The 209,681-nt window shown below is 48.3% G+C and overlaps 2 protein-coding genes and 1 non-coding gene across 17 annotated transcripts; 2 read left to right on the top strand and 1 right to left on the bottom strand.

Moving 5' to 3' along the window:
* Nucleotides 1-71,579: 71,579 nt before the first annotated feature.
* On the bottom strand, nucleotides 71,580-87,139 carry TMEM130 (transmembrane protein 130). 3 transcript variants are annotated; one of them, XM_060078746.1, is made up of 8 exons: nucleotides 87,055-87,139; nucleotides 80,935-81,240; nucleotides 79,461-79,620; nucleotides 76,507-76,673; nucleotides 75,681-75,765; nucleotides 74,291-74,493; nucleotides 72,207-72,319; nucleotides 71,580-71,732 (listed from the first exon to the last, which is right to left on the bottom strand). In XM_060078746.1, the coding sequence occupies exons 1-8, from the start codon at nucleotides 87,137-87,139 to the stop codon at nucleotides 71,580-71,582; spliced, it is 1,272 nt and encodes a 423-aa protein (XP_059934729.1). The 3 variants fall into 3 exon arrangements, with proteins under 3 accessions (XP_059934729.1, XP_059934728.1, XP_059934730.1); XM_060078745.1 differs by having other exon boundaries at nucleotides 71,580-71,768; XM_060078747.1 differs by lacking the exon at nucleotides 80,935-81,240.
* Nucleotides 87,140-92,225: 5,086 nt separating this feature from the next.
* TRRAP (transformation/transcription domain associated protein) lies at nucleotides 92,226-204,321 on the top strand. Of its 13 annotated transcripts, none has more exons than XM_060079278.1 (73): nucleotides 92,226-92,334; nucleotides 93,696-93,754; nucleotides 94,480-94,640; nucleotides 95,049-95,098; nucleotides 99,227-99,337; nucleotides 100,382-100,486; nucleotides 101,460-101,543; nucleotides 103,107-103,163; nucleotides 104,507-104,632; nucleotides 105,901-105,978; nucleotides 106,178-106,266; nucleotides 107,095-107,191; nucleotides 109,382-109,520; nucleotides 111,708-111,786; nucleotides 113,317-113,551; nucleotides 114,182-114,542; nucleotides 114,633-114,730; nucleotides 115,231-115,425; nucleotides 116,239-116,430; nucleotides 118,930-119,095; nucleotides 120,702-120,958; nucleotides 122,986-123,186; nucleotides 125,784-125,935; nucleotides 129,507-129,706; nucleotides 131,022-131,239; nucleotides 131,357-131,554; nucleotides 132,125-132,385; nucleotides 132,928-133,089; nucleotides 135,252-135,348; nucleotides 136,962-137,083; nucleotides 137,408-137,578; nucleotides 141,104-141,172; nucleotides 143,583-143,636; nucleotides 145,443-145,562; nucleotides 145,802-145,921; nucleotides 146,308-146,472; nucleotides 146,569-146,750; nucleotides 146,962-147,160; nucleotides 147,593-147,721; nucleotides 149,466-149,732; nucleotides 151,124-151,330; nucleotides 152,368-152,526; nucleotides 152,622-152,756; nucleotides 153,112-153,222; nucleotides 154,104-154,250; nucleotides 155,686-155,899; nucleotides 156,469-156,594; nucleotides 157,028-157,174; nucleotides 157,881-158,080; nucleotides 158,637-158,758; nucleotides 159,074-159,287; nucleotides 161,215-161,394; nucleotides 163,892-164,038; nucleotides 165,239-165,358; nucleotides 165,552-165,839; nucleotides 166,006-166,143; nucleotides 166,834-166,946; nucleotides 167,378-167,513; nucleotides 170,527-170,718; nucleotides 175,922-176,150; nucleotides 176,748-177,013; nucleotides 178,054-178,154; nucleotides 179,378-179,579; nucleotides 180,813-180,977; nucleotides 182,363-182,453; nucleotides 184,111-184,310; nucleotides 185,113-185,374; nucleotides 188,162-188,387; nucleotides 189,233-189,450; nucleotides 190,718-190,902; nucleotides 201,053-201,256; nucleotides 201,345-201,539; nucleotides 203,304-204,321. In XM_060079278.1, exons 3-73 carry the CDS (start codon nucleotides 94,541-94,543, stop codon nucleotides 203,586-203,588), a joined length of 11,631 nt encoding a protein of 3,876 aa, XP_059935261.1. In that variant the 5' UTR covers nucleotides 92,226-92,334; nucleotides 93,696-93,754; nucleotides 94,480-94,540; the 3' UTR covers nucleotides 203,589-204,321. The 13 variants fall into 13 exon arrangements, with proteins under 13 accessions (XP_059935261.1, XP_059935271.1, XP_059935270.1 ...); XM_060079288.1 differs by having other exon boundaries at nucleotides 184,165-184,310; XM_060079287.1 differs by having other exon boundaries at nucleotides 175,922-176,117.
* On the top strand, nucleotides 94,766-94,965 carry LOC132477191 (small nucleolar RNA ZL1). The gene has a single exon (XR_009530213.1). It is a non-coding gene; the product is annotated as a small nucleolar RNA ZL1 (small nucleolar RNA).
* Nucleotides 204,322-209,681: the final 5,360 nt, after the last annotated feature.

The raw sequence follows: 209,681 nt of genomic DNA on the forward strand, positions 1-209,681 counted from the left end.
CAGGAAGCTGAAGCCAAACTTCTCTTGGAAATCCAGCCTCAACAATTCAAATTCTCCTCAGGCTGTATGAATGCTCCCAGCTTCCAGAAAGGAAAAGCACAAAGGTGAAGGTTTCAAAACATCATCTCACATCTTGCTGGTTCCCCATCACTCCCTTCTCTGGGAATGGAAACATCAGCTGTCCTCTGGCATTTCTGTTTAGAACCTTCTCCCTCCTCTTGCCCTGCTCTTCCCTTCTCGTCCCACCTCTGCTGCTCGCACGTGTGCCCTCAAATACCGGGAGGGTATAGGGAAGAAGGGGGCCTGGAAGGCGCAGCCGGACCCCAGGGTAGAAGCTGCAGAATGCAGGTTTCACCTCCAAGATGGAGAACACGTATGAGACAGGACCCTCGGGAGGTGGCAAGCCCTTCACTGGCCGTGTCCGAGCAGAGGCCAAAAAGGCCAGCCTGAGGGATACCACACGACACAAGCTCTCAAACGTTCATCTGCACCAGAATCCACAGAAAATGTGTTCAAAAGGCAGATTCCCAGGCCTCGCCCCCAGAGGTTCTGACTCGGCAGGGCTGGGTGTGCCCCACAGTCCGCATTTTTTTTTTTTTACATCTTTATTGGAGTATAATTGCTTAACAATGGTGTGTTAGTTTCTGCTTTATAACAAAGTGAATCAGTTATACATATACATATGTTCCCATATCCCCTCCCTCTTGTGTCTCCCTCCCACCCTCCCTATCCCACCCCTCTAGGTGGTCACAATGCACCGAGCTGATCTCCCTGTGCTATGTGGCTGCTTCCCGCTAGCTATCTACCTTACGTTTGGTAGTGTATATACGTCCATGCCACTCTCTCGCTTTGTCACAGCTTACCCTTCCCCCTCCCCATATCCTCAAGTCCATTCTCTAGTAGGTCACAGTCTGAATTTTTAACAGGAGATTTTAAGGCCACATTTTGAGGGGCTTGGGGGATGGATGGAGCAGGAGGTCGGGGTGAGCAGATGTAAGCTTTTATTTATAGAATGGATAAACGACAAGGTCCTACCGTATGGCACAGAGAATTATATCCAATACCCTATGATAAACCGTAATGGATAAGAATATTTTTAAAAATGTATATATATGTATAGCCGAATCACTTTGCTGTACAGCAGTCATTAACACGACATTGTAAATCAACTAAAATTTAAAAAATCTGCCAATTGTTTAAATTCCTCATTTCCCTTTCATGTGCATACACAACGTGCAGATGTACCATACAGACTATTCTGGATCATCCACGGGAATTCCCTGGTGGTCAGTGGTTAGGACTCAGTGCTTTCACTGTGGGGGTCAGGGTTCAATCCCTGGTCGGGGAACTAAGATCCTGCAAGCCACCCAGTGCGGCCAAAAAAAAAAAGATGGATTATCCAGGGACCTAAATAAAATAATGTGACCTAAAAATGAAAAGAAAAAAAAAAAAAAGGTCACACTTTGAAAAAAAAGGGACCCCTCTGCTGGCCAGAGTCAACTCTAGAAGGCTATAGCACTAGGTGCTAAGTTAGTGATTGCTGAGTGAAGAAATGAAGAAATGAATGAATGAATTTGAAGACATATTAACACTGCTCCAGCCCCCTGTCCTGAGTGAGGAAGACAGCAGTTCTCAGCAAGGAGCCTTTTCTCAGCAAAAATCCTTAGGGGTCCCCAAGGGCCTGGAAAACTTACTTTAAAAGTCCTTGCTAACGCTAACCTCGGGAGAGAATTCTGTCCTGATCATCCTCGGCATCCTCTCATAAGCATGGGGTCTGAGTTACTGCGTTAATCCTTAAGAACAAACAGGCTGCTTTAAATATCTCCATTGGTCATTGGCGTTTCACTCAGCTCCAGCTGTCATAACAGAACACCACGTGGCTTAAACAACAGAATTTGATTTTCTCCCAGTTCTGGAGGCTGGAAGTCTGAGATCAAGGTGTCTGCAGGGTTGGTTCCATCTGAGGCCTCTCTCCTTGGCTTGTCGATGGCCATCTTCTCCCTGTGTCTTCATGTCATTGTCCCTCTGTGTGTGTCTGTGTCCTAATCTTCTCTTCTTATAAGGACCCCAGTCCTATTGGATCAGGGCCCACCCTAATGACCTCATTCTAACTTAATTACCTCTTTAAAGGACCTATTTCCAAATACAGTCATATTCTGAGGTCCTAAGGGCTAGAACTTCAACATATGAATTGGAGAGAGGGACAGTTCAGTCCATAACAATGTGCAACCAGAAATTTCTTATTTCCAAAGAGTTGTGGGTCCCCATTCGTTGAAATTGAGCCTATAGCCTGAATGCTACAGCATTTGGGGCTCCTGTGGACTCCTGGAACCCACAAGAAAGTGCAACAAAGTCATTTCCACATGCTCTGCAAATAGTGTGGTCATGACAGTGTATCGCTTCTGTGGTCTAAGGAGGCGCCACGTGGTTCCCTGAGTCACGGGGAGGGCCCCGTGCGCCCCACTGAGACCCTCCCGGACAGGAGCCCCTCTCCGGGCATCTGCCTCCCCATCCCTGATTTTTCTTCTCACTCTTTTCTTACCTTCCGGCTGGGGGAGGTTGAGTCACACTGAAGGAGCCTGACAAGACGGCTCATCGACGTGTTTTATTTTAACAATCGTTGCCACCAGACGCTTCCCCAGTGAGACTCTTCACTTGAGTTGTGATCCACACGGCCACTGGAAAGTCACTTTATTAAACCATAAATGTTCACCACCAATCACAAGTACATTAGCCCTCGGCGGAAGCTGTGTAGAACCAACACCACCCCCCACCCCCGCTACTTTAACTCGGCGATGAAGCAAAAGGTAACGACACACTTTGAACACTGTCTCATCAGGCTTTAAGAATCCTGGAGGCCGTCTGTTCTACCAGTTTGGTGTAATTGACATACGTGCACGTGTGCACACGCATGCACAGAGGACGTTGAGAGTGGAGGCGGGAAAGGAGAGGCGCCTTTGCTCCCGGCCTGAGAGGCGCCAGTCCTCGTGACAGCCCCCCTGTCCTCAGGTCCCACTGCTGCAGACGAGAGTCAGCCAGTCACAGGACTGACCACACCCGGATGCCCAAATCTCCTCCGCACCTCAGGAACACCTGCATCTGAGCAACGACCATCTGGAGACCCAACGCGGCAAACCAAGGCGGTAGCCCCCTACCCAGGGTGTTCTTGAGAATCCCTTTCTCGCTCTTGGACTCAGTTTATTCAGCTGTAAAATGGGGGAAGTGGGGAAAATCAGTGGTTTTCAAACTGTGCCCCATGGAACTCTAGCAGAGGCACCTCAGAGGCCCCCGTGGTGATCCAGGGGGCTCCAAACTGCCCACCTTCACTTCCACCCAAACAATCCCACTTTTACCTGTTTTGTATGTTGTGGTCATGGGCCTCAGTGGGGGAGGGAGGGAGGGAGAGAAAAAGGGAATCTAAACCAAAAGCTGTTTGAAATACACTTGACTTTATGGCTTCTGAGGACGTTTCTGGTTCTATACTCCATGAGATTGTGAATCTGGGACCTTCAGGGGCCAGAATATCAGGGGAGGGTCACCTCCACACCTGTGTGGTGGAAAGGTCTTGTGACTCTGTCTTGCATCGTGATCAACCCAGTGCTTGTGGCTTGTTACCATGTCTGACTGCTCCTGTGTTCCCTGCAGAGTCTGGCCTTGGTAAGTCAGAGTAATGAAGGCACCTCTGTGTTACCAGTCCCCAGTCCTGTGCCCGAGGCAGACATCACCAATCAATTGCCATGCTCTGCTGTTGAGCCCAGATTGGGGCTCAGTGTTCTTCTCGTCCCATTGCTCCAGACAGCCACTGCCAATGGACATGCAAAAGCAGGCAAGATACAGCCTATTTGCCCGTGCCTTTCTCCTTTCCTTCTTGGTAAAAACAAACAAACAAACAAACAAAAAAACTCCCTGAAAGTTTAGGAACTGGCCTTTCTGTGGCTTGACATGATGCTCTCCAAAGCATTTCCTTTCTTGTTCAGAGGTAGCTTGGGGAAGATGTGTCTGTGGTGGCCAGTGTCCAAGATGGCCCTAACAGTCCTCACCTCCTGTATTCACATCCTGGTGTGGTCCCCTCAAATACTGAATAGAGCTGAACTGTGCAGCCAATAGGACATTGTGGAAATGACACAGTGACTTCAGACACTAGATCATAAAAGGTGTCATGGCTTCCACCGTGTTCTCTCTTAAATCACTCACTCTGGGGGAAACCAGCCACCATGTTGTGAGGACACTCAAGCTGCCCTGTGGGGAAGTCCACATGGTGAGGAACTGAAGCCTCCACCCACAGCCAACACTTCATTTACCCGCCACATGAGTGATTCCCCTGGAGAGCAGATTCTCCAGCTCCAGTCAAGCCTTCAGACTTGAAGACATCTTACCTGAACCTCACAAGAGACCCCAGAACCAGACTCACCCGGCTAAGCTGAGCTCCAATTCCTGACCCACAGAAATTGTGTGAGATGATAAATATTTCTTTTTTCAGCTGCTAAATGTGGAGATAATTTGTTATGCAGCCATGGGTAATTAATACATTACCTGAATCCATACCTGCTCAGGAGACCCCAGCACAAAGAGAGTCACCAGGGTGACACCCTGCCTAATCATAGACTATCAGAGGATAATTTGCCCCAAAACAAGGTGGGATGTTAGTAAGGAAACAGAAGGAGTCTTTCGACACAAGTCCAACTCACCCAGTGATTCCTCACTATGGCGTTTCTTTTCCTTGTACCTCTGACTGTATTTATTAATCAAAACCAGAAGTCCTCAGAGCTCTCCCACCCCAAGAACTAATCATCTAAAATCACAATGATGAGCCCTCCCCCCTCCAAAAAAGAGAAGAGACTGAATAAAAGGAAGAAAAACAAGCATTTTGGTTTCTCATTACCCTTTCCCTTTTTATTAAAATACTTGTCCATCACGATTGTGAATCTTGAACTCTAATGAGCTGCTGGTATTACCATTGTTTATTACTTTGATGGGAGATCCTTTTTATAATTTGTTTGGGCTGCAGCCCAGTCATAGATTTACTGCTTTCCTCATGACCGGTCTTAAAATATTTGATTTCAGCTGTCAGAATGCAAATAACTCCAGATATCCTTGTAAATGGAGACACCAAGGAGGGTTTTATTGTTGAGAGGAAAATGGTGAATAAGAAATAAAGCTGATAACATTAAAATGGTCTCAGTACTGAAAAAAGAAGAAGAAAGAGGCTGAAAAAGGAGGAGAAGGGGGGGAGGAGGAAGTGGTCATAGCTAAAAGCCAGATCCATTTAATTTTAAAATCTAGAGAACCCCCTCCGCTCAGCCCCTTTTTAAGTTGTCCATGAGGTTTAATTCCCACCTTTCTGGTCTGTTTTTGGAATGTCTTCCCTAACTGACCCAAGATCATTTTACTTGGAGAGGGAGGACCCTGTGACCTCAGTGTGTCCAATCAATGGACTGATTCTCTGACAATTGCTGGTGATTCTCAACACCCAGCAGCCAGCTCCCTGCCTGGTCCCCAGTAGTTGCTATGCAAATGTTTGCCAAGTGAACAGGAAAGTGACAGATGTGTTCTATGCAGTTTATCAGCATGTCACCAGCACAACCACATTGAAGTCCTGCCTGAGCCTGGCAAGGGAGATCTTACGCCCATTTTACAGATGAGGTTATTGAGGTTCCTTACATTTCCCAGGATCACAGGGCTGGTCGTTAAGGATCAAAAGCCAGGTGTTCTTACTCCAAGCCCAGACCCGTTCCTCTACGTCACAGCGAGGCCGGAAGAGGGAGGATGGAGTTGAGAATGCGGCGGGGTTGACATTCAGGAAGTCACGACAAGGAAGAGAAGCAGGCTCAGTCAACCTGCGACTGGCTGATACACCCTGGGATCAACAGGCATCCCACAGAGATGCCTCCTCAGCAGCACAGTGCATCTTCTGACACCTGCTGTCACGTCGGGGTGCACTGTTGGCTTCCTCTGACAGCAGCATCATTGATGGCGGATGCTGGGGAGGCAGGGAGAAGGCAGCAGGACCCTCTTCCAAAGGGTCAGCCCAGCCTCCCTCTGCTTCCTGCCTGGAAGTCTTCCCCCCAGCATCCCTAGCAGAGTTGCTCCCCACCTGGCTGCATGCTGCACTTACCTGAGAGCTTTAAAATAATACTGATGCCCAGGCCCTGCCCAAGAGAGTCTAGGATTCAAATGCACAGCAGGATGGAGAACAGCTCCCCCAGGGAGAGATGGTCACCTCTGGGAAGAACGTTCCAGCTTCGTGACCCCTGGGAATTCCCCACCGTCTTGGTGGTGGAGGTGGTGGAGATGGAAGGAGGGAAGATGGCAGAGGGTGCACCTGCTTGGTCTCCAGTTCTGGAATCTGGGCCTCCCCTCAGCCCCTGGGGAACCATTTGAATGACAGGCGTCATCTCCAGGTTCTGATCCAGGAGCCTGGGTGGGCCTGTTTAGACAAACAGGGCTGTGGGGATCCAGAACCCGGCTGAGTTCAGATAGAAAGAAGTGGCCTTTCGACTCTTCCCTCAGCTGTGTCCTCTTTAACCACTAAGGACCATGAGTGCTAACGGCTGGTTTTTAGTATTAAATGGCACCTAATCGGCTGTAGGGGCCATTGCGCTCTGTTAATGGGGGAAAGGCCTCCAGGGGGCTGCCGGACCTGTGATTAGGGACGTACAGGGGCTGTCATCGCCAAGGTTGTGGCTGCCCCATGGGGAGCTGACTGCCATCCCAGTTCTGCCAGGATTTCCTGCCTCCCATAGGTGGGTTTGGATATAACCGAACAGGCATTGAACCCCACTGTGTGCCACGCTGGGCCAGAGAGACAAGGATGAGGGACCCTGGTCCCGTGGGGTGACAGACCAGGAGTAAATCATGATGATGATGCTTGAAGGACAGACGGACATCGAGCGGGTAGGACCAGGCACCTATGTGGTCGGGAAGAGAGAATGGGGGTCAGGCAGTAGAGGCTCAGGGGCTTCACAGAAGATGCAGCCTTGGAGTTGGATCCAGACGGGGGGAAGACTCCTCAGGTGGACACAAGTGTCACACAGATGGGACAGAGGGATGGAGGGGATGGCAGAAGCAGGGGACCCTGCAGCCAGGCAATGGTGAAGGTCACTATCCTAAGAGCAGCAGAGAGACTTTGAAGGGCTTCAGCGGAGGAGCGAAAAGAACAGAGAGCATTTCAGGAGAGGGGCTGGTGGGAGGGACCTGGACCAGCTCAAGTCCCAGCTGTCACTTTCTGGGGTGGCACCTTCTTTCGCCTTTAGGCTCCAGTTCCTTCTGTTGTAAAATGGGGGTGAGGCTGGAACCTGCCACGTGCCGTGGGGTGAGAATTAAAGCTCACAACGCATGTGAAACATTTGGCACATTATTCACCCCACGGCGAGCTCTCAATAACTGTGAACTCTTGTTCTTACCATCATTATTATTATTCCCACTTCGGCTCCTGGCACAGTCCCTAACACGTCCTGCGGTTCAGAATATAGGAATGGATGAATGAGTGAATGAATGAATGAATGTATGAATGAAATTTAGGCTCATTTTACAAACACAGGACGTAAGAAGTTCAGGTCAAAACTACAGCCCAGGGCAGCACAGGTGTCAAGGGACAGATTTGAGACACAGATGTGTACATTAACCATGAAGGGTCAAAATAATAACCCCAAGCCCCCCAAGAGACTGCAGTGCCTTCCTTAAAACTCTCTCAGCAGAGACACACCGCACTGATGGTCCAAATCCGTGTCCTGAGTTTTACCATATTTCCATTACTTTAAAATTCTTGCATTTGTCAGGATAGGAAAGGCTTTGCGCATTAACAAAATAACCTGAACATCTCCGTGACTCCGTGCAGATTTCCTACCTGCTCACGGTGTAGGTCCAGGTAGGCAGGGCCAGGGGAGGGGCTGGCCTCCACACAGTCACTCAGGGATCCAGGCTGATGGAGGCTTGTCAGTCACTGAGACAGGAAAGAACACAGACTGGCCATCTTCTCAGTGCCTCAACTTGGAAGGGATACACACCACTTCCTTTATATCACTGGCCAGATCTGATCACACAGCTAGCCTAGGTTCAGCCTCTGAAGGAGAGGAGAGCAGGAGATTGGTGAACTCTCACGCTGTCCACCCCACTTCTTCATCCCCTTTTCCATTCTAGCTAGAATACTGAACCAACTGGGGCACCTCACTCAAAGTATCTGCTGCAGCCAGGTGGGTCCGATTGGCAGAGATCCAATTTGAACCTTTCTGTTCCTCCTCTTTTCTTCCAGGGGGACTGATTTTTGCCTGAATGAACTCTCTATTCCTATAGCTTATAGCATTGCTGGCTGCAAGCATTACAGATCTTCTGTGAATTTTGCTATACTCTTTATGCTTTGATTTTATGTCCACACTCATGTTCATTATAAGGTTGTTATTTCTTTATTTAACCAATTTTACGGCTACGCCTACAAGTTTGAATGGGGATGGGGGGGTAAGTTAACCTGATGACAGTCAGTATCTTTGCTTGATATGACACTGTTGCTTATACCATCAGTTGAGCTGATTTAACAAAATTTATAATGTATTCAGCAGTTGATGGCTTGAGCTTAATTGAACATAAATTTACAATGCCATCCAGTGTTGTAATTAAAACGTGGTAAAATTAGCTCATCACATATATACACTACCAAATGTAAAACAGATAGCTGGTGGGAAGCAGCCGCATAGCACAGGGAGATCAGCTCGGGGCTTTGTGACCACCTAGAGGGGTGGGATAGGGAGGGTGGGAGGGAGACACAAGAGGGAGGGTGGAAGGGAGACACAAGAGGGAGGAGATATGGGGATATATGTATATGTATAGCTGATTCACTTTGTTATAAAGCACAAATTAATACACCATTGTAAAGCAATTATACTCCAATAAAGATGTTAAAAAAACTATTAAAAAAATTAGCTCATCAGATATTGTGTATACACACTCTCCCACGAGGCCGTCAGCAGCCTTTGTTTTGTGTATGGTCAATTACATTTTCAAAGTGGAATTCTCAGAAGAATCCATTAGATGAATGGACATGAAAGGAAACCAACCAAGGACTTGAGCTGGCTCTAAATTGACCAGGAAACACTCAGAAAAAATTTTCAAACAATGAGAGAAATTAATTTTCCAAGGTGGAGATTTTGGGGTGTGATTAGTGTTCTATGCTATTTGAATGACCACAGAATTATGACCACAGGAGCTGAAGGGGGCTTGGATGCATTAAAAAGGAATTGTCCATGTTTCTCTGTCTGGAGTCCAGGCCAGGCAGGAAAGAGAAAAGGGGACATTCCCCACTCCCTGCCCACCGCCAAAGAAAACCAATTCCTTAACGATGACCTGCAGGCATAGATCATCATTCATTCCAACTGGTCTTTGCTATGTGGTGACTTAATCTATCATTAGGGCATCTTCAGGGTTAAAATTACATTTTGAGCCTAGAAACAACTCCTTCCATAAATATTGTTAAAGAATAATTAAAGAGGTACAGGGAGGGACTTCCCTGGTGGCACAGTGGTTAAGAATCCACCTGTTGATGCAGGGGACATGGGTTCGAGCCCTGGTCCGGGAAGATTCCACATGCCGCGGAGCAACTAAGCCCGTTCGCCACAACTACTGAGTCTGCACTCTAGAGCCCGCGAGCCACAACTACTGAGCCCTAGTGCCACAACTACTGAAGCCCGTGTGCCTAGAGCCTGTGCTCTGCAGCAAGTGAAGCCACTGCAATGAGAAGCCCGTGCACCGCAACGAAGAGTAGCCTCCGTGCGCTGCAACTAGAGAAAGCCCGCATGCAGCAACGAAGACCCAACACAGCCAAAAATAAATAAATTAATTTAAAAAAAAAAAGAGGTACAGGGAACGGTGCTGGTGATGGGGAAAACATTCTCACCATGGGGCTCTTGTTTGTCTTCTGCTGTGGTAGAATAGAGCTTTCTTCAACTGGATAAACTAGTCATGAGATTTGTCGGGTGCTCCCTTTATTTGGGGCGTGAACACTGATCTGTTGTGGAAGGGGGCTCTTCCGCCCCAGCCTGCCCACCCCCGCCTCTCCCCACTGCCCCCTGGTGGTGTTGGGCTGTAGCTGGAGTTAGCCGAACTCAAGGGTGAGATCCCCAACTTCAAGTTCAGAGGATTCCCCCAATCTCTCTCAGGATCAATAATTCACTAGAACACCTCTCAGGACTCAGGAAAGCACTGTGCTTGCAATTACAGTTTTATTAGAGCAGAAGGGTACACATCAGAACCAGCCAAAGGAAGGCTTTGGCTTTTGCCAAGTCTGGGAGGTGTCCAGATGTGACGCTTCCGCCATCCTCTCCCCAAGGAGTCCTGACGCCGTGAACCCTCCCAGCCGTGATGTGTGACAATACCCCGAGTATATTGCCATACCATAGACTGGGGGCTTAAACAACAGAAATTTATTGTCTCACAGTCCTGGAGGCCAAAAGTCCAAATTCAAGGTGTCGGCAAGGTTGGTTTCTTAGGGCTGTGAGGGAAGGATCTGTTCCAGGCGTTTCTCTTAGCTTCTGGAAGTTCCGGCTTATGGTGACTAACTCTAATTTTCACATGCTATTCTCTCTGTGTGTGTGTGTGTGTATCCATATTTTCCCCTTTTTATGGGGACACCAATCATATTGGATTAGAGCCTACCTTACTTTAACTCTGTAAAGACCCTATCTCTAAGTAAGGTCACATTCCGAGGTAGGGGGCTTTAGGACTTCAACATATGAATGGGGGAGGGGGAGACACAATTGAACCCATAACACAGTAGCACCCAACCTGCATCACAGCTTCCCCTGGTGGTGGCCAGAGCCCTTGTACCGCAGAATTGCCACTCCTACAAGGCTCCTATGCGCCTTTAAACAGTTCCAACCTGCCCCCTGGAGAGGCAGGCTAGCATCAGACGACGCCAGGACCAGGGCTTTTATCCAGGCCGTTGTTACAGATGGTGCCTCTGAAAGCTGAAGTTTTAATACCTTCTCAGCAGTGTCCCCCCTGCGCTCCCCACCTCTCTCCGGCCAGAAGCCTCATGTGATCAGGGGTCCCACCAGCTGCTGGCTAGGAGGGAAGGTGGGTGTCTGCAGTCATCTGCTGGGGATTGGGGGGGCATTTATTTGGGGGGCTCCCTGACAGAGCAGGGGGGAGGCACCAGGTGGCCAGCCTGTGTCTAGCCTCAGACAATGCCTGCAGACACAGCAGCAAGGAGTCATGATTTAACCAGAAATCAGGTCCTTGCTCTTGGCAATAGGGTTATTCTCTTTCCTGGCCTTTTCCCCAAGCCATTTAAAAGGTTCCCGTGGGTGTATCTCATGGGCACATCCCATGGGTGTGTCCCACCCTTATTCCTTCTCAATATGCAAAACACACCTGCAGCTGACCCTCACTTCTGCGGATGACAGCTTGGAACAGCCAGGAATTGCACATCTGTTCCCAGTACCGACCTGAAGAGCATTTAACTGTGTTCCTTTGATGCCCCGTGTTTATTTCTCTCTTGACAGATTGTGGGCTCATAGCTCAATTAAGTGAAGGTAAACTAGATGACTTATATTTCCCAGCAAAGGCAAATGCAAGCACCTTGTGCCTTTGAGTCAGGCTTCTAGGTGCCTCTGAAGGGCCCTGAAGGCCATGGGCCCTGAGGACTTGCTGGGACATGGGAGCAAGTCAGATAGCATGTCCCCACATCTGGCTGGGATGAAGCTCCCCCAAGGTATGAGGATCAAGCTGAAAAACAGTCTGTCAGTCAGAGAAAACAATACTGGCTACTGCTGGTGCTGGGTCAAGGGCAGCTTTGGGCCCGAGGCACCCCAGCCCAGGAACTGTCCTGCATTTGGGTTGGGGTGGGTGGAGGACAGACAATGCAAGTACAATGGCATGTGGGGACCCTTCAGTGACTGTAATAATCATCACAGCTGTCCCTTAATGAGGGTTTACACCAGCCTGAGCCCTCCATGTCCACCATCTCTTTCACTTTGTACAAAATCCCTATAAGGTCTGTATTATTACTACCACCTTATAGATGAGGAAACTGGCTGGGACAAGTTAAGTAACTTGCCTAAGGTCAAGGTCAATGCTGCAATTCACACTCAGTCCTGCCCGACTCCCAGTCTGTGCTCCATCCACCATTGTGCTCATGGCCTCCCACCTGGAGTCCAGGAAGAGCTGAGCCTGGGGCCCTGAACTAGGCTCAGCAGGGAGACCCTTTGATTTCTCCACCTCCTTCCTCCTCCAGGACCCTTGACTCCCATGGGGAGACTCAAAGTCTCATAATGCTGAGCAGGATCCACACCGCTGACCCTGGTTATTGGAATGTTTTTTGTGAGGGCAGAGCATGGTATTTGAATTAGATGGACCTGGGATCTGATCCCAGCTCTGCCATCACTCACTGTGCATCTGTGGGTGAGTTACCTCTCCTCTCTGACCTCAGTCTCCTCATCTGTGAAATTGTTACTGAACCTGATTTGGGTCTGCTCGCCTGACATGCAACAAGGTCCATCTACTGACACTGGGTGATGGTAAAGGAAAGTACAGCGTTTATTGCAGGTGCCAAGCAAGGAGAACGGGCAGCTCAGGCTCAAAAGACCTGAACTCCCCAAAGCCTTTCAGAGAAGGGGTTTTAAAGGCAGTATGACAGAGGGAGCTGCAGGGTATGTGATCAGCTTGTGCTAAATTCTCAGATTGGCTAGATCCAGGTGAAGTTTCAAGCATCACCAATCTTCTGGTTTCAACCCATTTGGGGTCTACATGCTTGCAGTCAGTAGTTTTCATCCAGTGCAGGATCTGCTTCCTATAAAAACAACTTAGGAATGTGTGTCAGACCTTTACCTATATCTTTCAGGGAACTGGGAGTTCTGTGACTCTGCTATGTGGCTGATTTATAGTCTAAATTGTTACCAGTTTCCCAGCCCAACAGCTACTATATTCTTTGTTTCTACATCTTTTACTTCAAAGGACAGGGACACAGGGGCTTGTATATGGTTTCAATCCCCCCTTTTCTTTGATACTCCTCAATCTTGAGGGCAAGAATTTTGGGACAAGAAAGGTAATAAAGTGTTGATAGAGAGTGTAATCATAAACTCAGTAGAAGAACTCGGTTTTAAAGGAACTCGCTTTCAAAGGGATCATCATTTATCCATTCAACTACTTTAGAGGACAAGACAGACAGCAGATAACAACAAACAAGTGTTGGCAAGGACATGGAGCATTTGGAATCCTCATACACTGCTGGTGGGAATATACAGTGGTGTGGCCACTTTGGAAAAGTGACAGTTCCTCAGAACGTTAAATATAGAGTTACATGTGACGCATCAATTCCACTCCAAAACAAATGAAAACATATGTCCACATAAAAACCTGTACACAGGGCCTCCCTGGTGGCGCAGTGGTTGAGAGTCCGCCTGCCGATGCAGGGGATACGGGTTCGTGGCCCGGTCTGGGAGGATCCCATATGCCGCGGAGCGGCTGGGCCCGTGAGCCATGGCCGCTGGGCCTGCGTGTCCGGAGCCTGTGCTCCGCAACGGGAGGGGCCGCAGCAGTGAGAGGCCCGCATACCGCAAAAAAAAAAAAAAAAACCTGTACACAAATGTTTACAGCAGCACTATTCATAATAGCCAAAAAATAAAAACAAGTTTTGTGTCTTTCAGTGGATGAACAGATAAACAAATTGTGGTCCATCCATACAATGGAATAGTATTTGATAATAAAAAGGAACAGACTACTGGCACATGCCACGATGTGGATGAACTCAAAAAAACACTGCACCAAGTGAAAGAAGCCAGACATAAATAGGTCCCATGTTGTATGATTTCTTTTACATGAAATGTCCAGAATAGGCAAATGCACAGAGACATAAAGTAGATGAGTGGTTTCGGGGCTGGGGAGAGGGGAGAATGGGGAGGGACAGCTAATGGGGATGGGTTTCTTTTTGGGGTGATGAAAATGTTCTAGACTTAGATAGTTGTGATGGTTGCACGAGCTTGTGAATATACTTAAAAAACTCTGAATTTTACACTTTAAAATAGTACATTTTTTGGTGTGTAAAATATGTTCTCAATTATTTTTTTCAAAAGTAGAGGGATTAAGACTGCTCAGAAAACTATAAAATATTATTGAGAAATGGCAGATCAAATAAGTGGAGAGATACATTATGTTCAGATGGGAAGAATCAATATTGTAAAGATGTCAATTGCTTCCAAGTTGATCCACAGATTCGGTGCATCCCCAATCAAAATCTGGCCCCCTTACCTTCCCAGTCTTAGCCCAGAGTCCCACACTGTGTAGGAGCCCCCAACTTAAGTGAACATTCACCTGCTTTCTGATGGAGGGAGAATGAGATGTTGTACATGGAATTTCTCTGAGGCCTCCCTTTTCACAGCTCCAGATGGTACAGCCCAGGGATCCAGGCTCCGAAGACCTCCCAGTCCCCTCCAGAATGGACTCAAAGCATGGCTGCATCATCTACCAGCAGCAAATGTCTTGCCTCAGTGCAGCAGGCTCCAGCTACACCCTTCCTTTCAGAGTAAGTGATTCTGGGCTTCCCCCCAGCTCTCACTATGTAACTCCATGTCCTAACAACTCTTCTCATCTCCTCCTCCTCCAATGCCCTGCTTTGCCCAGCTGATAACGATGCTGTTGCAGCATCCAGGACCACAGGGATGGAGGCTTCCCAGGAGCACGGACTGTCTTTCTCTTTGCCATCTGCAGCCGCCACATACACAGTAGGCACTCAGTGTTTGCTGAATAACTGTTAGTGCCTTGAGGCAGGCAGGCAGAAGAGACAGCCCCACAGTATACAGCACCAAGGGAGGGGCAGCAGGAGGTGACGTCGACAGAGTAAGGCAGTGGTCAGGGCTTCTGCAGAGGGGTAAGGAGTGGGACAGAGCAGAGAGAGCCCTGTCCCAAGGGACGAGTGGGGACAAAGGCCCCAAGTCTTGGGGGCTGGCTCTGCCTTACACAGACAATGGGACCAGACCCTTCTGGTCCAGGGAGGGGCACCAGCAAGCTTGGGAGCCTTTTCCCCCTCATGCCTGTAGTTCAGGAGGAACAGGGGCTGCCGCCACGATTCTGGGAACAGCACGTAATGGGGTGGATGAGAAATGCCTGGGGGGGTGGGCACTGCCAGCTCTTTCCCCTCCATTACCAAAGCCACATGGGGGGAGGGCATCAGAGGGAGATGGAGCTCCCCAGACCCCGCCAGCACCCAGCGCCCCAGACCTTCTCCCAGGCCAGCAGCACGCCTAGGCCAGCAGCACGCCCAGGCCTCTGCTTCAAAGGGCCGCGCTTCCGAAACCCGCTTCCTAATTAGTTTTCTCCCGCCACACCCTGATGTGCTGTAACAACAGTGCACGAGACCCTATCTGCGGTGGATGTCACTCAGCTCCCTAGAGCATCCCAGGTAGGGATGCATGCCTTCATTAAGCAAGTTAATTACTTGCCAACTTGAGAGCCTGGTCAGGCCTTCTGCAGGGAATGCCTCCGGGTCTGCTCTCATCCCTATATTCCCAGGGCGTCCCTGACTGAGACGTGGGACCTAGCTTGGGGCTTTCTGAGCATCCCAGAATCCCACATTCATCATCCGGCTGAGAAATCTGGCCACAGGCTGGTGGGCAGAAGGAGCCTTAGTCTGGGCAGGGATGTTCATAGCAGGAGAAATGGCTTGAGCAAAGAGAGGAGAAGTCAGAGGTGGGTTCCTGCTGGTACCCAAAGCTCCTGTAAGGACTTTGCTCTGTGACATGAGCCTTCAAAGGGTTTTGAACAGAAAAGCAGGAAGGAGGGACACGACCTACCTCATGCTTTCCTTCCAGCTGCCCCGCTGAGATTCAATGGTGGGGACAGCAGTGGACACAGGAAATATGAATGCAGAGGTCTACGGTACAGAGGACGGCAGCTTGGGCGGGGGTGGGAGCGGGGGAGGTGGGATTCCGGATGCGCTCTGCAGGTGGCGCCCGTGAGACTTGCGGATGGGTTCCATAGGGCGTGTGAAGGGGGGAGGGAAATCAAGACAGCTGCCACGGATATGGGAGAGCAACTGGACACCGGAGTTACTATGAACTAGATGGAGGGTCCTTGCGGAAGGCTTAGGGTGGGGGAGGGGGTATTGGGAATTCAGTTTGCGGGCTGATGTCTAAGGAGGCATCCAAGGGAAGGAGTCCAAAAGGCAATTGTACCAGTGAGCCTGCAGTTTCAGGGGAGGTCTGGTCCAGAGGAATACGCTGAGTGGTCACTGATGAACTGATGGCTTTGAGGCTCACTGAGTGGGGGGAGTGTAGTCGGACGAAGAGGCCCGAGGTCCGAGCCCTGGGACCCAGTTAGGGGGTGGGGGGAGGGGGAGGGGCAGCGTGGGGGGCGGGGGCTGGGGCTGAACTGTCGGATTTAGCAGCGGGGAGGTCGTGGGGCTTCAGGAGCTGCTCCGGAGGATCTGTGGGCAAAACCTACCTGGAAAGGCGTTTAAGAGATGAGGGGTGGGGCGGGGAGAGCGTTGGAGCCTGGGGGAGTCTTGTTGCGAAGCAGAGCAGGAAGTAGGGTCGGGAGGGAGGGTTTCCACGTGGCAGGAGTACCCCGTCCCCCGCCTCCCCTTGGAAGCCACACTGTGGAGTGCAAAGTCGTGATTTTACCAAATTCAGAAGGAATCCAGGCGGCCCACAAGCTCCACCAACGGCCACCCCCAGACAGATGTCGCCACTTTCCCACCCGCCCGTGACTCCTTGGCGCTGATGCAGGAGTGGCAACCCGTGCCTGCCTCCTCCTCCGCCCCCCAGCTGAATAATTTAGGCGCTATTCTAAGTTAAAACCAAATAAAGCCATTGAGAGTGACTAATTCCTCGTGAAATTTATGTCCCCCCAGACGTCTTGCTGGTAACAATGCTGGGAGCCATTTATCCCCCTTAATTTCAGCTGTGCTGCTACTGGAAGGAGCTGTCCAGCTGAGGTAGCCTTGTCTCATGCAGCCCAGGGGCAGGTTGGCCACACAACTGCTAGAGGGCCGTCCAGACCTGCAACGTACACGGGTGGGTTCTCAAGAGATGGCAACACGCACATAGCCATTCACAAGGCCATCACAGGACTTCACAGTTGGAAAGGATGGAGGGAGGGTGCTGAGCTGAGCTGGACCAGAGACAGTGTGATAGGAACAGGTCCCCGAGGACCAGGGGCTTCAGAAAGGTAGCAAGAAGCTGCAGGGGCCTACGGTGAGCAAACATGTGGAGGTCTGGAAGAACATGAGTGGGGCAGGGAGAGGAGGTGGAAGGAGAGAGAAGGGAAGGACTCTCCTCCCCCAGGCCCCATCTCTGCCCCCTCAAATCTGCCCCCGCTCCTCAGGCAGAGCCCTCAGACCCCTGGGGTCCCAGCCCCTCACTCTTCCCTGACCTCAGCCCTGTCCCGACTGGGCTGGGAGCATCTGTGTCCAGCTTGGCCTTCCTCTAGACTGGACACTCCTTGCCAAGTGGGAGTCTGGGAGAAGAGGCATCCAGCAGAGGGAACAGCCAGTGCAAAGGCCCTGAGCTCCCACATTCTTCCATGTGTTCAAACAGCAAGGTGACCAGCAGGAGTGGCAGGACCTGGGTCTGATCCATGTCGTGTTCAGCACATGCCTGGCATGTAGTAGGAGCCTTAAGGATGGCAGGTGAATGAATCGGGAAGGGGTAGATAGATATATATGTGTGGGGTAGACGGCCCCTGTCCAGGCATCACTGTGGTTGTATTATGCTCTGGACCTGAAACGTGTCTGCTTCAGTGCTGTGAGCATGGGGTGGCCATGGAGTCCTGCCTTTGTCTTCCTGAGTCCCCTCCAGGGCTGTTGGGAGCTGGGTGTCAGGACCCTGGTGATGAACCGAGGCTGTTTGTACCTTCCTGCCTGCCTGACACACAGGCACCCCTCCCACCCAGCACGGGGCCTCGGTGTCCTCCTCTGTAAGATGGGGAGTCTGGGGGGGGGATGTCCAAAGTGGAGACTGCGGTGGGGGCGAAGGTCTCGGAGAACCTGGCTCTTGTAATCAGCCCTGTGGGCTGGAGCATGTTTCCTTCCAGAAAAGACTGGGGGTGGCAGGAACCTCCCTGGAGGCCCCAGGACATCCTGGGGTCACCCTAGGGAAGGCACTAGAGGCAGAGACAGGAGACTGAGAGCCCCACAATCCCCAGCAGCAGGCTCTGAGTTCAGACATGGAGCAGAACGCAGACCCTCCTCCATCCTGTGGGAGGAGCAAGGGCTGCAGGGATGGACCCTGAGACTTCCACCCAACTGATATACGGGGCTGCTTCATTCCCTCCAGGGAACAGGGCCCCAGGGGCCAATCAGGGAGGGAGGCCTTGATTCCTGAGTAAAGGAACATGTAATGAGCACCTATTGTGTGCTGGCACACCTCCACAGGCCTCTTCATTAATTCTCACAAGCTTGAGGTAAGCAGTCTATCTCCATCTTAAAAGTGGGAAACAAGCTCAGGGAGGTAGTGTGACTACCCAAAGGTCACACAGTATGTGAGTGACTGAGTTGGGGCTCAAACACAGATTTCTCTGGTCCCTTGTGGATTCTACCAACCCACTGTTGGCTATATGCTCCTGAATCCTGATTTCAAGAAATAGAAATTTTGAGGTCAGAGAAAACATTTGATTTTTATCTTGAAGGGATGATTCTCCCGTCCCTGGAGTTCAAAGGGGCTTCAGGTACTCTTCCTACGTAATACATCCCAGGATGAGTCAAAGGCACTAAATTTACTGTGTTTAAAGCGACTTCTTGAGCATCCCAGTAAAGGCTCTGATTTATATCCAAGGCGTTGTTTTAAACATGTAACAAATGATAAAAATCAGTCCTGCCAATGCACCTCAAGAGAAGTCATATTAAGGGAGGAAAAGAAACGGTGAGATTAGATGTTGCATTAAAAGATAGACTGATGGATTAAGGCCCAGAGTGTGAATTTAGTGTGACTCGCTGAAAGAAAAAGTTGGGGGGCAGTAAATCCAAAGTGACAATCTGTGTACAGTGGACCAATATTTGTCACTTTTATTATACTTTGTTCAGAACTGGTGATGGGTCGTTATTTAAACACACACACACACACACACACACACACCCCAACAATGCTCAATAAAGCTTTTAAGTGAAAGCTTCTTGTGCTAAGGATACAGGCTAAAACCTCGACTCCAACCCACTGTGTCAAGTCAGAAAACATTGCATAATGGAAGTTTCTTCCTGTCGTATCTAGAAAACATTCCAAAGGCAGAAAATGTGGGAAAGGTTCTCAGAAGATCCCCAACCACTCCCAGGAAGATAGGGAAAAGTAGCACCCACATCTTCCGCGTGGCAGAGCCCCACGCCCACCCATGCCAGCATGCACATCAATAACAATAGCAGAGCCAGCAATCGATCAGAGGGTCTGACATTTCTCCTGGTCACTCATTCAAAGGGCTCTGAGAGCAAAGGTGGCTGGAAGCCAGGGCATGCTGGCTCCTCTTCGCATTGGGAGGTCACAGGTCCCGGTCTCCACCAGAGATGTTGGGGTGGATTGGATTCTTGTTCCCAGTTCTTTCCTCCCTGTAACTGGACATGGACAACACATCCATGCCCTCTGCTCTGTGACTTGCAGCTTTCTCACTGTGGGTGGGGTACATGTCCCTGCCTGAAAAAGACAACCCCCTTAGTCCCAGCCTCAGCCATATACATGCCATGTAGGTAGCACCCCACTCTGCCTTCTATTTTAAGGTAACTCCAATCACCTCCAAATCCACCCCCTAGGCCTTGTCCTCCCAAGAGACTCATGGGAAACCTGCTTCCCCTAAGGATGTAACTTTGAGTATATTTCTGTTCCCTCAAATTCGAGCTTCTGTCAGTTTTGTCAAAGGAGTCTCTTTGTCATAGTATTTTTAAAGAACTCTAGAATTTCTCTACCAAGGTTTCCTCATGGAGCCCAGACCCAGGCCTACTTATGAAATGTTATTAGGACCCACAGAGGCCTGTGGAGGTGGGGCAGGGGGAGAGGAGACAGAATTGGAGGTCTAGCCAAAAAGCCATTCCTTATCTCTCTTCCCCTCTGCTCTAGATTGGCATGTGGCCAATGAGAGGACTGTTTCATGGGGGCTCCCAGTGGCCCACGCCCCCAGCATTCACACTTTTGTGTGGTCACCTCCCATACACTCTGGGCTTGGCCATGTGACCTGCTTTGGTCAAATGGGATGTTAGCAAGCTTGACACAAGCAGAGTCTTGAAAAGGACCATGCAGATTAGGGATTGTGCTCTTGGAAGATTCCCTTTTGGAGCCCTAATCCACCCTGCTGGGGAGAGAGATCTGCCTGGCCAACCCCCAGCTATTCCAGCCATCCCAGCTGAAGTGCCAGGCATGTGAGTGAAGCCATCTGGAAATTTTCAACCCCAGTCAAGCCTCCAGGTGACTGCAGCTGCATGAGGAATCCCAGATGAGACCAGCAGAAGAACCATGCTGCTGAGCCCTGTCCAGATAACAGAATAAATAAATGGTGGTTGTTTTAAGCCACCAGGTTGTGGGGTGGTGTGTCACACAATGTGGTGGATTGAAATATGTCTGTAAATTTTTTGACACTCCCCTCCAAAGAAAACAAAGCCTAATTCTTCTCCACTTGTATGTGGGCTAGACTTAGTGACTCACTTCTAATGAATAGCACAAGGTAGAAGTAATTGTGTAAGACTTCTGAGACCAGGTCATAAAAGGCATTGCAGCTTCCTTGTCTCTGTCTCTCATAGCTCACTTTGGGGAAAGTTAGCTGCCACGTTATGAGGACACTCAAGCAGCTCTATGGAGCGGTCCACACGTGAGGAACTGAGGCCTCCCACCAACAGCTGTGAGAGTGAGCCATCTTGGAAGCCAATCCTCCAGTCCTGTCAAGCCTTCAGAAGATGAAAGACCCCACCAACATCTTGACTGCAACCTCTCAAGAGACACTGAGCCCAAACGACCCAGCTAAGCCCCTCCTAGATTCCTGACTCTAAGAAACTGTGTGAGATAATAAATGTTTATTATTTGGAGCTGGTAAGTTCTGGGGCAATTTGTTATGCAGCAATAGATAACTGATACACGCAGCAAGAGATGACTAAAGTAGCCAGTGTGCTCTGGTACCACTTCACAAGTTGTCTACACACTGGAATATGACATGGTAAATGGCCTCTGCTCCAAGCTCTCTGAGGGCCACCCAGCTGTCCTGGCCATCCCAGAAACACCCCTGGAAATCCCAAACCTTCTCTTGATCCTTCAGTTATAAGGGGGTCCTCCTTGGCCTGGCAGAGGTCCTGCAGAACCCTGGACCCTGCAGTGGCATGTGGCACAACTATTTTGACATCCCCCTGCCCCACTCATCCTGTTGATGGAGGGATGCCCATCAGGGCATCACAGAAAGAGGCTCTGTGTTGACCTGCCACCCCATCCCCCCAAATCAGCCACTTTCATACACTGCTGACAGGAGTACATAGTGGTACAACCCTCCCACGGAAGGAATTTTGATCACAGCTAACAGAACTTCGGGCATTTTCCCCAAACCCAGCCATCCCACTTCCAGGAATCAACCCTGAAGATACACATCCAACAATACTACACAGAAATTCTGGGAAGTGATTGTAGCATGATCTGTAGAAACACTCATACCACAGAGAGCTGTCAAGAAACCTACGGTCTGTTCACATAATGGATGCTATGCAGTTGTTTAAAAAAAAAATGAAGATCTCTATGTCCTGATGTGGAGGAATTTCCAGAATGTATTGTGAAGTAAAAAAAAAGCAAGGTAAGACAGAGTATTTACTGTGGATTTATTTTTTGTGTAAGTAAGAAAGAAAGGAAAAGAAACACATATACACATGTATCTGCTAGTTTTTACAAACAGAAACACTGGAGGATAATCTCAAAATTAATGAAATTGGTTACGCACAGGGCTGGGGCTGGTTGGGGAACCTCTTTGACTGCACCTTTTTTTTTTTTTTTTTTTGCTGTACGCGGGCCTCTCACTGTTGTGACCTCTCCCGTTGTGGAGCACAGGCTCCGAATGCGCAGGCTCAGCGGCCATGGCTCACAGGCCCAGCCACTCCGCAGCATGTGGGATCTTCCCTGACCGGGGCACGAACCCGTGTCCCCTGCAGGCGGACTCTCAACCACTGTGCCACCAGGGAAGCCCCTTGACTGCATCTTTTAAATACAGTTTTCACTTTTGTATCAAAAATTAACAAGGTTGGGGGAAATGCCTAAAAATAATTAGGAACATAAATAAATGAACCACACTGTATATCAAACTGAAAACATAACCATACAGAAGAGATTTTTTTAAAAAATAGTTAATAGTTACTCCAAGTTTAAAAAAATTCCCCTCCAGTTTCTTTAATGGACTAGGCAAGCCTAGTCCATAACAGGCATCCAATAAATGCTTTTGGGAGTAAATGAATGAATGAATGAATGAATGACTCAAGGACAAAGGCAGGAAGCTGAGAGTCCTGCTTTCCCCTCCCAGGGGTCTCTGCTTGGATCACAATTTATATAATGTAAGGTCTGTTAAGATCAGTTTCATATCACAAAAATGAGCCACAGGTGGTGTCTGTGGCCCACACTCCTATGCCCCCTGAACAAGATTTTAAAATCTCACCCTTGCTGCCTTCTTCCCCTTCCCTGTCCTGCTTCCCCCACCACCTTACCAGCCTCCCATGGGAGACTTCCCTTAATAAAACACTTGCTGTTTTATTTGTTTGCTGTTTTTATTTGTTTGTTTGCTGTCATCACAAAGTACCACAGACTGGGCAGCTTAAGCAACAGAAATGTATTGTCTCCTGTTTCTGGAGGCTGGAAGTCTGAGGTCAAGGTGTTGGCAGGGTCGGTTCCTTCTGCAGCCTCTCTCCTTGGTTTGTCAACAGCTGTCTTCTCCCTGGATCCTCACGTGGTCTTTCCTCTGTGCGTGTCCCTGTGTCCAAATGTCACCTTTTTAGAAGGACACCAGTCATACTGGATGAGGGCCCATGCTAATGACCTCATCTTAACTGAATCATCTGCAAAAGCCCTCTTTCCAAATTCACATTCACAGGGATTGGGGTTAGGACCTCAGCATCTTCTGAGGACACAGTTCAACCCCTAACACTTGCATATGATCCTGCCTTAGACAAGGGCATTGGCTGGTTGCTAGCAGGACTGTTGTGAGGATTAATTATCAATACACATCAAGCATTAACAACAGTGTTGGGGGAAAAGCAAGTACGTGGTTGTTATATTTATTATTATGTATCGAGGCATGGTCTCTACTCTCAGAATACCCTAGTGCTGGCCACTGCGCTGGTGCCGTCCCAGTGGGACACCTACCAGTCATTTTTCATCCCGTCCTCAATCTCGGCTGCTTGCCAGGCTCACCAGTTCCACGACCCAAAGTGAAGGTCTAGTTCTGTGTCTTTGAGCTTGGAAGAGGCAAAAACCACCTAGGAACAATCGAAGGACAAAGGTAGTCTCCTTTCAGAATGCCAGCAGCCACCACTTTGTGCTGTAGACGTGATCATAAAAGTTACAATGCTCCACCGCCCCCTGGTAACCTTTACAACCGTATATGGGATTTAACATCGAGAAACGCCCAAGGAGGAGGCGCCCTTGCTGAGTCGGCAGATATCAGGGTCTTAAGGGATTGGGGCAGGAGGCTGGCACTATCCATGCTGCTCTGAAGTCCGTGGGGGCAGCTTAGGAGGAGGGCTGGGGGAAGGGAGCGGTCCCCTCTTCGCGCAAGCAACACACAGACTCGTGGCCACTTTTGCAGGGTCCCCGGGCGGGTATCCATCCAGGTCCACCCAGCAGGTACGTGTCCTGACCCCATGATTCAGTCGGGCTTTGAGAACCTTGCCCCCCCACCACTTCCCCCTCATCAAATATTATTTCAAAGTGGTTGGGCGAGGCAGGAGGCAGCCCTGAGTGCGTGGTAGGCTGGGCCGCAGCTCTCGGCTCAGTTCAAGGTCCAGAGGTTCCCTGCGCCGCCGCCAAATGAAATAACGCATTTGTGCATGAAAAGAGAAGCCTCAGAACAAAAGACAGAGAACGGTGCGTGTCCCACTCTCGGCCTTGGTGATGCTTGACATTTCTGGGAAATGAATTTAGTGCAAAAACCAACAATTCAAAACCTTGTGCCAAACAACCGCTGCGAATAGAACCGGTGGGAGCAGAAATAACGTGAAGAGGCAGCGCGTCCAAAAATAGTCCCCGATGGCTGCTGCGTGCGTGCACGGAGCGGAGGGAGGCAAGTCGTCAAGGGAGCTTCATTAAAGCGGAGACCCAGGCTGGAGCTAGGGCGGGCTATTGAGAGACGCGAGTGCGTGCGTGGGCGGCGGCGGAGAAGAGGAGTTGTTCCGATGAATTCAGTCACCATCTGCGAACGCCCAGCAAACTGTCCACATCAAACTTCCGGTCCCCCCAAGGCCTGGCCGCTGGCCAAGCCGTGGCCACCGTGTCCCACGGCCCAACCCACAGGTCCCACCCACTCAAGCTGCCCAGAATGGACTTCTTCTCTCCCTGCCCCCGCAGCATACCCAAAAGTGACTCCTCCCACCATGCCCCATCTTCCCCTCTCCACACCCCCATCCAACCTGCCATCTCCTTACCTGTCATGTAGAGGCAGCCTTGGGCCACTAGGATGGGTACAGGCTTGGAAGACACGCTGCCAGGGGTCTGGGTTCAAATCCTGACTCTGCCACTTAATAGTCATGTGTCCTTGAGCAAGTTCATTTCTCTGAGCCTCAGTGTCCCCTTCTGTAAAATGGGAGTAACAGCAGCACCTGCTTCCTGTGACTTAAAATTTGTCACAGCATAGAGCTGTGCCTGGTCCAGGTGAACTACTCAAAAACAGTTGACTATCATTATTGTTGTTAGTATTAGTATCTCATCGATCTCAGTATGCCCTGTTTCTCTGTCCCCACTGTCCCTTCCTGCAGAACTGCTCAGACCACCTCCAGTCATTCATTCATCCTTCCCTTCCCCTCCTGGAAGCCAGGGAAGGAGCCGGCAGGTGGGGTCCACTCCTGGCCAGGGCCATACCTACTCCCCATCTCAGAGGTCTGAGGAACAGCCCCTGCTCTCCCCTTAAGACCCTTCCAGCCCTTCCTGCCCCCCACATACTCTCACCTTGGAGGATGTAGTTTATTGAATAAGTGTCACCCCAAAATTCATGTTCACCCCAAACCTCAGACTGTGACCTTACCTGGAAATAGGGTTTTTCCAGATGTCATCAAGTTAAATTCAGCTCACACTAGATTAGGGTGGGCCCTAAATCCAAGGACAGGTATCCTTATACTAAGATGAGGAGACAACACAAAAAGAGACACTCAGAGAAGGTGGCCATGCACGGACACAGACAAAGATTGGAGTGATGTGGACACTAGAAGCCAGAAGAGGCAAGGAAGTCTCCTCCCCTAGAGCCTTTGGAGGGAGCGTGGCCCTGCCCACACCTTGGCTTTGGACTCCTGGCCTCCAGACTGTACGAGAATGAATGTCTGTTATTTGAAGCCACCGGTTTGTGGTCATTTCTAACAGCAGCCCCAGGAAACTAAGACAAGGCCATTCCACCTTGTGAGCAACTTTGTCCCTCATTAAATACCATTAACAACCAACAACATAGGAGTCAAACCACGTCCCGGCCGACTAGCAGCCTTATGTGACATTTTGTAGATGTTTCATTAAACTTCTATTGATTATGATTTTGCAATTTCTTTTCCATATTTCGTAGCCAATGATTGCTTTCCCCCGGTTTCAAATGTTTCTTCGGCCTTTGAAAATCCTACAGCCCAAGGGCCCCATACCTATGAGGCCTGGTAGATGGAACATCCACCCACCTGACCACCTCCGCTACTGCAGGTGCCCTGAGGACAACAGTCAGGTGACCCGGCCCTGGCCAACAGAGCCCTGCAGAGCCCCGTAGAAGTCCGGCCGAGGGGCATGGGCTGCAGGTCAGCAAAGACCCTTTCTAGCACCATCGGCCTCTTCCAAGGCTCTGGAGTATGGTAGGGATGGAGACATTGGGAGAACAAAGGTCAATGCCTGACCTTGGGGGCAGGCCCCCAGCCTGCCCTGCCTTCCCTTTGTTGATTCCCCTCCCCAACCCTTTGCTTCAGCAGCCCCCTCTTTGCAGCTCTCCTGTGCCCCTGAGCTTCTGCCTGTCCACCACCTGGAGGGCCCCTCCTGCCTTTCACTCCACTCAACACTGACTATGTTCACGAGATCCTCCTGGAACCTCCAGCCATGTCCCTCCGGAGCAGGCTCAAGTGATGCTGCGTTTTCTTACGGCAGCAGAGGAGAGGAGAGTGGGAGTGCACTCTCCAGCCCCTTGAGGTTCATCCGCCCACAGGCCCGGATCCCACTCCACAAGGATGCGGCAGTGGGAGGGCCCCAACCCTTCCCCTGGGGGGTGAGAACTACAGAAAGCTGGGAGGGCACCTGGGGGCCGTGGACACACCTGCCCAAGCAGAACAAAGGTGCACACCTTGGGTCTGAATCAGGGAAAGCTACGGCCGCGCAAGGTGATGAGCCCGGCGCGGGCTGCGAGGGCTCCCTGTCTCTTAATAAAGAAGTGTTCCGGCCGGTGCTGGGTCTCAGGTGGCTGAGCAGGGATCAAATAGCACCCGGAGTGACCATTATTTGTCTCCCATGCTTTCTCGCCGCCTCCTGTGGCCATAACTCTCCTAACCATTATCTCACAGGCTGTGTATCCTGGGCATGCTCGCGCACCCAGGCAGTAAAGCGGAAGCTGCGGGTTGAGGGCGGGCCAGCTGGGTCTGCCTGGCCAGTTCCACCTGCTCTTCTCGTCCTTGCGTCCTGCTCAGCTTTCACATCCCTTCATCCTCCATCCTTCCTTGGGCATCACATCTGCCTCCTCTGTGGACCCTGGAAACTTCCCAGCCACCCCCAACCCATCTGCTAAGAGTCACCTGTCTGCCTGCCACCGAGCAAGTGCCTGGCATGTGGCAGGACTGGGCCAGTGCTCATGATACCCTCAGAGGGAATGAATGAGGTGGATTCCCCCGAGCCAGGAGGAGGCCCAAGCTACACCCACCAAGGGGGCCAGTTTGCTCTCTTCATTGCTGACTTGGAGCCATTGCTGGTAACGTGTGACCTCTCCCGGGGGGAAACAGAACCCCAGCTCCCACCCATCTTGGGACACTTAACCTTCCAGTCTTTCAGGGTATCCACCTGTAATAGGGGTCCTCACATCACCATCTCAGCCCTGCACCGTGGCTGTGGGATGGGAGTTACCCCTCACACGTGGGTTGGCCCCCACAAAGCTTGCACCATTTTATTGGATTCCACTTGTAAACATGAAGATAAACGGCAGCTAGGTGCCCAATCTCTACGGCTCTTCCCGTCAAAAAGCTCCGAGATCTCAATGTCTACGCCAAGTCACTTTTAATTTCTTTTTAACTAAGAATTAGCTCGGAGGTAATTGCTTTCATCACGTTGATGGAAATCAAGATGAAGTAAATAAAATGAAAAGCGAAATTGAACCTGAACGTCTTCCTCGTTGCCTTTGAATAATACGATGACAAAAAAACTATGTGATCTCCCAGGCTTGGAGTTTTTGTTGCTGGACATCTAGAAAGGAGATGTAATTATAGGGCCCATTTATCAAAAAGATTAAGGAAATCAGGGAATGGGAATTGGTTTGCAACAGTTCTGGAAATTATATCAACGTGACCCTTTGGGTCTGCATTTTTCACCCTGTGTCCAGCAAGTTTCTCGAATTCTGCAGTTTTCCTCCCTCCCTCCCAGCTCCCCAGATCAATCCTCATGAATAAGGTTGATCCTGAGGACGGGAGGACGGAAGCCCCGTCAACTCAATGCAAGGCTGGCTGGCGGGAGAAAGACTTGTTTTCCTTAAACTGTGTTACCAAGGATACAGCATCCAGTCCTTGGGATCTGAATGAAAGAGCCTGGTTTCTGGGGGTTTTTGTGCTTTTCATAATTTAGAATACGTTTGGTTTTCATTTGCAACTGGCCTGCCAGCCATCCTCCCCAAAGCTCTGTGAACTCGTCCGTAACGTGAATAAATCAAACTTTCTCAGCTCCAGCTGCCTCACAGGGAGGAATTTGGGGTGTTAGGAGGATCAGAGGATTCTCCTGGTTTGGGGGTTCTCAAGACTTACCCTGGGAGTGTTTCCCAAAGGACTTTTACAAAATGCACACTCCTGGTTCCCACTCCCCGGGTGAGGTCCAGGCAGGTTTTGTGGAAGTTCCCCGGATGGTTCTGGGGCACATCTTGCTTAAGAAACAAGTCCAGCACCCCTACTTCAAGTGAGGCAATGGAGGCCCTGTGGGGCTGGGGAGGGGTGGGGGAAGTGGCCAGGAGCAGATGGTCATTAGCAGCAGCCCCTGGCCTAACAACCCTGACAGTGCAGGGGAAATGGGAGAGAGGTGTCGTCCCTGGCTCTGCCTCTTGCCAGCTGTGTGACCTTGGGCAAGTTACTCGATGTCTCTGTGGTCAACTTCCCTAGCTGAAATATGGGGACAGTACAGCCCGTCCTTTTGCTGGGCTGGGGTGAGGCTTACAGGAGATTACACCAGTGTGTAGTGGGACCCCCCCCACCAACGTCCAGCATAATTATGTCCAGCACGTGTCTTTGTTGGTCCTGCACCATAATGAAGTGGGGCTTTGGAGGTGCTGCTCCCGCAGTCCCCAGGGCTTCTGACTTAGCTGGCCACTCTAGACGTTTCCAGGGATGGCTATTTCCTGACACCATCCTGGCCCTGTCTGCCCTCCAGGGAACAATGAGCCAGGCGGGATGCCCAGAGGGCCCTGGCTGCCAGGCCACCCTGCTTGATAGTTTCTGGGCCTGGAGATAGGCACGAGGTTTCCCCTCATTGGCTGCTTGGGGTGTCATCTTTGCACACACAACCCCTCTGTCAAAGGCTCTGAAAACCCCATGAGTGCTTTTCTGGAAAAGAGTTCCCCATCCTGAAGGCTGTGTTTCCTAGGCCACCATGACAAATGGCCACAAACTGGGTGGCTTAAGACAAATTCATCTTCTCACAGTTCTGGAGGCCAGAAGTCCAAAGACAAGGTGTCAGCAGGGTTGGTTCTTTCTGGAGGCTCTGAGGGAGAATCCATTCCATGCCTCCCTTCTCTTCCGGTGGCTGCCGGCAATGCTTGGCATTCCCTGTCTTGCAGAAGCATCACCCCAATCTCTGCCTCTGTCATCACATGGCCTTCTTCCCCCATGAGTCTGTGTCTTCTCTTTTGTCTCTTATACGGACACTTGCCACTGGATTTAGGGCCCACTCAATGAACCCGGGATGATCTCATCTTGAGATCATTTAATTACATCTGCAGGGATTCCCTGGTGGCGCAGTGGTTGAGAGTCCGCCTGCCGATGCAGGGGATGCGGGTTCATGCCCTGGTCCAGGAAGATCCCACATGCCGCATAGCAGCTGGGCCCGTGAGCCATGGCCGTTGAGCCTGCGCGTCCAGAGCCTGTGCTCCGCAACGGGAGAGGCCACAACAGTGATAGGCCCGCGTACCGCCAAAAAAAAAAAAAAAAAAAAAAAAAAAATTACATCTGCAAAGACCCATTTTCCAAACAAGGTCACATTCACAAGTACTGGAGGTTAGGACTGAATATATCTTTGGGGGCCACAATTCAACCCACTGCAGAGGGGTTTCAATTCCTGTATTTCCTTGATTCTAAGATTCTCTTTCCTCCCACATTTTAATGTTTAACTCCACATGTATCTTAAAACCAGTGATCAACTCCAGGGCAGTCCTTCTGCCTCCCCACAAGCTATTATGAAATCCATGGTAGTTGTGTTTCTCATCTATTGTGAATTGACATAGTTCCAGGCTCCGGTCAAAGGAAGGTCTCAGGGCCTCTGGGTTGGGGCCTCTTCTTGCTGGAGGCTGGAGATGGGAAGGCCCGAGGCCAGCCCAGTCTCTCTTCCTCTGCCTCAGCAAGGCCACTTGCCAGCCAAGGTGGGGCACCTCAGATTGAGCCTCCAAGGGCTCTGGACCAGATCTCCTCTCCAGCGGGGGCCAGCTTTGCTTTCTCACTACTCCTGATGGCTGTTGGTTCTGCTGCCAGCACCCCACACCCTACGGCTCTCCAGGCCCAGGGAGGTGGGGGGAAGGCCCTGCAGCAAACCCCGCAGCAAGTACTTTCCATTAATTCTCTCATTTGTTCGCATCAACCTTCCCACCCCACCTCACTGCTGATCCTTTGAACCCCAGCAGTTATCAATGTCACATCCTCAGAGAGGCCCACACTGTTCCAAGCGGTGTCCCTCTCCTCTCGTCCCACCCCACACACACACAGCGAAAGCCTCCACATATGACAGCTGAAACCATTTTGTTAAATATTTTGCTTTATTCTTGTCTTTCTTCCCCATCAGGTTCTAGCTCCACAATGGCAGTGCCCCCAACCCGCTCATTCACCCCAGTTTCTGGCACAAGCCTTGGCTCTAGAAAGCACCCAGAAAATGAGTGAATGAATGAACAACTGAATGAAGAGTGAGCAAATGAATGAGTGAGTGACTTCAATCCACAAAACACCCCCAGGAGAGATTTTACAGCCAAGGACACGGAGCTCAGGAAGTCATATCAGATGCGGAGATCATGCAGGTTGTAAGTGGGACTCCAAAGTCCTTTTGTAGCAACAAGCAAACACGCGTCATTAGACACAGTTTGCCATGTTGTCAGAGGGTCCCCATCAGGAGCAGCGCAGGCTCAGTGCGGTGACACTCAGCCCCGCTCCTCAGGGTCCAGCCTGGGGATCCTGGGCAGGAGGGGTGAGACCCCAATATGAGAGTCTCCTTGCAGACCCCACACGAAGCAGGACTGACCCAGCATCCCCACACCGTGCTCTGGTAGCCCCCGCTCCCAGCTGGTGACTGAGGGTGGCAGGGTGGGAGATGGGGGCTCCAGGCCTTCCCAACAACTTTGCGAGCCTCCCTTAAACCGCACGCCGTCTAGGATGCTCCGGCCAACCTCCTCTCCCGCCCTCTCACCTTCCCTCGGCAGCCACCTTGCACTGTGGGCTTACTGCCCCCCAGTCTTTCCTGACGCCCTCCTCATTTTTCCCCACGGGCTTTTATCCAATAAATTCTAACACAGTGTTAGCATCCACTTCTCAAGGGGCGCAGGGGGTTCCTATCTGCTTCTGAGGCGACCTGTAGGGATGAGGCCCCAACTGTCATTCTCTGGAGGAGTCAGGGCTGGAGACAGAGGTACTGGCTGGAGCCCAGCGAAGCTGGCAATGTGCTGGAAACTGGGCCTCCTGGGTTGGGGGTGCTGAGAAGGGAGAAGCTTGCGGAATTAGAGGATTTTCAATTGCAACTGCCAGCATTCCAACTCAAACGGGCCGAAGTAAAAAACGAAAGGCTCATGTAGGAACTGGAAACTCCAGTGAGGTCTCACACCCGGCGCAGGTGTGTCCAAGCTTGAGCCTGCACAGGGACTTGGCGCCCCTCCAGCAGCAAGATTGCGTCTGCTGGCTCAGCCACTCCATGGGAAAGCCCGCGTGGGGCTGCTATGTTTCTGATTGGCCTGGCTTGGCGCACATGCCCATCCCTGACCAATCACTGAGGCAGGGGAAATGATGTGTTCTGATTGGCCAGGCCTGGATCACGTGTCCATCCTTGGGCTCATGGGGTGGGGTTTATCCACACAGTCCACGTGGACCAAGAGAGGAGGGCGGTTCCACAAGGGTAAGTCTGGGTGCTGGTGCTGCACAAGGGAACCTGAAGGGTGGCAGCTCTGTCAGCCCTGCTGGGGGAGCCCCACTCTCTGGAAGCCGAGCAGGGGGTAACTCAACGCCCACTGGCATCCATTACACAGAGTCAGGGCTCAGAGACAAGGACCTGAGACCTCCCCGTACGTTCTAGAACTTTCCAGAGCCTCATGCACCTTCCAAGTGATTGGAAAACTGTGACTGTGAAGAGCGTCCAGGTGGGGGAGACTGTGGCAGAGACGGTCTTGGTCTTGAGGAAACAGGACAGGTGTGCAGGGTCAGCATTAAGAAGAAAGAGAAAGAGGCTGAGTCCTGGGGCCTGGGAGAGAAAGGGGTGGGATGGGCCCTGGCCAGGATCTTGTGCCAAGAAGCCCCGGAGTGGATAGTGTATACATAAATGTTAAGACTCTGTGAAGCAAATAAGTAAGTAAGAAACCCAAGTCTAGCCAGCCAGCTTAATCTTAATAACTGGGTCTACACCTGAGGCCCCTCATCCTCTCAGAATTCACAGCCACCTGATATTAATGTCCCTTTGATGCCTTTCACAGCTGGACCCTGATACTTCCTGGTTTGGGACAACAGGGCATTTGGATTTTTTTCAATGGCAGCCTCTAGAAGCTAATTAGGCCATTACTCTTCAAAGATTTAATTTGCTTTGATGGGCCAATCTATAATTATATTTCCAAACAGCTTCTATTTAATTACTGCACAAAATGAATGAGGTCCTTGAGCAATTTGAGTCTGATAAACTCACTTCCTGTTTTAGTTCCCGAGACAAAGAAAGACACAAGGGGAGGGGGAAGGCAGATGGATGGGGTTAGGGATGGGGACTGACTGACACCTAGGGAGGTGGCTGTCCCCACCAGAAGAAGTGTTTGAGGGATCATGTGGCTGCAACCACAGCAGGAAGGACCACGGTGGGAAAGATGAGGTGGGAATCAACAGATGTTTGGGGAGGGGGCATTGTCACTAGAAGGGAAGCCCCAGGAGGGCAGGGATTTTTATCTCTTTACTGCTGTAGTCCATGTGCATTGAGCAGAACTCGGCCGCCAGTATGTGCTCAACGAACACCTGTTTAGCAGGTGCATTGGGTAGACTTGATGGGAATCTGGGTTCTTACAGCCTGAGCGAGGGTGTTGCTGGGAGAAAGCAAGCTGGCCCTCGGACAGCTGATCCCTAGTGAGTCTTTTACACCAGGGCAACTGTGGTCGAACAGCCCAGCATCCATTCCCCCCTTTTCTAGGGATGGCACCCTTGTTCTGTGTTGAGGGGCCACCTTGCCCCCTGAACTCTGTCCCAGTGGATGTCATGAGTTGAATCGTGTCTCCCCTTCCCACAGTCATGTGTTGAAGTTCTGACCCCCTACTTCTTCAGTGTGTGACCTTACTGGGAAATAGGGTCATGGCAGATATCATTAGTTAAGATGAGGTCATATTGGAGGAGGGTGGGCCCCAATCCAATATGACTGGTGTCCCTATAAAAAGGGGAAATTTGGACACAGACACACATACACAGAGAGGATGCCATGCGAAGATTGGAATGATGCTGCCAGAAGCCAAGAAACTATCAGAAGCTCGGCGAGAAGCCTGGAACGGGTCCTTCCCTAGGGAGGGAGAACAGCCCTGCCGACACCTTGCTCTTGGACGTCTGACCTCCAGAGCTGAGAGACAGTACATTTTTGGTGTTTAAGCCTCTCCGTTTGCAGTATTTTTTTTTTTTTTTTTTTTTGTGGTACACGGGCCTCTCACTGTTGTGGTCTCTCCCGTTGCGGAGCACAGGCTCCGGACGCGCAGGCTCAGTGGCCATGGTTCATGGGCCCAGCCGCTCTGCGGCATGTGGGATCTTCCCGGACCGGGGCACGAACCCGTGTCCCCTGCATCGGCAGGCGGACTCTCAACCACTGCGCCACCAGGGAAGCCCCGTTTGCAGTATTTTTAATGGCAGTCCTAGCAAACTCCTACAGTGAGAGTGTCAATCCCGACGCCCTCACCTGCTCCCGCCAGGATGCTGCTCAGGTACCCCCTCCCTGAAACGTGACTCCCATGGCCGTCAGTGAGCCCTGCCCTTTTCCACCGACTGGGTAATTCTCCTGTGGGCAGCTTCTCTCCTGCCTCCCCCTTCAACTCTCTGATCTACCCCCAGAACCTCCTGAGAACTTCTGGGGGCTTACTGAATTCAGAAGGGTTTTTTTTGTCTCGTTGTCAGTCAAATGTTCCTGATGGACACCAGAGCCAAGAGCTGCCCCTTGTGAGGCAGGTCTCCAGGCAGGGAGGGGGCGAAAGCTCAGCATGGAATCATCTGCTCCCTCCTGCCCCGACCACACACGTTATTCAGCTCATCTAGATCATGTGTTTGGTGCAGGGGATGCTGCAGTGAATAAGGCAGCGGGAAGGGAGATGATCAAGTAAGCAATTTCAGTACAGTGGGGTGGGCATTGTGACAGGTAGGAGGGGGCCCTGTGGGAGCTCAGATGAGGGGCACCTAACTCCTTGTGGGTGGGGTGGGTGGTCAGAAACGAGGACAGAGCAGGGCTGCCAAAGGCAGGAGAGGATGGAGCTAGGGTGACCAGCTGTCCCGTTTGCCTGGGACTGTCCTGATTGTAGCATTAAAAGCCCCGGGTGCTGGGAAGGCTCATCGTGCCAGGCAACCTGGAGGGTCGGTCCCCCAGGACAGGGCACGCAGGGGATTGTTTGTGGCTGGAGTGGAGAGTAGGGCAAAGGGGGTAGAGAAGTTGAGAAGGGGCAGCATCGCCAGGGGCCTTGCAGCCCACGGAACAAGGTGCAGATCTTAGAGCTAAGAGACAGGAAAAGCTTTGGAGAGTCTCCTGCAGGAGCGTGATGTGACAGGAGCTGTAACTTTTCCGAGGACGCCTCTGCCTGCTGGGGAGGGTGGAGCGCACAGGGCAGGAGGGGCGGGGAGACGCCTCCACATGGGGACGAAGCTGGGGAGGCTCTGACAGGTTAGGCTTCGAGCGGCCAGGGACCTTGATTCAAGCAGTGATTCTGAGCCTTTCTTGGAGGAGGGGGTGGCGACAGACGTGCTCGGAGACGCTGATGAGCGCCATGGACACCCTCCTCCAACAGATGCACACGGCTGCCCGCACGCATCGCTTTTCTCAGGCACACAGACGCTGTTGCAGGCAGTTTCAGGGCTTTTGCAGACCCCTGAGATCCAGCCATTCCTCACCTCCTGCCCATCTCCAGCCCGGCCCCTCTGGTCATCCGTGTCTCCAGTAACCCTCTCTGTGCTCAGGTCAGCTTTGTTCAAGTCAGTTTATACCTACAGCAAGTCGGTAGTGACCCAGGGTTCAAACATGGGTAGATTTGATGCCCAACACATTGCATTTTCTCCTGTCTCGATGCCTGCGGGGTGTGTGTGTGTGCGTGTGTGTGTGAGAGAGAATGAGAGAGAGAGAGAGAGATGTTTGACACTCCCCTTTGTATCTGAAGATAATATTACAGATGAAGGAGCAGCCTGCACTTGACTGAAATACAAACGTGTAAGCAATTTTGTTCCATTCCAGAAGCTCCACCGAGGAAATAGTCCCTGATGTGATGTGCTATGATGGATTCTCGGGGCAGCTGGACAGATGTGCTTTCCCTTCTCTAAGGGGAGGTCACCAGTCTCTGACTTTACCACCAGCATCCACAGCCCAGGAAAGAAATCGCATATTGAAAGTGTCCATCATGACACTGTCCCCAGAAAGCAGACAGGGAACAACTAGGAAAACACACGGTAGGGCCTCCCTGGTGGCGCAGTGGTTGAGAGTCCGCCTGCCGATGCAGGGGATACGGGTTCGTGCCCCGGTCTGGGAGGATCCCATATGCCGCGGAGCGGCTGGGCCCGTGAGCCATGGCCGCTGGGCCTGCGCATCCGGAGCCTGTGCTCCGCAACGGGAGAGGCCACAACAGTGAGAGGCCCACATAACGCAAAAAGGAAAAAAAAAAAAAAAAAAAAAAGAAAACACACGGTAAATAACATGACCCAGGAAGGGAGGGGACTTCCCTGCTTTCCCGTCAGTGTGTGGGGTGTTGATTATTGGGAGGGTTTTAAGGTCTCTGGAAAGGAGACACAAATGTTTGGGACTCCTGGGGAGGTGGATGTCACAGAGATGCTGATGCAGCCTGGAGATGCTGGACGCTGGTCAGGGGTGATTTCTGGGGGTCCTAAGACTGATGCGGACTGTAACTTACACGAACAGAAAACTCCTAAGCTAGGGCTTTAAAAGCACCCCGTGTTTTTACAGCCAGCAGCCAGAGGTCTGGCATTCATCAGCAGGGGCTTGGCCTGGACAGCAGAGGGGCCCTCTCTGTGCCAAAATAGTGTCACTGCCCGCGATGCAAACCCACACGCTGGGATGAAACATAACAGGTCTGGCGCTGGCCCCTAGCCCTCGAGCCAAGCCACTGGCTGCCATCCTGTGTCCTGGACTCTTCAGGGACCCTCTGGCTGGTGCTTCCCTGCCCTGAGCAGTGCTGTTGCCTCGGACACTGGCCCAGCTGCCCGGCCGTCATTCTCACTGCCTGCAATGGATGAACTGGGAGGCAGAGACATTGATCCAGCCCAAATGGTAACCGAGGACACAGGCAGTGCTTTCGGGCATAGCTGGAGGAGAAATCGAACTTCAGCCACAGGTCAACGCGGAGGGAGACCCCAGCTGACCCAGCTGCAGCCTTGCCAGCCTGGAATAATCCCAAGAAAGGAACTCACCCTGCTGGAGGCTACAGGGAGAAGGCAGCAGCCACTGGCTCCCGCTGGCGCTGCCAGGCCATCTCGGGCAAGGGTCTGAGCTCACCAAGGCTCGTCCTCCCCATTCTCCACGTCACCCACCTCCCTGGGCTGTTAGGGGACTAAATGATGGATTCTTTTGCCAGGGCTGCCATAACACACTAACTCAGACTGAGTGGCTTACACAACAGAAATTTATTTTCACACAGGCTGGAAGTCTGAGATCAAGGTGTCAGCAAGGTTGGTCTCCCCTGAGGCCTCTCTCCTTGGCTTGTAGATGGCCATCTTCTCCCTGTGTCCTCACATGTCCCTCCCTCTGTGTGTCTGTGTCCTAGTCTCCTCTTCTCATAAGGACACCAGTCGTACTGGATCAGAGCCCACCCCAGGGACCTCCTTTTAACTTAATCTCCCCCCATCTCCAAATACAGTCACGTTCTGAGGTACTGGGGCTTAGGACTTGGATGTGCAAATTTTAAGAGGGCATAATTCAGCCCATAACAAATCAGGTGCTGCACAGAGACACCAGACACGGTGAAGGTGGTTAATAAACAGAGGCGAGTGTGATTCAGGGGGCCTGAGAAGACAAGCAGAGACAGAGTGTTGAAAACTCTGCCGAGTTCCGGCATCTTAGCCTTTCTCTCCACCGGGAAGCCACCCTGGGCTTCCGCTGTTGATCCTTCCAGGGAGGAAGGAATTCACTTCACAGCCTTGTGCGACCCTACATTTCTGGCGTGGCTCAGCTGAGCTAGCTTACGGTCCCTTGAGAGCTTCCAACGGTGGGCTCACCATGCCTTGAGACAGGAATCCCAGGCCCACTCCCCCCCTCCCCCCCTCCAGCCAACAGCTGGTGCCAGTCAAGCAGTGTCAGTGGGCCCTGTAGCCCATGTCAGGGGTCCCGGTGTCACTGCCTTCCTTCTGGGCTGCCCCCCGCTGACATCATCAAACGGGGAGGGATGATGCTGAGCAGGAGATGCATTACACCTCCTTCCCATGTTTGATTCCATTGGGTCATGAGACAGGGATTTCTGCCCCTCTGACTTTTTTCTTTTTTCTGACCTGAAGCTATTGGGAGATTTTTCTCCGATCTGGACACCGCACAGGCACTCAGGACCGTCTGCTCAGGAAGGGGCACCTTCCCAAAGGCCAGAAGTAGGCTCTCTGGATGCCATTCAGACCCAGGAAAGGGGCTCCCCGCAGCCCAAGAGGGATCAGAAGAGAGAAGGGCTGGCTTTCTGGTGAACTGGTTTCATTGAAAGGCAAGAAGCGGCTTAAAAGCACCTCCTTGACTGTTTTTCTGGTCATGTCCTATTCTCCCCACAGGGTTTAAAAATCTGCCTGAACCCAAGACAGGCCTTTGATGATGGTTGTGCCAAAGGCGGGGGCTTCCTGGCATCTGCTGGCCCCTCTTCCCACCACATACTTCTGCCCTTGTCTTCCCTAGAACTTTGACATGTTGTACCAAGCGGAAGATTTTCTCCAAAACCATCCGCAAGTTGGTGATAATTTTCTGCAGCAAAAACACCACCAAGGCTTTTCTGGTAACATTTCAAAGTTGGACTGCAGTAGACACGGCCCCCCGGAGTCTGGGTGAATGAGAGCAGGCGTTTTGAGTCGAGACAGTTTGATGCATTTTACCGGCTGCTGCCCATGTGTCCTGACGTAGTGGTGTCATCACCCGCGTTTGTTCACTGTGCACAGACGGGGCTCTTGCCCCGACTAAGCCATACTGTTGAATAACGGAATTATTCTTTTCCCGTCCTGCCTGCTGGATCTCAGTAGCTGCAGGACCCGCACTGGGGGGGAAGTTTCAGGACCTGAACTGTGCAGAATGGAGCAGGAGCTCCCCCTCCAACTCTCTCCCTCTCCAGTCATGAGATTTCTCCAGAGGAGCCTCGGTGTCATGTTGCTACCCATTAACGCTCCTTTCTTCTTTCCCTTGGAAATCAGAGTGTCAGCTTTTGCCAGCAACGCCTGAAGAAAGTGAGAAGGTGGAAAGGCCCAACCCCCCTCCACGCCCCCGTGTGGGAGGAAACGCTGGACCTTTCCTGCTTGGTACCCGCTTCCCTGCAGGTTCGTAAGTGGCAGTGCAGGTAAGAGGTGGATGAGTGCCTCAAAAGTGAAAAATAGAATTCCTCTTCTGGATCATACCCCGAATAATCGAAAGTAGAATCGAAAGTAGAGGCTTGAACAGTTATTTGTACACACACGTTCATAGCAGCATTAGTCACAGCAGCCAAAAGATGGAAGCAGCTCACATGTCCATCAGCAGATGGATAAAGTGTGGTCTGTCCACACAAGCGAGTATTATTCGCTGTTAAAAAGGAAGGAAGTCGCATATCACATGCCACAGTATGGACGAACCTTGAGGACATGATGCTGAGTGAAATAAGCCAGGCACAGAAAGGCAGATACTGTAGGATTCCACTTCTACGAGGTCTCTGGAGGAGCCAGATTCATAGAGACAGGAAGTAGAAGGGTGGGTGCCAGGGACTGGGCTAGGGGGAGTTGGGGGGTTAGCGTGTAATGGGGACAGAGTGTCAGTTTACAAGATGAGAAAGTTCTGGAGATGGATGGGGTAGGTGGCTGCACAGCAATGTCAGCGTTCTAAATGCCTTAAACTGAACTGTTTACCTAAGAATGGTTAAAACAGTGCATTTTATGTTATGTGTATTTTACTAACAGTAAAAATGCAGCAGCTCAGAATTGGTTAAGGGGTTTTGCTCTCCCTGGGATGGGCAGGATGGCCCGGTGGGCACCCTCTCTGTGCCTGGGCAAACCCGGAGTGGGCTGGCCCAGGAGTCCTGGTGCTGTGGCCACCTACCCGGGGTCTGGAAGAAGCCCCACTCTGTCTCAATAAACCCCCAGGCAGAGAGAGCTCTGGGTCCCTGTCATGTGAGATTAAATTCAGAGATCAAGGCCCCAGGGAGGCATCGAGACCGATGTCACACAAGGAGGCCCAGTTGCTGTGTCCGTTCTTTGTGTCCAGCTGTGACAGAAGCCAGGGGAGGGTGTGAGTGGTACAGGCCAGTCACTGCATGTGGGGACAGAGGTGGGCAGGGCGGGGACACTGGGTCTGGGCGGAGGGCTCTGAGGACCAGATGTGGCCGTGAGGAGGGCTACAGAGCAGCTCTGCGTCCATGGGGCCTTTTTAAGGCCATGGGCTGTGGCTCAGCGTGACCTCAGGCCTGTCCCTCCCAGTCCCCGGGTGTCAGTTTCCTCCTCTGTCACATGAGGGTGGATGGTCGCTAAGGGCTCTCCCAGGACAGCGGACGTTTATGGTTCTGTGTGAAAAATGAGCATGTCCTGAGGTGTGGAACGTCAGAGCTCTAGGAATGTGGGAGACACCTGGGTGGTCACATGGCTAGCGCTAGAGCTTGGCGCATGGGAAGTGCCCGCTGCCGCCCTCCCACGCACCACCAAGTCGGCTCTAGGGGCTTTGTGCGGGGGTCCTGCTCCTGGCTTTGCTCAAAGGCCCTTTGGCAGTTGGGACACCTACCTCCCGGTGCTGCTGTGCCCGGGGTCGCCACCTCCACTCACTTCCCAGACGAGGCCCAGGAAGGATAAGCTGGGCGCCAGGAGAGGTTTTCTGAAAATGAATAATCTGGGGGAGGCAGGTCCTGTTCCTTTCATTTCTTGAGAATCCAACTGGGCAGGGCCAGGCGGGAGGTGGGGGAGGGGAGCACAGCAGGGACCCGGTCTGGGAGCCATCGCTGTCCTCTGTAGCATCTTCTTTGCCACGACAGCACTAACCACCAGCTCTGGAGGTGTTCCAGGCACCAATGCTTTACATGTGATTTCTAATCCCTTAAGACAGCCTTTCAAGATACTTGCTACTGTCCCCACTTTATGGATGAGAACATCGAGGCTCAGAGCAGCTGAGAGACTGGCTCAGGGTTACACAGCAGGGAGGAGGCGGGGCCAGGATCTGAGCCTGTGTTAACCTCCCACATCACGCAGCCCCGAGGTCCGGAACTGAAGTGGCGCCCTGAGCATGGCGGACGGATGACAGGAGCCGGGGAGCCCCCGATCATGGCGGCAGGGTCCCCGTGGGCAGCTTCTCAGCCACCAGGCTCAGCAAACGCTGCTGGTTGGAAAGCCCAGGAGCTGCCCCTGCCCCAGAAGCAGGGAACACACAGTGGAACACACCCACCAGCATTTGGATCCAGATCTGCGCCGTCCAGCCAACCGGCCAGCAGGCCAGCAGCCAGCAAGGGCGCCAGCTCTCCCAGGCTGGGCACATCCTTTCACGGTGAGCTGCGGGGAGCGAAACCCAGGGCCTGCGCAGTGTGTGCCTCCCCTCAGCGGCCCCGTCCATCCCCTCTCCCTGTTTCCCTAGGCTGGGGTCCGTCCTCCCCGGAGCTGCTCGGTTCTGCCCACAGGTCTTGGCCCAGTTTCCCGACATCTCAGGGAGGCTCAGAAGGCTCTCAGCGGGCCCAGGCTCGGTCTGAATTAGGTTGCTGTTGATCGTATTGTTTTGGGGAGAAATGTTCATTTCCAGCCCCTACACTGTGCGCACAGACTGGGGCTCCTGTCCTGAGCCAGATGCCAACTGATTCCAAGGGGAGGGGGGCGGGAATTTGATTTGATTCCTGTGCGAGGGCAGAGGGGTCATGCTCCGGCCTGGCTGGGGGACTCTGGGGGCTCTGGCATGTAGGGTGGGCTGCTGGGAGTGTGTCGGGGGGCTCAGAGGGGAGCAGACAGGCGAGCTTGCCCAGGGCCAAGATTTGGAAACTACAGCAGGGAGTCTGGGGGCCATGGCTCAGTTTTGCCTCCCCCCAGCCCCAGGTCCAGTGTCGGAGTCCCAGCCCCTGAACAGACGATGGGCATGGAAAGTCGACTTGCCCCAAGCACGAGGCCCAGGCTATGGGGCCAACGACCCAGGGTGAGAAAGCAGGCAAGGTCTTCATGCTGCTCCTTCAGGGATGGCTTCTCCCCTCCAGCCCTCCCTGGGGCCCTTCCCCCAGCTCTCCCCTCCAGGTCTGTCCAGGTCTGTGCTCTGGATGCAGGAATCCCCACACATCAGCGGTGCCTGGAGTAGACACTGCCTAGTGTATGCCGCCTGGACACACAGCTAGATGGCGCTTCCCAGCCCCCCTTGCAGACAGGTTCATGGTGGGGAAGTGAAGTACGTACCCCTCGCAGGCCTGGCCCATCACACCCTCCTTCCTTGGATTCCAGGGCTCTAGGGGAAAACAGGTCATCTGATGGAAGGAGCCTGGGTCCCTGCATACCCACGTGGAGGAGAGCATCCACAAAGCCCACTTCCAGCTGAGACATGAGTGAGAAGTAGCCTTTCTTGTGGGGAGGCCGTGAGCTGCAGACTGGTTTGTTAGCTTCATGGTACCTCTTGGGGGGCCTGGAGAAGGCAGCTGAACTGAGGGCTTCCCATGGCTCCATAAGCAGCATGGCTCCAGCCAAAGGAGAGGCAGGAAAAGGCAGGTGCTTCCTTGTGGGGGCACCTGAGGACCCCAGACCTGCTGGAGGCCTTAGCAGTGGTGGGGTCCCACAGGACAAGTGAGGCAGGGGCCTGCACAGAGGAGGCCACTGCTGAGAGAGAGGTGGGACTGGGACACTTCAGCGTCCAGCAGAGCAGTTCAGGAGGTGGCGTCTTGTGGAAACAAGACTAGCAGGGACCCATGGCAGCACCCCTGTGACCTGCAAAGGATTGTGGGTCCAGAGCCTTCCCTACATGTGGCAAGCAGGCTGGAACACCCGCCCTCGGTCCCCACTGCTCCAAACAGGTAAGCAGGTGGGCCGAGGGCAGAGGAGGGGTCCTGCCAGCTAGAGGCAGGAGGACCAAACTACAGCTGGTTCAGAAACGCTCTTGTCTTCAAGAGCACGTGTGGGCCAGCACCCCCGGTCTCCATCTTCACCCTCAGTGTCGCTGACCCACCTTGGGTCGGAAGGGAGGGTCTTCCGACACTGCCAGGGAACCGAGCTTCTTACCTCCTCCATGCCCAGAGCCCCTCCCTCACCCAGCATCGGCCTTGATTGCTATGCTCAGCCCTGACCGAGCCTGGAGAAAGGGGGTGCGTTGGGGGGTGGGGTGCAGAGTGGGGGATCGTGCCCAGGTTGGAGGAACAGAGAACCCTCCCAGATAAACTGGGTGCCACAAAATAACGTGTGTTCCTGGGAGAGCCATGGATACACCAAGACAGCACATCATGGAAAGAGATGTTTAAAGTTTAAAAGGCCTAGATCTGTAACCCTAGATCTTGCCTAGATCTGTAAGCCAAACATCTGTCCCTGCTCTGGGCAACTCAGCCCCTGATACTGCTTACACACCCCTAGTGATGGGGAACTCACTACCTCAAAAGGAAGACATTTTAGTTGTCAAAGAGCCAAGACCAAGTGTTTATCCTTTCTGAAGACAAATGCTTCTTGCCAGGCAGAGCAGGGGGAGTCTCTCCTGGTTTTGGTGAAGGACAAGGGCTCTGGACTCAGACTGGGCAAGTCCCAGCTCCACTTCTCACTGGCTGTGTGTTACTGGACAAGCACTCAATGTCTCTGGGCCTGTTTTGTCATCATCATTTTTTAAACGGGTGTAATAATTGTACCTTCCTCACGAGGCTATTGTGAGGATAAAATGAAATAACCCATCTAAGTTATGTGGCACAGTTTCTGCCATGTGACACGTGCTTGATAAATGTTAGGGATTATTACCCAACTCTATGAAATATAAATTCTTTAAGCCTGAAAGTAGGGCTCTGAATCAAATTAGAGCTTGGCCTGTGGATTCTACAAACATGAGTTCCCTGGGAAGGTGAGGGGAAAAGCTTTTCATGTCTCTATTTTGAGTAACAACAGCGACTATTACTAAGCGTCCATCTCCTGCAGGCCCCGTGCTCAGCACATGTGTTCACGATCATATTCCATCCTCCACGGACTCTGTGAGGCTGGGCTCATTAACACCTGCAGTGGGTTGAATAGTGTCTCCCCCGCCAAATTCATGTCCACCCAGGACCTCAGAACGTGACCTTATTTGACAATAGGGTTGTTGCACATGTAATTAGTTAAGATGAGGCCTTACTGGAGTAAGGAGGCTCCTAAGTCCATTGACTGGTGTCTTTATAAGAAGAGTAGGGGCTTCCCTGGTGGTGCAGTGCTTAAGAATCCGCCTGCCAATGCAGGGGACATGGGTTCGAGCCCTGGTCCGGGAGGATCCCACGTGCCGTGGAGCAACTAAGCCCGTGCACTACAACTACTGAGCCTTCGAGCCACAGCTACTGAAGCCTGCATGCCTAGAGCCCCTGCTGTGCAACAAGAGAAGCCACAACAATAAGAAGCCACGACAATGAGAAGGCCATGCACCGCAACGAAGAGTAGCCCCCACTCGCCACAACTTGAGAGAAAGCCTGTGCGCAGCAACAAAGACCCAACGTAGTCATAAATAAATAAATACATACATACATAAATTTATTTTTAAAAAAGAGGGAGGATACACTCACACGTGCACACACACACACACACACACACGTGAAGACAGAGGCAGACATTGGAGTGATGCAGCTCCAAGCCAAGGAACAGCACGTCACCGGGAGCCACCAGAAGGCAGAAGAGGGGGAGAAGGATGCCCCCCCAGAGCCTCGAGAGTGAGTATGGCTCTGCCGACACCTTGATTTCGGACTTCTGGCCTCCAGAACTGTGAGAGGATCCATTTCTATTGTTTAAGCCCTCAATGTTGTGGCAATTTGTTACAGCAGCCCCAGCAAATGAATACGTACATCCCCATTTTACAGATGAGGAAACTGAAGCTCAGAGACGTGGTCCGGGTCCCATGTCACTAAACGAAGAGTCAGGATTTGATGGCTCTTCAACGTCGAAGCTTGGGCGGTTCTCTGCAATCACGCCTCAGGAGAAATATCCATTCTCTCTGGGACACGGAGGATGGTGTAAGCAGTGCACCGGGGCTGTCCTAGCCCAGGTTTTCTAGAAAATAGAACCTGAGGCAAGACTTGAGTGCTAAGGGGTTACTGGAAGGTGCAGTCCCAGGGCGGTGAGAGTGAGACAACAGAGGATAGTGGAGACATAAAATGATACGCTCCTAGGCCAGCCGCTGCTTCACCCGCTGCAAAGGGTGCCCCAGGGATGTTTCCCGCCAGGCTTGCAGAAAGACAGCCAAGCCTCAGAACGACATTTCCAAAGGAGGAAAAGAGAAGAATTTATCTGCCAGCTTCATCCCATCTCCCATCTCCTTTAGCCAAAGTTGGCCGCATGGGACTTAACCGCCCCAGCTGCCATGTGTATCACCTGCTACCTTTAGGTGACCGTTGGGGGGAGCCCAAGCCATGCATTCACCCACGGCGGGGGGCGGTCAGGACAGCCCGCGGTACTGATGGAAGAGGTTACAAGGGCAGCAGCGGCAGCAGCCTGGGCTCTCTGTAAGCAAACAGCGCAGTCCCAGGAGACCAGGAAGCAGCAGGGACCCAAGGCAGCACCTCCAGTGTCCTTCCCAGTCCCTTTTCCTCTGTCACCCCCAACTTTGCCCTTTCTTTCTTCAAAATGCTGCAGAGAACAGCTGCCACAGGGTCCCCTGAAATTCTCCATGAAGACGCGGCAGAGCCTTGGGTTGGGAGCCTGAGCAATCTGGATAGGAATCCACACTCCACAAACAACTCACTTTGGACACCTAACCTTTGACTTCTGCCTTCACATGGCTTTACTGTGTGTGTGTGTGTGTGTCTGCGTGCGCGTCTGTGCGCATGTGCGCAAACGCATGCACACCCACGTGCATCTGGGTCTCTTCCCCTCCCACAGGGACACCAGTCACTGAGTCAGGAGTGAAATCACGTAACCCATCTATACCCAGTTCTCTCACCCATGGGCTGGGGAGGTGGACGGTCTCCTAAGGTGGCCTGGGTGAGCCATGGCCTCCTACTGTTCACCCCCTCGTGCGGGTCCTTCCCACGCTACACCAGCAGAAGTATGCCAATTCCAGGTCTGGCCTGCCAGCTTCAGCTTCCTCCCTCTTGGGTCCTGCACTTTGGGGTGCTCAGGACCACCACCTAAAAGTCCAGGCCCCCTCCAGGAAGACAGCATGGAGAGGCAAGGCTCTTGTACTACATGGAGCAGAGAGAAGCCCAGCCGTGCCCGGGCCCAGTCGAGCCTACAGATGACACCAGCCCAGCCACTGTCTGACAACAACACGAGAGGCTTGAAGTGGGATCAGAGGAAGAACTGCCATGCTGAGCCCGGCCAGCCCACGGCACCATGAGAGATAAAAGGACGGCGGCTTGGGGGGGTCCATTATGTGGCCACAGTTAAGTGAAACAGCAGTGATTTATGCTCTCCCTCCCACAGGGCTGAATTCTGCCAAAACACCTGTGAAGTGTCAATGGGAGATGAGTTCAAGAAGCATGTGAGGGGCTTCCCTCGAGGCGCAGTGGTTGAGAGTCCGCCTGCCGATGCAGGGGACACGCGTTCGTGCCCCAGTCCGGGAAGATCCCACATGCCGCGGAGCGGCTGGGCCCGTGAGCCATGGCCGCTGAGCCTGCGCGTCTGGAGCCTGTGCTCTGGAACGGGAGAGGCCACAACAGTGAGAGGCCCGCATACAGCAAAAAAAAAAAAAAAAAAAAAAAAAAGCAGCATGTGAGGGTCCGGAGCAAGGCACGGGTGCAGGAGACTCCCATTCCCAACCACTTTCGCTCTGCTCTCCCTTCTCATATTCGAAACTAAGAACTGTGGACTTGTCGTCAGCAGCAGGACCCAAAGAGATTGCAAGCCTGGGGGCTCTGGCGTGACCTCATAGGTGGCCCTTCTGATGAGGGTCTGCAGGGACACTGGGCTGTGTCAGAAGAATCAAGAGGTGTAGCTCCCCCACTGGAGCCAGCAGTGTCACAGAGAGGCCCCTCAGCCCAATGACCCGGGTCCAGGCCCTCCCGGGGCCACAGGGAGGGGCCACAGCCCACAGCCAGCCTGGAGCCGGGTGGAGGAGAAAGGGCTGCAGGCAGGGACAGTGCTCACATCTGCACTGAGGGGAGGTGGTCCCTCCCAGGAGCCTGAGGGTGGCCCAGCCCAGCTTTGTAGCATAAGTGGGGCCCAGAGAGGACACCGTCCTGCCCAAGCTTGCACAGTAAGGCAGCGGCACGGACTGGCCCGCTCCTAGGCCCTGGTCCCCATCCAGGGCTCCTCTTGCACCCTCACTTCCCTGCTGAGGTTGTCCAGGCAAGAGGAGTGGCCGCCTGGGGCACGGTCCTCCAGGCAGGACCCTAGCTGGGCAGAGACGGGGGCAGGAGAGCCGCCCCCGGTCGGCATCCTGTCCCCTCTGGCTGTGAGCGCAGCTGGACGAGGTCTGACTTGCTGTGATGGTTGTCATCTGCCACGGCAACAAGCCAACGCTGTTCTGTGAGTGCCATTGCCATAGAAACCATGAGTCAAGGCCGCACTTTAGCAGAGCCGAACACACGGGGCGGGGGGAGGAGGGGGGGTGTTGGCTCTCAGGGCCTCTCTCTGCCAGTGGGAAAGGCGAGCCCTGGCATCTCCTTAGACTCTCGTTAACAGGGTGGAGTGGGGGTTATGGGGAGGGAGCAGGGGTGGGGAGGAAAGGAGAGGAGGAGAGAGGAGGAAGTTAGAGGGACAGCGCAGCCCTGGGACCGGCTCGGGGGCTTCCAAACCCAGACCACAGGGTGGAAGGGTCTCTCCTGCCAAGCAACCAAATCTGCCACTTACTGAACCCAGGAGGCCAAACTTCCAGAGCCCAGGGCTGCACCCATAGATGCAGCCTTTTAGCAGTGATGGGGAACTGGGGGGCCTCTGGATCGTGGGGTTCCACCTGAGAGGGCACTCAGTACAACAGCTCATTCCCCAGGGGAGCAGGGAAGTTTGGGTCCCAGGGTCATGCGGTGGGTCCACGTGGCGCCAGGAAGGCAAGAGGAAGAGGGCCCTTCTCACCCACCGAAGCCTCTTCCAGCTCACCACTGTCCAGTGGGCAGGCCTGCCGGCCTCAGAGGAGGCCAGATCCACACTGGGGCCCCCCCTCGGCCTGGGCCCAGCAGAGAAAAAACCCCTCCCCCAGATCTGCCTGGGGCACACACACTGCGTTGGTAAGTCAGCTGGCAGCATCATGGCACATGGACAGCCAGGGTCCCAGTTTAGCCCACGTAAACCTCACTACCACGCCCTGTGGTATTCCCTCCTGCCCCCTGGTCCAGAGCCTCACACTTCCTGAAAAGAGGGCAGACCCCACCCTAGGGAGGGAGACTACCGGTGAACTGCAGGTGAGGACAGTGGGTCTCTGCTCACCCTGGGCAGCCATTCGCTCACGTCTTTACTGATAACGGCCAATGAGGCCATTTGCCAAAGGCCACAGAGCTTGCCAAAGGGAGAACCGCGCTTTGAACCGAGGGCTTGGTGATGACGGAGTTACACAGTGGTTAGCGCCGTGCCACTGAGCACAGGCCCGGCGGCTGAGCCACCCATGGGAAGCATGACGTCAGCTCAGCCCTCTCACGTCTGATGTTGGGAGGCTTCTGGCTACTGTCCGGCTGCCACTGTGAGCACTTCTGGGGCAGGCTCCGGGCAGGAGGCCGTGGGACCTGGCATTGGAAGGGGAGAGGTGAGTTGTCCTGGCCGGCATGCTGGGCCAGTTTCCCAGCAGAGGACAGTGGTGTGGTGACCAAGCCACAGACAGGGCAGGACAGAGCTAGACATGTGCCCCCAGCTCGTGTCTCTCTGCAGTCCCAGCTTTGTGGCTGCACACTTGTACCTTCTGCTGTCGGGCGAGGTTCCATGGCAGATGCTGCCAGCACCACACCTGTATCCCCTCACGTCTTACCACTGCGATGCAGGCCAGCAGGCTTCCAACTGCCAGCCTCCGCGTCTTGTGGCCAGAGGGCTTTCTCTTGGACACCCAAGTGGCCAGAAGTCCCCAGGGGCAGTTGTCCACCATTGAGCCCTGAGAGTGTTGGTGCATCAATACCCCAGCTCTCCTGCCCTGCAGTGGGGGGGAACGTGCATGCTCCATGCTATCTGCCACGACTTCCCAGCAGCTTTGAGCTTCAGATGGCCGCAGTGGTCATTTACTGGGTACTTCACCTTTTATTGAAGCCTTCCAAACCCTGCCTCACAAACACCTCTCCTGGCGTTTCTTGGGACACCTCCCAAGTAAACCATTTGCATTCGACTCCTTGTCTCAAGGTCTGCTTCTAGGGGGACTCAAACTCAGGCTCCCATCCTGCCTCATTCTGAGACTCAGTTGATCTCAGTGGTTACCTGTTGCTCTGTGGATCACACTCTGAGAGCCAGGGTTGATTTTTGGCCACTATCTGCAGACAGGCAACAGGGAATGGAGTTAGGGGAGGCTTAGCAGAGGACCACTTGAGCAAGGTCTTGAAGGATAAATTGTCTGTGGAGAGAGAAGCCCAGCAACAGCACCACCTCCCCCCATCTTAGCCCTGAACTATTTGCAGAATGTACCTGGGCACCAGCACCCGTCACTCAGCTGTGGGATTCTGAAATGTGAACCTGTACAGCTCTGACTGGTCACTCCTTAGCTCTGCAACCTGCAGCATCTCCCCATTGCCTGCACCAGGTCCAAGCTCTTTGGCTTATGGAGAGAGGCTCTTTGTAAACTGGCTCCACCCCACTTCTATGCTGTTACTTATGTCATTGCAGCTGTCTTACTGACCTCCCCAGTGAACCCAAGCTGGTAAAATTCTGTCTGTCCTATTCTGTGCCATCAAAACACCCCCTCCTCCAGGAAGCCTTCAGTGATGGCCTCAAAATCACAGCTCTCATCTTTGTGCCACTAGAGCACCATTGCCAGACTCTAGGGCACCGCCCAGCTCCAAACTGGGGTGAGTCACCAATCTGGATCAGACCAGAAGCTCCTTGAGGTCAAGACCCATTACCTGGGCTCTTCATATCCCCCCATCACAGCAGTAACAATGTAACAGCCCTTCTGGAACATTACAAAGCTCCCATACATCTCCCCTTTGACCTTGCATGGAGAACACATCTCCACCAACACAGGCTGGTTTGGATGGGCATGAACGGGGCTCCCAGGCAGCCCCAGGGCTGGATTTATGATTTGATTTATGCTTTACAAAGGAGGGAACAGAGCTCATCAGGAAGGCCGCAGTCATCCCGACTGCTTTTTAATTAAGCGAAAGATAAGGGTCCAACTCCCTCAAAGAGGAGCCCCTCCTTCCCTCTTCCCCAAAACGTCGCATCATCAGAGGCACGGATGGCAAGGAGTGGGGGGCACATCGAGAGCGAGCAGGACCTCTGCAATCGCAGCAGCTGGGGATAGAGGTGATGCCCCCGCCAATGAGCTTAAAGCCCAAATCAGCAGTTTTAACATATTCCTTAATTAGAACCCTACTTTGTTCTCAGCTGGCCATCCGTGCGGGCCCCAGCAAGACCAGGCAGCACTGTTGTCTGTATGCACCTGAGGCAGATCTGCTGGAAGAGCGCATCCCAAATGAGATTACATCTTTTACATGTTTAATGTACTCTTCTCGCCATTTAAAATGTGGGCTTATTAAAATAGCAGGGAGGGAAAATTGACTCTCAGAGCTGGGTATGGAGAGAATAGATCACTAGTGAAATGAATAATATATTAACAGAATAATGATGTTGCTTCTCATATTAATCGTATAAATCACAGGATTCTCGGGCTGTCAACAGAAGTTTAAAAAGAAAAATCCGACTTCTAGTTTTCCAAAAGACTGAGGCCCGTGGGGCATGGGTGCTGGTTGCCTGGTGGCCACAAGGGTCATGAAGCTGAGGTTTTCTGGGCACTCTGACGAGGCTGCCGAGGGCCTGGGACTTCCCCTGGAGGTGGCGGCAATGTTGTGGGAAGATTGTAACTCAGTTCCAGCCTGCATCCCTTACCCATGCCAAGGATACAAGAACTGTGAATGAGATGTGGTCGCCTGCCCACTGGCCAGAGGGACGGGAACATATGCCAAGGGCCCAGAGCAGGCACAACCCAGCCACCACTGACCCACACAGCCATTCTAACAATTGCCAGGACCATGTCTCACCTGGGGAATCACTGGCGGGGCATTGCTACTAGGTCATTGAATATGCTCGGGGCAGTGTCCCCCAGGTGTCCATAGCAGAGACTGGCCAGGGTCTGTGGCTGCAGCCTTGTCCTCTGATGGCACCCACCTCCCAGGATGGTAGGGGGAGCACGCTGGGTAGTTCACAGAGAGCCAGGCCTGGGCTAAGCACTCAGCCCATCTGAGTTACCGTGACTGTTGCCGTTGGTGCAAAGCTGGACTCCCTACTGTCCTATGTTTCTCTCTGTGTCCCTGGCAGGGACCACATCTGAGTGTGGAATTCTGCCCAGCAGGGCCAGCCGTGTCCTGGGAAGATGCAAGGGGCAGAACTCAGGAATCAGCTGGCTGAGCGGTAAAACGTCTCCGTGGCAACCAAACCCACCCCTTCAGAGGGGGTCACTGGCTTTGGTTTTCCAGGCCCTGGGAGGGCAGCTGGAACCCATAAGCTGGAGAAACTAGGGTGCAGACCAAAGGCTCACTGCACTGGATCCCAAGCTCCCTCGGCCCCAGGGCAGCCGTGGAAAGTAGGCCAAAGCACATCTCCCCCTTCCTCAGGCACTGGGAAGGCTCTTAGAGCCCAGAGCCCTGAGGAGGTCTCAGGCCCTGTGTCCAGACAGCTGTGAGCTATGACGTGGCAGGGATGCTAGTCTCAGGCTATGGCAGCAGGGCGCAGGCAAGGGATCCCACAGAGCTGTTGAGCGGGGAGCATCTCCAGGTGGAGGAAAGAGGAAAGAAACCCTTGCCTCCTGGCGCTTTTCACTCTGGGAGGTTTCCAATGCCCATCTCTGGTAGCCGGGGGGGACTGACCATCAGTGTCTCCAGTGATGTAGAACTGATCACAGTGTATGTCGTTCTGCCTCCATGTAGGGAAAATTAGGGAAACTGGGCCTCAGAAAGGACACCAGCTGTCCCCAGCGTCACCCAGCGAGGCAGGAGTAGAGGGGGAAGAACACAGCTGTCCTGATTTCCAGACCAGCCTTGTTCTACTTTGCCAGTGAAATCATCTAGGGAGATTTCAAAACTCCCAACACCCAGGCCCTTCCCCAGGCCAATGAAATCAGAGTCTCTTAGGGGCAGCAGCACTGGGATTTTGTCAACCATCAGGTCGTATCACTGGGCGGTCATTGTCGCCCTGCTGGCCGGCCTCCAGCCTGCTCCCCGACTGGCCTTATCCGTTGACTGCAAAGTTCTCGACGGTGCTTGAAAACACTGCCTTAGGAGAAGCAACCCGGGACTCCCCTGGCGGTCCAGATTAAGGCTCCGCGCTTCCAATTCAGGGGGCGCAGTTTCAATCCTTGGTCAGGATCTAAGATCACACGTGCCACGCTGCGCGGCCAAGACAAAAACAAGAAAAAATAAAAAGTAACTTATGAACCTTCTCCCTGCAATTTTGTCTACACCATTCGCTCTCGTGACAGACTGCCTCTTCATAGATAGTTCCAGAGTCAAATCTAAGTGATCAGAAGTTCTCAACTAGTGGAGAACATTCAACTTCCCTTTTTCTGGGCAACCTTCGCTGAGTTACCCACACATAAAAGAAGGAGCTTTGAAACCCTCTGATCCTTTGGGGAACTGAAGCCCTATGAACGTCTGTGCTCTGAAAAGTTGTGTGTAGCTACTTTTGGTCATTTTAAGAAGAGTCTCGGGCTTCCCTGGTGGCGCAGTGGTTGAGAGTCCGCCTGCCGATGCAGGGGACATGGGTTCGTGCCCAGGTACCGGAGGATCCCACATGCCGCGGAGCGGCTGGGCCCGTGAGCCATGGCCGCTGAGCCTGCGCGTCCGGAGCCTGTGCTCCGCAACGGGAGAGGCCACAGCAGTGAGAGGCCCGCGTACCGCAAAAAAAAAGTCTCCACTTTCCTTCATCCTAATTTACACAAAGTGCTTTAGCGGTGCTGTAGACTGAGTGTTTGTGTCCCCACCCCAAATTCAGATGTTGAAATCCTAACCCCCCAACGCGATGGTATTTGAAAGTGAGACCTTTGGGAGGTGATTAGGTCATACAGATGGAGCCCTCACAAGTGAATTTGCGCCCCCATAAAAGAGACCTCAGGGAGCTCCCTCACCCCCTCAGCCACGTGAGGCCACAGCGAGAAGACAGCCATCTGTGACCCAGGAAGCAGGTCCTCACCAGATGCTGAACCTGCGTGATCTTAGACTTCCCAGCCTTGGAGCTATGAGAAATAAACTTCTGCTGTTTATAAGCCACCCAGTCTCTGGTAGTTTGTTACAGCAGCCCAAGTGGGCCAAGATGATGGGTCTACAAAAGACAGCAAGCAACCACAATGCCCCCCCCAAAACCACAGGTTCTGTGTCAAGTACTCAATGGAAATATAAAATAGCAGAGGCTTCAGACGATCAAAGGAAACTCGCTGCCAGGAAGGCAACGGTGCGGTGGGGCAGGGAGAGCTGAAAGGTCGAGGTCTTGATTCTGGTTGTGCAACTTCCTGCCTCTATGGCCCTGGGCTCTGCCTCAGCAGACAGACGCCCACTGTCCTCCAGGGGCTGCCTGGGGTGCTTGGGGGGAGGGGCGCGATTGTCCCCATGTGCAGTGACTCCGCGGGCTATAGGCGGCTCTATGATGGTGCATGAGGCTCCACTGGCCAGAACGTTTGCAAACACCTGCTTTCTGCTGAAGAAGGAGAAGTGGAGAAGGAAGAGGAGGCCTCGGGGGCCTGGTTTGTATATGGAAAGCCCAGCAGGGATCCAGGTCGCACCTGAAAGTGGTTTGAAGATGGACAGCATCCTCCATATTCATGCATGGAGTAAGGGGGTGAAGGCTTCTCCTCCCACAGGGCTCCGAGCTGACTGCGTGCCTCTGAAGTCCAGCCACACCCTCACCCTCCAGCCTTCCTGTGTCCATCAGGCCCTCACATTCCTCTCTAGGACAGTTTTCTCCAGGTGCCTGCCAAGGAGCGTGTGGCCCAGCCCGGGACGTGGTGGAGACTCAGGGCGAGTTGGTCAAACAGAATCAGTTCTTGTGGATGCAGACCGGCTCCTGCTTTACACCCGGCAGCCCACACCCCTCTCCCTTCTTGCCAGGTCATCAGCAAAGGATGCTGTGAGCGCTGAGCCCGGTTGCTGTTCAAGCCGGGACGGGCAGGTCAGAGGCAGACTGGGACAAACAGCGTCCCCTCGGCCCACTGGGTCTAAAGGGAGATGGAAGCTCGGAGGATTGGGAAGGGTTAACGGAACATTCTAGGTCTGTTTGAACATTTGCAACAGGCTGGAACTGAAGAAATAAAGGAGGGGCGTTCTATCCCAGTCTCATACAAAGGCAGTGCGAACCATCCTCAGCTGCTACTGGACCCATTAAAAGCCTAATTTCCATTCACCTACAACTTTATTAGGCTACTTCGAACTATTCATCAGACTAACCTGTCTTGAAAAGGGTGTGTAGTAGCTTTTATTAAAATGTCTTCTCCATGGCTCATGCATTAGATTTTATGGCGCCGCACACAGATCCACCTTTACAATGGGCAAGAGCCCTCTCACTGTTGCTGGGACCCACAGAGATTACGGGCGAGACCCTGGGAGACCAGATGTCCAAGCCACCCATCCCCGTACATGGGCCTCAGTGCCTGGAGCAGGTCCTTGCCGTGTCTCTGGGAGTTTGGGTAAAATTTCCCATCCCAGAGCTGCCAGCTGACTCTCATACAGTGCCACACCCACCCCGCCCCCCACTCCCAGCTGCCCTGCCCTTCAGTCACACCCTGGAGCCAATGTGATTCTTGGAAACTGGTCCCTGGGTAGAGCCTGGAGAGTCTGGATAAGGCGTGGCCAGGCCACTAAAAGACTGTGACGGGCAGTCCTGGGAGCACAGGGCTTGGCAGGTTGTGAAAAATGTGGAAGGGAAGGGACTAGACGGATTGAGAGGCCACCAGACACTGGTGCGTCCAGCACCCCGCAGCAGAGAAGGGAGGGGTATCCCTGGCACACACGTGAGTTTGCAGGTCGCTGCCTCTGAAAAAAAGGCCCGTGAGGACCAATGGGAGCAGGTGGAAATCAGGGCCAGCTCTGCAGCTTTGCCACCGAGTGATGATGGAGCAAATTACTCAGCCTCTCCAAGCCTCAGTCACCTCACCTGTAAAATGGGGCTCATGCCCCCATGCTGCTGGGTCGTTGGCAGGATTAAAGCAGACAGATCTCAGAAAGCATGTAGGGACTTCCCTGGTGGCACAGTGGTTAAGAATCCGCCTGCCAATGCAGGGGACACGGGTTCGAGCCCTTGTCCGGGAAGATCCCGCATGCTGTGGGGCAACTAAGCCCGTGCGCCACAACTACCGAGCCCATGCACCACAACTACTGAAGCCCACGTGCCTAGAGCCCGTGCTCTGCAACAAGAGAAGCCACTGCAATGAGAAGCCCACGCACCACAACAAAGAGTAGCCCCCGGGCTTCCCTGGTGGCGCAGTGGTTGAGAAACTGCCTGCCAATGCAGGGGACACGGGTTCGAGCCCTGGTCTGGGAAGATCCCACATGCCGCGGAGCAACTAGGCCCGTGAGCCACAACTACTGAGCCTGTGCGTCTGGATCCTGTGCTCTGCAACAAGAGAGGCCGCGATAGTGAGAGGCCCGCGCACCGTGATGAAGAGTGGCCCCCGCTCGCCGCAACTAGAGAAAGCCTGTGCACAGCAACGAAGACCCAACACAGCCAAAAATAAATAAATAAATAAATAAAATTTATTAAAAAAAAAAATTTAGCGACGGGGCTGGCACGCAGCCAGCCCCATGCTCAACTGGGATTTGTTGACAAATGCATGTGGTGTTTGACAAAAGAGAGATTGGTCCAGGGTGACCTGAAGGTTTGGCTTGAGACACAGGAGAGATGGACTTGCCACCAACTGAGATGGGAAGGCAGGGAGGAGCGGGTCGCAGGGGACCAAAGCTGAAAGGTGGCCAGGGGTTCACCCTGATCCTGTTGAAAGCCCATTTCAGGACAGGAAGAAGGGTGGAGGGCAGGGAAGTGGGAGTTCCAAGGACCACCCCAATGCCTATTGCCCACCACCCATCTGTCTTCCAAGCACTTGTCTTCAGGAAGGACTGCCCAGCAGAGCCCCCACCAGAAGGCCAAGGCCACCCACTCCTGCAAAGGCCCATGCCTGTCAGCACATTTCTCAAGGGAGAGAGAAAAAAACACCTTCAGGGAGGCGATCGCTGTGACTCCTTCTCACTGCCAGCAGATACCACAGCCCGAACTTCTGACACAGCAAGAGTCCCCTAAAAGGAACAGTTGACACCTGGTCCTGCCTCCCGCCTTCCCCTCGATGGGGCTCCCTCTCTCCTGACTCAGCCCCTCTCAGCCCTGAGCCTGCTTGGTCATTCTGCATGAAGGTGCAGCTCTCCTGGTAGAGAATCAGCATTCCTCTCACTTCAGAAGTAAATGTATACGTCTGCCGGTGGCCTCACATCTCTCCCTCTCCTTTCTCAGCCTGAGGCTCAGGCTCTTTATAATTTATCAAAAGGGCCAAACATAATGAGCTCAGCTCTTACTCTGTAGCCAGGGCAGTCAGCTCACTTTTGAAGAATGCTGCACCCTGGCCGAGGACCCTTAGATCTCGTCATCCTGAGGCTGGGGATGAATCACCTGTGAGTCAGACATGGGACTCAGCCAGTCCGCCCTCCCCTTCTTGGGGACCAATCGGGTGCAAGGGGGTTGGGCTGGGGGCTTTCATAGATGCCATCTCTTGACAATGCTGGAAGGAAGATGCCTGCCTGCCCATTCCGCAGATGTGAAAACTGAGGTACCATGAAGTTTAGTATCTCATCCGAGGTCCTGGGCAGGTGTCTAGTAAAGAATCAACCTCATCCAAAGAGACGTCTGGCCTTTGCCCTCAGCCCCCAGATCTCTAAACCCTCAGAATGTCCTGCCCAATAAGGGTGTCTTTGTTTACCTGGGGGCCTTGGGCCATGTCAGAAAGTCTAACATGATTTAGGGTGGGGGCTTTGAGGCATGCAATATCAGCTTGATTTCCAGAAGGGCTGGCAAACAAGGTCAGCTGCATAAGAGGTCAACCACATGTGGCTATGTGATGGAGCACCAGTAAAGACTCTGGACACCAAGCTCAGGTGAGTGTCCCTGGTGGGATGTGTCCATGTGTGTGGTCACTTGTCACTGCTGGGAGATGTCACACTGTCTACGACTCTACTGGAATGGGACATCCACACATCCTCCTGGACTCAGCCCCGAACATCTCTGCCCTTGGCTATACCCTTTGCTGTAGTAAACCATAACTGTGAGCACGACAGCTCTCAGCGAGTTCTGTGAGTCCTTCTGGCAAATTATCAAACCTGAGAGTGGCCTTGGGGGTCCCCAAATCTGCAAATGTTGTCAGAAATGAGAGTGGTCTTGGAGACCCCTGGACTCTGCCATGGGGTCAGAGTTGAGGACTTGTGACCTGGTCCCTAATGTGTCTCCTGGACTGGAAGAGAATACATGTCTGTTGTTTTAAGCCAACAGAATCTCAGGGCTAGGACCCCAGCAGCTCTGCAGCTCACCAGCTGTGAGTTTGTGGTAATTTTATGGCCACCCTAGGAAACAAATACAAGCCCTCTCCCTTCTAGTGGATTCTGCTATAGCTGCTCTCCCTGCCCCCAAAGGGTTCTGTCCTTCTCAGGCCAACAGCAACTCCCCTTCACTTGATCAATGACCGTGGTGGCCATGAGAACGTGCCTGGAAGCCCCCAACAGCTGCAATGCTCTGAACCCCACAGCTGCATTTGCCCAGGCCTCCCTTCCCACAGACGGCTCCCAGCCACCACTGTCTGCAGCAGACCCATTCCTGGGGCAACCCTGAAGCCGACAGCCAACTTTGGCTCAAGGATTCCTTAAGACCCTCAATGAAACTTCCTGAGGCTGCACACCAGTTGAGCACAGTTCCCTGCAAACCTCCCTCCCTCTTCCCTTCCCTTGGGGTCAGATTGCACAGATCCCAGCCTTTCCAGCTCCGTCCCCAGTTCCTCTCATCTGAGCTGCATTAGTCTCCTGGGGCTGCCATAATGAATCATTACAAACTGTATGGCTTAAAACTACAGGATTTTTTTTTTTTTTTTTTTTTTTTTGGCTGTGCCAGGTCTTAGTTGCAGCATGCTGGATCTTTAGTTGTGGCACGCGAACTCTTAGTTGCAGCATGTGGGGTCTAGTTCCCTGACTAGATCAGTGATTGAACCCGGGACCCCCTGCTTTGGAAGCACAGAGTCTTAGCCAGTGGACCACCAGGAGAGTCCCTATAGGAACGTATTATTTCACAGACCACGAGACCAGAGTCCAAGGTCAGGGTGTCTATGGGGTTGGTTCCTTCTGGAGGCTCTGAGGGGGAAGCTATCCCATTCCTCACTCCTCACTTCTGGTGACTGCCGGCCATCCCTGGTGCTCCTTGGCTTGTAGACAGGTCACTCCAATCCCTCCTCCACTGTCACATGACCTTCTCCCCTGTGTTTCTCTGTATCACCTTTTCTTCTAAGGACACCAGCCATTGGATTTGGGATGATTTCACCTTTAGGACCTTAACTAATTATGTCTGCACAGACCCTACTTCCAAATGTCACATTCTGAGGTCTGGGTGGACATGAACTTTTTAGGGGTAGGGGACATTATTCAACCCACTACCCAGACATTTCCTAATAAAACCCGATCTTGGCATCTGGTTGCCAGTGGACCTGCACTTACACACCCTCTGTGGGCTGGACACTGTGCTAGGTGCTGGAACTACAAAGGTGGACCATGCAGATGTGGCCCCTGGCCTTACAGGACAGAAGATTTGGGAATGGGGCAGGTGGGGAGGATCAAGTTGGGAATGGAGGTGTATTGGCCACCTCCACCCTGCTTCCCTGCCTCCCAGGTAGACGCTCTGGTCCAGAGGGAGAAAGACCCAGTTCTGCAGCAGCCTTGGCTTCCACGGTGTACGTGCTTGGGAGGCTGTCGTGTGCATGAAAATACCAGGGAGGCTCTTCCTTTCTCTGACTCTCCGGCACCCAAAATAAATGAAAAAGAGACATTCCTGGCAGGGTCTGCGGAGGAACTCCACGGCAGGAATGAAAATTGGCTGCAGCATCCAAGAAATCCTCGAATGGAAAGGGATTTCTAGGACAACACACCTCTAGGAACAGAGATGTCAGTAGTAAAGCTGGTGTGGGGGGTGAGCCTGCCGCCGAGCCTGTCTGCACGTGTCTGGAGATGTGCCCGCCGTATGCACACCTGCACAGGTGTAAGCGTGTGGGTGAGTGTGGGGAGCCCAGCTGAAAGCACAGCATAGGCTTTTTCCGCTGTTTGCCCATCTGCCATCCTCTCCCATCACCCCCAAGCCCACTGACCAGCTGGGGTCACCTTGTCCTATTACATCTCCACAAAACTGGCCTTGGCCCCTGTCCAGGGTCTGGGAGAGATGCCAGCCTCCGGCCGCTCCCTGGGGATCCTCTGCAGGTTGACATGGCTCCAGTCCCACCTGGCACTGAGTTCCGGCTTCCTCTGAATCCTCCACCTGCCCTGTGCCAGCCGTCCCTTCTCCTCCAGGTGTCACATTCACACAGTTTCAGGGAGTCACTACTGTGAGGGGCTTTTTCCAGCCTCCATCTCAGCTTCCGACATCTTTAAATTGAAACAAAGCAACCCTGGCCCAAGAAGTGCCAAAAACTTAGATAACTGTGCCTTGATCTCTAACAGTCCTTGGAGCTTTCTGAAAGACTGTCTCCCGGGTTATAATCCTCCAGTTGGCTGGAATAAAAATTTCCATTTCTCTCTTGGGTTGACTATTGATTAATTTTTCGTTAACAACACAGAGTTTGAACATCGTCCTGGGTAATGGGGAGTCACAGCACGTGTTTGAGCAGAATAATGACACAATGAGACATGGTTGCCTCACAAGGATCCCTCTGACCGTCGATTTGGGGGGAATGGGGGGAGCAGGACACCCATTGGAAGCCATTGTCATCAGGCTCATCAGACATGACCGTAGCTTGGATTAGGATGGTGGCTGCAGGGATGGAGAAAAACTGCTTGTCTCCCATTTAAGGGGGTTCTGCAGACATTTCACCCCAAACTTCTGCTTTTTTTTTTTTCATGTTTCCTGAAGATATTTATTACCATCCAGACGTATTTTCAACAGGGAAAGGCATGATTCCCAATTTCTCTGGGATTCACATTTTCAAGGTCTCCCAGGGAACCCATCTTTCATGGAATCCTCTGAAGACTCGGTCTTTGCAAGGGGTAAACTCATTCAGACTCCAGTTTCCTCTGCCAATTCCCAGGCTGACCTGCAAATTCCATCTTACTATTTCCCTTTAGTCTCTGTTTCCTTTTTGCCAAAACTTCTGCTTTTATCTCATCAGTCACCCCCAGAATGTACGGGGGACTGGAAAAGTCGCTTAGTTGGGTTCAAGGCTGTTCCAAACAAACTGGGACCCTCGCCCTAAGGAAAATGGAAAGAACGGAGGCTGGATGGACAGCCGGCCACCTCCATTAGGAAAGTCAAGGGGGCTTCCCTGGTGGCGCAGTGGTTGAGAGTCCGCTTGCCGATGCAGGGGACGCGGGTTCGTACCCCAGTCCGGGAAGATCCCACATGCCGCAGAGCGGCTGGGCCTGTGAGCCATGGCCACTGAGCCTGCACGTCCAGAGCCTGTGCTCTGCAACGGGAGAGGCCACAACAGTGAGAGGCCCGCGTAAAAAAAAAAAAAAAGAAAGTCAAGGAAGGGGGGAAAGGAGGCACTGCCAACCGGGTGGGAGGGAACCAAGGAGAGCGTAGGGTCTGCAGGTTTCAGGGAGGACCGGCTGCTGCCCAGGAGAACCCAATGTTGCTGAGCGCCAGGCGGGATGAGGGGGGAAAGCTGCAGGCACAGAGCCTGACTCTCAGGGATGCTCTACAAGTGTTTGTCAAATAACATGGGTTTAGCCATGTGAACATTACTGATAACCTTGGGAAGAGCAGTTTCAGAGGGGATGGGGGAAGGAATTCTTGCCAGAAGTTTGGCTGGGGGTGGGAGGGGGCGGGGGCAGAGCCGGAGAGAGGATGGTGGATGGAAGGATCGTGTCCTCTTCGGCTCTGAATCCCAGGACTTGGCATTATTATCATCATCCCAACATACGCGTGAGAAGACTAAGCCTCCAAGAGGTGGGATGTTTGCCCCAGGTTTCCAGAGAGGACCGAGGTTTGAGCCTGAGTGGCCACAGCCCAGCCCGTCTCCCCGACCCTCGCCCTCTCCCACTCCTTCCCCCCATCCTATTTTTCTTTAATGAGCAGGCACTTTGATACTCGGGCCTTTTACGAGCTAAAGAAACCAAAGATGCAGAGCTTTGTTTTGTTTCTTAACAAAAGAACTCATTGAATAAGCAATGGGCTTTTCTGCAACTATTTTTAAAGATGGAGCTGCAGGCAAGGCTGTGAGGAAAATCACAGAGAGCAGTCTTCTGAAAGTCACCCAGTACTTAGGGGAAAAGCCGGAGCTGGTGGGGCACCTCCTGGACCCCACAGGCTGGGACCCATCAGAAGCCAGAGGACCTGGGTGCAGCTCCTAGAACACAGCTCCATCCCGCCATGGCCCTCTGTTCTCTGCAGTGTCCCCAGCCCTGTCCCTTTGGCCGAGGTACTTTGTGACCCGAGACATTGCTGACCTCGGCAGCACACCTGGCTGCGCGCTCTCCAAGAGGAGATGCTGTAACTGCCCTACACCCTCCACTGCCTCCACATATTCCTTTCTCCTCCAGGTTCCCACCTCTGGCCACACAGATGACTCTTTATCAATCCACCCTCCATCTCTGCCCCATCTGGACGTGGCTGCACATACTGGTACCTGGTCACCACACACACATCAGATGCCCTGTCCAGACCTCTGACCTGGTCCTTGCCCTCCTGGAGCTCCAAGGTGGGGTCAACGTTCCTGGGAACAAAGGGATTTCATACACATCCCTGCACCTAATTCCCAGCCACTTCCCAGGCATGATCTCCGGGAAAACTGAGGCTCAGAGATGTCAGTGGCTGCACGTGCCCTAGTGGGGGGAGAACCCAGAGCTCCTTCTGTCTCTGTGGTTCCAGCCTTCCTTACACAATGCAGGGAGTTCCCTCACCCTCCATAGATCTCTGGTTCAGGGAACTTGGAAGGTTCTGGAACTTCATGTGAGGTCGTGCCTGGGAGGTGCTGCCAATGGGATATTAAGCCATATCCAGGTGGGGAAGGTTAATTCCAGCTTTTGTGTGTCTGTAACCCTGACTCTCTGGGCCTCAGTTTCCTTGGCTGTAGAGTGGGTTGGTAACAGTAGTAGTAGTAGTAGCAGTTATTATATATATTTTTAATTTTTATTTTATATTGGAGTCTAGTTGATTTACAATGTTGTGCTGGTTTCAAGGGTACAGCAAAGTGATCCAGTTATACATATAGCAGTTACTATTTACTGGGTCCTAACCAGGGGGCACGTGGCAGAGTCCTCTAGGTGGGCACCCTTGTTTCCCCCAAAGGAGACAAGGAAATCAAGATTCAGAAGAGCAAAATGACTTGTCCAAGGTCACATACTTTCAAGGATTTGAAGCCAGGCAGCCCCACCTGGGTTATCTTGCAGGGCTGTTGGGAGGATGCGAGAATGTGGGAGAGGGGCCTTGAACCCTCCACTTCTGCTCTCCACCCAGCAGCAGGGGCCTTCCTCTCCCCCTCCTTGGAGCTCTGGTGTCCCCTGGTGGTCAGCCTCTGCAGCTCCACCTCCGTCCTGGCCACACCTGGGACAGGTGGGCCCCTCTGAAAACCTGAGGACCAGCAGCTGGGGAGCCCACCAGGGTGGGTGGAAGCCAGCAAACTAGGAAGTCAAATCCCAGCCCCGCTGCCTCAGCCAGGCTCTGCAAACTTGGGCAAACTACTTACGCAGGAGAAATCACTGAGTGATTAATTTATGTTTTCTGTTTGTTACATTTCTCTCTTCTGGGTTCCCAGAAAAGAGCAGGCGTCTGCGTTCCTCTGCCTCCAGGTCTTTGTATGAGACAATCCCTGCTTCCTGGCTTTATGGCAAATGCTGAATGGGAGGGGATTGCTCTGGGCCAGGCCACTGGGGCAGATGGGGGTGGGAGAGGGTGGATGCAGCTCAGCTGTGCTGTGTTCCCAGGAATCAAGCAATGTTGCCTGTCTGGACACAAAAACACTTCTCCCCAACAACGTAAGCTCCTGTTTTGAACCTAAGATGGGTGGGCAGGGTTCTGATATCACCTGCTCAGACCTCCTGAAACTTACATTGAGTTATCAGCAGCTGTCTCCCAAGCACGTCAAATAAAAAAAAATCCGGAGACAGGAAGAGAGATTCTATTCAAAAGGATCAGCCAGCGGAGACAAGCAATTCAGGTAATCATTATGAGGCAAAGAAAAGGGATTTTGAGCATCTGCATCTGGTCTTGTGTTGTCATAGGCAAACAGGGGGAGGGCGGAGAAGGGTGGGTCTTTGCAATAAGCCATTTTCCCCAACGCAAAGTGTGGGGCAGGGGTGGGGTCCCTTTAACCTCTGCTGTTTCCCAGGAGCTCAAGTCTCCTGTAAAATCCAACATTGTCAAGAGTGAGGTCACTACTGTCATTTGTGGGTTGAAGCTGAAGGTAGCAAGAATGTTAATTGTGTCCAAGGTGAAACAGAAGAATAAATAGATCACAGGCAATAACCTTTTTCCTAATAACTGTTAAAACCAGGCAGAAGCGTGTCAGTCATCCTGGGTAGAGCTTATGTTGATGCTTCTAATGAGGCACTGCTGGGCTATTTGCTGCTTCACCCCCTCGAGCTCAGAATCCTAGAGCATCTCCCGGGGAAGCCTCGCGATTTTCTGCCAGAGGAGCCACATGTGGTCGCCAGAACTCTCATGGTTTTGGTCTGGGCCGGAGTCAGGAAACTTGGCCTCATGCTGGGCACTGGGCAGGTTTCAGGCGTGTTCCCCAGGCAGGACATGAAGAAGAGGCGCCAGCCCCTGACAGCTGGTGGCTCTTTCTGTGGTTTATGGCCGGATGCTGGTCATCTACAGGACAGGAGGCCCCAAGAGGCCGGGTTCGCTTGGTTGGCAGCTGCATCCCATCATCGGTCACCGTGCACACGTGCCAAATGGATGCAGGTGAGCCCTGACAGCAGTGGAGGGGGGGCGGCGGGGCGTGCTTAGACCACATGCATCGTGGGGAAAGGGTGAATCCATACTATAGGGAATAAGGCTGGAGAGAGAAGTGGGAGCAGCTTGAGGGCGGAGAGTTCGGATTTGTTAAAGGTTGTAGGAAGCCCTTGAGCTTTTTGAGCTGATCCCACCTGTTTGGGGCCAGAAGGCTGCGGTTTCTGTTTGAGAGAAGACGCAGCACCTCAGCACCTGCCACACCCGGGCTAGGAGTGGCCCGGCGCCGGTCGAGACTCGTTGCGAGTCTGGGGGTGTGGTGACCAGCCAGAAACTACAGCCTGAGCTGGAGCAGCTGAGTCTAGAGGGGTGGTCAGGACGTCCATTCCCTGCTCTGCAGCTGGCTTCTAGCACCCCCTGCTGCCCGTTCCTGAAAGCACACCGGGGCTTTGGGGAAGAAAATGAAAAGAGAGCAATGGCTGCATCCCCCTGCGAGGTGCGCGGGGACCGCTTGCTGCCACGGCCCCTACAATCCTAGCTCACCGCTGACTCAGGCTTTGAAATGTGCCCAGCGTGCTGGGAAAGAAGGGCGTGTGTCCGGGGTCGGCTGGGCCCCTGTGCAGGGCTTGTCGATGCTGCCTGAACGTTCTCTCAATGATTGCCTGGAAAATGCACCCATTCGTTCTTTTTATTCTGTTGAAAAAAATATATATGTTGAAAAATAATAGATGAAATTCACATAACATTCAATTGATCATTTTAAAGTGAGCAATTCAGTAGCATCCAGTGCATTCAGAATGTTGTGCAACCACCTCTCAGTAGTTGCAAAACTTTTTTCACCCAAGAACACCCACTACCCTTTAAACAATCCCTTCCCCTTACTCCCTCCCCCACCCAACCCCCTGGCAGCCGCCGATCTGCTTTCTGTCTCTATGAATTTGCCTATTCTGGACACTTAATATAAATGGAATCATAATACGTGTGTAGCCTTTTGTGGCTGGCTTCTTTCACTGAGCATAATACTTTCGAGGTCCATCCCTGTTGTAGCAGGGTTAGTACTTCACTCCTTGTTAAGGCTGAATAATATTCCATTGTGTGTATTACCACAATTTGTTCATTCATGCTTCTGTTGATGTATATGTTGGCTCTTTCCATCTTTTGGCTCTTGTGAATAGTGCTGCTATGAACATTCGTGAACAAGTACCCGAGTATCTGTGTTCAGTTCTTTTAGGTGTATACCTAGGAGTGGAATTGCTGGGTCATATCATAATTCTGTGTTTAACTTTTTGAGGAACCACCAAATTGTCTTCCATTTTACATTCTCACCAGCAGTGTACGAGCGTTCCTATGTCTCCACATCCTTGCCAATACTTACTATTTTCTGTTTCGCTTTGATTGTGTTTTGTGTTGTCTGTTATAGCCATCCTAGTGGGTGTGAAGTGGCATCTCATAGTGGTTTTGATTTGCATTTCTCTGATGACTAATGATATTGAGCATCTTTTCATGTGTTTATTGGCCATTTGTATGTCTTCTTTGGAGAAATGTCTATTCAAGTCCTTTGCTCATTTTTCATTAGGTGTTTTTTGTTTTGGGTTGTTTTTTTTTTTTTTTTGCAGTATGCGGGCCTCTCACTGTTGTGGCCTCCCCACTTGCGGAGCACAGGCTCCGGACACGCAGGCTCAGCGGCCATGGCTCACGGGCCCAGCCGCTCTGCAGCACGTGGGATCTTCCCAGACCGGGGCATGAACCCGTGTCCCCTGAATCGGCAGGCAGACTCTCAACCACTGCGCCACAAGGGAAGCCCTCATTAGGTGGTTTGTCATATAGTTGTTGAGTTGTAAGAGTTCACTCTTTATACAAATTGTGCAACACAAAGAAACTAGAGCTTGGACAGATTAAGTCACCTTCCCAGGGTCTGGGAGCGAGGCCAGAACTCAGATCTCCACTTCTTCCACACACTCCCTACCTTGGCTGCAACTACATTATTTTTGTGGCTGGACTTATTGGCTTGTGCTGACCTGTGGACGCCTCAGAAAAGATATTAGGGAAGGAAAAGATGAGGAAGAATAAAGCGGGTCCCCTCTTCTGAAAGGACTTCCCAAGGCAAGAATCCTGGGAATGCCTTCTGTCCTGGAAGGGCCAGCATGTTCTGGAAGCTGATTCCCAGGTAGGCTCCTCCAGCTGTCAGTGTGAGCGTGCATATGCATGTGGCGTGTGCACAGGTGTGTGCGTCTGTGGGTGCCACAGCTGCCAGGACCCACGCACGCTATCCGTGTCCCCTGTATTCTTGTGGTGCCCGCAGCTTGCGCTAGAAGGAAACCGCAGAAGCATGGCTGAGCGAGGCTGCCACCTGCTGGTTGCACTGAGCACTGCGGGCCTGTGGGGACCTGGCACCTGGTCTCCTGGGTCAGATACCCAGGGAAGGATCCTTCCCCCTGGCCTGAAGAAAACAAAGTCCCCTGTCACCCCTGTGCCCCTGAGGACCTCCCCAGAGAACAGCTACAGGGACCTGATAGCCTTCTTGGTACCATGAGCCCCCCTCCAGTCAGATCAAGCCATCAGAATAATGGTTTTGAAAGCATAATATTAAATAATAGGATTTCAAAGGAAACCAGTTATCAAAATAGCAATTGTAATATATGTGCTTAGTGCAATAAGATCCAAAAGCAAGTCTAATAGCAACGGTAATTTTGAAGACATGATCAGCACAAATGACATTTTGAGAGATTCACAACTGGAGTGTGAGGTGAACATATTTTTGATTGTTACTGATGGCAAAGTCACAGGAACTGCTGACAACGCTGCCATTTGGGGCCACTATGGTGGAAGGAAATGCCTCGATTGGATTAAAGGTTTGTAACAATGGAGATGTCATTTCTCCCATCCAAGTTCATGAATTCTCTCCATGGATCCCTTGGGGGTCAGGCACCCCAGGTTAAGAGCCCCTGGCCCGGATCCTGCCTGGTGGCCCCAGTTCCTCCTCAGCCCCTTAGCCAGGTTCCAACCCAGCTTGCTCCTTCGGCCCCTGCTGTACCCTCCACAGCCTGGCTCCCCCCTACCCTCTGACACCCCCCGTCCCCAACACAGAATGAGGCATCATCCTCAGAAGACGGCCAGAGGCTTCCCACTCTGTTGATGAACAAGCACCAGAGCTGGTTTCTGAAATGCCATCACACTTTGGGGCAGCTTCAGGTCCTCCGGGCAAGAAAGGACACCCCCAGACAGTGGTCCTTCTCTCCAGGTTACAGGTGCAGAGGCCTCAGCATCCTGTCACCTGGACATCACCACACGGCCCAAACCAGGGCTTCCAGGCCATTTGTCCTTCTGGACAATCTGGGGAGACACTGAGTCCTTTCCTCAGCATTTTCTCTTTCCTCTCCCAAATCCTAGACATTGCCAGGCCATACATTTGAATGGGGAGGTGGCATTTCTCCTCCCTTCCTCCTTTCCTCGGTAATATTTAATGAGCACCTACTATGTGCCAGGCATTATGCTAGGTGCTGGAAATAGAAATGTTGGACAGAGTTGGCAAAGTCCCTTCATTCCTGGAGTTATTATTTTATGGAGGGAGGCAGAGTAAATAAATAAATTAGTAAAATTAATAGTATGTTAGCAAATGATCAGTGCTCTTGGGGGTGAGGGACGTAGGGTACGGGAGGTGGGGGGTGTCAGGGTCGGTCTCACGGAGCAGGTGACCTTGGAGCAGATGTGAAGGAGGCAAGGAGGGAGCCCCAGGCACGTGTAGGGAAAAGCTCCCGGCAGGGGGAACAGCCCTAGGGAAGCCCTGAGGAGGACAAAGCCGGAGGAGTGAGCAGCAGGGGATGAGGCAAGTGAGGTCAGAGGGCCAGGTCGTGCGGGCCTTGAAGGCCCCTGGAAGGCCCCTGAGCTGGGAGACATTGAAGGGTTTGGGTAGAGGAGGACATGGACTTCGTGTGGGTCTGAGAACACACCTGGGATGAGATGAGGGGCAGTGGAAGCCAACAGGATGGGGATGGCCCCTCCAGGGAGGGGGGCGGGGGGGCAGCAGAAGCAGGGAGAGGTGGTTGGATTCTGGATCTGTTTTGAAGGACTTCCTGTTGGATGGATGCAGAGTCTGAGAGAGCTGCCAGAATAGACATAGCAAAGTGTATTCGTTTCCTGGGGCGGCGGAAATAAATGCCACAAACTGGGTGGCTTAAAACAACAGAAATTTCTTCCCTCCCAGCTCTGGAGGCCAGAAGTCTGAAATCAAGGTGTTATGGGTTGAATTGTGTCCTTCCAGAATTCATCAGTTGAAGTCCTAACCCCCAGCACTTCGGAATGTGGCTGAATTTGGCGATAAGACCTTTTAAGAGGTAATTAAGTTAAGACGAGGTCATTAGCGTGGGCCTACTCCAATCTGACTGGTGTCCTTATAGGAAGAAGAAATTAGGACACAGACACACACAGAGGGGTGACCAGGTGAGGACACAGGGAGAAGATGGCTGTCTACACACCAAGGAGGGAGGCCTCAGAAGGAACCAAACCAACCCTGCCAACACCTTGATCTGTGACTTCCAGCCTCTGGAACTGTGAGGAAATTTATTTCTGTCGTTTAATCCACGCAGACTGTGATACTTTGTGATGGCAGCAGCATACTTATACACAGCAATCTGCTCTGAGCCTCTTCCAGCTTCTGGGGTGGCCAGCAATCCTTGGCATTCCTTAGTTTGTAGATGCATCTCTCTAACCTCTGGGTCCATCACACGGCCTATCTGTGTCTCTTCTCTGTTTATAAGGACACCAATCATCAAATTTAGGGCCCACCCTATTCCAATATGACCTCATCTTAATTTGATCACATCTGTAAAGACTCTATTTCCACATAAGTTCCCATTCACATGTTCTGGGTGGACATGAATTTAGGGGGAGTCACTATTCAACCCTGTATAGGTGAGTTCATGTACATTTCCTTGGACACCCACTTTAATCCTATCAGGCTTAAACCCTCAGAACCCTTCCAAAACACCGGAGTATGTCCAGGGTGATGGGCTTCTTAAAGGAAAACATGGCTCTGATCAGGTGCCGGCAAAAATACATTCAATTGATTCTGCTCCTGACACCCTGTGGTCATGGGAACCCACAGCCTCTCATCAGCAACATTCTGGTCCCTCCTGGAACTGTAGGCTGGTGGGAATAGCTGCCCAGCCCTCCTGCCATCTGGACCTGGGGTGTGGGTGTGGGGCAGGCTAATAGAGAATCATGACAGTGCTCATAAGAATGCTCAGGCGAGATGTAGCTGTGCTGGACAGAGCTGGACACTCACTGCTACAGGCCTGGAATGGGCCAGTGACCAGGGGCTGGTAAGGAAATACAGTGAATTCCCCACAGGTTCCTCACCTGGGCTACAGCTCTGGAAACCTCCTGCAGTCCTCCAGAGGAACGTTCCAGACAGCCTAGCAAATCAGTGAGGGCTGCCCTGGAAGGTGTCCTTGCCTGGGGTTAGGAGGGAGCCTGGAAGTGCCTGACTCTGCTGCCCGACCCAGCCGCCTGCCCAACAGCCTGTGCGCTCCCAAATTTTGCAAGTCAAATATTCTGCTGAATTGTATTGCAGCTGGTGCATCTGTGCTTGGCAAAGTGAGCTTCCCTCTCCAGCTCTCAGGTTTTTGGGGGTTTTTTTATCCTAAGGGTTCTTTCTACCCAACCTCTTAAATGTGGCTGACAAGTTGTTTACTTAAAAAAAATTTTTTTTTTTAACTTCTGTGAAACAAACACCTGATTACCCCCATTTTTGCAGAGATGTAGCTCCCTTTACAGCATGAAACACCACTTTTAAATTCTTCTGGGTGAGTTGAGATTTTTTTATCCTGGTTCTCTTGAAGGCATGCGGAGATGGGGAGCTGTGTATTCTGCCAGCAGGAAGTGGTTCTAAAACGATTTCTGTCCTTGTCTATGAAGAATACTTTAAAGTAACTCAAGGTTTCATTTGATTCTCTAACCAGTTATCCAGGGCATGAGGGTGCCCTGCTACACCCAGGTTCCTTCCCGCCCTGAACCATGACATAGCTGACCCCTGGGTGGGAGACCAGAGGAAAGGTGTGTGTGGCAGTATCCACCCCACGTGCCGGCGATGCTGAAGTCCAAGAAAGTTCCCTAAATGACTTTGCTCATTGAAAGTGGGGCCTCCAGGGTGGCACAGCAGGGGTGGGGTCAGGGTCTATTCACACCTATGTCCAGCTCCTCAGATCTTGGGGCACACCCGCTGGGTGCTGGGTGGTGGGGGCGACAGGAGAGCAGAGGCAATTAAGAAAAAATCCTGAACCTCTTATAGAAGAAAAAGAGCTCAGGAAGGGTGTAGACTCAGAGCTTTGCAACTCGAAGTGAGGTCCTGGAACCAGCAGCATCTGGAATCTTGTTAGAAATGCAGAATCCCAGGGCCCATTCCAGACACCCTGCATGAAAATATGTCATTTAACAAGACCTCCAGTGATCCTCACCACATCCAAGTTCAAGAAGCCCTGCTGGAGATGGGAGGTTCTCACACTTCAGGCACCAGGGCTGCCCCCTCCCCGGGAGCTGATTCACGTGTGGCGTGGGGCCCAGGGATCTGCATTTCCAAGTTCCCAGGTGTGCCCTACATCCCCCTCTGATCAAGAGTCCACCCCAGAGTCTCAGACTTGGCTGCGCATTGGGGTCACCTGGGGCGCCTGGACCCACTTCCGGGAGGCCCTCAGGAGCCAGATTGTCTGTGATGCAGCCTAAGCGGCAGTTTGAGACTCACTGGTCCAAACCACTGACCCAGACCTGAGGTCGTAGCCAGCGGCTCCATCCAGTGCACTTGCCAGAGGACACGACGGGGACGTCCTGCTGCATCTAAGAAATGCTCTTGCTGCTTGCAAGGCCCAAACATCCACGCACGGAAAAGAAAGAGACTCGGGCCACCTGGCATATGCTGGGCTATACTCAGAGCACACAAGCTTTATTCGGCAACAATGGCAGTATTTCATGAGTATGAGCTGCACGACAGTGGGAATGCTGTTTTCAGCACAAAGTCTGAGAGCAAACGATTACAGCCACGAAACTCTGCCCCCATGGCCCCGCCTCCCCTCCCCAGGCAGGCCCAGGCTGCTCCCTCATCCTGCACAGTTTCAATGGGGGCCTAATCGTGGTCTCCCTCTGCACCCATAACACACTCTCTGCACATCCTCTGCCTCCCCCAGGCTGCTGGGCCAACAAAGAAAGAGGAGTGGGCTGGTCCCCTACCCCGGGTTCCATCCAGTCCTGCCTTTTCCTTCTCAAAGCCACCCTGGGAGCAGCTCGGGGGGGCAAGAGCACTGTCCCCTCCCCCTCCGGTACCCAAGTCCCCGTGGCTTGACTCTTTTTGCTGCAAAGCCTTTTCCTCAATGAAAGTTTAACATGGACTCAATAAAAGAAGGTGCTATTTATAAAGCACTTTGCACTCACAAAGCATTAGCCCTGCCCCCACCCAACCCCCAGCAAGCAGGGAGGGAACAGGGTGTCCTTAGAAAGGGACCCAGTAGCCACAGGGACAGCACTCAAAGGGAGGAGCCAGGCCCAGGAGCTGTCAGGGCCATGTGGGAAAGGTCAGATTTCATTTGAGTGCTGATTCAGGGTATATCCCAGCAACCACCTAATTGATACAGAGGAAATCATCTGAAATGTCTGTGTGACGTGTGTGCACGCTTGTCTCTGTATGTATGACCTTTTGTGATGCAGCCTTAAATTATCCATTTGTGACCTTCCTTCCAGCTCTCTGACCTGGGCAGGGCTGCCTGGGGGAGGGAACTGTGAACCCAAGATAGACAGCAAATGTGCCAATAGGGGAGGAATGGACGAGGAGTAGCCAGGCACACTTAGGAGAGAACAAGGACCACGTCTGGTGTTGCAGTCCCACTTGGGGCCTCTTCAAAGCCAAGGAGTGGGACTGACTGAGAGGGGCTTACAACTGTACAGGTGGATGGATGGATGGCTAGGGGGTGTGATGGAGGGGGCTTGTGGAGGCAGCTGGACTGTAAAAATGGATGGCCGTCCAGGGTGGACAGCCCTGCACACATGAACCCCTCCTGCTGGGCAGCGTGCACCACCCTGCCCCGCCCTGCCCAAAACTCCCAGTCAGCAGTCAGTTAACGCTGAAACTGGGTCGGGGCGGGGGCGGCGCTCACACTGTGTAAGTTTTGACAGACTTGTAGAGGGGCGGCAGCAGCCCGTGGTTCTCGCGGACAACTTCCAGGTACTCGGATGGCGTCTCCAGCAAGAAGGGCCCACAGCACATCTGGCAGCAGCACCTGACCCCAGTGGGCGGCTCCGGGTTCTTGTCAGACATGGGGGAAAAGTCAAAATCAGCCACCTATGGTGAACAAAACCCCACTGGTCAATCACCCGCCCACCCACTGGGAGTCCCATTAGGTGGCCTTATGAGCTCAGCTGCCTGCTGGCAGCGTGCACAGAAACACCTTTCTGGAGCCACGCAGCGCTTCCCTGTGCCTTTGGCTTTTCTGCTCTCTGGGTCTTTCCTGCTTTCGGTTGCCCTCTCCCTTACCAGCTCATGGGCACGGCCGCCAAGCAAAGGGCGAGCATAGAAGGAGGTAAGTCACATTGGCAAGCAGCTAAATCAACAATCGGGCCCCATCTATGGATGCCTCTTGGGCACATTACCCCCAGCCTCAGGGCCTTGCTCTGACATCCAGACCACCTCCAGGCTCCTTGGTCTAGCCCCCCTGCCCTCTCCACATATCCTCTCCTGTCAGGGCCCAGGAGTCCAGCCCCCACCCCACCAAGCACCCACCTCCACCATGTCCTTCTGATGAGCGGCATTCCGCAGGGTCATGTACATGATGAAAGCCAGCATCATGGTGATAAGTGTGGCACACGGGAAAGCAAAGACAGCAGGCTGGATGCCTGGGAGTGAGACAGGGTAAAGTCACGAGCCTGGGTAGTTGGTGCTGAATACTAGCCTTCAGGAGGAGATGACACAGGGGAGAGAACAAAGCCCACCAGAGCTTTTTTCCTCCTTGTGTTCATGCATCCCAACTAGGCAACCCCAATAGGCAAATCCAGGATTTCACAAAAACCAAGCTGGGGTATGTGAGGGTTTTAAAGTTTTACTTGATAGTGACTTTCAAGGGGTGCAACTAAATTTCCCACCAGAGTGTGGGCTGGACTTATAGTGACCTGCTCCCAAGGAGCAGCATAAGACAGAGTGATGATGTACAACTTCTGAGCCTATGCCATGAAAGACCTAGCAGTTTCCTCCTTGGTCTCTCTTGGGTGATTTGCACTGGGGAAGGGAAGCCAAGTTGTGAGGACACCCAAACAGCCCTGAGACCTCTGGCAGCTCTGGGCTCACTCCCTTATCCTGTTACCAAGAAGCAGCATGGCAGAGCAGGAAGAGCCCAGGGGGTCTTGGGTTCGAATCCTGATTCTGACCAGTGACCTGATGGCAACACTGACCCACAAGGCTGCCACGGGAATGCAACCAGGTGAGGCAGGTGCAAGGCAGGCGATCAGCAAGTGTGGGTTCCTTCTCACTCCTCCCCCACCCTCCTCCTGGTAGAGCCACCACCATACGCCATGAGGACCTGTCTCCCAAGAAAAGGCGGCACTGATTACCTGTAGTGCTGCCTTTCTCTGCAGAATTCAGAGGGATCCCAGACACTCAGTGACCAGGAGATGTTGGGGGAGGTGGGGCCCAAGGCCGCCAATGATGCCAACAGGTCACAGAGTCTGCCTGGCCCACATCATCAGCCGGGGCCAGGAGCGGAGAGTGGCGTCTGCTCAGGGTCTCAGAGGGACTGGAAAGACTGGAGGGGGCAGTGACAGCATCTGGTGCTCTTACAGGGCCAAACTTGGGGATGAGTGCAGCTGGCAGCGTGTCCCCTTTTGTTCTGTATGGCATGGAACCTGGCTGGGCATCTGAAAGACCATCCCTAGGGTTCTGGGATCCTACTTTCTCCTCTACATAAGAAAGTTCTTTTCTGGGGTCACAGAAGAGGCACCCCCTGCCCCCGGAAATGAAGGGTAGGACCTGATGCTGTCATCAGCCAATCCTATGGCTGTAAGCTGGTGGCAGGACCTCATGATGTGTTTGGGAAAGGGTATTCCAGGGGCGATGGTTGGGCACGCTTATGAATGAGAGAGACTGTACTGCACACTTTCTGAGCTGCTCACCCTCCCTGGGAGACTCACAACAGCCCTGTGAGTCCAGCACAGTCACCGTCGGAGATGCTTGTTTTAGTGGCAGCAACAGCGCCGAGACAGAGGTGATGGGGTGGCGGTGATAGCAGTGAAGGAGGGAGGGTTCGTGTTGGGGACAAGTGGGGCAGTGGTTAACGTATGGAGGGACACTGACCCCTGTCAGTGGTGGTGGCAACAAGAGAGCTGAAGTTGGGATGATGCTGGGGTAGCACGGTATGGATGGTGTTGGTCCAAATGGTTGGTGCGGGGGCTGGTGGCAGGGGTGTTAACAGCAGTGCTGATGGTGGTAAGGGTGGTTGCAGTGGCAGCGCCGTCTCTGGCTATTGGAGATGCTAGAAGAACTGTCTGTAGCATGTGGTGAGGGTGGCAGTGGTGCTGGGCAAGTGAGCTGGCAGTAGCTGAGCTCTGTCGTTGCTGCTAGTGGTGCTGGTGTGGAGGGTGGTGGTGGCACTGAGGGGTTCTGGTAGTGGGGGCTAGAGCAGTTGTTTCTAGTGCTGTGGGTGGTCAGTCGGTGGTGTTGGTTGGGGACCGTAGGGTTATTGATGATGCTAGTGTTGTTGGGACTGGTTGTTGATGGCTGTCGGTGGAGCCGGCTGGTGGCAGCACACTGGCGGTGGTGGCAGGGTTGACTGGTTTTTGCTGCCTTTGTAGGAGCAGAGGCGAAGCGTCACTTACTAGATGGCCACACCTGGATCTTGTGGTACTGATGCGTCTTGCTGATAATGTTCTCGGCCTGGATGCTGAAGCAGTAGTCCCCAGGATCCCTGAAGATGTGGGTCAGGTTGTAAGCCGTGCTGCCCACTGACACAGGGTGGCATTCCCCTTCCCCCAGCGGGAGGCACTCGGGCTTAAGACGCCAGCACACATTCAGAGGAGGGCTGCAGGGAAATGGGGGCATTTTTTTAGCAATGGCTCAGCAAGGAGTGTGAGCATAGACTAAGTCCAAGAAAGCCCAGGCAGTCATGAACTTCAGTGTCCTTTCCAGGACAGAACACCCAGCTTCCCTGGCCTCCAGGGAACACAACGGTACATAAGAGATGGCTCGGGACTCTGAGGGGGTCAGTGAGGCAAACAGGGACGTGCACAGACTGCTGAAGGAGGCAGAATGAGTGCCCCAGTGACGCACTTGGCGCGCTGTGGAAGCACAGGGGACGGAGGAGCGTGTTCTTAATGAGGAAGTCAGGGAAGGCTTCCTGGAGGAGGTGGCATTTGAGTAGGCCCTACAAGGATAAGTCAGCTTTTGACAGGTTTGAAGGGGTGAGGGCATTCCAAACTATCCACCTGCCACAGCACAGGCTCAGAATCTAGAAAATGCAGGTCCATATAAAGAATTCCAAGTGAGCATTCCTATCTCACATGACCTAGACCAGAATAAACAAGCACAAGTAGTTTCCCCCTCTGCTCTCTAAGTACTGAGCTCTTATCTCCAAAACCCGCTGAAAGCTTCAGGAGCCACCTCCAGCCCCTTGGCTTGTCTTCCTCCTTCCTTGGCTAATTTGCCCCCTCCCGGTCTAGCCTTATTTCCCCCTGACGTGTCCCCTTGGGTGATTGGGTGAGGTTGGTCTTCCCCACTAGAGTCATTGGAGGGCTGGGCCCTGGCCACTATTTTTCTGCAGCCCCGTCCATCCCAGTGGCCCCAGAGAGGGGCTCCCTTGTGGGGAGAACACACCCAGCATCTCCTCATCTCATCACTTACTACAATCTCAGCCTGATGGTGTTCTTGGCAGGAGCTGAGCCAGGTCCTACCCAAGATGGCCTGCTTTCCAGGGGGCTGGAAAGCAGGCCCAAGTCACATACGGAAGTCTTTTCACAGGAGTGGTCCCTCACCTGCCTTTGCCTTGATGCCCATGTTGCAGATAGCCCCAAAAGGCCAGTGCTCCCTCCCCTGGACCCTGAGAATGGAGCCATGCCCGTGACTCTCCCATGGCACAGTCAAGGGTGGCATCATCCCTCCGTGAGCTCCTTAACTTGGGGCCCCTCGGCGATGGAGCAAGATCAGGAGCCTCTGAGGGGAAGTGCGGGCAGGACCACAGGTCATGCGCAGTGTGCTCTGGGCTTCACTCACCTCCCCAGGAAGTTCAAGGTCACTATCATCTTTTGGAAGGTCTGAATTAGGGTAGGCCCCAAGACCTGGATGCCTCGAAGGGTTTCTGAAAGGCAGAGAAGACCTCATTATATCTGGTGGCTGACGACAGCTGTATCAGGGCTCGTGGAGTCCCGAGGCTGTGTGACCACCACCCTGTCCTCCTCTTGGCCCTCCCCAAGGGCAGGTCACAGGTCACATCCAGGGCATACCCGGGTCCCGCCTCCCTGTCAGCAGCGGGTGCTGGAGCCAGCTTAGAGTGAGGGAGCCGGAGGAAGCAAGCAGGGCCCTAGTGAGCAGGACCTGGGGCTGACTTAGGGTACCACCGCCTCCCTGCATCATCTGTGCCGTGTGCGGGGTGGGGGAAGCAGCACCCCATTAGCACGACCAAGAAATCTGCTGCAGCTGCCCCAAGCACCCCCTCTTGCCAAAGCCAGCTCTGGCTGTTCCCTCCCTGGGCAGCCGACTGAGGCTGTCCCAGCCCCGACAGGACGGTCCTTGATGGGAGGCAGATGTAGCCGGGAACGAGGAGTGATGGGGATGCACCAAATCACAGCAGTGTCTGGGCTCTGCCACCTGGTGGCCACCTGGCCTCCTCCATGGCCTGCAGTGCCCTCTTGGAAGCGGGGAATGACAGACCCGCTCAGAGGGCTGCCAGGGGAACAGAAGAGAGGCTTTGCATCCAAGCTCAGCCCAGTGCCCAGTTGGGGCCACTCTGATCTGCAAGTGACCCAGCCCTGGAAGGAGTGGTACCCAGGGCTCCCTGATGGGCCAAATGCTCAACCCACACCAACCCCCAGAGACTCACCCTGCAGCTTCAGCGAGGCGGAGAAGTCGCCCGTCTTCTGCAGAACGCCCTTCCCGACGTCCGGTGTTACCTGCTCCCACTCCGCCACGACCTTGACCTTCACAGTGAAGGATCCAACGATGGAATAGTTATAATAGACCGTAGCGTCTTTGGTCACCATCTGGGTGCTATAAGGTGACAGGGAGGAGATGACAGAAGTGACTCACGTGCCCTCTTAGAGTGGTTGTACAGTGACACATTCAGACCAACACCTTGCAAGCAAAAACGTCATCCCAGCATCAGTCCCCAGAGCCAGCCAGGGCATGAGGTCAGCTGTACCTGGTAGAGTGGCTGCTGGTTGTCTTTGTATTTGTAAGTTACAGGTAGGAGAACTCCTGGCAACAGGTGCCTGTCACCTGCCAGGAAGTGCTCTGCACCCCGAGCCAGGAAACTGGGAAAGGCTGTGTGTTAGACAAGGACAATCTGGGGAGGGGAGAAGTATGAACTTTGGAGTTAAGACACACCTGGCTTTAAATATCAGCTCGAGATTTCCTATCTACGTAACTCTAAGCCTTACTTTTCTCATCTGAAAAACAGGAAGAGTCATACCTCCACCAGGTTACGTTATAACATATTAAGTGTGTAACATCATGCTTTTTCCCTACAATTACCTGAATCACTTCAAAAGGAATTCTAGTAACAATAAAATATTTTTGTTGATTTGTTGATGCTCTTTATATTTGAAGTTTATCAAACCTTTACCTATTACATATCTTCCAAATATTTTCTCCCAGTTTAACCTTTATCCTTTGGTTTGATTTACGTCTTTCATTTCAAATTTTAAATCTGATGATGCCAAATTTAGCATTTTTTCCATTCTAGTTTCTGCCTTTTATTTCCAGAAATGCCTTCCCCACTGCCCAACTATCCAATCTCAGGGGATCATCTACATTCCAATCTAGTCCTGGTTCATTATGTTTACTATTTTAAATCTATCTGGAATAGCTTTTGTTAGGGATTAGATTATTTTTCTCCCAAACAGTTAACCAGCTACCCTATATCATTTATCAAACTATCTATCCTTATGCACTGGCTGGAAATAACATTGTTATCATACACTACATGTGTATATAAACTTAGGGTTTTTTTCCTGCTTTTTTCTATTCTGTTCCATTGAGCTGCCTTTTCTTGCTGAAAATTATTTGTAGCTTTCTAAATATGTTTATGTATGTATTTCTAGCCCCTTTCCCCATCACCATTCATCATCATTCTGCTTTTCTGATCATTTCTCTTTCTTCTTACAATATTGAGAAATTCTCTCATCATGTTTCAAGTCTTTTTAAGGTTCTCAGTACAATCTGTGATTTTATTCACATAAATCCTACAATTTTAGGCTAAGTTTATTCTCTCCGTTTTTATAAATACTATGAAAGATTTTTTCGACTGCCATTATATGGAGAAGCTAAGAATCTTTGTTTTGTAACCAGCCACATTATTAAAATCTTTTTAGTTCTAAGATTTTTCAGTTGAGTCTTTTGTGTTTTTCAGGTAAACAGTACTGTCATCTGTGTACAATGACTTTTGTCTCCTCCTTTACATTTATATTTCATTTCTTTATCTTATTTTATTTCATTGCCTAGTCAAAAATATTCAATTGCAATAGAAATAGTGAATAGGGAATTCCCTGGTGGTCCAGTGGTTAGGACTCTGTGCTTTCACTGCCAAGGGCCCAGGTTCAACCCCTGATCGGGGAACTAAGATCCTGCAGGCTGCAGCACAGCCAAAGAAAGAAAAAAAGAGAAAGAAATAGTGAATATAACTTTCTTTAATGTGAAAATAAATGCCCCTAATAAATATGGAGGCTGTGCCCTGGTTTGAGACAAATATTCTTTATGTTATAAAACCACATATATACATATATATATAAACGTATATGTGTATTTGTATACGTGTATGTATATATGTATATACATTATGTGTATATGTGACGTATATGTATATATGTATGTGCACATATGTGTAAAACTGTGTATTTATACACAAAATTTAGATGAACTGTAAAATCTTTGTAATGTTCCAAAAATTATTCTTATTGGGATTTTTATTGGGTTTGTGTTAAACTTAAAGAATAACTGGGGGGAAACGGACATCTTTACGATATTAAGACTCACCATCCCGGATTTGGTGTACATACCCATTTACTCAAATCTTTTCTACTTCTGCGGGTGGGAGAGGGATGGATTGGGAGTTTGGGATGAGCAGATGGAAACTATTATATATAGAATGGATAAACAACAAGGTCCTACTATATAGCACAGGGAACTATATTCAATATCCTGTGATAAACCATAATGGAAAAGAATATGAAAAAGAATATATATATGTATATATGTACATAGCTGAATCACTTTGCTGTACAGCAGAAATTAACACAACATTGTAAATTAACTATACTTCAATGAAACAAATTTAAAAAAAAAATCTTTGCGACTTCTCAGTAGCTCTGTAGCTTTCTTCATGCAGGATCTTGCCCATTTCCAGATATGCCTGACTGGCCCCCACTTCCCGACCTGCCTCCCGCAATTGGCTTGTCTGGAGAGGAAGGTGTAAGGAGAATGAAGCTGGAACACCTGAGTTCTACCATGTGAGTATAACAGCGTATGTCATTGGCTGGCCAGGTCCCTCCAGAGTCAAACAGAGAAAAATCCTACCTACGTTGACCAGCCTTAAAGGGCTGTTTTGGGCACCAATGACCCCTCCACTAGGTTGCAGGCACCTTGAAGGCAGGTCCCATGACTGGCTCACACTGGTCCCCGTGGACCCCGAGCTGGGCACAGAGCAGGTGTACAAGGCATGTTTGGGGTGAGAGAGAGTGAGCAGGTGAAGACGGGAGAGTACAGAGCACTCCGCCTGGGACGGCAGGGCCACCAGCCATGAGCCAAGACTTTGGGGCATCAAGGGGGGTAAGGACATACCCGTCTCCGAAGTCCCAGCTGTAGAGAAACGAGGCGATCTTGAAGAAGTTGCTGGGGTCGTGGAGGAGGAAGGAAACTTTAAGGACTGTCTTGGTGAGGTAGGAGCTGGGCCAGGGCAGGGAGGTGTTCTGGGTGACAACGAGGTTCCCCACGAGGAACTCTGGGACAGAGACCACGGGAGGGTGAGTCCACTGAAGTGGAGGAGGGCAGAGCCACGTGCCAGTTGGCAGGGCAGCCTCTCCCCCACCCGACCTCCTGGCTGTCACAGCCAGGTGGTGGCAAGAGGGGACCCTGCAGGTCACCGAACACAGAGGCATATGCCCCCTCCGTGGACACCGGTGAAGACTCACTTCACGTGTTACAAGCATAGCTCTGCTCCTGCACCCCTTTCACCAGGACCCTGAACTTTCTGGCACAAAAGATGCCCAGGACCAGAAGGAAACGCACAGGCTTTGAAAGCAACTCTTGGGAAATATTTCAAAGTATTAGATGAGCCTAGAAAAAATGAGCAGTTCTACTGACCGCAGGTCCACACCCCATGTGCTGGGCTGGGTGAGGAACACCATTCCGTGCTGCCTCCTCTAAAAAAAAAAAAATTAAAAGCTGATTTTTTAAGCAGAAAGTGAGGTGTGCTCAATAAAGCTCATTTGGAATTTGCTGAAAAGTGGAATGAAAAGAAAAGAAACTGCCTATCACGCAAACACAAGCATTGTTGATGTTTTGAAGAATTGCAAAGTATACGTGTGTACATATTTAAGGTATACACATATTAAACACAGTTGATCAAATTGGTTATAGAATTTTGTTTTGATTTTTTAAATTTTACAACCATGAGTACTCCCCCAGGCTACAACAAACTCTTTGTAGAGGTCATTATTATTCATTATACAAATTATATCAGTATACTTAACCAGTCCCCTTATGGTTGCATACTTAGCTCGTTTCTATTTTCTTCTGTTATTATAAAAACTGTGATGAACATCTTCGTGCATAAACCATTACCCAAATGGAGGTTTATTTCCTGAAGATAAGTTCTTTAATAGACTGTAAACTCCAAGAAAGCAGGGATTTCTTGGAAAGAAAGAGAAGGGAGGGGAGGGAGGGAGGGAGGAAGGAAGGGAGGAGGAGGGGGAGAGAGAGAAAGAGAGAAAGAAAGAAGGAGAGAGGGAGAGAGAGGGAGAGAGAATGAGAAAGAAGAGGCCAAAGACTAAAATAATTTTTAACCATTGATACATATGTATTAGCTGCTCTCCAAAGGGTTGTATTAATTTACACCCGAGTAGCAATATGTACTTTAAGTGTCCATTTCAGCACAACCCTGCCAGCAGTGCATATTACCATTTTCTGATCCTTTGTTAACTGACAGCAGCGAAGGAACCACGGGTCTAATCTGCATTTATGTGGCTACCAGCCAGGCTGGATGTTTTCTCTGCACCAAGAGTCTGAAGACAAATCAAGTAGGAAAGGTCCTCACCTGTAATGGGGAGGACGAGGAGGCTCCTGGCCACAGGCTGGCACATTCCGCAGTCAGCGGCGGTGACCCAGACGGAGACCGGGAAGTCCCCGGGCACGTTCCCCACGATGCGGATGGTGGAGCTGAAAGCCTCATCTGTCTTCCCCGTGAGCAGCAATGGGGTGTGAATCCAGCGGAAGCGGTAAAGGCGGGTGCTGGCGGGCAGGACCAGGCTGCCATTGTCATCGGCCACCAGGCTGGCCGTGATGGTCACCTCTGCCCCCGTGGTGGCAGGGCCATCGGAGGTGAGGTGAAGTTCATACACGCCTAGGAACCCAGAAACAAAGGCCACGTTTCACGAAGGGGCGTGGCCAGGAAACCCACCGCCACCCTCTGGGCCGGCTTCTGTGAGTCTCTTTTACTGGTGGAGAAATTGGGGCCCAGGCAGGTCAAGTGACCCGCCCAAGGCTCATACGATTAGTTCATTGCCCAGCTGGGATTCAAACCCAGGCCCAACTGACTCCAAATCCCACGTCCTTTCCCGTGTCTCCAGTTTGTTTTATTTTTTCATGCCAGCCAAGCAGGGCCTTACAGAGCACGTGTATGCTGACCTGGCCCGGCTTCTTAGCTGTGAAAATGACGGCCAGTGCACGTCACAGGAGGAGCCACCGCAGCTGATGCCAAGAAATGCCCCCCATCGCCCACTCTTTTGGACTAATCTTTACATGTGAAACAAAATTCCAGCTGGAAACACAAAGCTGAGTCTAGACCCTATTAAGGCCTAATACCTTGATGGTGGTAGGCCAGCCTTGGGAGGAAGGGCCACTGTGATCCAAGCCAAGCTCCCTTCTCTTTGGTCTCAGTTTGTAAATCTGTAAAGTGAGAGCTTCTAGATCTGAGCTGTCCAATATGGTAGCCACTAGCCACGTGTGGCTCCTTAAGCGTCAATTAAAGTGAAACAAACTTAAAACCCACTTTCTTGGTTGCACTGGCGCATTTCTAGGGCCAGCCACGTGTAGCCAAGGGTCACCATAGTGGACACTGTGGATGCAGATCTTGATTATCACAGAAAGTTCCACTGGACTACACTGCTCTAGGGAACCTCCAGGATTCCTGCGGGGGCCAACGCTGGAGCTTTGTGATTCCAGCTGGGTCAACTCCTTGGGGAACCTGAACTGAAATACTGGGGATGCAGCTCTTACAGGGAACCCAGGAATTAGTTTTCTAGGTTGCAAAGCGGAGAATAGGGCCTGGAGCACATGGAATGGAGACCAAGTAAGAGGCCTTTTAAATAACACTCCCCATCTGACCAACACATTGAAGATAAGACTAATCGTAATCTGAAAATAGAGAAAGCTATAAAATTAAAAAAAATTTTTTTAATAATTAGTAACAACCACTTACTATATTGGGTCATTTCCTACTATTCTTTTAAATGATGCTTACTCTGAGATTATATATTCCATTGCTGTTGCTGTTTTTTCAATTCTGTATCATAGGCATTTTCCTAAGTCATTATTCTTCACCTGCTTTAGATAGCTGCAGATTTTATCATACTCACAAGGTAAGATTTGAAAAATCAGATTTGTTTCCATCGTAAAAGTAATACATATGCATAAAGAATATTAGAAGTGTCCTATTACCCTACCCCCCAAAGACAACAGCTGCTATCATATTGCTGTCCTCCAGCTCTTTTTCATGCACGGAAGTTTTAAATTTAGTCAGAATCAGCCTCTGCGCACAATTTTGAATTACTTTATTTCTACCTGACAACACATCAAAAGGATGTCTGCAGTGGCACTAATGTGAACTTCAGTATTTGCATGATAATCCCTCAAGCAGGTATATCTTTTTTTTTTTTTTTTTTTTTTGCGGTACTCGGGCCTCTCACTGTTGTGGCCTCTCCCGTTCCAGAGCACAGGCTCCGGACGCGCAGGCTCAGCAGCCATGGCTCACGGGCCCAGCCGCTCCGCGGCATGTGGGATCTTCCCGGACCGGGGAACGAACCCGTGTCCCCTGCATTGGCAGGCAGATTCTTTTTTTTTTTTTTTTTTTGTGGTACGTGGGCCTCTCACTGTTGTGGCCTCTCCTGTTGCAGAGCACAGGCTCCAGACGCGCAGGCTCAGTGGCCATGGCTCACGGACCCAGCCGCTCCGTGGCATGTGGGATCTTCCCAGACCGGGGCACGAACCCGTGTCCCCTGCATCGGCAGGCAGACTCTCAACCACTGCACCACCAGGGAAGCCCAAGCAGGTATATCTTAATTCCCAGAACCCTTCACTCTTGTCAATAGCACTACTGCATGTCTTAGTAACTATTTTCCTGTGATTTGTAATTTTCTTTTTCAGGTGAGACTTCTGGAGGGCCTGAGGTTAGAGAATGTCTAACAGTGCACACCTGGGCAGAAGAGGTGATGCAGAAGGAAGGGAGAAGGGCCCACAAGCCCCCCTCTGCTCATTTTACTCCCTCCCACCCCCACTTCCCGGCAACATACACCCCCTCCCTTGGCTTCCAGTACCTCCTAAATGCTGATGGAACCCAGTAACACAGACTTCATTTCTAATGAGCAATAATACAATGGCTACTAACCACATGCAATTAAATTTAAATTAATCGAAGTTAGTCATTTCAATGTATAATACTAAAATTCCAGCCCCTCCATTGCACTGAGCCACATTTCAAGTGCTATCTCCCGGATAGCTATCTCCCGGATAGCACAGATATAGATCATTTCCTTCATCATCTAAAATTCTGTTGGCCAGTGGTGCTCTAGACCCCCTGGATTTCGCCCCTCCCAAACCTACCATTCTCTTCACCTATCATTCTCTGTCGGGTCAGAGGACCAGCTGTCCCAAGAATCAATCCCCAGGCCTCTGCCACTCTAATTCTCCCTCTCCATTACTACCAGCATTGCTTAAGGTAGCATTCAGTCCCATCCGGATGGATTACCGATACATCCTGAACGTGACTCTTGGCCTCCAGTCCTGCCTTACTTTCAGCCACCCCGACAAGCAGCTTCCTGCACAGTTAGTCTGATCATGGGCCAGCCTCGGGGTGGAGGGAGACCACATTCACATCTTAGCACATCCATGCTGTAGCTTTAACCCTTTAACACCTGCAGTTCCCCCCACCCCATGCTCTGTCCTTCCTAGCCTCAGGGCCTTTGCACACACTGTCCTCACTGCTCTTCTTCACCTATCTGTCTGTGGATATAACCTCTTCCAGGAAGCCCTCCCTGACACACACACCCCACCCCGCCTCCTCGGCACTCTCCCAACAGCCTGAGCACACAGTTGTCACAACCCTGGGTTGGGATAAAGGTTTCCTCATCTCCCCCACTGCACTGCAAGCTCCTTGAGGGCAGGGCAGGGGTCATCCCCATCTCCCCCAAGCCTAGCCAGGTGCTTGGCACATAGTAGGGGTTCAACACTGTGCTGTGGAGAGGCACCTGGAGAGAAGGGTGTGGCAGAGGGACCAGGCCACATGGCACTGCCCCAGGAAACTCTTCACCCAAGTGCTATGGACTGAGTCCCAACCCACAGCTGCTGGGGGGACCCAGAAGTACAGGATGTGTTCCCTGCTCTTAGGGGGCTCATGAGAGACCTGCTGGACTCAGCAAAACTGGGAGGTGAGCGAGTGTGTCGTCAACTGTACCCCATTTGCCTTACGGCGATGTTGCCCGCCCCCACTGGGGACTCTGGCTCCAGCCTTTCCGCTCACCCACGTTACACGTTCCTTGTTCTGAAGCCCTTTCCTTGGGGCTATATTTTGGATTATAAAGTCATTTGGGCTAGCATTGCAAAAGGGACCTGCGGCACCTTAATCCCAAAGAGAGAATTCCAGACACAGAAGTTTCTCCAAGAAAACACAGTGTGTATTTTACACTGAAGGACCCAAGTCCCCAGAGGTCCCCAGGGACTAATGCTACTGCCGGGGACCACACAGCAATCTGCATTGCCCTAGGCTGAGTCCCTCTGGCTGGGAGGCAGCCTTTGGCTGGGCTGCTGCAGAAAGAGGTGCTTAGAGGAGAGGCCATCTCCTCCCTTCCCTCTCTTGCTCCTGCCCACACCCCCCAGGAGAGGAGCGTGGGCCACAGTGAGGCTGGCAGGTGGCAGGGACATTCAGCTGCATGCTAATGGCCATCCAGCGTCTGCAGCAAGACAGGCGCATGTCAGCACGACGCAGATCCGTTGCCAGGGGAACAGAATCAGGAGGGCAGCCAGCTCAGCCAGGAGGCGGGATGGGGTGGGGGTGGGGAGGGGCTGTGGCTACAGCCAACGTTGCAGCAGACACTGGCCCAGCTCCTGGGAGCGCCCCCCATTCCCGACCTGTCCACGCGCCAGAGGCTCCAAGGGCACTTTTCTCAGGCTTGTTTTTAAAAAGCAGGTATTTCACAGCCCCCGGGTGATGCTGCCCCTCGTCCTCAGGGCCTAGAAAGCGTCCAGAACATCCAGGCTGAAATGGACCGGGAAGGATTTGCCACCTGTGGCTGAAGGAACCAAGCCCAGGTTTGGTTACCTACCCATGCAAATCCACCTTTCCAAGTTTGGGAGCCCAGATGACATGGCCTTGGAGTACAGAGCAGCCCAGTCAGGGGCTTAGGGGCGTCACAGGTGCCCCAGTGACCACACAGGTGCCCCAGTGACCCAGAGCTGAAAGGGCCAAAGCAAAAAGTGAAGTGACAGCAGCCACAGAGTTTGACCCGTGGAAGAACGCCCACCAGCAGGCTCCCTGGGCTTCCACCTGGAGCATGCACATTCTCCATGACCACACAGCCTGTAGGGCCCCAGAACAGTCTAGAAAAGGGCTACATCAGCCTTTTCTCACTGCACATGTACACAGACAAAAACACTTCCCAAGGTACCTCTGAAGTCTGGACAACGCAACCTGGAATGAATGAACGGTCCAGGACACGGACTTCTGACTTCAACCCCTGGTGTAGGAAGCATGTCGTGCAGGCTGACCCAGACCCAGGAAGGGTGGAAAGGGCTTCTGAATCTTTTTCTCCTCTGAGTTTTCCCCAACCCCATTCCCAGCTATTTGGACTGTATCATGGGTGCAATAGGCCAGGCTGGGAACCACACATGACTTCCAAAGAACTAACCCTCCCCACCTTTTTTTTTTTTTTGGCAATTTAGGCCACGTTGATAATTTCTGGACACATGTAAACCTAATGGACAAGAGACCCCATTTCCAGGGGCAAGCAGGTGCTCCTGACCAAGCCAATTCCCACAAAATTCCCTTAATGCATCCTTAAGATGCAGGTTTTTTATTTTACCTTGTGGCTTTTATTTCACAAGTTTGCGTTAGATCTCTTCTTCTGTCTACCATTCTTTTAAGGTGGGGGGGGTAATGAAAATATTGGATAATATTTAACACCCACCCAATAGCTGCCCACGTCCCAACTGTCCCCTTAAAACTCTCCACCCTGGGTCCTTTTTTGTCGCCAAAATGGGGCAGAAAAGTGGGTGTTGGCCTTCGGGCGGTGAGGAGGTGGGGATGTTAGAAGCACGACCCGGGAGACACCGGGTAGGACCCAGCGGAACCAGCTCCGGGTCCATTTTGGAAATCATTCCCAGAGAGGAAATGGCAGACCGGCCTCCTGGGCGCTAAAATCGCATACTCCCCGAAGTCAACACAAGCAGGGTAGAAAGCCTCTCTGGATAAGGCCACATTTTAAGGCAAAAACGCTGCTCCGCGGGCAACCTGGCCGCGCTCCCTGGGGGCTGTAGCGAGACGACGACCCCGAGCATTCCCAGGCTCCCCTCAGCGTCCTCCCCCACCTCTGGCGGCTGCGAGGTTTCCAAACATCGGGATGGATGCGCCAGCCACCGCGCGGTCCCTAGGGCAAGGCCGATCTGGAGGTGGCAGCAGAAACGAGGGCTCGGGGAGCCCCCTCAAGTACCGGTGACTTCAGGGGAGAGGGGAGAAGGGACAGAGGAGAGGGCTGCGCGGCGCCCGGCAGGCCGTGCTCCCCTCCGCAGCTGGCGGCCTCCGGGGAGGAGGGAGGTGCGCGCAGGGCGCACGGCGCCACCTCCGCAGCCCCGGCTCCCGGCGAGGCCGCCCGCCCGGGACCGCCCCGAGGCCCCAGGCGAGCTGCGGCTCGGGGAGGGCGAGCGGCCGGCTCGCACAGCGCCTTACCTGCAGCCACCCTAGCCGGGGCCAAGGGTAGGAGGCAGGCCAGCCAGAGGATGCGGCCGAGGTGCGGCCAGAGGGCCGGGGCCATGGTGGCGCTGGGAGCGGCTGGAGCGTGGAGGGCACGCGGCTCGATTCAGCTGCGGCGGCTGCAGTTCGTAGGTCGCGCGGCACGGGCTGTGCGGGGAGGTGCGGGCGCGGCGCCGGCTCGTCCTCGCCTCGGATCGCTGTGTCTCTGCGCGCCGCCGCCGGCCACAGCCCGTCGCGCCGACCCCGACCCACGTCAGCCGCGCCGCGCCCCCTCCCCGCACCCTCCCTCACTCCGCCGCACGCCGCCTCTCCCCACGATCCTCCACTCTCCCCACGATCCTCCCCTCTCCTCCCCGGTCTCCGCTTCTCCAATCTGCTCCCCCTCCCTCCCTCCCCTCGCCGCGCCCCTCCTCTCCCCTCGACCCCTCCCTTCCCCTCCCCTCCCCGGTCCCGGTTCGTCCAGTCTGAGCCCCCTCCCCGCCCTGCGTCTGTGCCCGCGTCCGCCGGCTCTGATTCAGCGTCCCTAGAGGAGCGCGCGCCGCTGTGAAGCCCAGAGCAGGCCCCTTTGGGCTCTTTCTCCAGGTGGCTTCTCCCCTCATGACGCGCACGGCTTGGAGATGCGTCTCTTCATTCAAGAAAAGTGTAGCACCTACTGTGTGCAAGGCGCTGGGCAGTGGGCCTAGGAAAGTCTTGTGTCCCTCCAGAGAGAAGGGCTTGGGTGCAGGTGCCCAGGTGCAGGCGCTGGGACTGATGCCATTCCTCAGTTTACCCTCTCTGCACCTGCTGTAAAATGGGGCTTGTGCTCATACCTGGGCCCACACCGACAACGCTGTCACTGAGGGCCTTGGGACACTCAGACAACCAAGATAAGGAGTGACCAGGCTGCTCCTTGGACACTCCCTGGCCTAAGCAGGCACTTCCATCTGCCATAACGGAACAGAGCATGTCTTTTCTCCTAGAAGGTGGCCAGCCTGGCTGACCTTAAAGACTGGACACCGGCAGCCTGGATCCTGGTCCCAGCTCTGCCTCTACTTTATCCTTGGCAAGGGAGCCCACCCAGAGGGGGTGTTGAATGGCTCGTCTCACCTGGCCGGCACTGATGGGACCCAATTGCAGGACGGGCTGCATGGGAGTGAAGGAACTTCTGGGATAGCTGTGGGGTCCCCTGAGAACGGGCCCCACTGGCCCCATTGCCATCTCACTGTGATGGAGGGGGGAACAGATTTGAGTGAGTCCCCTTAGGAAAGTTAAAAGTGCTAGCCACTCCCTGGTGGCATCAGTCACCATTGTGGGGACAAATACCAGGCCTAGGAACCAGGAGACTTTGGATTCTGAGAGTTATGTGACCTTGAGAAAGTCACATAACTCTCCTGATGCCTCAGTTCACTTTTCTTTAAAATAATAATAATGCCCCATGAAACTGTGGTAAGGATAAAATGACTTGACACATAGAACAGTGCTTGGACATAGTAAGTACTCAATCAGTGTTGGCTGTCATCGTTAGAATTGCTTAAGGACTTGGGAGAGTTTCACTTGTCCATCAGGAATTGAGAAGAAAATTGTGCTTGAGAAGAAAATAGTATATTAAGATTATAAATTGAGTTTCAAATATTTGACTATTTCACATTATTCAAAGGTCTGGTTGTTAGTGGTTTTTGTAATGTACTAAATGCATAAATAGAATAATAACATTTATTACGTTTTTTTCATGTGTAACATTATTACATTGAATAACTATACCATAGCCATAGATGGTCACATCTATGTCACAGAAGCCACCTGCAAGGCCACCCTGAAGCTGATGTTGATGTGACCCTTCTTTGTCTAATTCCCCACAGGTATCACCTCCCCCAGAAACCTTTCTTCTTCTGGGCTCTCACAGCACCTGTCTTGATGTAAATTCTTGTCATTGAAAATCTTTCTAAAGCAGGTTAGTTGGTCTATTGGCCCTAGCAAAATGGTATAGTTGATTTCCCTTTGGTAACAGAAGGGCAGCAGCCCTAGTGTTAATATTCCTACCACAAATCCTCATTATCTTGCATTGGAAAGGTAACTGTGGGAAGTGGGAGCCACTGAGCTGATAACAATCACCCCCGATCAGCTCTGGAGAGGCTTTGGGGGTTAAATTCTATGGTAGCTTGAAGTAGGCAAAAGGGAGTTCAGGGTGATCTCTTTGTTGAATTTACCATGGCTCCAGGCCTAGATCTCAGCTTTACCAGATTTTCTGCTGGAATTTTTCGACCACAGGACACCCAGTCACCCTGTTGAAACCCACAAGAGACCTAGGGAGGATTTGTTAATTCATCACGGGGGAAAGGTTCTTCATAGGGGTGGAGCCCTTAGGGCCAGCCTCCAAGAAGCCCAACAGGTGAGGCAAAGGTAAGCAGGGACTCCAGCCCACCAGGGGACAGGGGAGGGAGGATGGCCTCTTGGTGGCTCTCAGAAGGTCAGACTGAAGCCTCGTGCCCTGAACCACTCCATGCAGAGACCACTTGTGCAGACTGCTCGTGCCCACCAGAGTGAATATTTTGAGGCTCCCTGTATTCTTTTTAGTGTTCCAGCTGTTTCTATCCTATGGGTTCATACAGTATTCTTCCAAACAGGGTACAAATTTATACATTTGTTTATGGGCCAAATTGTGCCCCTTGAGAAATCCATATGTTAAGGCATAATCCCCAAAGTGACTGTATTTGGAGACAGCACCTCTAAAGGCGTAATTAAGGCCAAATGAGGTCATAAGGGTGGGGCCCAAATCCAATAGGACTTATGTCTTTATAAGAAGAGGAACAGACACCAGAGATCTCTCTTGAGAGAGCACAGGGAGGTCATGTGAGCACATAGTGACATGATGCCACCTATAAGCCAAGAGAAGAGGCCTCAGAATGAAACCTACCTTGGTGGCACCTTGATCTTGAACTTCCCAGTCTCCAGAACTATGAGAAATAAATTTCTGCTGGGTAAGCCACCCAGGCTGTGGTACTTTATAATGGCAGCTTGAGCAGACTAAGAAAACACCCAATGGGCAAAAGGAATACATTGGTAAAGAAAGACAGAGGGACTGCCCTGGTGGTCCAGTGGTTAAGACTCTGCATTCCCAATGCAGGGGGCCCGGGTTCAATCCCTGGTCGGGGAACTAGATCCTGCATGCTGCAACTAAAGATCCCGCACGCAGCAACGAAGATACAACGTGCTGCAACTAAGACCCGGCACAGCCAAATAAATAAATATAAAAAAAAAAAGAAAAGAAAAGGAGCTTTCTGTCTAGGAGGGAAAAAGATGATGAATGGGTAAATATAATTTCAGATTCTAAGGAAAATTCCAGTATTATGAGAGCTAGTGGGGGGTTCAGCAGCAGGCAACGTTTTTCTTATATTGGGCCTTAAAAAGGCCTCTCTGAGGAGGTGACATTTGAGCTCATCAAGGATGACAAGGAGCCAGCTTTGTGCCTCTCAGGGAAGAACATTCCAGACAGGAGAATTAGCTACAAAGGTCCTAGGTGGGCAAAAGGCACAGCAAGGCCATTGTGGCTGGAACATGAAAAATGAGGTTGGGAGGTGCACAGGCCCAGGGATTGAGGATAAGCTGAAAAGTCTTTGGAGGGTTTTAAGCAGAGGAGGTGCATGATCTCATTTATCTGATAGAGATGAAGTTGACATTGTCCCCAACATCTAATTCAGGAGATAGACAAGAAAACAGGCAAAAATCATAGCAGCGTGATGGGTACTTTCGTAGAAGCTAAGGCCATGGGAAAGCATATGAATTTCACCAATGTTAACCTCCCCGCCCCGCCCCCAACTGTAGGTCTTTATCACATGCAATTAAACGGAAACTTATCAAAGGATTTGTGTACTCCTGCTTTTTTTCTCGACCCCCCCGCCCAACAATATTAAATAACCTCGGATGGCACATTGGTTCCAGCCCTTAGATTTTTCAACTTTACACAATTTTGGACTTCCTAAATTTTGGGGTTGGCGGTGGTAGGAGTGAAGAGGATTTTGCTTGCAGGTGGGCAGCTTCTTCCATGGGGGAAGGAGTGTTCTGACCCACTATATTTCTCCTGCGGCAGAAATAACTGGCACTATATATATATCCACTTACAATCTCAGCGCTTCAGCTGAGGCTTGTTCTTGAGTGGCAACATTAAACAAAAGCAAGGAGCATGTCTCTGAACGTACCTTGTAGGAATTGCAAGCTCTATTTATTACCAGGTGTGAAATATATCTGTCTGAGAAGGGAAAACAAAGATTCTGGTGAGTTAGTGATGATGGGGTGGCGTGGGGCGGTGCGGGGCGAGCAGGGGGGAAGTACTGTCAGGAAGAGGCAGGAGGTGGAGCCAGTCCTGGAGGGGCTGGAGGTAGGTCAGGTTATCACTTTCATGCTCTGTCCATTTACCATGATCACCACGTGTTTCCAGGAACAGCTCATCATTCAACCAGTCTCATAGATGGAGTCTGCAGGTGAGGCCTGACAGTACTTTTCTCTTCCAGGGCCTCCTGGTCCAGCCATCACCTCATTTGGGCATCCGGGCCCCACCTTCCCCTCCCTCTCATCATTGCTCCGACCCAAGGCATCTGCCCCGTCGCGTAGCAGCTGAAAAGCGGTCCACTGCGGTCTAGCCTCGGAGTGATGCAGCTGCAACAAATGACTGGCCGGCCTCTTCCAGGCAGAACGCCTGGGCTCTCCTTTGCTTACAGGGTCTCTGTCTGTCTGCAGCCTTCGCCTTCCCAAAGACCCTCCCTTACCTCCTCCCCCTCCCCGGGCTAAGAAGGACCCCAGGGCTCAAGCTGAGGAGAAAACCCCGCCCAGCATGCCACGTTCAGTTTAGGGGTGGCCTCTTCCCGGGCCCGTCCGCCGTCTGCTAAGGAAGCCCCGCGGGTGCCCACCGCCCCTCAGCAGCCCCCAAGCGTCCCTCCCCAGCCTCCTGGCTTCTGCGAGGATACTTAGGGCAGAAAGAGCCGAACCAAAGACGCTTGTCACTGCCTGCCCCTCCCTCCCGGCCTGCGGCCCCGCCCACGCAGACAGAGGTTTAAAGGGCCGGGCAGGCGCACCCGGGCGTGACGCCTCTCTCCGCTCCCGCCGCCCGCCCAGGCCGCACCCACTTGGAGGCGGTGCGCCGGGGCCTATTCCTCCGGCGGCGGGCGCGGCCGCTTTAAGCGGGGGCGGGACTGCGTGCTGCGGCGCGACAGCGGCGGCGGCTGAGAGGGCTTAGGTGGGGTCGCGGGCCGGGGCTGCAGGAAGCCGGCCGCCGATGTCGGTGTAAGTGTGGGCAGGCGCGGGACGGCGGCGGGACGGCGGCGGGACGGCCCCGGGAGGCGCGCGCGGCGGCCCCAACTGGTGCAGCGGGGCCCGGGCGTGGGGAGGCCTCTGCGGCGCCGCGGTCCGCGGAGCGATGGAGGGAGGCGCATAGCGATGGAGAGAGGATCCGAGCAATCCGGGGTCCCTCCGCCCCTCCATTGGGGCCCAGTCCGGGTGGCGGGGGCCGGCGGCGGCCCTCAAACCGCCGCCGATGCTGCCTGGGCTGGCCGGGGAGCTCCGGGAGGCGGAAGGCTAGTGGCTCGGGAATTGGCCCTCGGCGCCCGCCGTAGCCCGGCCCAGGAGGCGGGCGCTGGGTGTCCGGAGAGGGTGACAAAAGAAGGGAAGCCGAGGGCTGTTTGAGACCGGGGAGGTAGAGAGTGGGGTTGGGGCCCCGTCCCCGCGGAGGCTCCTCCTGTTGCCCGGGCCCCTCTCGGCCTCCACGCAGGCACCTGGCTCGCCTGGCCCGGCGCGCAGAGCGAAGGTAGCGGCGTCGACAGCGCCCCCTTTGGCCCGGCGGCGCCGCCTCAGGCCTGGCGCGGCGGCGCGGCGGGGCGGCGCGGCGGCGCCGTTTGCCGGGAGCGGGCGGGGCACCGGCTCCGGCCTCCACAACCTGGGCCGGGACGCGGGGGCGGGACCGAAGCCAGGCCCGGGCCCTTGGCCTCTGGGGTCTTGGAGCTGCTCTCCAGCTTGGAGGCGGGATGGGACGTCTTCCCTCGGGGCCCCCAGCCCCCCCGGCCCAGCGGAGAGCGGAGCCTGGCCTCTCGGGGTCTCGGAAAATGGGGGGTTGACGCCTTCGGTGAAGAAGTGGATCCAAGCCTTTAAAAAGTTTGGGCACGACCCACCCGAAGTTTCTTAAGTAGGGAGTGGCCGTGACCCTGAGTCTTGGGTCTCGGGGATGGGAGGTGAAGAGGAAGCAGAAGTCGGGTCATCCAGCGGGGCTGACAGAATCCCTTCGGTTGGTTTCGTTAGTGACTTTTCCTGCCCCCGGAGCCGGCGGGCTGCGCGGGAACAGCGGCAGGCACCCTCTCTGCTTTTGGTGTCTCGAGAGGGCGGGCGGAAGAGGATCTGTGGCGTCAGGGTGTCCCCATCGCTTGGGGCAGGAGTGTGAGCTGCAAGGGAGCGTATCTGGTAGGCAGGGCCGTTGAAAGGCCTGCAGAAGAGTTAATGGTGTGTTTGTTGAGAGAAGAAAATCAAGTCATGAAACTGCTCCTTAATGTAGAGTGAAATGTGACTTACATTCGCGGGGAGGATGGGTAAGAGCAATTTCACTAGGTTCTCTTAAGAGGGCTCTTAAAATAGAGACCAAGTCTCCTGTTTTTCAGCCTGGAGCTGCAGTTCTCGAAGTGTGATGATCATCCACACCTGTTTCCAACTCACTAAGGTGCTTTTTGAAGCATTTAGCTCTTGTATGTCAGATGCAAGCAAAATTTACAGCTTCCTGGACGCCTCCCTGAACCGAGGTCTCTGGGTGGTGCTTGGGAGTCCACCTTTGGCACCTGATGATTTTAGTGCACAGTGAAGTTTGAGAACCCATCACCTAATGCACAGGTGGTCCAACTACAGTCAGCAGACCAAATCCAGCCTGGTGGCTGTTTTTATACAGCACGAAAACTAAGAATGGTTTTTACATTTTTTTAACGGTTGGGGGAAAAAAATCAAAAGAGGAATAATGTTTCATGATACAACTCAAGTGAAATTCAAATTTCAGTGTCTGTAAATAAAGATTTATGGATTACAGCCATGGTCGTTCTCTTACAAGTTGTCTGTGGCTATTTTGTGCCTCCAGCAGAGCTCAGGAGTTGGGACAGACCACAGAGGCTGAAATATTTACTCTCTGGCTCTTTACAGAGTTTGCTGGCCCTAGCCTAGGAAAAGATGGACATACCATAGGAAAGAAAAGCATCTGTGTATAAAAATCATGTTTAGAAATTAATAGACAGTATGGACTTAAGTAACTTTTATTTTCAAAAAAGCAGAGGGAGTAGTGTTGTTTTCTGAATTAATGGAAGACTGTTTAGATTAACACAGGCATTTAGGTAAGATTTTCCTAGCGATCATGAGCCTGTGCCCTCAGTAAGTTGGCTAATCACATGCTTCTTTTTGTAGGCTGGGCAAACTCATGGTTATAATACTTTTCTCTTGAGAAACAAACTAGCCCAAAAGAAAAATGGCGTTTGTTGCAACACAAGGGGCCACGGTGGTTGACCAAACCACTCTGATGAAAAAATACCTTCAGTTTGTGGCAGCTCTCACGGATGTAAATACACGTGAGTTGATGCTTTTCGTCATTAAGAAATGTGTCGATGTGACTCCATCTCAGTTCAAATGATGTGCACACTGAGATAAGTAGTAACATTAACTTTTATCTTAATTTCCCCTTTCTCTACCTCGTGGAGAAGCAAAGTGATGAGCATTTCTGGCTGGAGCCCCAAAGAGGCACGCGTGTGGGTGCGCGTATGTGTGTATCTGTGTCCTTGTCTGTGCGTGCACATGTATGTTTGGGAGTACGAGTGAGTGTGACTGGTTGTAGGGAACTAGTTATGTGCCTGCTTTTAGACCATGACAGTCAAACTGATAAGATCTGATTGCTTCTCTTAAATTATTAAATCCAGTAATTTTAGGAACATCCTTAACATAATTTCAAGTAATCTGATGGTTTGTTTTGCCATTTACAGCTGATGAAACAAAGTTAAAAATGATGCAAGAAGTTAGTGAAAATTTTGAGGTATGAGCTTTATATTTTATATTATATTTTATAAAGCTTTAAATTTTGAGGTATGAGCTTTTCATTTTGAGATAAGTATTCACATGTGCTCTCCTACAGCGTCCCTGTCAGTCTTTTTACTAGTAACTTAAAAATTATCTTTGTTAATGTAATTTGTTGTATTTCAAAATAGAAATTTGTAGTGTTGTCCAGCTTCTTCACACTAGTGATAGTGACTCCCGAACAGTGTTGAGGAATATTGCTTTTGTTTTGGTTATTTGACCTTTTTTTCTTTTCTTTTCTTTTTAAATTAATTTATTTTAATTTATTTATTTGTGGCTGCGTTGGGTCTTCATTGCTGCATGCGGGCTTTCTCTAGTTGTGGCGAGCAGGGGCTACTGTTTATTGTGGTGTGCAGGCTTCTTGTTGCGGAGCACGGGCTCTAGGTGCACGGGCTTCAGTAGTTGTGGCTCGTGGCCTCTAGAGCGCAGGCTCAGTAGTTGTGACGCGTGGGCTTAGCTGCTCTGCAACATGTGGGATCTTCCCGGACCAGGGCTCGAACCCATGTCCCCTGCATTGGCAGGTGGATCCTTAACCACTGCGCCACCAGGGAATCCCCTTGACCTTTTTTTCATTTTCAACTATGGTAGCCCTTTTAGACATATGCTTTCAGGATACACTCAAACTTTTGTTGTGGATTTGTTATGTTAGGTAATGGATGGTATGGGAATGAGAGCTGGCTGGCAGTTTTGGCTCTCCTGGTTACAACTTCTGCAACTTTGATCAAACAGTTTCTCTCTTCTGGCTTTTACATTCTACAATTTTATATTGACCCATAAGTCCCTCAGATTCTGTTCATTTTTCTTCAGTCTTTTTTCTCTTTGTTCTCTGATCTGCCTTCAGATTCACTATTTTTCTGTCATCTCCGTCTGCTGGGATGTTATTTTTAAATTTCAGTTTATTTGTATTTTTGTTTTAAAATTCTGGTTATTGTACTTTCAGTTCTAGAATTTCCATTTGGTTCTTCTTTAGATGTAACTTCTCTGTAGAGATTCCCCATTTTCATTTATTGAGACCATGTTTTCCTTTTACTCTTTGAATGTATTTATAATAACTGCTTTGAAGTCTTTGCTAAATACAATCCTCTATAAAGGTTGATTTTTATTGACTACAGGTCATGTTATCTGGCTTGTTATCTTGCATGTCTGGTAGTTCTTGATTGTATACCAGACATTGTGTGTGAAATGTAGGGACCCTAGATTCTGTTATCTCCCTTGGAAGAGTGTTGATATTTTCACTATAGTCAGCAGTTCAGGTGCTGGCTGATCTCACTGAACTTGTGTAGGCTTGGCTTTATGCCATGGTAGAGAGGATCTCTGGGAATCCCAAGGGGTTTCCCAAGTCCCTCTGACTTTGTAGGATTCAACCTCCAAACCCCATCTTTCTGTGGGTCTCATAAGAGGTTGATTTTAGATTTTGTTGGGATGGGGCTAAACTAGGCCTTACTCGGGCATGGTCCTTCCTCAGCTGAATGTATGAGGTGTTATCAAGGTGTTAAGGTCTTTGCACTGTGTCGAGGCTGGACCCCCAACATGCTCTGACATTGCTAAACCTCTGATGTCTTTCTTCATTTCTCAGTCCTCAAGTGCCCACTCCCTGGTAAGCCTCAGGTGGTCTTACCTTCCCTTACCTATAAGTACGGCCCAGTCCTCAGTCAAGGACTCACAGGAGACCACCCACACCCCCTTCTGTAGTTCCTTTTTCTCTGGGGCTTTGCCCTGCAGATTCCGGCCACTTCAGCTGTTGCAAACTCTGGTGTTTGCGCCTCAGCTCAGCAGGACCATCATGCTTTCCTTGGGCTCCAAGCCTGCTGACCCCGGTTGGGAAACCGTACCCAGGCAGAGAGCCGAGGTGGGGCGCAGTTGGTGAGTTCCCCTTCTTCTGGAGATCGTGGTCTTGCACTGCCTCTGGTCCAGCACCTGAAACTGTTCGCTCATATTTTGTCCTACTTTATGGTTAGTCTGGTGCCAGTTAGTCGCATAGGCCAAAGAGAAACTCACTTTTCTTTTAATGTGGCTATGATAAAACCTTTCTCAGAGTTAATATGATTAAGAACAATAGATAAAATGTTTCCTAGCCTCTGTCATGGTCATTTGAATCACTAAACATTAAATAATTAAATTAAAACTCTGTTCGTGGGATCGAATTAGATACCCTACTCTCCATAGTAATGGATGGTATTTTTGTTTGCTGAGGGAATTTTTTGGTTTTTTTGTTTTGTTTTAAATAGATGTTTTCCAGGATTTGTTGCCTTGAACTGAGGTGGAAAAAAATCCTGAGATATTTAGAGATTGAGCTAAAGAGCTTTCTCTTCCACCCAAGCTGTTAGTGCAAACTGTTAAAAAAATAAATAAATAAAGCTAAAAAAAAGAGGTGGGCGGTAGAACAGGAAAGGCCTGCATTCTGCATTTTATTGGAAGAACTGCTAGGAGAGAGCCACAGCCCTTAAAGTTTATTTGAGAGGCTGAAACCGAGGAGCTGCCTGTGATCCTCGAGTGTGGGCGTGGGGCTCTTTCATTTAAGTGTCTCAACCCTTACTCTCCTGTTTAGGGTCTGGCAGTTAGCAAGTTAGTTCCTGGCTTTGGTCTCAGATGCATTGATTAAATTAACAGAATTAAAAGTTAGCAAAGTAGTACACTTGGGGCTTTTCCAAATAGTGCCTTTTGAAATCTGATAGGCATTTACCTTAAATGAAATTCAGATGACTGAGTCCTTAGAAGAATGAAATACTAGAATGACCACTGGTAGGTAATTCTAAATTACCACCACTGTTATCCCAGAACAAAATATTGAAGTGAAATTAAGAATTCCCAGTGGTTTAAGGAATCTTAGAAATTCATTTCATTAACCACTTAGGGATAAGATTCCAGGCTAAGTAAATATCACCTGGGCCATTTCCCAGGACAGAAAATAAAGAAATGTTGAAGTTAGAAATCACAGGAAGCATTCGTATGAATCAAAAAGCCAGGGGCTAAGTTGAAATACTGGCAGAATAACTGGGCAACTTGTTGAATCTTTCCTATGGGAGAAATTTGAAACTTAGATGTTTTGAAGGCTGTGGAATCTGGATGGTATGGGCTGACGTGCAGATGAGCTTGATTTCTTGATAACCTTGATAATGTTCCATCATGACTCTTACCCCTCTTTTCCTTCAATCCTTGAATGTGGGTGTTTCGTAAAAAGTCTTACACTTTGGGGTTGAGAGGTGACAAATACAGTTCTTGTCCCCAGTGGATTCACAGTCTGCTTGGGGAGGGGCTGGTGAGGTGCTGCCTGGCTCCTAGGGGTGCCTCTTCACACACAGCGTGCTGTGGGCACGGGGCCCCTGGAATTGAGCTCCAGGTTGGCTGTGGGAGACCAGTGCTCAGGTGTGCATCCCAAGAATGGCGGTTCTTTCTTTGCTCCTGTGGCAGCACACTCTTTTCTGGGTTTTGCCTGTATTTCCTTCTTTATAGACTCCTCAGGTAATAGACAACCCCGTGTCTTTATCTTCCTCCCAGATCAGTGTCTGGAGCTCCAGACACAATTAGCTGCCCAGATGCCTTGACTCACCAGCTTCTCAGACTCATGATAATAAAAGTTTAAATTCCTTCCTCTTATACTCCTATCCCTGCCATATTGAACTAAAAAAATTTCAATATGTACCTTTTACACTCAGCCTTTCTCGCCATTTTGTGCCTTTGCATGTGCTTTCCTTAGAACCTTTCCCACTTTCTCCCGTGGTTAACTCCTGCTGGCCTTTTAGGTTTTAGTATCAGCATCACTTCTTCGGGAAGGTGGTCTCTGCCGTTGGTTCCATCCAGTCAGTCATGCCCCATTGTTCGGTTCCCTTAGTTAGGTGAACATTCTCCACAGTGCAAGTATTTCTAGGTTTACCAGTAAATTTAGCGTTTAGTTCTCTCTAATTGGATATCAGAAGCAGCAATCATCTTAACTTCTTTAAAACTATGTTATCACTAAAGCATCTGAAAGTATTAAAAATTACTATCAGCTCTGCTACCATTTTTTCCTTTTGAGGTTATTATAATATGTGAATTTGAATATGTACACAAACCTTTATGGGGTTTTCTTTTATTTTTGCATAATTAGAATGTCACTTCGTCTCCTCAATATTCTACGTTCCTGGAGCACATCATCCCTCGATTTCTTACATTTCTTCAAGATGGAGAAGTTCAGTTCCTTCAGGAGAAACCAGCCCAGGTAACCTGTTCAAAAATATAATGAGAAAAAAATGTCCTGCTGTAGGAGTGCAAGCACTTAAGAATGAAAACAACTCAAAAAACTTATGGTTCCCCTTAAAAACAAAAGAAATTTTGTCATATAAGGATAACTTTGTCCAAGGCCATTGCCTCCTCAGCTAAGTATCTTGGTTTTATTTCCTCATAGCCATCTCTTTCACAATTTAAATTCTTCACATTTGCTGACCAGCGACGTGTGCATATGCTATGTATTATAGCCAAATTCATGTGTATATATAGGAGGGAGCAACAGTTTCATGACCCTTCCCATACCTGTTGCCCAGCTCTGATCTTACTATTTTCAGTTCTTGTAACTCTGGCCAATTTTGTTTTATCTATACCCCCACCCACTCTTTGCCTCCCCCCTCTTCGCCTTGATTATTTTAAAACAGTCCCGTCATAACTTTTTTTCCATAAATATTTCAGCATGTATCCCTTAAAAATAACTTTAAAAATTACCATAGTACTAGTGAAAGTTAATTGCTAAACAAAGCACTTTTATGTGGTACCAGTTCAAGATCTACCTATTTGACGTACTTTTTTAGTTGTCAGTTCTATAGACAAAATCATGAAAGCTTAGTACAGCTTATGATGTAATTAGCCCTTAGGCCCAAGGTAATTGGAGAGCACGTCAGAAGAGCTAAACAGAGCTTATGAAGGGAGACTGCAAATGAAGTTCACTTGGTGTTTTGCTCTTTTCATCTTAAATTCACCCCACGTGCACACATTAGTGTCCTCCACCTGGCAATACTGATAAGGTGTAAAAGCAAATTTTGGCTTACTTGATTTGGTACACAATTGTAGAAATACTGAAAATACTGGTTTGCAGTACATGCTTTGGATTACATTTAAATAATTTACAGAACCATTTCTAAAATGGGCTCCATCTTATTGTATGGTGGTTACCAGTGCTGAGTACAGCTGTGTGACACTTGTAGGATGCCAAAGAATTACCTTGGAACTTTTGGAAGGATTTCATATTTACATTTCTGTTTCTCTTCAACAGCAACTGCGGAAGCTCGTTCTTGAAATAATTCATAGAATACCAACCAATGAACATCTTCGTCCTCATACAAAAAATGTTTTGTCTGTTATGTTTCGCTTTCTGGAGGTAACTTTTGAGAATTTTTATTATTTAGCCACATTCAAAACTTTTAATGATTTTCTTACTGTAAAATCCTGTATTATACAACTTTTTCACTAAAGTTCTGATTCACATGAGTAGAAATTTTTTTAATGTCCATTTCCTCCTACTTTGCCAACCAGATTACTAAGAAAGATTATTAAATGAAAATCTTTTTTTTTTTTGAGTCACTGAGGGATTGACTAGACATAGTGGGAATCTGAAAGTGGGTGGTGGTCAACAGACTCCGAGTACAGGGGTCATTGGCTTTGTGCCTCTGTTTGTGTGTCAGGCACAGTAGATGCATAGTAGTCAAAGAGTTGCTCAAATTCTTGGGGTTAATCCATTTGGTACCTGTTAAGCTAACCTCTGAAATTGTTTCCTTGTTGTCCTTAGTCTTGGTGTGTTTAGAATTCTGTCATGTTTCTGGGCCCCTTGGAAAGATGAGCTCTGTAGGGGGACTGAGTTGAGTTCAGATCCTGGCTCTGCCATGTATTAGCTCTGTCATGTCAGCCCCATTCCTTCCTGCCCCGAGCCTTCGCTTCCTCCTAGTAAGATGTGGAAGGCACCCCCATGCAGACAGTGTAAAGTGTTAGCACAGGGCTCAGTGCATGGTGGCTGCTCACTCATTGCTCTTTTGGCAATATTTTCAAACAATGAAACGTGTCTGCTGGGCCGTTAAGACCTTGCTTCGTAGTGTGACTTGCCTTATTTGCCAGTTACTCATTTGTCTGAGTGTTACTCTCACAGGACCTACTGGAGGGCTGTACTTCAGACAGTCCACCAAAGACTGCGAAAGCTTCCTCTCTGGGACAGCTGTGTTCTGTGGGTTTATGAATTTTCTACAAACCAAATCTAAGTTGGTTGATGGAGGGTGTATATGCAGAAAATGCTTAGAAAATAGTCTTTAGATTAAAATGAGTTTTCAAAAGTATAATTTTTTAAATGCTTTTTTTTTAAGACGGAAAATGAAGAGAATGTTCTTATTTGTCTAAGAATAATCATTGAACTACACAAACAGTTCAGGCCACCCATCACCCAAGAAGTAAGTGTTTATCTTGATAGCATTTATAAACTGTGCTGACACATTGCTTCTGTGTGAATTTTTTACCCCCTTTTAGAGTTGGCAGAACATATGCTGCTTTCAGTCATAGAAAATATCGCCTAAGTTGGGGGAAATTCTTTGTGGTTTAAACAGTGACTTTTTCCTGAATGTGTACATGAATATTTTGCTGAATTTGTTCAGTATTTGAAATGTGTTAACCAACCAAACTGGCAGGGCTCTCTGGGTGGTTCTGGTACTTACAGGACTGAGATGCCCCAGGGCTCCAGTGACTTTTATACAAGGGTTCAGAGGTGGGTTCTGAAGTCAGAGCTGGGTTTGAATCTCAGTGTGCAGTTCAGTAGCTGTGTGACAGTGGGTAAGCTCTGAGCCTTTTGGAGCCTCTTCTGTAAAATGGGGACAATCACAGTATATCCTCAAAGATTGCTTAGAGAATTAAATATAAAAGTTAAAGTTCTTGGGCTTCCCTGGTGGCTCAGTGGTTGAGAGTCTGCCTGCCGACGCAGGGGACTCGGGTTTGTGCCCCGGTCTGGGAAGATCCCACATGCCGCGGAGCGGCTGGGCCTGTGAACCATGGCCGCTGAGCCTGCACGTCCGGAGCCTGTGCTCCGCGGTGGTAGAGGCCACAACAGTGAGAGGCCCGCGTACCGCAAAAAAAAAAAAAAAAGTTAAAGTTCTTAGCACAGTGATTGGCATCTGCAGAGTCAGCATTAAACAGTCTGTTAGCCATAATTAAGATACTGTCTTTTCTGATGATAACCTTGGTAAATGCCTGTTGTAGATTATTTGGAAATTGAAAGACAAAATAGAATTCCTTCCATCTTGAAAACAATATTTAATGTCTTGGTGATTTCTTTTCCGTTTTCCCACCTTATGTATTTGTATGTTTACGTAATCACAATACTACTGTGGATGACATTTCATATCCTGATTGTTCCCCTTCACATTATATGTAAGCGTTTTCCCAATGATAAAAAATGTTTTGTAAAGTTAATTTTTAATGGATATATAATCTTCTTTCATATTCTTGGATATTTAGGGTATTTCAAAATTTTTATTTTATGACTAAAACTGAATATCTGTTTACAATTCAAATTATTTTGTAGACTGGGTTTATAGAAGTGGAATTACCAGATCAAAGGTGTTAATGTTTTATGCTTCTGATACATATTGTTACATTGGTTTCCAGAAAGGCTTCAGCAGTTTAAGCTTCCCTTAGTAGTATAGTATAGTATGGGGCGGGGGGGTGTCTCCTTACTTGCACTCCCTCCAGCATGGTGTGCTATTACTTTTTGAAAGGCAAAAAGTGGCATTTATTGTCATTTTCATTCCGTTGCTGTTCCTGAATTAGAAAGCTTGTTTTCTGTTTATCAGTCTTTTTGTGTGTGTGTGTGTTCACATTCATTGCCTATTTGTATCTTGAGTCTGACATTTTTCTTGCCTGTTTTGTGAAATCTTACATAGGGAAACTATTGATGTTTTTCATATTTATTGTAAGCATTTTCTGTTTATAAATATCTTCCTAATACTGTCTTTTTTTTTTAGATTCATCATTTTTTGGATTTTGTGAAACAGATTTACAAGGAGCTTCCAAAAGTAGTGGTATGCTGTTTTTAATATTATTGAATTTACTGTTTATATTTATTTATTACTTCCTTATTCCAAAGGGTTGAAGGAATAATTGGAGGGATGCTAATTTTACATTGGGGAATATTTAGTGATGGTTAAAATCTAGGTTGATAAATTAGCCCTTAGAAAAAAAGAGTTCTTTTGTTTTCATTGTTTAGATTAAATACTGTATTTTTGACGTAAAAGCAATAGATTCTTATTGTAGAAATTTTGCAAAAAAGGAAAATCATAATTATTCTTTCACTTATAAGCAACCATTGACATTGATGTTTTGTTTTGAGTTTAACTTTGTGCTTTGTAGAGATGGTTGCCCTCACATTCTTGAAGCTTTTTGGGGGAGTGGTGTATACTTTCAGCATTTTTCTGTATCTTAAAAATTTTTTCCTGTATTGAAAAAAATGTTTCCAAGCAGTGCCACCTATATAAAAGTGTGTGGAGTGGAGGAGGAAAGGCTCCTCCCTACCGTGCTCTCATTTACTGGAAGGAATCACTGTTACAGAAGGGAACGTCCTTCAAGACCCTTCTGTGGCAGTCATAATTTTTAGCGACTGATAATTTTCTGTCATATGCATGTACCTTGACCATCTCCCTATTGCTGGTTTCCCCCATTTTCAATTCATTACTGTCACAGATAATGCTTTGGTAAAAGTCATTGTGCATAAATGTGTTTATGTTTCAGAGTTTCTATTTTCAAATTTTTTTAAGCTTAAATTTTTTTTTAAAATTAACACATGGTAAAATTGACTTTTTGGCTTTTTAAGGAATTTAATCTGCTAATAGTGTATAAAACTTAAGTTGCATTCTGAGTTATCAAGTTATCATTGTGTCAACTACCATTTTGATCAAAGAAGAGCTGCTTTTCATACGAAGCTGTCTCTTTTAACATGAAGCCCAAATTTCATTGAGAACTAAGGATGCCAGTGAGGTCCTGGCCTTTTAAAATGTTTTCTGTACTTTGTTTCTGTTCCATACTTGACCTCTATTTAGGAGACTATGTGGAAAGTTAATTCAGTAGGGATCAGCTCCTAGTTTCTTATCACTGGAGAGATGGGTTACATCCTCCCCACCTCACTGAGGTGGTAATATAACATGACATACATTTCATCTTTTATCCGCCAGGAAAAAATAGTACAAAATACGGCAGGCAAGTTTGTTTTCTGTTGTTGGAGGTGGCGGGTGTGTCTGTCATGTTATCTTCATAGTCCTGGAAAAAGAGAACACCAAGTACTGTGGGGTTGGTGCAGTATAAAAGGGTAGGACATTCGATTTCCTCACCACACGTCAGGTGTAAATGACTTCTGTTTTGTTTTCTGTAGAACCGCTACTTTGAGAACCCTCAGGTGATCCCCGAGAACACAGTCCCTCCCCCAGAAATGGTTGGAATGATCACAACGATTGCTGTGAAAGTCAATCCTGAGCGTGAGGACAGTGAGACGAGAACAGTAAGCGTTTCAGTTGTTTTGCTTTTTGCTTTGCTTTTATCCACGTCTCCTGCCCTTGGTAGAGGAAAAATGAGGTATTGACTTTTTAGACCACTTAAGTTTTTTGTTTTTTTCTTAAACACATGGAGGGATTTAGAATAAGCAAACAAACGTGTGTGCGCGTGCGAGAGAGTGTCGCTGATTGTGCTCTGCAGGTATGCATGTGAGCTGTTGCTCACCAAATATACAAAGATAACATCGTGGTGGAATCCAGAACCAGAAAGAGCAGCTGACCCGGCAAGGGGGCCTCCGTTCTCTCCTTAGCTTCAACATTAGTGAAGTCCCTTTAAACTACATATACATTTGTAGTTCAGTGCCTGACGATGTGGGCTCTGGGGACAGAAGTTTTGGGATGATGTTACAGCTCTACCACTTGCATTTTTTGACTGTAGGAAAGTTCATGAACCGTTTTTCTGACCTTATTTTTCCCTCTCATCTGAAAAATCAGTCTCGTGGAGTTTTGTGAAGGTAACGCTGGTACTGTCTGCAGCTAATGTGTTAGATTTGTAGTATTTGCCACGTAGGGAACATGTATTGAGCATTTACTATGACTGTATTTTTATGATTGAATCAAGACTATCATCTGTATTTGTTTTACTGAAATGGTTTTGCAGAATGTTTCACTTTGAGCTAGGATAAACAGGAAATTACATTTTGAATGAAGCTTTCATTCCTTTGTTCTTCCTGAATTAGAAACTTGTTTTCTGTTTATCAGTCTTTGGGTTTCTTTTTTTGCTTGTCTGTTCCTATCCATTTATCACCCATTTGTATTTTGAGTCTGACATTTTCCTTACCTGTTTGAGTTTTTATATATTAAGACTTTTTTCTTACATTTATTGTAAGCATTTTTCCTGTTTATAAATACCTATGAATAAAACTAGGTAAACTTGTACTTCTTGCTGTTGTTCTTGCAAGTAAGCAAGATAATAGATTAAAAATTTTTTTTAAATTTCTCCAGTGATTTGAATCTCTTAAGTTTTGACAAATTTTCCTGAGGTTTTTACTACAGGTATGACATTGTAAAATATGAAAACCTTTATATTAAATAACAGTTCTGTGTACTTTGTTTTCAAAATAGTTTGTTTATTTCACCACAGATAATTATGAAGATGTGTCAGTATTTTCCCTTCCCTTTATTTCAGTGGGGTGATGTGCAATAGTGACACACTGATTAGGGCTATTTTAAGTGCCACGGTGATAACCTCAGTCCTCCTTTTCCTCTCTTGCAGCATTCCATCATTCCAAGAGGATCTCTTTCTTTGAAAGTGTTGGCAGAATTGCCCATTATTGTTGTTTTAATGTATCAGGTATGCATATTGCTTAGTAGCTTCTTGGGTTTTGGGCTTCCTATTTTACAACAAAGTTTACACCTAATTTTCTGTGGCAAATAGATGTGTATGATACACATGTGCTAACTAATGAATCTCATCACAGTTTCTTTGGTATGCCAAATTATTTTGCTATAAGCAGAGTGTAAAAGCATGACAATCTGATGTTTGCTTTTAGCTCTACAAACTGAATATCCACAGTGTTGTTGCTGAATTTGTGCCCTTGATCATGAATACCATTGCAATTCAGGTATCTGCACAAGCCAGGTGAGATTTCTTTGGTCAGTGATGTAGCTGACTACCATAGTTCTTTAATCCAAGTAAAAATGTACTTGCTGTCGTCATTTGTAAGGCAAGAAAATTTGGAGTGATAAAATTTTGGTTAAACTTATATGTATTTTTGGCTTTCTGAAGTTGTATTTCGATGATGGGTGACATGTCTCAGTCTTTGGTGTCTTGTAAATTTAGAACTATCATTAGGCATTACTGTCCTCAATTACAGCTTTGGGATATTCCAGGCTCTCTCACCTTCCTTCAAGCCTTTGTTCTTGCTGTTCCTCTCAGCACGAGGGCTAGAAAGTTCTTTACCCTCTTCGTTCTTCCTCACCCATCACCCTTAATCACCGACTCACTCATCCTCAAAGCCTCTCAGTGAAGCTTTTTCTCCAGCCTCACAGCATTCCTCCTAAGATCTTTGTCACTTGCTCTCTTGACTTGCGGCCTATCTGGCTCTAAGTCACTTGAGAGCAAGAGCTGAGGGTGAATCAGCCCTAACAGCCTCTGTGGCCACAGCAGGGGTCTTCCACTGGTCAAATAGGTGCCCTCATGCTGTCTTCTGGGACAGCAGGTCATTCTCGCCTTGGCTGTGGGGATTCAGATTGTGGCTGCTGCCCAACGGCCTGGAGATCTGCCTGCTTTATGCCTTTAAGGCCTTTAAGTTAGTCGGAACTGCATAAAAGTGTAGGCGTGTTTACTGTTGCTGCTGTGTAGAAATCAACCTTTTGGGCTTAGTAATTACTATAGGCTTTTAATTAATAGTAACATCACCGAAAGAGTTGAGAGCTAATATTGTTAATTTTGTTCACATCTCATTAGGCAACATAAGCTTTACAACAAGGAGTTGTATGCTGATTTCATTGCTGCTCAGATCAAAACATTGTCATTTTTAGCTTATATCATCAGAATTTACCAGGTAAGTTCATTGACTTTTGTTTTAAGTCAGGTTTACTGAGATATAATTTACATGCAATAAAATTCACCTTTTGTAGGTGTACAGTTCGCTGATTGACAAATGTGTACAGTACAAATGCATACCTAACCACCAGTACGTCAAAATACAGAACATTTCCATCATCCAAAAAATTCCTTTTATACGTTTGTAGTCAATTTCCTCCTCCCACCTCCAGTCCCTGGCAAGCACTGGTTTGTTTTCTGTCTCCATAGTTTTGCCTTTTCCAGAATGGCATAGAGATTAATCACTTGGTGGACAGTATTTGTAACCTTTTGAGTCTGGCTTCTTTCACTTAGCAGTAATGCTGAGATTCATCCTTGTTATTTTATTGGTGACTTGTTACTTTTTATTTGTGGTTAGTTGTCTTAGTCTGCTCAGGCTGCCATAACAAAATACCATAGACTAGGTGTAAACAGCCAAAATTTATTTTCTCACAGTTCTGGAGCCTGGAAAATTCAAGATCAAGGTTCCAGCAGGGTTTGGTTTCTGGGGAGGCCTTTCTTCCTGGGTTGAAGGTGGCCACCTTCTTGCTGTGTCCTCCCATGGTGGTGAGGGGGACAGAGAGATCTCCTTCTCTTCTTTTATAAGGCCACAGTCCTACTGGATGAGGGCTCCACCTGTATGATCTCATTCAACCTGAATTACCTCCTAAAGACTCTTATCTCCAGATACAGTCACAGTGGGGGTTAGGGCTTCAACATATGAAATTTGGGGGGGTACACAGTTCAGGCCATAGTGGTGTATTCTGTTGTATGGGTGTAATCACGGTGTTTATCCATTCATCAGCTGATGGAACATTTGGATCATTTCCAATTTTTTTAAAGCATTTTATCAAGATATAATTCATATACCATAAAATTCACTCTTTTAAAGTGTACAGTTCGGTGGTTTTTAGTTTATTCACAGATTTGTACAACCATAATCACTATTCAATTTTAGAACAACTTTTTCACCCGAAAAAGAAAACCGTACCAATGAGCAGTGACTTCCATTCTTCTCTGACCCACCAGCCCCTGGCAACCACTAAAGTATTTCCTGTCTTTATAGACTTGCCTGTTTCATTTTTGGCTTAATAAAGCCATATAAATATTTGCACACAGATTTTTGTGCGGATGTATGAGGTTTATTGACTTTTGCTGTTATTGGAAGTTGTGTGTTATAGCAAATTATGTGGGAGAGATTGGAACTTCAAAAAATGGCATTATCAAGTAAAACTGATACAGAGGTTTTGGAGGCTTTTTTGAGAAACCTGTAGAGTAGTTTTATTTTTGTTTTTGCCACTTGGAGCTGTGGTCTCTTCTTACTTAAATCATAAGAACTTGAAGGAAAAAATTGATACCTTATCTCTCATTAGTCTTACAGTCTTTTTGAATAAAACTCTTGTATAGAGGTGGTTATTCTAAAGCATGGAATAAATTTAGTCCTGATCTATTCTAGAGCAATGGAATTGTATTATAATTGATCATTTTTTAAAAAGATTTTATTTCAGGAAAGTAAAAATGAAAATGTGGATGTCAGATTGTTTTTATTCTAAACCACCTTTGAGAACATTTGTAGCCTTCTCGCCCCTCTCTTTTTAATGTGTTTATCTCGATAATGATAACTTACACTAAGAAAATGGAACATTTGTAAAAAAAAAAATCTGAATTAGATACCCCTTGATATTTTAGTCAGCTTGAGTTATTGTGAATAACTTCCTGAAACACCTCAAAAGGCAGTTGTGACTGGAGCTCATTCTGAGCTGATTAAAGGTGTCTTTGGTGTCATTCACAACTTACATCAAGGGGACGACTCAGTAAATAGTTTTGTTTTTTAACTTCAATATTTATTTCTTCCTCCTTCCCTCTGACAGGGAAGCAATACATATTCACTGTTGAAAGTTGGGAAAATACAGAAAATACAAGAAGGCCTCCATGATCCCATGATGTAAAAGAAACTGCTCCATGTGGCTGCCCCTCCTTCCAGGGTGGCATTGTGCACACAAACTGCTAAGACTTTTTGGATAGTACTTGTGTGTTAGGCCTGTTACTTTCTGAGGGTCCTTTGTGCCAAGCTTACTCTTACTGAATTTTTTAAAAGTTTATAAAACTTGGGTTTTTCTTAGCAACCGCCTATCAGTATAACTGTGTTGTTTTCCTTTTTCTTTTACAGGAGTTGGTGACTAAGTACTCTCAGCAAATGGTAAAAGGAATGTTACAGCTACTTTCAAATTGTCCAGCAGAAACTGCGCACCTCAGAAAGGAGCTTCTGATCGCCGCGAAGCACATCCTCACTACCGAGCTGCGAAACCGTACGTCTGTCTTGCCTCTGGCCACTCGCCTGTCTGTGAATGTGGGCCTGCTGCTGGCGGTCCATTGTGTGCTGAGCCTGCAGCTCACTCAGTATTTTTGGCTCTTTGTGTCCTTTCTTTATTGCTATTTTGGGTGTATTTTTTCTCCTTTATCTGCCTCTCTATCTCCCCCTCTCTGCCTGCCCATCCCTCCTTCCTTCTCTCCCTCCCTCCCTCTCTCTCTCTCTCTCTGTCTGCCCATCTTTTTTGCCTGCCACCAGGGTTCTCCCTTTGTCTTCTCAACAATTTCATAATTAATGTGATAATTTCCTTAGCACAGTTTACGGTCTGGGTATCTCTTAGTACTTCTCTCCCTTCTGACTGCCTGTCTTTTGACATTGCAAATAGCCATTTGCTTTCTGACTCACAGCCAGCAATCTTTAAAAGGTGAGAAGAAACAATCTTTAAAAGGTGAGAAGAAAACAGTGTTTTCTTTCTCTGTGTTGTGAAAATGATGAAAGAGTTTTAAATGGGATGTTTTAAAATCTGTTTACTGAAGTGACTGAGTTGTGTCTGGAGCACCACTGTCAGACTAACTTTCGGTATTCCTGCCACTGGAATAATAAGGACTTTGGAGGTGCATTGGGGAGCCTTGGAGCAGGAGGTTTCTCCTTGCTGCAGTGCTGACAGATTTAAAACCCTTCTCATGGTTATCAGATAACCTCTGATCCGTCACACATGACCAGGCCCTCTTTTGAGGCCATCAAGGTTGGTTTCAGTCTTGTTAACGCTACAAAGATTGACAGATATCCAAGATGCTACTCTCCAAGGTTAGATCATGTTAGGCTGGTTGAATTCAGCTTTTAAAGACTGCTGTTGCTTTTTTTTTTTTTTTTAAACAAGATACTTTATTTTGAAGCCCATAGTGGTTCCCAGACTTAAACAGGTAACATCATGACATCTCAAGAAGTTTTCATTGAAAGAAACCTATAAAGAATCATGTTAAATGTTAGCCATATTATAAATACAAAACATGTATGCATATATTTAAAATTTACACATCCACTACCAAATGTTGGTGAAAACATTCCTTTGTTGGCATCCAAAATGATATCAGACGGTCACCCATTTGTGCTAATCCTGAGGAGCAGTAGTTTGGAAAAACCTGACTGTTCAACAGATTTACCTGTTTCCCTAGAAACTTTGATTCTGGGTCTTGAAGGTGATCTGGAAGCCAGTGCCATGCAACTTAATTTCTTCTCTGCACGCATCACTCATCCCCGCAGCCGGCCCTCCGGCATGTGGGGTCTCAGCCCTCTGCATCTTTCCTCTGTGCCTCCTTCCTCCTGGCCACCTCGCCGTGGGCAGCAGGGAACGTCCCTCCTCCGACCTCAGGGACTACTTGTGGCTTCTCTCGTATTTCTTCCTGTGCTGCCTGGCTGTAGGAGGCATCTCTCCAGTGTGCATGTGTCTTTTTTATCTTTGATCCTCAGAAGCTATTTGCTGGCAAAGAATGTACTATTTGCTCTACCGTTTGCCACCCTGTGTGCGCATCCTCAGAAACGCCGGTTGTCCCTGAGTGGGGACCAGCTGTTCCACCCCGTGAGGGCCTCAGCCTGCAGAGGAGTGGGCGGAGGTTTGGTGGTGGCTCTGCCTGGGGGATTAGAGGGACAGAGTCTCTAGTCAGTCTCATCCCAAGAGTCAGGACCCCTAACTTGGGAACCATGCCTGTGAGAACACTAGGATGTCCTAGGCCTTTATAATTCCTATAGAGAAGTATCCTTATTTCTCCATAATGACTAACCTTACAGTCTCGAAGAAGGGCGACTTCAGGGCAGTGGATAAAGGGGCCTTTAGGGAATACTGTCCCCTTGGGTGGATCATGCCAGCTTTTAAGGACAATGGACAGCACCACCCGGGAAGCATTGGGAGCGAGTTCCCCTCCAAGGATACGAGGCCTACGGTTTCTTAGTTTATTCTCTGACACTGAATGTGATTCCGACCGCGTCTCTGTGACATGTGGCTGGTGTGCCCCAGTACAGCCAGCGTCTTAGACTAAAGTAGCTCATGTGCTGCCTTCCTGCTCCCCACACTGCCCGACACGTGGATTGCTCGTTGGTATAGGCTGGCTCCTGTGAAAGTACTGTTAAGTGACTTACGCACACCTGGTTTGGTTGGTGATGTATGCAATGGATGTTTGTGTTCCAGAGTTCATTCCTTGCATGGACAAGCTGTTTGATGAATCTATACTAATTGGCTCAGGATATACTGCTCGAGAGACTCTCAGGTATGATGTTGAACCCGTGATATCTGGTCTATTCAGTGCCAGGGACCGTGGATCCTGACACGTCGTTAGCATTTCAATGAGCGTGGACTGTTGGGCCTTTCCTCTCCCATTGGATTTAGAATTGCGGAAAGTTTCGGAAACACCTTAGGTTGCTTCTTGTGCCTTGGCTTAATCAGAGTAGTTGTCTTGATTTAAATTGTAGGTAGAACTATCTGACTAGTGTTAGTTGTTTTGCTTTCTAAGTAGTAAATGCACCTTTTTATTAAAAAAAGAGTATTTGATAACCTACTAAGAAGAAAGGAGAGAAAACTTTTTGGTTCTCCATAGGGAGATCAACTAACGTGGCTAATATTTTGAACTGTTTCCTCCTAGTCTTTATTTCTTATGCATTTTATAAAATAAATATAGTTGTGATCATGCTTATTATTTCTAAAGGGGAGAATTAACATTTAATCATCTTTCACAATGCAAAATGGATCAACATTAGTCATTTTTTGGTTCTAACAAGGGAGGTGTGATTGATCATATGAAAAATACGCAGAATATTCTGAATATGGTGTAGACTGTTCACTGTGTTTTCTATATAAAACACTGTTGTAAAATATCGAGTAAGACATTCTTTATAACTTGGGGTTGAACCCGCCTGAATGGATGTTAGATTGAAACCCTCCAGTGTTTTCTGTCGGTCGCCCTTAGACAAAACCCAGACTCTTGACCATGGCATGCGGCCCCCACGGGGTTTGACTCTGCTCTCTCTGCTTGACCTGCTGCAGCCACGCGGGCCTCTGCAGCCCCTCGGCTCCCCCAGGCAGCTCCCACTCAGGGCCTTGACCTGCCTGTTTCCTCCAGATGGAAGTGTCCCTGGCTGAGGTCACAGAGCCGATGTCACCTCGGAGGGGCTTTCTCTGGCCCCCACCAGTTTTTCTCCTGGTGCCTTTTCACATCTCCTGCAGCACTTAGCAACTTTCACAGTTGATTTCTTTACTCGTGTGTTCCCCTCCGCCCTGGAAATAAGCTTCCTGAGGACAGGAGCTCTATTTGCTGGGGTCACTGGCATCCCTGGTGCTGGGCCCAGTGTCTGGCACATGGCAGGTGTCCAGACGTTCAGTGAGTGAAAGTGCTGGGTGGCCTGAACACTACTGTTGCGGCTCGATAAACTATATGGTATATAAGGTGTTATTTGACAGAGGCTATTCAGCTTTGAGCAGCAGAACCCGTTCAGTGCGTGATCAAGCTGGTAGTTACTTCTGCTCAGGTTAACTAGACGTGCTGGTATAAACACGATGCGCACAAAGTTAACCTTTTTAATTTAGAAAGTAAAGATTTAAGCAAAAAGACAAGGCTTGAGCCTTCTAATCACATAGCTGGGAGGAAGTAACAAGGGGGAAACTGGGACCCTATAAAGCGTGCCCCAGACGAGCCGTCCCACTGGGGGTGTTCCTGGGGCGCAGGTAGTGGTGGAGGTGGCGGCCCACAGCCGAGGCGGGTGGGGCCGCTGAGATGCGAACTAGCGGAGGTCTCTGCCCGCAGGCCCCTCGCCTACAGCACGCTGGCCGACCTGGTGCACCACGTCCGTCAGCACCTGCCCCTCAGTGACCTGTCCCTCGCCGTCCAGCTCTTCGCCAAGAACATAGATGATGAGTCCCTGCCCAGCAGCATCCAGACCATGTCCTGCAAGCTGCTGCTCAACCTGGTGGACTGCATCCGTGCCAAGAGCGAGCAGGAGAGCGGCAACGGGCGGGACGTGCTGATGCGGATGCTGGAGGTGCCGGCTCCCTCCGCGTCTTCACCGCGTGGCGCTCCGCTCGCACGAGCGCTTTGCTGGCAGTTCACGGGCCACCCAGTTGCCGGCTTGGTCCTGGGTGTTTAGACCACCTGGGTTCAAATCCCCACTACCCCATCAACTAGCCAAGGATCCTTGGGCGAGATGCTTGACCCTCTGCTGGTCTCCGTGTCTTCTAACCAGGGACAGTCACAGTGTCTGCTTCCTAGGGTTGTTTGACATGAGTAAGGCAGCGCGTGAGCTCTTAGCATAGTTCCTGGCGAGCAATCGGGAGAGGTGTTTTCTGGGACACCGCCTAGCCAAGTGCTACGTTATCTGTGAACTTCTCTGGAGAGATACCCAGGGTGCCTGGGTCAGGGGTAGATAGTGTGGATCCCGGAGCAGTCGCCGGTTGCATCCAGGCCCTGCTCATCAGGCCAGTCACCCAGCTCTCCTGAGCTGCTTCTCCATGGGTGAAGTGGAGATGGTGACACTTGCTGTAGTACCTGTGGGGGAAAAGCACCAACTTCAGTAGGTGGTTTCAGAGAGAGTTTTTTTCTGTCTTCTGGAAGGGTTGTTGGCCTATTGAAGAGGAATGATTTTTGTCTCCCCTCCACTTTCTCTTCCTGACAGGTTTTTGTTCTCAAATTCCACACCATTGCGAGGTACCAGCTCTCTGCCATTTTTAAGAAGTGCAAGCCTCAGTCGGAACTCGGAGCCGTGGAAGCAGCTCTGCCGGGGGTGCCCGCGGCCCCCGCAGCTCCCGGCCCTGCCCCTTCCCCAGCCCCAGTTCCCGCCCCAGCCCCACCCGCGCCCCCCACCCCTGCCACCCCTGTGACTCCAGCCCCCGTGCCTCCCTTTGAGAAGCAAGGAGAAAAGGACAAGGAAGACAAGCAGACGTTCCAAGTCACGGATTGCCGGAGTTTGGTAAAAACCTTGGTCTGTGGTGTCAAGACAATCACGTGGGGCATAACGTCATGCAAAGCGCCTGGTGGTAATTGTGCTCTTGAATCATTTTGACAAATGATGTTTTTCATAGAGTGGGTTTTATTCACATTAACTTATTGTGCTATCTCTTTTCCAGAAGCTCAGTTCATTCCCAACAAGCAGTTGCAGCCCAAAGAGACTCAGATTTACATAAAACTTGTGAAATATGCAATGCAGGCTTTAGATATTTATCAGGTAAGGCAGTGAGTGCCCTCAAACCAGGCTCCTGAGTGTGGAAAATACCTCTTAGAATTAGAGGTGCTAGTGATGGAAGGGGTCTCAGAAATATATTACTATTTGGATGGTCTAGAGTATTCATATACTGAGGTTTGCTTTTGTTCTGTAGCATAGGGTTGCATTTATGGTGAGAATTCCTGTAAGTGTCAGTGTATTTTGAGGGGCAGATGGTGTAAAGGGAATGCAATAGAAACGATATTTAATTTTACTAAATTTCTTACTGTTTTAAACACCTAACGAAGGTTTTTGTTTTTTGAGGTCTTTTTTTTTTTTTTTTTTTTTGCAAATTTAGGGTGAGAATAGAGAATTTTTAAAAGATTTGGGAGGGGGGAGGTGGCGGAGATTTGTTATCTAATTCAAATACTCTGTTTTAAGTATGCAGTTGATCTGATTGTGTATTGGAATATATTCAGAGAGATTCAGTTTTAATTCCCGTGTGTTTTTTTTTCCTGTGCTAGGTCCAGATAGCAGGAAATGGACAGACATACATTCGAGTAGCAAACTGCCAAACTGTTAGAATGAAGGAAGAGAAGGAGGTATTGGAGCACTTTGCCGGCGTCTTCACGATGATGAACCCATTAACGTTTAAAGAAATCTTTCAGACTACAGTCCCTTATATGGTGGAAAGAATCTCAAAAAATTACGCTCTTCAGGTATGACACTCTTTTCTTATGTTCTTTCAACATGTGTCAAATACTTGGTATTCCTTTTATTTTCTAAGTGATGTGCCCAAGGATAGTGCCGTAGAGCAAAATTTAGAGAACTGTTAGGCTGTAGTAAAAAAAAAATTTTCAAAAGTTTAAGATGCTTTGGACCACTTCCTTTCATAGTAGAAATTAAATACGTGTTAGATATAGGCTCTTGGTCCTAGATGGTGATGATAAAATGACGGATTAAGTACTTAAGTGAACTCCACTCAGTGCTCAAATCGGTTTTGCTTTTTTCTTTTGGTGGATAATTCATTTCTTGAAGTGTCTGATACAGATTTGATTTTGTAATTTTGGAAAGTTCATTATTTTTTCTTGAATCTGCTTTGGGGAGGTAATGATTTTTTTTTTTTTTTTAAACTGTGGAATAATGTGTGTTGTTTTAAGCCATTGCACTTTGGGGTAATTTGTTACAAAGTAATAGGTAACTGATACAATTGCCATACGGTAGTTTTCTTTTCTTTTTTTTTTCACAACTCACACACACACACTGTATTTTATTTTTACAGGGGATGAATAAACTGACACCAAGCATTGTAAATGGATGACCACAACAAAGGCAACAGTGATTGCAATTACCAAACATGAAACACACTCATACTATGTCATAATATTGACATTCAGTCCAGTAATCCTCCACTGTAACAGCTCCTTTACTTTGCAGTGAAAATTGATTTGTATATTTTTTGCCTCTGAGTCGTTGTGGGATTTTTTTTTGGAAGTAATGATTTTTGTCACATGTGTTTCTTGTTTTGACAGATTGTTGCCAATTCCTTCTTGGCAAATCCTACTACCTCTGCTCTGTTTGCTACAATTCTGGTGGAATATCTCCTGGACCGCCTGCCAGAAATGGGCTCCAATGTGGAGCTCTCCAACCTGTACCTCAAGCTGTTCAAGTTGGTCTTTGGCTCCGTCTCCCTCTTCGCAGCTGAAAATGAACAAATGCTGAAGGTAAACTCAGATCCAAGCTGTGCATTGTGTTTGGGTTTTTTTGTTCTTGCTTTTTAATTTTCTTCATTTTGAACAGAAACTGGAGTTGTTCTTTATATTTATAAATATTGTAATATTGAATTAATAAATGTTTATAACAAATCAGGGCCAAGTGTAGAAAACATTTCATGTGTTTCTAAAGCAGAGCTTAATCTATTTGTCTCCTAATCCAAAATGAACACTTCAGAGCTCTCGTGGTAGGCAGGGGTTGTCATTAGTCTTGGCACCCTGATTTTCTTTTTTAAATTCATTTCTTGTGTGGACCACACAAGTAGTGTAGGAACACACTGTGCTTTTTTTTTTTTTTTTTTAATTGAGTGACGCAAAAGAATATAGGAGGAAAAAACATCTTACCTCTCAGATCCAATGGGAAATGGTTGGCTGTGTAACAGTTCTCATCACATACCCATCTTCCACAGCACATCTCCTCTGTGTTCATATTTTCTGTGGCAGCACATAAACATCCCATTTCAGGACTATTTGTTCATTTTTCCCCTCTGAATCAAGAGCTCTAGCCAATTTGTGTCCTTTATTAAGACCATCTGGGAGGGATGTGTCTCATAACACATTTTTATAGATGACTAATCCTATACGTATAATTTTATCTCATCAATTATTTGATTCTAGCAAATGGCAGAAACCAATGCATGGTTACATCATCCACTAAAGGCAGCAGATGGAACAAAAACCTTATCAAAATTCTCTTCCACTTAATTTCTGTAGAAGGTTGAATATTATCATCAGTTCTGTCTGAAGAGAGATGTTTTCCCATAGGGGAAAAGATCCATTTTTTTCTGAAGTAAATATATAGGTGGTGATATAAAGCACCAGTAATTTGTGCTTTTATGTGACAGTTTCCTCCATTTTTTCAGTTATATAGTAATCAGCTGTCAACAACCTTGACATTACTTTTGTGTTAGTATAAAAAGAAAATATTCAAATTTTTAGAAAGATATAAAATATTTAATAGTCTTTGTCCACATAATTTGGTATCTTCAAATAATTCCATTTTTGCCGATATCTGGGACAACTATGTAGAACAACAACCAACAAAAAAGAGAATAAAACCTAATAGATTAGACAAGTCTAATGATGGGGTTTTGGAATGTTGTTCAAGAAAGATGTTCAAAGAATAATTTCATAGAACGTTTTGTCATGAGACTAATATATATGATTTATCCATAAAAGAAATATATCTTGCCATATACAGTATCACTGACTATACAGGTAGTTTATAGTTCACAGTTCACTTTAAATACACCTGCAAAAAAATTCACATCAAACTTAACCTGTCACATGTCAAAACTAGGATTTGAAGTACAAGATAAAAAACTAATCTGTCTTAAAATGTTGATTAAACTTGCTATAAGCTAATAAAATGCTCATGAACACATTTTTCAATTAAGTCTTCTAAAACGTTACCATCTCAAATGTCTTTTGAGGTTCTTCCAAACTTTGCATGTATGGTATTTGGTAGTGAAGTTTCAGTTCCTTTAGGTTGCATTTTGCATTCTGGTAGTTAAGGAACAGGCTTCTTTCATTTTGTTTGATTTTCTTAAGTTTATTTTATTTTATAAATGTATTTATTTATTTCTTTTTGGCTGCATTGGGTCTTTTTTTTTTTTTTTTTTTTCCGGTACGCGGGCCTCTCTGCTCTGGCCTCTCCCGTTGCAGAGCACAGGCTCCGGACGTGCAGGCCCAGCGGCCATGGCTCATAGGCCCAGCCGCTCCGCAGCATGTGGGATCCTCCCGGACCGGGGCACGAACCCGTGTCCCCTGCATCTGCAGGCGGACTCTCAACCACTGCACCACCAGGGAAGCCCCCTGCATTGGGTCTTCATTGCCACGTGCGGGCTTACTCTAGTTGCGGCGAGTGGGGGCTCGTCTTCGTTGTGGAGCGCGGGCTTCTCATTGTGGTGGCTTCTCTTGTTGTGGTACACGGGCTTCAGCAGTTGTGGCACACGGGCTGAGTAGTTGTGGCTCGTGGGCTCTAGAGCTCAGGCTCAGTAGTTGTGGCTCACGGGCTTAGTTGCTCTGTAACATGTGGGATCTTCCTGGACCAGGGATTGAACCCGTGTCCCCTGCATTGGTAGGCGGATTCTTAACCACTGTGCCACCAGGGAGGTCCCTCATCTTGTTTGATTATTTGGTCTCATGAAGGACTGTTCACAAGAACAGTAGAGCTCACAGGCCCTCCAGTTCCTGTTGCAAAGTGTCTGCTCAGCATCATGTACCTACACAGTAAGATAGGAACCTAGTAAATGCTCCTTTCACAGCCAAACTGGTGGAAGCGTACATATGTTTTAAGAGAAATTAATTTGAGTCAAATAAAAGTTGGAAAATTTTTGTTTTGTTTTTCCTTTTGGAATAAATTCATCAAAATTAACTTCCATTCCTATATTTTTGCAGTGAACCCTCCTCATTTAGAGCTTGTTAACCTGCCTTTTCTCCATCCTGCAGCCTCACCTGCACAAGATTGTGAACAGCTCAATGGAGCTCGCCCAGACTGCCAAAGAACCCTATAACTATTTCCTGCTGCTTAGAGCCTTGTTCCGCTCCATCGGGGGAGGTAGCCATGATCTCCTGTATCAGGAATTTTTGCCTCTCCTTCCAAACCTACTGCAAGGTCAGCGCAGTGATGTTGGTTGCCTTTTAGTCTTGTGCGCGTGCATGGGTTTGCTTCCCTTGGTTGCTGGGGTTCCTGCTCTGCACCTGGCGAAGGTCATGGTGAGGGGATGTATGTACATGTCCCCTGCAGTGTGTGTATGTGTGTGTCCATCCCTGTGCCCTGCTCTCTTTAAAGGCAGTGGATCTTTAAAGGGATGGGTTCTTCTCCCTGCTCAGAGTTGAATGGGAGTTGCAAGGTCTTAGTTACCCCGGTTAGGACTTTGTTACATTTTTGTAGCGTTTGGTAAGCAGTTCTAGAAAATGGTTTAGTAAGATCAGGGATCCCTAGATTGAAAGAGAATCAGAACAAGAAGGGAAAAAAACAAGTTACAAAGCTGATATAAGCTTTATATAAAATACGTAAAAATATGTTTATATTTTTATCTAGTTGCTAACTTGCATAGACAGAATTCTTTTATTCCAGTGTGTTAGGAATGCTTTCAAGGTATATATAACTAAAAGGGATATTGGGTCCAGTGAATGTTTACAGGTATGAACTGACTAGAAACACTATCCTAGGTTTTTTTTTTTTTTTTTTGTAAGGGTGAGCGCTTTGCAAGGGATTGAATCTTCGCAACTGGGAAATCCTTGAAAATGATGAATGTAACATGGCCCTACGTCCCCCAGGCTAGGTGCTTAAGGAGGCCCATAGTCAGGCTCTGTCGTCCGTGTTTGACCCCGTCCCCAGTCTTCCCCAGCCTGCGCCCTCGGCTCTGATCAGTCTGATTTTCTCTCCTGCGCTCTTCCCAGCCTTACTTCTCCCCACCTGGTTTTGTTCAAGTGCATCCCCTCCTTGGGAACTTAGCCGTGCCCTCTCCTCATCCACCTTCTCCTTTGGATTCTGAATCTGATGTGGCTGCTGTGTGATGCCTTGGCCTTCCCTGATAGCTCCTCTTTCTTCAGCCTCAGCTGCCTGGGACGTGCCTTGTTTGCGGCCACTGTTACTTGCTTTTCTCTTTCCACTTGTCTCAAAGGTTCTGTGGGCAGGTCCTGATCTGACATGTCTTAGGAGGGGGCTCAGTAAATACTTGGTTACCCTCGTGAAAAGTTGGGGGGTTGTGTTTATGAGCAGGAAGCTCCTCCCATTTATAAAAACCGAAAGTGGTTTTTTTTTAAATGTTTATTTTAGAGCATAGACATCACTGGTTTACTGGAAATCTGAAAAAACACGTAAGGTTATAAACATCAAGCTTGATATGGACACGTCATATTGGAGTCTGTTTCCTTAGATTGGACTTATTCATAGCATGACGTGATTTTTAAAAGTTTGATGTATAATATTTATTAGTCCTTAATATTAAATTAATTTAACAACATTAAATAATATTAATTGTAACTGAAACTATGCAGCCTGCTGTTGTCACCATGAATAAGGTAGACGGAAGAGGTCACAGGGTACAGTTACAGAATAGATTTAGTTAATACAGAAATTATAAGGCTTAAAAAGCCTTCCTATTATCAGGTTGATGTTTATGTGAAAAGGCGGGTCACTTATTCTGTACAGTTAACTTGGGCACGTGTCTGGGAAGTCACTTCCCCCTGACGGCCTCACACCCTGTATCTAGGGCTGAACATGCTGCAGAGTGGCCTGCACAAGCAGCACATGAAAGACCTCTTCGTGGAGCTGTGTCTCACGGTGCCCGTGCGGCTGAGCTCGCTCCTGCCCTATCTGCCCATGTTGATGGACCCCTTGGTGTCGGCTCTCAACGGGTCGCAGACATTGGTCAGCCAAGGCCTGAGGACTCTGGAGTTGTGTGTGGACAACCTGCAGCCCGACTTCCTCTATGACCACATCCAGCCGGTGCGCGCAGAGCTCATGCAGGTAAGTCTGCGTTTCCGTGCCGCCAGCAGAGGGCGCCAGGACTTACGTATCTAGTTCTCACTGAGGATTTTAGGCTGTCAGTTTCAGAAGTGACTGGCCACTGTTGAGCTCGCTGTGCGGAGTGGTGGGCTCCCTGCTCTCTGGTTTGCTACTGGTGTAGCCTCCAACTTGCTGTGTGAGTCTTCTGGCTTATGAAACGATGTAAAGAAATATTGAAGGTATCGAGTGAATATTTGTTTTGCAGTATTGCTCCCCTTTCAGAGGGCTTTCACAGTGTCACGTTCTCGTGAAGTTGATGACTTGGGAAGGCAGGTGTTAAATGGCTGCTGTTTCTTCCAGGGAGATCCTCTCTTTATCCAGGAGAGATGTCAAGTTACACAGTAGAGATGCAAGCTTGTAAAGGAAGTGGAGCTGTCTGGCCACCCCCAAAGGAAACAGAGCAGATAAGGAAGGAGGTGGTTTTGAAACCATTTTATGTTTTGTGGTCATTAGAGCTCAGTGTCAAATATCAGGTTATTCCTTCATGTTTTGCTGATGGTAATGATTTGTAACGTGGTTGGTAATTGTTCAAGATTCAGGCTGCCTGTTGCTCACTCACCTGTCCCTTTGCTGTAGAGTATTTGGCCCCAAGTAGGTAGTCCGAATGCCAGCTTTCTGTGACGGGCAGTAACTCAAGTACAGGAGTCTCTGGACAGTAGGTTGGAGGGTGCAACCAGGGCTCGCCAGCCAGTCCTGAAATTTACATCTCGGGCTCCATCAGGCAGGAGAGCATGGCCTAGAGGTTGGGTTGGAGCCTCCAAGTCCAAGTCCAGTCATTTGGAGGCTTGACTCTCGAGCCTGAGCGGAGAACAGGACCGTTGGTTCTGGAAGGCAGACCGTGGGCCCAACCCAAGCCTGGGTGAGCTCCCTGTGGGAAGAGGAGGCAAGGATGGGTTCGTGGGCCTCTTGCCCTTCTATGGGGCAGACAGCCCCAGGGAGAACTGGGTCAGGGCTGCTTCTTGCTTTTGGAGGCACAGTTACCCTACCTGCTGGACAACTGGCAGAGTACCGTCAACCTGCTCCGAACCTGTGTGAGTGCTGGGAGATTGGACCCTCCCGTTCCCAGTGCCGCCCGCTCCTGGTGAGGTGAGCAGAAGACCCCTCTCCTGAGGATACCTGAGCTTTGGGTGGGCCAGGTGGAGGGTAAGGAGTCTTAGACTACACCTCTCGACAGTCATGAAGGGAAGCCTCTTTGGACCTCCAGGAATGTAAGAGAAATTGGAATTTTGCTCTTAAGAAGAGTTCTAAGATTTTATGTTGACTGTCATTGGACACTAATACCTGGCATTGTTACAGAAGGTGGTCTAAGAAAATAGGTTTAAATAGTGAGCTATGGTGATTATCAGGGCTTATGATAATTTAGGTGAAAAGGTGTGGGAAAACTGAGAGTGTTGTGGAACAATTGAGTATGTCTCTGTTCCTTATACTAATTGTGAGTACAAGGTACACAGTAACTCATTTTTCCCGTAATGCAGGTCCCTTTATGATCACTGTTTTCCCTCTTCACTCTCCTTTGTAATATCAGATTTGAAATGTAAAAGGTAGTTTATGTGTCATGTTTGTAAGTTATAAAGCCTAATAATAGAAGTAAAAACCTGAGAAGGCACCATCTAACCCAAGGTCAAGAACTGTGCCAGCAAATTGTGTTTTCCTCTCTGCTCCCCCATCCCATTTTGTATATCTGCCCAAACAATGTGTGGTTCAGTTTTCTTGCCTTTGAGCTCTGTTTATGACATGCTACCATTTGTACTGCAGAAGCGTGGAAGAACATTTATATTTATATGTGCATTTTCTGTAAAGTCATACGATTTCTCTGGAAGGACACAACTGACTAACATCGTTGGTTTCCAGAAGGGAACTGTGTGTTTGGGGGATGGAGGTGGGAGGAGGAGTTTTTGCCGAAAAGTCTTTCGTAACTTTTGAGTTGGGATTGGGGGACCGTGGGACAGCATCGCCTCAGAGGGTTAATGAAAGCGCATGACTTTCAGGCTTTGTGGCGCACTTTACGCAACCCTGCAGATAGCATTTCGCACGTGGCCTATCGTGTCCTTGGTAAATTTGGTGGCAGTAACAGGAAGATGTTGAAGGAGTCCCAGAAGCTGCACTACGTCGTGACTGAAGTTCAAGGCCCCAGTATCACAGTGGAGTTTTCTGACTGTAAAGCATCTCTTCAGCTCCCGATGGAGAAGGTAAATTTTGGAGTCTCTGGGAGTTTCTTAAAGATACTGTAAGTTTCATTTTAAGACATTTAATTTCTATTTGAAAACATGGAAATAGAACATATACTTTTGGGGTGGGAATTTCTAACTCAAAGAAGATGAAGATTTACTGGGGCCCAGCTTGGTCGGTTGGAGCTTCCATCATTCCAGGAGGCCAGTGGGTGGTGTTGCCCCTGAGGACGTTGGACCCTTGGGCAGGGCCGTCCTTCCTGATGGTCCAGGAGGTGTCACCCAGCCCATCCCACCCTTGCACTTGGTCTGTTTTTATGTCCAATAGGTTTTACGTTGTGTCATTTAGAACCCAGGTTAGTCCCGTTCCTGTCTCATTCCCGTCACTCCTGAGTACCTGCTTCTCTCCCAGTCTCTATCCAGACGTGGCTCCTTAGCCCACGGCGGACAGCTCTTTGGTTTCTCTCTGTGTGCCCTTTAGAACGCCTCTGCCCTTGTATAAAAATCAGCAGACTTTCCCCAGGTGTTGTAGAGCACGCAGCTGCTTCTGCTTGATCCTTACTGAGCACCGCCCCTTCACCTTACTGACCCCTCCTGGTCCTGTGTCACACAGCTAAGGTTGTATTTATTACAATCTACGTTGTGTTGTCTCCTTTTTATTATATGACCAGCCTTCCCGCCTGCGTTACAGCTATTGTTACCATGTCTTTTCAGAACACTTATCTAGCCATTAATATAATGTGCATTTTTGGAAAGGGTTTTATAGAAGCCTTTCACGTGTATCTGAGTGACTGAGCCATTTCAGTGAGCCAGACGCTGGCTGGGATTCTTGAACTACTTGCAGGCCTTAACAGCCTGTCTTAACAGCGTCCTGTGGCCTGGAACCATTCAAAGCCCTCCTTTTGCTCAGGCTCATTCTGTTCTGTCCTGATGCATTGTATTGTAGAACTCAGCTTGTTTACCTTTCTGTATAAGGAGTTTACACACAGTAGTGATTTCTGCAATTTTTTTTTAAGCCAGACTTTACCGAACATTTGTGAGGAAGGGTACCCATCACGGGTAATGTCAGTCTGGAGTCGTTTCCTGTTGTCGTCTCTCAGTCCACCTGTCCCCCCTAAACACACACACCTTTCCCCCCAAGTTTCTCAAGCACACAAATTGTCCACCCCTCTCCCAGCCCCACCCCATAGAACGGTGTTGCCCTTTCCAGTCTTAAGCTTCTCATCAAAACCTTTATCTAAATACTTGCCATATAAACACTAGTTTCCCTGTAAGAAAATACAACTAAAATTCTGTCTTTACCTTGAAAATTACCACAGTGAACATACTGTGAATCTAGCCCATTGCCACCTTTTAGGTCATTTCCTTAAGTTAGGATTCTATTTGCTTTAGCCCCATCAGTGGCAGGGTTGGTATTAGAATGAAAACTAAGACATCTGACTTTTATTTGACCTCTGCATAGATTAAGCAGAGCAAGAAAATCCCTGTAGAAGTAGTTCTTCCCCAAAGCATCTAAAGCATGGAAGAAACCAGGTTTTGAAGACAAGCTTCCACGGTCCTCCTGGACCCTCCCAGGGACTCCGTGGTGCTCTTGGAGCCCTTCTCCCAGCAGGTAGCATCCTGAGGGCTGTGGCACACCCTGCAGGGCTGAAGGAACCAGCAGGGAAGGGGATGACCAGCAGGGCGAGTGTCAGTGTATTTACATGACAGTTCTGCTTTTGGCATACTTTACAATCCCTTTTTTGACAGGGAAGGGACAGGTAATTGGCTCGTAAGTTATGTTGATTCTTAAAAATAACACTTCCCAGACTGTCCTTGCATGATTTATTACATAACCCTGAGCAGGTCAGAGGCAGCAGGAGAAAGGGCACTTCTGTGATGCCCCAGAAGAGCTCGGACACGCAAGCTGGGGGTGATGCAGTGAGGGGCCCTTGTCACCCTCTGTGCTGTGTCGCCTGGCTGCGTCTGGAGGGTGGGGCCCCTGTCAGCTCTGGTTCCTCACACGGGGCCGGGATAAATCTTTAATCTTCAGCACAGATTAGGGCTTTGATTTCTGGGTATATAAGTAACTTTAACATTAATATCTTAGCTGTTAAAGACTCCAAGTGTTTTTTCATGTGTGATTGTTCCTTCCCTGCCTTCCTGGTTAACCTAATGAAAAGGCTAAAATGTGTATGTAGCTATGTAGGTTTTCTGAAAAAATGAAGTAAACCCTCTTTTAAAGAGAGAATTTAGTAAAAGCTTAGGAAAGTCATCTTTTAGTTTTGAACTGAGACGACTCAGATGGTAGTTTAATCCTGCAAATCTACCACAAGAGGCCTTCTGAGCTCACTTAATTTCTGGAATCTCCCATTGGCTACTTAAGCATGAAATTAGTGAACTCCACGTCCCATTTCAGTTTGAACCATGGCAGCTCTTTATGTCATAATACTTCTGTCACCTTCTCTGGAGGTTTCATTTGGAGAATACCTGCTAGCCTGTCTGCAGGCCCCCTGTGCTCTCTTCAGGAGCAAGCATGCATTCAGGTTCTTCTGGGTGGTGTACGTGCTTTCCGTGCAAGCTTTTCAGAGTCATGTCATTTCAGCACAGACTACAGTTTTTGCGTTTCTTTGCTGTAGGCCATTGAAACGGCTCTGGACTGCCTGAAGAGCGCCAACACGGAGCCCTACTACCGGAGGCAGGCGTGGGAAGTGATCAGGTGCTTCCTGGTGGCAATGATGAGTCTGGAGGACAATAAACACGCACTCTACCAGCTCCTGGCACACCCTAAGTATGCTGATGATTTAATTCTCTGTGCTGGGACATAACTTGTTTCAGAAAATTAGGGATGGTGAGGACCTCCCAGATCTCCTAGTGTTTTAAGTATGTTCCTTCAGTTCAGGAAAATGACATGTTGTTTGCTCAGCAATGCTTCTCTTGCCTTTTAGAGAAAATGGGAAGAAGCTTGGGCGCTTGCGAGTTAGAGTTTCTCTCAGTCGTAATCCTCCTTTAGTATTGCCTCCTCCACTAGGGCACAAGCTTCAGGAATCAAGGGTCAGTCCTCTCTCCCTTCGGCTCACCGTTACATTTGCAGCACCTGCACATGATAGGTGTTCAGGGGATCTTTTGCTTTTCCAATCCAGAGTGATCCTTTTGTGTGACATTTTTATTTCGCTCATATCACTTAAGGCTGTGACCTTTGTATAATGATCTTTTGTGGTAATGTATGTTTGTCATCTTTCTGTGTTATAGGTTTCAAGGAAGAGGTTTTTCCTTTTGTATTTTTACGTTTTTCACAGCGTCAAAGATAATGCCAGATATGTAGTAGGTGCTCAGTTGTTGAAAGAGCATTGGAGAGACAGCAGTGAGAAATAGCCAAGTGCACAAGGAAATAAGGCAGCATGAATAAGAGCCCACAGAATCAGCAGAAAGAGATCTGCTCAGACTGCGGATATGAGGATCTCCACAGCTAGGTTATAACTATGCTTCTGCTGTGTTTAAAATAAATGAAAGACAAACTTGAAAACATTCCAAGAAATTACAAACCTTATGAAAATTGACCAAGCAGATTAAAGAAAAAAAAGCAGAAATAGAATCTTTAGATAAGAGATAAGTCAAAAGAAATTATCCAGAATGTGTGCAGAGAGAGAGAGAAAGATGAAAAATTTAAAATTAAAAAAGAATTAAGAGACATGTAGAATAGTGTGAAGTGGCATAGTTGCTTGAAGTCCCACAGGAATGAAGAGCAAAGAAAAGGGCAACATGTGGTCAGATGTAATTGGGGTACAGCTAAGGCTATATTTTGAGGGAAACTTTTAGCCTTAAGAATCATAATAGACTGGAAACAGTCCAGATGTCTGTCATCTGTGGTGCGTGGATACAACAAAATCTCAGCAGTAACAAGGAATTAACTACTGACTCGTTCCAAGATGAACAGATCATTTCCAACACCAGGCTAAGGGAAAGAAGCCAAACCCAGGGCTGCATATTGTATGGTTCCTTTTTTTTTTACGTAATTTTGAAAATTTTTTTTTTTATTTTTTGGCTGTGTTGGGTCTTCATTGCTGCGCGCGGGCTTTTCTCTCTAGTTGCGGTGAGCTGGGGCTACTCTTCATTGCGGTGTGCGGGCTTCTCATTGAAGTGGCTTCTCTTGTTGCAGAGCATGGGCTCTAGGCGCACAGGCTTCAGTAGTTGTGGCTCATGGGCTTAGTTTCTCTGCGGCATGTGGGATATTCCCGGCCCAGGGATTGAACCTGTGTCCCCTGCATTGGCAGGTGGATTCTTAACCACTGCGCCACCAGGGAAGTCCCAGCATAATGCTTTTGAAACTCATCCATGATGCAAAATTTGTCTGTAGTTTGCTCCTTTTCATTGCCGAATCATATTCTCTTGTATGGATATAAAATGGTGATTTTCTACCTCCATGTGCTCTTTTTTTTTTTTTTTACAAAGGAAGAGCTTTTTCTGTCTCCTTTCATATTTGTTTAGAGTAGTACGGACTCATGGATTCTTAATTAATTCTTAATTTATTTAAGGGGTGGTAGTCCATTAATTTGGTGACCAGATTGTCTAGTCACTGAGAGCCCCTCCTGGCTGGCTCCTGTATTCCTGTGTCGTGTCCCCATCAGTTTCTGAGCATCCTTTTGTAGCTCAGCAGTATGTTTCTGGATCACCTCGTGCCCTCTCTCCCCCAGCCCTGGAGTCACCATTCCCTTTCAAAGGAATGAGGGCTCCTGAAGAAATGGACACAGACCAAGGTCTCTCTGCTAGGTGTGCTCATTGTTTCTAAGCCTTTCAGCTGAACTTTTTGGTAGACAGAAGTTGATGATATTACTGTGGTCAAGGTGATAAATGTTTCCTTTTGTTTTATGCTTTTTATTATATTATTTGTAAGAAATCATCTTCTGCATCCTCATCGTGAAGATACTCTTGTATTATCTTCTAAAAGCTCTGTAGTTCTGTCCTTTGCATTTTGATCTTTATCCTCTAGAATTAACTTTTGTGAATGGAGTGGAGTAGGGGTCCATGTTTATTTTTTGCCCTTTGGATATTCAGGACCCACTTATTTATAAAGACTGTTTGTTCTCCATCTCTGCATTCATAGATTGAGTACCTTCTAGAACCAGGCTCTGTTCAAGGTTTGTGTGTAAGACTGCATCCTTGCCTTCAAGGAATTTATATTCTAGTGGGGTAGACGGACAACAGCAGAAAGAAACAAATGCATAGTATTTCAGCTAGTGATAAGTGCTACTATGCATCACAAGCTAAGTAGTGCTCTGGGCCAGAGGGAGAGTGGGGTGGGATGGGGCTGAGTTAGGGCCTCAGGGGAACACCAAGAAGACTTTAGATTTTGCCCTGTGTTTCACAGGAAGTGGATGAAAGGCTGTGACTTACTCTGGTTGACCGCAGGTTTTCTTGGCTTAAGCCAGAGGAGCAAGTACTGGGGTGTCAGGAACAGTGTGGAAGAGCAGGCCGGGGGGATGGTGGGACTCAGATGTCTGTTTGGGTTAGTTGGACACAGTGGCCTTTTAAAGAGCGTGATTACAATCTGGAAAAGAGCTGAGGAGACGTTCAGGTGTGGGGTGGGGAGTGTGACCACCACTCTTCCCTCTGTTTGAAGATGCTGCACATGGAAATGAAGGGCCTGTGTATTTTATTAGTTTTGGGGGCAGAACCGGAGAGTGAGTGGGCAAATATTAGAGGCAGACTCTGGTCACAGAAAGAAATTTCTGTTATTTGGACCAGTTCGTGGTTGGAAGAAACTAAAAATTTTTAAAATATTGATGACCATTTCTTATCCTTGTGTTTGATGTGTGCTTCCCTGACTCTGCTTTCTTGGGTTTTAGTTAATCTCATATAATTGGCAGTAAATCCTTTATCCATTTAGACCCATAGCCCCATTTGATTCTGTACCTAGTGGTGTGATTTTTCAACATATAAAAGGTATATAGTTGCCTTTAAGTAATAGCTTTTTTCATCTCTATTTGATCATTGATGCTTCTTACAATTTGGCTTATTTAATTATAAAAGACTAACATCAAACATCAAATTTCTTAAAATAGAAAATAATTACAAAAATATTGAATGTGCTGTCCTTTTGTAATTTACCTCTGTATTCATTACCTGTGCTCATATTAGGTAGAACATATTTGGTGTCTCTTGAACCATTGGCTATAAACATTCATCACGAAATTCATCATGTTTGATTCCAAAATGTTGCTGAAATTAAAGCAGAGAAATTAACTCACTCAGGCCTATCTGCACAAGAGGAAAGTGGGCAGGTTGAAGATAAATAAGTTGTAGTGGAATCATTGGCTCAGGACTTGAGTGTTGTGATGATGGATTTAATTGTTTTCTTGCAGCTTTACAGAAAAGACCATACCCAATGTCATCATATCACATCGCTACAAAGCTCAAGACACTCCAGCTCGGAAGACGTTTGAGCAGGCTCTGACCGGGGCGTTCATGTCCGCTGTCATTAAAGACCTCCGGCCCAGTGCCCTGCCCTTTGTAGCCAGCTTGATTCGCCACTACACGATGGTGGCAGTTGCCCAGCAGTGCGGTGAGTGGGACAGAGAAGTGGTGGGTTGAGGCCTTCGGGGAGCTTTAAAAACTCGGTCAGACGCTGTGTTTCAGAGAAGCTGAGTTTGGCTGGTTGGTTTTTGGCTTTTGTTTCATAGTTTTCCACTCATTCTATTGACAGAGATAGTTGGTATGTCAGTGGTGGGTACTGTATTCACTTGAAATTTGTCACCAAGTTTTACCTATAAAATACACCGAGTTCAACATTTTGGCCCTTTGTTTTTCATCTTGGGGACTGAGTACTTTTGGACCCTCTGTGTGTAGAACAGGGACAGTTCGTGGCCACACCCCTTGCTGGTCCCCTCTCCTTGGCCGTGTTTCCAAGGTTCTGCCTCCGCTCTGCCGCGTCATCCGCTGGCCGCTCCTCGGCCTCCAGGCTCTGCTCCTGGGGCTTCTGGTGTCGTCCTGCCTGGGTACTCCTCACCTCTGCTCCGGGTTCTCAGGCTCTGGGTGGTGAAGGACCCATTTTGTTTGTCTCTGTGTTTCTAAGCCACTGCAGACTGGTGATTTTGGAAAAGACAGTAAAAATGTCACCACACCGCCAATTGCTAAGTTTCTGAACACTTAGTCTCACCTTAATCTCAGTGCTGGTCAGTGGGCACGCACACTTGAGTAACGCTTCGGGTCCTCGGAGCCCCTCACGCTCCATCGACAAGTAGTTTTCTCCAGACACTGCAGAGCACAGAACTTCCCCTCCTTTTTTTTTTTTTTAACTCTTCCTGCCTGGACAGTCAGTGCTGTACAGTTTAACACTTAGGTTGTTTCTCAGTGTTTCCAGCAGACCTGTACACTTCTCAGTAACTCCCATCTTGCCACATGCTGGGTGCCTGCCAGGTATAAATGAATAGTTGCTGACAGACTGTTCTCTGTGTGGGTTAGGTTTTGTAGGTGGATGTTGTTGCTTTTTACTGTTACTTGTATGTCAGGAGTGTCCAGAGCATAACCCATGGTCATTCCCATATTGTACCTCTTGGCCTCGCTAATGATTTTTTTAAAGAAGTTACCTGATTGTGGTTCTCATTTTAAACTAATACATCTTTGAATTGGGATTGAGAAAGTGTGAAAATATCAGTGTGTAATGGAAAATGTTCAGAAAAATAGCCTTAGTGCAAGTCAGATCACTTAGTTTATAAACAACTGCAGTTTACCAGCAGTTGGTCTGGAGTACCAAGGTTGGACTTTTATTAAATTCCTAACCTCAAGGAAAAACACGAGGTAGTTTTGCAATTTGAGGGACGAGAATGTTTGTGGAGCTAAACCCGACTTTCCCTCGTGCCCTCTGCCTCTCCTTTCAGGTCCCTTCTTGCTCCCCTGCTACCAGGTGGGCAGCCAGCCCAGCACCGCCATGTTTCACAGTGAAGAGAACGGGTCGAAAGGAATGGACCCCTTGGTCCTCATTGATGCGATAGCTATTTGTATGGCGTATGAAGAAAAGGAACTTTGCAAGATCGGGGAGGTGGCCCTTGCTGTGATATTTGATGTTGCGAGTATCATCCTGGGCTCAAAGGAGAGGGTAAGGAAGGACTGAGGTCTGTGTGGGTGTGTTTGTGCTTGAGGAGAGTCGTTCTAGAAATCACTCATAGTGTAAGAACTGAGTAACACCGTACGGGTTGTGTGCGTTTTTCTCCAGGCATGCCAGCTGCCCCTCTTCTCTTACATCGTGGAACGCTTGTGCGCGTGCTGCTACGAGCAGGCCTGGTATGCAAAGCTGGGGGGTGTGGTGTCCATTAAGTTCCTCATGGAGCGGCTGCCTCTCACCTGGGTTCTGCAGAACCAGCAAACCTTCCTCAAAGCTCTTCTCTTTGTCATGATGGACTTGACTGGAGAGGTAGGTGATGGGTGACCCCAGACCTAACCATCCTGGTTCAAGATGCTGCTTTGCCTGGAGCACAGTTGGTTTCCGAGAGTTCCTCAAATATGCTCTCCTAGAAGCTTAGAAAACATTACAGCATCTTCAATGGAAGGCCAGATCAGAGCCCTCAGGTTCTCTTTCTCTGAGGATCTAAATACTTGTCTGTCTTGATGAACAGCCCCTGGCCAGAGTACTTAACTGGCCAGAAGTTTCTATAGGAGTCGCGTTCTTTATGAACCTCTGTGCAGATATAACACAAACAAATAGAAGATGGTGGGCATTGCCTGCTTAAATCCATTCGGTAAACACAAGGATCAAGTCTAGATCCGCATTTTCTTTTCTGAGTGACAGACAGAAATTACCTATGAGCAGGAGAGTTAGCTACCGGAATACCTTGCAGACATTAATGAAGCAGACTGATACATTAGCTGGTGTGAGGGGCGTGCGCCCCCAGTGACAGCGTTTGTTGCGGGGAGTGTGTGCAGGAGACGTGGGTGCTGTGGGCAGCATCACCCCCTTTCGTGCTAAGGAGTCCCTGGCCTGCAGGTTTCCAATGGGGCAGTCGCCATGGCCAAGACCACCCTGGAGCAGCTTCTGATGAGGTGTGCGACGCCCCTGAAGGACGAGGAGAGGGCTGAGGAGATCATGGCGGCCCAGGAGAAGTCCTTCCACCACGTGACCCATGACCTGGTTCGGGAAGTCACGTCTCCAAACTCAACCGTGAGGAAGCAGGCTATGCACTCCCTGCAGGTGCTGGCCCAGGTCACCGGGAAAAGCGTGACCGTGATAATGGAACCCCATAAGGAGGTGAGACGTCTGTCACCAAACTAGGGTTATTGGAACCTAGTTTGAAGTTTGAAACCTGGTTTGAAACCTTTGAAGACTTTTTTTTTCCTTCAAATTTGACTTGTAGATGATATGGAATTTGTAATTTTGTGTCCAGTAAACAGAGTGCTATTACATATGCTCTTTTTGATCTCAGATATGCAGACAGCAACATGCTTATGTTAACGTCTGTATCAGTAATTGTGAGTGTCAAGGGAGTAGAGTGCTGGTTTCCTGGGCCTGTAGAGCACAGCCTGATGGTCCTATTCTTGTTTTGGTGGTGGTGGTTGTGAGAGAAGTTACTCTGGACCCGTAGGAATTAAACATATCTGACGTGCATCTTTCCATGACCCAGTGTCAGCATATGAAACAGAGCCTCCCTTTCCTAACTAAAGGACGTCTGTGATAACTTTTGATCTCATTTATGGTTTTCAGATTGCTAATTGGCTTAGAACATTGTGATGAGAGGTGTTTGCTTTCTGAGGGGCGGCTGGTCAGTGATGCTTCCTCCCTGCCTCTCCCAGGTTCTCCAGGATATGGTCCCACCTAAGAAGCATTTGCTCCGACACCAGCCTGCCAATGCGCAGATTGGCCTGATGGAGGGCAACACGTTCTGTACCACGTTGCAGCCCAGGCTCTTCACAATGGACCTTAACGTGGTGGAGCATAAGGTGTTCTACACAGAGGTAGGGGGGTGGTGGTACAGCGTGGTGTGGATGGTGATGACGTGTGTCTGGTAACCTGTCTTTGTGCACGAAGACTGGTCAGGCAGCACTCAGAAGGCACAGGCGGTGACCATAGTAACCGGCCATCGCCTGGCTCAGGCCCCGGCACAGGTATGTTACGTCCGGGATTGGCGAGGAGGTAGGCATGGTGACTGGAGATGTCCGGTAGGATGTGGGGGGTTTCTGAGTCCCTCGAGCTCTCTTAGCCCTCCACAGGGAGCCTTGCTCTTCAGGACCTTGAGCTTGTATTCTAGAGATAAGATTGTAGCATCTACCTTAATCACTCTCGTATCAGTAGGTGCCCAGTTTACCGAATTTATCCATCACTTGAATGTGCCATTTGCAGTTGAGAACTCACTTCACGTGAATGCCCTTACCTAGTTCTGGCGGCACCCCATGAAGTACGGATCCTGATGATTCTCATTTTGAAGATGCAGAATCTGAGCCTTAGGGTTTGTTAGACACCTAAAACTACAGAGCAGGTGAGCTGGGGAGCTTAGGGTGGAACCACCACAGTTGTTTTAGAGCCTGGTTTCTAATCACTCCACTGTCCTGCTGGGCTCTTGCTTATTGGACTTGACTTGCCCCTTGACCCAAGGTAACAGGCGGTGGTGGATGGCACTTTAAAAGTGTTTGTCACCGTAAATATTACAGTGTGGGATGAAATTAGACAGTGATAAATAGAAATTAAACTATAAATACAGTCAAATTATAAGCATTAATTCTTAGACTCTGTAATGGGCTGTTGATTAGTCCCAATCTGAAATTTTTATGAGACATGAATCATACTTCTGGAGGCATTATCAGAGTAAACTGAGGCAAAAGTCATAAGGAAGCAAATTCTTCCTTATCCATGCTAAGTCTGAATTTCCAATTATGAAAATTTTACCTCTTGATTCTTTAAGTCCTATGTTTTTGCTTGGACATAAGGTCATTGATCATGTGTTCTAGCTGAAATCATTTATACCTTCTTATATCCCTTGTATAACATCACTCATAAGATTTGATGGAGGGTCCAGGAGAGCCCCTGGAGAATGGGAGGGGAGCTTGCCTTTGGGGGCTTCAGAGGCAGATGTGTTGTAACCTATGTGGAAAATTCTTCATGGAGCTGGAGGCCAGAAACTGGTAGTGAGTGTTTAAATTTCAGGAATCTAAACTGGTTTTGAAAGTGTTTATCAGGATACCAGCTGCATCAAAACATGTGAGGATCTTTTGGAAAATAGAAACTCTTGAGTCCTCTTCCCGAAGATTTAGGTTCAGTAGATTTGGGGTCAGACCTGGGAATCTACTGCTAAAAACTTCCCAGGTGATTCTGGTGTGGCCACGTTTGGAAGTCTGGCTGTCTAGTTTAGTTTCTGATGCTCTCTCTCTCTAGAATACAGATAGAGGGATCTATATATGTGTGTGTATACAAATATGTTATATATGAGGAGAGTGTTACTGAAGGATCCTCTGGGGAGTGGAATAGGGTGGGTGGTTGAAATGCTTTTCTCTCTATATCCTCCTCTGCTGTTTTAAATCTTTTACTAGGTAGGAATCTTTAAGGGAAAAAACGGTACCATTTTCCAGGATGTCAATAAAAGGGGAAAGTAGTAATAGAACACCATATATAATATTTTAGATATTAGATATATAAATGTGTACTGGTCTGTTAAAGTGTCTGGAAGGCTAGCCACTGGAGTATCTGCGTTACGGTATTTCCAGTGAAATACTTCCAGCTTATGCTTCTCTGTACTTGAAAAGAAAGAAAAAAAAAAAGGATTACTGCTCAAACTCTTGAATTATAACATGTATGTTTCTTGGGCACTGGCCCAAGGCATTGGGAAGCAGCTCTGAACGAGGAGGAGTTGTACCCACCATCTTGGAATTTGCGTTTAGATAAAGTGATCCTCTGCGTAAAGAAAAAACATTATGGTATCAGAGTAGGTCAGAAAGTGGCACAGAGGTTGACCGTTTTGCTTTAGAATAAGGAAACTCAAGCACATTTCGATACTTAAATGCTTTGGGATTTGGGTTTAGTTTGTTAATCATGTTGTGTGTGGCAGATCACTGTGTTCTGTTACTTGCAAGGTTATTGTGTCTTCACAGTGAGAGCAGGCTAAATTAAGTTCTATCTTTTGCAGCTCTTGAATTTGTGCGAGGCTGAAGATTCAGCTTTAACAAAACTGCCCTGTTATAAAAGCCTTCCGTCACTCGTACCTTTACGAATTGCAGCCTTAAGTAAGTTCATGTAAATATGAGACAAGTTACAGGATACAAAAGTGAAGGGAGACAGTGGCGTTTTTTTGTTGTCTAATTTTTCTGACTTTTTGTGGTCTTTTTAAGGTGGAATAAAAAAAAAGTATGTTTATATATTTATCAAACTACATAGTGAGACGTCAATGGATTATATAGATTGCTAGGATTTAAATAATTTTCTTTACTCAAACTGGATTTTACTCTACAGTAAACTCTTTATAGCTGTCTTATGGGAACTATATATCTCTAAAGTATGTATCTCTCTAATATTCTGGTTTAAGAGCGTTGTCATACCATTCCTATCTTGCCATTTTCACCTGAATCGGAGTATTTAGACCTTTTTAAACTTTTTAATGATTCAGAAGCATCTGAGACTCCTGCTGTCTCTAGGCTTTCATTAAGAATGTGTTATCATTGTTTAGCACAGGAATTGTACATAGTTTAGGAACGTATACTAGATCAGTGAGAGTACATGAGTACTCTCATGTACTGATCTCTCAGTACCCTCATGCTTGGAAACAGTCATTTCCCCCTTTTTTGATAAATACCCAATACAAGTTGCTTAGTTGACTTTGTCTCTTGTTGACTTTTATGCACTTAATAAAATATTACCAGAATCCTCCTTGAATTAGAGGTAGAGGAGCTGAGAGGCAGACCATAATACTTGAGCTTGAGGGTGGGGCTCAAGACACAGCTAGCCAGAGTTGGGATGGGTGGGGCGTTGGGAGCTTCTCACGCTTCCTGGTGGGTGCCTCTCAGGCGTTCCTGTCAGCCGGCATAGGCATTGCTCTTGCTACAATGTTACCCCTTAACTAACCTTTAACATAGAGGCTGGAGGCATGTCGTGTTGCCTAAGGATATTTGCATTTTCAAAGCCTTTAACCCCCCAAGTTGGGAGGAGACCACCTGATTAGACTTGGATAGTGGAGAGACGCTGGGCTGTGTGTGTCTACTTCCTTCATCACCAGAGTCTGAGGCTCTACCCTCGGCTAATTCAGCATGCGTCCGCCCACAGGTCAGCCATACTCTCACCTGTGAGGATGTCTTGGGGGCATGGGTGCATTGGGGACCCCCTTCAGCCCTTGTTTTCCCATTGTTCCTCTCCTTCAGCCCTTCTTTTTTTTTTTTTTTTTTTGCGGTACGCGGGCCTCTCACTGTTGTGGCCCCTCCCGTTGCGGAGCACAGGCTCCGACGCGCAGGCTCAGCAGCCATGGCTCACGGGCCCAGCCGCTCCGCGGCATGTGGGATCTTCCCGGACCGGGGCACGAACCCGTGTCCCCTGCATCGGCAGGCGGACTCTCAACCACTGCGCCACCAGGGAAGCCCCTTCAGCCCTTCTTCATCTTATCTGGGCAGTAAGATTTATCATGGACTTTCTGGCAGGCTGTTTGCCTTCTTAGATAATAGTGTTCACTCTTAGATAATAGTGAGCCTGGGAGTAGAAGACCGTGCATTCTTTTGTCTTTCAAGGGGCCAGATACCAGGAAAGAAGTTTAGTGACTCACATATTTGTTGGTTGGTAAGAGCCTTTAGACTCGGAAATTGTACGTTTTTCAGGCTAATGATGAAAATTATATTGATTTCTCTCCCTAAAGATGCCCTTGCTGCCTGCAATTACCTCCCTCAGTCCAGAGAGAAGATCATCGCTGCCCTCTTCAAAGCCCTTAATTCAACCAACAGTGAGCTCCAGGAGGCCGGGGAAGCCTGTATGAGAAAGGTGAGCGAGGGCTGGGCAGGTGTGAGTTCTGCATTGAGTTCTTCCTGTTGACCTTGTCTGTATCCTGGGAGTCCGCCTGTGGTTAATAACATACCGGATTGTAATAGTGTCTCTCTGTTTCATTGTCATCCTGAGCCCTTTAAAAAGTAAACAGTAATGACTAGTCTTCCTCATTTCATCATAAACTTCTGGAATATATACGGTTTAATACTCCATTTTCCCAAGCAAAGCAAAAACTTGCTGCTAGAGTTGAATATGAGTTCCATTCTGTTATGAAGTATACTCTGATATCTGTTTTCCTTTGTAACCTTTTTTTTAAAATAGTTTTTAGAAGGTGCTACCATAGAAGTAGATCAAATCCATACTCACATGAGACCTTTGTTGATGATGCTGGGGGATTATCGGAGCTTGACACTGAACGTCGTGAATCGTCTGACCTCGGTGACCAGGCTCTTCCCAAACTCCTTCAATGATAAATTTTGTGATCAGATGATGGTAAGCCAAATGCATACAAATTCTATGATAAACCTGAAAAATTAAATTATTTTTTTACAATGAGTAATGCATTTACATGGTTTAAAACTCAGAAGGTGTAAAAGGGTGTCTGTGAAAAGCCTCCCTCCCACCACCATCCTTCAGCCACCCAGTTCCTCTTCCGGGGGACCACCAGTGTTAAGTTTCCTGTGTGTCCTTCTAGAGATGTTTCCCATTTGTAGTGGGGCATAGGTCTATTAGTTCCCACAAAGGGAAGTGTAATATATACATACATCTTACTTTTTCCATTTACCATCCCATCATTTCCTATCAGTACATAAAGCGTTTCTTCATTCTGTCTTCTGGCTACGTGATATTTCATGATGGGGACATGCCAGAATGTACTGAATCATTCCCCACTTGGTGAACATCTAGCTTTTTCCCAGTCTTTGGCCTTTATAGACAGTGATGCGGTGAAAAACTTGTAAAAGCATTAGAAGTCCTTTGAGTTTTTACAGTTATCAAGGAAATAATTACGCAAAGAAAAGATCTGACTGTTTAAACGTGAGGTGTAAACAGATGAAAGAGGGTTTCAAGTATTAACTTTATTTTGCATTCTGTAAATAAACATTTGTAAATAATTTATTAACTTAATTTCATGGTACGTTACTGCAAACATGCATGTGTTTTTGGTTTTTTTTTGGCCACACGTGGGCCTCTCACTGTTTTGGTCTCTCCCATTGCGGAGCACAGGCTCCGGAAGCGCAGGCTCAGTGGCCATGGCTCACGGGCCCAGCCGCTCCGCGGCATGTGGGATCTTCCCGGACCGGGGCACGAACCCATGTCCCCTGCATCGGCAGGCGGACTCTCAACCACTGCGCCACCAGGGAAGCCCCACGCATGTGTTTCTTATGCAGCTTTTTAACCTCACATGCTGGTTTCTTCGTATCTACAGGCGCCTAAGAAATGAACAATGGCCAAATACCTAAGTGGGAATTGATAGTATTATGATTGGTCCTAAAACTTTTAAGTGATGCCCTAATAGTAGAGTGTAATTTTCCAAATTGAAAGGCTCTTTTCCTTTAAGCTTCCATGTGTAATACACATACAGACCTATCAATTTACATGCATACAAACATTCATAAGCATGGTTAAAGTAAATGAAATTATATCACTTCCCAGTCAGAGCACATCAAATACACACATTATCTTACCTCATCTTATGACTTTGTTCTTTCATGTATGAGATCTGTGCATGTGTTCTAATCTCCTAGTGTTTTTATGTTTGTCTCCTTTTAAAACTAGTCTGTCTCTACCCTCTGTTGGCTATCATTTCTTGCTGCCTTTGCATGCCTGCCTGAAACAACTTTCTTTTTGTGTGTTTTTTTTTTTTTTTTCACTCCAGTCTAACCTGTTAGATCTGTGAGCTGGGAATTCATTCAGTAAACATTGTTCTCCAGATTTTTTTAGAACAGAGTAAACAGAGAATTCCCTGGTGGTCCAGTGGTTAGGACTCTGAGCTTTCACTGCCGGGGTGTGGATTCAATCCCTTGGTTGGGGAACTAAGATCCTGCAAGACGTGCAGCACGGCCCAAAAAAAAAAAGAACAGAACTGTATCACATCTGTAGTTTCTGACTAAGGCCAAGAGTCTTCTTCCTTAAAATAAAGTTCATGGGTTTTTTGTTTCTGGTTTGTTGAGGGGATTTTTTTTTTTCCTTCTCTGACATGCTAGCCACGTCTGAGTGGCTGAATGCCTCTGAAAGCAGAGAGTGCTGATGTACTTGGATACAGAATAACTGAGGCTTCTGTTTGTCCAGCCATCTCGCCCAAGTCCAGCCAGGTCCTGTGCTGTGGTGCTTCTGCGTTTGTGGTGCTGGCCTTGTGCACGGACCCTGTGGTCTGCCACGTTCGTCCTTACTGAGCCATGTTCTTCAGAACTGGGCTCAGTCATCAGCCTCTGTTTTCCCTCATTTGATACACATTTGGGGTGAACAGCCCAAGCCTTCAGCATAAGTTTAAGAGATAGGACACCTTACTGTCTAGGGTGGGCATTCGTAAAGACACCCCTGAATATTTTCCTTTCTTATAATTTCAACTGCTTGACATTTGATCTTGAAGTTTCTTATGTGGTTAGTTGTTTTGGAAATCTCCTTATTGAACTAAAAGTGAGCTTTATATACCAATCAGTGTTATTTTTTTCCTTTGGGAAATCTGAAAGCAGCTGGCCGTTTTCTGTACCTTTAATTTTGTTACTCATATCTTTGGTATAAATAGCTATTCTAGTAAGATAGAGGTTTTTTGAATATATATTCTGATGGTATCCTTCAAGGAATTTTACTGGTAAAATCTTGTGAATGTATTTAGTTTCTTTGAAGAAATGTATATTATTTTAATGTTTCTCAGTGTGTGTTTCTTGGAACACTGGCTTTAGAAGATACAGGGTTTCTGTGAAAAACAGTAAGTAACTAAGTAAGTTTGGGAAGCACCACTTACTGTGTTCCCCTCTTGAAGTTTTACAAGGTCTGTGGACATTAAAGGCTCAGAGAAAAGTGTTTGGATGTATTTGAACCATCTGTCCCCAAGCCTGTTTGTGACTGAGGAGTCCTTTTTAAAGTAGCTTGTTAACTTCCTGCAGGGCAGTGTTTTGAAGAACAGGTTTCGACAGTGTAGGATCATGAAGCTGTTGTTCGGATGCCCCTGTGTGGTTTAGCTTGGGCTCTGAGCACTTGTCGCTGGGTTTTGCTGGACCCCGTTGAGGGCAGGAGCCTGGCTGCCGCAGGCTGGGTCAGCCCGATTTGCTGTGGCCTGGGGATCGCTCTTCTGCTCCTGCAGCAGCACAGTCTTTTCACAGAACGAGCGCCCTCATTCCGCATGGAAGGGAATTGGTACCCGCATGCACTGTGGGGTCCGTGCTCATCTCACTATCCCCTCCCCCGGGCTTCCCCTTGTGCCCACTCACCCTCGGCCACAGTGGCCACCCTTTCCGTTTCTGGCCTCCTTCCTCTTCTCTGCCTGGAGTGCCCTTCCTTGTGCTTCTGGCCTGTCTGCCTCTGCAGGGCCCTCCCAGACTCCTCGGCCCTCATCTGTAGCTGGTTCCTGCTCTTCTGTTACAGCAGGCACCTGTGTTTTACCTTGTTCCCCCACTGTCACTGGAGCGCCACAGGGACAGGGATGGTGTCTGCTTGTTCACGTCTCTGCCCCAATGGCTAGCTTGGTGCTGGCTCGGGTCAGCACTCTGGGAACAGCTGCAGCACAGAGTAACAGGAATAAAAGTCCTGGTATTGGAATGGCTGGGTTGCAGGACATTTTCTGTTGTTGTATCAGGGTAAATTCAGCCTTTCTATTTATAGAACATAAACAAATGCCAGTTACTCTCATCACTAGTTCGATGGCTGCGCTATTTCAGTAATAGAATCACTGCCATTCTCACATTAAATAGCATGGAAAGTAATGATTACATATGAGTTTTCACCTAAGAGCTGCATTTTGGAGTTGAGATGCTCCTGTTGTCAAGAAAAAATGGCTAAGGATATATTTTTTCACAGCAACATCTGCGAAAGTGGATGGAAGTGGTGGTCCTCACCCACAAAGGGGGCCAGAGGAGCGACGGAAACGTGAGTGACTTGTTTGTTTCTGGGAGGGCAGCCCCACTGTGCACTGCCGTTACCAATGCTAATGTTGAAGCAGTGCTTTTAATTAAAATTCCGGTCAGAAATCTAGTTTTATGTGACTATAGTCCATGTAAATTGTTAAACATATTTTGTTAGCATTACATTTTGCTTTTATTTCTCTTAATTGTTGAACATTCCTTTTTATGTTTCTTTAAAATCTCCCTTTTGTTCACTTTAACATGATGTTTTTGTTGATGAGAATTCTGGGAAGCTTGAAATGTATTTCAGTTTTATTAGTCTTTCTTGAAAGTGAATAAAGTGTACTTTCTAGACTGTTCTGGCAGCTCTTGTTTGCACAGGCTACAGTCCTCAGCTGCTGTTTTCCATTGCTTTCCATCATCATTGCCTCATAAACCAAGTAGAGGTTTTAGGACTTCATAAAAGCATTAAGGAGGATGTAATAAAGCATCGCATAAATATTGGCATGTATGTTTTCTAGGTCCAAATCCCCCACCCCAGTTGTTTGCTGCAAGTCCAAACGGCCAGTACTTCAAAACACATTTTTTTACGGTTTTGAGGGAAAACCACTTTAGTTAAATCTTTTTAAGTATCTGATGTTGGTCACCAAAGACTTTGTCTCTTAAAAATGAATGGTTCTTGCTGTTTTTAATCTAATCTTATTTGTATATGTTAATATTCTTTTAAGATATTTTTAAACTTGATGACTGTCCTCTCAGTGGGATTGTGTTTTCCACAAGCTCCTGTTACGCCCAGTGAAATTGTACAGCAGTACCTAATGAGGGGATTCCTTGAGCTCTTCAGAGGCATAATTAATGTGGCTTTTTGTCCTCCTGTGCCTATTTGTTGGATGCTGTGTTTCATCCCATCTTGTATTTTATTTATTTATTTTGGCTTTATTATGCTTTGTTTTGACCATTCTATGTCAAGGTGTTTTGTTTATGTGAGTCTTGTTTCCTGCGGCTTCTAAACAGCCAACAAGCAAAACTAAAACAGGATCTTAAACTTTTTTTAGGAGTGTTAAACCATCCATGACCTCTTTGAAGGTTTGTTATTTTTATATATATAGGGAAAAAATCAGGAAATCTTCATGGGGGACAACCGCAGAGTATATTTTAAAAGCCTAAGCTCCTGGGAGTAGGTGCAAGTGCCTCTGTACTTTTCCTCCCCATCTCTCATCTGTTAGGTATTTTTGCTCTAAATTTATTATTTGTTTTTACAGTTAGCTGTTAATTCTCTGAAACATATAGCCAGTTCTAGAATAAACATTTAAACCCTAGTGGGTAGATGAATGACTTCCATTCGATCAAAAAGATAAACTTTTACTGCAGCTCATGTGGGATGGGGGGTCAGTTGCATAGGGGGTGGGGCTGTGGGCACTGGGAGGTCCCTGAGCCCCTTCCTGCTGAAGCCTGTCGATCAACATATGAGCGTGACCCCGAGAGCCTGGGAACGTCCCACTGCTGAGGGAGGCCGCGGCTCTCAACTCAGGGGCTATGGTGTTTGGGGTCCAAGGCAGTGGGGCCACAGCTTCATGACCTCAGCTCAGGGCCAAGCCTCCTTTCTGCCCTTGAGCTCTCATAGTTTTTACTAATGCTCCACAGATGAGGAATGGGTCTTGGAAAGTAGTTTGTTTATTTGGTCAGATCCCCACATAACTGCCCAGTTGAGAAACTATAACCGATGACATGTTAAAAGTTGAATAAAAATAAATAAAAGCTCCCCATAACGTTGGGTACCCCTGATGATCAGAGTTTTGCATTGTCATCACGTTTAGGAAGGTTTACCTATTTGGCATTGAACTTACAGGGGAAAACTCATGACCACCTGTTACACTATGTCTGCGCGCACACACACACACGCACACACACACACACACACACACACACACTTACTTCTCAGGATAGCCTAAGTATCCAGTGAGTGGCATCATGGCCTCTGGGTTCTTCTGGCCTCAAACATGCCTAACTGATGGGGATTAAACCCCTGGTCCTCTTCCAACTCCAGCTGGGAAAGAGGTTTTTTTAAATATCAGCACTTCACGTATAATCTTGAATTATTCACTCTAAACAAAACAGTTTTTTTTAATGTATTTGCATACAACAGGGTCTTACAGTTTCTCCCCCTAGACAAGAATTCCAAAACTCCTTTTTTAAAAATTTGATTTAGGGAAGAATACATTCCGTGTGACACCATCAGAAGGGCTGTTTTGACATCTGAAGGGTGGAAGGTGTATTTTTTGCTGTTGAGCAACTGTTAATTATTATGTGCTTTCTGATAATTGTGTCTTTACTGTCTTGTTTACCCCAATAATCCTTACTGTGTATTGAGTATATGGGAAGTTCTGTGTAAATAACATAAATAGAAAAAAGATGATTTTCCTCCCCATCCTCAGGAAAGCATTTCAGAGTGCGGGAGATGTTCCTTGTCTCCATTCTGTCAGTTTGAGGTGAGAACAACCTATTAAAAGTCAGTTTATGACTTGCAATGTGAAGAACAGTTTATATTTTCTTTTCTTTTCTTTTCTTTTTACCTTTCCGTTGCCTTTTTTCATGCTGTAATTTTTGTTTTGGTTCAGCCTGCCGTGGAAGGGGTAGAGGTGAGAATCTCAGTGGAAGTGCAGGAGGGGTTGTTGTTGTACTTGGTTTTGCTGTGACTTGTGGTTCTGTGGTGGACAGAGTGTGTTGTGCCTTTGAGTGCAGTGAGCCGTACTGTCTGTCTGTGGCGGAGTTGTATTAGTACCATTGCCGTGAACTGTCCGGGTGCCACGCATGTTTTCTATTAGGACGTCTTTAAGCAAGATTCTAACTTCTTTGGTTTTCTACGTGCTAGAATTGCAATATCTCAATATTTCTGATCCAGCCAGGTTTTGCTCTCATAATGTTTGTATGAACTCATGCGTCTAACAACCTCTTGAGAGGAAATGCCACAAAGAATGCATTAGACCTGCTGGAAATTGGGAGGAGTTCTGTTTCCTCTGACTGACCAGCTGCATCAAACTGAAACCTCCTTGCTCCCCCTGCACCCAGGCCCTTGTGTATGTCTCTCACGCATACCACACTGTGGTGGTCATGACACTGACTTTGAACAGCCCAGTCCTGAGCTTTCCCTCTTCTGTAAAATGGGGATGGTAATACCTGTCATTCCTGCCTTCCGGTGGTGACGCGAAGGCCAGAAGTGATTTCATGACAGTGCTTTGAAAATGAAAACCCTTAAGATGAAAGTACCATTGTTAGAAGGTTATTCTAATTTCAGGATAGAACTTAATCTGCCTGAAAACTTGGAAACACTGTAGAAGAGAACTCTAGAGGAGGCATGGGAGCAACGCTGAGCTGATTTTTCTCATTTCTTACCCGTCGCACTGTTTTGCCTTTTGGCTTAAAGAGACATTTTGAGAAGTATCTCCAGTGCTGCCGGGATGTGGTCCCTCCTGACTGGTGTTTATCATCCCCATTTTACTGGTTTAGAGTCATGGGTATCCTATTACCCGCCACCCAGGATGGGACATCAGGGAGTCTTCCCTTCCCCATGGCCTGAATGGCAGACACAAAACCGTGGGAACTGACACTGAACGGAAAGTCGGAATGACACTCAGTAATTGGCCGCTGAGCTGTTAGCACGTTAAAAAAATGCAAAATTCTTTCCATCCCACGTCTTGCATATGATTCTGTAAAGCAGTTTGTCAGCTTTATTTTCAGGCCTGGTTGATAAATTTTTAGAACAACAGTCAGTGATTTATTTACGCTGATAATTAATTTCCAGGGTAAATACTTCAAGTATTTTTTTTGAGGACTTTGTGCTAAGTTTTGAGGGTAAAATAAGTCTGTGCCCTCAGAACTTAGTGCATTGGGAAGACCCCGTGATGTCATGGCAACGTGAGGGAATCCTAATGCTCACGGCCACGGGCATGACCCCCCGCCCCTGCTGGGCTCACTTCGGCAGCCCGAAAGGTCACTTCCAACACTTGTCAGTGTGGGTGAAAGCAAAGACAGCACCATCACCGAGGTGCACAGTCAGCTTCCTCTCCCCTCCACTGACAGATGAAATCTGAAGGCCAAGGGCAGGTAGTTTCCTTAGGCCACAGCTATAATCTGAGATTGGTGAGTTGTGGCTTTCTGTTGATACACGTTAACTCTGCTTCTGTTGGCTAACCTTGCAAATGTAGCTAGAGCCTAGCAGGGTCTGTAGTGATGTTGGTATCTCTCGCTGGCAAAATTAATTGGCCTATTTTGTGATTTCTGGTCTTCTTCATTAGGAAATGAAAATTTGTTCGGCAATCATAAACCTTTTTCATCTGATCCCAGCTGCACCTCAAACTCTGGTCAAGCCTTTGTTAGAGGTCGTAATGAAAACAGAACGTGCTATGTTGATCGAGGTAATGGTCAAACACGGGCTAATTCTAATTCTTCCTCCATCTGTTGCTTGTAATGTTTTCACTGTCATATTTTAGATGGGTTAATCCAACAGTATAAAGATATTGGGTGTTAATATCTGCTTACGGTGCGTGCACTCCAGTTACAAGGGGGAGAAATGCACATTGGAACCGTGTGAGGTTGCTAGACCAGAAAAGCCTCAAACCCCCAGAAGGTCCAGTTTTCACCACATGTTTTCTAGGCCGGCAGTCCATTCAGAGAGCCTCTGATCAAGTTCCTGACCCGCCACCCTTCACAGACGGTGGAGCTGTTCATGATGGAAGCCACGCTGAACGACCCCCAGTGGAGCAGGATGTTCATGGTGGGAGCCCGGGGCTGGGGTCAGGGTCCCTGCCACCGTGCTCGACAGTCTGGAATTTATATATCACTGTTCGGTGTCCTGGCTTTATTTTTCTCTAATGTATTTGAGTATTAGAAACATTGTCGTGTATGTGAAAAGCTCAAGTCCAGGAATCCCTCTCTGTAGGATTTTGGTGGTGGTAACGAACGAATGAGCTGCTAGGATTATGAAACTCAGGGTGTGATTATTGTCTAAAAAGCACTTTTTAAAGAGGGTGCTTACAGTGATTTTTTTTTTTTTTTTGCCTGCCTTGAGAGATTTAGGAAGAACCTTAGAATTTATATCATTTCAACATTTTGTGGGTTTTGATTAGCTTAAAACAGCTGTTTATTTTGCTTTGTTTTCAGAGTTTTTTAAAGCACAAAGATGCCAGACCTCTTCGAGACGTGCTGGCGGCTAACCCCAACCGGTTCATCACGCTGCTGCTGCCCGGCGGCACCCAGACTGCTGTGCGCCCTGGCTCACCCAGTACCAGCACCCTGCGCCTGGACCTGCAGTTCCAGGCCATCAAGGTAGCATGGCTCTCTCTCAGGCCCCCGATGTCTTAAACGTTTAGTCGAGACTCAGGGAGAACCCTGTCAGCATCCTCATTGTCTCTTCTTTCATAGATCATTAGTATCATAGTTAAAAATGATGACTCCTGGCTGGCCAATCAGCACTCTCTGGTGAGCCAGCTGAGACGTGTGTGGGTCAGCGAAACCTTCCAAGAAAGACACCGGAAGGAGAACATGGCTGCCACCAACTGGAAGGAGCCCAAGCTGCTGGCCTACTGTCTGCTGAATTACTGCAAGTGGGTGCACCTGGGCGCTCTGCACCAAGTGGCCTGCTCTCCCCGATAAGCCTCTCCCTGAGCTCTGCATAGCTGGCTCACTGCATGTGTGTCATCGCATTTGTTGTAGAGGACGGGCTGCAATCTTGAGCTGCTCGAAAGCAAGTCAGACATCAAACATAGTTATGCAATTTGCCATAATTTAACCTGCCTTCTTATTTTGACCCTTCAGAAGGAATTACGGAGACATAGAATTGCTGTTCCAGCTGCTCCGGGCCTTCACTGGTCGTTTCCTCTGCAACATGACGTTCTTAAAAGAGTATACGGAGGAGGAGATTCCCAAAAATTACAGCATTGCTCAAAAACGTGCCCTGTTTTTTCGCTTTGTGGACTTCAACGACCCCAACTTCGGAGATGAACTGAAAGCCAAGGTGGGTCCCACTGTCACTGCGGGAGAAGCCATGGCATTTGAGCTCGTTTTCTAGGGAGCCAAGGGCACTACTCTTGTTCTGCTGTGCCTTTCCTCGTCTGGGCTGTTTACGAGGAAAATTTCATTGTTGGGAAACATAAGGCAGGTCCAGCCGTGAACCAGTGTTGACGAGTAGTTTGTTAGTTCCCTTGTTTTTATAAAACAACTTGTTTGAGGTGAGAAGAGTGAACCAGGCCAATGTCTCTTTTCCTCAAGTTTTTAACCTACCTTTACAGTTGCCATTGTAATAAAAGACAAGATTATTAGCTGCACCCTTGATTGAAGTCTAACTTGATGATGCAGCATAACCAAGCTGGTGGTCCTGCCACCTAGTGAAAGAGAGAGAGAGCATGGCTTTGTTTTCCTTCTCCTTCATTGTAAAATTTTTTTGTAGGTTCTGCAGCATATCTTGAATCCTGCTTTCTTATACAGCTTTGAGAAGGGGGAAGGAGAGCAGCTCTTAGGACCTCCCAATCCAGAAGGCGATAACCCGGAGAGCATCACCAGTGTGTTTATAACCAAGGTGACATCACTAACCATGCACTGGCCTGAAAAGTAACTTGGGAGATGTGACAGGTTCAAGGAAATAAGCTTTTTTCCCTAAGGCTTTTATTTTTCATGATTGCGTTAATTTATAGCAGAACATTATAATTCTTACTAGTGAATTTATTAAGGCAGCCTCCATGTGGAATGAATTATCTTTTCCACATTAATAGATTCCAATGAGAAACAATATATCTCAGTGAAAAATTCAGATGTCACAGTTGTTTTGTAGAAACCTCTGTTGCTGGTCAGTAGAGTTTTCAAGATCTGTTTACATCTTTAGCTTTGCAAAAGAATCTACTAAAAGCCAGTGAGAATATTAGACTGGATCCAGTTGCTACTGTGCCCCTTTACTGCCAAGTTCATGAACGTCGTCGTGGCACTAGGGTGTCTGAAGTCAGCTTGGGTCTCAGCACTGTTACAATAGTGTTTCCAGTTTGCACCAGTGAGGCTTTTGGAATCAAGTGTCTGCCTGAGGAATGCCTGTGCTGTGTTTCCCGTGGTGCCTCAGCTGTCCTCTGCCATCAGGCTGTTGAACTTCACTGGCAGACGCCGAGTGTGCCTTGAGGTTGTTGCACTGAGTGTCTGCACGGTGGGTGGTGGAGCGCTGTGAGCCGTGGGCATTCCCGCCTGTGGCGCGCCACCGGTGAGTCACCGCCCTCAGAGAGGACACAGTGGTTTCCTCACTGCTCCATCCTGGGGTCCAGGCAGAGGGAGTGCTGTTCACATGGACAGGTTGCTGGGCCTCCTGTAGTCTTTGTCCCTTAAGACAGACCTCTTTCCTGCAGTTTTGACCCCACGCCCACCCTGCTGTTGAAGTGAGAGCTGAGCCCAAGGAATTATCTTTGGTCCACATACTGATATTTGCCTTGTTCTGGGCAGCTGTGGGGAGATGGTGACCCGGACTCGGCCCCTCCCGTGTACTGCCTTCTCTAGGCTGTGTCCTCAGGGCCAGTTGCTGCCGACTCAGCACAAGTGAGGAGCTGGGATCTCGAGCGTCAATGGGGATAAATGGTGCGGGGCAGGCTGGCGTCCTGGGAGGGGCCGCCGTGAGGCAGCACATCCAGGGGAGAGGGGACCCTGGTGAAAACACAGTTGTCGTGGAAGACTTTAGTCTGGCTGGTGCTCTGAGAGGCAGAAGGTGGTTAGGGTACTTACTGGATGGTGCAGTCAGTATGCTTGATTCACTAGGAACGTGTAACGTGTTCCTCGGAGTGCACATTTTTTTCTTGTATTCATGAAACACATGTAAAAATCTGTCAGATACTTGATTGCATAGGAAAGCATAACAATTTTTTAAAAAACAGATTTTTTGGTAGGTAACATTTTCTGATCGTAATACTAAAAAATAAGGACAAGGTAATTAATGGTTGACTAGAAAAAAAAATCTCAATTACTTGGAAATTAAGAAACTCAATCCTGAATCACCTTGCATTGAAGAGCTAGTATTCCTTTTCTACCTCAAGCCCCTTTGCCCACTGCATTCTGACTTCTAAGCCTGCCCCTTTTTTCAGCACTAAAATAAATGTATCGAGTTTGTCATCTGTATGTAATAAAGGAAAATTGATGTGACATCATTGAGTCCATCACGGTAGAGCTTAATATGTGTGGAGAGAGAGAGAGAGTGAGAGAGTGAGTGTTTGTGTGTTTCAAGGCTTAGACTTGTCGAGTGACCCTTCAGAGGTAGCAGACCAGAAGTGCATCCTGTGCTCATGCTCTCGCAGGTCCTGGACCCGGAGAAGCAGGCGGACATGCTGGACTCGCTGCGCATCTACCTGCTGCAATTTGCCACGCTGCTGGTGGAGCACGCACCCCACCACGTCCACGACAACAACAAGAACCGCAACAGCAAGCTGCGCCGCCTCATGACCTTCGCGTGGCCCTGCCTACTCTCCAAGGCCTGCGTGGACCCCGCCTGCAAGTACAGCGGGCACTTGCTGCTGGCCCACATTATCGCCAAGTTTGCGATACACAAGAAGATAGTCCTGCAGGTACTGGGCGGGCTCCCTCCCGTCCACCCAACACCACACGCACATGCTGCTCCCGCGGACGAGCGCAAGCGCTGCCTGCTTCCCTATTTATTGTCCTTCCCAGTACATTTTAAAATGCTCCTCTCTGGGCTTCCCTGGTGGCGCAGTGGTTGAGAGTCCGCCTGCCGATACAGGGGACACGGGTTCGTGCCCCGGTCCGGGAAGATCCCACATGCCGCAGAGCGGCTAGGTCCGTGAGCCATGGCCACTCAGCCTGCGCGTCCGGAGCCTGTGCTCCGCAACGGGAGAGGCCACAACAGTGAGAGGCCCGCGTACCGAAAAAAAAAAAAAAAATGCTCCTCTCTGCCATCTTTTTGTGACTGTGAAACCTCCACGCTGATTCATTGTCACCCTTCCTCCCTGTTCCTGCTCCGCCCGCTCCTTCCTCTGCAGCCTTGCTTTTGAAATAAGACAGTGTCTACCTTGTCCGCCTCATGCTTCTCTACCCATTGTGTGAAAATGTGTTAGTCAAGGACCCCGGCCCACGCCTCAGCTAAAGACAGACAGTAGGCACTCTTGAACCCTTGTCTCCTAACCCCTCTTCGGGTTGACGACCTGAAGCACTTGTTCCTTGCATTGCTCAGTGGGTTAGGCTTTGATGTCAGGCAGGCTGAATTCGTGTTTTGTTTCTTCCACTCCTGTTCCGTGACTCTGACTGAGTTCGTCACTGGCCCTGTGTAAGAGTTAAATGTAATCATGCACTTGAGCACTCAGCCTGTCTGTCGCATTAAGCACCTGGTAAGTGCTGGCTCTTGTCCTGTCCTGTGAGTCACTCTTGATTGTTTCCTCTGACCACTCCCTCTTGGGAACTTCTCTGGACCAGAGACCCCAGGGTCATCTGTGACACCCTGTCATTCTCCCAGGCATGCAGGCTCAGCAAGTTCTGTTGTTTCCAGCCCCCATCCTGTCCCCTCCACCCACAGTGCCAGTTGGCTGGTCTGTGTTCCCACGACCTCACTTCCATCAGACCTTCACTTGAACTAATTCAGCACTGTCTCTGAGAGTGGCCCCTTTCACTCCATTTTCTACCCTGGGCTGGAGTAAAATGATCTGTATCCCTCAACTGACTTCCCACTGGTTACGCTAGAGGAGCTGGGTCCTGCTCGTCTTTGTACGCTCCACCCTAGTTCAGCACGGGCACATAGTAGGTGCTCAGAAAATATTAGAGCAAACGTATTCATTGATCAAAACTGAATGAAAGAGAACGTAACTACTGCGGTTTTTCCTAATAAGAGAGCCCTAAGGAACTTCTTTAAATTGTTTTGCAGAAATATCATGCCTTAGTTCTAAGTGATTGTTTTTATCTTGTTTTTTAAAACCTTCATTCTATCAGTATTTCTGTCCTGTCTTAGGTTTTTCACAGTCTTCTCAAGGCCCATGCAATGGAAGCCCGAGCAATTGTCAGGCAGGCGATGGCTATTTTGACTCCGGCGGTGCCTGCCCGAATGGAGGACGGGCACCAGATGCTGACCCACTGGACGAGGAAGATCATCGTGGAGGAGGGGCACACTGTCCCCCAGCTGGTTCATATTTTGCATTTGATAGTGCAGCACTTCAAGGTGTGTAGGAAGTACTGTAGATAGAGGTCGATTGCTTCAGAGCAAATACCCTGTCAGGCATTTGCTTTGAAGTTTCGCCTATCTTCGTTTTCTGCAATAATGTGGTCATGCATCTTTCAGTAAAGGTAATTCTGATCCATTGGTTAGTATGGGTATGTGTATGGCCTTATCAACATGGAAATTGCCGTAGTTTAGAGAATATATCCCTGGTATAAGCTTTTTGCTAAGATGGCATTTATCTTGTAAGTACAGTTGACCTTTGAACAACAGGATTTGAACTGTGTGGGTCTACTTGCATGCGGATATTTTTCTATAAACGTACTACGGTATTACATGCTCTGCCCTTGGTTGAATCCGTAGATGCGGGACTACGGATGGAGAGGGCAGACTGTAAAGTTTACACTTGCGTTTGTGACTCTGTCAGGGGTGGGCACCACTGACCCCTGTGTTGTTCAGGGGTCAGCTGTACTCAGTTGTCCATGAATACAGATGAGTTGTTACTCTAAGGTGGGAGGTAGTTGTCATTAACTCTAGATTTTGGTAACTTGGCTTGAAGGTGTCGCTGGCACCTCCTTCTCTATAACCAGATCACCCCCTTTGTTGGATTTATTTATATGTAGATACTTCTTGTAGATGTTTGGGTGGAGAAGAAAGGATTGAGTTAAAAGCTAATTCTTTTACAGCCAACTCTTTTAGAATTGGGAATTTGCCTCTTGGCATGGCTAATTTGTATGACATCAGGTCTGAAGTTCAACACACGTGACTAGACTTGCCTACCTAAAGATATTTCAGTGTTCAGCATTTTTTAAAGATGGTCCTAAAAGGCTGAAACACGCTCTTATGTTGGGACTCAGTAGCGGGGAGGGGGAGTGGTAAACACACATACAAAAGGTGCTGAGAATTTCTTTGCTAAAGTTACGGTTCAGAATTCTTGGGCAGGAGGTTGGACTGTGTGTGTTGGGGCCAAGGCGGGCTAAGTGGGCGTGTGTGCGGGGCGGCACGCAGTGTCCCTGGCGTGACCTGGCCCGTGCCTGCAGGTGTACTACCCGGTGCGGCACCACTTGGTGCAGCACATGGTCAGCGCCATGCAGAGGCTGGGCTTCACGCCCAGCGTCACCATCGAGCAGAGGCGGCTGGCCGTGGACCTGTCCGAAGTCGTCATCAAGTGGGAGCTGCAGAGGATCAAGGACCAGCAGGTAGGGCGTCAGCCCCTCGAGTCTTCCCTGACTGTTCTTTAGACCTCTCCCTGGAGAAGAGTCAGGAAGGTCAAGTGTGTGTGTGTTTCTTTAAGCCGGATGCAGACATGGACCCAAATACAAGTGGAGAAGGAGTCAACTCTGTCTCATCTTCCATTAAAAGAGGCCTGTCGGTGGACTCTGCGCAGGAAGTGAAGCGCTTCAGGACGGCGACAGGAGCCATCAGCGCAGTAAGAGCACGTGCACAGGCTGCGAGCGCCGCCTTTTACGGGTTCATTTATCCAACAAACTTTGAATGTGGGCCGAGTGCCCAGCACCGTGCCAGCAGGACAGCTGGGAAAGGCTGCCCTCACAGCTAGAAACCCCACGATGTCCCACATTGCTGGCTTCCTGGACCTTGGGCCCTTTCAGTCGCACGCACATGACCCCATACTTTCTCCATGGCTACTTTGCTTGTCCTTCTTCTGCGGAGACCACGCCCGCCAGGGGTGTCCCTGACGTCCAGGATGGGGTCTGCCCCGGGGAGGAGGGCCGCGTGCAGTTAGTGGGCTGCGCTGTTGAGAACTCTCTTCCCGCCGTCTCCAGGTGTTTGGGCGGAGCCAGTCTCTGCCGGGTGCGGACTCCCTCCTTGCCAAGCCCATTGACAAGCAGCACACGGACACCGTGGTGAACTTCCTCATCCGCGTGGCCTGTCAGGTGTGGTATCTGCGTGTCTCAGGTTAGGGATCCTTCCGAACAAAGGCTGCTTGATAGGCTCCAGTGACTTTGATTGTCTGTGATGGTTTAGTCAAAAAAGAAATAGACAAACCAGGGTCTGAGAGCTAGTTTTGTCCCTTTCATACCAAATTCCGTTCATTTCGTGACTTGCTAATATCTGAAGTCTGCCTGTGTTTTATAATACGATTTTAAAAAACATTTTTTTTTCAGTGGTGATGAAGTAATGGTATAGCTTATAATAGCATCTTGGTATTGGGGAAACATGGCAGTTCAGTGATCTTGGGCAAATCACTTGACTTGCGAGTTACCTGTGTCATAAAGGTGTTGGGATGACCCAACCTACATAAGTTATGGACAACATTAGTAATTCAGATGCTTTATAACTTGAATTTATCATTCAAATCAGTAATATATTTTCATGGAGTTGTTGGGAATCAATTCCTGAAACTTCATTTTTATATTTCGAAAAACCTTGTAACTGAAATTTCCCTCACAAAGTAGTTTTTATAATTATTAAAAAATAGTATACTTTGCAACACTATTGAGGATCTCCAAGTACTGAAAACAGTCTTCTAAACTCTTCAGCCGATCCTTTCCTGTGTGCTGCAGCGTGCTGGGCACGGCCTGGGAGGCCCAGCTGATGGATTAATCGCACAAATGAGTGCAAATCACCACTGACCCACTGTGAGGGAGGAGGGGGTGTCCCCAGAGGGATCAGAGACAGCTGGGTTGAGGCGGGGTTGAGTCAGACAGGAGAGGAGGTGGAGCACTGGGGTGGAAGGGCGCGGGGCAGCGGCGGGCGAGAGGCCTGTGCACACGTGTGCTGGGAAACTCGGGCTTGAACGTGCGTGAACTTGCAGGTTAACGACAACACCAACACTGCGGGGTCTCCTGGGGAGGCGCTGTCCCGCCGGTGTGTCACTCTCCTGAAGACAGCCTTGCGACCAGACATGTGGTCCAAGTCGGAGCTCAAACTCCAGTGGTTCGACAAGCTGCTAATGAGCGTGGTAGGTGCGAGGGCCCGGGCCCGGGCGGGCCACCAACTCCAATCTCCTTGCCCGCGGCTGGTCATGGCCCCTTTCACCTTCTCCTCTGGCCACTGGCTAATGAGGAGGGAGTGTCATTCGCTGAAAATGGCTCTTAGTCTTCAGCTCTCACCTCCACCCTAGGGAGAGTTGGGAGTTTTGAAAACAGAATAGTTCTCTTGCCTTTCACAGATTAATTTCTTAAACCCACCTACCCGCTGGCATGGAATAAACATTTTTAGTTGACTTATGCAACCACCTTTAAAGTAAAGTTGAATTTTTAAAATAGATTGAATGATGGACATAGCACTGTATAGTCAGGTAATTAGAGATAGCCCCAGATGCTGATTATTTGTTGGGTTTTTTGGTTGTTTTTGTTTCTGTAAAAACCACAATTCTGTAATTTTCTGGAGGTTGCAGAAGCTGTTCTCTTGCCTTATCCATTTCATTTCCAGGATACAGTTCAGTTTATCTAGTTCTGTGGTGAAATTTGAAAGCTTTTGGTCTCAGGATGATCATACCTACTGTAAGCATTTGTTATTTTGTGCTTCAAAGATGAGCAGCATCATTGCTCAAGTTTTTTGAAAGTTTACACAGGTTAACCTGTGCTATGGAAACAGAGTAATAGGCCTCCTGAGTCTGCAGCACATGCTTGCTGCTTAACTTATTTGCAGATTTCTTTCCTCTTTTTCTCTTTGAAAGGTCAAATTATTTTCCTATCAAATGTAATCACCATTGAATCAAGCTCAGCCCCTTCGCAGGCTGACGTTTTCTGAGGGCGATGGGTCTGCTCACACTGACTTCCTGCCTTTCCCCATGATCTGCCTCACAGCAGTGCACACACACGGTGCACCTGCAGGGCATGTGTGTGCGTCAGCCACAGACACATGTGTTGTGAGGCCAAACTTAAATCCTTACTGTAAAACTTGTGCTCTATTTTCTATTTTATTCTTTTGGGGTTTTTTTCTTTCTTTTTTTTTTTAATGCTGACAATCTGTTAGATTGATTTCATGATACACAGTTTCAAAGATACTTCTTTTTGGAAGGATATATGTATTTTAACTAAAAACATGAGAAAAAAGTAAAATTCATTGCAGTAGTTGCCTTTTTAAACCAGATTTTAGTGATTTTCAAAATTTTAGTACTACTTAATATTGAATATTAATATCTTTCATGAGCTTAAGGGAAGTTTGACTAAATATTTAAAGCAAATTTATTAAAAGGAAGATTATGAAATCTTACTGTGTTAATAAAATATGGTGGTCATTTATATACCTGATGTGTTTATTCTTCAGTGGTTGTTTATTTCATTTCCAAGTACTTATTGACATGTGTAGTTTTAATTTCGCTTGGTTTCTGTTTGTAATTCGCTGTACTGTTTATCTCATCTGTGTGTGGCCTGTGTTCTCCGTTCCAGGAGCAGCCCAATCAAGTGAACTATGGGAACATATGCACAGGATTGGAAGTGCTGAGCTTCTTGCTGACAGTGCTGCAGTCCCCAGCCATCCTGAGCAGCTTCAAACCCCTGCAGCGTGGAATCGCAGCCTGTATGACGTGCGGAAACACCAAAGTGTTACGAGCCGTCCACAGCCTTCTTTCACGCCTCATGAGTATTTTCCCAACGGAGCCAAGTATGTGACCTTTGCTGTTGGCGCCTTTCTTTCTTTCCGAGTGGATGGGTGGGCACAGAGCTTGTTAGCTGAGAATGCTCATCCTCCTGTTACTATAGTGAGCATTTTATTATTCTGCTTTTCTTTGTACCTTTAAACTTCCTTTAAAAGAAGTTGACATAAAAACTTCATGGTAGCAGTCTTTGCATTAGCAGTTTTTCCCAAAGCAGTTTTTTGTCTGCTTTGGAAATACAGTTTTCTTCATCAGCTAAACATACCATTTCCATATGGTATTTAAAGGAAGTTAGGTTAAAATATTTTGTCAGTTGTTGAACAGCAGACAAGATAGAATTTTGGCATCTCATATGTAAGTGTATTTAGGGTATTCGGGCGAGGCTTGGTGGCATGAAAGGTGGTTACTGAGCTCTGTAAACTGGGAACCACGCGTCCTGCGGTGAGAGGTGCCTGTGTCAGTCACCGCAGGTCCCAGACAGCCAAGCTCAATGCCAGCCTGAGGACAGTTAGCGTCCCAGAGCCTGGCCGGGCCCGCGAGCCGGACCCCAGGGCCCAGGTTCCCACTACTGTTTCAGGCACTTCGAGCGTGGCCTCCAAGTACGAGGAGCTGGAGTGCCTCTACGCGGCAGTGGGCAAAGTCATCTATGAGGGACTCACCAACTACGAGAAGGCCACCAGCGCCAACCCCTCCCAGCTCTTTGGTGAGCGTGTGTCCATCGTGGTTTCCCCAGCGTGGTCCAGCTGCGCACTGGATGAGCTTTTCCTTCTGGGGCCGAGGGGCGCTGACCCCTTGCACGCGAAAATCTTACGAGTTACAGTTGGCTCTCTGTATATTTTACATGGTTCCTTCGTGTCCGCAGCCCCTCATACACAGATTCAGCCGACCCCAGATCGTGTAGCACTGTAGTATTTACTAGTGAAAAAAAGCTATGCATAAGTGGACTCATGCAGTTCAAACCTGTGTTGTTTAAGGGTCACCTGTAATGTTGACATTTGGGATTAACCTGTACTTTTGTCAGAAATGGCACATTTTTATCTAGCACATTTTTAAATGTTTTAAGTAGTACGTTTTTGTGGATTACTCAATTTTTTAAGACCTTTCTCAAAAAACACCTGTCACCCTCTACCTTTCAGGGACCCTGATGATCCTCAAGTCTGCCTGCAGCAACAACCCGAGCTACATCGACAGGCTGATCTCGGTCTTCATGCGCTCCCTGCAGAAGATGGTCCGAGAGCATCTGAGCCCGCAGGCCGCCTCAGGCAGCACAGAAGCAACCTCAGGTGACTGGCTCGGCCCCGTGTTCCTCCCGGAGGCTTCGACACCTAAACGTGCCGGCTGTGATTAGATTCTAAAGCCAACACGAATGTCTGTTGTTTTTATGCAGTTCAGTATCATCTGCTCTTCACAAAGAGGTTCTGAGCATTTCATTTACAACCATAAAAAGACTCACTTTTTAAATGAACTTCTTTTAAAAATTGTGAATGTAAGAATGAAGAAATTTGAGCAACATTCATCACTAGATGAGAGTTATCTAACAATTTTGCTATAAAACAGAGATTGCTATTATCAGAGCTATTATTTCTGAAGAAGAATTAAGTTACCAGTTCCAGACCTGAGCTATGAGCTTCAGGAATCGGCGATATGTTGGTGTGCGGCAGGGAGCTGTGGTTGTCACTCTGCCAGTTGCCCCTCGGAGCACCAGTGCCATGCATGTGACTTCAGGGCTTGGCTGTATGCGGGGTTGCCTACAGTGGTCCCACCAGCTCCATCATCCCTTCCCCTGTGAGGAGGCTCTTATAGGGCCCCGCTGGCAAGGCCGAGTAGTCAGAAAGCCGTGAGGCACTTCAAATCCCAGAGCTCTAGTTGCAGGAGAAGATATTTTGGGGAGGAAATGGGCAGAATCCAGAGTGCCATGCAGTGCGGGCGGTTGGTTGCCTGCTCAGGCAAGTTGGTAGAGATCGTTGGGCTCTTTCTCCGCTTGAGCAGGAACCAGTGAGCTGGTGATGCTGAGTCTGGAGCTGGTGAAGACGCGCCTAGCTGTGATGAGCATGGAGATGAGGAAGAACTTCATCCAGGCCATCCTGACCTCCCTCATTGAGAAATCCCCCGATGCCAAAATGCTCCGGGCCGTGGTTAAAATTGTGGAAGAATGGGTTAAAAATAATTCCCCGATGGCAGCCAATCAGGTGAGCTGTGAAGAGGGGCTGTGCTCTGGCCAGGTGATCTTCCTGTGTGTGTAAAAGGAAATTCAGGCGTCGCATTCTAAGCTCTTCTGCAAGTTCTCAAACAAAACATTTTTTTCTCCAGTGTTTGCGTTCACCGAATCTTCCTTTATGGTGGATTTTTCTCACTGTGCTTAACAGAGTTTAAACAGAAATTTGGAATAACTGGTCACTTATCTTATAAGGTTTTACTTCTGTTAAAATGTTAAATGAACCTTACTTGTTAGTCTTCTATGGTGGTGAAGTTAAGCCAAAAATAATAATGATGGGGGATTATTATTTGATTTAGTAAGATGCTTTCAAACTTCTGATTTGTTTTTTAGTTTAGTTGCTTTTATGTTGGCACCTGTCTTGATCTTAAGCATCCGAAGAACCATTTAGAAACAACCTTGTCTTATTTTACCTGACAAGATCGTAAGAGCTTAAAAATTGGTAGAGCATATGGCTGAAATACTTGGGAGCATGTCTTTTTTCAAACAGAAATAATTGACCTTTTCCTTTAAAAAACAAATCTGTACAGACACCTACACTCCGGGAGAAGTCCATTTTGCTTGTGAAAATGATGACCTACATCGAAAAGCGTTTTCCAGAAGACCTTGAACTAAATGCACAGTTTTTAGACCTTGTTAACTATGTCTACAGGTAATCACAGCAATTAATCAAATGTTGCTCGTGTCAGTCCCTGGCGTGCTCTCTGACTAGCCAGTAATGTGACTTTTTAATCTTCTCATTATATCTAAATTTTAAGTGTTCATTTAAATCACATAATATGCTTTGGCATCATTAATGAGCCTTTTTGCTCAAATGCTGCATCAGCCCAGGACGATTTGGAACACACTCTTGGCCTTCATGGCGGCTTTTTTTGGTGTCCACTTGTTCACTGCTCGTTTGCTCACGGCCTGACGGTCCCCTGTCCTGCGTAGCTCTGCTATCTCGGTGTCGTTTCTTGGATTGCAGGGATGAGACGCTTTCTGGCAGCGAGCTGACCGCGAAACTTGAGCCTGCCTTTCTCTCTGGGCTGCGCTGCGCCCAGCCGCTCATCAGGGCCAAGTTTTTCGAGGTTTTCGACAACTCTATGAAGCGTCGCGTCTACGAGCGCCTGCTCTACGTGACCTGCTCCCAGAACTGGGAGGCCATGGGTAACCACTTCTGGATCAAGCAGTGCATTGAGGTAGGATGGACCCAGCTCATGGTCCGTGTGGGGGGCCTGGGGCCGGGTGTCCACACACGCAAAGGCAGATCAGACATCTCTACCACAAGACCGCTTTAATCTCTAGTAGGAAGGGGAAAGACTTAAAGCAGAAAGGGTAGAGCAGCCAGGCCAGACCAGCCTGACAACGCTGTGGGCTCTGACCCCTTGGTGCAAGAGGCCAGGGTGCTGGAGATGAGGCCCCACGTGAACGGTCAGGCTGTTTCAGTGGACAGCAGTTCAGATGGTCTCTGATGTTGTTCACAGGATTGTAGTCAGACTTCTGGCTTTATTCTTTGGATTAATCACCAACGTACTGCACCAGGCCACCTAGGTTTTCCAAAGCAGGTTACCGATGCTGTGCAAATAGGTTACCAGACCACTTTGTCTAATGAGACAAGGTTGTGAAATTCTCTTTGAGGGAAAAGAAGGGAATCGTGGCACCGGGTTTCAGTGAGAGCTTGTTGGCATGTTTCCGTTGGTGCTGAGTGTACGTTTTCTTAGTGCTGTAAATAGCAGTATCTGGAACTTCACTAATGGCAACACAGTGGGCAGAGTTCCCTGATTTATTCTTCATTCTTTCACGCGACTGACCGATTGCTATTAGGTGCCAAGCCCTGGGGTAGGAAGTGACAAAGACAAAAAAGACATTGGACCATGTAGAGGACATGGCAGGCTGAAGGGCACAGCTAGGAACCTGCTGTCCTGCCTCCTTCGTCCTGTGTGTCTGGTCCTTCGCCAGGTGTTACCAGTTCAAGGCCACTCGCTTTTCTCCCTCCCCTCTCCTGCCTCCCTCTCTGGCTCACGAAGATGACAGGAATGGTGTCCTTAGTGTTCACCCACCTTCCCTCCTGCCCGCCACAGATTTTACTGTTGCAAACTTGTTCTGATAGAGTAAAGCAGACTGTGTCGCTCCTTGCCTTTGTACCCAGCACAAAACTCCACCTCCAGGATACGGTCTTGCTGGCCCCTCTCCAGCCCTGTGCTGCCCCTCTGCCCCCGCTCGTTAGTCTCCAGCCTCACTGGCCTCCTGGGTTCTCACACATGCCACGTTCCTGACACCCACGCTGAACTGAAGCAGGCGCCCTTGTATCCTCTGTCGCCTGCCCGTTCCCTGGGCTGCATCATGACAATGAGCATGTGTGTGTTATGTGTTGATGTTGGTCTTGTCCTTCCCTCTGACACTCCAGCCTCACCAGGCAGGGGCACTGTCTCTGTGAAGTTGACAAACGAATCTCCAGGGCCTCACACAGTACATAGTGGGCGTCCAGTAAGAATGCAAGAGTGGCTGGGTCGGGGGCGGTGTGAGCCAGGTCGGGGCTTCGGGGAATAGTCTCGGGGGTGTTGCGTGTGCGTGGGGACTGTTACCTTATGGGCGCCCTGCTAGGGAGCTCACACCGTCCCCTGCGGACTGTGGGAAGCCCCTGGGGGTGTCGGGAGAGGGTGCCGAGGTCAGCTTGTGGAATAAGATGAGTTTGAGAAGAGTAAGTCTAGATGAGTTAGGAAGCTGTGTCTGGGCAGGAGGTGACGGCTGCCTGGCTGTTCAGGAGGTGATACCGGCAGGACCCGGTGATGTGGGTGGGAGACGAGAGAGACGGGAAAATGGGTGGATGGAGCCACAGCAGCTGCACTCCTGCCTGGGAGGTGCCTCTGAGGGGACAGGGGAGGAGTTCTGTCTGGTAGGGAGAGAGATGCCGAGTTTACGCCTAGATACGGAGTCAGGGGTACCTGAGTGGGGACGCTGGGAGAGAGGGTCAGACTCCTTTCTAAGCTGGGGGGTGTAGAGCGAGCTGGGGACTGGGGTCATCAGCATGTGCTGGTCGAGGCAACTCAGGGTTAACGGGGTCCACGCACCAGAGCACCAGACGTGCATCCCAGGTTTGTCTTCTCTCCCGCAAACCCCCTCCAGCTCCTCTTGGCCGTGTGTGAGAAGAGCACGCCCATCGGGACCAGCTGCCAGGGCGCCATGCTCCCGTCCATCACCAACGTCATCAACCTGGCCGATAGCCACGACCGCGCGGCCTTCGCCATGGTCACACACGTCAAGCAGGAGCCCCGGGAGCGAGAGAACAGCGAGTCCAAGGAGGAGGTAACGCCCGGCGCACGGTGCCCCCTTTCCACCGTGGGGCTCCCGTCCCTGTTGGAGAATTTTGTATCAGCCTTAGAATATTTTTAGGGCAAGAGCAATGTGTTAAAACCTGTCTCTGCCTGAAAGCTCTGAACGTGGTACTGTGTTCAATACTTATATTTTCCTTTTTTTAATGTTGAGGTATGATTGACATACATCCTGGTAGTCTCAGGTGTACAGTGTAATGATTTGGTATTTGTATGTACTGCGAAATGACCATCACAGTAAGTCTGGTCAACATCCATCGCCACACATAGTTACAGAAGTGTTTCCTTGTGAGGAGAACTTTTAAGACCTACTCTCTGGGCAACTTTCAAATACGCAGCACAGCATTGTTAACTGCAGTCCCCATGCTGTACGTTACATCCCCAGGACTTCTTCATCTTATAACTGCAAGTTTGTACCTTTTGACTCCTTGACCCATTCCACCTGCCTGCCACCCTCTGCCTTTGGCAACCGCCATTCTGTTCTCTGTATTTAGGAGCTTGTGTGTGTGTATTTAGATTCCACACATAAAACTGAAATCATATGATTGATTTCAGTTAGCATAATGCCCTCAAGGTCTATCCCATGTTGTCGCAAATGGCAAGGTTTCATTCATTTTTATGACTGAATAATATCCATTCATCTGTTGATGGACACTTGGTTATTTCCATTCAGTTAGATGTTTGTTTTTTTTGTTTTTTTTTTTTTTTGCGGTACGCGGGCCTCTCACTGTTGTGGCCTCTCCCGTTGCGGAGCACAGGCTCCAGACGCGCAGGCTCAGCGGCCATGGCTCACGGGCCCAGCCGCTCCGCAGCATGTGGGACCTTCCCGGACCGGGGCACGAACCCGTGTCCCCTGCATCGGCAGGCGGACTCTCAACCACTGCACCACCAGGGAAGCCCCAGTTAGATGTTTTTAAAAGCAGAATTGATAAGCACCTTGTCTCATCATTAAATTTGGAGAGAGATCACTTTATTGTGGGCTGTGCTGCTGAGCAAAGGGTATTTTACTCTTTGGTGATTGTTCTCCCCAAGTCAGGAGTAGCCCGTGTTGTATTACAAAGCACTGCTTCAGGAAGTGACGCTGTCATGAAGGAACTGCGGCTCTAGCTGGCTCCGTGGTCCACCTAGTGTGAACCTCCTGTGTCTCTACCCAGTCCTGGCGGGAGCGGCTGTGGAGCCCAGACCCGACCCGCAGGGCAGAGCCTTGGTCCCGCTGACTGTCAGTACCCTGTGTGCAGTGGCTGACACCACTCAGGGTGTTGGTCTGTAAGCTGTTTCCTTTAGAGTGTTGGCCCTTGGAAGCTCAGTCTGCCTGGAGTGTTGGATGTTAGAAGACAGCCAGTCAGTGTTGAAGGAGGAGGGTACCCTCTTTGCTTTAAAAGGGGTAGTTGGTACCCTCTTCTGTATGTGAGACATCCACTTATTTTATTTACAAATAAATAAAAATTTTCTTCACTTAGCAGTTGCTAAGCACTAGATCATTTGGTGATAGAATCTTTTTTTCTTTCTGTCATCCTCCTGTGTGAAATAAATTGCCAGCTTTGAAGTGATTCTTCTGCATTTTCAAGGGCGCACACCACATGGCCAATAACGTGACTTAGAGCCTAGTCTGATGATTGGATTTTGACTGTGACTTCCCAGAAAATTCAGAGAGAAATAAGGTTCATTCTTTTTGGGGGATGAGTTGTGTAAAACACCATGCCAGCAAGGTTCTGTGCATTGGCCTGACAGTATTATTAATCTGAATGAGCAAGACAGCCAGGCAGCTATGTTGCATTCTATTTATTTTATTTATTTATTTTTGGCTGCATTGGGTCTTCATTGCTGCGCATGGGCTTTCTCTAGTTGCAGCGAGTGGGGGCTACTCTTTGTTGCAGGGTGCAGGCTTCTCACTGCAGTGGCTTCTCTTGCTGTGGAGCACAGGCTCTAGGTGTGTGGGCTTCAGTAGTTGTGGCTCGTGGACTCTAGAGTGCAGGCTCAGTGGTTGTGGCTCATGGGCACTAGAGCACAGGCTCAGTAGTTGTGGCTCATGAGCTCTAGAGCGCAGGCTCAGTAGTTGTGGCTCACAGGCTCAGTAGTTGTGGCGCATGGGCTTAGTTGCTCCGCGGCATGTGGGATCTTCCCAGACCAGGGCTCGAACCCGTGTCCCCTGCATTGGCAGACGGATTCTTAACCACTGCGCCACCAGGGAAGTCCCTAAAGTTGTAATTTCTTTTTAACTTTGCTTTCCATAATCCAAATATGAAAGCAAAATGGTGACATTTTTATAGTGTCGTGTAAGAAAGAGAGCTAGGTCTGGTCTAGTTTAATATGCTTGTTGTTTATTTTAGAATTCAAGGTTATTTAATCATAAACTTCCAAGAAACTAAAATTTTATTTACCAAAAGTGTAACAAGAAGTTTACAAGAATTGTGATTATTGATTTTCTTCAATTGACCTTTCGGTTTTACATGTTTGTTTCTGTTTTTTAGGATGTGGAGATAGATATTGAACTAGCTCCTGGAGATCAGACCAGCACGCCCAAAACCAAAGAACTTTCGGAAAAGGACATTGGAAACCAGCTGCATATGTTAACCAACAGACACGACAAATTTCTTGATACGCTCCGGGAAGTGAAGGTCTGTGCAAATCTGGGGGGTAGTTGTGGTTCTCCCCCTGCCCCTGAACATGTTGAGCAGTCCATGAACCCATGGACTCCCCCAGTCTCTGCTTGAGGTGAGCGTTTCTATAGGCAGGTCTGTGGATACTCGTGGCCATTGAGTGCTTTGGCCTCTGCCACACTGACTTGGAGCAAGGAGGCATCTGACGCCCTGACCGGGGTGAGGGGAGCAGCCACATGAGGTCAGCCAGGCTCGCTTCATCATGGCCTTCCTCACTGGGCAGCCTGAGTAGCAAGTAGGAGTATTCTCCACTTAAATGTTTTCTTCCATTTTCCTTGGAATATTTGTATCCTTGGGTTTTGCATTTTTAATAGAGATGTGGGTATGAGAGTGAATTCCCATCTTGACCTGTTGTTGGGTAAAAAGGACAACGTGATTGTGATGTGTGTGTCTCCGTCTTGGGCGGCAGGGCCCATGGAGGGACGGCAAGTGTGTGCCTGAGCCCCTCAGCGCCGGCTTCTTGATGCCGCGTGGGGAGCTGGGCTTCAAGCAGCCAGAAACCTGGCTGTTTATAAGAAATTCATACTTCAAAAACCACGGAGCTGTGGACAAAATCAAACACATCTGGGGATTTGATATACCCTCTGGGCCCCTGGTTTCCAGCTCCGACCCCATTTGTGGGGTGTTCTGGTTCGGCCCTGTGCATTCCAGGCACCTCTCCAACTCTTGCCCGCTGTCAATTGCAGAGACTCTGAACTTTTATGGTTCTTGATTTGTTCTTCAGAATTACACCTGTTGGCAAATAGCTGAGCTAGTATGTGTATGCTTCTCCTGTTTCCTCTTCATACCTTCAGCAGCCTCTGCTTTGATGGCGCCTCTCGTTTGCACTTTCAGCATCAGCATTGTGTTCGTACTTCTCGGGCCTGGTGGAATCAGTAATAGGAAATGCCCTTGAAAGTTAAAAATGTAGGTGTGTCACTGGTGAGCCCCTTACTCAGGTCGTGGCTCAGCTGCTAAGCACACCGGGGGTCTGTGGTGCTCAGAATCTGTGTTTCACTTTGGCATGACGTTTGTTCAGGTCTTTGAAAGTTTGGAAGTGGAGGAGCGTGTGGTAAGGTGGGGCAGTAACGTTTCCTGACCAAGGACGCGTGGGGCACCCGCGTGGCAGGGGTTTCAGCACCAGCCCTTGCCCGCTACACCAGTCTTTCCTCTCTGCAGACTGGAGCCCTGCTCAGCGCTTTCGTCCAGCTGTGCCACATCTCCACCACGCTGGCCGAAAAGACGTGGGTCCAGCTTTTCCCCAGATTGTGGAAAATCCTATCTGACAGACAGCAGCATGTGAGTCTGTTTTTTAAGTCCTCTTTTGAAAAATGTAGTTTTAGCTTTTGATAAGTATTTGATTAAATTTCAAAGGCTGAGGAAACTAGTATTATCCAAGAGTGAATTATCAAAAATATCCCAGATGCTGAGAGAGAGTAAAGACGTACTGATTTTTGCACGAGACCCAGGTCAACCTGCTCTTGGGTTTCAGGCTCTGGCGGGCGAGATCAGCCCATTCCTGTGCAGCGGCAGCCACCAGGTGCAGCGGGACTGCCAGCCCAGTGCCCTCAACTGCTTTGTGGAGGCCATGTCCCAGTGTGTCCCTCCCATCCCCATCCGGCCCTGCGTGCTCAAGTACCTGGGGAAGACCCACAACCTCTGGTTCCGCTCCACCTTGATGCTCGAGCACCAGGCCTTTGAGAAAGGGCTGAGCCTACAGATTAAGCCCAAGCAAACAACAGAGTTTTATGAGCAGGAGAGCATCACTCCACCTCAGCAGGTGAGGCCCCGCCTTGTTTTGTTGATCGCGTCTTCCTTGCTGGTGACTTCGTGGTCCCAGCAAACATCTCCCCAGTGATTTTAAATTAGGTACCGTGAAGTTGCTCTGTTGGGGCCGGGGGAAAGCAGTTGTCATGAGCACTCGGAAACTGTGACCTGTGTTTCAGGAGATTCTGGATTCCCTCGCTGAACTTTACTCTCTGTTACAAGAGGAAGACATGTGGGCAGGCTTGTGGCAGAAGCGGTGCAAGTACTCGGAGACAGCGACGGCCATCGCCTACGAGCAGCACGGGTTCTTCGAGCAGGTAATGCCGTCGGGCGGGATGTCCAGGTCGCATGGGTGGTGAAAGGCGTTTATAGTGGTTCCTTATTATGTCCTCCAGTCAGTTCATGTCTAAATAAGAAATTTACTGTTTTCTTTGAAGCATTTATTTATCCACATAAAGACTCTTTGATTAAAGTCTCAATTTCAGAGAAACATACGTATGTGACGTGAACATTTTTAAAGCTCAGTCCTGAATCATTTCCTGTTAGTTGCTAATGTGGATGCTTCTTATCTACAGTCATTGATCCTGTTGGAAGTGGTAGGTAGATTGTGATCAGTGTGAGATTTAATCCTCGTGCCTGTCCTTTCACTGTAGTGTGGGTCACTGTTGCAGGTATAGTCGCAGCCACGTGTAGGACACTGAGCCACAGAAACTCCAGAGGCAGAGGCACGGGCTGTGGCCCCTGCTCTCATCTCTGACGGATGGAAGAATGCACCCGGGGTCTGGGCAGTCTCCCTCCCGCTCCTTCCGTTCTGTATGGGGAATTACGCACCTTCTCCTCCACTCTCTTCTGTTCTCTGAATGGAGAATTCTGGGTGTTGGGTGACCTTAGAGAAGAGCAACGAGACACCCCTGGGTCTGTGATGCAACTTGCCCTAAACAATTGAGCAATGGTCATGTAAAAGTTTCTAGTCAAACCGCAGTTTGAAAGCAGTTTAACTTTTTTAGGCCCAAGAATCATATGAAAAGGCAATGGATAAAGCCAAGAAGGAACATGAGAGGAGTAATGCATCTCCTGCTATTTTCCCAGAATACCAGCTCTGGGAGGACCACTGGATTCGGTAAGCTGAACAGTGACATGTTCAAGAATCAGTTAAGGAAACCAGTGAGAAGTCTCTGAAATTTTCTCATAATGAGTGTTTTTAAGAGGGAACTTTGCTGCTTTCTTTATGGCCCCGTGAAGAAAAGAACAAACAAAAACCTATAAACAGCTTTTAAAGTCTTGAGTAATTGAGAGTGTGTTGGAGAAACAGTGAATGACTCCTGCTCTCCACAGGCTCCAGAGCTCTGAGCTCTCTGCTGCAGGGGCTGCGGTTCTTGCTGCTCCGGGGGCGTGCGTAGTTTACTGCCCTGGGGCACCTCAGCATCCCACAGAAGCCTGCCTTTCTCTGTGTGGGGGAAATACTTTTTCCTTTCGGTGGAATGGCAATGACTTAAAATCCCATCTGTGGGTGTGGTCACTGAGCTTTGGCCCTGGATCCCTGGTCTCTAGGTGCTCCAAGGAGTTGAACCAGTGGGAAGCCTTGACGGAGTATGGCCAGTCCAAAGGTCACATTAACCCTTACCTGGTCCTGGAGTGTGCTTGGCGGGTGTCCAACTGGACTGCCATGAAGGAGGCGCTGGTGCAGGTGAGACCCCACCCCTCCCCGCCCAGCCCGTGACTCGTCCGTGCTCAGGTCACAGTCTCCACAGCTTAGTGGGGCCCTGTTGCCAAAGCTGTGAGTCTCTGGAGATTTCCCTTCACTCACAGCAAGCTGGGCATTTTGACAGATGAAAGAGAGCGCTTGGGAAGCAAGAGTTATCTTGGGTTATCACTAACATCTTTCCTGAGTTTGAGTTAAATTATAACTTAAGTATTAGTTCATTATTGAGTTACAGTAAAAAGTATCGGGGAGACCTTGGATTCTCTGAGAAAACAGTAATGTCTGGAGAAATTTGGAAAAACAGAGGCAATTGTACTGGTGGACTTGGTTGGCAGAAGCTCTGCAGCAGTGAGTATAGCAGAGGTGAATTGTACAAGCCCAGGGCCTGGCACAGTAGCTGCTGTCAGTAAGTTTGTTACATGAAAACAGTACCACATTCAAAGCATGTCTTGCATTATGGAAGTGGTAATTGTGCAGTGTAAGTGAACTTGAGCCATTAATGTGGTTGAGTGCTACGTTTTCAAAAATTAAACTCCATCCAGAGGAATTCGGTGCATGACGTGAGAGCAGGCACAGAGGTAGAGTTTTCTTTCCCACACTGGGAAGCCTGTGTCAGGGCATGAAAGTTACGGTGTCAGACAGCACGGCTGTGTTGTCTGAACCCCGCGTCGTCGTCGTCGTCGTCGTCATCATCATCATCATCATCATCATCATCATCACCATCACCACTGTCACCACCATCATCACCATCATCAAAGCCTTGGGTGGTCTGTGAAAGCAGCTATTCTTGTTGCTCTTTATTTTTTCCTGCATCTGTACCCTTCTGTGATTTTCTCCCTTGGCCCCTTTTCTGTGCTGCTGCTTCTCAGTTTTTGACCTTTCCTATGTGGTGTCAGTGTTATGGGGTTTAGGGGTTTACACTATTGTCCTGTTCTCACCTTCCCCCTTTACCTAGTAAGGGTTTATTTACAGTCACACCAATGATTCTCCTTCCTTAATGTGGAGACTCAAAAGATTATAGGCCACTGTGTTTGAAAGGATTAACCTAAAATTTTAACTTGTATTGTGAATACCGTGCTTATTTTGTTACTTCTGCTGCTTTTAAACAAAATGCAAAAGATCGAAGAACTGAAATAGTCACAAGCTATTAACTACAGAGTGGTTACAGAGCCCAGGGTCTGGACTTTCAGGGTGGGACCTGGGAAATGGCTCGCCTGATGCAGGGAGTTGGTGTTACTCTGAGAAATAACCAATCACTTATGTAGGTAAACAGAAATAAATATTTTGCTGACAGGTTGCATTTACAGTTGATTGTTCTTTATTCTGATAAACATTCTCCTTTATTTTATCTCAATGTAAAAATATTTATATTATAAATAAGTATTTATAGCTCACTCTAACGGTTTCTTTTTCTCCTTTCCAAGGTTTCACTTAGCAGGGTATGTGCAGTATCATACTGTCCATAGGTCTGACAAATGATCTTCTTCTTTCACAAATTCTTGATTATTTTCCCAAAATTTTAAAGCACTTACTGGTTAGAAAAAGCTCAAAGTATATTAATAAGCACTCTGGGTAATCTGCAGTAAATTAATTTCAAATGGTCTTGAGAGTACTAACTTATTTACTCATTTACCAGTATTTAAAAGAAAAAAAATCAAATTACCTTTCTTTTTCCTCCTGTGTCTTGCGATTATGGGGCTGCTTGTAGTAGTTAATTTCTTGGTTTGGTTTAATAAATGGGGTAATTTTTTTCAGTGGAGGAGAAATTAGAAGACGGGCCTTTGTTCTAATGTTACAGAGGGCAGGTGTGATTGACAAAAGCCTATCTTAAATAGTGTTTAAGTCCAGAAAATGTAAGATTTTAGGTGTAATTTTAGAGGATCATGTAGGAAGCAGATGTGTTTACAAGGTTGTCTCCCTGAATTTCTTCATCACTGTATTACTGAGAACTAAGGGGCGGTGGATGTGACTCTGCTGTGAAAAAGTCAGACGTCAGAAAACAAGGCCAGGTGTTACGTCAGCGCATTATTATTCCCATCACTGCTCTTACCTCATTTGTACAGAGAGCAGCATGGCACTAAGATGTGTGTAATTTCTATTACTTCCCAAAGGTGCTTCACAATGAATGTCTTGCTGATCTTGTTACAGCAAGTCCTATAAAATTCTTTTAAGAATATCTCTATATTCTTTCATTTTTTTATACACAAAGAGATTATTTTTGAAAAGAGTTTAATTTTTTAATTTACATTTTAAAAAATGCTCTAAGAGGCTGATAAAATGCAGTGAGTTCTAATGCCTTCTTTAGAAAGTGGTGGGCAAACACAGGGGCTTTCCCAGGCACACCTGGAGCCTCTACCTGGGCTTAGGGCCAATGGGAGGAAACGTGATGGCTCTAGGCTCTGTATACTTCATCAGAACTGATAACCAAGATATGAGAAATCTGGGGGAAACTTATAGTAGATAATAAAGTGCGGCTTTTAAATGACAGTAAAATTTATGAATGTTCACTCATATTCTTCTAAACCTGAATCGCTGCCTTCAGCTTCCTTATATAATGTGGAACAAGTTAGATTAATTTCCCAGGATAACAGTGTGAATTGGAAACAATTCAAAATTATACTGATATTTATCAGAGAGGAGATGAGCACATATTTAATCCTTTGAAAATTCACTGGCTGACTTTGTACGTTGTTCGTCTGGTCTGTCATAATGGTGTTGATCAGTTTCCCCTTTCTGGAACTACTAGTGACCTTAAAGCAAGGAGCCTGTGGCACCTCCATAGATAGAGAGATTGGCCACTCATTGGTATTCGGCAAAGGAGAGTGTCCAGAAAAAATATAAAGCATGATGACATCTCTAAAGAAAATGTCTATTTATAGCTTAATTTCTGTTTATTGCTTTGCAAACTGGCTACCAAAAAATTGACTTTACTTTTTGACTCTTTCCACTGAGAGGAAGTATACCCATTGTTTCCTATGTGATATTCTTCCATAACCAGGTAGAAGTAAGTTGTCCAAAGGAGATGGCGTGGAAGGTCAACATGTACCGTGGCTACCTGGCTATCTGCCACCCTGAGGAGCAGCAGCTCAGCTTCATCGAACGCCTCGTGGAAATGGCCAGCAGCTTGGCCATCCGCGAGTGGCGGCGGCTGCCCCATGTGGTGTCCCATGTGCACACACCTCTTCTCCAGGTGGGTCCCTCGTAGCAGAGCTCCTCCTGCCCAGGCTTAGGTCCATAAGCTGAGCTGGACGGGGGAGGAAACTCCTTCCACTTGTCGTTTCCCATTTAAATTCATCCTCGGTGAAAGGAAGGCCAGAGTCAAAACGGAGGGGACTAAAATGTTGCGTCTCATTTTTGGTGCTTCCAAGGGATTTAAGTGACAGAAGCCGACCCACAGGAGTGATCTTGATGATTTTCACTTTTGCTTTAGGAATATTCTTTCATGCCCACTGTACCACCATCAGTGTGATGCCACTGCTCAGCCTGAAAAGGTCTCTCCTCCTCTGAGACTCTTAAAACTGCAGTTAAATAGGCTGTGCCTTGGCTTCTTCCTTTGTGTATCGTCTTCACTACTTCTGACAATTTGTGCAGCCACACCAGCCACCATTCAATGGCTCAGATCTAAAGGATCTCTCCCCACAGCTCCTTGTGCACGCTGCCTCTCTCCATGGAACATGCTTCTTCCCATCCTCCCAGCCCCTATGCATGTGTGTGTGCACGCGCGTGCGTGCGCGTGCGTACACACACACAAAGGGCTGTGTCAGCTCTTGTCCTGTTTTATCTGGCACCTGTCATGGAGCAGCTCCCAGTGTTATTGAATGAGTAAAACTATAGGCAGAATGGTCATACTTTTTTCCTCTTGAAAGAGTAGTTTTGAGACTTGAACTGCTATATTGATTTTTATAGTAGTTTTTTATAGATTTTTTAAATGATATAGTTATTTATTAATATACTTAGATTATTTTGTCATTGTCATAGTGAACCAGAAGTTCATTGAAGCAATTAATTGCTTTGTTTTGATATTTTTCCTTTTTGTATCTATTATTTTTGGCTTTTTCTCAAGGTGTGCACTAAGGTAGTATTATTGTGCAGGTATATAACATCTCTAATCTAGGTTATTAAAATATTCTAAAGCCTTTTATTTAAAGTGGACTTTTTCTTCCACATCTTCTAAAAGTGCAAAGATGGGTTGCATGTCGTAGCTGTTAGGAAAAAAGTTATTGCATGAACATAGGAAAAAGTTGTCAATGCAAGAAATATTGTGAATGACTGAGTATCATTATGGATGAATGACTAAGTATTGCTATGAATAACACAGTTGTGAATAAATAGAAATTATTGTGTGGTTATATATTCAAAGTACAGAGTATAAAATGCAGTATTTCAGACAATCCTGATTCAGGAATTTTGGAAGTGAAATTAAAGGCAGTTTCTCTTCCACTGCTGTGGTCACGGTTGATACTCAGTTATTTGTTGATTAGTTTGGTTACAAAGCTGACTGCATTTAGAGAGATGACTTCCTCCCCCAAGTAGCACTATCAACCAGCATAGCTGAGAAATCTTACAGAAAACAAAGACATAAGAATGATTTTATGGAAACAATTCAACAATGTTTCAGTTTGATCATTCGGTAACTATTAATTTTAGGGTCAGAGTTTAAGGAGGTGGAAACGATGAGCTTAGAGAAGTGTTTATTTTTTAAAAATTAAATATAAGTACCTTTTTTCGAAACCTATAAATGTTAAAACAATGCCTAATTTTTTGAAATATTTATCATGTTTTAATAAGTTATAAAATAATATATTTCGAACTACAGCTTGTGTCTCTCCCCCCTCCTCCTCAACTACCACCCCTCAAAAAAATCACTGAGGGGAAAAGTTTTGGTGCTTTTGCACAGCAACATTCCCGTCTTACTGACTCTAGGACCCCAGAGTTGTGATGGGGACTCTAGATGGGGCGTCTGCCCCTTTGGCCTACTGCAAACATCAGTACTGGGCTCCTGGATCAGCCACTGGTCAGGAAGAAACACAGAGTCTGAGTGTGGTTGCGGAGGGAGTGACTTAGCTGTCACGTTGTCCAGAAGAGCAGCGTAAGGGCCTCTGAATTTTTACTTCTTCATAGCAGCAATGGGCACAATGGGGGAAATTGTTAAAACCAACCTTTCACAACTCTGAAATTTAAAGATTAGCAGTAATCCAGGGAGCATTTAAGGAAGAACAGCTGTATTTCAGTAAGAATAGCAAGGTTTGTGGCCTTTAATTGTCCTGTTCCCATTACCCCTCTCCCCAGCTCTGCCTTGAAAACCAACAGCTTCCAACCACAGTAGCTGTGAAAAACAGCCTAGCAGCCACCAGTGGAAGACAGTACAGATTTAGAGACCCCCCCAAAAAACCCAGCCCCAGAATGCTGGCAATATTTAACCAGCACTACAGCTCCTAGAAAAACCCTATTCACAGGGTTTGTCTCTATTTGACCTGACTCAGAGCTCGCTCAGTAGAGAAAGTCATATGTGAGAGCATTTGTCAAAAATAGTCACTGGCAGTTGTTTACAATCACAGCTGCCTGATGTAGCAACACCAGTCCCAGTAAAGGGAAGATTAGAGAATGAGATGTCTATATATATTGTGAACAGCTTTAACATATTCATGGGAATCTAGAAGACCACATACACATACATCCTGTGCACACATGCTCAGGAGAGACTTGAGAAGATCCTAAGCTTTCACCTCTGGCTGACCTTGGGGCTCTGTATAAGTGGGAAGTAAAGGCTGAGGCAGAATTGAAAATTGCCTGGCTGAGGGATGAGGGCATGCTGCAAAAGGCACACAGAGCCTTATCATTTCAGGTCTTTAAGGAAATCATTTGCTGACCAGTAAGCTAACTGAGCAGAGACTCTAGTGGTTACATTCTACAAAGACTACAGACTTTATAGAAGTAGTTCAGGAATTTTTTTTTTTTTTTTGCGGTACGCGGGCCTCTCACTGTTGTGGTCTCTCCCGTTGTGGAGCACAGGCTCCGGATGCTCAGGCTCAGCGGCCATGGCTCACGGGCCCAGCTGCTCCACGACATGTGGGATCTTCCCGGACCAGGGCACGAACCCGTGTCCCCTGCATCAGCAGGCAGACTCCCAACCACTGCGCCACTAGGGAAGCCCAGTTCAGGAATATTTGAAAAAGTTTTATCTAACCTATAAGCACATGGAAAAAAAATGCTCAACATCATTAGTCATTAGGGAAATGCAAAACATAACCACAGTGAGACACCACTTTATACGCATTAGCATAGCTAGAATGAAAAAGGTAATAGCAAGTATTGGTGAGGATGTGGAGAAAAATGGACTCCTCATGTATTGCTTGTAGGATTGTAAAATAGTGCTTGCTCTTTGGAAACAGTCTGACAGTTTCTCAAAATATTAAACATGGAATTACCATAGGCTCAACAATTTCACCCCTAGGTGTAAATCTAAGAGAAACTAAAACTTAGGTCCACAAAAACCCACACACAAATGTCTATAGTGTTAATAGTCCTAATAGTCAAAATGTGGAAATACTCCAAATGACCATCAGCTGATGAATGAATAAATTAAAATGGTATATTCGTGCAATGGAGTATTACTCAGCAGTAGAAAGGAATGAAGTACCAGTATGGGTTACAGCATGGGTAAACCTTGAAGGTATGCTACGTGAAGAAGCAGGACACAGAAGGCCACATGTTGTGTGATTCCATTTATATGAAATGTCTAGAATAGACAAATCCATAGCGATAAACAGTAGATTAGTGCTCGTCACCTTCTAGGGGAGGAAGAGTGGAGAGAGGCTACCTGTGGGCTTCTTTCTATAACTAGATAGTGTTGACAGTCATATAGCTCTAGGAAAAATATACATGGTCGCTGAGTTACAATTTTTTGACTTTATGATGGTGTGAAAAAATATATATACAATCTATATTCAGTAGAAACCATACTTTGAACACTGAATTTTGACCAGACCAGCGTATGTGGTATGATACTCACGTGGTGCTGGGTAGTGGTACCAAGCTTCAGCTCCTGGTCAGCCATGCAGTCACGAGGGTCAACAAGCGCATGCTTACAGCTATTCTGAACCCATACAACCATTCTGTTTTTCACTTTCAGTACAGTTGTTAGTAAATTATAAGAGAAAATCAACACTTTATTATTAAATAGGCTTTGGGTTAGATAGTGTGAATGTTTTAAAGCACATTCAGGTTGGCTGGGCTAAGCTAGGATGTCTGGTAGGTTGGGTGTGTTAAATGCATTCTCAACTTCAGGTATTTTCCACTTAGGATGAGTTTATTGCAACATAACCCCATCATAAGTTGAGGAAGATCTGTGCTAAAAACTACTGAATTGTACACTTTAAAAGGTGATTTCGATGATGTTTCAATTATACCTCAGTAAAGCTGTTATAAAACAGATATCCCATTGTTCTATTTTCAGTAAGCTTTTGGTGGGAGGAAGGATGAGATAAAGGTTTCAGAAACCGGAATGTAATGAATTAAACTTAAATGTAATGAAGTATAGATGGAAAGCATAAATTCTTAAATTTTTAAAATTAAGATGAAACAGAAGGATACTGAGTACTGAACTTGGTGCTGTATTTGGGGATTCAAACAATTTAAAACTTTCTGCCTCAAAAGAGAATTAGGCTGGAGGGAGGTGACATATCCATAAGAAGCAAAATTTTAAGAGGGAGTCTATGATTCAGTGCCATGTGGTAGAACAGAAAATAAACACAAGGATTTAGAGAAGGTAAAAATCCCTGTGGGAGAGCAGAAGGTGAAGCTTGACAGGTAGAGTTTGAATAGGCTTGGAATTATGGCCCAGGCCTCCCCGTAAGGAGAGGGCACCACAAACTTGGAGCCAACAACACTTCTGGGGTGTAAAGGGTAGTGACCTGGACAGATTTATAGGGATGTGATGAAAATGCATGTATCAGCCCAAAAAGATCATTAGAACTGTGTTCTGAGGTGCTTGACATGGCTCCGGGCTTCAAATGTTCATGGAACTAAAGCTTGAGGGCAGGGGGACCAGGTTGTTCTGGTCTTAGGCCTCAGTAGACAAAGAGCCACACTTAGCTGGTGGCAAAGGGAACAGAAAAAGGATCGTTAATGGGGGGTGGGGGGAGTCGGTGTTCTCCAGGCCCCAGTGTCACAGCAGCCGCAGAGCAGAGGTGTTAAAATGGGGGGTGGGGACAGGGGCCACGAGAGTAGCGTTTGAGGTATGGAGTAAGGTAAACGTGGCATCTGAGGCACAGTGCTTCCTTTGGTCATTGAATCGTGAGCTCTTCACATAAGGATTCCTGATTGACTCTGGTTTGTTATCCTCCTTCAATCTTAATGCTCACTGTGGAATCTCTTATGCTGGTCCCTTTTAGGCAGCCCAGCAAATTATTGAACTTCAGGAAGCTGCTCAAATTAACGCAGGCTTACAGCCCACCAACCTGGGAAGGAACAACAGCCTGCATGACATGAAGACAGTGGTGAAGACCTGGAGGAACCGGCTGCCCATCGTGTCTGACGATTTGTCCCACTGGAGCAGCGTCTTCATGTGGCGGCAGCATCATTACCAGGGTAAACCTACCTGGTCCGGCATGCATTCATCATGTAATTTTCCAGACACCCCACTGTTCTGGTTTCATGTCTTGGTTATGTTTTGTTGTTTTGTTTCTTTTTTCTTTTACCGGATTTTCTCTTTTTTGGCATGGTAGATGGTGGTTGTTATGACAGGGTAAAGATGAAGGTGGTGAAAGATGGGAAGAATTTCCCCCTACCTGTTCCCTTTTTCCAGCTAGAACAGACGTGCTGCTGGACACTGTTGCACCAGGGGCACAGGCCAGTGGGATCACAGCCCTCTTTGTTTTGAAGCCCCCTTGAGGAAGAGCTGTGCTCAGGTGGCAGCATGTAGCCTTTTTCACCTTCCCTGGTCCCCTCTGCTCTTCCCCTCAACCTGCCAGGCATCTATTTGTTCAGAGCGACCTTCATGGTTTAGTTAGCCAAGACGGTAACACCCAACTCAAGAGTTAGTGCTTCTTAGATCTTCCTTTTGATACAGAATACAAGGAAAAGTAATGAGGGTTTATCACAGAGCCTCCCATCGCATAAGCCATGTGTGTTTGTTTTTCATTTTTTATTTAAGCCTTACTGTGGAACACTTTGAAAAATGTTTGACATGGACTGAAAACTCATTTCTTTGCTCTCTAGCTATTGTAACTGCCTATGAGAATAGTTCTCAGCATGATCCAAGTTCAAACAATGCTATGCTTGGGGTTCACGCATCAGCTTCAGCAATCATCCAGTATGGAAAAATTGCCCGAAAACAGGGACTGGTCAATGTAGCTCTGGATATATTAAGTCGTATTCATACTATTCCAACTGTCCCTATCGTGGATTGCTTCCAGAAGATTCGGCAGCAAGTCAAATGCTACCTGCAACTGGCAGGCGTCATGGGGAAGAACGAGTGTATGCAGGTAGAGTGCCAGCCAGACCCCATGCCCGCCCGCCCGCGCCCAGGAGGTCTGGGGAGGAATGAAGGGTCCATGTGGAAACGCCTGGTTCAGACAACAGGGAAAGAGGCTAGAACTTTACAAACACAGCTCTGGTTTTGGGGAACAGTCCTGCCAAAATAAGAAAGGGACAGGAAGCTGCTTGAGTATTTGAATGAATTATATGTGATGGTCTCTATTCTACTTGGTTAATGTAGTTAAGGAAAGAAAATTAAAAACTGCAGAACTATGAGGGTATATGGTAGATTGGGGCTATGTTCAGAGGAATATTAATAAAAACAATGAAACTGACTAGATAGGGTAAAGCTTTGGAGAAAATACCATTAAGGTGTCTAGAACTGAATTTGCATTTAGTGATTGAGTTTAAATACTACTTGTTAGTCAACAAATATTCATGGTGGGCAAGCCTGTTGTCAGTTTAAAGTATATTTGTCTAATGAGGTGGATGGACCTAGAGTCTGTCATACAGAGTGAAGTAAGTCAGAAAGAGAAAGACAAATACTGTATGCTGACACATATATATGGAATTTAAGAAAAAAAAATGTCATGAAGAACATAGGGGTAAGACAGGAATAAAGACACAGACCTACTAGAGCATGGACTTGAGGATATGGGGAGGGGGAAGGGTAAGCTGTGACAAAGTGAAAGAGCGGCATGGACATATATACACTACCAAACGTAAGGTAGATAGCTAGTGGGAAGCAGCCGCATAGCACAGGGAGATCAGCTCGGTTCTTTGTGACCGCCTGGAGGGGTGGGATAGGGAGGGTGGGAGGGAGACGCAAAAGGGAGGGGATATGGGAACATATGTATATGTATAACTGATTAAATTTGTAAAATAAAATTTAAAAAAATCTAAAAAAATAAATAAAATAAATAAATAAATAAATAAAGTATATTTGTCAGTGACCTTTCAGACTTGCTACATAGATCAATATTTTAATGACCTTTTTATATTATTGTCTAGAAAATTCAAGAACTTTTTTTCTGTTTTTAATAAACAGGGCCTTGAAGTTATTGAATCTACAAACTTAAAATACTTCACAAAAGAGATGACAGCTGAATTTTATGCACTGAAGGGAATGTTCTTGGCTCAGATCAACAAGTATGTATGTTATATTGGTGGAGGATAAGAGAAAGACTCATCAGATTATTTAAATAGTTATTTATAACTTGAAGCCAATGTGAAGATCAAGCTAGAAATTGATATGACTTAGTGACAGTTGTCAGGGATGATATTTCAAATATTGTACCTCTAGGAAGGTAATAACTTGCAGCAAATTGACGGGCCAGCTTGAGTGTAGTACTTAAAAAACTTTTTAAACATGAATTGCTTGAACAGAGAACTGCTGATAACATGGATTCGTTGCCCCAGTTTCTCAGCATGCCATTTTGGAACAGACTTGATTCCTTTTTTTTTTTTTTTTTTTTTTAATAAATTTATTTTATTTCATTTATTTTGGTCTGCATTGGGTCTTTGTTGCTATGTGTGGGTTTTTCTGTTTGCGACAAGCAGGGGCTACTCTTCATTGTGGTGCGTGGGCTTCTCATTGTGGTGGCCTCTCTTGTTGCGCAGCACAGGCTCTAGGTGCACAGGCGTGTGGGATACTCCCAGACCAGGGCTCGAACCCGTGTCCCCTGCATGGGCAGGCGGATTCCTAACCATTGTGCCACCAGGGAAGCCCCCAGAGTTGATTGCTTTTATGGAGATGATTCTTGCTTTAGAGCAGGGGTCAGTCAACTGGAAAACAGTATGGCAGGTCCTCAAAAAACTAAACAAAAAATTATCATATGGCCCGGCAATTCCACTCCTAGGCATTTACCCAAAAGTGTTGAAAACAGGAACTCAAGCAGGTAGTTGTTCGTGAAGGTTCACAGCAGCACTGTTTACTATAGTCAGAGTATTGAAACAACTCAAGTGAATAAACAAGATGTGGTGTATACAGACATTGGGATATTACTCAGCATAAAGAGGAATGAAGTGTTAACGTGTCCTGTAGCCTCAGAAACACAGCGCTGACTGAAAGAACCCAGACCAAAAAATCACAATGTATGGTTCCATTAGTAAGAAATGTGCGGAGTAGATAAATCCATAGAGACAGAAAGCAGGTCAGTGGTCACCAGGGTTGGAGGTTGGGGGAATGGAGAGTGACTGCTTCATGGGTCGGGGTTTTCTGGGGTTATGAAAATGTTTGTGGCCTACACAGAGGTGGCAGTTGCACAACATTTTAAAGGTACCAAATGCCATGGAACTGTTCACTTTAAAATGGTTGATTTTATACTAAATGATGTTCACCTAAAATTTGTTTTGATTTTGTGTCTTCACAGGTCTGAGGAAGCAAACAAAGCCTTTTCTGCAGCTGTGCAGATGCACGATGTGCTGGTGAAAGCTTGGGCCATGTGGGGCGATTACCTGGAAAACATCTTTGTGAAGGAGCGGCAGCTGCATCTTGGAGTGTCTGCCATTACCTGTTACCTGCATGCGTGCCGGCATCAGAATGAGAGCAAATCAAGAAAATACTTAGCCAAGGTGAGACTGAAAGAATTTACCTTTGACCAAAGACCACCCGGTAGCCTTTAAGTTTAGATGAAAATTCAGCAGCTTACTGATCTGTGCTGGGCATGAGGCATTTCTTCATGCCTTACCTCTCATTTCCCTTCACCTTTTGAAGTATAGTCCACAGTTCTACTTCAAGCTGAAAAATGGAGGCCTGGACATACTTGGAGTCAAAGGACTTCTAAGCAGCAAAACTGAACCTAGAGTCTGGGTCTTAGGACTCAAGTCCAGTGTTTGCTGTGGGACCTCACACTGGACAAAGATTCCTGCAGACTGCTGAGGGGTCTGCCCAGAGAGCTTACCTGCTAGACACCTGTTAGATTCTGATCTCTCACCTGCAGGGACCATGCACACAGTCACGGAGCAGGTCAGCTCTAGTCACAGGTGACGTTGAATCCCCTGGTTTCTGCACACACTGCAGGGTGAGGTCGCAGTCACCTGCATTGTCACCCGCGGGGCCCCCAGTACAGTGCCGGGCACAAGGCCGGTATTGACCTGGGCCCAGTGGGGGGCCGCTTGAGCCCAAGTGTCCTCCCCAGTATTGAGCCTTCTCAGCCCTCCCGGGAAGCACATCAGTACAACCCAGACTCCATTCTTGCAGAAACTTAAGAATAAGTTCTGCTTTTCTGTTTTGTCCATTAAAGGTTAGGAGTTTTTAGAATTCCTTGATTTAACATCAAAATTTGGATTGAACGTCAGCACCTAGTAGTTAAAGCCGACTGTAGAAACAGACTGACTGTAGTCACACCAGGAAACCACCTCACTGTCTTGACTCCAGGTTTGCTTATTTTTAGATGTAATTGTTTCAGACGTCCCTGGACACCAGGCTGCCAACACGGGGCCTACTTTATACTAGGGTGTTGTCACCTGAGATCTTTAGCAGAAGCCCATTTTGTTCTGGGGAGATTACAAGTGTGGAGTAGCAGGCTGAAACCCCTTGGGGTCACACTGGCCACCACTAGCCAGCCGATTGGGTCAGTTACTAGTGGGCATTAAAGCTAAATCTGGATGAAAGCTATATTTAAGTTTTCAGTTTTATTTATAAGATGTATGTTTAGGTTTAGCAATATTGTTGGGCGTTTTATAGATATTTTCCCACAACGCCAGTGAAGTTACTCTATATGGTATTTTAATGTGGGGGGAAAGGTCACTTGATCAGAGCTTTAGAATTTTCATTCAACTCTAGGATTTTCCCTTCTGTCTTAGGTGCTGTGGCTCTTGAGTTTTGATGATGACAAAAATACTTTGGCAGATGCCGTCGACAAGTACTGCATCGGTGTGCCACCCATCCAGTGGCTGGCCTGGATCCCACAGCTGCTCACCTGTCTGGTTGGCTCCGAGGGAAAGCTGCTTTTGAACCTGATTAGCCAGGTGGGAATAGCAAGGCATCTTTGATCACAGAAAAATTGTCTTCATTTCACATCCTTTTTTTTTTCCAGAAAGGAAATGCGCATGCTCAAAGAGAGATGGGAAGTTGTACACAATTAGATATCACTTGATATAAAGCACAACTAAAAGTGACTGAAGAGTGTATCAGGGTTGGCGTGGAATAATCTGCTAGAGTTACAGTATTAAAATGGTCATTTCTTTCCTTGAATGTGTTGCCACATAAGATACACATAAAATAAACATTCTCTTAAAATGTAAGGTCACTAGTGAGTACTCACAGTGAGTGTGTATCTGGTTGATACTTTGTGGCTGAAATCCCATTGCGTGCTAGTTGCTCTTCAGAGCTTTCCTTCGGAAGAAAACTCAGCCCAGCTGTGGTGTTTATTGCCCTTTGTACAGTTAGTTGTTCAGCTGCAGCACTGGGTGGGCTTGGGGAGTCGGACAGACTGGGGCCCGGGGTCCTGTAGAAGGGCTTTCATTACCCTTATTTTGAGAGTGGCTCCAGATTGTCCCTCTCCTGCAAAAAGACCGAGAGGGGAAGGGCCTGAACAATAGAGATTTGGGTACAGTCGGTCTGGGATCGAGTGCCTTTGACTGTGCTGCTGCTTATAAAATTACAGTCATATATATAATTTTTCACATGTGAACAGCGTCGTAACCAAGCATTTGGGGACATGCTACTTGTTCCCCGTTCTGTCTGTTCTTCACATGTGGTGCATCATCTACACGGTACCCAGAAGTGGTTTTATTTTTCCCTTGAGAGCTTGCAGCTATGTTCCTAGGTACTGACTGGTATTTCACTTGGAGTTGATCTGTCAAGGTGTAGATTCCCTTTATTTGGTATTGTCATTCACTGAATATCTCTTAATGTACATTAGCCAGCCCCCCTGTGGCAGAGCTGGGTAATGTCTGCTCAGCCCTTTTGAAGGAGGCAATAACCCCAATTTGGTAAAACTGGCACGTCTTACCTTAAAGAGAAAAAGTTCAGTCTCCTCCTTCCTGCAGTTATGCAGAGTAAAATTACTCACTAGTGAGCCTCATTGTCAGCTAGAATCAGCTCACAGTTCCTGGTGAATAAAGACTGGTGTCATTTTGTGTTTTCCTGTCATTTGCCCGAGTGAGATCCAGGGACTTGAGTGTTTGTCATCCTCATATTAACTGAATCAAATGAAAGTGTGGTTTCCCTCTGTCATCAGTAGTTCTGGGGCAGAACTGATGAAATACACCATGTTGCTCTTTCTTGGATATTTTAAAGCTAAACTAGATGTTTGACTTGCTGTTTAATCCGGCCTCGTGTGTGTTATTAGGTCGGTGGTGTGGCCAAGTGCAGGCCAGCATCCCACTCATGATTGACTGTCTCAGAGCAGGTTGGACGAGTGTATCCCCAAGCCGTCTACTTTCCCATCCGGACCCTGTACCTGACCCTGAAGATAGAGCAGCGGGAGCGCTACAAGAGCGGTACGTCTCTGGGGGGTGCAGCGGCCAGGTCCCCACTGCCGCGGACACATGCTCGCTTGCAGCTCCTTTCCAGCATGTGGGCCGGTCTTGTGTTTAGTCCCTGAGAGGACATTGGGTCTGGAAGATAAAACCTGATCTCCCAGTGAAGTTTCTGGTTCTCCTTCGCCGCAGTGTAATAGGGTGTTCATCTACCTGAGTGATTCAATCCCTAAGTAGAAAAAAATATATGAAATTTTTAGGTATAGATAATTATAAAGTTGAACTTGCCTCATTAGTTATAAATGCATCCTGGTAAACAGTATAAACGTCAGTTACGGTGTTATAAGGAATATCTTCAGCTATCAGGGGAATCAGCATAGAAATCAATCTCACCAAATGTAAAAACATACTCAAAGTAGAGGTTTTTAATCTATATTGAATAGCTCTGGTGCGTAAAGAAATAATTTAATGGTTTCAGTTACCCACTAAGCATGGTGCTTTGTAAACACCACGTTTACTTGCTTCACCACGTTTTTAATATGTAGACATTTATGCTGCGAGACCAGAGGCTTTCTAGGAAGGTGACTCCATCCACTGGACGATGGCAGCATCTCCTGGTCCTGTGCGGGGTGGGTGAGGACTGCACAGCGTGTTAGCTCCAACCTCCTGGGTACCTGGGTAGATTCGTGTTTTGGTCATTTGAAAGTTAAGATTTTTTTTTATTCTAAGAGAGCTGAAGCTAAAAAAACGAGCAAAGGGGGTTCTACAACGTATTTCTTTTTTCTTTTTTCCTTTTTTAAAAAATATATTTATTTATTTATTTTTGGCTGCCTTGGGTCTTCATTGCTACGCGCAGGCCTTCTCTAGTTGCGGCGAGTGGGGGCTACTCTGCTTTGCAGTGTGCAGTCTTCTCATTGCGGTGCTTCTCTTGTTGCGGAGCACAGGCTCTAGGCATGCGGGCTTCAGTAGTTGTTGCACACAGGCTCAGTAGTTGTGGCTCGCGGTCTCTAGAACACAGGCTCAGTAGTTGTGGCGCACGGGCTCCGCGGCATGTGGGATCTTCCCGCGGCATGTAGGATCTTCCCGCGGCATGTGGGATCTTCCCGGACCGGGGCTCAAACGCGTGTCCTCTGCATTGGCAGGTGGATTCTTAAACACTGCGCCACCAGGGAAGTCCCTACAACATATTTCTTATATAGCGAGTGACTGTATTTTTCAAAGATGTCATTTTATACATGTGGTTTGGCTTACCTAGATGAAAACATGTAGGCTGACTTGTTAACTATTTCTAGATTCTCTGAGCTGTAATACAAGGAATGAATTTTGAAATGTTCTGCCAGACATTTAAAAAAATGTTCAAACTTCCACTGAAGTTAGAGAGTCCAGTGAAGCCTACACACCCTCACCCAGACCCACCAGTTACGTGCTGCCATACCTGCTTTCTCTCTCAACACATACGCCTTCTGGAACCACTGGAAGCCCAGTTGTAGGGGCCGCGCTCTCCGCAGTGCCCTCTCCTTAGAGCCAGGGCACCTCCCACACAGCCCCTGGGAAGCGCCCCGGGATGTGTCCCACGCCGGCAGGAACCAGTGTTCCTTTGGCCGGTGGGTCCTTAGAGCACCGACTCTCCCATCGGTCAGTTTGGCGCTGACATTGGCGTTGTGTGTGTTGCTCTCAGATTCTGGACAGCAGCAGCCAAGTTCAGTGGGTAACCAGTCCCATTCTGCATCAGATCCAGGGCCCATAAGAGCCACGGCCCCCATGTGGCGCTGCAGCCGAATCATGCACATGCAGCGGGAGCTGCACCCGACCCTGCTGTCTTCCCTGGAAGGCATCGTCGATCAGATGGTCTGGTTCCGGGAAAACTGGCACGAGGAGGTATGTGATGTGGTCTCGGGGGTGCTGGCATCCTGCGGAGGGGATGGATCATTTGGAATGCTTTCATGGCCGTGTTCTCTTGAGACTACCTGCCTGGTTGTGTGTGTGTTTGTTGTTGGACTGAACGGTGGAACAGCAAATACTTCGTGTCTGCATACTAGTGCTGCCTTAATACTGGAAGCAGAAGACTTCAAAAGAAGATGAGCCAGAGAAAGCCATCTCTGGCCTTAAAATGCTTATTTTGTTCATGTGTATGAGCTTAATCACTGAAATGCCACCACTGATGAGGAAGCAGCGGTGGTGTGGGCAGGCCTCACTCACCAGCCACTCGTCTCCAGGAGCTGGGAGCTGGTTCTCAGGCCACAACCTTAGCGGCGGTGATAGAATAATCAGCCTTTGTTGCCCAGATATTTGTCTGGTTGGCCACGAGGCCCCTCGTTAGTACTGTGTTATTTTGTGTGTGTGCAGAGTACACTGAAGTGATCTGAAAATAGGTTTTTTTCCTTGGTTGCTCAACAGAAAGGTACGTGTATGATGCAAAAAGTGGGGTCTTGGGTCTTTTTTTTTTTAATGTTCAGGACAGTTGCTTCTCATTGTTAAGAACACAGCTCATGGCATGAGTGTCCGGGCGGCCCCCTGGTTCTGCACAGTCTGGTGCTGACGCCTGCTGTGCGCCACGTGCCGAGAAGAGCTTTGTCAGTGGTGGGGCCGGGTGGGCGGGGCAGGTGCTTTTTGGTTGGTGGGTGGGTTGCTTGAATGGAGAGCTCTGTTGTGCGAGCTGCCTCGGGTCTCTTTCCCCCAGGTTCTCAGGCAGCTCCAGCAGGGCCTGGCGAAGTGCTACTCTGTCGCATTTGAGAAAAGTGGAGCAGTGTCGGATGCCAAGATTACGCCCCATACTCTCAACTTCGTCAAGAAGCTGGTGAGCACGTTCGGGGTGGGTCTGGAGAACGTGTCCAACGTCTCGACCATGTTCTCCAGCGCGGCCTCCGAGTCCCTGGCCCGGCGTGCACAGGCCACCGCGCAGGACCCTGTCTTCCAGAAGCTGAAGGGCCAGTTCACAACTGGTGAGTCCTGATCCAAGGGAGCTCCCACTCAACGTTTTTCCTCCGTCTTAGCATCTAAGTTAACCACATCCGTTCGTTTTCATGAGCACAGTACCGGGCGAGCTGGTTAGACTGTGTTTAAAACACAGACTGGATCACAAGGAAACTGACATTCCCTGCCTGGGACTGCACGTCCTTCCCTCCAGTGAAAGGTCAAGGTTTCAGGGCCAGAGCACCGGGCTCCCTGTCAGGTTAGACACGAGGTTTTAGGACAGACCTGCTTCTGCTCCCCCGTCCCTCCTTCTGCTTGGTTTTCATGGGAAAACGCAACAGGGTAAGGTGAGGCAGTAAGACCCAATGGTGCAGGGCCCGAGGTGACAGGTAAGATTCAGACCTGTAGTGGATTCTGGTGGCAAGATGATAAGGAGGTTGTGTTTCTAATCCTGTCCCCAGTTCAGGTTCACGCGTTTCCCTAGACCCACAGGAGCCCCACCTCTTTCTGTATGATCTGAGGTGAACGGTCCCGTCTCCCTCAGCCCAAATCCTCATCTGTCGTAGGGACCCTCGCCCCGCCAGTGTACACACAGGCACGGCTGCATCCCCTGGAGCTCGTGCTTGTGTGGTCTGTCATCCTCTGAAAAAGGAAGAGTCTGAGATGAAAGTTTCATGGAAGCCATCATATATTACTTAAAAGAAGTGATATTTTAGTGTATCTTTTTTTTTTTTTTTTTTTTTTTTTTTTTTGCGGTACGCGGGCCTCTCACTCTTGTGGCCTCTCCCGTTGCGGAGCACAGGCTCCGGACGCGCAGGCTCAGCGGCCATGGCTCAAGGGCCCAGCCGCTCTGCGGCATGTGGGATCTTCCCGGACCGGGGCACGAACCCGTGTCCCCTGCATCGGCAGGCGGACTCTCAACCACTGCGCCACCAGGGAAGCCCCTAGTGTATCTTTATCTTAAAATGTCCAGATCATTAAATCAAATGTGGTCTGAAATAGAGAATGAGAAGTGGAACAAGTCATCCGGCTTCTGATGTGAAAAAAATGACAAACACTGAAACTTGAAAGAAAGACAGCTATGAGGCTCTGACCAACCACAACGTGTAGCGAGTTTCAGATACTTAAATCAAGAGCTGTCCAATGCCTCTCGTCATGTGCCCCCAGGGAGGACCGTCTCTGGGTTTTAGCACTGTGTTCTGGTCTAGAGAGTGGAGGAGAGATGTCCCTCCATCTCCAGCAACATTGCATGCATTGGCTACTAGCTCCAAGTCTTTAAGGAGGTAGAAGGAAGTTCAAAACAGTACACTAAATTTATCCCAGAGACTTATTTACAAGCAAAAACTTACACCCGAGTGTTGACAGCCACTTTATTTGTAATAGCTCCAAACTGAAGTCCACCCAAATGCCCCTCTGAGGAGAATGGATACACAACGTGTGGTATTTCCATACTCATATAAAGCAAATAAAGAGGAGTTAACAGCAACTTAGAGGAACCTCAAAGAAATTACGCTGACTGCAAAAAGCCAATCTCAAAAGGATTCCTGCTGCATGCTGCTTAATTATGAAACACTTGTGAAATAACATAATAATCAAGATGGAGACCAGAGTAGCGGTAGCCAGGCGTCAGGGATGCGGGGAGGAGGTGGCTGTGGCTCTGAGAGGCATCGGGGCGTCTGTGGTGATGGACGGTGAGCAGCTTGGTCACCGTGCTGGTTTGGCGCTCCCTACGTGACATCTCACGGAGACACACGTGCACGCGTGCACACACACAGGACACGTATCTGAATCGGCCTTGGGGGTTATGCCAATGCCTTGGTTTCGGAAAGGTGTGTGTGGCCCTCCCTGTACATTTCTTTGCACTCCTGTGAATCTATATTCATTTCAAAATAAAAGTTAACAAAAAGTAACAAACAAAAATCCATTACATGAATGTCAGGCCTGGGCTTGGTAACACCTTCCTGATCCAGAGCTGAGAAGGAGCAGCCCCTGTGTGCAGCTGCCTGCGTCCTGGCTGGGTGGCCTCTGCCGTAGCTCTGCTGGGGAGCCTGGGTGGAAACCTGCCGCCTCGTGTTGGTGCATGGGGACCTCTCCAGCCACCTGCTCGTGTGAAGTCATGCTAGAGTTAAAGGGAAACCAGAGAAATGCTGTGAAAAAAAAAAACCCCACACAATAAAAGTACATGGACTTTCAGGGGCTTCCCTGGTGGCACAGTGGTTAAGAATCCGCCTGCCAGTGCAGGGGACACGGGTTCGAGCCCTGGTCCGGGAAGATCCCACATGCCGCGGAGCGACTAAGCCCGTGCGCCACAACTACTGAGCCTGTGTGCCACAACTACTGAAGCCCACGCGTCTGGAGCCCATGCTCCACAACAAGAGAAGCCACTGCAATGAGAAACCCGTGTACTGTGACAAAGAGTAGCCCCTGCTTGCCACAACTAGAGAAAGCCTGTGTGCAGCAACGAAGACCCAACACATCCAAAAATAAATAAATAATATATATTTTTTTTAAGTACATTGACTTTCATAAAACTGATGACCCTGTACACAGTTGAGGTCACGCGTGGGCGTGATGATTAGAACTGCTGGAGTAGCCACGTGCTGTGCTGAGGGCCTTAACACGTGCTACCTTGTTTAACTTAATCCTTGAGGGTCCATGCTATTTATATCCGTCCTGTGACTTACAGTGCTTTGCTGCAGACTAGATGTGAGATGTGTCTGTTTCCTACCTGGGAGGTGCTTGAGCTGTGGTTTTTGTAGTGAATTAGAAATAGCCCAAATGACTAAAAATGTTTCTAATCATATTTTATTTTGCAGATTTTGACTTCAGTGTTCCAGGTTCCATGAAGCTTCATAATCTTATTTCTAAACTGAAAAAGTGGATCAAAATTCTGGAGGCTAAAACCAAGCAACTTCCAAAATTCTTCCTCATAGAAGAAAAGTGCCGGTTTTTGAGCAATTTCTCAGCGCAGACAGCTGAGGTAGAAATTCCTGGGGAATTTCTGATGCCAAAGCCGACACATTACTACATCAAGATCGCTCGGTGAGTGAACCTGACCTGGCCTGGGATCACCAAAACCTTCCCCAGCAGACCCCCAGGCAGACCTGGCCAGCGGGTCACACTGTAATTCCCTCCCCTCTGCACTCCTTCCCCCAAAACGGGAGAGGACACAGTGTTGCTCCGGGATATGAGTACCTTTAAAGGGTCTGGTCTAACCACTGGGTTCAGTGTCTTGTTTGAGTCAAGCTTGTGTTTGCTCTCAAAAGAACCCTTTCTGAATCCCCATGGAACTTGACAAAGTATAGTTTCGCAGTCTTCTGTAAACTCTTAAAGCACAGGATTCAAAATAATCAGACAATGGTCAAATTTACCAGAGCGAAGCAAGTTGCATCTTATTTAAAATGTAAAGTGAGCTGTGAAGGGGCGACCCTTAATGGCCAGGTATTTTCTCCAAACCTGACCCGTCCTGGCCACCCCCTCCCCCTCCTGCCGTCAGCGTGCTCGGGCCCACAGCCCACGCTCGCTCCTCGGGCACCTGGTCCTCTGCCCCAGCACCAGCCAGTGGGGCCCGCGCTCTTGTGGCTGCTGGACTCCTGGGCCAGTTAGCACCCGTCTCTGGCTGCTGAGGCTGGACCCTCGGCGTGCCTGTTTGAAACTTCCAGCATCGCCTTCTCTTCCTCCTCTCGTTTTCCCTCCGATACTGTGGCACGACCTGTACCTTGTCGCAGTGAAGTGGGGTGTAAATGACAAACCACTGATGTCGTACAGTCTGTTTTCCAGGACGGTTCTGGCAGCCGCTTCTGTAGAGCTCCATTTTCTTCTCAAAGGAAAGGCTTGGAAGTTGGGGCTCAGGGCGTTGGTGTCTGATTGTCCACTCCTCCCGGCAGGTTTATGCCCCGGGTGGAGATTGTGCAGAAGCACAACACGGCAGCCAGGAGGCTGTACATCCGCGGGCACAACGGAAAGATCTACCCATACCTGGTCATGAATGACGCCTGCCTGACGGAGTCGCGGCGGGAGGAGCGCGTGCTGCAGCTGCTCCGCCTGCTCAACCCCTGCTTGGAAAAGAGGAAGGAAACCACCAAGAGGCACTTATTCTTCACAGGTACGAGCGCTGCCCAGGGGCTGCATGGCGACACCCAGCAGCCTGTGCCATCTGCGTCAGCAACTGCGAGTCTCTGAGCCCCACCAGGAGAGGGCAGGCCGTAGGCTGAGGGCTGGTGCCCGCACGGGCCCTGCTCCTGGAGGGAGGGGACACCTCCACCCCTGGGGCCTGAGGCTCCTCCCCGCAGGACGGGCACCCAACGAGGACTTGTCTGGAAAAGGATGCCCCGGGCCCGTGCACACGGCCCTCCTCACTTCCCCAGGAATCTTCCCAGGCTCTGGCGACGCCCAGCTGAGCGGAGGGCTTGTTGGGCATGTGCTCACGGCACGTGGCTCCGGGACACAGCCTGCAGTGTGTGGGCACCGCCTGAGGTGCTGCCTGGGAGTCAAGGAGCCCCGGGCAGGCCACAGAAATCTCAGGCAGGCAGCAACCAGCAACCTCGAGTGAGGTCCTCCCAGAACCAAGTTGTTGTGGGTGAATCGTGAGCCTGTAGTAAGGGGTGTAGGTGAGCTGCCTGTAATCCCACCCAGAGGAGGGAACGATTGGTACACTTCAGCATTAATCCCCAGTTCAGGAGCCCATTGCAACGCATATTATCTGGTCCTGTATGGAACTTTCTTCTGCTAACTAAGTTGTGATCCAGCCTATTCTGACCTAAAATCTCTTGCCCTTAAGTTCAACATTCCCAAAATAAGAAGTATATTAAAAAAAAAAAAAAGGTCTGTAGAAAGCTGTGTGCGTTTTCACATGTATGTAACGTGATCTACCGTGTTGGTCCCAGCTGTGCTAGTTGGTTGTTCTTTACTGCTTCCAAAGAAACAAGCTCCTGGTTAGTTCCAGGTGGTGGTCCATGTACGTCCCCTGGAGTCCTGTAGGAATTTCTTCATGGGTCGAAGCCATGGCAGCGGGCCAGTGGCCATGCTTTCTTTAACTGGTGTTAGATTGAATCAACTCTCGATTAGAAGTCAGGTGTCGTGTGCCCGCCGCCCCCCCGCAGGCCAGCAGACTCGGCTCAGAGCTGCGCCGCTTAGCTCCAGAGCACTTGGCGGCACAGCCTCCTTGTTCTTCTCGTGAGGTTGCCTAGTGAGGCCTTCCTGGTCACCTGTGCCATAAACGCAGGTCACGGGCCTGCTAGACGGAGCCTCAGGCCGTGGGCTGAGGCCACCGTGCCGTGTGACCGGGCTCTCCCAGCTTCACCCTCGCCTCTGCCCCAGCGCTGGCCTGTGGGCCCCACTCTCATCTGCCTATCTCTCCCCTCTCTCCTCAGTCCCGCGCGTGGTGGCCGTGTCCCCACAGATGCGCCTGGTGGAGGACAACCCATCCTCACTCTCCCTGGTGGAGATCTACAAGCAGCGCTGTGCCAAGAAGGGCATCGAGCACGACAACCCCATCTCCCGCTACTACGACCGCCTGGCCACCGTGCAGGCGCGCGGGACGCAGGCCAGCCACCAGGTGCGGGGGCACCGGGGCCGGGGCTGGGCAGGGGGTCCAGTTGGACTGGTGAGGTGGCCGTGGGCCTTGGTGAAGGGGCATTTGCCACAGACCATTTGTTGTAACAGGACAGAGAGGTACGTTTCAACCTTGCAGAGCCTCGTAGTCCTTTACCTGCACTTGCAGAGAGGCCCAGATATCAGAATTTTAAAAGTAACTTTATGGCAGGTTCATTTGGCCAACAAACCAGGTCTAGGTGATGGGAGGCTGTCTCCCCACATAGTGTTCACATTTGTCTGGTTTGCTGCAAGGCCTTAAGGTACCACACAGTCTTTGTACCACATGTACATTCTAAAATACAGAAAGTGGGGAACCCTGAAACGTCAGGCCGGCTGTTTTTGTCGCCTAGGGTGACAGCACAGTGCCCCCCGCCAAGTCCTGGACAGCTCTTGGCTGCACCCGTCAGGTGGACGAAGGTCCCTCTCCATCTGCAGGTTCCTGCCCTTGATGGATAGCAGGGCAGGGGTGGCCCCTGGATGAGAAGGTTTTATCCAGGATTGTCTGCGTCACCAAAATGCAGCACTTTGGGCCGTTCTCTGGATGCCTCTGGCGTCCTTCCTGTGTTTCCCGAGAGGGCCTCACGGTTTCTAGGAGAGACACCCCAGAGCTGGAAGCTGTGACTTGCCTCTGTTCTCCCGGGGACTGGTCTACATTAATCTGGGTCCCAGAGGCCTTGGTTTAGGTGGATGGAGCCCACACAGGTGCTCGTTTCACCCACCGCGGCAGTGCTCAGGGCACAGGGTCTTGTGTAAGCCTCCACCTTCTTGCCAGTTAGGCAGGTGGGATTCCTCTGTTCTGGTTGGCCTCTGTGGAGCATGGGCAGTTTTGGGATGTTTGTGGGAGATGAATGGATTGGATTCTTCAGGCTGCATGTACCTTTGACAGTGTGGAAGCCAGCACCTCCCATCTGCAAATACACAGCTACCTCAGAATGCCCTGTCGCTTTGTAAAGATGGAGCTGATGACTGGTCCAGCGTAGAAACAGTGCTAGGGTCCTGCTGGGCCAGCTGGAGATGCTGACAATACAAATAATCCCAGCTTGGTTCCCTCTTCTTAGTCTTTGTCCCCTAGTTTGTTTTGTTATTAACTCTGCTGCTTCATCCTTTGCAGTTTTTTGTAACACCTTTGGGTATTATAATTGGGATATTATTTACATGCCATAAAATTTCCCCTTTAAGATATACGATTTAATGTTTTCAGTATTCACAGAGTTAGTCATCACCACTATCTATCTTTGAAACATTTCATCACCCGAAAAAAACTTCATACCTGTTACTAGTCACTCCCTATTCTTCTCTGTCCCCACCCCTGGTGACCACAGATCTTTCGTCTCTGTGAATTTGCTTATTCTGGATGCATCATGTGATAGGAATCATACAACATGTGGTCTTCAATGTCTGGCTTCTTTCATTGAGCATGTTCTCAAGGTTATCTGTTTTGTAGCATGTGTCAGTAGTTTGTTTCTTTTTATTGCTGATTATTCCCTTGTATAAATATAACACATTTAATTTATCTGTTCATGAGTTGATAGACTTTAGCTTGTTTATACTGTTATTATTAATGCTGCTGTGAACATTTGTGTACATGTTTTTGTGTGGGCCTGTGTTTTCATTTCTCTTGGATATATACCTAGGAGTAGAATTGCTGGGTTATATGGTAGCTCTTATGTTTAACATTCTGATGAACTGCCAAACTGTTTTCCAAAGTGACCGCAATATATGAGGGTTCTAATTTCTCCACAGTCTTGCCAGTGCTTAGTATTGTCTGTCTTTTTGATTGTAGCCATCCTAGTGGGTGTGAAGTGCTAACTCATTTTGGTTGATAACCAGTGATGCTGCATATTTTTTCATTTGCTAATTGGCTGTTTGTGTATTTTCTTTGGAGAAAAGTCTGTTCGGGTCCTTTGCTTGTTTTTAAATTGGGTGATTTGTCTTTTTATTGTTGATTCTAAGAATTCTTCATATGTTCTGTGTGTAAGTGACTTGATACAGGTGACTTCACCTTCTTGGCTGTGTATCGGCCATGTTGTCCTGCTTCTTTTCATGCCTCATAATTTTCTGTTGAAAACTGGATGTTTCGGATAATATAATGTGGCAACTCTAGAAATCACATCCTTCCCCCCAAGGTTCGTTGTTGTTGCTGTTTGTTCGTTTTAGTGACTTTCCTGGGCTAATTCTCTCCAGGATGCCATTGAGGAATATCCAAAACCAAACTCATCAACTCTCCCTAGAGGACCTGACCACTCCTCACACAAGTGCAGCCACTGAGGCATCTCCTCAGTTAGCCCAGCGGCCAGCCAGTGATTTACAGAGATATTCTTTTTTTTTTTTAATTTTAAAATTTTATTTATTTTTTTATACAGCAGGTTCTTATTAGTTATCCATTTTATATATATTAGTGTATATATGTCAATCCCAATCTCCCAATTCATCACACCACCACCCCCACCCCTGCCATTTTCCACCCTTGGTGTCCATACATTTGTCCTCCACATCTGTGTCTCAATTTCTGCCCTGCATACCAGTTCATCTGTACCATTTTTCTAGGTTCCACATATATGCGTTAGTATACGATATTTGTTTTTCTCTTTCTGACTTACTTCACTCTGTATGACAGTCTCTAGATTCATCCACATCTCTACAGATGACCCAATTTCGTTCCTTTTTATGGCTGAGTAATATTCCATTGTATGTATGTACCACATCTTCTTTATCCATTCGTCTGTCGATAGGAATTTAGGTTGCTTCCATGACCTGGCTATTGTAAATAGTGCTGCAATGAGCATTGGGGTGCGTGTGTCTTTTTGAATTATGGTTTTCTCTGGGTATATGCCCAGTAGTGGGATTGCTGGGTCATATAGTAGTTCTATGTTTAGTTTTTTAAGGAACCTCCATACTGTTCTCCAGAGTGGCTGTATCAATTTACATTCAAATCAACAGTGCAAGAGGATTCCCTTTTCTCCACACCCTCTCCAGCATTTGTTTTTTGTAGATTTTCTGATGATGCCCATTCTAACTGGTGTGAGGTGATACCTCATTGTAGTTTTGATTTGCATTTCTCTAATAATTAGTGATGTTGAGCAGCTTTTCATGTGCTTCTTGGCCATCTGTATGTCTTCTTTGGAGAAATGTCTATTTAGGTCTTCTGCCCGTTTTTGGATTGGGTTGTTTGTTTTTTTTAATATTGAGCTGCATGAGCTGTTTCTATATTTTGGAGATTAATCCTTTGTCCATTGATTTGTTTGCAAATATTTTCTCCCATTCTGAGGGTTGTCTTTTCGTCTTGTTTGTGGTTTCCTTTGCTATGCAAAAGCTTTTAAGTTTCATTAGGTCCCATTTGTTTATTTTTGGTTTTATTTCCATTACTCTAGGAGGTGGATCAAAAAAGATCTTGCTGTGATTTATGTCAAAGAGTGTTCGTCCTATGTTTTCCTCTAAGAGTTTTATAGTGTCCGGTCTTACGTTTAGGTCTGTAATCCATTCTGAGTTTATTTTTGTGTATGATGTTAGGGAGTGTTCTAATTTCATTCTTTTACATGTAGCTGTCCAATTTGCCCAGCACCACTTATTGAAGAGGCTGTCTTTTCTCCATTGTATATCGTTGCCTCCTTTCTCAGATTAGTTGACCATGGGTGTGTGGGTTTATCTCTGGGCTTTCTATCTTGTTCCATTGATCTATATTTCTGTTTTTGTGCCAGTTCCATATTGTCTTGATTACTGTAGCTTTGTAGTATAGTCTGAAGTCAGGGAGTCTTGATTGCTCCAGCTCTGCTTTTTTCCCTCAAGACTGCTTTGGCTATTCAGGGTCTTTTGTGTCTCCATACAAATTTTAAGATTTTTTGTTCTAGTTCTGTAAAAAAATGCCATTGGTAATTTGATAGGGAGTGCATTGAACCTGTAGATTGCTTTGGGTAGTATAGTCATTTTCGTAATATTGATTCTTCCAATCCAGGAACATGGTATATCTCTCCATCTGTTGGTATCATCTTTAATTTCTTTCATCAGTGTCTTCTAGTTTTCTGCATACAGGTCTTTTGTCTCCCTAGGTAGGTTTATTCCTGGGTATTTTATTCTTTTTGTTGCAATGGTAAATGGGAGTGTTTCCTTAATTTCTCTTTCAGATTTTTCATCATTAGTGTATAGGAATGCAAGAGGTTTCTGTTCATTCATTTTCTATCCTGCAACTTTACCAACTTGATTGATTAGCTCTAGTAGTTTTCTGGTGGCATCTTTAGGATTCTCTATGTTATAGTATCATGTCATCTGCAAATTCTCTATGTTATAGTATCATGTCATCTGCAAATGGTGACAGTTTTACTTCTTCTTTTCCAATTTGTATTCCTTTTATTATTTTTTCTTCTCTGATTGCCATGGCTAGGACTTCCAAAACTATTTTGAATAATAGTGGTGAGAGTGGACATCTTTGTCTTATTCCTGATCTTAGAGGAAATGCTTTCAGTTTTTCACCATTGAGAATGATGTTTGCTGTGGGTTTGTCATATATGGCCTTTATTATGTTGAGGTAGGTTCCCTCTATGCCCACTTTCTAGAGAGTTTTTATCATAAATGGGTATTGAGTTTTGTCAAAAGCTTTTTCTGCATCTATTGAGATGATCATATGGTTTTTTTTTTTTTTTTTTTTGCTGTACGCGGGCCTCTCACTGTTGTGGCCTCTCCCGTTGCGGAGCACAGGCTCCGGACGCGCAGGCTCAGCGGCCATGGCTCACGGGCCCAGCCGCTCCGCGGCATATGGGATCCTCCCAGACCGGGGCACGAACCCGTATCCCCTGCATCGGCAGGCGGACTCTCAACCACTGCGCCACCAGGGAGGCCCGATCATATGGTTTTTATTCTTCAATTTGTTAATATGGTGTATCACATTGATTGATTTGCATATATTGAAGAATCCTTGCATCCCTATGATAAATCCCACTTGATCATGGTGTGTGATCCTTTTAATGTGTTGTTGGATTCTGTTTGCTAGTATTTTATAGAGGATTTTTTCATCTATATTCATCAGTGATATTGGTCTGCAGCTTTCTTTTTTTGTAGTATCTTTGTCTCATTTTGGTATCAGGGGGTTGGTGGCCTTGTAGAATGAGTTTGGGAGTGTTCCTTCCTCTGCAATTTTTTGGAAGAATTTGAGAAGAATGGGTGTTAGCTCTTCTCTAAATGTTTGATAGAATTCACTTGTGAAGTCATCTGGTCCTGGACTTTTGTTTGTTGGAAGATTTTTAATCACAGTTTCAATTTCACTACTTGTGATTGGTCTGTTCCTATTTTCTCCTTCTTCCTGGTTCAGTCTTGGAAGGTTATACCTTTCTAAGAAGTTGTCCATTTCTTCCAGGTTGTCCATTTTATCGGCATAGAGTTGCTTGTAATAGTCTCTTCGGATGCTTTGTATTTCTGTTGTGTCTGTTGTAACTTCTCCTTTTTCATTTCTAATTTTATTGATTTGAGTCCTCTCCCTCTTTTTCTTTTTCTTTTTTTTTTTTTTTTTTGGTGGTACACGGGCCTCTCACTGTTGTGGCCTCTCCCGTTGTGGAGCACAGGCTCCGGACGCACAGGCTCAGCAGCCATGGCTCACGGGCCCAACTGCTCCGTGGCATGTGGGATCTTCCCGGACCGGGACACGAACCCACGTCCCCTGCATCGGCAGGCGGACTCTCAACCACTGCGCCACCAGGGAAGCCCATCCCTCTTTTTCTTGATGAGTCTGGCTAATGGTTTATCAATTTTGTTTTATCTTCTCAAAGAACCTGCTTTTAGTTTTATTGATCTTTGCTATTGTTTTCTTTGTTTCTATTTATTTCTGCTCTGATCTTATGATTTCTTTCCTTCTGCTAACTTTGGGTTTTGTTTGTTCTTTCTCTAGTTCTTCAGGTGTAAGGTTAGATTGTTTATTTGCAGTTTTTCTTGTTTCTTGAGGTAGACTTGTATAGCTATAAACTTCCCTCTTAGAGCTGCTTTTGCTGCATCCCATAGGTTTTGGATCATCATGTTTTCATTGTCATTTGTCTGTATTTTTTGATTTCTTCAGTGATCTCTTGGTTATTTAGTAACGTATTGTTTAGCCTCCATGTGTTTGTGTTTTTTACGTCTTTTTCCTTGTAATTCATTTCTAATCTCATAGCGTTGTGGTCAGAAAAGACGCTTGATATGATTTCAGTTTTCTTAAATTTACTGAGGCTTGATTTGTGACCCAAGATGTGATCTATCCTGGAGAATGTTCCATGTGCACTTGAGAAGAAAGTGTAATCTGTTTTGGGATGGGATGTCCTATAAATATCAATTAAATCTGTCTGGTCTATTGTGTCATTTGTAGCTTGTGTTTCCTTATTAATTTTCATTTTGGATGATCTGTCCATTGGTGTAAGTGAGGTGTTAAAGTCCCCCACTATTATTGTGTTACTGTCGATTTCCTCTCTTATAGCTGTTAGCAGTTGCCTTATGTATCGAGGTGCTCCTATGTTGGGTGCATATATATTTATAATTGTTATATCTTCTTCTTGGATTGATCCCTTGATCATTATGTAGTGTCCTTTCTTGTCTCTTGTAACATTCTTTATTTTAAAGTCTATTTTATCTGATATGAGTATTGCTACTCCAGCTTTCTTTTGATTTCCATTTGCATGGAATATCTTTTTCCATCCCCTCACTTTCAGTCTGAATGTGTCCCTAGGTCTGAAGTGGGTCTCTTGTAGACAGCATATATATGGGTCTTGTTTTTGTATCCATTCAGCAAGCCTGTGTCTTTTGGTTGGAGCATTTAATCCATTCACGTTTAAGGTAGTTATCGATATGTATGTTCCTATTACCATTTTCTTAATTGTTTTGGGGTTTTTCTTTTTGTAGGTCCTTTTCTTCTCTTGTTTTTCCCACTTAGAGAAGTTCCTTTAGCATTTGTTGTAGAGCTGGTTTGGTGGTGCTGAATTCTCTTAGCTTTTGCTTGTCTGTAAAGCTTTTGATGGCTCCATCGAATCTGAATGAGATCCTTGCTGGGTAGAGTAATCTTGGTTGTAGGTTCTTCCCTTTCATCACTTTAAGTATATCATGACACTCCCTTCTGGCTTGTAGAGTTTTTGCTGAGAAATCAGATGTTAACCTTATGGGAGTTCCCTTGTATGTTATTTGTCGTTTTTCCCTTGCTGCTTTCAATAATTTTTCTTTGTCTTTAATTTTTGCCAATTTGATTACTGTGTGTCTCAGTGTGTTTCTCCTTGGGTTTATCCTGTATGGGACTCTCTGTGTTTCCTGCACTTGGGCGGCTATTTCCTTTCCCATGTTAGGGAAGTTTTCGACTATAATCTCTTCAAATATTTTCTCAGGTCCTTTCTCTCTCTCTTCTCCTTCTGGGACCCCTGTAATGCGAATATTGTTGGGTTTAATGTTGTCCCAGAGGTCTCTTAGGCTGTCTTCATTTCTTTTCATTTTTTTTTCTTTATTCTGTTCCTCAGCAGTGAATTCCACCATTCTGTCTTCCAGGTCACTTATCCGTTCTTCTGCCTCAGTTATTCTATTATTGATTCCTTCTAGTGTAGTTTTCATTTCAGTTATTGTATTGTTTATCTCTGTTTGTTTGTTCTTTAATTCTTCTAGGTCTTTGTTAAACATTTCTTGCATCTTCTCGATCTTTGCCTCCATTCTTTTTCCGAGGTCCTGGCTCATCTTCACTATCATTATTCTGAATTATTTCTCGGGAAGGTTGCCTATCTCCACTTCATTTAGTTGTTTTTCTGGCGTCTTATCTTGTTCCTTCATCTCATACATAGCCCTCTGCCTTTTCATATTGTCTATCTTTCTGTGAATGTGTTTTTTGTTCCACAGGCTGCAGGATTGTAGTTCTTCTTGCTTCTGCTGTCTGACCTCTGGTGGATGAGACTATCTAAGAGGCTTGTGCAAGTTTCCTGATGGGAGGGACTGGTGGTGGGTAGAGCTGGCTGTTGCTCTGGTGGGCTGAGCTCAATTAAACTTTAATCCCCTTGTCTGTTGATGTGTGGGGCTGTGTTCCCTCCCTGTTGTTTGTTTGGCTTGAGGCGACCCAACACTGGAGCCTACCCGAGTGGGGCTAATGGCAGACTCTGGGAGGGTTTCACGCCAAGGAGTACTTCCCAGAACTTCTGCTGCCAGTGTCCTTGTCCTCACAGTGAGACACAGTCACCCCCCACCTCTGCAGGAGACCCTCCAACACTAGCAGGTAGGTCTGGTTCAGTCTCCTATGGGGTCACTGCTCCTTCCCCTGGGTCCTGATGCACACATTGCTTTGTGTGTGCTCTCCAAGAGTGGAGTCTCTGTTTCCCCAGTCCTGTCAAAGTCCTGCAATCAAATCCTGCTAGCCTTCAAAGTCTGATTCTCTAGGAATTCCTCCTCCCGTTGCTGGACCCCAGGTTGGGAAGCCTGATGTGGGTCTCAGAACCTTCACTCCAGTGGGTGGACTTCTGTGGTATAAGTGTTCTCCAGTTTGTGGGTCACCCACCCAGCAGTTATGGGATTTGATTTTATTGTGATTGCGCCCCTGCTACCGTCTCATTGTGCCTTCTCCTTTGTCTTTGGATGTGGGTATCTTTTCTGGTGAGTTCCAGTGTCTTCCTGTCGGTGATCGTTCAGCAGTTAGTTGTGATTCTGTTGCTCTCACAAGAGGGAGTGAGAGCACGTCCTTCTACTCTGCCGTCTTGAGCCAATCACATACAGAGATTTTCTTAAATGCCTTGAATCAATAAGTTTTCAGCCTTTTCTGCAGGCCCCTGTGTGTGTGTCTGTGTGTGTGTGGGCGGGCAGGGCGGGTAGCTCACAACTCTGCCATAGCCTTCACCACCTGCTTGTGCAGAATCTCGCTGTCAACCAGAAGTGAGAGCGTGGACCTTCTGAGGTTTCTCATGAGCACGAGGCTGGCCTTCAGGGTTCCCAGGAATGTGGTGGAGCTTTTCAAAGCCCCCACATCGTCTCACTCCCCAGCTTGTCCCTGGTCTGGCCGCCCTCTTGTGTGCTCTGAGTTCAAACAGACAAGCCCAGTAAATGGGGTTTTTTTTCCAGAAGCTGCTGACAGGTCACCAGTGACCATCCTCTGGGGATCAGGCCTTTCTGGGGTCACCACACTGATTCTGCCCACTCCAGTGGCTGTTAGCCTGCTTGTTTTTACAGCTGCCGAGGATGCAAGGCTGTTCGTTTTCAGGGCCACTGTGGAGCTGGGGAGGAAGGGATGGGAATAGGACAATTAAACTGCCACAAAGCTCACTGTTCTCACTAAGATTCAGCCTTCTTTTTCTTGAATAAAAGTTGCTCAGATTGTTGCAAACCTTTAATTTCCAGAGTTCTGGAAAAGTTTGTTTTGATGGTTTTTGCCAGTGTTCTTATTGCATTTATGGAGCAGTAGATTTTGGAAGTCCTCATTCTGCTATCTCAGAAGGGCTTCTTTCCATTTTGCTGATGAAATGAACAGAAACAATGCGTGATTGGAGGTCTGCATGGTTCTTGGTTGCTCACGGCCTGCGTACTAGTGGTTATTCAGAGCACGTGGGTGTGACTTAGCCCAGAAGAGACCTGTGTACCCTTACCAGTTGGTCTAACAGGAGCCAAATTAACTCAACGAACTCTTTTTGGAGACCATCTCTAAATATGTGATGTTTGAAGCAGTGTTGTGAGTCTTCTAGTGCAGAATTCAGTTTAAAGTGTTCTGTAACATCTAATCTCATTTTAGGACTAGCTCCTTCAGTTTATAAAACTTTTGTCTTTAATATTCTTGGTTACAAAGTATCCAACTATTCTTTTGATCTTTTGTTCATCGGCCTGGTATATTCTATAGTTGGTGAGTTATAGTACTCAGCTAATTACCTAAATTCTTGGTGAAACAGATCATTACACATCATGCAGCTGAGGCTTTTATTCACAGAGCTCCATTGTTGCTTTGGGCATAAGACATGGAACCTTGGAGGGAAATTGGCCAATTTTGTGCATCCTCATGATTAGTCAAATGACACTGCATATGTATTTGTCAGCAAAGTTCACTCAAGTGGCGCTAAGCAAGAAAGAAATTACAGTATGAGAGTTTTCTTTTTGAAGGAAAAAAATAAGTGAATTAGATGGGAGAGTCATGGAGTGATGTGTCATTCCAGGTCCTTCGAGACATCCTCAAGGAAGTTCAGAGCAACATGGTGCCACGCAGCATGCTTAAGGAGTGGGCTCTGCACACCTTCCCCAACGCCACCGACTACTGGACCTTCCGCAAGATGTTCACCATCCAGCTCGCGCTCATTGGCTTTGCGGAGTTCGTCCTGCATCTCAATAGGCTCAACCCCGAGATGCTGCAGATCGCTCAGGTAACCTGATGTGAGCAGCCAGCCCTCCTGTAGCATCTGCGTCCTACTGTTTAAGTTTCTAAATAAAGCATCTCCTTCTGAACTTTAGGACACCGGCAAACTGAACGTGGCCTACTTTCGATTTGACATAAACGATGCAACCGGAGACTTAGATGCCAACCGTCCTGTCCCTTTTCGCCTCACACCCAACATTTCTGAGTTTCTGACCACCATCGGTGTCTCTGGCCCATTGACCGCATCCATGATCGCTGTCGCCCGGTGCTTCGCCCAGCCCAACTTCAAGGTAGGTAAGGGGTCGTCTTGTGAGGAGCACAGACTGGATAACTCTGCACGTGGTGGGCTCACAGGAGCCCCTGATCTGCAGACAAGGCAGGAGGAGGGAAGAGCTGTTGCTGCTGTGCATTCACAGTGCGTTCACTGGGGAAAAGGGGTTTAAAACGTTCTCTGTCCATGAGTGTTTAGGATGCTGAACCCAGTTTACAAAGAGCAATCTAGAAGCCTCTCTTGGATAATTTCCCCAGCTACTACCTCTGTGTGTCGGTTTTGTTTACTCCATTTTATAGCTACCTTCAGTTTCTCATTTTGCAAACCTTTCTGCTTAAGAGGGCAGGTGTGTCCTTGTTGGATGGCTCCTGTCTTACTGGGGCTACGGTGACAGGCCCTAAACAGACATGACACGTGAGGCAGAACCCCCCCCCCGTGAGAGGCCACGTGGCAGATGCCCTTGGCCATGCCAGGGCTGTGACACTCTGCACCCGGCGCTGTGCTCGGGGAGGACAGACAGGGATTCAAATGCAGCTCATTCTCACCCTGATCCTGTCTCTCCACAGTTGGGGATGGAACACAATTTACTTTATTTTTTCTTTTAATTTCTGAGACCAGCTGTACTACTATTTGTTTGTTTGTTGTTTTCCCAGATAAGCAGTTTTTGTCTAGAGAAGGCTTCCGACACCAGTTGCTTTCGCAAAACACTTACATAGAACACGTTGTACATTACGGAATAATCTCTTAACTGTCAACCAGAACTTTGTGCTCTTTTTAATCTTCGGTTGCACATGCCCATCAATGTGGGCTGCTGTGGGATATAGTGATGAGCTGTTATGAATATGAGTGAGAACAAAGAGCCCTACGGTTCCTTCTAGAGAAAGGAGTCTGCTCTAATGCAGGGAACAGCAGTGCACTTTATCCACTTTGGCTTAAGGCTTGAAATATGAAGTTCTCAGAACAATTGTTTCTATGCAATCAGGGTAATCCTTAGAGTGGCATTTAATTGAAAACTTCAGAAAGAGTGAAGAAGGCCCTCCATATATTAAAGACCTGTTACGACTGGGAAAAACACCGGGAGTTACTCTGCACAGTCTGAGCTGGTGTAGACAGGAGGGAACTGGGCCTTCTCCAAACTCTGGGCCCAAATGTAGTGACTGCCTTTACGTTAGGCTAATATAGAGACCATGCTGTGTGGGAATCTCCTTTAAAAACACATTCTGTTGGGGCCAAGTAACACAGAATAAAACCCTCAGCATGTCAGTCGAAGTTGCCGTGAAGCAGCCCTGGGGCCTCACGAAGCTCCCGCGTCCTTTGATGGTGGCGATGGGCTGCGGTCCCATGTTGTGGCTCAGGAGGACCTGCGCACGGTGTGTTTGTCGTGGGCACGCCGTCCTGTCAGTGACGTCAGTGCCACCGCTGGCCTCCGGGTCCCCGGCCCTTCTCCTCCAGTCCCCTCTCCCGGGTGCTTCTCACCTTCCTGCTGCGGCCGCCACCTCCCTCCCTGTGGACCCAGTTCCCACAGTGCCCTGACCCCAGGGGGAGCGGCAGCCACGGGCCCCTCCCTCCCTCCCCCTCCCTCTTTCCTCAGCTTAGAATCCACGGGGTGTCATCATGCGTGTCTGGCTGCAGTGACCCCACCAGCGTGCCTGTGGTGCCTGGCCCCGGGTGCTGAGGCTGATGGCCCGTCGGCCGCCATGGCTGAGCCCCCTCACTCACTGGGGAGCCGCCCTCGGGGCTGTTGTAGGTTAAGTGTGGACCGTCCTGTTCTCTCCCCTCCCAGGTGGACGGCATCCTGAAAACCGTGCTTCGGGACGAGATCATCGCTTGGCACAAAAAGACGCAGGAGGACACGTCATCTCCTCTGTCAGCCGCCGGGCAGCCCGAGAACATGGACAGCCAGCAGCTGGTCTCCCTCGTCCAGAAGGCCGTCACGGCCATCATGACCCGCCTGCACAACCTTGCGCAGTTCGAGGGCGGGGAGAGCAAAGTGAACACCCTGGTGGCCGCCGCCAACAGCCTGGACAACCTGTGCCGCATGGATCCCGCCTGGCACCCCTGGCTGTGAGCTCGGCCGCGGTTGGCCGGGAGGGCGGTTGTTCCCCTCATAGTTGGAGGGGGATGAGCGTCAGGAAGGTGAGGCCATTCGAGGTGGGAGCTGGACTTACCCACAGCTTTTAAAGTAACCTTTAAAGAAGCCAGGATTCCCTGGTGGGGGATTTATGAATTCTTTTTTATTGAGTTCCTCCCTCCGTGTGAATGTACAGATTGAACTGTAGAAAACGCTTCTGTGTCGTCATTTTTAACTTTCAGAAGTTATACCTCCCAGGAGCTTCGTGCTTTTGTACAGAACTTTGTAACAAGTGTACAGAAGACCCACTTCGTTAGAGAACAGGAAATTATGAACAAACTGTGTTGGATTTTCTCTGAGCACAAACTTCTACACTGTACGTAACCAGCCTCGGGAGCCTCACTGAGCAGCTGACTGGATGGATGAGGCCCGGGGCCCCAAGGGCCGCCCACTCCCCCTGCGTTCGGAGTCGGATTCCTCTGGGGAAACAGAACTGGAGAGCTGGCGGTGAACCTTACTTTACAGGCTGGCTCTTTGGATGTCTTCTAGACATTTGCTGTCACTGTACTTGGAAAAAAGGAACACTTTTTCCTTCTTAATTTAGAAAGAAGCAACGAAGGTTTGTTCGTTAACTCCAGTCTGTTCACATTTTTATAAATATGAGCCTTGAGAATGTTCTATCTGAATTTGTACAGTGTGATTTTTTTAGAATAAATATTTTATAAAAGGATGAGTTGTTTCTGTGAGGTGTTCCCTCTGCCCCTCAGGGCCCCAGGCCAGCGCGGCCTATGCCCCATTGTGGTTCCACGGTGACGGTCACATGCGTCCAGGCAGGGTCTCGGCTGGGACTTGGGTCTGAACCACTCGGCATGTGCTGTGATGCTGACCAGAAGTGCTGGTCCTGACTGATGGCGTCAGAGATGCCCAGGGATCTGGTCCCTTCAGCTGTGTTCACGTGTTGCAGGGCTGCTGCTGTGTAACCTGTGTGTGAAGGGGAGACGCCCAGAGGCCTCATCCCGGACCTGCGTCCCCGACGGGGCTGTTCCTGGTGCCTGGAGCCCCACCCCTCGCCTCAGCTCCACCGGCTCGTTGGCCTTCAGGCCCTCCATCGGCACCTCAGGTACGGAGTGAACCAAGCAGCAGAGCCCTGCCCTGGAAAACACTGGAGGGACGGTCCCCCAGTGCAGGCCGTGCTGTCAGCAGGACGAGAAACTGAGGCAGGACGGAGGAAGGGGTTGTGACCTTAAAGTTATGATTCTGAATTTAGAAGGACTCGCCCCTTTGGGAAGTGTACCACATGTGCAGTGAGGAGGACAGCCTCTGAACAGCTCAGGGCCCAGAGAGCAAGGCCCCCTCGGGGCCGGGGCCCTCGACCCCCAGGCCTGCCCTGTACCCCAGTGTCCCAGGCTAGCACAGGGTGAAGCCTGCAGCTGAGTTCACCCAAACCTCACCACAAGTCCAGTCCAGGGGGCGTAAACAAACGTGCTAGAAGCAGCGAAAGCTTGAGACTGGTGGCGCTGGGATACCATGGGGTGCCAGCACATTTGGGGTGGGTGGGACTGATGGCTACACCTTGAGGTCACCGTGCTGGTCTCCAGTCCTGGGAAACAGGTGGGCCCACAGCCCCTCCACTGCACAGAGAGGTGCAGCTCAGGGTGAGCAAGCAGCTCCTCCACGGTCCAGAGTCCCAGAGCCAGTCGTGGAGGAACAGCCTAAACCTCATCCAGCTTGACTCTGGCCCCCGAGGCTGCACCCTGGAGCACAGATGGAGGCCGAGGGGCTGGGTTTTGCCCAATTGACTGGACTCTCCCATTCTTTCTTTTTTTGTTTTTCCTTCATAAATTTATTTATTTATTTTTTGGCTGTGTTGGGTCTTCGTTGCCACACGCGGGCTCTCTCTAGTTGCAGCGAGCGGGGGCTACTCTTTGTTGCGGTGTGCGGGCTTCTCACTGCGGTGGCTTCTCTTGTTGCGGAGCACGGGCTCTAGGTGCACAGGCTTCAGTAGTTGCGGCACGCAGGCTCAGTAGTTGTGGCTCACGGGCTCTAGAGTGCAGGCTCAGTGGTTGTGGTGCACGGGCTTAGTTGCTCCGCGGCATGTGGGATCTTCCCGGACCAGGGCTTGAACCCGTGTCCCCTGCATTGGCAGGCGGATTCTTAACCACTGCGCCACCACGGAAGTCCCTCTCCTATTCTTTCTTTGGAGCTAATTATGAGTTATTTTACAAATACTTGGCTGTTTTTGTGAGAAAGCATCTTGGATTGCAGAATGACAGAAGCCTGTATCTAAAATGACAGGTGTCATCGTGCCGTCAGGCTGGACGGGGAAGATGCCCATCTGACAGTCCTCACTGTGTAACAGGGTCTCGCGAGCCGGGGTCAGGACTCAATTGAAACAAGCCACTGAGTTGCCCTTGTGCGCTTGGAGAGTTGGCGTGGAGCCTGGTGGTTGCATAGATGTGTGGATGGTGGTTGGGTGAAGGGAACATTTGTTTCTTAGCCTCGATAGTTGGGAGTCTGGAGGCGGTATCCTGGTGAGAAGGGCCCGGATTCCGTGCCAGGCTCGCCCACACTGTGTCCCAGGCACTGACCCTGGTTTCTAGGAAAACCAGCCTCCGAAGAGCCAGGGCAGGAGAGAGTTCCCCACTGGAGACCCAGCATCTCCCGAGTGCTGCCTGGAAGTCGGAGTTGGGAGTCCTGAGCCAGTGCTTCAGTGACCAGGAGCCTCTGCATTCTTCCCCGAATGTGGCACTGCTGGGACCTGGGTCCTCAGGAACCAAGGAAGGTCAGAGAAAGAGGTCGTGTGGGGAGCCACACATGGTATATGCCTCTGATTCTCCAGTCACTGTTTCAAAGTTAGTACGATTATTAGACTTCTTTTTAACTGTAAAATATATATAACAGAATTTACCATTTTAACCATTTTTATGTGTACAGTGCAGTGGCATTGAGTACATTCACATCGTTGTGCAACCGTCACCACCTTCCATCTCCAGAACTTTTTTTTATCATCCCAAACAAAAACTCTGTTCCCATTAAACACTGTCTCCCCCTCCTCCTCTCCGCCAGCTGCAGGCAAAACCCCTCTACTTTCTATCTCTATGAATTTGACTACTCTGGTAATCTTACATAAGAATCACAGGATATTTGTTCTTTGGTGACGGGCTTATTTCACTTGGCATAATGTTGTAGCATGTGACAGAATTTCCTTCCTTTTTAAGGCTGAATAATGTTGCACTGTGTATATATATCACATTTTCTTTACCCATTCATCCATTGATGGGCACTTGGGTTGCTTTCATCGTTTGGCTATCGTGAATAATGCTGGAATGAATGTGGCTCTTTTGAGGGGAGTCGAAATACCTGTTCAGCTCCCAACTTTCAATTCTTTGGGGAATATATACAGAAGTGGAATTTCTGGATTACATAAGGTAGTTCTATTTTTAATTTTTTGAAGAACCTCCATATAGATTTCCAGAGTGACTGCACCATTTTACATCCCCACCAGCAGTGCACAAGTGTTCCAATTTCTCCACATCCTTGCCAACACTTGTTTTCTGATTTAAAAAAAAAAAAAAAAAAAAAACCTTTTCTTTTTATAAGAACCATCCTAATGGGTGTAAAGCAGTATCTGTCTCATTGAGGGACTGGTTTGCATTTCCCTCATTATTAGTGATGTTGAGCATGTTTTCATGAGTTTGTTGACCATTTGTATCTTATTTGGAGAAATACAAATTCAAATCCATTGTTCATTGTTTTTTTTAAGTTGTAGGAGTTCTTTATATATTCTGGATATTAAGCTCTTATCAGACACATGACTTAACAGATATTTTCTCCCACTCTTTGGGTTGCCCTTTCATTCTGTTGGTAGTGTCCTTTCTTGCCCAAGGTTTAAATGTTTATTAAGTTCAATTTATCTAGTTTTTCTTTTGTTGCCTGTGCTTTTTCATTTCACATCCAAGGAATCATTGCCAAATCCAATGTCGTGAAGCTTTTCCAAGTGTTTCTTCTAAGAGTTTTATAGTTTTAGTTCTTACATTTATGTCTTTGATCCATTTTGAGTTAATTTTTATACATGGTGTGAGGTAGGGGTTCAGCTTCTTTCTTTCACATGTGGATATCTGGTTTTCCAAGCAACATTTGTTGAAAGACTGTCCTTTCCCACTGAGTAATCTTGGCACCCTTGTCAAAAGTCATTTGGCCACATACAAGGGTTTATTTCTGGGTTCTGTATTCTATTCCATTGGTCTGTATGTCTGCCTTTTTGGCAGCATCATACTATGTTTATTACTGTAGCTTTGCAGTAAATTTTGAAATCAGGAAGTGTGAGACCACCCACCAAATTGTTCTTTTTTTTTTTTTTTCTTTTTGTTTCACGGTATGTGGGCCTCACACCGCTGTGGCCTCTCCCGTTGCGGAGCACAGGCTCCGGACACGCAGGCCCAGCGGCCATGGGCCACGGGCCCAGCTGCTCCATGGCACGTGGGACCTTCCCGGACTGGGGCACCAACCCGTGTCCCCTGCATCGGCAGGCGAACTCTCAACCACTGCGCCACCAGGGAAGCCCCCAATTGTTCTTTTTAAGATTGTCTTGGCCAGTTGGGGACCGCTGTGATTCCATGTGAGTTTTAGGGTGGATTTTTCTATTTCTGCAAAAGCGTTGTTGGGATTTTTATATAGGTTTGTGTTTGAATCTGTAGATCATTTTGGGTAATGATGTCTTAACATTAGTAAGTCTTCTTACTCATGATCCCAGAGTGTCTTTCCATTTATTTGTGTCTCCTTTCTTTCACTTTATAGGGTTTTTTTTTAATGTTTTTTAAAATTATTATTTATTTATTTTATTTTTGCTGTGTTGGGTCTTCGTTTCTGTGCGAGGGCTCTCTCTAGTTGTGGCAAGCAGGGGCCACTCTTCATCGTGGTGCGCAGGCCTCTCACTATCGCGGCCTCTCCTATTGCAGAGCACAGGCTCCAGACGTGCAGGCTCAGTAGTTGTGGCTCACAGGCCTAGTTGCTTCACAGCATGGGGGGTCGGTCCTCCCAGACCAGGGCTCGAACCCGTGTCCCCTGCATTAGCAGGCAGATTCTCAACCACTGCACCACCAGGGAAGCCCCTATAGTTTTATAGTTTCAGTGTACAAGTCTTTTATTTCCTTGGTTAAGTTTATTCCTATTTTATTCTTTTTGATGCTACTATAAATGGAATTGTTTTCTTAATTTCTTTTTCAGATTGTTCATTGTTAGCATTATAGAAACACAGTTGGGTTTTGTTTGTTGATTTTCTATCTTGCAACTTTGCTAAATTCATTTTTTAGTGTTAGCAGTTTTTTGGTTTGTTTTTAATCAGGAAGAAAACCATTTATTTTAAAATAGTGTTGGCAAAAATTTTCTTTGGAAAAAAACCATTTTAGTTGTTGGACAAACGTGGTAAAAAGTATGAAAAGATAGGCTTCGGTCTAGTTTCTTGAAGGAATGATAAGAACCAAGTAAGAGCTCTCTGAAATGCTTCACTTAAAAAAGAGGATCATGGGGGGATAGAATAAAAGATGTAAGTTGGGTCTTGAGGAAAAGGTGGGACTTGAGAAACATGGAAAAAGACAGGAGCGAACCAGGAGACAGTCTGCACAGGTGGTGGATTCTTCAGGAGGGACCAAGGAGTATTTCGACGGGCACCTGGGGCACCTCTGGCTAATGAACCAGCTAACTGGGATGGAGGGGAGAGGAGGTCAGAACCACGGGTAACAAACACTGGATTATGAGCCACTGTGAGCTGGTGCTGAAGTTTTCACCCATCATTAGAAAAATCAGTGCACCAAAGTGAGGTCTTCATAAAAGACAACCAAAACAATAGTCTTTTATTGTGAAAAGTTTTGATGTTAAATGTCCTTTTTAAATGATATGTTGGTGATACAGATGATTTTTATCTGGTAAGTATATTTTACTGGTCTATAAAACAGAAAAGTTTGGGAAATACTAGTCTAAACATCTCATGGCTATATGAGATTCCTTATCACTAAAATAGTGTAAGATATTTTTCACCTGTAGCTTATATCTAATTCCAAAATCTAATGAAGAGTCCAAAAAGAAAAAAAA

Source organism: Mesoplodon densirostris, chromosome 16, assembly GCF_025265405.1.
Source record: "Mesoplodon densirostris isolate mMesDen1 chromosome 16, mMesDen1 primary haplotype, whole genome shotgun sequence".
Taxonomy (NCBI): Eukaryota; Metazoa; Chordata; class Mammalia; order Artiodactyla; family Ziphiidae; genus Mesoplodon; species Mesoplodon densirostris.

Coding starts and splice junctions, on each gene's coding strand:
- TRRAP (XM_060079278.1), top strand. CDS start 94,541: ATGGCGTTTGTTGCAACACAAGGGGCCACGGTGGTTGACCAAACCACT. Junction 146,473..146,568: donor TGCAGTTCCAGGCCATCAAG/GTAGCATGGCTC, acceptor CTTCTTTCATAG/ATCATTAGTATCATAGTTAA. Junction 180,978..182,362: donor TTTTGAACCTGATTAGCCAG/GTGGGAATAGCA, acceptor GTCTCAGAGCAG/GTTGGACGAGTGTATCCCCA.
- TMEM130 (XM_060078745.1), bottom strand. CDS start 87,139: ATGGCCCCGGCCCTCTGGCCGCACCTCGGCCGCATCCTCTGGCTGGCC. Junction 76,674..79,460: donor AGCTGGGACTTCGGAGACGG/GTATGTCCTTAC, acceptor GTCACCTTATAG/CACCCAGATGGTGACCAAAG. Junction 74,494..75,680: donor ACCTTGAACTTCCTGGGGAG/GTGAGTGAAGCC, acceptor ATTTCCCTGCAG/CCCTCCTCTGAATGTGTGCT.